This window comes from Chiloscyllium punctatum, chromosome 46 (genome assembly GCF_047496795.1).
Source record: "Chiloscyllium punctatum isolate Juve2018m chromosome 46, sChiPun1.3, whole genome shotgun sequence".
Classification (NCBI taxonomy): Eukaryota; Metazoa; Chordata; class Chondrichthyes; order Orectolobiformes; family Hemiscylliidae; genus Chiloscyllium; species Chiloscyllium punctatum.
The window spans coordinates 34,878,488-35,166,845 of NC_092784.1; the positions used below are offsets into that span (position 1 = coordinate 34,878,488).

At 44.0% G+C, this 288,358-nt stretch overlaps 1 protein-coding gene and 1 gene segment (V, D, J or C); one reads left to right on the forward strand and one right to left on the reverse strand.

The window, feature by feature from the left end:
- Nucleotides 1-74,547: 74,547 nt before the first annotated feature.
- LOC140467902 (uncharacterized) lies at nt 74,548-185,695 on the reverse strand. Of its 2 annotated transcripts, none has more exons than XM_072563977.1 (10): nt 185,061-185,695; nt 157,683-157,798; nt 150,033-150,155; nt 106,975-107,049; nt 105,569-105,643; nt 100,477-100,551; nt 95,385-95,459; nt 85,473-85,621; nt 82,088-82,200; nt 74,548-74,712 (listed from the first exon to the last, which is right to left on the reverse strand). In XM_072563977.1, exons 2-10 carry the CDS (start codon nt 157,759-157,761, stop codon nt 74,574-74,576), a joined length of 903 nt encoding a protein of 300 aa, XP_072420078.1. In that variant the 5' UTR covers nt 157,762-157,798; nt 185,061-185,695; the 3' UTR covers nt 74,548-74,573. The 2 variants fall into 2 exon arrangements, with proteins under 2 accessions (XP_072420078.1, XP_072420079.1); XM_072563978.1 differs by lacking the exon at nt 185,061-185,695 and adding an exon at nt 158,082-158,157.
- Nucleotides 185,696-255,294: 69,599 nt separating this feature from the next.
- Nucleotides 255,295-282,258, forward strand: LOC140467946 (Ig heavy chain C region, membrane-bound form-like). The segment is given in 9 exon segments: nt 255,295-255,401; nt 255,516-255,839; nt 256,236-256,271; nt 269,095-269,394; nt 270,141-270,491; nt 270,824-271,132; nt 271,585-271,914; nt 281,900-282,027; nt 282,164-282,258. Coding segments are annotated over 9 exon segments (1,833 nt in total).
- Nucleotides 282,259-288,358: the final 6,100 nt, after the last annotated feature.

Sequence of the window (288,358 nt, forward strand, 5' to 3'; positions counted from 1 at the left end):
CCCTGGGGGATTTTCGCTGTCTTGTTCCCAGTGCCTAAGGTGTCGTACTGGGGCATGCCTGACCCCTTTTCCAGAGTCCCCCTGGGAAAGGGTTACTTAGCAGTGGTCGCTGGGTGGGCATCTGAGGAAGGTTCTGCCCCAAGCGGGTATCCTGGTCCCAATCAACCTTGTCGGGGTTGGCACACAGGGTATAGGGATCGCGTGGTCACTGAACATATTTGGTTTTTACCTATAATTTGGAACGTGGTTTGGGCTCACTCAGGCCATCTCAGTAGAAGACCACTGCTCACTTCATTTGCGACCGGGAATTCTTGGACCTGTTCATTTTGGTTGCCTGGATCAGGTCAGGGACACCAGAAGGAATACATTGACATGTTCTTGATTAAAAGGCTTGATCAGCTGCAAATGTTCCCTACCAGGCAATAAACCGCTCCCAATAATCACCTCCTGACTTCCCAGGTTTGGGTTTGTATTCCAGAACTTTACTACTGTGTCCAGGTTGTTGAAAGGCTCATTCTAATGACTAGATTAAGTTGTCTACCTGGGCATCACTTTTAGGGAATCGCTCCTTCAAATCCTCATAACTGTGAACTGGCCCCGCATCACCCGAGCCCATCTGTTCTTTCCACTTGGTAACTTCTTCAGGGAGGAGAAAGTGAGGACTGCAGATGCTGGAGTACCAGAGTTGAAAAATGTGGTGCTGGAAAAACACAGCAGGCCAGGCAGCATCCGAGGAGCAGGAAAATCGACGTTTCAGGCATTTCCTGAAGAAGGGCTTATGCCCAAAACGTCGATTTTCCTGCTCCTTGGATGCTGTCTGGCCTGCTGTGTTTTTCCAGCACCACATTTTTCAACTTCTTCAGGGACAAGATCATACAGCAAAGAGCAAACAGGTCCTGAGGAGCGGCATTACACATCTGTATTGTCCTTCGGACATGTTGACCAAATTGGACCGGTTTCACCTTGCAGTCAGGGGTTTGGTTCATTATCATTTCTTGATGTTTCCAGGGACAAACTCCAATTGTTGATTCCTCACGAATATTAGTGCTTTGGGATTTGGTAACTGTCATATTGGACACTGCAATTGGGACCAACCTGGAGTCCACTAACCTCAGTACAAGGGTCGGACTGGTCATCCTCAGAATCCCCGTGAGAGGATTTCTTTCTAACCTGTTTTCTGGGGTTTATTTTTGCTCGTTCAGCCACATTGAATTCCTCGGGAGCCTGGTACAGCGGCGGGGAGGGTGCAGTAGGTGGCGGAAATGACGAAGAATCTGGAGGTTGATAGGGTGGTAGTTGAGGACCAGTGGGTTCTGTCCTGGTGGCGATTGGAGGTTGGTGGGCTTCAAGGGTGGAGGAGCGGGAAGTGGATATGTGGAACAGTCCATCTTCCACAGCTACACTGGCACCACCCCCCGCCTTTTCCTCCACTACATCGATGACTGTATCGGTGCTGCCTCGTGCTCCCACGAGGAGGTTGAACAGTTCATCCACTTTACTAACACCTTCTACCCCGACCTCAAATTCACCTGGACCATCTCAGACTCCTCCCTCCCCTTCCTAGACCTCTCCATTTCTATCTCGGGCGACCGACTCAACACGGACGTTTACTATAAACCGACCAACTCCCACAGCTACCTAGACTACACCTACCCCCATCCGGCCCCCTGTAAAAACGCCATCCCATATTCCCAATTCCTTCGTCTCCGCCGCATCTGCTCCCAGGAGGACCAGTTCCAATACCGAACAACCGAGATGGCCTCCTTCTTCAAAGACCGCAATTTCCCCTCAGACGTGTTTGACAATGCTCTCCACCGCATCTCCTCCACTACCCACTCCTCCGCCCTTGAACCCCGCCCCTCCAATCGCCACCAGGACAGAACCCCACTGGTCCTCACCTACCACCCCACCAACCTCCAAATACTTTGTATCATCCTTCGTCATTTCCGCCACCTCCAAACAGACCCCACCACCAAGGATATATTTCCCTTCCCTCCCCTATCAGCATTCCGGAAAGACCACTCCCTCCGCAATTCCCTCGTCAGGTCCACACCCCCCACCAACCCAACCTCCACTCCCGGCACCTTCCCCTGCAAACGCAAGAAATGCAAAACTTGTGCCCACACCTCCCCCCTCACTTCCCTCCAAGGCCCCAAGGGATCCTTCCATGTCCGTCACAAGTTCACCTGCACCTCCACACACATCATTTACTGCATCTGCTGCACCCGATGTGGCCTCCTCTATATTGGGGAGACAGGCCGCCGACTTGCGGAACATTTTAGAGAATACCTCTGGGACACCCGGACCAACTAACCCAACCACCCCGTGGCTGAACACTTCAACCCCCCCTCCCACTCTACCAAGGACATGCAGGTCCTTGGCCTCCTCCATCGCCAGACAATGGTAACATGACGCCTGGAGGAAGAGCACCTCATCTTCTGCCAAGGAACCCTCCAACCACAAGGGATGGATGCAGATTTCTCCAGCTTCCTCATTTCCCCTCCCCCCACCTTATCTCAGTCCCAACCCTCTGACTCAGCACTGCCATCTTGACCTGCAATCTTCTTCCCGACCTCTCCGCCCCACCCCCTCTCCGGCCTATCACCCTCACCTTAACCTCCTTCCACCTATCACATTCCCAACGCCCCTCCCCCAAGTCTCTCCTCCCTAACTTTTATCTTCGCCTGCTCGGCACACCCTCCTCATTTCTGAAGAAGGGCTTATGCCGGAAACATCGATTCTCCAGCTCCTTAGATGCTGCCTGACCTGCTGCGCTTTTCCAGCAACACATTTTTTAGCTCTGATCTCCAGCATCTGCAGTCCTCACTTTCTCCGAGCAGGCAATCTAGGAGAACATCCCCATTCCTCATCGCTATTGGTATAATCCCTCTCATCAAAAATAGTCGGTATGCCAGACCTGGGCTTGGGATCCCAAGTAGAACTTAAATCCTTTTACAGAGCTGTTGCTTTAACCTTTTTTTAAAATCTTCCTTAGCCTTAGTGTCCTTCCACTGTTTCTCCTGTTCCCTTTATTGCTTTTTTGATGAAAACCTCGAGAGACAGACCTTGGGCATTACAAGATATCCTCCGCCCTAACAGTGGCTCAGTAGGATTCCGAATTACAGCAGAAAGTTGCAAGAGTAAAAAGAAAATAAGGCAGGGCTAAAACACAGGCTGACCATTAATTACAAAGTATCAGGATGGACCAAGGAGGTACCGAATCAGGGGTCAGCTCTCAGGGTCAGCCCTAAAAGATGCTACACATTCTGCAAGTAAACAGGACTGGAAGTTATCACCTAACATGCTGTTTATAAAGATCTGTGACAAACGCCTTAATTAGAGGAACACACACTGGCAATATATTGTAGAGAGAGAGAAGATAATTGACAAAAGAGGAAGTGCCTTTGAGCAACTAAGCTACACACACAAGCAATACATCACAATGAGAGAGGATCTCAGCTATGTGGGAGACAGCCTCTCATAGCTACATGCCAAGTACTATTCTTCTGCTGGGTGAGGGGCCCTCCAGCAAAATGATTCTTTAACCGGGAGGGAAGCCATAACCCAGGAAATGGCTTCCATAGCCTCCCATCTACCCATTCGCACTCAGCTTTTAATGTCTCCCAGCTTTTGTGAGTTCCATCTGCTGGACATACCTCTATCCTTCTATCACATGCATTATTCCTCCAACTAGTCAGTAAGGTATGTGACCATTTATTATCAGCTTTATCCTTCCATTCATGAATTAATATTTTCCACTTTTTTCTCACAATTTATCTTTCAAATTAGGTTTACTGCCTGTTCACAAGAGGCCATATCTCAGGTCCCTAGTTTACTGACCTATACAGAGGGTACAGAATCAAGACTTAAATGTCACATACATAATATAATAATTAGTATTTAAATAACAAATTTACAGTCATTAGCCACATTTATAGCACTTCAATTTTTAATTTTCTAAATTTTAAAATAAGTTAATTCACTCTTGTTCTGTTCTAAAATTGACCCACTGCATCTGCCATTTTGTCTGCTGATCGGTTTGTTCATGTCCAATGTTGCAATTCCCCAAGAGTGACTTTTTTCCACTTATGCTTTCAATGTTTCAAATTTTCCTTTTTGCCCTATCATAAATATATTCAATTTGAATATCCAAGAGAATTCATGCCTCCATAGATCCAGAAATAGCTGTATATTCGAGAATTTCTTAAACATAACTCCAACAATTAGATTATTCCTACTCTCGAGCAAACTTATCATTTCACACACAATCAAAATAGCTACAGCACAGAAGGTTATTCAACCTGTTATTTCAGTGCCAGTTTTTTGCATGAGGAACACAGCAAGTCTCACTCTCCCATATGTTTTTACTCGCTGTGTATCCTACACTTTCCCTTATATTGACTTTACTTCTAATGCCAATTGCATGAACAATGCTCAATTTGTTTTAAGGAATGGTCCAGATGAACATTAATCATAACAGTCATGCTTCAAATTAAGCATGAGGCAATGACACAGGTCACTGGCAATGTATATAAAGGTAGAAAAACCAATCAAACTTGCCAATTATATCTGATTTTGTAATTCAGGATTAATACAAATGGTGTAAAATATATTGACTAATAGAACCATATTCTTGAATTGAGAGATGGAAACTGAACAAGTGGCTGAGACATTTCAGTTAATTAATAAGAACAAACAGACTTTAACATCACAAAATGATTCAAATTCTTAAGGTTGTATACAGAAAATTGTCTCAGGATTGTCCTATTATGTGCACGCTAACCAATATTTAGTCTGCATTAAAGTAACTCAAATTCCACTCAGATATTAAATTACAAGTATTCCTTCAATATGTTACAGAATTCAAAATTAGTCTGAAACACTTGTGCAATACTTCCTGTGGATCACTAACATAAATCTAGTTAGTTAATTAAACCACCTAACGTATCTCAGATGAAACTGGGCTATGCCAACTGCGCAAAGCATGGATCCAACAAATCAGCAATCCATTTTATACCATATCCAAAATTTCCATTTCCACGGCCTTCCAAGAGAAACTAAAAGCAATTTAAAGCATTCTTAACTGCTGGAAGTCTGATTTACACTACTGGCACTCCAAGTTAATCTTTATTAATTCCACAGATTTTAAAAAGGCACCAAAACTAGAAATATGAATTAATATGGCCAAGCCACATAGGAAATTAATATTTTCATGTCTGTGAGCACAGACATATTAAATCAATTATCTTGAAGGATATAAATTATCATGCCTATTTTTACATTCACAAAAATATGATAAATTCAAAACTGAATTGTCATTTACAGCATAAATTCTATCTCAAATTAACAAAGTGACTGAACAGATTATGATTAGAATTATCATGTCAATCTGTTCAGTAATTCTATTGTACAGATATACCAAAAAAAAATGTAAATGACTGCTTCTTTGGCTACCATAATCGTCTTCATTAAATACTCTGAGTAAATGTTATATTTGCACGTGAACCAACCTGAAAGGGTCAAGAAGTCATCACCCTCCATATCTATGTATACTGCCTGAAACACCTACAGCTTAATTCCATAGCAGTAGACTATTTTTTCTTTCCTGAGGAAGGGGAGTTTTTTTTAAAAGAATAACCTAAAGAAATTTTTATTATTACTGATTATAGATCTACAATAGCACCTACGAGGACAGGTATCCCAGCATCTCCTTCAATACTCAAACATTGTTCAATGTCACCCCAAGTCTTCATCCGTTTCCACAGATTTTAGAACATTTTACCAAAATTTAGTCCAAACAGGATTGCATTTCCAAAATTCAAATTTTCACCAACTATATTTACAATGAGAAAATTGTATCATCCAGGATTAAAGATTAGCTTACCTGTTAAAACAGTATTTGGAAATTCATTCTGGCCAGAAAATGAAATTCCAAACGTGATGAATTCCAATTCCAAGAGATAAATTTTACCAATCTTTCCAACCCAAATTTCTAAATCAACATTTCCTGGCAGATTCTGCTTTACACTAGGAGTGATAATTCCTCAAAAGGACATTACATTAACCATGCAGGATCCACACTGAATCAGGCACAGATTATACTTTCAAATCACCATGGATTTCTAAAACGTAGACTTAATTCAAAACATTCCCAGATCTAGAGTTCCAGGGACAAAAGAAATATTACCTAAGAGCACGTGTAACCACCAATGAACAAAAAGTACATTCGCAACAGACCATAGTTAATACATATCTGAGAACAGATATTCTCATGGAAATGCAGAACAAATTGTGAAGGTTGTTTAGGGAGCACTTGCTGCGAGTTCTGGATTGATAGGGTGAAGGAACCTCGAATGACAAGAGATGTGGAATATCTAGTCAAGAGGAAGAAGGAAGCTGACTTAAGGTTGAGGAAGCAAGGATCAGTCAGGGTTCCAGAAAGTTAAAAGGTAGCCAGCAAGGAACTGACTTAGGAGAGCTAGAAGGGGGCATGAAAAAGCCTTGGCGGGTAGGCTTAAGGAAAACCCCAAGCTGTTCTACACTTACATGAGGAACAAGAGGATGGCCAGAGTGAGGTTAGGGCCAATCAGGGATAGTGGAGGAAACGTATCCTTGGAGTCAGAGGATGTAAGGAGGTCCTTAATAAATGCTTTGCTTCAGTATTCACTACTGAGAGGGACCTTGTCGTTTGTGAGGACTACATGAAACAGGGTGATATGCTCAAACAGACTGACATTAAGGAGGAGGATGTGCTGGAATTTTTTTGAAAGACATAAGAATAGGTAAGTCCTCTAGACCAGCTATGATATACCCAAGGTTTTTCAGGAGGCGAGAGAAGAGATTGCTGCACCTTTGGCATTCTCACTGTCCATGGGAGTAACACCAGATGATTGGAGGGTGGCAAATGTTATTCCCTTGTTGAGGAAAGGGTTTAGGAATAACTCTTGGAATTACAGTCAGTCTTGCGTCTGTGGGGAGCAAATTATTGGAGAAGATTCTGAGAGACAGGATTTATGATTACATCAAAAACCATACTTTGATTGGAGACAGTCAACATAGCTTTGTCAGGTCATGTCTTACAACCCTTACTGAATTATTTGACGATGTGACAAAACACACTGATGAAGATAGAACAATGGATATTGTGTACATGGATTTTAGCAACGCGTTTGGTAAAATTCTCCATGGAAGACTCATTCAGTAAGTAAGGAGACATGGGATACAGGAGAATTTGGCTGTCTTGATATAGACTTGGCTGGTCCACAGAAGACAGAGGGTGGTAGTAGATGGAAAGTATTCAGCCTTGAGCTTGGAGGCCGGTCAAGTTCCTCAGAGATCTGTTCTGGAGCCTCTGCTTTTTACGATTTTCATAAATGACTTGGATGAGGAAAAGGAAGGGTGGATTAGTAAGTTTGTCAAAGGTTGGTGGAATTGCGGATAGAACAGAATATTACAGCACAGTACAGGCCCTTTGGCCTTCGATGTAGTGCTGAACTGTGGAACCAATCTGAAGCCAACCTATCCTACACTATTCGATTTTCATCGATATGTTTATGCAACAACCATTTAAATGCCCTTTAAGTTGGCAAGTCTACTCCTATTGCAGGCAGTGCTTTCTACAACTCTATTACTTGGAGTAAAGGAACTACATCTGACACCTGTCCTATATCTACCATCCCTCAATTTAAAGCTATGTCTCCACGTGCTAGCCAACACCATCTGAGGAAAAAGGCTCTCACATTCCACCTTATCTAATCCTCTGATTATCTCATATGTCTCAATTAAGTCACCTCTCAACCATCTTCCCTCTAACAAAAACAGCCTCAAGTCCCTCAGCCTTTCCTCATAAGACTTTTCCTCCAGGCCAGGGAACATCCTGGTAGATGTCCGTGAACGCTTTCCAAAGTTTCCACATCCTTCATATAATGTGGTGATCAGAACTGTACACAATACTCCAAGTGCAGCTGCATCAGAGATTTGTACAGCTGCAGTATGACCTCGTGGCTTCCAAAACACAATCCTGCTAGCAATAAAAGCTAACACACGTATGCCTTCTGAATAACCCTATCAACCTGGGTGGCAACTTTCAGGGTTCTACGTAGACAATAGACAATAGACAATAGATGCAGGAGTAGGCCATTCTGCCCTTCGAGCCTGCACCGCCATTCAATATGATCATGGCTGATCATTCCTAATTAGTATCCTGTTCCAGCCTTATCTCCATACCCCTTGACTCCACTATCTTTAAGAGCTCTATCCAATTCTTTCTTAAAAGAATCCAGAGACTGGGCCTCCACTGCCCTCTGGGGCAGAGCATTCCACACAGCCACCACTCTCTGTGTGAAGTAGTTTCTCCTCATCTCTGTCCTAAATGGTCTACCTACGTACATGGACACCAAGATCTCTCGGCTCACCTACACAACCAAGAATCTTACCAATAGCCCAGGACTCTTTATTCCTGTTGCTCCCTTCCAAAGTGAATTATCTCCCACTTTTCCACATTAAACTCCGTTTGGCACTTCTCAGCCCAGCTCTGCAGGTTACTTATGTCGCTCTGTAACCTGCAACATCTTTCAGCACTGTCCATAACTCCAATGACCTTAGTGTCATCCGCAAATTTCCTATCCCATCCTTCTACGCCCTCATCTAGGTCATTGATAAAAATGACAAACAGCAGTGGCCCCAAAACAGATCCTTGCGGTACCTCGCTAGTACCTGAACTACAGGTTGAGCATTTCCCATCAACCACCACCCTCTGTCTTTCAGCTAGCCACTTTTCTGATCCAAACCACTAAATCACCCTCAATTCCATGCCTCCATATTTTGTGTAATAGCCTACTAATTGGGGAACCTTATCAAACGCCTTACTGAAATCCATATACACCATATCAACCACTTTCCCCTCATTCACTTGTTTGGTCACCTTCTCAAAGAACTCAATAAGGTTTTTGAGGCACAACCTACCCTTCACAAACCCGTATTGACTATTCCTAATCAAATTATTTCTCTCATGATGATTGTAAACCCTATCTCTCATAGCATTTTCCAACACTTTACCCACAACCGAAGTAAGGCTCATTGGTCTATAATTATCATGGTTGTCTCTACTCCCCTTCTTGAAAAAGGGGACAACATTCGCTATCCTCCAGTCTTCTGGCACTATCCGTGCAGACAATGATGACATAAAGATCAAAGTCAAAGGCTCTGCAATCTCCTCCCTGGCTTCCCAGAGAACCCTAGGATAAATCACATCCAGCCCAGTGGACTTTTCAATTTTCAATCTTTCCAGAATTGCTAACACCTCCTCCTTGCGAACATCAATCTGTCTAGTCTAGTAGCTTGCATCTCAGTATTCTCCTTGACAATACTGTCTCTTTCCAGTGCGAATACTGACAAAAAATATTCATTTAGCACTTCTCCTATCACCCCGGACTCCACACACAGCTTTGCACTAGTATCCTTGAATGCCCATAATCTTACTCCTGATTCTTTCACTCCTGATATACCTATGGAAAGCTTTAGTTTTTTTTAATCCTATCTTCCAACGATGTCTCATGTCCCCTCCTGGCACTTCTTAGCCCTCACTTCACGTGTTTCCTGGCTAACTTGTAACTCTCAAGCGCCCTTTTACACCTCATCCTAACATCAGCCTGCTTCTTCCTCTTGACAAGAGATTCAACTTCTTCAGTAAACCATGACTCCCTCACTCAACCACTTCCTCCCTGCCTGACAGGTACATACTTATCAAGGACATGCAGTATCTCTTCCTTGAATAAGCTCCACGTTTCAATTGTGCCCATCCCCCGATGTTTCCTTCCCCATCCTTTGCATCCTAAATCTTGCCTAAACTCACAATTGCCTTTCCCCCAGCAATAACTCTTGCCTTGTGTTTTTACATATCCCTTTCCATTGCTAACATAAACATAACTGAATTGTGGTCACTACCACCAAAGTGTTCACCTACCTCCAAATGTAACACTGGCCATGTTCATTACATAGTACCAAATCCAGTGTGGCCTCTCCCTTTGTTGGCTTGTCTGCCTACTGTGTCAGGAAACCATTCTGCACACATTGGACAAAAACTGACCCATCTAAAGTACTCAAACTGCGAGATTTCCAGTCAATATTCAGAAAGTTAAAGTCCCTACAACAACTATCTTGTTACTCTCGCTCCTATCCAGAATCATCTTTGCTATTCTATCCTCTAGATCTCTAGAACTATTCAGTGGCCTATAGAAAACTCCCAGCAGAGTGACCTCTCCTAACCTCAGCCCATAATGCCTTAGTAGACAAGTCCTCAGATGTCCAGAAAACTAATTTTCTCACTCTCTGAGCTCCATCTCCACCTACTGTTTACTCCACACTCACCACTCTTCTAGCATTTATACCAAGCTTAACCCAATTACGCTCAGGTCTAAAAGGGGGGGGGGGCTATTGGCTATTAGACCCAAAATATTACCTCTGCTTTCTCTCCAGATCTGCTGAGCTCTTCCAGCAAATTCTGTTCTTGTCTCTAACTTCCAGCATTTGCAGTTGTTTTTGGCTCATTTGCCTGTTGCCACTCTCTCCTCGTATCCTTCTGTGGGATATTGGTAAATTAATGTTACTTCTGCAATTCTGCAATTCCATTTTACAAAGTAAAATGAACTCACACCAGTGTGTAATTGTTTTAGCCACGAGCTGAGTCAACAAGAATGGAAACGATGTGGAGGAAATATATAATTGTTTTTGTATTAGCTAAAGCTGTATGTCAGAAGGTAGACATTACGGGCAAATAGATAAGATGTTGTGAGGGGATGAAGTTAAGCTAGATACGCCTGTACAAACGGTAGGTATAAACATCTGCTTCCCACTTTTACAAAAACACAGGAACAAACCCCAATTAAAAGGGTCATAGGGATCAGTATGGCCTCGGGAAAGGCACTGATGAAGGGAGTAGATAATGATGAAGAAAGAATATGCTTAACAATGACCTACAGCAGGATGAGGTCAAACAGCCTTGTGAGGCCAGAAATAAGCATTTTGTCACAGACAAGGCCGGATAAGGCAAGAGTTAAACAGGGGTAATGGGGGCTGATCTTAGGGAAGTGGAGGATGTAAACAGGGGAGGGAGCAGTGTAAAACAATAGAAATCAAATCATATAAATGTTGTGTATGAATTGAACTTGGTGTGTATGTCCTCTACCTTATAGGCACTGGACATCACACCCACTTGCAAGTGTAAAATAAATGACACTACTGATTCAGATCTTGTCTCGGACTGAAATTATTGAAGTGAGTGGGCTTTGTTTCTCACAATTGGGGGCTCGTCCGGGATTTTCTTCCATCACTGGGGGAGTGGCTGGCCTTGGACACTGGGAAGACGCGTCCCGTTCCCCATTGAGGAGCGGTCTCGTGTCCTGATTTGGTCTGCTCCCTTGGGCGACTGGTACGAATCCCACAGGAGAGACATCTGAATCAGACAGTGATAGGAGCTCGATAGACAATACGGCACAAAGGGGTCAGGCAACTCTGTGCACAGACCAAGGTAAGAAACCTGACTTTTAAGTATTGCCTTGGTGGCCGGGTTTGAGTTTTAGTAGTTAATAAGGGACTAACGAAGGAACTCAATATGGGTTGTGCCGTGGATAAGGAAAAAGCCTCTGGGAGAACAAAAGAAGGAAAAAGCAATGGAATTGGAGGCGGGGTCCCTTACAACATACCTCCAGAAAGTCCTTTGGGGAGGATGTTGTGGAATTGGCAAAATAATACTTGTACAAGGGAAAAAGATGATTAAATATTGTTGCTTCATATGGACTAAGGAATCCATTCTTCGTCCCACCTCTTCTGGCCAAAATACAGGTCGGACAAAGACTGGGTTTGTAAATATCTGAATTTATTTGTCAATGAGTGAGAGAGAGAGAGAGAGAGAATGAAAAGAGCTGTACAGCTGGTCGAAAGTTTAACCCTTTGTGATTTGGTTTGAATGCACATTTGTTTGTTGGTGATTGAATGTTTGCGTTTTATTCCCTGGAGCTTGAGTTCCGGGACTGTTTTGAATCTGATTTTTATTATGGAAACTTAACATGATTTCTTTAAAGGTTAAGGATTCTATAGAGATTATGAAAAAAAAAGAATGATAACTCCTGTTCTTCTTACAGGTCATGACTGCCTTACTATCAGTTTCTAACTAATCTCTTTTATCTTTACATAAAAGCGATTTATGGAGGACAGTTGAAGTTTCAGTTCAACATTAGATTGTAGTAAAAACAAGATCCTATGGTTAATATCTGTGACCTTGGATTCGGCCATTGTTCATGCATTAGAAGTTTTTTTTTAAACTTGAATAGACAAATTCTTTTAAGGCAGCTCTGATTATTTCACGACCTATAGTATTGTAATTGAGCAATGATTGGTCAGGACTACTTAAGAAAGCTAATTTTGGATTTAAATTAAGGGACTAAAACTGGGTGATTACAGTGGATTTCAAAATTGAGAACTGTATGCATTTTACATGTTGAATATTAAATACTGAATAAATGAACGTAAATATGTAAATATATTTACAAGTTTGGAACAGGCTTTAAAGTTAGTCAAGAATGAATTGATGAATTGGTGTTTGAAGTTATGGGGAGCTAGAAATATTGCAATATTTCTTTAAAAAAAGAAAAAGGGGAAGTACGTAATGACTTATCCCCTTCGGGAGGTACTAATAGGGGACAAAGAGATTGGGTTTGTAAGTGTCCCCCTCACCAGTAGGGAGGTCAGAACATTTAAAAAAGAAATGAAGGTCCTGGTTGAGGATCCGGTAGGGTTGTCTGAACAAATTGATCAATTCTTGGGGCCCAGTCTGTATACCTGGGCTGAGTTTCTGTCTATTTTGAATATACTATTTACTGGGGAAGAAAGGAGACTTATATGGGGAGCAGCCATTAAAATATGGGACAGGGAACACCCCATTGGAGATGGGGATGCTGGACAGGGAGAGGTGAAGTTTCCCCTCAGAGACCCCCAGTGGGAAAATCAAAATCCGGAGCATAGAGAAGAAATGAGGGAATTGAAAGACCTGATTCTAAAAGGAATAAGAGAGGCAGTTCCGAAGTCACAGAATTTGACAAAAGCCTTTGAAATTAGACAGGAGAAGGATGAGACTCCTTAAGCTTTTTTTTGCAGAGAGTAAGAGACTCTATGTGGAAATATTCTGGAATGAACCCTGAGAACCCAGTGGCACAGGGTCTTTTGAAAGTACATTTTTGTGACAAAGGCATGGCCAGACATACAGAGAAAGATACAGAAGACAGAAGGGTGGAGTGAAAAGCCATTAGATGAATTGTTAAGAGAGGCACAGAAAGTGTTTGTAAAGAGAGAGGACGAGAGACAGAAACAGAAGGTGAAAATGATGGTAGCTGCGGTTGATGAGGTAGTTAAGAAAAGAGTGGAACCAATAGTGACCAACCGGAGCGGCGGGTGGCAGCATGTCGGAGAGAGAGGACAAGGGGGAGCGTTTGATAGAGGGTTCGAGCGACAGGGGCAGAGATGGAGGTCTCCACAGGCAGGATGCTATTATTGCGGAAAGATAGGGCACTTTAAACGGGAGTGTTCTGCTCTGAAAAGGAAAGAGAGGGCAATTCCGCTTATGAATTTTGATGAAGAATAGGGGTATCAGGGGTTCCTGCCCCCAGGGACCCACCAGGAACCCTTGATAAACCTGAAGGTGGGACCGTGTAGGGAAGAGGTAGTCTTCCTAGTAGATACGGGGGCAGCACGGTCATCGCTGAATTTTAAACCAAAGAAAGTAGGAATGTCAACACGGTCAATTACTGTTTCGGGGGTAAAAGGGGAAGGCTTTACTGTTCCAGTATTTGAACCTATGATGATAGAAGGTCCTCAGGATAGGGTCACAGGGGAACTGTTGTATATCCCTGATATAGGAAGTAACTTATTAGGGAGAGATTTAATTATCCTCTTAGAACTGGGGATTGGAATTCAGGAAAAAGAATTAGTTGTACAATGGCAATGTTGACAGAGGATGTGGAGAGAGAGATAGACCCTATTGTATGGGCTAGGGAAGGGAATTGTGGAAAACTACAGATCCCTCCCCTTGAAGTAAATTTTAAAAAAAAAGGAAAGGGGACGTTGTCTGTGAGCGACAATATCCCATTTCCATAGAAGGTAAACGAGGACTGCAGCCAGTAATTGAAGGATTGATTAGAGATGGACTGTTGGAGCCATGTATGTCTCCTTATAATACCCCAATACTACCAGTGCAGAAATCTGATGGAACTTATCGATTGGTGCAGGATTTGAGAACATTAAATTGAACAGTACAGATCAGGCACCCAGTGGGGCCAAACCCCTCTACGTTATTAAGTGAGATCCCTCATGACCACAAATGGTTTAGTGTGATAGATTTAAAGGATGCTTTTTGGGCTTGTCCCTTGGCAGAGGAAGATAGGAATTTGTTTGCCTTTGAGTGGGAAGGACCCTAAGACAAGACAGAAACAGCAATACCGGTGGACTGTGCTCCCCCAGGGGTTTACGGTCTCTCCGAATTTATTTGGACAGATGTTAGAACAAATATTGGAGAAATTTAGCAGCCCCAAGGGGACTACCCTGTTGCAGTATGTAGACGACCTCTTAGTAACAGGAAAAAGAAGAGAAAGAGTAGTAGAAGCCACTCACAAATTATCGAATTTCCTGGGTCAGCAGGGACTGCGAGTATCTAAAAACAAACCACAATATGTGGAGCAAGAAGTGAAATACTTGGGACATTTAGTTAGTGAGGGAAAGCGAAAGATAAGCCCAGAACGGATAGAGGGAATAGTGGGAATGCCGCTGCCCAGCACTAAACAGGAGTTACGCAAATTTTTGGGTCTAATGGGTTATTGCAGATTGTGGATTGATTCCTATGCACAGAAGACTAAGAAATTATATCTCAAACTATTAGAGGGGGAACCAAAATGTCTAAGTTGGGATGATGAGGAAAAAGAACTAGTTGAGAAACTGAAAAGAGATCTGATCCATGCCCCCGTGTTAGCCTTACCTTCCCTAGATAAACCTTTACACATCTTTGTTACCGTGGATAAGGGAGCGGCTTTGGGAGTATTGACCCAGAGGTGGGGAGGAATGAGACAACCAGTAGCATATCTTTCGAAGCTACTGGATCCAATATCCCGGGGGTGGCCTGAGTGTGTGCAGGCTGTGGCTGCCACTGCACTGTTGGTGGAGGAAAGCAGAAAGCTTACATTTGGGGGAGCCCTAATAGTAAGCACCCCACACCAAGTGAGAACAATCCTAAACCAAAAAGCTGGGCGATGGTTGACAGACTCACGGATTCTGAAATATGAGGCAATATTAATAGAAAAGGATGATCTAGTGTTGGTCACGGGCAATTGTTTAAATCCAGCTGCCTTTCTTTGGAAAGGGGAAGGAGACTCTCCTCAGAATCCAGGGCACGATTGCCTTGACATTATAGAATACCAAACTAAGGTCCGCATGGACCTGAGAGATGTTCCACTTCATGCAGGGGCTAGACTTTTTATAGACGGATCATCCCGGGTGACTGAAGGGAAAAGACGTAATGGGTATGCAGTCGTAGACGGGACAAACAGTAGTGTGGTGGAGGCAAGATGGTTGCCAAATGGGTGGTCAGCTCAGACTTGTGAACTCTATGCATTGGAAAGAGCCCTTAGGGCATTAGAGAATAAAGAGGGAACAGTATACACTGACTCTAAATATGCATTTGGTGTTGTGCACACTTTCGGTAAGATATGGCAGGAACGACAGCTGATCAATAGCCGAGGGAAAGAATTAGTATATGAAGAATTGATTAAACAAGTCTTGGAGTCCCTATTATTTCCCCAAGAAATAGCAGTAGTGCATGTAAGTGGTCATCAGAAAGGAAATGAACTAGAAGTTAGGGGAAATAGATTAGCCGATGAAGTGGCTAAGGAAGCAGCCCTGAACCCACAAGAAGTGGTGATTCATTCCCTAATACCTACTGTCCCAAGTCCTAGGGAAGCTCCTATATTTACTGAAAGCGAAGAAAATGAATTGAGAGATTTAGGAGCTGTAAAAACAGCAGACGGGCATTGGAGGTTACCTGATGGAAGGAGAATGTTAAACAATATGATGATGCGAGAGATTATGGCTGTCCTACACCAAGGCAGCCATTGGGGAGTACAAGCAATGTGTGATTTAGTTCTTAGGGAATATGGATGTAAAGGGATATATACAATTGCTAAACAAATATGTGAGGGATATATAATATGCAGAAAGGTAAATAAGAAAGTCTTGAGAAAAAAGAACCCCGGGAGGAAGAGACCCAGGATTGAGACCTTTCCAGAGTATACAAGTAGATTATACTGAACTCCCCAGGGTAGGAAGACTAAAATATATGCTAGTCATAGTAGAGCATTTATCTGGTTGGGTTGAGGCATACCCCCTAGCTACCGCCACTGCGAGTGGAGTGTCTAAAACAATATTGGAGCACATAATTCCCCGATATGGGCTCGTGAACCATATTGATTCCGACCAAGGAACTCACTTTACCTCGAAAGTGTTACAGGGGGTAATGAAAGGGTTGGGAATTTCCTGGGAGTTCCATACTCCATGGCACCCACCATCATCGGGAAGGGTTGAGAGAATGAACCAAACACTCAAATGACAGCTCTCTAAATTGATAATAGAAACCAGACTCCCTTGGACCAAATGTTGACCTATAGCTCTCTTGCGAGTATGAACAGCCCCAAGGAAAGATTTGGGACTATCCCCCTATGAAATCTTATTTGGATTACCTTACTTGGGAACGAATGGAGAATTGCCAATTCCCGAAACTAAAGATTTGTTTTTAAAGAAGTACATACTGGGCTTGTCCTCCTCTTTGTTTTTCCTCAGGAACAGGGTTTATTGGCACAGACTCCACCCCTTGAATTCACCGTTCATCCCATCCAGCTGGGCGATTGAATCTTAGTAAAATCATGGACAGAGACTAAATTGCAGCCGGACTGGGAAGGGCCGTACCAGGCTCTTTTGACTACCGAAACTGCAATAAGGACAGCAGAGAAAGGCTGGACTCACTACACTCGGATCAAAGGGCCAGTGGACCCTCCAGTTGAGGAAGAAGTCTGGACAGCCGAGTCAACGCAAGATCCGCTGAAACTCAGGCTAAAGAGACTTTGAGTAACTGATTATACAGTGGCGACGCGAGCGCGGGATTATTTCTGTAAGATTGTATATTAAGTCTTTTTGTGCTTCAGCATGATGTTTAGAAAACTGGGAATGCTGCTAGAATTATGATGCTAGCCCTTTTAGTATTGGGATTTCCTCAAATATCATTTTCATATGTATTATTAATGGTTCCTGAATCTGATCATCCACAAGTAATAGACGCTGATGTATGCAGCTTAGTAAATTGTGGGGATGTAGATAATCAGGGACAGTACTGCAGCTCTGAGATACATCTTAAGTCCTATGGGGATGGCCTTGGGGATGGTACTTAGTATAATGGTCTCGTCACAGTACACCGGAACCCCTTCCGACTAGCTCGTGATTGTCCTGATAAAAAGTGTAACCCAATATACCTAACAATAAGGAAAACCATGGCACGAAACAATCCTGGGGGGAGGGGGGGGGCACCTATGAGATACAATTAAATGAAACGTTTGGGATAGAAATGAAAGCAAATGGGAAGGATTTCTTGGGCTATTGTTTCCGAATTAGTGTAGGACAGGGAAAACGGGTAGAACTACTGGGTAATAAGATACAATCTTTCACCCCTCCCGATGATCCTAAAGTTGTAAAAATTATAGAGGTAAAGGACTTGAAACAGACCATTGAAATAGAAACTGGGTACGAGGATGCAAATGCCTGGGTTGAATGGGTAAAGTGTACTGTAAAAAGTCTGAACAAGAGCAATTGCTATGCATGTGCCTCCGGTCGGCCAGTGGCCCAGGTGGTTCCCTTTCCGCTCGGGTGGAAGGGAGATAGGAAGGGCATGAAATGTATGATAGCCCTGTATCAGGATGAGACTGCATGGAATGATAGGAATTGTACCTCCCTATCTCTGATGTTCCCTCCCTTGAAGAAGAAAGATGCAAAAGCTCCCCCCCCTGTTTTCTGTCGCAGTTGGAAATCACACATCGTGTGTGCGTAGACGAGGTACAAGTTGGTCGAAAGATTTGGGGGAGCTTAAATTATGTACAGAAATTAAGAATGTTACCGAAACGGAGAAGGGAGGGAACTACTCAGCACTAAAGGTTCCCCGAGCAGATCTGTGGTGGTACTGTGGGGGCAAAATTTTTTTTAGATTAGATTACTTACAGTGTGGAAACAGGCCCGTTGGCCCAACAAGTCCACACCGCCCCGCCGAAGTGTAACCCACCCATACCCCTACATCTACCCCTTACCTAACACTACGGGCAATTTAGCATGGCCAATTCACCTGACCTGCACATCTTTGGACTGTGGGAGGAAACCGGAGCACCCGGAGGAAACCCACGCAGACACGGGGAGAACGTGCAAACTCCACACAGTCAGTCGCCTGAGGCGGGAATTGAACCTGGGTCTCTGGCGCTGTGAGGCAGCAGTGCTAACTGCAAAATATTGAGACCCACCCTCCCTCTGGATTGGAGAGGGATATGTGCAATTGTACAATTGGCAATTCCATTTACCCTGGCATTTGAGAAGGAAAAGATAGGAGGGAAAAAGGGAAGGGATAAAAGATTACTGTGAGACACTTCTTTCGATGACAGGATTTATCTCGATTCGGTAGGAGTCCCTAGGGGGGTACCTGATGAATTCAAGGCTCATAACCAGATTGCAGCAGGCTTTGTGTCAGCTCTCTTCTGGTGGGTAACAATTAATAAAAATGTAGATTGGATAAATTACATTTTCTATAATCAACCGTGATTTATAAATTATACAAGAGATGCGGTTAAAGGAATATCAGACCAGCTTGATGCGACAAGTAGGATGGTATGGGAAAACAGAATGACCCTTGATATGATTTTAACAGAAAAAGGGGGTGTGTGTGTGTGATGTTAGGAAGAAGCTGTTGTACCTTTATTCCTAATAACACTGCACCTGATGGTTCAATTACTCGGGCCTTAAGAGGATTGACTACCTTAGCAGAGGAACTGGCTGAGAATTCAGGAGTAGATACATCTCTCACAGGATGGCTTGAGTCCTGGTTTGGAAGGTAGAAGGGGATGGTGGTTTCTATCCTTACTTCCCTGATAGTAGTAGTCCGGGTATTGGTGGCCATTGGCTGTTGTATCATACCCTGTATGCGAGGGCTCACCCAAAGACTGATTGAAACAGCCTTGACGAAACAGGTGCCCCGAAAAGAAAAATGCAGAAGATAACAAATGGTAATTAAAGAAAAGGGGGAAATTGTGGGATATAGGTAAATTAATGTTACTTCTGCAATTCTGCAATTCCATTTTACAAAGTAAAATGAACTCACACCAGTGTGTAATTGTTTTAGCCACGAGCTGAGACAGCAAGAATGGAAACGATGTGGAGGAAATATATAATTGTTTTTGTATTAGCTAAAACTGTATGTCAGAAGGTAGACATTACGGGCAAATAGATAAGATGTTGTGAGGGGATGAAGTTAAGCATTTTGTCACAGACAAGGCCGGATAAGGCAAGAGATAAACAGGGGTAATGGGGGCTGGTCTTAGGGAAGTGGAGGATGTAAACAGGGGAGGGAGCAGTGTAAAACAATAGAAATCAAATCATATAAATGTTGTGTATGAATTGAACTTGGTGTGTATGTCCTCTACCTTATAGGCACTGGACATCACACCCACTTGCAAGTGTAAAATAAATGACACTACTGATTCAGATCTTGTCTCGGACTGAAATTATTGAAGTGAGTGGGCTTTGTTTCTCACAACTGGGGGCTCGTCCGGGATTTTCTTCCATCACCGGGGGAGTGGCTGGCCTTGGACACTGGGAAGACGCGTCCCGTTCCCCATTGAGGAGCGGTCTCGTGTCCTGGTTTGGTCTGCTCCCTTGGGCGACTGGTACGAATCCCACAAGAGAGACATCTGAATCAGACAGTGATAGGAGCTCGATAGACAATACGGCACAAAGGCATTTGCAGTTGTTTTTGGCTCATTCGCCTGTTGCCACTCTCTCCTCGTATCCTTCTGTGGGATATAGGTAAATTAATGTTACTTCTGCAATTCCATTTTACAAAGTAAAATGAACTCACACCAGTGTGTAATTGTTTTAGCCACGAGCTGAGTCAACAAGAATGGAAACGATGTGGAGGAAATATATAATTGTTTTTGTATTAGCTAAAGCTGTATGTCAGAAGGTAGACATTACGGGCAAATAGATAAGATGTTGTGAGGGGATGAAGTTAAGCTAGATACGCCTGTACAAACGGTAGGTATAAACATCTGCTTCCCACTTTTACAAAAACACAGGAACAAACCCCAATTAAAAGGGTCATAGGGATCAGAACGGCCTCGGGAAAGGCACAGATGAAGGGAGTAGATCATGATGAAGAAAGAATATGCCTAACAATGACCTACAGCAGGATGAGGTCAAACAGCTTTGTGAGGCCAGAAATAAGCATTTTGTCACAGACAAGGCCGGATAAGGCAAGAGGTAAACAGGGGTAATGGGGGCTGGTCTTAGGGAAGTGGAGGATGTAAACAGGGGAGGGAGCAGTGTAAAACAATAGACATCAAATCATATAAATGTTGTGTATGAATTGAACTTGGTGTGTATGTCCTCTACCTTATAGGCACTGGACATCACACCCACTTGCAAGTGTAAAATAAATGACACTACTGATTCAGATCTTGTCTCGGACTGAAATTATTGAAGTGAGTGGGCTTTGTTTCTCACACTTCCATCCCTCGAACCCTAAGGACTTTACCTGAATCTTCCTTGAAAGTCCCCTATGTTTTGGGCTCAATAGCTTCCTGTGGCAGCAAATTGCACACAATCACCACCCTATGAGTGAGAACACTTCGCCTCATCTCAGGCCAACTCTCTATTCTGAGACTGTGCGTGCCCCTTGGTGCTGAGCTTCCCCCATCATCAGTAACATCCTTCCTACATCTCCTCCATCTAATCCTGACAGAAGGTTAGCTCTGGGAGTGGAGATCCACCGTGAACCTCTCCCCTTCACCTTCCTCCTTTTCAGATACTTGCTAAAACCTACCTGACCCACCCTAATAACTCGTTATATTGCTGTGTTAGTCTTTTTGCTCCGTGGTGCCACGGTACAGTATTTGGGCCAGGCGGACCATCGGGTCACCAAGCCTCTTGTGATTTGCCTTTGACTTTTATTCCTGATGAAGGGCTTTTGCCCGAAACGTCGATTTCGCTGCTCGTTGGATGCTGCCTGAACTGCTGTGCTCTTCCAGCACCACTAATACACTACTATTTGCCCATTCTCTAAGTTGGAAGAGTTAGAACCCCCCTCACACCAGCCGCCGACCATCCTCAGGGCAATCCAAGCACTGACCGGGGTTGAGCCCTAAAGCCAACAGGGGAAGCTCTGATTGGACAATCTAGAACACGTGGTGGGGCGGGGCCGCGTCAGCCCAACGGTCGCCGCGCGAGGGACCGGAGAGCGGGAAAGGGGAGAGGCTGTGATTGGTGAATCTGGAGCACGTGGCGGTCTTCGGGGCGAGCAGTGAGGAGGCTCGAGGCGGCCTCCCGGGGAGGGGGCGAGTACACCTGGCGGCGGCGGTGGGGCCACCTGCCTTAACGGAGAGCAATGGCCCTGGGGCCGAGCTGGTTGTGGGGGGGGGCCTGGTGTAGGAAGGATGTGACTCCGGGAGAGCGGTCACCCAGAATGGTAGGGAACAGGGTCAGAAAGGGGCCACTGGGTGATCCTCGGAGGTCGGGGAGAGTGAGGAGCGGCCTGTCTTCCCTCACCAAGGGACTGCCTTTCAGTAACTGGCTGTGGTGGAGAGCCTGAGGAATCAGCAGCTTCCCCCCCCCCCCCATCAGTGACTTTGAGGATCTTAAAACCCCATGGCTGGGCTCTCCCAAACTAATGTTCTTCCTTCGGGGCGTCTAAGACAGTTTCTTCTGGAAAGTGGATTCTTCAGATCGCAAAGAGACTTTAATCAAAGTCAATGCAATTTTCTTAACATGGAGCTGGAGAAGAAGGAAAGGCAGCGTTTAACAAGACAGAAATAATTCCTGGCAAAAATATTAAACTGATGATTAGTTTATGAAGTTTCCCCAGTGAACAGTCTTGGGATCTTTGCGTCTTCTAATACACAAATGACTTGATCTCAGCGCAGAAGAGTTAAGTTAAGAGTTTGTGAATTATGCAAAATTTGAGAGCTTTGAAAACAGAAACTTCAAAAGGATGTTGAACAATTGCTGGTGTGGGTTGAATAATTTCAGTAAAAAGAATGTGAAGGAATACAAAGTAAAGGGAACTATCCTCATGGGTGTGCAAAAGCAAAGCAATCTGGGTGATTAGATTAGATTTTTTTTAGATTAGATTACTTACAGTGTGGAAACAGGCCCTTTGGCCCAACAAGTCCACACCGCCCCACCAAAGTGCAACCCACCCATACCCCTACATCTACCCCTTACCTAACACTACGGGCAATTCAGCATGGCCAATTCACCTGACCTGCACATCTTTGGAATGTGGGAGGAAACCGGAGCACCCGGAGGTCACAGAGAACTACAGCACAAAAACACCCCTTGGCTTATCACATCCATGCCAGTTAATGCAGAAGCTATTAAAGATGGCAGGACAGGTAGAGCATTATAAAACATACAATATTCTAGGCTTCATTAATGGGGGCATAGCATACAAGAGCAGGGAGGTTGTGCTGAACCTGAAATGCATTTTGGATTATTGTGTACTATGTTGGATGCTGCACTACACAAATACAGATGTATTGGAGAGGATGTGGGTGCACATACCAAGAGTAGTTCCTGAATGTAAAAAATGAGCTATGAGATAGATGAGAGAAAATAGAATTGTTTTCATTTCAGAAGAAAAGATTCAAAGGAAGTTTTCAGAATTATAAGGGGACAGAGCGAATAGAGAAAAACTTCCTGTTTGTGATTGCATTGAGAACCAGAGGGCACAGATTTAAAGTGATTTGTAAAAGAATCAAATGCAAGATGAGAAAATAAATTTTATGCAGCAAGTAGTTACAGAGTGCACAGCCTGGAAGAGGTGGAAGTTTCTTTTGAGGCACACACAAGCATTTGATCATTATTTAACTGTGCTGCGTTATAAGGAAAATTAAAATGCTCAGTGAGTCGCTGCAAACATCGAGCTGTATAATACAGAAACAGGCTGTTCAGTACATGATGTGCCGAACACAAAGCCAAGTTAATCATTCCTTTTACTTGCCCTTGGTCCATATACCTCCATTCCTCGTATATTCGTGTACTTATCTCAAAGTCCCTTCAACGTCTTTATCATATCTGCCTGGAACACCACGCCAGGCAGTGTGTTCCAGACTCTTACAACTCAGCGTAAAAAAAACTTACCCCTCACATCTCCTTTGAAATATCCCCCTGTGATGAAGTTACTCCTTTAACAAGGTTCTGTTGTCATTTTTTTTTTCCCAGACAGGTCGCAAAAGGCACAGACTCTGAAAAGTCTAAGTTGAAGGGTCATAGGGTCAGTTTGGTTACAGGTAACAGATATGGCCTCGGGCAACAGGCTTTCAAGTTTTTGAAAAAAAAGACCTGCAAAATGAAAAGGGAGTAGCCAGTTCTCCCAGCTCAGCTTTACTCTGGTTTGGTTTGGATTTTAGCAGTAGTGCTGTAAAGCTGCTGGAACCAAAGAAGCAGGTCCATGCTGGTCTCACTCTGACTTCTCTCCTGTAAGACCCTGTGTTTGATTTTTCCTTTTATGCCAAAGTCTTTATGAGGATTGTTGTGAATATTGGGAACAGCATCATTAAGTTGGGATAATCTGTTAGGTTTTCGCATAGATTGTTATTCTGTATTCTATTTTCTTCACTTTTCATTCAGTGATCTTGTAAATAATTTCTGGTTTGTTTGAAAGTGAATGGTTTTACCAGCAGCCTCTCTCCTGGAATATCTACATTACACCTGTTTCAAACAACCAGCAAAGTTAGGGTGTGGACTCCCTTCTAAAAATGTTTTGATGGGTCTGGCCTGGTCAATATTACGCCTCTCACCTTCGGTATTGGATATTTCAACACTGGGAAAAAAATACTCTGACCGTCAACTGTATGCATCTCACAATTTTTTATAGATCTCTGTCAAGTCTCCCCTTAGCCTCCGCTGCTCAAAAGAAAACAACCTGAATTTTTCTAGTCCCATTTCATGCCTTCAAGTCCAGGCAGCATCTTGGTTAATCTCTTCTGTACCCTCTCCAAAGCCTCCATTAGGAAATCGGAGGACTGGGAAGCTTTTAAAGAACAACAGAGGATAACTAAAAAGGTAATACGCAAAGAAAAACTAAGGTACGAAGGTAAACTGGCCAAAAATATAAAGGAGGATAGAAAAGAAAAACAATGGTTAAGACTAAAATTGGGCCCTTGAAGACAGAACCGAGTGAATTTATTATGGGGAACAAAGAAATGGCAGAGGAGTTGAATTGGTACTTTAGATCTGTCTTCACTGCGGAAGACACGAGCAATCTCCCAGATGTAATAGTGGCTGAAGGACCTGAACTGAAGGGAATTTATATTAGGCAGGAAATGGTGTTGGAGAGACTGTTAGGTCTGAAGGCTGATAAGTCCCCGGGATCTGATGGTCTGCATCCCAGGGGTACTGAAGGAGGTGGCTCTAGAAATCATTGATGAATTGGTGATCATTTTCCAATGTTCTATAGATTCAGGATCAGTTCCTGCAGATTGGAGGGTGGCTAATGTTGTCCCACTTTTTAAGAAAGGAGGGAGAGAGAAAACAGAGAATTATAGACCAGTTACTCTGACCTCAGTCGTGGGAAAAATGCTGGAGGCATTTATAAAGGACAAAGTTTGTGCGAAGGTTTATAGCTTGGGTGCTCGTTGTTGTGGTTGTGTTCGCCAAGCTGGGAATTTGTGTTGCAGACATTTTGTCCCCTGTTTAGGTGACATCCTCAGTGCTTGGGACCCTCCTGTGAAGCGCTTCTGTGATCTTTTCTCTGGCATTTATAGTAGTTTGTCTCTGCCGCTTCCAGTTGTCAGTTCCAGCTGTCCGCTGAAGTGGCCGGTATATTGGGTCCAGGTCGATGTGCTTGTTGATTGAATCAGTGCATGAGTGCCATGCCTGTAGGAGTTCCCTGGCTGTTCTCTGTTTGGTTTGTCCTATAATAGTACTGTTGTCCCAGTCAAACCAAAATACAAAATCCCACACAAGGACTGCACAAAACACTAATAGGACAAACAGGAAGACAGCTAACGATCCGCATCCATGAACACCAACTAGCCACGAAACTACACGACCAGCTATCCTTAGTAGCCACACCCTCAGATGACAAGCAACATGAGTTTGACTGGGACAACACTACCATTATAGGACAAGTCAAACAGAGAACAGCCAGGGAATTTCTAGAGGCATGGCATTCATGCACTGATTCAATCAACAAGCACATCGACCTGGACCCAATATACCGGCCACCGCAGCGGACAGCTGGAACTGACAACTGGAAGCGGCAGAGACAAACCACTATAAATGCCGGAGAAAAGATCACAGAAGCGCTTCACAGGAGGTTCCCAAGCACTGAGGATGTCACCTAGACAGGGGACGAAACGTCTGCAACACAAATTCCCAGCTCAGCGAACACAACCACAACATTTATAATGGACGAAATTACGACACATCTGGATAGCAATAACAGGATAGGTCAGAGTCGGCATGGATTTATTAAGGGGAAATCATGCTTGACTAATTTTCTGGAATTTTTTGAGAATGTAACTCTGAAGATGGACAGGGGAGGTCCAGTGGATGTAGTATATCTGTACTTTCAGAAAGCCTTTGATAAAGTCCCACATAGGAGGTTAGTGAGTAAAATTAGGGCACATGGTGTTAGGGGCAAAATACTGACATGGATTGAAAATTGGTTGGCTGACAGGAAACAAAGAGTAGTGATAAACGGCTCCTTTTTGGAATGGCAGGCGGTGACCAGTGGGGTACCGCAGGGATCAGTGCTGGGGCCGCAGCTTTTTACAATGTACATTAATGATATAGATGAAGGTATTAAAAGTAATATTAGCAAATTTGCTGATGACACAAAGCTGGGTTGCAGGGTGAAATGTGAAGAGGATGTTAGGAGAATACAGGGTGACCTGGACAGGCTAGGTGAGTGGACGGATGCATGGCAGTTGCAGTTTAATGTGGATAAATGTGTGGTTATCCATTTTGGTGGCAAGAACAGAAGGCAGATTACTACCTAAATGGAGTCACGTTAGGTAAAGGGGCAGTACAACGAGATCTAGGTGTTCTTGTAGATCAGTCAATGAAAGCAAGAATGCAGGTACAGCAGGCAGTGAAAACGCTAATAGCATGCTGGCCTTCATAACAAGAGTAATTGAATATAGAAGCAAAGGGGTCTTTCTGCAGCTGTACAGGGCCCTGGTGAGAGCGCACCTGGAATATTGCACGCAGGTTTGGTCTCCAAATTTGAGGAAAGACATTCTGGCTATTGAGGGAGTGCAGAGTAGGTTCACGAGGTCAATACCTGGAATGGCGGGACTATCTTACGCTGAAAGATTGGAGTGACTGGGCTTGTATATGCTTGAGTTTAGAAGGCTGAGAGGGGATCTGATTGAGACGTATAAGATTATTAAAGGATTGGACACTCTGGAGGCAGGAAGCATGTTTCCGCTGATGGGTGAGTCCCGAACCAGAGGGCACAGTTTAAAAATAAGGGGTAGGCCACTTGGAACAGAGTTGAGGAGAAACTGCTTCACCCAGAGAGTGGCAGGTGTATGGAATGCTCTGCCCCAGAGGGCTGTGGAGGTCAGGTCTCTGGATACTTTCAAGAAAGAGTTGGATAGAGCTCTTAAGGATAGTGGAATCAAGGGTTATGGGGATAAGGCAGGAACAGGATACTGATTGAAGATGATCAGCCATGATCATATTGAATGGTGGTGCAGGCACGAAGGGCAGAATGGCCTACTCCTGCACCTATTGTCCATGTCCTTCTTTAATGTGATGACCAGTGTGACCTAACCAAAGTCTTATAAAGCTACAATGTGACATCCATCTCTTCCCATTAGAGACTGATCAGATTCTTTACCTCTTAAAATTGTAACATTCCCTTATCCCCCGTTCTTCCTGAGTAAACTTTACCCACAGAAGTGAAGTCTTTATCGAGATTGGACACTAACTCAGTACCCAGCCCCTGCCAAGGCTGTGCACTCTCCCGCAGCTCCTCAACCTTTCTTAGGATTTCCTTCACCATTCCTGCTAATTCCACTGATTTAGCCTCTTTTCCCTCATTGCCATTCTTCAATGACTAGTACTGGTACTTTGTGCCCCACCTTACCACAGTTGAAAAACCTGAGGCTTTTCACACCCTTGGACTTCTTTTTTCAGCTGTGGTGAACTATTTCCAAGGTGATGTTCTTTTCCTTTTATATATTAGTCATGATGTGGAGGTGTTCGACTGGGGTGGACAAAGTTAAAAATCACACAGCGCCCGGTTATTTGGAAGTACACGCTTTCACAGCACTGCTCCTTTCTCGCTAATAATATCGATTATCCTGCTTCTCCTTTTGTGCAAGGACTGCTCAAAACACTACATAGGACAAACAGGAAGACAGCTAACGATCCGTATCCATGAACACCAACTAGCCACGAAACGACACGACCAGCTATCCTTAGTAGCCACACACTCAGATGACAAGCAACATGAGTTCAACTGGGACAACACTACTATTATAGGACAAGCCAAACAGAGAACAGCCAGGGAATTCCTAGAGGCATGGCACTCATCCACAGATTCAATCAATAAGCACATCGACCTGGACCCAATATACCGACCACTGCAGCAGACAACTGGAACTGACAACCGGAAGCGGCAGAGACAAACCACTATAAATGCCAGAGAAAAGATCACAGAAGCGCTTCACAGGAGGCTCCCAAGCACTGAGGATGGCACCTAGACAGGGGACGAACCGTCTGCAACACAAATTCCCAGCTCAGCGAACACAACCACAACAGCGAGCACCTGAGCTACAAATTTTCTCACAAACTTTGAATGATTCCTGACTTGCTACTTTTCCAGCACCACACTTTCGACTCTGATCTCCACCATCAGTGGTCCTCACTTCCTCCTCATTGATTTTAACCTTAGAGCGAAGCCTCTTCCAGTCATTTGTGACAAAGGACTTAGACCCAAAATGCGGATTCTCCTGCTCCGCGATTGCTGCCTAACCTGCTGTACTTTTCCAGCACCACACTCTTGACACAAACTATGGAGGCACAGGATTGAGGATGATAAAACGAATTGGATCAGACGTTGGCTCGCTGAAAGAAGACAAAGGGTGGTGGTTGATGGGAAATATTCATCCTGAAATTCACTTACGAGTGGTTGACTGCAAGGATCTGTTTTGGGGCCACTGCTGTTTGTCATTTTTATAAATGACTGAGATGAGGACATAGAAGGATGGGTTAGTAAATTTGCAGATGACACTAAGGTCAATGGAGTTGTGGATAGCACTGAAGGATGCTGTAGGTTACAGAAGGACATAGATAAGCTGTAGAGCTGGGCTGAGAGATGGTAAATGGAGTTTAATGTGAAAAAGTGTGAGGTGATTCACTTTGGAACAAGCAGCAGGAATGCAGAGTACTGGGCTAATGGTAAGACTCTTGGTAGTGTAGATGTGCAGAGAGTTCTGTATCCATGTACATAGATCCCTGAAAGTTGCCACCCAGGTTGATAGGGTTAATAAGAAGGCATGCAGTGTGTTAGCTTTTATTGGTTGAGGGATTGAGTTTCGGAGCCATGAGGACATGCTGCAGCTGTACAAAACTCTGGTGCGGCTCACTCGGAGTATTACGTACTGTTCTGGTCACTGTATTATCGGAAGGATGTGGAAGCTTTGGAAAGGGTTTAGAGGAAATTTGAGAATGTTGCCTGGTATGAAGGGAAGGTTTTAGGAGGAAAGGCTGAGGGAGCTACAGGATACTGGGTAATCCAAGATGGAGGATGGGAAAAGTTTCTGGCTGGAAGAGCTGCTCCTTTTTTTGAGGTATTTTAGGTGCTGGAGGTGATTTCCTCGAATTCTAGGAGCAGCAATTACTGTTTTATATGCTGTTGCATTGTTTTGGAACTTTGGAAAAAAAAAGTCAAAACAACAGCAGTTTTAAAAGGGAGAAGAACAGATAAAGGAAGCACATGGTGCAGACAGTACAGGAGAGAGAGAGAGAACGAACCTGCACGGTTGCTGCCTTTGCTGTTTTTGAATTCATGTGTCATAGAGTCATAGAGATGTACAGCATGGAAACAGACCCTTTGGTCCAACCTGTCCATACCGACCAGATATCCCAACCCAATCTAGTCCCACCTGCCTACACCCATATCCCTCCAAACCCTTCCTGTTCATATACCCATCCAAATGCTTCTTAAATGTTGCAAATGTACCAGCCTCCACCACTTCCTCTGGCAGCTCATTCCATTAACATACCACCCTCTGTGTGAAAAAGTTGCCCTGTAGGTCTCTTTTATATCTTTCCCCTCTCTCCCTAAACCTATGCCCTCTAGTTCTGGACTCCCCGACCCCAGGGAAAAGACTTTGTCTATTTATCCTATCCATGCCCCTCATAATTTTGTAAACCTCTATAAGGTCACCCCTCAGCCTCCGATGCTCAAGGGAAAACAGCCCCAGCCTGTTCAGCATCTCTCTATAGCTCAAATCCTCCAACCCTGGCAACATCCTTGTAAATCTTTTCTGAATCCTTTCAAGTTTCACAACATCTTTCCGATAGGAAGGAGACCAGAATTGCACGCAATATTCCAACAGTGGCCTAACCAATGTCCTGTACAGCCGCAACATGACCTCTCAACTCCTGTACTCAGTACTCTGACCAATAAAGGAAAGCATACCAAACGCCTTCTTCACTATCCTATCTACCTGCGACTCCACTTTCAAGGACCTATGAACGTGCACTCCAAGATCTCTTTGTTCAGCAGCACTCCCGAGGACCTTACCATGAAGTGTATTCGTCCTGCTAAGATTTGCTTTCCCAAAATGCAGCACCTCCCATTTATCTCAATTAAACTCCATCTGCCGCTTCTCAGCCCAATGGCTCATCTGGTCCAGATCCTGTTGTAATCTGAGGTAACCCTCTTCGCTGTCTACTGTACCTCCAATTTTGGTGTCAGTTTGCAAACTTACTAACTATACCTCTTATGCTCACATCCAAATCATTTATGTAAATGACATGAAGTAGAGGACCCAGCACTGATCCTTGCGGAACTCCACTGGTCACAGGCCTCCAGTCTGAAAAACAACCATTCACAACCACCTTTGAGCCAGTTCTGTATCCAAATGGCTAGTTCTCACTGTATTCCATGAGATCTAACCTTGCTAATCAGTCTCCCATGGGGAACCTTGTCGAATGCCTTACTGACGTCCATATAGATCACATCTACTGCTTTGCCTTCATCAATCCTCTTTGTTACTTCTTCAAAAAACTCAATCAAGTTTGTGAGACATGATTTCCCATGCACAAAGCCATGTTGACTATCCCGAATCAGTCCTTGCCTTTCCAAATACATGTACATCCTGTCCCTCAGGATTCCCTCCAACAACTTGCCCACCACTGAGGTCAGGCTCACTGGTCTATAGTTCCCTTGCTTGTCTTTACTGCCCTTCTTAAACAGTGGCACCATGTTTGCCAACCTCCAGTCTTCTAGCACCTCACCTTATACCCTAGAACTCTGTGGAAAACTAGGGAAGTGATTGCTGGGCTGCTTGCTGAGATATTTGGATCATCGATAATCACAGGTGAAGTGCTGAAAGACTGGAAGTTGGCTAAGGGCCTGACATTATTTAAGGAAGGTGGTAAGGAGAAGTCAGGGAACTATTGGCCGGTGAGCCTGACATTGGTGGTGGGCTAGCTGTTGGAGGGATAGGATTTCCATGTATTTGGAAAGTCAAGGACTGATTAGGGATAGTCAACATGACTTTTTGCATGGGAAATCGAATCTCACGAACTTGGTTTGAGTTTTTGAAGAAGTAACAAAGATGATTGGTGAGGCCAGAGTGATGGACATGATATACGTGGACTTAAGTAAGACATTCGACAAGATTCCGCATGGTAGACTGGTTAACAAAGTTACATCACGTGGAATACATGGAGAGCAAGCCATTTGGATACAGAACTGGTTTGAAGGTAGGAGACAGTGGGTGGTGGTGGAGAGTTGCTTTGCAGACTGGAGGCCAGTGACCAGTGGTGTGCCACAAGTACCAGTGCTGAGTCCACTGTTTTTTTAGATTTACGTGAATAATTTTGATGTGAACTTTGGAGGTATGATTAGTAAGTTTGCAGATGACACCAAATTTGGAGGTGTTGTGGACAGTGAAGAAGGTTACCTCAGAGTACAACAGGATCTTAGTCAGATGGGCTGAGGATAAATGTGAGGTGCTGCATTGTGCAAAGACACATCAGGCAGGAATATACTTAATGGTAAGGTCCTTGGGAGCGTTGCTGAACAAAGAGATCTTGGAGTGCAGGTTCACAATTCCTTGAAAATGGAGTTGTGGGTAGACAGTATTGTAAAGAAGGCATTTGGTATGCTTTCCTTTATAGGTAATTGAATGTAAGAGTTGGGAGGTCATGTTGCATCCGTACAGTATGCTGTTCAGGCCACTTTTGGAATACTGCATTCAATTCTGATCTCCATGCTATGGTAATGATTGCAAGGTTTGTGAAGGTTTGTAGCTCAGGTTGAGGTTTAGGGTGTAGGTTTGCTCGCTGAGCTGTAGGTTTGATATCCAGATGGCTTAGTAACATTATCAGTGGCAACCTCCAAGTGAAGCAAAGCTGTTGTCTCCTGCTTTCTATTTATATCTTTCTCCTGGATGGGGTTCCTGGGGTTTGTGGTGATGTCATTTCCTGTTCATTTTCTAAGGGGTTGATAGATGGCATCTAGATCTATGTGTTTGTTTATGGCGTTGTGGTTGGAGTGCCAGGCCTCTAGGAATTCTCTGGCATGTCTTTGCTTAGCCTGTCCCAGGATAGATGTGTTGTCCCAGTCGAAATGGTGGGTTTTTTTCATCCGTGTGTAGGGCTACGAGGGAGAGATGGTTCGTGTTCTTTTTGTGGCGAGCTGGTGTTCGTGTATCCTGGTGGCTAACTTTCTTCTTGTTTGTCCTACGTAGTGTTTGTGGCAGTCCTTGCATGGAATTTTGTAGATGACGTTGGTGTTGTCCATGGGATGTACTGGGTCTTTTAAGTTTGTTAGTTTTTGTTTGAGAGTGTTGGTGGGTTTGTGTGCTACGAGGATTCCTAGGGGTCTTAATAGTCTGGCTGTCATTTCTGAAACTTCTTTGATGTATGGTAAGGTGGTTAGGTTTCTGGTTGTGTTTGGTCTGCTTGTTGTGGTTTGTTCTTGAGAAATCTGTGCACTGTGTTTTTTGAGTATCCGTTCTTCTTGAATAGGAACGATGTCGTGCAACTTAAAAAGGTTCAGAAAACATTTATAAGGACGTTGCCGGGGCGAAGGGTTTGAGCTACAGGGAGAGGCTGAATAGGCTAGGACTATTTTCCATGGAGTGTTGAAAGCTGAGAGATGACTTTATAGGAGTTTATGAGGGCATAGGTATGGTGAATAGTAAAGTTTGTTTCCCCAGAGTTTGGGGGGGGGGGAGGGGGCCAAAACTCGACAGCATAGGTTTGAGGTGAGAGGGGAAAAATTTAAAAGGGATGGTGCATGTATGGAATGTGCTGCCAGAGGAAGTGATGGAGGCTAGTACAATTACAACATTTAAAAGGCATTTGTATGGCTAAATGAATAGTAAGAGTTGAGAGGGATATGGGCCAACGAAGTGTGCAGGGACTAAGTACAAACACAGTGGTCGATAGAATTGTGGAACACCCGAACACGTAGAAGGTGTGCCTTCCTGCATGCACCGTGGAAGTGCCAACCTATCAATCAATGTTGCCAGGAATGTGGCAGAAAAGGCGATTGGTAGAGGCAGTGCACTAGACAAAGGCTGATGCAGCTACAAAGGGCTGTGCATGGACCCAAGCAGACTGTGTGCAAGGAGCATCTTCTAACTACAATAAAGACCACCTGGGTTCCAACCAGAGGTGTGCATCTGAAGTGATTGATAGACCAGAATCTGAGGATGTACACGTAGAGGCAGCAATTGGTGACCAGGTGTTTCACTCCGTCACCTTGTGGAAAACATCAACGTCACCACAACGGCCAAGCTGTTTGTAAAAATCTAAATGATTGGCCCTCAGAAAACTGATAATTGTTTGCTTATGGCTAAGGTTGCCATATGGACAAATGTCAAGATCATACTCCTGTGAATTCAAACAAAAGATTTACAAGGATGTTGCCAGAGTTGGAGGATTTGAGCTACAAGGAGAGATTGAATAGGCTGAGAATGTTTTCCCTGGAGCATCGGAGGCTGAAGGGTAACCTTATAGAGATTTATAAAATTATGAGGGGCATGGATAGGATAAGTAGACAAAGTCTTTTCCCTGGGATGGGGGAGTCCAGAATGAGAGGGCATGGGTTTAGGGTAAGAGGAGAAAGATATAAAAGAGACCTAAGGAGCAACATTTTCCACACAGCGGGTGGCACGTATATAGAATGAGCTGCCAGAGGAAGTGGCGGAGGCTAGTACAATTGCAGCATTTGGATGGGTATATGAATAGGAAGGGTTTGGAGGGATATGGACCGGGTGCTGGCAGGTGGGACAAGGTTGGTTTGGGATATCTGATTGGCATGGACAAGTTGGACCAAAGGGTCTGTTTCTGTGCTGTCCATCTCTATGACTCTATGAACTGTGTTCCTATAGACATGGAAGGCATGACAAAACCTACACAAGTAAATGAAAACTTATAACACATTGCGGTTAAGCAGTTCCCTGTGCTGGATCATTAGTACTGGATTGTCAGTCTAATCTATACTCATGAATATCATTGACATTCTACAGCAGAGACACTGCTAGACCAGCGATCGCAGATCACCCAGCGTGATGTGACCTTTTACTAGACACAATCAGTAGACAATAAATTAGGGCTTATCACTTCAATTCATGATTTAGCATTGAAATATAGAGTCAGAAAGTCAAATATCTGCACAATTCAGCCTGTTGTGCCAGTCCAAAACTAACTATTTGAGTACCATTTTGCAACACTTAGCCCAAAGTCATGAATACCTTGGCACTGTAATTACACATTGAAATACTTCTTCAGTGTTATAAATGTTCCTGCCTCTACCACCTTTACAGGCAGTGAGTTCCAGATTCCCATGACCCTCTGGGCCAAAAGACTTTTCCTCACATCTCCTCTAAACCTTTCACCTCATCCCTTGGTCATTGTTCCCTCCATCAAGGGGATATCTTTCTTCCTATCTACCCTGTCCATGCTCCTCATAATTTTACAGAAACATAGAAAACCCAAAAACTTAGAAAGTATATGCAGGAGTAGGCCATTTGGCCCTTCAAGTCTGCACCTCTATTCAATATGATCACGGCTGATCATGCAATTTCACTCTCCCTCGCCTGCTTTCACATCCAGCTTCCTCGTGAATATATCTAACGGACAAGTCCCAATAGCTTCCTGTGGGAGAGAATTCCACAGGCTCACATATCTCGGCATAAAGAAATTCTTGCTCATCTCAGTCCTGAGATAAGGGTTTACCCCTTAATCTTAGAGTAGGGTTAGTATTAGATATTTCATGAAGTTTATACAGCTCCTCTGCACCCTCTCCAGTGCTATTGACACCCCCCTGTAATGTGCATTCCAGAACTATACACAATACTCTAGCTGTGGCCTAACAAATGTTTTAACAGTTAATAGGTTACACAGTCCAGAATGGTTGGATAAGCATGGCAGTTTCAAGGGAGCTGTAACCTTGTATTTTGTAGGAGAATGCAAGTCTGTCCCCTCACCCATTGTGTAACTGCAGCATCTGCTTAAAAGACACATTGAGTTGGACAGAAGGGAGTGAGAAAGCCCCTTCAAAGTGTACAGGAACACACAGGCTGGTGGAGCTCGACAGCATTCTTCACGATCAAGCAGATAATAAAACATACAGACAGGTGGCAGAGGCAATTTAATATGCAGATCTGTGAGGTGAGAAGGGAGAAAGAGAGAAATCAGCAAATATGAATCCGTTAAATGTACAGTTATTGTGGGGAGGTTATTGAGTGCCAGCACAGGAACAGTCTGCAGGCACTGGAGGTCTGGATCATCATTCTCCGAATGCATATGTTTTCACTTTGTTAACCAACATTTGATATAATACTTCATTAAACACTTAAAATATTCCTCTGAGGATGAAAAATAAAGATGACAAGAGTCAGGAAGCTTGGATGTTGAGAAATTTTGTAAGTTCAGTTAAAAAGGAAAAAGAAACATAAGTGAGGTTTAGGAAATCAACAAGACACTTGAGGAGTGTAAAGGAAGCACAAAGAAATTAGGAGGGCTAGAACAAGTCATGAAGGTAGATTCCCCAAAGCATTTTACACTTATATGGGTGGCAGGGTGACTCAGTGGTTAGCACTACTGTCTCACAGCATGAGGGACCTGGGTTTGATTCTAGCCTTCGGTGACCGTCTGTATGGAGTTTGCAGATTCTCCCTGTGTCTGTGTGGGTTTCTGCCAGGTGTTCCAGTTTCCTCCCACAGTCCAAAGATGTTCAGTGTTGGTGGATTGGCCATGCAAAATTGCCCACAGTGTGCAGGCCAGGTGGATTAGCCATGGGAAATGCAAAATTATGGGTATACGGAAGGGGGTTGGGTCTGGGTGGGATGTTGCCCCCATGGGCAAAATAGCCTATTTCTGCACTGTAGGGATTCTATATTAGGAGCCAGAGGGTAACTAGAGGAAAGGGTAAGTCCACTCAAGGACAAAGGATGGAATTTGTGTGTGCAGCAGGAGGAAGTGGATGAGGTCTTTAATGAGTACTTTACACTGGTATTCACCAAGGACAAAGACATGTATGATGAGAGGAGTTTATTGATGCACTAAGGCATGTCAATATTAAGGAGGAGGTGGTGCTGGGTATCTTGAAAAGCTTTAAGGTAGATAAATTCCCAAGGCCTAATGGGATCTATCCAAGAATACTCAAGGCAGCAAAGGAGGAGGTTGCCAGGGCCTTGACAGAGATTTTTGTATCCTCTTTAATCACAAACAATGTCCCAGAAGACTGGAGAATAGCCAATATTGTTCCTTTGCTCACAAAGGCCACAGGGATAATCCAGCAAATCCAAGGGTCAGGATTTACTCACATTTGGAAATGAATGGACATATTAGGGGTATTTGGCATGGCTTTATGTAAGGGATGCCTTGTCTCACAAACTTGATTGAGGGTTTTGAAGAAGTGACAAAGATAATTGAAGATAAAACAGTGGATGTTTGTCTCTATTGACTTTACTAAAGCATGGTAGAATGGTCCAGAAGATCAAATCGCATATAATTCTTGGTGAGTTGGCAAAATTGGTTTGGTCATCAGAGACAGAGAAGTTGTGGAGGGGTGTTTTTACGACTGGAGCTCTGTGACCAGTGGGTGTTCCACAAGCATCAGTACTAGGACCTCTGTTATTTGTAATGTTTATATAGATTTGAATGAAAATGTAGGTGGTCTGGTTAATAAGTTTGCAGACAACACAAAAATGGATGTCGTTGTGGATAGTGTGGAAGGATAGCAAAGGATACTTAGTTAAAATAGTTTGGATAGAAGAGATTTTGTCAGGGGTGTCTAGGATGGGTTCCTGACGCAATATGTAGACAGGCCGACGAGAGGTGAGGCCAGATTGGATTTGATACTTGGCATCGAACCATGCCAGGTGTCAGATCTCTTGGTAAGAGAGCAGTTCGGTGATAGTAATCATAACTCCATGACCTTTACTATACTCAGGGATAGGAGCAGGCTGTATACGAAATTATTTAATTGGAGAGGGGGAATTACAATGCTATTAGGCAGGAACTGGGGTGCCTAAATTTGCAAAGATATTCTCAGGGAAATGCACAACAGAAATGTGGAGGTTGTTTAGGAAGCACTTGCTGATCGTGCTGGATAGGTTTGTCCCACTGAGGCAAGGAAGGGATGGTAGAGTGAAGGAACCTTGGGTGACAAGGGATGTGGAACATCTAGTCAAGAGGAAGAGGAAGTCAAGTGGGCGGCACGGTGGCACAGTGGTTAGCACTGCTGCCTCACAGCGCCAGAGACCTGGGTTCAATTCCCGCCTCAGGCGACTGACTGTGTGGAGTTTGCACTTTTCCCCGTGTCTGCGTGGGTTTCTTCTGGGTGCTCCAGTTTCCTCCCACAGTCCAAAGATGTGCAGGTCAGATGAATTGGCCATGCTAAATTGCCCGTAGTGTTAGGTAAGGGGTAGCTGTATGGGTGGGTGGCGCTTCGGCGGGGCAGTGTGGACTTGTTGGGCCGAAGGGCCTGTTTCCACACTGTAAGTAATCTAATCTCATCTGTGATCACTCCTTCGAAGAGGATCTCTAACTCCACAACAAAAAGTGGCCAGGCTGAGGTACCCATAAGGATGGCCTCAACTGAGACCTTGGGTTCCTGTCACACTACAGGTGACCCCATTGCACTACACAGACACTCCTACACATACTCTTACACAGACACTCCTACAGACCCATACACTCATGCAGACCCTTTCTCATAGACTCTCACACATACCCTCTGACAGACTTATACCCCATTACACTTGCACATATACACACACACACACACACACTCACAATCCCTCCCCCCCCCCCCCACACACACACACGCATACATACACATATATTGTGGCACAGGCAATCTCACACAGGGCAGCTCACAACTTGAATGCATTATCTGGGCCGACGTGACACCAATTGTTAAAGTTCACTTGAGAATGTAACTTTTTTAAAAAGTTCTGTAATTTACATATGAAAGAACTGAAACCAATATGGTTATTTTAACATATAAGAGACTTAACAAACAATCCAGGTCTTTTTCAACATATAATCTCCGTTACATCACACTGAAATTTTTGCTATAAATTTTTGTGTCTTACGATTTTATACTCCACAATCACCTGATGAAGGAGCAGTGCTTCGAAAGCTAGTGCTTCGAATTAAACATGTTTTTTTAATTTCAAAAATATACTTTATTCATAAAATTATTTGGATCTCTATGCGATTGGTCATGCCATTCTTGGCCACACATTACATTGCTTTACATACAGACATCGAAATTTATTTTTCATATATACAAGTCTGTACACTTATTATCCAGCTCTTCTGCTGAGGCGTCAGTGGAGCCAATTAAACATGTTGGACTATAACCCGGTGTTGTGTGATTTTTAACTATGTTGGAACGAGTTAGCAGTCACACTGGCCAAACGAATGACAATGAGAAGAGGGATGGTTAATACAGGACTGAAGGTGTTCTATCTGAATACCCATTGTCTAAGGAATAAGGTAAAGGAACCTGTGGCACAGATCAAAATTGGTAGGTATGACGTAGTGGGCATCATGGAGATGTGGCTGCAAGGGCATCAGGACTGGGAATATTCGGTTGCTAGTAGATTGCAAGAAAAGGAATTTGTGGAATGTCTATGAGATGGCTTTTTGGAGCAGCTTGTGGTGGAGCCCACTGGGGAACAGGCAATACTGGATTTAGTGTTGTGCAATGAGGCAGACTTGATAAGGGAGCTGAAGGTGAAGGACTCCTTCAGAGGCAGGGATCATAATATGACTGAAATTACTCTGCAGTTTGAGAAAGACAAGACAGAATCAGAGGTAACATTATTACAGCTGAATAAAGGCAACTACAGAGGCATGAGGGAGGAGCTGGGGAGAATTGACCAGGAGAAGAGCCGAGCAGGAAAGACAGTGGAACAGCAATAGCAGAAGCTTATGGGAGCAATTCAGGAGATACAGCAGAGATTCATCCTGAAGGAAAAGTAGTATAGTACAGGGAGGATGAGGCCACCATGGCTGATGAGAGAGATCAGGGATACCATTAAAGCAAAAGAGAAAGCATATAATGTGGTGAATGACAGTGGGAAACCAGAGGATTGGGAAGCTTACAAAGACCAACAGAGGGCAACAAAGAAAGAACTGATGAAGGAGAAGATTAAATCTGCAGGTAAGCTAGCCATTAATATAAAGGAAGACTGGAAGAGATTCTTTCGATATATAAAGGGCAAAAGAGAGGCAAATGTGGACATTGGACTGCTGGAAAATGATGCTGGAGAGATAGTGGTGGAGAACAAGGAAATGGCTGAGAAACAGAATAATTACTTTGTGCCGGTCTTCACATTGGAAGACACAAATAATATCCCAAAAAGTCAAGTGAGTGAGGAGGGGGGTGGGGGGAGGTGAGTGTAGTGGCCATCAACAAGGAGAAGGTGTGAGAAAAACTGAATGGCATGAAGGTGGAAAAATAACCTGAACCAGGTGGACTACAGCCCAGAGTTCGAAGGGAGATAGCTGAAGAGGTGGTGGAGGCATTAGTGGTGAGCTTTCAGGAATCACTAGAGTCAGAGAGGGTCCCAATGGACTGGAAAATTGCTAACATGACACCCCTATTTAAAAAGGGAGTAAGGCAAATTTCAGATCGATTAGCCTAACCTCGGTCATGTGTAAGATCCTGGAATTCATTGTGAAGAATGAGATTTCTGAATACTTGGAAGTGTGTGGTATAATAAGGCAAAGTCAGTGTGGTTTCATCAAGGGGAGGTCATGCCTGAAAAATGTGCTAGAATTCTTTGAGGGAATAACAAGCAATTTTGACCAAGGAGAGCCAATGGATTCTGTCTGTATGAAGGCCTTCAAGAAGACCTTTGACAAGTTGCTGCACAGGAGGCTGTTGAGTAAGATAAGGGCCCATGGTGTTAGAGGCAAGGTGCTAGCATGAATCAAAGCTGAGATCACAACTTTTCACATTATACATTAATGATCTAGGTGAAGGAACTGAGGGCATTCTGGCTAAGTTTGCAAATGATACAAAGATAGGTAGAGGGACAGGTAGTTTTGAGTACGTGGGTGGGGTGGCTGCTGAAGGATTTGGACAGGTTTGGAGAATGGGCAAAGAAGTGGCAGATAGAGTACAATGTGGGAAAGTGTGAGGTCATGCACTTTGGTAGGAAGGACAGAGGCATGGACTATTTTCTAAATGAGGAGAAAATTCAGAAGGCTGAAGTGCAAAGAGACTTGAGAGTTCTAGTCCATGATTCTCTCAAGGTAAACTTGCAGGTTGAGTCTGTTGTTAGGACAGCAAATGTAATGTTAGCATTTATTTTGAGATGACTTGAATATAAAAGTAGGGATGTACTTCCGGGACTCTATAAAGCTCTGGTCAGACCACATTTGGGAGTATTGTGTACAGTTTTGGGCCCCATATCTCAGGAAGGATGTACTGGCCCTGGAGTGTGTTCAGAGGAGATTCATAAGAATGGGCCTAAGAATGAAAAGCTTAACATATGAGGAACGTTTGAGGACTCTGGGTCTATATTTTATGGAGTTCAGAAGAACTGGGGAGGGGGGGGGAGATCTAATTGAAACTTACAGAATGCTGAACAGCCTGGACAGAATAGATGTTGGGAAGATGGTTCTGATGGGAGAAGAGACTGGGAACCGAGGGCTCAGTCTTAGAGTAAAGGGAAGACCTTTTAGAATGGAGATAAGGAGAAACCTCCCACCCTCCTATTTATCTCTCAGCCCCTTTCGTCTGCACATTCCTGATGAAGGCCTTCTGCCCAAAACACTGACTCTTCTGCTCCTCGGATGCTGCCTGACCAGCTGTGCTTTTCCATTGCCACAGTTTTCAACTCAGAAATCTCTTAACCCAGAGAATGGTGAATCTGTGGAATTCATTGCCACAGAAGGCTGTGGAGTCCAGGTCATTAAGTATATTTAACACTGAGATAGATAGGTTCTTGATTGCCAAGAGGATCAAAGGTTATGGAAAGAAAGCAGGAGAATGGGAGTGAGAAACTTATCAGCCATGATTGAGTGGCAGAGCAAAGTTGGATGGGCTGAATGGCCTAATTTCTGCTCCTATGTTGTATGGTCTTATGGTGACTGGAGGAATTGTAAGATGTCATTGTGAAGTCTCCATGACTCTCTTTAGCAGGACATGGTAAGCTGACACGGCATTGTGAACCATGTCAATGAGATGTAGCACCAATGAGAAATAGGAGAGCCCTGAAAATGAAGGAAGGATCTTTGGGGTGTTGCAAGGGAATCAGGTGGAAGTGGTACTACAGCTGTTTCTCTGTACAGTTAAGGGTGGAACTGAGTGAGGAATGTTGCATGTAGTTGGATGACAGGAGAGGTGTACATCAGCCTTGTTAAAGTTTGTACACGGGTGACAGTCATGACAAGAGAGACTTTACAATGCAATGTGTAACTGCAGCTGTTATTTCCCACTTTCTCAGGGGGTGTTGCATTGCAGTGCAGAGACAAGGTGAAACCCATATTGGAGAGATCCAAACATGTGTGCAAGAGCAGAGAAACCTGGGTGTATATATGCAGAGGTCAGTAAAGGTGCCAGGAGAAGTTGAGGGGCCTGTTAATAAAGTATATGGTATCATAGGCTTCATCAATGGATCATATGATACATGGGCAGGGAGGTGATGTTGAACTTGTATAAGACACTTGTTAGATTCCAACTTGCGTACCATTACAGTTCTGGGTGGATGTGAATGTGTTGTAGAAAGTGCAGAAGAGGTTAATAAGACCATTAGAAATAGGAGCAGGAGTAGGCCATTCGGCCTCTCAAGTCTGCTCTGTCATTTAATATAATTACGGCTGATATGATGTTCCTTATATCAAAGTTGCTGCCCATTCCTTATAACTCTTGATTCCCCAACTAATCAAAAATCGATCTCAGCCGTAAACTTTCATGAGGACTCTGCCCTCACAGCTCACAATATCAAGAAGTTCCAAAGACTCTCAGCCCCTTGAGAGAAGAAATTCCTCCTCATCTCATACTTAAACTGGCACCCTGGCCATGCCTCCTGGTCTTAGATTCTCCTATGAGAGAAACTATCCTCTCTGTGTTCACCCTGTTGTCCCTTTAAAAATCCTATACGTCTCGTTGAGGTCACCGCTCATTCTTCTGTACTCCAATGAGTTGAATCTCAACCTGTTCAGCCTTTGCTCATAAGACAATTCCCCCCAATCAGGATTTGTCTGAGTGATCCTTCTCTGATGTGCCTCCAGTGAAATAATATCCTTTCTTAAATAAGGGGACCAAAACTGTTCACAGTATTCCAGATGTGGTCCAACTAGCACCTAGGGCTTTTGCCTGAAACATCGATTTTCCTGCTCCTCGGATGCTGCCTGAGCTGCTGTGCTCTTCCAGCACCACTAATCCAGAATCTGGTTTCCAGCATCTGCAGTCATTGTTTTTACCTATCCAACTAGCACCTAGTCCAGTTGTTGTAAGACTTCCCTACTCTCATACTCCAACCCCCTTGAAATCAGGGGCAACATTCCATTCACCTTCCTGATTATCTGCTGCATCTGGGTGTTTCTGTGTTTCATGCACAAGTTCCCCCAAGTTCCTTTGTATTGCAGCTTTCTGTAATTTTATTCAATTTAAATAGTCTTTTGTTCTTCCTTCCAAAATGAACAATTTTCCACATTATACTCCATGTGACATTTTGCCCATTTTCATAAGCTATCAATATCTTTCTGTGAACCCTATTGTATTCCTCTTACAACTTGCTTTTCAACCTATATTTGTGTTATTTGCAAATGTGACTACCTCTGAGTGATTAATATATATTGTAAACAGTTGTGGTCCCGACACTGATCCCTGTGGAACCCCACTGGTCACAGATCACCAACCTGAAAAATCCCCTTATCCCCACTCAACTGTTTCCGGCTTATTAGCCAATTCTCTATGCCTTGAGAAGGCCTTTCGGGGCGGGGGGGTTATTAGCCAATTCTCTATGCCTTGAGAAGGCCATTCGGGGGGGGGGGGGGGGCGGGGGGGGGAATCAGATGGAAGGGCAGACAGGAAGGTAAATGACGTGGTGTCATTCTGATATTCAAGGACAACATCAAGGCAGTGCTGAGAGATGATATTGGTTCAATGGAGAATAATGTTCAATCTATTTGGGTGGAAATTATAAATCTATCGGCCACCAAATAATAACATCACATTGGGCCGAGCAAAAAACAAAAAAAAAACTCATGCCTGTAAAAGTGGTCTGGCAATTATCATGGAGGATTTTAATCTCCGTGTAGATTTTGTCAAACCAGCTCAGTCAGGATAGCCTTGAGGAGGGGTTCGTTGAGTTGTATCTGTGATAGTTTTTTTTTGGACAGTATGTAATGGGACCCACAAGGAGCAAGCTATCCTAGATCTGGTTCTGTGTAATGAGACGGGAATAATTAATAACTTTGCAGTTAGGGATCCTTTTGGAAGGGGTGATCACAGTATGGTTGAATTTAGAATATAGATGGGGAGTGTGAAGATAAAATCCAGTACCAGGGTCCTGTGCTTAAACAAGGGAGACTACATTAGAACGTGGGAGAACTTGGCTAAAGTAGACTGGAAATAAAGATTTTTATGGTGGGACAGCTGATGAAGCAGTAAGGGACTTTCAAGGCAATTTTTCAAAGTGCTCAGCAAAACTATATTCTAGTGAAAAGGAAGAACTGTAGGAAAAGGGATAATCTGCCATGGGTGTCGAAGGAAATAAGGGAGGCTATCAAAATGAAAGAAATGCATATTATGTGGCCAAAAACAGCATGAATCCGGAAGAAACCCTTAAAGGTCAATAGAATGCCACAAAAAGAGCTATAAAGAAAAGTAAGATAGAGTATGAAAAATAAACCTAGCACAGAATATAAAGACAGATAGCAAAAGTTTCTATAAATATATAAAATTAAAAGGAGTGGCTAAAGTAAGTGTTGGTCCTTTAGTGGTTGGGAAGAGACATTTAGTTCTGGGATATGATGAAATGGTTGAGGCATTGAACAGGGTTTTTGCATCAGTCTTAACAGTGGAGGACACTAATAACATGCCAATAATTGACGAAGAGGCAAAGGCAGGTGAGAATCTCGGAACAAGCATTATTATGAAGAGTTAGTGTTGGGCAAGCTAATGGAACTAAGGATAGACAAGTCTCCTGGGCCCTGATGGAATGCATCCCAGGGTAATAAAAGAGATGGCAGGAGAAATAGCAAGTACACTGGCAGTAATTTTCCAAAATTCGCTGTACACTGGGGCAGTCCAAGCAAATTGGAAATCAGGAGATGCAATGCCACTGTTTAAAAAGGAGGTAGACAAAGATGAGGAATTATAGACCAGTTGGCTTAAGCTTTGTAGAGGGGAAAATGCTTGGGTTTGTTATCAAGGAAGAAATAGCAGGGCATGTTGACAGAAATTGACCCATTGGGCAGGTGTATGGGTTCATGAAGGTCAGGTCATGCTTAACTAATCTTTTGGAAGTCTATGAAGACATTACGAGCAAGGTAGACAATGGGGAGCTAGTGGATGTGGTGTACCTAGACTTCCAAAAGGCCTTCAACAAGGTGCCGCACAACAGGCTGCTGCATAAGATAAAGATGCTGTGTTGCGGGTAAAGTATTAGTATGGATAGAGGATTGGTTGACTAACAGGAAACAAAGAGTTGAGATAAATGAGTGCTATTCTGGTTGGCAATCACTGACTAGTGGTGCGCCTCAGAGATCATTGTTGAGACTGCAATTATTTATAATTTATATAAATGATTTGTAGATGGTGTCCACATGTCAGGTGTCAAAGATTGCAGATGACACTAAGATGAATGGCAGAGCAAAATGTGCAGAGGACTGTGAAACTTTGCAGAGGAATGTAGATACATTGAGTGAGTGGGCAAAGGTCTGGCAGATGGGATACAATGTTAATAAATGTGAAGTCATCTATTTTGGTAGGAGTAACAGTAAAAAGGTGAATGGTAAAAAGTTGCTGTATGCTGCTGTGCAGAGGGACCTGGGTATCTTTGTGCATGAATCACAGAAGGTTGGTCTGCAGATACAACAGGTAATTAGGAAGGCAAATGGAATTTTATCTTTCATTGCCAAAGGGATTGAGTTTAAGAGCAGAGACATTATGTTGCAGCTGTACAAGGTGCTGGTGAGGCCACATCTGGAGTACTGTGTGCAGTTTTGGTCTCCTTACTCGAGAAAGGATGGACTGGCCCTAAAGGGGACACAGAGGAGATTCACTAGGTTGATTATGGAGTTGAGGGGATTGTCTTTTGAGGAGAGACTGAGTAGCCTGAGATTAAATTCACTGGAATTCAGAGGAATGAGGGGGATCTTATAGAAACATATAAAGTTATGAAAGGAATAGATAAGATAGAAGTAGAGAGGATGTTCCACTGGCAGGTGAAACTAGGACAAGCGGGCATAGCCTCAAGATTAGAGGGAGCAGATTTAGGACTGAATTCAGAAGGAACGTCTTTACCCAGAGTTAATCCAAACCAGTGAAGTAGATGATGCTACTTCAGTAAACATTTTTAAAGCTAAGATGGATTTTTTTTAACAATAATGGAATTAACGAATACGGTGAGTGTGCGGGTAAGTGGGGTCAGTGCAGGTCAGCCATGAGCTTATTGAATGATGGAGCAGGCTTGAAGGGGCCAGATGGCCTACTTCTGCTCCTGGCTTGTATGTTCTTAAAGAATTATGCAAATTGATCCAGGGTGAGAAATGTTAGTTAAAAATATGGAATGGAGAAGTTGGGACAGTTTTCCTTGGAAATGAGAAAGCACAGAGAGTTTTGATAGAAGTTTTCAAAACCATGAGACATCTGGACAGGATAGGCAAGGAGAAACTTGCTATTTTTAAAGCCTCAGGAACATGAGGACTTATTTTTGCAAAAGAAGTAAATGTGATGTTAGGAATAAAACTTTTTTGATACAGCAAGTTGTGAAGGTGTGGAAGTGTGGTGGAGGGAAGTTCAATCAAGGCATTCATGAGAGCATTCAAAAATTATTTGAACTGAAAAAATATGCAGGATTGTGGGGAAAGACTGGGAGAGTGGAACTAAATTATGATCCTTGTTTGAGAGCCCATTGCTGACTTGATGGGCTGAATGGCATCCTTTGCTCAGTAACAAATCTGTGATTCTGTGAATTATGGGAAAGATGGACATCGAATTTGAAAATGGCAACATGTTTAAAGACTTTCCTGAGCAAATAAACTTGAGGATGAGGCAGTATTTTGTGGGGAAGGGGGTGGGGGGAGGACTCTTGATTTGAAGGAGAGAGGAACAGGATCTGCCTTCTTGAATTACTGTAGTCCAACATGCTGTAGGTATGAGTACAGGGGACCCAAGGAAACTTAGCAATTTGGATATCGAATTGGTTGGCTGGTGGGAAGCAGAGGGTGATGGTTGAGGAGTGTTTATCTGACTACCAGTCTGACTTCAGTGGCTCCCTCAGGGCTTAGTATTGGGCCTCTTTCTGTTTGTGATTTACACAAATAACTTCGACTTGAATGTATGTGAGTCGTTCAGTAGGTTTGCAGATGCTTTGAATTGGTAGGATGGTAAATATTGTGCAGGATCCCCTTAGATGACAGGAGGATAAATACGCGCTGGTTAGATGGAACAATTAGAGGCAAATGGAATTCAATCCAGCTATATGTGTAGTGATTCAATTGACAGGACAAACAACACAAGGAAATATATGATGAAAAATAGGGACCTGGGAATCACTGAGGATCATAAGGACCCTACTGTACATGGGAGTGGTTCCTTAATGTAGTGGGAAAAGTTGATGAGTTGGTTCAGAAGGCATTTGGGATTTTGCCTTTATTAGCCAAAGCATAGTTTCAGAGCAGGGAGGTAATTCTGGAACTATTTTAAACGTTGGTTAGGTCACAGTTCTTTAACCACATTCTAGGAGAGATGTAATTGTATTGGAGAGGTTGCAAAGGAGATTAACCAGGATGTTGCCCGTGATGGAGAGCTTCGGTTATGAAGAGATTTTGAACAGATTGGGATTCATTTCCTTTGAGTAGAGCTGATTGAGAGGGGACATGATAGAGATGTACAAAATTATGACGGGCACTGACAGGGTAAACAGAAAGAAACGTTTCGCTTTGGTAGTGTGATCAATGACCAGGGGGTAGATTTATGGCGAGGAGCAGGAGGTTTAGAAGAAATGTGAGGAAAATCACTTCCACCCAGAAGATGCTGGGAGTCAGGAATTCCCTGCCCATAAACCTCACTGCTTGTTGAAGTCACTTGGGAGCTCTTGGTACAGATTGTAAAATGAGGCAAGCTTCTGTTTGGAGAAGTATCTGAAGAGTTTAATTCAAATCTGTTTGTAAATAAATTAATCACTTTCTATAGTTTGAATAATTTTGAAATGCAGCTGTTCAAAATGTCACTGAGATAGACAATAGGTGCAGGAGTAGGCCATTCTGCCCTTCGAGCCTGCACCACCATTCAATATGATCATGGCTGATCATCCTTAATCAGTATCCTGTTCCTGCCTTATCTCCATAACCCTTGATTCCACTATCCTTGAGAGCTCTATCCAACTCTTTCTTAAATGAATCCAGAGACTGGGCCTCCACTGCCCTCTGGGGCAGAGTGTTCCACACAGCCACCACTCTCTGGGTGAAGAAGTTTATTCTCATCTCTGTCTTAAATGGTCTACCCCGTATTTTTAAGCTGTGTCCTCTGGTTCTCTGATATGAACAGTTTCATTGTTTTTCTTTAATAAGGGGTTAGTGAAGCCTAACAAAAGGACAGATTGTCACTTGACTAGTGAGCATGTTAGAGTCATAGAGCCAAACAGCACGGGAACAGACCCTTCAGCCCTTCAGACAATCACGTTTTCCAAACTAAACTCGTCCCACTTACAGACATTTGGCCCATTTCCCTCCAAGCTTTTCCTATTCATGTACTTGTCCAAATGTTGTTTAAATGTTGTATTTCTGTCTCCATCCAGCACTTCCTCTGGCAGTTCATTCGACACACAAACCACCCTCTGCGTGAAAAAGTTGCTCTTCAGGTCCCTTTTAAATCTTTCTCCTCTCACCTTAAAATGTTGCCCCCTAGTTTTGAATTCCCCAATCAAAGGGAAAAGAAAGGGACAGGGAATACTTGGCCTTTGACTCTGTCTGTTTCCTCCCCAGCTGTGTTACGGCAGGCCAAATGCTGTTTATCTTGGTTGTCTGGGCAATAGCTTTGCCTCTTTCACCAAACAGGATACATCAGCAAGGCAAGCCACTTAGCCATGCTCTATTGATGGAATCATTCATTTATTCATTTGTTTATTTATATTTCAATTATCACATTGTCCACTCAATCAACTTGGTTGGGAAACTGTGCACTTAAGTGTACATACAGTGGATGAGTGAAAAAGCTACTGGCAAACTGACTGTTGGAACCTCTGGATCTCCAACACATTACCAACCTTCCGACTGTCAAAGTTAAAATTCAGCTCTTCTCAGCTTCTTACCTGGTTCAAGGATTAAACAGCACTTCTTCTGAAGAAGCACAATGCCTTTCTGCGGTGACAATACATTGCTCAGGATTTCAATATCTGTTCAAGAGTAATGGATGTCAATGAACCAGTCAAGTGTGGTAATGAGTGAGGAATTAAAAGTTCCTGGTGACACTGGTGTGGTTGTGTTACAATTGGGCTGTGTTTGTATGGGAGGTCCTGGGTGGGGGATTGGCTGTTGCTACTGTTTGGGGAGGGGGTGTTGAATAGGGGTGTTCGGGTGGAAGAATTAAAGTGAGATCAGAATATGAGATTAAAAACTGATGGAAATTTTTGAATTGTGATTGAAAGACTCACCTTCTTGCTGAACACTAGAAATTTGCTGCTGGAATTTACTTGCAATTGATGCCAGTTTTATTGACCGCTCAGCATGCCAGATGAAGGTGAACTGGTGTCTCATAAAAGTTTGCATAACCTCCCTAGTTAATTTACTTTCTGCCCAGTTCTACAAGCCCAGGATACTGTATGCTTTATTAATTGCCTCTCAACCTGTCCTGCCACCTTTAATGACTTAAGCGCGTTTACACCTCAATCCCTGTGCTTCAGTACTTTCTTTTGCTCTACTTTTTATTTTTCATTGTCTCTTCCTGTTCTTCCTTCATTTCTCTCCATTGAACTTCATCTTTAAGACTGTCAGAAATAGAAGACAGAGTAGGCCATTCAGCCCCTCAAGCCTCCACCAGCTCCTCATCTCAGTCTTAACTTGGCATTCCTTTCTTCTGAGATAAAATGCGACCACCTCCCATTCTTCTATATTCCAATGAGTAGAATCCCAACCTGTTTAATCTTTGCTCATAAAACAGTCATCCCAGTGAACCTGCTATCAGCTACCTCCAATGGAATACCATCCCTTCACATTCAGACTGAAACTGCTCACAGTACTCCAGATGTACAAGTACATAAAGGCCAATTATGTATGTAACCACAGAAGATGGGAGAGACACAAAAGAAATATTTTGCATCAGCTTTTCATATGGAGAAAGAAATGGGGGCTGGGAAATGTGGGGAAATAAGTATTGATGTCTTAAAGAGAGCCCACATTACAGAAGAGGTGGTGCTGGAGGTATTAAAAACATGAAGATGGATACATTTCCAGCACATGATCAAAGTGTATCCCAGAACGTTGTGGGAAGTTAGGAAAGAAATTATAGGGCCACAAGTGAGATGCCGGAAGATTGGAAGGTGGCTAACATTGTGCCTTTATTTAAGCAAGGTTGTAAGAAGCCTAGGAACTGAGATCACTGACATCAGTGATGTGTAAATTGTTGGAGGGGATTCTGTGAGACAGGGTTTACAAAATAAAAACTGAAAGGACTGTGGATGCTGTAAATCAAAGGCAAAAACAGAAAATTCTAGCAAAGTTCAGCAGATATGGCAGCATCTGTGGAAATAAATCAGAGTTAATGTTTTGGGTCCAGTGAGCCTTCTTCAGATAGGATTTATATGCATTTACAAAGGCAAGGGCTGATTAGGGATCATCAGCATGGTGTTGTGTATGGGAAAGCAGGTCTCTCAAACTTGATTGAACTTTTCAAGGACGTAACCAAAACGATTGATGAAGGCAGAGCAGTAGAGTTTGTCGACGTGGACTTCAGTGAAGTTTTTGACAAGGTTCAGAATGGTAGACAAATTAATAAAGTTAGATCACATGGCATTCAGGGAGAGCTTGCCAATTCGCTAAAAAATTGGGTTGATGGTAAGAGACAGAGGGTGGTGTGGAAGGACGAGGGGCTTGTGTTCTGCAGGGATCAGTGTTGGGTCCATTCCTGTTTGACATTTGTATAAATGATTTGGACGAGAATTTAAGAGGCATGGTTAATAAGTTTGTGGATGACACCAAAATTGATGGAATAGACAGTGGAGAATGTTATCTAAGATTACAAAGTGATCCTGATCAATTAGGCCAGTAGGCTGAGGAGTGACAGATGGAGGTTAATTTGGATAAATTGCATTTTGGTAAAACAAACAAGGGCAAGACTTATACAGTTAATGTTAGGGCCTTGGGTGATGTTGTCAAACAGAGAGACCTTGGAGTTCAGATAGATAGTTCTTTGAAAGTTTTGTCACAGGTACACAGGGTGTATAAGAAGGCATTTAGCATGCTTGCCTTTATTGCTCAGACAGTTGAGTAAGGGAGTTGGGGCATTATGTTGAGGTTGTCCAAGGCATTGGTTAGGCCACATTTGGAGCGCTCTGTCCAATTATGGTCACCCTACTATGAGAAGGATATTATTAAACTGGAAAGGATTCCGAGAAAGTTTACCAGGATGTTTCCGGGACTGGAGAATTTGAGTTATCAGGAGAGGCTAGATGGCAGTTATCCCTTGGAGTGTAAGAGGTTGAGGACTGACCTTATTGAAGTTTATAAAATCATGAGGGGCATAGATAAGATGAATAGCAAAGGTCTTTTCCCTCGGGTGGGGGAGTTTAAAACTAGGGGATATATTTTTTAAGGTGAGAGGGAAATATTTACAAAGGACATAACGGGTAACTTTATCACAGAGGGTGGTTTGTATATGGAATGAACTGCCAGAGGAAGTGGGATGGCAGGAGAGTTACCATGTGACATTTAGACAGGTTCATGACTAGGGACGGTTTAAAGGGATATGGGCCAATGCAAGGAAGTGGGACTAGTTTAGTTTGGGAAGTGGTCTTAATGTATCCCCCCAGCACATTGTACAGTCGCAATAAGACGTCCAAACTCCTATACTCCAACTCCTCCCTTGAAATAAGGGCCAACAATCCATTAGCCTTCCTAATTAATTATTTTCTAGCTTTCTATTTTTGCTGTCGGAGAAATTTGCCCAATAGGTTCGAGATCACAAAACACAGCTCAAAGTGAAATTGATAAACAGTTTATTGCAAGTGATATCACTGGAGGAGAAAACAGACTAGCTGACACCGAATCGACAGTCTGCGCAGAGAACTTGATTTCGCCTCCCAGAGCTCGGGATGACACCAGTTTTATAGTAATGCTGCACAATGACACTGATTAAGAAATGGGAAAATACAATGTTTCTGAAAATGGAGTAATTTAGTTGCAAGGGTGCTAATTGGAAAACAGTTTATCGGGTGAATGTCCTGTTCCTTCACGCAATGCAACATCCTGACAGTATCATGGTTCCATCCATCTTCCCAGGTAGGTGTTAAAGTCTTTTCTGGAGTGGTGAGGTGGTGTCCTGTGGTGCCTATCTGTCTGTCCCACTCTTTGTGTGACTTTGCTGCTGCTGGGTTGTGAAACTGCCCCGAGGGCTTTGAGCCTCTGTCATGTCCATGGGAGTTTGAAAGCATATTTCATTGCGTATCTTCCGACCAAGTTTGTGAGCTGCTCGGGAATTCTGGATGTCCTGGCACAATTTGGCCAATTTGCTTCTGTGGGCCTATCATGGGTTAGCAAACCTTTTCCCACATTTGCAGTTTGCCTTTTCACTCATGCTGCCTGTACACTGACCTTCTGTCATTTTGAAGTACGAAATTATTTTCATTACGGTTCACAATGCTTTCAAGTTTCATATTGTCTGAAAGGTTTGAAATCAACACCAAGGTGCAGGTCATGAATAGATAGCAGGAAGAGCAAGTGCACGGACTCTTAAGGATCTCCACTGTCATTCTTCCTCCAGTCCCAAAAAAAATCAACTAATCATTTCAGTCTGTTCCCTGTACTTGACTATTCTTGTATCCACAATATTCATGGGTGGGTGTGTATGTTCGAGATATGATTGGGTGAAGGGGGAGGTTTGTGTGGGCTTGTGTTGGATAGAGGTATCTGTTTGGGTCGTGATGGACATTGTGTGGAGATGTTTGAGAAGGTGACACTGAAACAAAGGTCAAGGAACTGGATTAGTGGTGCTGGAAGAGCACAGCAGTTCAGGCAGCATCCAAGTAGCTTCGAAATCGACGTTTCGGGCAAAAGCCCTTCATCAGGAATAAAGCCTCAAAGGTCCTCAAAGGTTTTTACCTCAAAGGTCAAGGAGGTCTAGTCAAAAGAATATGAAAACAAATTTAAGATAAATCTCAAGCTCCAAGAGAACAAAGATTCCTTGCTTTAAGTTATTCTGAATTGATGTCAGTTTGGAATCAGATTTATTGGGTGTTCTACCAACCCGAAACAATGTTCACTGATTGTGACCTTAATAGTTGCTACATTTTATAGTGGCTGCCATCATTCAATCATTCCTTCAGTAAATTTCATTCAAAGATCAAGATTATTGTTCCATGCCAATTTCGATACTTTTCTTTTCTATTTTCTATGATGGGATAAGGGTGTGGCTAGGAATACTCATGTACTGATTGTAGCGAGGTCTGCCAGGTGGATCTCATAGAATACGAGTTCCCTGACTGGGGCTGCTAATCTGATCGAATCAGGAAGCACTGGCTGACTGATATAAATAGGAGTGTCAGGGGTTCTGTTCATTCTGAGAGCTAGCTCTGAGGGAGCTGGATCAGCATCAAGGGCTCTTCATCTGTCAATACAGGGCGACTTGTTGACTGGATACCAGCCTCTGTGGAGTTATTTCAAGTAGCATTGATATCCCAGCCCTAACTGTCCTAGAAACAAATAACTAATTAAGCCATTTCTGAGGACAGTTAATAATCAACTGAATTGCTGTTGGATTGGTGTTGCAGGTAGGGCAGACCGGGTAATGATGATAGTTTTATGGGCAGCATGGTGGCTCAATGGTTAGCACTGCTGCCTCACCCTAAACCTACGCCATCAAGTTCGGGATTCCACCACCCCAGAGAAAAGACTTTGTCTACTTACCGTATCCATGTCCCTCATGACTTTATAAACCTCTATATGGTCACCCCTCAGCCTCCGATGCTCCAGGGAAAACAGCACCAGCCTGTTCAACCTCTCCCTATAGCTCAAATCCTCCTGGCAACCCTTGTAAATCTTTTCTGGACCCTTTCAAGTTCAGAACATCCTTCCAATAAGACAGAGACTGGAATTGCACATGACATTCCTAAAATGGCCTTACCAATGTCCTGTACAGCCACAACATGACCTCCCAACTCCTGTAAATAATACTCTGACCAATAAAGAAGAGTATACCAAATGCCTTCTTCACTGTCCTATCTACCTGTGACTCCACTTTCAAGAAGCTATGAACCTGCACTCCAAGGTGTCTTTGTTCAGCAACACTCCCTAGGACCTTACCATTACATAGAAGCTACAGCACGGAGACAGGCCTTTTGGCATAAAGTCAATGATCTGGGATTATTAGAGCTCACTGCTGTGAGACTCAGAGGCCTACAGCACAGAGACAGGCCTTTCAGCCCAAACCGGTCCATGCCGACCAAAACAAACCTCCACACTAACCACATTTCCCTGCACTTGGCCCATATCCTTCTTAAACTTTCCTATCCATGTATTTGTCCAAATGCCTTTTAAATGTTGTTAGTGTACCCACCTCACCGACTTCCACTAGCAGCTCATTCCATATGCATCCCACCCTCTGTGTAAAAAGTTGCCCCTCAGGCTCCCTTTTATTCTTTCCCCTCTAACCTTAAACTGATACCTCTCATGATCTTATACACCTCTATAAGATTTCATCTCAAACTCCTACTGTCTAAAGAAATAAGTCCTAGCTTGTCCAGCCTCTCTCTATAACTCAGGTCCTTGAGTCCTGGCAACATTCTTGTAATTTTTGTCTGCACACTTTCCAGTTTAATAACATCCTTCCTTTAGCAAGGTGGCCAAAGCTGAACACAATACTCCAAATGTGGCCTCACGACATCCTGTACAACTACAACATAAGAGGGAGGTTGGCAAATTCAGTTGTGGGGAATGAAACCAGTCTGTTGGGATGAGCAGGGATTACAATAGTGAAGAGGGGCAACCCAATGCATAATTTGGAGTAGATGATAGGGGATGGGGCGGGAAGGGATGATGTGAGATGGAGCAGTGACAGTCAGCAGTGTCCTGACTTCCATGGAGGTGGGGGGGGGGGGGGGGGGGGGTCAATGCCCTACCATATCCAACATAGTGACTTAATCTACTCAGTGCCAAGGCAGTCCAATGGAAGGATGAGAATAGGTTGAGTGAGAGTGCTTTGGAGTTGATGGAGAGGCCTACCAAGGATGGAATGGATATATTTAGGAGTTTCACCAGTGGAAAGAATTTGAGGCCATCAGCTTGAGGAGTGACCACTTTTGTCTTCCATCGTGTTGTAATTAACAACAGATCAGTGGAGATGAAACCTGCCTGTAATTGGACATGTTATGTGAACCTCAGGCATTAACAACTATCTGGATCCAATTCCTTGCCCCCAAGCACTCTTGACTATATCCTGCAGCATAATGAATCAGTACCAGTAATGGCTGAGGTGCAACAGCGATGCTTTCTGGACAGATTGACCCTGATCACCAAAGTAAAAAACTTGCAATTTCCCCAGAGGCTGTGCAAGGTTTATGGTAGGTACCAAGAGAGCAGAAGGGAGATTAGGAGACCAAAAAGAGGGCATGAAAGGACCTTGTGAGGTAAAGTAATGAAAAAAACCTAAGTTATTTTACAAGTACAATAAAGGGAAAAGGATAATGAGAGGAAGAGTATGACCCCTAGGGCTCATGGCGGGGATTTGTGTGTTGAGCTGGAGGATGTAGGGAAGGATCTAAATAAATACCTCATTTTTCATTATTCAAATATCAATATATCAGTATTCACAAGTGAGAGGAACGATATGGATGTAGAAATCGGGGAGAAGGTCTGTGATCCAACTGTGAGCTCAGACAGAGAGGAGGCTCTGATTGGTCTCGCAGGTTTAAATGCAGATAAACCCTCAAGGCTGGGTAAAAATGGATCCCAGGCTGTTGAGTAAGACAGGGAGAAAATAGCAGGGGTGCTGGCAAAAAGGTTGAATTTCTCTATGGCAACAAGAGAGGTGCCAGAGGACAGGACAACAGCCAATGTGGTATTGTTGTTCAAGGAGTAAGTGAAGGACAAACCTTCACCTTTTCAAACTGAGTGTAAAATTAAATCATATGGTGGTCACTTTTACCCTGAGTTTATTGATTACTCAAGATGAACATGCTCTAAGAAATTTTCTCAACAACATGTCATCCGGACTACTATTGCCAATCCAATCTTCACGATTAAAATCATCCATGATTTTTGACATCCTTTCATACCCACTTCCTCTGATTTATTTCACTTTATTAACAACACGGTTAAAGGGATGGTCACTGAGCAGTGACTGACCCTATTCTGTTATTTCACTGTTCACCTCCGAAATCCAACTATTCTGAAGGAGTGGAATTTCCTGACAGCACTTTCTCTCAAACAATGGGAAGTGATGGTTCCATTGTTGCTCATTGATGTGACGATTAATTAATTAAAGTTAATTCACAAAGTACTGAATAACCTTTACAGCAATTATCAGATCATTGACATTTGCTGTTTCATTCTATCTCTTCTCAGTTGATTACCACGAAAGTCCTTGAGGTTGATGTAATCATGCAGCTCCATGTTCTCAACCAGGAGATTCTCTTGTCATTAGAGACAATTAGAGAAAAGTGGCAGTTTTATCTCTCACAGTTTCACTTCCTGAGAGTTTCTGGTTTTTCTCAGAAAAGTTGCCATTTGTTTATTTTTAGAGAACAGTTTCAGCCCTTTCACACTTCTGGCTTTTTCGATGATTATCTCAACTTCTAAGTACTTCTTCCACCATTGACAGCACAACTGAGTTTGCTTTATGTTCTTGGTGACTTCAATGCCCTTTCTATATCCAGTAATTAAAAATGCAATTGGCCTTTTGTGTGTAGTTCAGTTACCCATTTTCACAAAATTCTTTATCTGAATCTCCAGGTCTTCCTTCACCATCAACACTTTCTCAGCATCTTGAGTGTCTGCTCCCTTTGAAGATACTGTGAGCTCATATTGAGGACATTGCACTGATCTATACTCCCATTTCATTGACTGCACTAGACCATTTCAGCTGACTGAGTGTATATTTTATTTCAGTGTATGTGCTTCGACTCCATTGAGCATGTGCTGGAAGATGTGGGCGCACATCACCATAAATTAGCTGACTACATTGACAAAAAGTGGTTGATTTTAGCTGGACTACGGAAAAGTGAAATAAGTCAGAGACACACAGACATGAGCTTCTTTGAACATGCATTGTGCTCAGCATTCTGGAATAAATTAATGGGTCAAAGGAATCACAGGACCTTGTCTGTTCGGAAACACAAAACATGGTTCAAGTACCGTGACATAGCGAATTAGTTTAATAATGGAGCATGGTTTCAAATATATTTGTGAAACTTAACTAACAGTCAGTCACGAAGGACTTAAAGCCCTCCGCTTCTTCCTTTCCCGCCGTACCAACCAGTGCCCTTCCACTGACACCTTCCTTCGACTGACTGAACTGGTCCTCACCCTGAACAACTTCTCTTTCCAATCCTCCCACTTCCTCCAAACCAAAGGAGTAGCCATGGGCACCCACATGGGCCCCAGCTATGCCTGCCTCTTCGTAGGATATGTGGAACAGTCCATCTTCCACAGCTACACTGGCACCACCCCCCACCTTTTCCTCCGCTACATCGATGACTGTATCGGCGCTGCCTCGTGCTCCCACGAGGAGGTTGAACAGTTCATCCACTTTACCAACACCTTCCACCCCGACCTCAAATTCACCTGGACCATCTCAGACTCCTCCCTCCCCTTCCTAGACCTCTCCATTTCTGTCTCGGGCGACCGAATCAACAAGGACATTTACTATAAACCGACCGACTCCCACAGCTACCTAGACTACACCGCCTCCCACCCTGCCCCCTGTAAAAATGCCATCCCATATTCCCAATTCCTTCGTCTCTGCCGCATCTGCTCCCAGGAGGGCCAGTTCCAAAACTGTACAACCGAGATGGCCTCCTTCTTCAAGGACCGCAATTTTCCTCCAGACGTGGTCGACGATGCCCTCCACTGCATCTCCTCCACTTCTCACTCCTCCGCCCTTGAGCCCCGCCCCTCCAACCGCCACCAGGACGGAACCCCACTGGTCCTCACCTACCACCCCACCAACCTCCATGTACAGCGTATCATCCGCCGTCATTTCCACCACCTCCAAACGGATCCCACCACCAGGGATATATTTCCCTTCCCTCCCCTATCAGCATTCCGAAAAGACTACTCCCTCCGTGACTCCCTCGTCAGGTCCACACCCCCCACCAATCTAACCTCCACTCCCGGCACCTTCCCCTGCAACCACAAGAAATGCAAAACTTGCGCCCACACCTCCCCCCTTACCTCCCTCCAAGGCCCCAAGGGACACTTCCATATCCGCCACAAATTCACCTGCACCTCCACACACATCATCTATTGCATCCGCTGCACCCGATGTGGCCTCCTCTTTATTGGGGAGACAGGCCGCCTACTTGCGGAACGTTTCACAGAACACCTCTGGGACACCTGGACCAACCAACCCAACCACCCTGTAGCTCAACACTTCAACTCCCCCTCCCACTCCACCAAGGACTCCTCCATCGCCAGACCATAGCAACACGACGGTTGGAGGAAGAGCGCCTCATCTTCCGCCTAGGAACCCTCCAACAACAAGGGATGAACTCAGATTTCTCCAGTTTCCTCATTTCCCCTCCCCCCACCTTGTCTCAGTCAAATCCCTCGAACTCAGCACCGCCTTCCTAACCTGCAATCTTCTTCCTGAGCTCTCCGCCCCCACCCCATTCTGGCCTATCACCCTCACCTTGACCTCCTTCCACCTATCTCATTCCCAACACCCCTCCCCCAAGTCCCTCCTCCCTACCTTTTATCTTAGCCTGCTGGACACACTTTCCTCATTCCTGAAGAAGGGCTTATGCCTGAAACGTCAATTCTCCTGCTCCTTGGATGCTACCTGACCTGCTGCGCTTTTCCAGCAACACATTTTCAGCTCTGATCTCCAGCATCTACAGTCCTCACTTTCTCCTCCTAACAGTCAGACAGTTCATTTTGAAAGAATATTGAGGAAAGTGATGAAATCTTCCTGGGACGATGGAACATGACCTTTTGAAGTACGGTTAAGAAAAGGGACCAGTTGCAGTGTATGTTTGTGCTACGACCACACATGAGGCCAGAGTTTTGTTAGCTGATGTGGATTGTTTGGGAAAGGCCAAAATATTGATATTCCCAGGTCAACATTTTCAAAGAGGCTTCAGGAACATGACAACTGAAGAAACTCAGTTACAAACTGAATATCTTGACAGCACTGGCTTTGTGACACTAATTTGCATTCTATTTAAGTGTAGTCTAACTGGTTAGGAGTGCCAGGACTGATGAGGGCAGAGTGGTAGATGTGATCTATATGGACTTCGACAAGGTTCCCCATGGGAGACGGATTAGCAAGTTAAGATCTCACGGAATAAAGGGAGAACTAGCCATTTAGGTACAGAACTGGCTCAAGGGTAGAAGACAGAGGGTGGTGTTGGAGGGTTGTTTTTCAGACTGGAGGCCTGTGACCAGAGGAGTGTCACAAGAATCAGTGCTGGGTCCTCTACTTTATGTCATTTACATAAATGATTTGGATGTGAGCATAAGAGGTACACAGTTAGCAAGTTTGCAGATAACACCAAAATTGGAGATGTAGTGGACAGCAAAGAGTGTTACATCAGATTACAACAGGATCTGGACCAGATGGGCCAATGGGCTGAGAAGTGGCAGATGGAGTTTAATTCAGATAAATGCGAGGTGCTGCATTTTTGGGAAAGCAAATCTTAGCAGGACTTATACACTTAATGGTAAGGTACTAGTGAGTGTTGCTGAACAAAGAGATGTTGGAGTGCAGGTTCCTAGCTCCTTGAAAATGGAGTCGAGGGTAGATAGGATAGTGAAGAAGGCGTTTGATATGCTTTCCTTTATTGGTCAGAGTATTGAGTACAGGAGTTGGGAGGTCATGTTGCCGCTGTACAGGATATTGGTTAGGCCACTGTTGGAATATTGCGTGCAGTTTTGGTCTCCTTCCTATCAGGAAGCTGTTGTGAAACTTGAAAGAGTTCAGAAAAGATTTACAAGGAGGTTGCCAGGTTTGGAGGTTTTGAGCTGTAGGGACAGGCTGAACAGGCTGGGGCTGTTTTCCCTGGAGTGTTGGAGGCTGAGGGGTGACCTTATAGAGGTTTGCAAAATTATGAGAGGCATGGATACGGTAAATAGGAAAAGTCTTTTCCCTGGAGTCAGGGAGTCCAGAACTAGAGGGCTTAGGTTTAGGGTGAGAGGGGAAAGATATAAAAGAGACCTAAGGGGCAACTTTTTCACGCAGAGGGTGGTACATGTATGGAATGAGCTGCCAGAGGAAGTGGTGGAGGCTGGTAAAAATGGAACATTTAAGAGGCTTTGGATGGGTTTATTAATAGGAAGGATTTGGAGGGATATGGGCCGGGTGCTGGCAGGTGGTACTAGATTGGGTTGGGATATCTGGTCGGCATTGACAGGTTAGACCGAAGGGTCTATTTCCATGCTGTACATCTCTCTGACTCTGTGAGCAGCCAGTTTGGGAGCTGCCTCAGCAATGATTGGTCAACAACAGCAGACAGTTTCTTAGGGCATTAGCAGCATTGAAGGAGCTGGGGATGAAAGGGGAGCAGAAAAATGTGGTGCTGGAAAAGCGCAGCAGGTCAGACAGCATCCAAGGAGCAGGAAAATTGATGTTTTGGGCATAAGCCCTTTTTCAGGAATGAGCCTGAAGAAAGGCTTATGCCCAAGATGTCGATTCTCCTGCTTCTTGGATGCTGTCTGACCTGCTGCGGTTTTCCAGCACCACATTTTTCAGCTCTGATCTCCAGCATCTGCAGTCTTTACTTTCTCCATGATGGGGGAGCATGAAGAGATGATCAACATTCAGTGCTCACGGCAGCATGAGTAGGTCAAAGACTGATAACTTTTAATAATCCCATTGACATTGCCACCCGTGAATCAACATGCACCAGGGATAATTACGTGACGGCACAGTTAGCATTGCTGCCCCTCAACACCAGAGACCCGTGTTTGAAACCAACCTCGTGCGATTGCCTGTTTGGAGTTTGCCTGTTCTCCCTGTGTCTGCATGAGTTTCCTCTGGGTGTTCTGTTTTCCTTCCACAATCCAAAGAAGTGCAGGTTAGATGAATTGGCCATGCTAAATTGCCCATTGGGTTCAGGAATGTGTGGGTTAGGTGTAATAGTCCGGGGTAAATGTAGAGTAATAGGATAGGGGAATGGATTTGGGTGGGCTACTCTTTGGAGGGTTGGTGTGAGCGTTTTGGGCTGAAGGGCCTATTTCCACACTATAAGGATTCTATGAATTCCGTTCTGGGTCATCCAGAACTTTAACAATCTCTTTCACGCTCTTGATTCTCTGTTAGTTCTCTGATTTTTCCACTTTCTCCCCCAAGTCCTAGACTGGCTTTTGAAAATTGCTAATATTCAGGAGGTCTCGAGATCTTATCGTTGCCAATGTGACCAAGACTTGCAAATCCTGTCTGTGCTAGTTCCTGGCCCTCTATCCTTTGAAAGCCCACCTCGCGTAACAGGCAGTTTGAATGTGAGATATCAAGATTCCACATTAATACAAGAGTCAGTGATGAAATAAGTCTGAGATCCTTGCAAGATGATTTGTCAGTTAGAATGTTAAACAGAATCCTACAATGATGACCAAGGCCAGGAACTTCAAGTGAAGGCAGTGGTATCGTGGTAATACCACTGGAGAGTAATCCAGAGCTAGAGGCTAATGCTCCGGAGATCGAATCCAAACCTCACATAAAACAAAACGTTCTTGATGAAGGGCCCTTCCCAAAACGTTGATTCTCCTGCTCCTCGGATGCTGTCTGAACTGCTGTGCTTTTCCAGCACCACACCCTCGACTAAAACAAAACTAGCCCAATTGTGATCATGTTGATTGTCATCAAAGCCCATCTAGTTTTACTAAAGTCCTTTGTAAGGGAATTAGCCATCCCTTGTTTGGACTCATCTACTTGTGACTCCAGACCAATAGCAATGTGATTGCCTCTTAACTGCCGTCCGGACAATTAGGGATTGGGAAATGAATGTCGGTGATCTCACAAACTGCAAAAGAAAAAGCTGGTAAAATTTGTCTTGTTTTTGGTCTATTCCTGGTGATTTTGATTCACAGGCCTATCTAAGAAGCCTCTTGGCAGTATGAAAAATGACTGTTGCAGAAGGTAATGATTCTGAAACAATGAATATGATGTTGACCTGTCTTATGATGTCCTGTTGTCTTCAGGTGGAGAACTAGGCTGTCTATCACAAGCCCCTGATGGAGCCCGATGTGCCACCTCTGGATCTGAATTGTTGTGCTAATTGTATTTAGCTCATCAATGTAATGTGTACTTATTACAATCTTGTACTCACTCGGGGAGGTGGTGGTACATCAGAAATCCAGAACTCCAGGCCAATCCTACTTGAGGAAGTGGCAAATGGTGAAATTTCAACTCAATACAAAACCTGGAATGAAAATTAAAGCTGGTCTTATGGAGACCTTGTGCCAATTGTTGTAAATACCCATCTGGTTCACTAATGTCCTTTCAGAATGGAAATTATTCAGTCTGGCCTACATGAGATTCCAGATCCATAGCAAAATGGTTTACTCTTAACTCCCCTCACCCAATTGGGGATGGGCAATAAATACAGGCTGAGGCAGTTCACCACATCACACTGGTGAACATAACCTGTCTCTTGTTCTGTAAGGCCAACACCCTCGACTCATTCAGACTCATCAGAGGTCTGTTATTTTCTGCTAATAATTGAACAGGCTCGGTATAGATGTGAGGATCGTTCGCAGAATGAAACCCCACCAGCAGCTGACCCAGATACTGACCTATCGATATCAAACGAGACTCTGAATGAGTGAATTAACTACTTTAATTGGTCTTAACCAGGGATTCGGTAAGATGATAGTACCCCCTTCCCCCACCCATGTGAACATAACCAATACCAGGAATGGTCTCCCAAAACTGGCACAACATCCAGTTTTGGCTCTTTTCTGGTCCATTCCCTCCAATTTTGATCCCTGGTGGGCAGTCCCATTATTTTAGAAACAGTATCGATAGATGACAAAGGACACATCATGCAAAAATGTAAAACGTTCAAATGAATGATGCTACAGATTGTAAAGGTTTATCTCAGTGAGAAAAATTGTAGAGATTGGCAAAAATGAATATTATGGGATATTAAAGGAAACATTTGTGTCTGCCTTACTGGAGAATACACAAAAGAAATTAGTCAAAATTGTGCTGAAGCAGTGGTTTAATCAGAGTGGATAATATTAGTACAGATCGTATATGTATAATATGTGTGTGTGTGTGTGTGTGTATTTCTAAATATAATATGAATGGAAAGCAGAAGCAGGTGCCAGTCCATACAAAGAGGAAACCACCACTGCAGGAACAATAGCCACTAACTCTTGGAAACCATGATAACATGAGTGGCAGAGGAAGTAGGGTTAGAGTGGTTACGTCCAGTTTAATAATAAGAAATGATTTTTTGACTCTTCAGGCTTGCGAGTGGCTTGGAAGAATTTGTACCACTGGGGTAGCTTTGGCTTCACAAATTATGGGACCCTTTTGAAAATATTTTGAGCAGGGGAAAAGGGAGAAGATTGGTATTAAATAAAGAAGCAGACTAAATAATAGGGCTAGTACAGGTGCAATGGTCTCCTTCTGCAACATAACATTTCTGTGATTCAGTGAGACTTAAAATAACTCTTCCGTATCCTCACTTGTTTGTAAGGAACTGATTTCAACAGAACACAACTCATTTACAGGAGTAGAGACAGTCTTTTTGTGTGCAGGGAATAGAGACAGTAAAAATACAGCCAGAATCTGATAGCTATTGCAGGATGTCCTATGTGGTGCTAATGCCCGAAACGTCGATTCTCCTGCTCCTCGGATGCTGCCTGGCCTGCTGTGTTTTTCCAGCACCACATTTTTCAACTCTGGTACTCCAGCATCTGCAGTCCTCACTTTCTCCCTGCAGGATGTCCTATGTTGGGACTTGAATTTTAAAGAATCCTGGCCATTTAGGGCCATATTTATTGTCAGTTAGGAACTGATTACTATGCTTAGAATTCCAGAAGGTGTTTGATAAAGCACTGCATCAAAACATATTGAAGAAATAAGAGATCTTGATGTCAGGGTAACATTTTGACATTGATTGAAGATTGGTTGGCTAACAGGGAGCTAAGGTGTAAATGGGCCTTTTAGTATTTTGGCAAGATTGACCAAGTGATACACCACAGGGTCAATGCTGGGATCTTAACTTTTTACAACTTATAAAAATGGCTGGGACAAGGGGGTGGAAGGAATGGTTGCCAATTCACTGATGACACAGCATAAGTTGTGAAGAAGGTATTACGTTAAGTCAATGGACAAAGGTCTGGGAAATGGAATATAGTGTGGGAAAATGTGAAATTGTCTGTTTCAATGAGAGGAATAAAAACAAATTTTCAGCTACACAGGAACACAAACAGAAATTGCTGAAGAAACCTAGTAAGTCTGATAGCTTCCGTGGAGAGGAAACCAAGTTAATGTTTTTCCTGGTGCCCCTTCTTCAGAGCAGTTGGTCACTGGACACAAAATGTTAAATCTGCTTTTCCACAGAGGAGCTGCTGGACATCCAACAATTTCTGTTTTTGTTTCAGATTTTCAGCATCTGGATCTTTGTTTTCTTTCAGCCACACGGGATACTGAGGAGACCATGTCTGGATGACTCTTTTCCACATTGGAGTCCTCATTGAAGGAGAGGTGTAAATGAATTGGAAGTAGATTAGAGAACGTTTACTCGATGAATACCTGGTTTGGTGGGTGATGTTATGAGGAAAGGCTGCATCTGCTGGAGTTCAGAAGGATAAGAAGTGATTTGGTCGAAATGTATAAGATCCGGAGGGATCTTGGCAGGTGCATGTGAAAGGATCCTTCCTCAATGGTACAATGTCAAACTAGGGGTCATTATTTAAAAACAAAGATGCAGCAAATATTTTTCTTATTTGAACTCTCTTCCCATGAAAGGTGGAGAAAGCAGAGTCTTTGACAAAGTTTAATTCAGAGACTACTGATCAGTACATGGGGTGTGGGTGAGAGTTTGCAATGATCAGATCATTAATCTTCTTGGATTCAAGAGCTGACTGCCTACTCCTGGTCCTAATGCACGTATCAGTATGTTTTTTCATTGCTGCAGAAGTCCCAAAGAACAGTGCAAACAACAACGTTACCTGGACAGAAATAGTGTGCAGGGAAATGGGAAAAAGACAGGAGGTTGGCATTAGGGGATAGAATTGGCACAATGGACTGAATAGCCTCCTCCTGTGCTGTAACAATTCTGTGATTCCAAGAAGTTTTTTGATATCCAGTCAAGTAGCGATATCGATAAGGGGCAGCCAATTTGTATATTCCAATGTTCTGTAAACAGATGTAAAAGTGACCAGATGACCTGCCTTTAATGATGTTGCTCAAGAATTTAATTAATGGCTCAAACATTGGTGAGAGGTTCCCACTCTGCTGCCAATGGTGCTGTGGCATCTTTCATGTCCCTTTCAGAGAGCAGAAGAGGCTTCTGGTTAATGGCTCATCCAAATGATAGTAACTCTGTCAGAGCAGCCCTCCCGGAGTGCTGCAGAGCCTGGATCAGCCTGGTTTTGTGTTCACGTTCTGGAGCACTAATGAACTATGAAGCTCTGGCTCTGATTTTAACCCAGGGTGTTTAGAGCCATTCTCACACCCTAACCTCAGCAAAAAGCAACGCCTGTGAACTCTGTGCTTGACTGAAATCTGCCAGCTGCTGCCAACCCAACCGCAGGGCAGGGGAATGATGCCATTGTCAGTGGCTATGAGGGTGACTGTGGTGATTAGCTCGAGTGATATTCGCTCTTTCTCGGCTGCTGCCCGTGACTCAAACAACATCACGCTGTTTCCAAGCACCAAGGTCACTGAGAGTCCTATCAATGAGAAGACTCTCTGTTTCATTTCCTCTTGATGGAGTGAAGCCAGGGGAGGTAATCACAAGTTGATCAAGTTGGGTGCTGGGTGCCCTGGCTTTGGTTTTTTTACACAGTTCATTTCAACGCTGCTCTATCCTGGAAGTGGAAGGATTCCATTCTTTCAGTGTAAGGTGTTATGGACTAGACCAAACTCCCTTCAAGTACATCAAGAAGATAGCCTAGACCTGAACTTTTATCTTGTTTAAAGTTACTGTCTTTCAGATCGAACTCAATTGGCTATTGTACTCGGCTTTGAGAAAAAACATACTTTATCCTTCCAGTTAAAATACAAACAAAAGAAAGAAGAGTTAGGATAACTTTTACTCAGTTGGAAAACTTAACAATATAGTAGATTATTTAGCTTCTAAACTGTATCTGTTCTAATAGAGGAACATCCCATAAACATACCTTTGGCAAAGACAGGTTCAGTAAAACAGATTGTCTCACATGTGACTCTGCTAGCAGATAGAGAACCTAAGCCTTTAGCTCCAGCAGATAGAGAACCAACCGTTTAGCTCCAGTGGATGGAGAACCCAAGTCTTTTACTCCAGGAGATAGAGAACCCAAACCTTTAGCTACAGCAGATAGAGAACCAACTGTTTAGCTCCAGGAGATAGAGAACCCAAGCCTTTAGCTCCAGCGGATAGAGAACCCAAGTCTTTTACTCCAGGATTTAGAGAACCCAAGCCTTTAGCTCCAGTGGATGGAGAACCCAAGCCTTTAGCTCCAGCAGATAGAGAACCTAAGCCTTTAGCTACAGTAGATAGAGATGTAGCTGCTTCCACAACCAGCTTCAAAACCCCAACAATTACTGAAAGCCTGGGTTCTGTGAGAGCCTGACTCACATTCATGCTGAATCTATAATTCTAACTTTACAGAAAAGTCTTGCAAGCTGTTTACTTTATTGGCTTGGAACAGACCACTCAATACCTCTGTCTTCACCACTTTTCATAAAAAATCCCAGAACAAAATACACCTCTTAAAGCCATTGTATCGTCATAACTGGATGTGGCAGCATGGAATGGAAGAGGGTCTTGGCTGCAGTCATATGGGTTTGAGGAGTTGACACGGGGTTGGCATGGTGGCTTTTTCTTTAATATCTCTTGGCAATTTAGAGCAGAGGGGATGGAGGCTAGGGCAATTGCATGCTCCTTCTGCAGATGTGGGAGGGAAGGGTCACTACTAGTGTCCCTGCTGACTTCACCTGCAACAAGTGCACCCAACTCCAGCTCCTCACAGGCTGCTTAAGGGAACTTGAGCTGGAGCTGGATGAACTTCGGATCATTCAGGAGGCTGAGGGGGTGATAGAGAGGAGTTACAGGGAGGTAGTCACACCTCAGTTATAGAATAAATGTAGCTGGGTGACCATCAGGAGAGGGAAAGGGAATAGGCAGACAGTGCAGGGATCCCCTGTGACCATTCCCCTCAATAATAAGTATACCATTTCAGAAACTGCTGAGGGGAAAGGCCTACCAGGGGAAAGCCACAGCGACCAGGTCCCTGGCACTGAGCCAGGCTCTGCAACTTAGAATGGAAGGGGTAGAAGAGGAGAGTGATAGTGATAGGAGATTCAATGGTGAGAAGAACAGACAAGAGATTCTGTGGTCGGGAGCGAGATTCACAGATGGTATGTTGCATCCTGGGTGCCAGGGTCAGGGATATGTCGGATCGAGCCTCCAGGATTCTTAAGAGGAAGGGTGAGCAGCCAGAAGTTGTGTTACATGTCGGTACCAATGACATGGCTAGAGAAAGAGAGGAGGACCTGAAGAGAGAATATAGGGAGTTAGGTTGGAAGCTAAAAGGCAGGATGAGCAGAGTAATCTCAGGATTGCTACTGGTGCCATGGACTTGTAAGTCTTGGAATAGAGGTCAAGTGCAGCTGAACACGTGGCTGCAGGGCTGGTGTAGGAGGGAGGGTTTCAGATATGTGGATGATTGGGATACCTTCTGGGGAAGGTGGGACCTGAACTGGAGGTGCACCAATATCCTGGGGTGGGGAGGGGGGGGAAGGTTTGCTGGAACTCTTCAGGATGGTTTAAACTATTTTGGCAGGGGGATGGAAACTGGAGCTATGGATCAGAGGATGGAGTAGGTAGTGAACAGCCAGATATAACATGCAGCGAGTTTGTGAGGAGAGATAGGCACTTGATAGGGCAAAGGTATAGTCAGTGTGATGGGTTTATGTGTGTTTATTTTTACGCGAGGTGTTTCAGGAATAAGGGTGATGAATTTAGAGCATGGATCAGTACTTGGAACTAGGAGGATGTGGCCATTACGGAGATTATAGTTACCAGGGCAGGAATGGTTGGTGGATATTCCAAGGTTTAGATGTTTCAAAAAGAACAGGGAAGGAGGTAAAAGGGGTGGAGGACTGGCATTGCTAATCAGGGATAGTATCATAGCTACAGAAAGGGAGGTTTTCGAGGAGGGTTTGTCTACTGAGTCAGTACAGATGGACGTCAGATACAGGAAAGGGGCAGTCACTTTATTGGGAGGTTTCTTCAGGCCGCCCAGTAGTAACAGAGACACGGAAGAGCAGATTGGGAGGCAAACTTTGGAAAGGTGCAAAAGTAACAGGGTTATTGCCATGAGTGACTTCAACTTCATTAATATTGATTGGAACCTTCTTAGAGCAAGTAGTTTGGATGGAGCAGTTTTTGTCAGGTGTGTCCTGGAAGGGTCCCTGACTCAACAGGCCAACTGGAGGGGAGGCCATATTGGATTTGGTGTTTGGCAATGAATCAGGTCAGGTGTCAGATCTCTCAGTGGGAGAGCAGTTTGGTGGTAGTGATCACAACTGCCTGACCTTTATTATAATCATGGAGAGGGATAGGAGCAGATGGTTTGAGGAAACATTTAATTGGGGAAGGGAGAATTACAATGCTATTAGGGAGGAACTGTGGAGCATAAATTGGGAACAGATTTCTCAGGGAAATACACGACAGAAATGTGGAGGTTAGTTAGGAAGCACTTGCTGATCATAGAGTCATAGAGATGTACAGCATGGAAACAGACCTTTCAGTCCAACTCGTCCATGCTGACTGGATATCCCAATCCAATCTAGTCCCACCTGCTGGCACCCGGCCCATATCCCTCCAAACCCTTCCTATTCATATACCCATCCAGATGCCTCTTAACTGTTGAAATTGTACCAGCCTCCACCACTTCCTTTAGCAGTTCATTCCATTCACGTTCCATCCTCTGCGTGAAAACGTTGCCCCTTAGGTCTCCTTTATGTCTTTCCCCTCTCACCCTGAATCTATGCCCTCTAGTTCTGGACTCCCTCACCCCAGGGAAAAGACTTTGTCTGTTTATCCTATCCATGCCCCTCAGGATTTTATAAACCTCTATAAGGTCACCCCTCAGCCTTCAACACTCCAGGGAAAAAGTCCCAGTCTATTCAACTTTTCCCTATCGCTCAAATCCTCCAACCTTGGCAACCTCCTTGTCAATCTTTTCTGAATCTTTTGAATTTCATAATATCTTTCCAATGGGAAGGAGACCAGAATTGCATGCAATATTCCAACAGTGGCCTAACCAGTGTCCCTGTACAGCTGCAACATGATCTCCCAACTCCTGTACACAATACTCTGACCAATAAAGGAAAGCATTACAAACACTTTCTTCACTATCCTATCTTCCTGCGACTCCACTTCCAAGGTCTCTTTTTATCATCAACACTCTCTAGGACCTTACCATTAAGTGTATAAGTCCTGCTAAGATTTACTTTTCCTAAATGCAGCACCTTGCATTTATCTAAATTAAACTCCATCTGCATTCTCAGCCCATTGACCCATCTGATCAAGATCCTTTAGTAATCTGAGGTAACCTTCTTCGCTGTTCACTACACCTCCTGTTTCATACATTCCTTCCAAATGATGACTCTCTGGTCTTTGCCCAGGGGATCAGTTATTACCACCCCTCTGTTTCTCTCACCAGAATTTTTTCTATACCTTCCAGCACTTGCTGTACCATCCAGTTAGATATTATGGAAGTTTTAATCAACATAATGGCATTGATGGAAATCTAATCAAGGGAGGATGTCACCATTTACCTTAATGAAGCCTGGCTACAGCCTGGCTAAGTCTTCCAACATTAATCCAAAGTGCCATTGTGATGCTGCACCTCACTGAATCTGGATTTGCTCCTGGCTGCTTTGTTGCTTTCTTCTCTTTTCAGCTTCTCATCTTATTTGATGAGTCTTTCTTCTCATTTAAAATGTTTGTTTACATCGGCCCATCAATTACTATAAACGTTTTCTCACCAAGACAGCTTCAATATTTTCCATTCTCATGTTCTGTATTGAGTGACTTTTCATCCTCCGTGAGTTCAATTTCCATTTCAAGTTACCATGCTTCTGCCTGTATTGCTCAGTGTGCCTCGGTGCACGTGCCAATAAATCCAATTCAATTCAAAAGTCCAAAGTCCATTTAGTATGTCTTAACCCTTGTCTCTGTGTTAACTCTCCAGTGGTAGTGTAGTGGTGATGTCACTGTACTGGTAATTCAAACTTCCAGGATAGTGTTTTGGGAACATAGGTTCAAATCCCATCATGGCAGATGGTGAACTTTGATCTATTTTAAAACATATTGAATTAAAACTAACCTAATTTCAACCATGTAACCTTTATCAACTTTTGTAAAAATCTCTCTGGTTCACTAATGTCCTTTTGGGAACAAAATCTGACATCCTTACCTGATCCCTACCTGTGACTCCAGACCCAAAGCAACGTGGCTGACTCTTAACAGTCCTATGGACAAATAGGGTGAATACATGCTGGTTGAGCTAGCAATGGCCATATCCCATGAAAAGATAACAAAACTGCAGCAATTTTCCATTCACTGACAATCCCATACCTGAAGCCTCCATCCAATAATGCTCATGTGTCATGCTCTTGGAGAAAATGTAAACATTTGAAAAAATCATTCCACACAAAATTTCTAAATTATTGCATACAAAAGTCAGTTGTTTGCCCTCGTTCATTCTCTTTTATATCATTGTCTGCCCTAACATGCATGTTATGCAGTAGTTGTAGCATGTCTGGTGAAAGACTAATGACTTTCAGTGGTGGAGACTACAGGACAACCTCAAGTACTGTGACTGGATTTGCAGGACAACCTCAAGTACTGTGACCTCAGAAGTTTGGCTTTGGATTGTGCCACATTAACAGGAGCAGTCAGGGCTGGTTGGTGAGTGATAACTGCAAGGGTTCTGGTGGAGACCCATCCTGAGAAAGGAAAACAGGCACATGCTCCACTGTGCCACTTCCATACTCCCAGGAAACCCCCGTATAATCCGAGCGAAGAGCTAGCGGCAAATTACTAAACTGTTGTGACACTCTGTCACTCCCTTTGAACAATGGTTTCTGCAACTGTGATGACAGAAGTGTGAATCTTCATGGTAGTAAGTTGAGTTTGCATGAGAGCAACCTTCAGTCTGAGCTTTCACTACATTTCATGGTGTACACTCACCAACCTCCTTCTCTCACTGCTTCATCTGATGCCTCAACAACTGAACTGCCTTTGTTGCTGCACAATGAGCCCTGTATCTTGACACACATAAATCTTGCCTCTAAGTTATTCTCTAAAGTGTGCTCAATGTATCTAAACTGGTGGCTGAAAGTATGACAACAAGTGCGAGTCTTCTTACTGCTCTCTGTGCATTTTTCCTTCTTCAAGTTCCTATCCGGTTGCAGTTCTTCGCTTTATGAAAGGAAGGAAAAGGGTATAAGACTAGGGCTATGGGGAGGGAAGGAGAAAGAATAAAAGATGCCAGCTTATACCATCTGCACCTTGTAAGTCAGAACAGATGGTGGTGTGAATTGGAGCTGAGATGTGAGGAGTTAGATTTGGTAACAACATATCACCAGTATCTTTCATTTCAGCTCCACTGCTGGTCACGACTTCAGTTATGATCAACTCCAAAGGTGGCAACGATCACCATTTCCATGGGGGTTAGTTCATGGGATATAGCATTTGGAAATACATTTACTGACTTTCACAGTTCAAAAAAGGTGATTCAACTTCTTGTTACACTGGATCCAGATTCTTGAGTCTTCGTTGGCCACATCCATCTAACTGCATGGTCTCCTTGCTAATTTCTTTCACTTCCTGGTCTCCTCTCCCCTGCACTTCTTCAACTCAGAACTTTGTCACAGCAATGATAAAACCTGGAGCTGCTTTCTGTTACATTGTACCGGCAAGCTCACTTTTACAATGACTTCCACATCATGTTCAGTCAAAATATACTTCCTCTTTATGGGGTACAGATCAATGTGAGTTTGTGTTGGCTTCAGAACTGAAGAAGGGTCACAAGATTTGAACTGTTAACTTTTTTTTCTCTCCACAGTTGGTGCCAGACCTATTGAGTTTCTCCAGCAATTTCTGCCTTAGTATGTTCACATCCTACCTTGTCTGGTGTATGTAGACTTTAACGCTCCTTAATAGCACTGAAGGTGTACTGACACCACATGATCTGCACAGCTGAAGAAATAGGAATAAACACCACCTGGAAAAAACAGTAATTACTCTGAAATTTGTCCTGTGAGAGCAAGAGGATGGCCAGAGTGAAGGTATGGCCGATCAGGAATAATGGAGGGATCTTGTGCCTGGAGTCCAAGGTGATAGAGGAGATCCTTAATGAATACTTTGCTTTAGTATTCACTACTGGGAGGGACCAGTCAGTCTGTTGGCAGTGGTGAGCAAAATATTGGAGAGGATTCTGAGAAACAGGACTTACAATTATTTGGAAAAAGCATAGCTTGATTAGAGATAGCATGGTTTTGTGAGGGGCAGGTCATGCCTCACAAGCCTTATCGAATTCTTTGAGGATGTGACAAAACACATTGATGAAGGTAGCGCAGTGGATGTAGTGTATGTGGATTTTAGCAAGGCATTTGATAAGGGTTCTCCATGGTAGGTTCATTCAGAAAGTAAGGAGGCATGGGATACAGAGAAATTTGGCCATCTGCATACAGAATTGGCTGGCCCATACAAGTTCTGGATTAGTGGTGCTGGAAGAGTACAGCAGTTCAGGCAGCATCCAACGAGCAGCGAAATTGACGTTTCGGGCAAGAGCCCTTCATGGGCTCTTGCCCGAAACATTGATTTCGCTGCTCCTTGGATGCTGCCTGAACTGCTGTGCTCTTCCAGCACCACCAATCCAGAATTTGGTTTCCAGCATCTGCAGTTATTGTTTTTACCTGGCCCATACAAGGCAGAGAGTGGTAGCAGATGGGTAGTATTCAGCCTAGAGCTCGGTGGCCAGTGGTGTTCCACAGGGATCTGTTCTGGAACCTCTGGTCTTTGTGATGTTTATCAATGACTTGAATGAGGAAGTGGAAGGGTGGGTTCGTAAGTTTACAATTGACACAAAGGTTAGTGGAGTGATGGAATGTGTGGAGGACTGTTGTAGGTTGCAATGGGACATGATGCTTGGCAGTGTGGAGGGACAGATGGAGCTTGGGGTTCATGTCCACAGATCCCTCAAAGTTATCACCCAAGTTGATAAGGTTATTAAGAAGGCATATAGTGTGTTGGCTTTCATTAGCAGGGAGATTGAGTTTAAGAGCCACAAAGCTATGCTGTAGCTCTATAAAGCCCTGATTAGACCACACTTGGAATATTATGTGCAGTTCTGGTCACCTCATTGTAGGAAGGGTTAGAGAGGGTACACAGGAGATTTACCAGGAAGCTGCCTGGACTGGAGGGCATGTCTTATGAAGAAAGGTTGATAGAGCTAGAGCTTTTCTCACTGGAGTAAAGAGGCCGAGATGTCTGCACGATAATGAGAGGCATAGATAGAGTGAAAGTGCACCTTTTAAAGTTCCTTTTGGCTCCCATGACACTTGCACGCACCCACATTAAAATAAACCAATGAGCAAAAGAGACTTCCCTCCTCTTGTCACTGGATATTTTGCCAATGACTTTCTAACTGTATCCTTTGGTTACCACCCACCCTATTAATGAACAGTTTAAAGTCATAACAACATCAGCAGTTGGAGGAAGAATACATTATTAAGCCACTTAAGCCTCACAGATTTTAAATAATTCAATGGCTGAACTTCTACACCAAATCCATTTCCTCACCCAATTCCCATGTCACTTCATCTCCTGAATCCCTAAAAATCAAATATCTGCCTTGAACATTTTCAGGAAATAAACTCATCCCACTCTGCAGCACATAATTCACAAAGCACTACATGAACAACTTTGTTTTTATATTTATCCTGAGGGCCCAACATATTTTCCTGTTACTGAATCTCCAGCCTTTTCCCTGTGCAGAAGATCTCTATGATTCTATGATGGTGAACAAACAGGGATATATTTACAAGTCCAGAGAGTAAGCGGTTTGGAGGGGAACTTGCAGGTGGTGGTGTTTCCATGCATCTGATGCATTTATCCTTCACAATAGTGCAGGACGTAGGTTTGGAAGATACAATAAGAGGAGCTTTAGTGAATTTCTGCAGTGCATTGTGTAGATGGGAGGTATAGTTGCCAATATGCATCAATGGTAAAGGGTGTGAATGTTGAAGCTGGCGGGTGTGGTGTCAATCAAACTTTGCCTTGAATCAGATGTTCTTGAGTGTTGTTGGAGCTGCTTCCATCAAGGCAAGTGGGGATTATTCCATCACGCCCTGACTTGCGCCTTTGTAGACAGGCCTGAGGTGTCTGGAGGTGAGCTGTTCACTGCAACATTCCTAGTCTCTGACCTATTCTTGAGATTACGATGTTTATATGACGAGTCCAGTTCAGTTGTGGTCAATAGTCAAGTTTGTGGAGTCATGAAATTTCCCAATTCTGTACTCCTGACTTGGGAGCAAAAGTCAAACCAAAGGCTGAGCATGCTCAGTGGGCATTAGGACAGTTTGAGACAGAAGAGGAAGGTGGGTGGGGGAAGATTCCCAGTTCCACACACCCATCCCATCAATTCTAGCTCCTGGGCATCTGGATAATATACATGGACTGAATAGACTTAAACAGGTTCAACGTTTATTAAATGCAGCATTAAAGAAAACAATATTATGCTGGTTTTTCACAGATTGAGTAGTGAAGTGAACTGCAGGACCAATCATGCCACTCTGCATTTTCATCAATCATGACACAGTCTTCATCTACCCCTTGATGGTCTTTACCATTGGGCTGGCCACTCGCCCAAAACCTGAACAAGGAAAGAGAACAGAACAAGATGATTGGACTGTTGGACATGAAATGTAACACAAGGACCTTCTTTAAGGTACACAAATGTCCAAGCATTTGTTCTGTAAACTGATTGTTAAATGTTTAATAGAGTCACTGTCACTTCAATAACAGATAGTGATTTAACATGTGGATAAGAAACTTGCTGTGTGCTGAGCTGGTATGGGCATTCATTTGTAAGTCCCTCCCATTTCAGGCACTGGCACAACCTAAAATGCCTTCCGTTTTTCTCTCAGGCATAAGATCCTAATGGTCGATCACATTAAAGTTAAACATCACACAACACCAGGTTATGGTCCAACAGGTTTATTTGGAAGCACTACCTTTCGAAATGCTGCTCCTTCATCGGATGGTTGAACAGTTGCTGAAGGAGCAGCACTCTGTAAGCTAATGCTTTCAAATAAACCTGTTGGACCATAACCTGGTGTATGATTTTTAACTTTGTCCACCGCAGTCCAACACCAGCACCTCCAGGTCATATTAAATGCAGAGTCAAAATGTTTCATCGCCAATTCGTTCGGTCCATGCAGAACCACCGATTTTGGCTGTCTTCATACCACAGAAATGATAGGAGTTTAAGAGTGACACAATGGGAAAGGTGCAGATAGTAACTTCACAGAGACACCTTCTCCATAATGACAGTGGAGAAACCGAAGGTGGGAGGGAGCCCAGCAATGGAGGTTTGACGAGGACATGCAGACATCCTCACTATCTTCAGTTTATCCGCCAAATCAATCAGCTTTAGTTTTGAACTTCCATTTAAGGCTGCCAGTGATGACTCTGCCACCCACAGGAACTGATTGGCTGTTTCCAGTGCCATGCATTAAATAAAGTCCAGAACCTGGTGTTTTCCTTCACTTGTATTATTGAGAAAACCACATTCAAATGTTCATTATGCATGTATCCAAACCAATGCAATCGAATTCAAATCAAATCTAACTTAAAACCTGGACAAGCCTCCAGACTTTGTTATGACCCACTGAAGTGGTGTGCCATAAATTGAGCCAAGATTCTTGCCAAGTTTTTAAAGATAGTCCAATTTTCCAGACTTTCAGACTGAAGCTGATAGAAAGCGTGGTTTCTGTGCTGACAAGAATTCTTTTTATAATTAAGTCATTAGATCATAGCAACAAGTAAACAGACATAGACCATTGTCATATAACAGCACTAAACAAAAAAAAATCCATATAACATTCTCCTCACACACAAACAGATAAACAAATCAGGAAAGTAGATTATTGGCAGAGATAGAATAAGTCTAGAAAATCAGCTCAGCAGTCTTTGCTTCCCAATTTTGACGTTGAGACGATCTATCTTTGGCTAGTCAAGTCAGAGAGTCATAGAAGATGTCCAGCATAGAAACAAAAAGAGCTGGGATGTGCCGAGGTGACACATACTGATTCAACTACTTCCATCTAAAGTTCTTCCATTCGTCTCTTCTCAGAGTCTTGATAGAATGTGATCGTTGATACCAGAGCTACATCAAGAACATTGTTATGCGTCACTGGGGCAGTGTGCTAGGAATCAAGTCCCACTACTCCCAGGGTCATCAGAAGAGTTAAAAATTTTATGAAGTCTGCCAAATTCCCAGTTTACATGGCTTTTGGACACAGAACTGTATTGAACATGGATCTTGGAGTTCAATTCCATAGCTCCATGAAAGTGACCGTGCCAGTAGATAGGTGGTAAAGAAGGTGTATGGCATGCTTGCCTTTATTAATCGAAGAACTGTATACAAGAGTCAGGATGTCATGTTGAAGCTTTGGTTGGGCTACACTTAGTGTATTGTGTTCATTCCTGGTTGCCACATTATAGGAAGGAAGTGGAGGATTTGGAGAGGGTGCAGAGGAGGTTTACCAGGTTGCTGCTTGGGCATGAGCCACAAGGAGAGAGTAGAAAAGCTCAGGGTGTTTTTTTCTTGAGTGGCGGAGGCTGAGGGGAGACCTGAAAGAAGTTTAGAAAATGATGAGATGTCGAGATAACTTTGACGGTCAGCATCTTTATCCCCCAGCATTGAAACGTCTAATACAGCCGGTTCTGCTACAACGCATGTTTCTTCAACACAAATTAGCGATTGAAACGTTTAGATGGTTATTTGTAGAACATGACCTTTCCTTAGCCATATACGCTATAACACAATTCTAGCTCCATTAGTTTAAATGGTGTGGATATTGTGTGATGTTCTTATAACACGAGATTGGAAGAGAAGGAACTATGGCGTTATATCAGAACCGACTATAGTAGAGGGCATGCATTTAAAGTGAGAGGGGAAGCTCAAAGGAGATGTGAGGAGCAAGATTTTTAGACAGAGAATGGTTGGAGTCTGGAATGCATTGCCAGAGGTGGTGGTCGAGTTAGGTACGATAGGTGCATTTAAGGGACTTTTAGATAAATACATGAATTTGGAAGGAATGACGGGATATGGACCAACGTCAGGAAGAAGGGATTCATTTCATTTGGTGTCATGTTTGGCACAACATCATGGGCCAAAGGACCTATTCCTGTGCTGTGTAGTTCAAGGAATTACTTACAGAGTGTAGCTACAGGTAAGTCAGTATCAACTGTTGGCATCTAACAGTAATAATTATAACTCTACTCCCTTTATCAACACTCCCTTGCAGACACAGTCAGAAGTCAGATAACGCCAGGTTAAAGTCCAACAGATTTATTTGAAATCATCTGATAGTTCCAAAGTGCTGCTCCTTTATCACTCCATCTGATGAAGTTTGCGATTTCAAATAAACCTGTTGGACTACAACCTGGGGTCGTGTGATATCTGACTTTGTGGACTCCATTCCAACACTGGAACCTCCACGTTATTGTACACTCAAATAGACAGGCAAATAAACAAACAATCAGAGCGAAATAGGTTACGGGTGGAGGGGTAAACTCAAAAGACAGTTCAGGAGCTTTTCTCACATTCTGAGCTTGAGATGATCCCCTCTGATTTGTCTGTGAACCAGCACATTGCTTTAGTTGTTGTCTTACATTGCTTCCAGTTGTCACTGGTTCGTAAGACACAGAAACTGGTCCACTCAAAAAGTCTCTGACTTACCAGTTAAAAGTCAATGCTTACATCACCTGTTGGAGGAAAATTAAGCTGGTTTTCTTTGGTTTTAAAGTTAGTTTTAGCAGAGAACAGCAAGACCGCACTTGAGCTGGGAAGAATTAAATACTTCTTTCTTTCTCTGTAACTTATTCCCAGGTCCAAAACTTTTCAGTTGCCTGAGAACTCATCAAACAGTTGCTAACAGGCAAAAATTCTCTGTCATTGATAATTGGTTCGTAGACCATAGTCGAGAGTGTGTTGCTGGGAAAGCACAGCCGGTCAGGCACCATCCAAGAAGCAGGAGAGTTGAGGTTTTAGGCATAAGTCCTTCATCAGGAATGAGGCTTGTGGGCTGGGACTGAAAGGTAAATGCGACGGGGTGGGGTAGGTAGCTGATAAAGTGATAGGTGGATGAATGTGAGGGAGAAGCTGATAGGTTAGAGGGGGGAGTGATGAACAGGTCCAGAGGGCAGTGCCGAGTTGGAGGGTTGGGACTGGAATAATGTGGGGGGAGGGGAAATGAAGAAGCTGCCTGACCTGCTGTGCTTTCCAAGTACCACACTCTCGACTCTGATCTCCAGCATTTGCAGTCTTCACTATCTCCCAGTTGACCAGAGGCCAATTATTCCAGAGCAGATTGTCACCTCTCTGATAATTAAGACCAAAACAACTAGAGAAGCTTGCCCTGCCTCACGATATGATAAAGAAGTGGTATAACCAACCTCTTACCCCAATTTGTTATAAAGGAGTGGTTAAATGAAATAGAATCCTTTTACCCACTCTATAATTAACAACTAACAATCTATTTATCTAACTCCAATGGTGAACAAGTTGGCAGAATTACTAACACCCCAAACAATCCCTCTCTAATTACTTGTTCCTGAATAAAACAAGATTCCAATAATATATTGTTCCAATAACACAGGTCCCACTTAGATTAATCTAAGAAGAAAACAATAAATTAAAACTTAGTCTCTCAAAGTTCACACAGAATGTGTCTTCCAAAATTTTCTCTATCTTCTTCTGTCATCTTCCTCTGTCGAAAATGACTTCTTAATCATTTTCTCTGCAATTTCTTTTGTCTGGAATATTACCTAAAAGTGCAGTGGTACATGTTATAGATAGACAATGCTTTTTTTTAAGGGAATGTTCTCCTGTGAGAGCAATTAACAAAGAGGCGAAGGTAGGTGAGGTTCTGGAAACGATCATCATCATGAAAGAGATAGCGTTGGGCGAGCTAATGGAGCAAAGAGTAGACAGGTCTCCTGGGCCCTGATTGAATACATCCCAGGGTACTAAAAGAGATGGCAGGAGAAATAGTAAATGGACTAGTGGTAAGTTTCCAAACTTTTCTGGATTTTGGGGCAGTTCCAGCAGATTGGAAAGCAGCAAATGTGACACCACTGTTTAATAAAGGAGATAGACAGAAATTGGGGAATTATGGACCAGTTGGCTTAACTTCTGCAGTAGGGAAAATGCTTGAATCTATTACCAAGGAAGAAATGGCAATACATCGAGATAGAGACTGTTCCATTGGACAGATGCAGCATGGGTCCATGAAAGGCAGGTCATCCTTAACTAACCTACTGGAATTCTATGAGGATATTACGAGTACTGTAGACAATAGGGACCCGTAGATGTGGTGTACCTAGATTTCCAAAAGAGGTTTGACAAGATGCCACACAAAAGGCAGCTGCATAAGATAGAGATGCATGGTGTTATAGGTAAAGTATCGGCATGGATAGAGGATTAGTTAACTAACAGGAAGAAAAGAGTAGAGATAAATGAGTGCTTTTCTGGTTGGCAATCAGCGAGTTGTGGTGTGCCTCAGGGGTCAGTGTTGGGACTACAATTATTCACAATTTATATAGATAATTTGGCACTGGGGACGACACATAGTATGTCAAAGTTTGCAGATGACACGAAGATGAGTGGAAGAGCAAAGTGTGCAGAGGATTGTGAAACTTTGCAGAGGAACACAGACACTTTAATGAGAGGACAAAGGTCTGGCAGATGGCATACAGTGTGAATAAATGTGAAGTCATCCATTTTGGTAGGAATAACAGTAAAAAGGGCTAATCCTTGAATGGTAAAAAGTTGCAGAATGCTGTTGTGCAGAGGGACCTGGGTGTCCTTGTACATGAATCACAGAAGGTTGGTCTGCAGGTGCAACAGGAGGAAGGTAAATGTAATATTGTCCTTCATTGCTAAATGGGTTGAGCTTAAAAACATGTAGGCTATGTTGCAGCTGTACAATGTGCTGGTGAGGCCACACCTGGAGTACTGTGTGCAGCTTTGGTCTCCTTACTTGAGAAAGGATTTACTAGCCCTGAAGGGGGTGGAGAGGAGGTTCACTATCTTGGTTCCAGAGTTGAGGTTTACTTGGAGAGACTGGGTACAACGGGATTATAATCAACAGAATGAGAGAGGATCTTGTAGAAACATATAAAATTATGAAAGAAATGCACGACATTGGTTAGGCCACTGTTGGGATATTGCATGCAATTCTGGTCTCCTTCCTATCAGAAAGATGTTGTGAAACATGAAAGGGTTCAGAAAAGATTTACAAGGATATTGCCAGGATTGGAGGATTTGAGTGATAGGGAGAGGCTGAATAAGCTGGGGCTGTTTTTCCTGGAGAATCGGAGGCTGAGGGGGTGACCTTATAGAGGTTTATATAAACATGAGGGGCATGGATAGGGTAAATAAAGAAAGTCTTTTCCCTGGGGTGGGGGAGTCCAGAGGGCATAGGTTTAGGGTGAGAGGGAAAAGATATAAAAGGGACCTAAGGGGTAACCTTTTCACGCAGAGGATGGTACATGTATGGAATGAACCGAAGTGGTGGAGGCTAGGACAGTTGCAACACTTAAAAAGCATCTGAATGGATATATAAAAAGGAAGGGTTTGTAGGGATATGGGTCAGGTGCTGGCAGTTGGGATTACATTACGTTGGGATATCTAGTCGGCATGGACAAGTTGGACCGAAGGGTCTGTTTTCGTGCTGTACGTCTCTATGACTCTCTGACACCATGTTGTATCCTTTCATACATATACCGCCATTTCAAACACTGGTTTTAAAACAGCTCTTTCACATTTTGGTCTAAGACAACATATTTTTTCCCTGATTATGCTGCATGCTTTCCAAAATGTGGAGGTGCCGGTGTTGGATTGGGATTGACAAAGTTAAAAATCCCACAACACCAGGTTATAGTCCAGCAGGTTTATTTAGAAGCACTAGCTTTTGGAGTGCTGCCCCTTTGTCAGGTAGCTAGTGGGGCAGGATCATAGGACACAGAATTTATAGCAAAAGATCAGTGTCATACAACTGATGCGATGTATTGAACTAACCTCAATTGCTGTTAAGTCTTTAATCACTTCGAATGGTAATGCAGGTTTCAATTCATTAATATGTAAATCCCAGATTTTCTTTAAAGTCACAGCCCTGAGATAACTTAAGGCTTTCGAAGAGCGTCACTGGCATTTTCTCCATCACACTCATATACACACTGTCTCAAGCACGTACACACATGCACACACAAACGGTCTCTCTCTCTCTCTCTCTCTCTCTCCCCCACTCTCCCACACACACACTCTCTGTCTCTCCCCCTCACATGTGCACATGTACACACATAGATAAGTCTATGGGGTGAATTTGCATTTGCAGAATTGTAAAAGCAGATACATGCACACAGTGTGTTGGCAGTCGACCCATTGACATTTTATCAATTCCGACTTTGGAAATAGAACCAGTTTGACTCTAACCTCACAGGACTATAACTTTTAACGATGTAATTTTTAACTATGCTTTCCAACAGATATTTCCCCAAAAATCCTCTGATATTTTATTCTCCTGCTAAGACCTCCCCCCCCCCCCCCCCCAACTCTTTCTCACTCCTCCTCCTGCAGTCAGTTTGGTCTTTGCTCCCACCCCCAACTCATGCTCCATGCTACTCTTATCTAGACTTAACTGGTTAGTCAACCTATACTTCAGTACCAGCCAGATCACTCTCTGTACAGAATTGGAACTTTGAACAGATATAGGAAAACACCCAAAATTCATTGAATTGCAGCAGCATCCAGAATAAGGTTTCTAACCATAACCTGCAAATAGGTAGCAATTCCTCTTTTGGACTTAAAGGACCTCATAGTGCCTGGTGGACTGCACTAAGTTTGTTTCTCGTGTCCAGCTAAGTAACTGAAGTCAAAGCTTCAAAACATATCCACCCTTTTGCTAAATCTTCAATGTCTCACATATTTTCCAAAATGTGCAATTGAAAGGTGAGCTCACTTGACAGAGGAAGTATAATCCGTTCCATCTACCCAGCGCCAGTCACCTTCCGAGACTGTCTCTCTGAGTCCAATCCAGTAACCATTGTTTGCAAGCCATTTTTCCACAAATGCCTATCATATAAATAACAGAGTTTTATTAGAATATGGAACGACAAGGACTTCAGCAATACTATTAGCACACTTTCTATTTTCATCATCGTTGACAGACGCCAAAATCCCTATGATTTTAAACCAGCTGCTCTCCGTCACCAAAGGGGCAGAGAATGCAGTTTTAGCTTGGCTAATTTTGTAATATTTTAGACTGATTTCTGAAGGTTAGAGTTCATGATCCAAGGCTCAGCACACAATTAAAGGAGACATTTCAAATAGGCCCTGCAGAGTGCTGTGTTTTAAATGAAATGTTATCACAGTGGTTACTTTAATTATCTTTCTTTATTCATTCCTGGGATGAGGGTGTCGCTGACCAGGCAGCATTTATTGCCCATCCCTAATTGCCCAGAGGACAGCTAAGAGTCAACCACATTGCTGTGGGTTGTGGAGTCACATGTAGACCAGACTAGGTAAGGATGGCAGTTTCCTTCCCTAAAGAGATTGATTCATAATCTAGAGAATTTAAGATTCAATTCCTCTTTGGTAGTTTGAGAACTTGAATCTATTTTAAAATATCTGGAAATAAAAGTGACCTCGAAGCTATAGAATGATTGTTAAAAACCTATCAATGGTTTACTCAAATTTCATAGGAAGCTTAAGTAAGGAGCTCAGTGAAATGTTTTGTCAATGTTGAACAGGAGTCTTTAATTTGTTTGGGAGAACTGGAACAGTTGAGGCCTAAATAGAACATAGAACATAGAAGAATACAGCGCAGTACAGGCCCTTACAGTGAGTCTTTTTCGTGTTTTACGTGGAGAACCTGTGGCTGGGAGTGTTCTAATGCATCTGCTGTCCTTTACCTCCCAGGCAGTGAAACCCATGGGTTTGGAAGGTGGGATATAAGGAGTCTTTAATGAGTTATGGCATGTACCTTGTTGGTGGTATCACTAAATGAAAGTGAGGACTGCAGATGCCAGAGAATCAGAGTCGAAAAATGCGGCGCTGGAAAAGCACAGCAGATAGGGCAGCATCCGAGGAGCAGGAGAGTCAATGTTTCGGGCATAAGCCGTTCATCAGGCTTATCATTCCAAAACGGCATCTCTCCTGCTCCTTGGATGCTGCTTGACCTTCTCTGCTTTTCCAGCGCTGCACTTTTCGACTCTGGTGGTATGCACTGCAGATGGTTTGCGTTGGTAATAGAGGGTGTGAATATTTAAACATGGTGGATAAGGTGCCGATCAAGTGGGCTGTTTTGTCCTGGATGCAGTTGTTCCTACTTGAGTGTGGCTGGATGCACACTCATCAAGGGAAGTGACAGCATTGAATAGCACTCCTGATATGTGCCTTGCAGATGCCAACCTTGCCACATCATGTATGTTAGGAGCCAGTTGTGTAATTACTGACCCTTAGATGAAGGCATGGGATTCACCATTTGATGATATGGGTGGTAACCAGACAAAGCCTAATGACTGTTTCCATGGAATCACAGAAGTGCTGTGGTCTGAGCGAAGCCATGAGGCCATCGTGCTTGCATTGCCTTCCAATGATCAATATTCATGAAATTAAAGGTCCCGCAGATGGTACAATGAGTGAACAGGGGAGAGTTTCACTGGAGGAGATTTAGGATTTAACGAATCCTCTAGATATAGTAATGGGCTAACTATGTAAAAGGGTAAAAACAAGGACTGCAGATGTTGGAAACCAGAGTCTAGATTAGAGTGGTGCTGGAAAAGCACAGCAGGTCAGGCAGCATCCGGAGGAAGAGTTGGGGAGTGATGCCGGTATAACTACGGAAGATGGACTGTTCTACGTAGCCAACAAAGAGACAGGCAGAGCTGGGGCTATGACCAAAGGGGTAGCCATGGGAACCCATATGAGCCCCAGTTCTGCCTGTCTCTTTGTTGGCTACGTAGAACAGTCCATCTTCCATAGTTACACCGGCATCACTCCCCAACTCTTCCTCCCAGATGCTGCTTTACCTGCTGTGCTTTTCCAGCACCACTCTAATCTAGACTAATGGGCTAACTATGTCTGGAAGGAAAGGAGATTGTGACATAGTCATAATATCAGTGGGCTAGTAATCCAGAACCCTAGATAGATATCCTGGGGGACATGGATTCAAATCCCAACAAGGCAGATGGTAAACTTTGAATTTAATATTTTAGAAACCTGGAATTAAAAACTCGCCTTGTTATTTTTGTGAAAACCCATCTGTTTCATTAATGTTCTTTAGGGAAAGAAATCCTTCCCCAGTCTGGCCTACATGGGATTTAACCATTACTTGGCCATTTAGGGATGGGCAATAAATACTGGCCCAACCACATGCCACAAAGTATTAAAGACCATCCTCAGAGAAGGCCATCCGAGAGATACAATGTGGAGAAATGATTCTGAGACCAATCGAGTTCACTGTTAGAATCAAGGTCAACTATTCTCATGCTGAAGAGCTACTAATCTTCCAACTCCAAAAGGAACATCAGGTGGTATTGTGGCTCAGTAGCTAGCAATGCTGCCTCACAGCACCAGGGACCTGGGTCCAATTCAGCCTTGGAGCTTGTACATTCTGCCCATGTTTGCATGGGTTTCCTCCAGGAGCTCCGGTTCCTCCCACAGTCCAAAGATGTTCAGCTTGGGTAGATCGGCCATGCTAAATTGCCCATGGTGTCTGGAAATGTGTTGTTTACGTGAATTAGCTATAGGAAATACACTGTCATAGGCTGGAGGGGTGTGTGGCGAGGTTGGGTGGGGGGGGGTGCGGGGTGTATGGGGTGTGGGTGGGTGGAATGTTCTTCACAGTGTCAGTGTGAACTTGTTGGGCCGAATGTGTTAGAATTGTGAAATCTTCAGGCTGCCTGAACTTATGAAGTCCAAGGCTGAGGGGAAAAAGGGATAGAGGTAAATGTAATCATTTTTAGATATCCAGATATGCAAACATTAACCCAAAGAAATAAAGTTTGGGGAGGGGATAAGGTCAGAAAGAGTTAATATTGAAGACTGCATTAATCAGATGATGCCATATGGTACTGACTGGGGTAAAAGGAATTCTAACTTGAGATCACAATGTGTCCTCTGTGTGTCTGTTGGTCTTAGTTATTCTGTCTAACTTAAGAGCTACTGCTATCATGCAGTTATCTACATCTTTTTAAGACAAATGCCTCTTCTCATTGAGACTCACTATTGATTTATTATTTTCACTGTCAGAATTGCTGTTCGATCCAGTATAGCAAGAAGGATCGGAGGCAGTACTCTCGGCTGACCATTCACTGGTAGCAATTGTTTCCACAACCTCTTACCTGTTCCTCAGGCTTGTTAATGACAACAAGATTGGCATCCAGCAATGCACAGGACCTCTGGGCCTCTGTCCAGTTCTTGCTTTCTAATGAAAAGTAATAACAGTTTTGCTGGAATCGCCTCCAGTTTTCGGGACACTTCCAAAGCAGTTCTGTGAGGACATGGAAATAAATGTTTCAGCCAACAGGACATTTAGAGCCTCATTATTCTATTCCTTCGCTGAGACTTTACGGGTGTTGTTACAGACAATCCAGTGCCTTGCCCAAAGGTATGTCCAACACAGAGTCTCACTCTGAGATGATTGAATCTGAACTGAACCAGACCCAGTCCCTTTGCAACACACACTAAAGCTGAGAAATCAGTCCACTCAGTGCAATGGCTTGTTACTGAAGACCAGCAGACCCCAATCCTAGAGGCAACTCACTAATCCCACGAATCACCAAGATTGGCTGATGTTGCAGAGGTTAACCAGAGAATAAAAACAGAGATTATTGGAAAAGCTCTCTCTGTGGAGAGAAATCAGAGTTCACGTTCTCGTGACCCTTCCCAAGAATACTATCCACAGTTCCTTCGGTTTTCAACCAGAGAGTGAACAGGAGACAGACAAGGGATGGAGTGGGATGGGAAGAGGAGACAATTAGCAGAGGGGAGAGTCTGTGGGAAATGCGGAGGGATTGTGTGAAGATGGAGGGGGATTGTGAAGTGAACGAGAAGCAGTGGGCGCAGGATGTTAGACAGTTGGGAGATGGGAAGGATGATGTCCAGTCACTACTAACGTGTGTTAAATTACCTGGCTAATTTCTGAAGCAAGGCGGTTGAAGTGAATTATATTACAGCTGGAGCATATTGGGAGATATATGTAATAGAAAGCTGGATTGACCGCTATTGCTTTATTGTTTTAGCTTCAATTATTGAAAGCCCTCCATCAAATGTGTATACTTCTCAAAGGGACTGTCCCTTTTCAGATTTTGTAGATGGTGTCCATGGTGTTAAGCACAGTGGTGGCCCAGGTTAATATCTCTCGCACTGTATTCCCTGATTCTCAGGTATACCCACTGCTGCCCCTGTTGGTGGCCTACAGCATCTGCATCTTGTGGATGCCCTGTTTTTGCCACCTGGGTTGCTCACGGCCTGTCTCATTCTGTGCAGTGACCGTGCCAGACCACACAATGGACGGTGTTCTCAATGTGTTAATTGGAGTTTGATTTCTTCAGGACTATACAGTGTTCACTTGCACCAATGTCACAGTAGAGACATAAGCCTGTAATGCATGGTTGGTTGAGGAGGAGTGCAAACAGGATCTGTCATTATGATGATTTCCTCACTGTTACTGAGCAATTCTGGAGGTTTTCACACTCATCCACTGACTGTACCGCTGAGTAACAATAGACAGTGGGCTCTGAAACCACAGCAGGTTACACTCTGTGCACAAGTACCTTCAGCCCTTCCTCCCCATACTATACAATGTTGAGGGAAACTGCTTCATTGAAGGTTGAATGGTGTGTGTAAGACAGTGGGAGATACTCTTGGACCAAACGTCATAAGAGTTTATGAGATCTGTGGACAATACTGGGGTCTCCCAGGGTCATTCTTGCACACCCAGTTCCACTTGTGGTTTGCCAGTTCTGATGATTAAAAAGGACATATTGTGCTGAATCCTCCCATCTATGGTCAGAATCGTTATTTCCAAGCCAGATCAGACTAAAGGACTTGCCTCTGGTGGAGGTTACTGGGTGGTCTTTCAGTCTTTCCAAATCAAAGCAACATAAATTGGCACGGTGGCTCAGTGGTTAGCACAGCTGCCTCACAGCACCAGGGTCCGGGTTCGATTCCAGCCTCGAGCAACTGTGTGGAGTTTGCACGTCCTCCCCGTGTCTGTGTGGGTTTCCTCTGGGTGCTCCGGTTTCCTCCCACAGTCCAAAGATGTGCAGGTTAGGTGAATTGGCCGTGCTAAATTGCCCGTAGTGTTAGGTGCGTTAGTCAGGGAGAAATGGGTCTGGGTGGGTTACTCTTTGGAGGGTCGGTGCGGACTTGTTGGGCTGAAGGCCCTGTTTCCATACTGTAGGGAATCTAATAAACAACAAGAGAAAAGAACATGTAGGGAGGTAGCAGAGAAGTGGACTGGCTGTTTTTCTGCAATTCGTGTAACATTCTGTGGGGTTGGTTCACTCAGTCAGCTGGGCAGCTGGTTTGTGACACAGGGATTCTCAGCAATGCAGCTTTAATTTCTGCACAGGCTGAGGTTAGTATGAAGGTCCTGCCTTCTCGTTCTCTCCCCTCACCTCAGACACAAGGAATTCACCACCAGTTCTCCCTCTGTCGCTAAGGAGGGATAAGCACTACAGTGACTGAGCCTTTTATTGTATGTCTTTAAGGCCTTTAAACCACAGATACAGTGACAGGGTGTGTTGGGGAGTAGGGTGGGGGTAGGAAAGTGAGAAAGGGCTCAGCATAGGTAGGGCCCTATTCAGATGGAGGTAGAGTCAGATGGAGATAGAGTATTCCTGATGAAGGGATTATGCCTGAAACATCGATTCTCCTGCTCTTCGGATGCTGTCTGACCTGCTGTACTTTTCCAGCACCACACTCTCGCCTCTGATCTCCAATATCTGTAGTCCTCACTTTCTCCTGGAGATAGAGTCAGGTCTGGTTGAGAGTAGTGTGAGTCTGGTAGTTGGTAAAATAACTCCACCAAGAGTATTCCCTCACCAGGTCACCCTGACTCTCCTGTTTATATCTGTCAGCCAGAGGTCCCTGATTGGACCAAGTCAACAGCCCCAATTAGGGAACTCCTATCCAATGGGTTCATTTGGGAGTTGTTCAGGGTAGACAGTCAATTGCATTTGGAGTCAGGTCAGAACACTGCCTGGACAAAGGGTTTGAATCCAGGGGGTCTCGCCTGGTCCATAATACTTTGCTCTAAGCCTGTGCCCTCAGGCCCTAGTCTCTCCCACCAATGGAAGCATCTTCCCAATGTCCACTCTATCCAGGCCATTTAGTATTCTGTAAGTTTCAATCAGATCCCTCCTCATTCTTCAAAATTCCATCAAATTTAATCCCTGAGTCCTCAAATGTTCCTCGTATGTTAAATTTTCATTCCTGGGATCTTTCTCGTAAACCTCCTCTGGAGCTGCTCCAGGGCTAGTACATCCTTCCTGAGATATAGGGTCCAAAATTGCTCACAATACTCTATATGTGGACTGACCAGAGCCTTATAGATCCCCAGGAGTATGCCTGGCTTTTATATTCAAGTCCTCTCAAGTTCAAATGTCTATATTATATTTGTCTTCCTAATTATCGACTATAAACATGCAAGTTTGCCTTAAGGAAATTCTGCATCAGAACTTCCAAGTCCCTTTGTACTTTAGAATTCTGAATTTTTTTCCCCATTTAGAAATATTAGGTCTTTATTCTTCCCTATCAAAGTGCATGGCCTCACACTTTCCCACATTATAGTCTATCTGCCAATTCTTTGCCCACTCTCCGAACCTGTCCAAATCTTCCTGCAGCCTCCCTATCTCCTCAATGCTAATTGTCCCTCTACCTATCTTTGTATCATCTGCAAGCCTAGCCAGAAAACCCTCAGTTCCTTCATCTAGATGGTTAATGTATAAAGGGAAATGTTATGGCCCCAACACTGAGGCTTGCAGAACACCACTAGTCACCGGCTGCCATCCTGAAAAGGACCTTTTTCTCCCCACTCTCTATCCATGCTAGTGTATATGGAAATCCAGGAGACCTTTGGGGTTCAGTTGGTGTCAGTGCAGTGGAGGGATGTCAGGCACCCAGATTAGGGTTGGCTTTCCGTGGGAGTTCTTGTGGGAAGTTTGGGTGGGTTGTTCGTTTTAACATCACCCAGGAATTAGAGCAGGTTTTGAACCCTCCTGCATTTCCTGGCTGACCATCCGAGGAAGTGATTCAAAACTCTCCAAATTCTCTGATTCAAACTCAGACTTGGGAAAGTGAAGCTTCCTGTACAATTCCTGAGGAAGCAGATGTGCCAAGAATTCCACATGATCCTGGACAACTCCTGTTGCCAACACTCTTCCTATTGAGTGATCAGAACACTTTAACAACAGTTGATCAGGGATGTCGATGCTCCATGGAGCTGAATAGGATTCTGCAGCTCTCATTCAGCTGAATCTTATCCTGATGCCAAAGTTCACAGCAGGGGGTGGAACAGTGTTTAGCACTGCTTTCTCACAGCACCAGGGACTCAGGTTCGATTCCAGCCTCTGGCGTTTGATGTCTGTGTGGCGTTTCCTCCCGGTGCTCCAGTTACCACCCACAGTCCAAAGATGTGCAGGTTAGCATGGATTGGCCAAGCTAAATTGCCCCATAGTGTTCACGGACATGTAGGTTAGGTGCAATAATCAGATGTAAATATAAGGGAATGCGTCTGCATAGGGTTACTGTTTGTAGGGTTGTTGTGGCAAATCACCTGTTTCCACACCGTAGGGATTCTGTGATTTCACCTGGTTTTATCACTGAAGACCTCACTGATCCACATCAGAGATCATTAATACATGTGTGAGACGGAGCCAAACTAGGTAGGTGCTAGCAGGTTCCTGCTGCTCGAGCAGCACGCTGATGAACCAAGTTTAGTTTCCTCTTGTCCTCATCACTTAATCCTTCTATCGTGGAAATTAAATCAACTCGACTCAAATGCTAGCAAGAGCAAAGAACGAACTTTATTGTAACCTCTACAGTGGGACCCAATACACTTGGCAAAATGCCTCATTAAGGGCCCCAAATAGCTTTCACATATTCTCTTTATACTATACTTGGCTTCGCCCTATCACACCACTCAAGGACAAGAGCTGGGAACATTCAAACTCCTCTCCACACATGGAGTTGTTTTTCTCATTCCGTTGCTGTTGATATAAGTGCTTATTGCCCTTATGTTTTCTCTGACTCTGCTGAGGTCGACTGCTTGCAAGAATTGCAAGGCCAGGCTGTCTGCCTGCAAAATTCAGCAAAGTGAGGCTGTCTACCTAAAGATTTAGCAAAGTATTAGATTTAGCAAAGTATTCTCTTTCAGATTTCACAGTAAATATTAATTTTCCATTCCACACATACACAATGCAGTTACTCTGTTGTGATGCCTGCTTTATGACTTATAACCTGCTTTACAGTTTTAAATAAACTAACCAGCAGAGTTAATCAATTGATGAGGAACAATGGATTAATAGCCCATTTTCATCGACATGTCCATCCAAAATATGAGAGCAGACCAAATACATAGAATGTGAATTCAAAATGCAGGACTGAGGATTTCCCAACAATCTTCACCCTGATGTATCGAGCGGGTGATATCCCAACAGGCCCAGCCTCACACAGGTCCATCTTCACCTAATCCGATTCACTCCATGTGATTTTTATAGACAGCTGAGAGCACTCAGTGCAGCAAAGGCTGCAGGAACTGACAATATAACAACTGCAGCACTGAAGACATGTGGTGTACAATTTGTTTTCTTCAATTCAATCCAACTGTCCCAGGGAAGCTACAACATTAGGATCCTCTGCCTGTATTCTATAAGCACTGAGGGTGCAGGAGAGAGGCAGTAATGTCACACAATGAAGTAGTGAGACAGAACAGAGGTGAGGTGATGGGACATAGTGGGTCTACTATGAAGGGATTAAGGATTGACATCACACCACAAGACAGAGCATGGAAATTTCAAAGGCCCTGCTCTCCTGTCCAGCTGAGGGAGAGTCTGAGAGGTTTCTAATTCACTCCACACAACTCAGCAAACTGTAACCAGGACATAAAAACACTGAAACACTGTTCTGAAGAAGATCACTAGAACAAACATCTTAACCCTGCTTTCTGTCCACACATGTTACCAGACCTGTTGAGCTTTCTCAGCAACTTCTGTTTTTTTTGTTTTTAATCAGGATATTGTGGGTTGGATATAATTGCTTCACTTATCACAAATTTGACTGTCCAGGGTCAGACTGGAAGGACTAATTATACAACACTATATCGGGCTTGATAAACTGTTGGATTTAAATTCCTGACACAAACTAAACCTGGTTTATAACACTGAATGTTTACTCCAGTGACTCTCACAAACAGGACCATCCTGCTTTATACCATCCACTGGTGGAGCTCCAACACTCCTGAATCAAAAGGATTTCAGTCCGGTCTCAGGTGAGTATCGACAGAATGAGCAGAGCCTTTGACACGTTGGGGAACTCTCTGAATTGGGTATTCAGTGGGGCCCAGGTCTCTGGCACAGAGCCTGTCCCTGTTGCACAGTAGGGAAGGAGGGAAAGGAGGAGAGTGTTAGTTATTGGGGACTTAATAGTTAGAGGCTCAGATAAAAGGTTTGTAGGGAATGAACGAGACTCGCGGTTGGTGTGTTGCCTCCCAGGTGCCAGGGTCTGTGATGTCTCGGATCGTATCTTTGGGGTCCTGAAGGGAGAGGGTCATGTCGTTCTCCATGTAGGTACCAACAACATAGGTCGAAAGAGGGATAGAGATGTAAGGCAGGATTTCAGGGAGCTAGGGTGGAAGCTGAGAGCTAGAAACAAACAGAGTTGTTATCTCTGGTTTGTTACCCGTGCCACGTGACAACAAGGCAAGGAATAGGGAGAGATATCAGCTGAACATGTGGCTGCAAGGATAGTGCAGGAGGGAGGGTTTCAGGCTTTTGGATAATTGGGGCTCATTCTGGGGAAGGTGAGACTTGTACAAACAGGACGGTCTTCACGTGGACCAGAGGGGTACTAATATCCTGGGTGGGAAATTTGCTGGTGCTATTCGGGTGGGTTTAAACTAGCTCAGCAAGGGGATGGGAACCGGAAGTGCAGTTGCATTGCACAGGAGGATGAGAGTAGGGAGGGCATGGACAAGATTTCAAGGTCATTGGAATGTGCTGGCAGACAGCGAAGTGGTTTGAAGTGTGTCTATTTCAACGCCAGAAGTATCCGAAATAAGGTAGGAGTGCTTGCAGCACGGATAGGTACCTGGGACTTCGATGTGGTGGCCATTTTGGAGACATGGGTAGAGCAGGGTGAGGAATGGGTGTTGCAGGTTCCAGAGTTTAGATCTTTCATTAAAAACAGGCAAGGCAGTAAAAGATAGTATAACGGTGGCTGAGAGAACTTTTGATGAGGACTCGTTTACTGAGGTAGTGTGGGCTGAGGTTAGAAAGAGGGGAGGAGAGGTCACACTGCTTGGAGTTTTTTTATAGGCCTCTGCAGAGTTCCAGGGAGGTGGAGGAGAGGATTGGCAAAATTATTCTGGGTTGGAGTGAAGGAACAGGGTGGTCATAATGGGGGATGTTAACTTCCCAACATTGACTGGAAATGCTATAATTCTAATACATTGGATGGATCCGTTTTTGTCCAATGTGTATAGGAGGGTTTCCTGACACAGTATGTCGAAGGGCCGACAAGAGGGGAAGCCACATTGGATCTGGTGCTTGGTAATGAACCAGGTCAGGTGTTTGATTTAGTTGTAGGTGAGCGCTTTGGAGAGAGTGACCATAATTCAGTTGCGTTTAGTTTAGCGATGGAAAGGGATAGGTACATGCCACAGGTCAAGAGTTATCGATGGGGCAAGGGCAATTATAATGTAAAATTAGGCAAAAATTAGGGTGCAGAGAATGGGGTAGCAAAATGCAGGGGATGCAGACAATGGAAATGTGGAGCTGGTTTAAGGAACAGATATTGCATGTCCTTGATAGGTATGTCCCTGTCAGGCAGGGAGGAAGTGATAAGGTAAGGGAACCGTGGTTTACTACAGAAATTGCATCTCTTGTTACAAAGAAGAAGGACGATTATGTGTTGATGAGGCAAGATGGTTCAGATGAGGCGATGGAGAGTTACAGATCAGCTAGGAAGGATTAAAGAGAGAGTTAAGAGCAAAGAGAGGACACAAGCAGTCTTTAGCAACTAGAATAAAAGAGGACCCTAAAGCTTTCTATAGGTATGTGAAGAATGAAAGGATGATTCGGGTAGGACTAGGGCCAGTCAAAGACAGAAGTGGGAAGTTGAGTGTGGACCCTGTGGAGATCGGAGAGGTGCTAAATGAACATTTCTCATCGGTGTTCACTCAGGAAAATGAGAATATTGTAGAGGAGAAGAATGAGGTATGAGATATTAGACTAGAAAGGATCGAGGTTAGTTACAAACAGGTGTTATCAATTCTAGAAGGAATGAAAGTAGACAAGTTCCCTGGGCCAGATGGGATTTATCCGAGGATTCTCTGGGAAGCTACGGAGGAGATACAGAGCCTTTGGCTTTGATATTTGAGTCGTCATTGTCTACAGGTTTGGTACTAGAGGACAGAAGGATTGCAAATGTTGTGCCCTTGTCCAAGAAGGGCAGTAAAGATGACCCAGGTAATTATAGACCAGTGAGCCTTACTTCTGTTGTAGGAAAGGTTTTGGAAAGGATTATGAGAGATAAGATTTATAATCGTCTAAAAAGCAACAATTTGATTTCAGATAATCAACATGGTTTCACCAAGGGCAGGTCATATCTCACAAACCTCATTGAGTTTTTTGAGAAGGTGACCAAGCATGAGGGTAGGGCAGTTGATGTGGTGTACATGGATTTCAGTAAAGCCTTTGATAAGGTTCCACATGGTAGGCTGTTGGAGAAAATGCAGAGGCATGGGATTGAGGGTGAGTTAGCAGTTTGGATTAGAAACTGGCTTTCTGAAAGAAGGCAGCGAATGGTAGTTGATGGAAAATATTCAGCCTGGAGTCGGGTTACTAGTGGTGTGCCACAAGGATCTGTTTTCGGCCCACTGCTGTTTGTCATCTTTATAAATGACTTAGACGCAGGCATAGATGGATGGATTAGTAAATTTGCAGACAATACTAAAGTTGGTGGAGTAGTGGACAGTGTGGAAGAATGTTGCTGGTTGCAGGGGGACTTGGATAAACTGCAGATTTGGGCTGAGAGGTGGCAAATGGAGTTCAGTGCAGCTAAATGTGAAGTGATACACTTTGGGAAGAATAACAGGAAGGCAGAGTACTGGGTCAATGGAAAGATTCTTGGTCGTGTGGATGTGCAGAGGGATCTTGGAGTCCATGTGCATAGATCCCTGAAAGTTGCCACCCGAGTTGGATAGTGCTGTTAAGGAGGCATTCGGTGTGTTAGGTTTCATTGGGAGAGGGATTGAGTTCCAGAGTCGCAATATCATGCTGCAACTATACAAAACACTCGTGCGACCACACTTGGAATATTGTGTACAGTTTTGGTCGTCATATTTCAGGAAGGATGTGGAAGCATTGGAAAAGGTGCAGAGGAGATTTACCAGGATGTTGCCTGGTCTGGAGGGAAGGTCTTTAGGAGGAAAGGCTGAGAGACTTGAACCTGTACTCATTGGAAAGAAGAAGGCTAAGAGGGGATTTGAGGAGAAAGTGAGGACTGCAGATGCTGGAGATCAGAGCTGAAAGCGTGTTGCTGGAAAAGCGCAGCAGGTCAGAGGGCTCATGCCTGAAATGTCGATTCTCCTGCTCCTTGGATGCTGCCCGACCTGCTGCACTTTTCCAGCAACACATTTTCAGCTAAGAGGGGATTTGATAGAGACATACAAGATGATCAAACGATTAGATAGGGTAGAGAGTGAAAGACCTTTTCCTAGGATGATAACGTCAGCTTGTACGAGGGGGCATAACTACAAATTGAGGGGTGATAGATTTAAGACAGATGTCAGAGACAGGTTCTTTACGCAGAGCGTGGTAAGGGTGTGGGATGCCCAACCTGCTAATGTAGTTAACTCAGCCACATTAGGGAGATTTAAACAGTCCGTGGATGATTTTAGGATAGTGTAGGGGGACGAGTTGAGAATAGTTCACAGGTCGGTGCAACATCGAGGGCCGAAGGGCCTGTTCTGCGCTGTATTGTTCTACGTTCTAATTGTGGAGACATGATGATTGGTCAGGCACACTTACCATTATGTTGCAATTGGACAAGATCCGTCTTGAGGTCAGTTTCTAAACGTTTCATGTCAGTGGACAGCTGTGTGACTGAAAAGGAAACAGATGATAATCTACACATAGCAGAAAGTTTAATAGCCTGTCATATTCCACAGGGAGAAAATTACATGGTAAACCTGTCTGTGTAATTGCCTTTAAGGACCCTTTGTGTCCTCAGTGTTGTGAGTGTGCTGCTAATGGTTCTGCTATGGTTAACAAGCTGCACACACACATAAAATGTAGTAACTCTGTTGTGATGTCTCTTTTATAAATTATAACCTGTTTTACAGTTTTAAATAAACTAACCAACAGAGTTAATGAATTGACGAGGAATGATAGATTATTAGCCATTCTCATGAACACGCCCATCCAAAATATTGGAGCAGCCAAAATACATGGAATGTGAATTCAAAATTCAGGACTGAGGATTTCCCAACAATCTTCACCCTGATGTATCGAGCGGGTGATATCCCAACAGGCCCAGCCTCACACAGGTCCATCTTCACCTAATCCGATTCACTCCATGTGATTTTTATAGACAGCTGAGAGCACTCAGTGCAGCAAAGGCTGCAGGAACTGACAATATAACAACTGCAGTACTGAAGACATGTGGTGTACAATTTGTTTTCTTCAATTCAATCCAACTGTCCCAGGGAAGCTACAACATTAGGATCCTCTGCCTGTATTCTATAAGCACTGAGGGTGCAGGAGAGAGGCAGTAATGTCACACAATGAAGTAGTGAGACAGAACAGAGGTGAGGTGATGGGACATAGTGGGTCTACTATGAAGGGATTAAGGATTGACATCACACCACAAGACAGAGCATGGAAATTTCAAAGGCCCTGCTCTCCTGTCCAGCTGAGGGAGAGTCCAGGAGGTTTCTAATTCACTCCACACAACTCAGCAAACTGTAACCAGGACATAAAAACACTGAAACACTGTTCTGAAGAAGATCACTAGAACAAACATCTTAACCCTGCTTTCTGTCCACACATGTTACCAGACCTGTTGAGCTTTCTCAGCAACTTCTGTTTTTTTTGTTTTTAATCAGGATATTGTGGGTTGGATATAATTGCTTCACTTATCACAAATTTGACTGTCCAGGGTCAGACTGGAAGGACTAATTATACAACACTATATCGGGCTTGATAAACTGTTGGATTTGAATTCCTGACACAAACTAAACCTGGTTTATAACACTGAATGTTTACTCCAGTGACTCTCACAAACAGGACCATCCTGCTTTATACCATCCACTGGTGGAGCTCCAACACTCCTGAATCAAAAGGATTTCAGTCCGGTCTCAGGTGAGTATCGACAGAATGAGCAGAGCCTTTGACACGTTGGGGAACTCTCTGAATTGGGTATTCAGTGGGGCCCAGGTCTCTGGCACAGAGCCTGTCCCTGTTGCACAGTAGGGAAGGAGGGAAAGGAGGAGAGTGTTAGTTATTGGGGACTTAATAGTTAGAGGCTCAGATAAAAGGTTTGTAGGGAATGAACGAGACTCGCGGTTGGTGTGTTGCCTCCCAGGTGCCAGGGTCTGTGATGTCTCGGATCGTATCTTTGGGGTCCTGAAGGGAGAGGGTCATGTCGTTCTCCATGTAGGTACCAACAACATAGGTCGAAAGAGGGATAGAGATGTAAGGCAGGATTTCAGGGAGCTAGGGTGGAAGCTGAGAGCTAGAAACAAACAGAGTTGTTATCTCTGGTTTGTTACCCGTGCCACGTGACAACAAGGCAAGGAATAGGGAGAGATATCAGCTGAACATGTGGCTGCAAGGATAGTGCAGGAGGGAGGGTTTCAGGCTTTTGGATAATTGGGGCTCATTCTGGGGAAGGTGAGACTTGTACAAACAGGACGGTCTTCACGTGGACCAGAGGGGTACTAATATCCTGGGTGGGAAATTTGCTGGTGCTATTCGGGTGGGTTTAAACTAGCTCAGCAAGGGGATGGGAACCGGAAGTGCAGTTGCATTGCACAGGAGGATGAGAGTAGGGAGGGCATGGACAAGATTTCAAGGTCATTGGAATGTGCTGGCAGACAGCGAAGTGGTTTGAAGTGTGTCTATTTCAACGCCAGAAGTATCCGAAATAAGGTAGGAGTGCTTGCAGCACGGATAGGTACCTGGGACTTCGATGTGGTGGCCATTTTGGAGACATGGGTAGAGCAGGGTGAGGAATGGGTGTTGCAGGTTCCAGAGTTTAGATCTTTCATTAAAAACAGGCAAGGCAGTAAAAGATAGTATAACGGTGGCTGAGAGAACTTTTGATGAGGACTCGTTTACTGAGGTAGTGTGGGCTGAGGTTAGAAAGAGGGGAGGAGAGGTCACACTGCTTGGAGTTTTTTTATAGGCCTCTGCAGAGTTCCAGGGAGGTGGAGGAGAGGATTGGCAAAATTATTCTGGGTTGGAGTGAAGGAACAGGGTGGTCATAATGGGGGATGTTAACTTCCCAACATTGACTGGAAATGCTATAATTCTAATACATTGGATGGATTCGTTTTTGTCCAATGTGTACAGGAGGGTTTCCTGACACAGTATGTCGAAGGGCCGACAAGAGGGGAAGCCACATTGGATCTGGTGCTTGGTAATGAACCAGGTCAGGTGTTTGATTTAGTTGTAGGTGAGCGCTTTGGAGAGAGTGACCATAATTCAGTTGCGTTTAGTTTAGCGATGGAAAGGGATAGGTACATGCCACAGGTCAAGAGTTATCGATGGGGCAAGGGCAATTATAATGTAAAATTAGGCAAAAATTAGGGTGCAGAGAATGGGGTAGCAAAATGCAGGGGATGCAGACAATGGAAATGTGGAGCTGGTTTAAGGAACAGATATTGCATGTCCTTGATAGGTATGTCCCTGTCAGGCAGGGAGGAAGTGATAAGGTAAGGGAACCGTGGTTTACTACAGAAATTGCATCTCTTGTTACAAAGAAGAAGGACGATTATGTGTTGATGAGGCAAGATGGTTCAGATGAGGCGATGGAGAGTTACAGATCAGCTAGGAAGGATTAAAGAGAGAGTTAAGAGCAAAGAGAGGACACAAGCAGTCTTTAGCAACTAGAATAAAAGAGGACCCTAAAGCTTTCTATAGGTATGTGAAGAATGAAAGGATGATTCGGGTAGGACTAGGGCCAGTCAAAGACAGAAGTGGGAAGTTGAGTGTGGACCCTGTGGAGATCGGAGAGGTGCTAAATGAACATTTCTCATCGGTGTTCACTCAGGAAAATGAGAATATTGTAGACGAGAAGAATGAGGTATGAGATATTAGACTAGAAAGGATCGAGGTTAGTTACAAACAGGTGTTATCAATTCTAGAAGGAGTGAAAGTAGACAAGTTCCCTGGGCCAGATGGGATTTATCCGAGGATTCTCTGGGAAGCTACGGAGGAGATACAGAGCCTTTGGCTTTGATATTTGAGTCGTCATTGTCTACAGGTTTGGTACTAGAGGACAGAAGGATTGCAAATGTTGTGCCCTTGTCCAAGAAGGGCAGTAAAGATGACCCAGGTAATTATAGACCAGTGAGCCTTACTTCTGTTGTAGGAAAGGTTTTGGAAAGGATTATGAGAGATAAGATTTATAATCGTCTAAAAAGCAACAATTTGATTTCAGATAATCAACATGGTTTCACCAAGGGCAGGTCATATCTCACAAACCTCATTGAGTTTTTTGAGAAGGTGACCAAGCATGAGGGTAGGGCAGTTGATGTGGTGTACATGGATTTCAGTAAAGCCTTTGATAAGGTTCCACATGGTAGGCTGTTGGAGAAAATGCAGAGGCATGGGATTGAGGGTGAGTTAGCAGTTTGGATTAGAAACTGGCTTTCTGAAAGAAGGCAGCGAATGGTAGTTGATGGAAAATATTCAGCCTGGAGTCGGGTTACTAGTGGTGTGCCACAAGGATCTGTTTTCGGCCCACTGCTGTTTGTCATCTTTATAAATGACTTAGACGCAGGCATAGATGGATGGATTAGTAAATTTGCAGACAATACTAAAGTTGGTGGAGTAGTGGACAGTGTGGAAGAATGTTGCTGGTTGCAGGGGGACTTGGATAAACTGCAGATTTGGGCTGAGAGGTGGCAAATGGAGTTCAGTGCAGCTAAATGTGAAGTGATACACTTTGGGAAGAATAACAGGAAGGCAGAGTACTGGGTCAATGGAAAGATTCTTGGTCGTGTGGATGTGCAGAGGGATCTTGGAGTCCATGTGCATAGATCCCTGAAAGTTGCCACCCGAGTTGGATAGTGCTGTTAAGGAGGCATTCGGTGTGTTAGGTTTCATTGGGAGAGGGATTGAGTTCCAGAGTCGCAATATCATGCTGCAACTATACAAAACACTCGTGCGACCACACTTGGAATATTGTGTACAGTTTTGGTCGTCATATTTCAGGAAGGATGTGGAAGCATTGGAAAAGGTGCAGAGGAGATTTACCAGGATGTTGCCTGGTCTGGAGGGAAGGTCTTTAGGAGGAAAGGCTGAGAGACTTGAACCTGTACTCATTGGAAAGAAGAAGGCTAAGAGGGGATTTGAGGAGAAAGTGAGGACTGCAGATGCTGGAGATCAGAGCTGAAAGCGTGTTGCTGGAAAAGCGCAGCAGGTCAGAGGGCTCATGCCTGAAATGTCGATTCTCCTGCTCCTTGGATGCTGCCCGACCTGCTGCACTTTTCCAGCAACACATTTTCAGCTAAGAGGGGATTTGATAGAGACATACAAGATGATCAAACGATTAGATAGGGTAGAGAGTGAAAGACCTTTTCCTAGGATGATAACGTCAGCTTGTACGAGGGGGCATAACTACAAATTGAGGGGTGATAGATTTAAGACAGATGTCAGAGACAGGTTCTTTACGCAGAGCGTGGTAAGGGTGTGGGATGCCCAACCTGCTAATGTAGTTAACTCAGCCACATTAGGGAGATTTAAACAGTCCGTGGATGATTTTAGGATAGTGTAGGGGGACGAGTTGAGAATAGTTCACAGGTCGGTGCAACATCGAGGGCCGAAGGGCCTGTTCTGCGCTGTATTGTTCTACGTTCTAATTGTGGAGACATGATGATTGGTCAGGCACACTTACCATTATGTTGCAATTGGACAAGATCCGTCTTGAGGTCAGTTTCTAAACGTTTCATGTCAGTGGACAGCTGTGTGACTGAAAAGGAAACAGATGATAATCTACACATAGCAGAAAGTTTAATAGCCTGTCATATTCCACAGGGAGAAAATTACATGGTAAACCTGTCTGTGTAATTGCCTTTAAGGACCCTTTGTGTCCTCAGTGTTGTGAGTGTGCTGCTAATGGTTCTGCTATGGTTAACAAGCTGCACACACACATAAAATGTAGTAACTCTGTTGTGATGTCTCTTTTATAAATTATAACCTGTTTTACAGTTTTAAATAAACTAACCAACAGAGTTAATGAATTGACGAGGAATGATAGATTATTAGCCATTCTCATGAACACGCCCATCCAAAATATTGGAGCAGCCAAAATACATGGAATGTGAATTCAAAATTCAGGACTGAGGATTTCCCAACAATCTTCACCCTGATGTATCGAGCGGGTGATATCCCAACAGGCCCAGCCTCACACAGGTCCATCTTCACCTAATCCGATTCACTCCATGTGATTTTGAGAGACAGCTGAGAGCACTCAGTGCAGCAAAGGCTGCAGGAACTGACAATATAACAACTGCAGTACTGAAGACATGTGGTGTACAATTTGTTTTCTTCAATTCAATCCAACTGTCCCAGGGAAGCTACAACATTAGGATCCTCTGCCTGTATTCTATAAGCACTGAGGGTGCAGGAGAGAGGCAGTAATGTCACACAATGAAGTAGTGAGACAGAACAGAGGTGAGGTGATGGGACATAGTGGGTCTACTATGAAGGGATTAAGGATTGACATCACACCACAAGACAGAGCATGGAAATTTCAAAGGCCCTGCTCTCCTGTCCAGCTGAGGGAGAGTCCAGGAGGTTTCTAATTCACTCCACACAACTCAGCAAACTGTAACCAGGACATAAAAACACTGAAACACTGTTCTGAAGAAGATCACTAGAACAAACATCTTAACCCTGCTTTCTGTCCACACATGTTACCAGACCTGTTGAGCTTTCTCAGCAACTTCTGTTTTTTTTGTTTTTAATCAGGATATTGTGGGTTGGATATAATTGCTTCACTTATCACAAATTTGACTGTCCAGGGTCAGACTGGAAGGACTAATTATACAACACTATATCGGGCTTGATAAACTGTTGGATTTAAATTCCTGACACAAACTAAACCTGGTTTATAACACTGAATGTTTACTCCAGTGACTCTCACAAACAGGACCATCCTGCTTTATACCATCCACTGGTGGAGCTCCAACACTCCTGAATCAAAAGGATTTCAGTCCGGTCTCAGGTGAGTATCGACAGAATGAGCAGAGCCTTTGACACGTTGGGGAACTCTCTGAATTGGGTATTCAGTGGGGCCCAGGTCTCTGGCACAGAGCCTGTCCCTGTTGCACAGTAGGGAAGGAGGGAAAGGAGGAGAGTGTTAGTTATTGGGGACTTAATAGTTAGAGGCTCAGATAAAAGGTTTGTAGGGAATGAACGAGACTCGCGGTTGGTGTGTTGCCTCCCAGGTGCCAGGGTCTGTGATGTCTCGGATCGTATCTTTGGGGTCCTGAAGGGAGAGGGTCATGTCGTTCTCCATGTAGGTACCAACAACATAGGTCGAAAGAGGGATAGAGATGTAAGGCAGGATTTCAGGGAGCTAGGGTGGAAGCTGAGAGCTAGAAACAAACAGAGTTGTTATCTCTGGTTTGTTACCCGTGCCACGTGACAACAAGGCAAGGAATAGGGAGAGATATCAGCTGAACATGTGGCTGCAAGGATAGTGCAGGAGGGAGGGTTTCAGGCTTTTGGATAATTGGGGCTCATTCTGGGGAAGGTGAGACTTGTACAAACAGGACGGTCTTCACGTGGACCAGAGGGGTACTAATATCCTGGGTGGGAAATTTGCTGGTGCTATTCGGGTGGGTTTAAACTAGCTCAGCAAGGGGATGGGAACCGGAAGTGCAGTTGCATTGCACAGGAGGATGAGAGTAGGGAGGGCATGGACAAGATTTCAAGGTCATTGGAATGTGCTGGCAGACAGCGAAGTGGTTTGAAGTGTGTCTATTTCAACGCCAGAAGTATCCGAAATAAGGTAGGAGTGCTTGCAGCACGGATAGGTACCTGGGACTTCGATGTGGTGGCCATTTTGGAGACATGGGTAGAGCAGGGTGAGGAATGGGTGTTGCAGGTTCCAGAGTTTAGATCTTTCATTAAAAACAGGCAAGGCAGTAAAAGATAGTATAACGGTGGCTGAGAGAACTTTTGATGAGGACTCGTTTACTGAGGTAGTGTGGGCTGAGGTTAGAAAGAGGGGAGGAGAGGTCACACTGCTTGGAGTTTTTTTATAGGCCTCTGCAGAGTTCCAGGGAGGTGGAGGAGAGGATTGGCAAAATTATTCCGGGTTGGAGTGAAGGAACAGGGTGGTCATAATGGGGGATGTTAACTTCCCAACATTGACTGGAAATGCTATAATTCTAATACATTGGATGGATCCGTTTTTGTCCAATGTGTACAGGAGGGTTTCCTGACACAGTATGTCGAAGGGCCGACAAGAGGGGAAGCCACATTGGATCTGGTGCTTGGTAATGAACCAGGTCAGGTGTTTGATTTAGTTGTAGGTGAGCGCTTTGGAGAGAGTGACCATAATTCAGTTGCATTTAGTTTAGCGATGGAAAGGGATAGGTACATGCCACAGGTCAAGAGTTATCGATGGGGCAAGGGCAATTACAATGTAAAATTAGGCAAAAATTAGGGTGCAGAGAATGGGGTAGCAAAATGCAGGGGATGCAGACAATGGAAATGTGGAGCTGGTTTAAGGAACAGATATTGCATGTCCTTGATAGGTATGTCCCTGTCAGGCAGGGAGGAAGTGATAAGGTAAGGGAACCGTGGTTTACTACAGAAATTGCATCTCTTGTTACAAAGAAGAAGGACGATTATGTGTTGATGAGGCAAGATGGTTCAGATGAGGCGATGGAGAGTTACAGATCAGCTAGGAAGGATTAAAGAGAGAGTTAAGAGCAAAGAGAGGACACAAGCAGTCTTTAGCAACTAGAATAAAAGAGGACCCTAAAGCTTTCTATAGGTATGTGAAGAATGAAAGGATGATTCGGGTAGGACTAGGGCCAGTCAAAGACAGAAGTGGGAAGTTGAGTGTGGACCCTGTGGAGATCGGAGAGGTGCTAAATGAACATTTCTCATCGGTGTTCACTCAGGAAAATGAGAATATTGTAGACGAGAAGAATGAGGTATGAGATATTAGACTAGAAAGGATCGAGGTTAGTTACAAACAGGTGTTATCAATTCTAGAAGGAATGAAAGTAGACAAGTTCCCTGGGCCAGATGGGATTTATCCGAGGATTCTCTGGGAAGCTACGGAGGAGATACAGAGCCTTTGGCTTTGATATTTGAGTCGTCATTGTCTACAGGTTTGGTACTAGAGGACAGAAGGATTGCAAATGTTGTGCCCTTGTCCAAGAAGGGCAGTAAAGATGACCCAGGTAATTATAGACCAGTGAGCCTTACTTCTGTTGTAGGAAAGGTTTTGGAAAGGATTATGAGAGATAAGATTTATAATCGTCTAAAAAGCAACAATTTGATTTCAGATAATCAACATGGTTTCACCAAGGGCAGGTCATATCTCACAAACCTCATTGAGTTTTTTGAGAAGGTGACCAAGCATGAGGGTAGGGCAGTTGATGTGGTGTACATGGATTTCAGTAAAGCCTTTGATAAGGTTCCACATGGTAGGCTGTTGGAGAAAATGCAGAGGCATGGGATTGAGGGTGAGTTAGCAGTTTGGATTAGAAACTGGCTTTCTGAAAGAAGGCAGCGAATGGTAGTTGATGGAAAATATTCAGCCTGGAGTCGGGTTACTAGTGGTGTGCCACAAGGATCTGTTTTCGGCCCACTGCTGTTTGTCATCTTTATAAATGACTTAGACGCAGGCATAGATGGATGGATTAGTAAATTTGCAGACAATACTAAAGTTGGTGGAGTAGTGGACAGTGTGGAAGAATGTTGCTGGTTGCAGGGGGACTTGGATAAACTGCAGATTTGGGCTGAGAGGTGGCAAATGGAGTTCAGTGCAGCTAAATGTGAAGTGATACACTTTGGGAAGAATAACAGGAAGGCAGAGTACTGGGTCAATGGAAAGATTCTTGGTCGTGTGGATGTGCAGAGGGATCTTGGAGTCCATGTGCATAGATCCCTGAAAGTTGCCACCCGAGTTGGATAGTGCTGTTAAGGAGGCATTCGGTGTGTTAGGTTTCATTGGGAGAGGGATTGAGTTCCAGAGTCGCAATATCATGCTGCAACTATACAAAACACTCGTGCGACCACACTTGGAATATTGTGTACAGTTTTGGTCGTCATATTTCAGGAAGGATGTGGAAGCATTGGAAAAGGTGCAGAGGAGATTTACCAGGATGTTGCCTGGTCTGGAGGGAAGGTCTTTAGGAGGAAAGGCTGAGAGACTTGAACCTGTACTCATTGGAAAGAAGAAGGCTAAGAGGGGATTTGAGGAGAAAGTGAGGACTGCAGATGCTGGAGATCAGAGCTGAAAGCGTGTTGCTGGAAAAGCGCAGCAGGTCAGAGGGCTCATGCCTGAAATGTCGATTCTCCTGCTCCTTGGATGCTGCCCGACCTGCTGCACTTTTCCAGCAACACATTTTCAGCTAAGAGGGGATTTGATAGAGACATACAAGATGATCAAACGATTAGATAGGGTAGAGAGTGAAAGACCTTTTCCTAGGATGATAACGTCAGCTTGTACGAGGGGGCATAACTACAAATTGAGGGGTGATAGATTTAAGACAGATGTCAGAGACAGGTTCTTTACGCAGAGCGTGGTAAGGGTGTGGGATGCCCAACCTGCTAATGTAGTTAACTCAGCCACATTAGGGAGATTTAAACAGTCCGTGGATGATTTTAGGATAGTGTAGGGGGACGAGTTGAGAATAGTTCACAGGTCGGTGCAACATCGAGGGCTGAAGGGCCTGTTCTGCGCTGTATTGTTCTACGTTCTAATTGTGGAGACATGATGATTGGTCAGGCACACTTACCATTATGTTGCAATTGGACAAGATCCGTCTTGAGGTCAGTTTCTAAACGTTTCATGTCAGTGGACAGCTGTGTGACTGAAAAGGAAACAGATGATAATCTACACATAGCAGAAAGTTTAATAGCCTGTCATATTCCACAGGGAGAAAATTACATGGTAAACCTGTCTGTGTAATTGCCTTTAAGGACCCTTTGTGTCCTCAGTGTTGTGAGTGTGCTGCTAATGGTTCTGCTATGGTTAACAAGCTGCACACACACATAAAATGTAGTAACTCTGTTGTGATGTCTCTTTTATAAATTATAACCTGTTTTACAGTTTTAAATAAACTAACCAACAGAGTTAATGAATTGACGAGGAATGATAGATTATTAGCCATTCTCATGAACACGCCCATCCAAAATATTGGAGCAGCCAAAATACATGGAATGTGAATTCAAAATGCAGGACTGAGGATTTCCCAACAATCTTCACCCTGATGTACCGAGCGGGTGATATCCCAACAGGCCCAGCCTCACACAGGTCCATCTTCACCTAATCCGATTCACTCCATGTGATTTTTATAGACAGCTGAGAGCACTCAGTGCAGCAAAGGCTGCAGGAACTGACAATATAACAACTGCAGCACTGAAGACATGTGGTGTACAATTTGTTTTCTTCAATTCAATCCAACTGTCCCAGGGAAGCTACAACATTAGGATCCTCTGCCTGTATTCTATAAGCACTGAGCGTGCAGGAGAGAGGCAATAACGTTACTCAGATAGGTAGTGAGACAGAACGGAGAGGAGGTGATGGGACACGGTGGGTCTACAGCGGAGGGATTAAGGCCTGACATCACACCACAAGGCAGAGCATGGAAATTTCAAAGGCCCCAATCTCCTGTCCAGCTGAGGGAGAGTCTGGGAGGTTTCTAATTCACTCCAAGCAACTCAGCAAACTCAAACCAGGACCTAAAAACACAGAAACACTGTTCTGAAGAAGGGTCACTGGAACTCTGCTTTCTCTCCGCGTATGCTACCAGACATATTGAATTTTCCAAGCAATTTCTTATTTTGTTTTTAAACAGGATATTGTGGGTTGGATATAACTGCTTCACTTGTATCAAATTTCACCATCCAGAGTCAGACTGGAATGACTAATCAGACAGCACTATATTTGTGCTGATTAACTGTTAGACTTTAGTTCCTGACACAAACTAAACCCAGGTTATAACACTGAATGCTTACTCCAGTGACTGTCACACAGACAGGACCATCCTCCTTTACACTATCAACAGGTGGAACTGCGACCCTCCTGAATTGAAAGGATTTCAGCCCAGTCTCAAAGTGAGTGTCGAGAGAATGACTGGATCCTCTGACAAATTGGGAACTCTCTACATTGTGGAGACATGATGATCAGACATCCACTCACCGTTGTGTTGCAATTGGGCTAGATCCATCTTGAAGTCAGTTTCTAAACTTTTTATGTCAGTGGGCCATTGTGTGACTGAAAAAGAAACAGATGATAATTTACACATCATCATAAAGTTTAATATGTCTCTCATGTCCCACAGGGAGAAGATTACATGGTAAACCTGTCTGTGTATCTTGCCTTTAAGGACCCCATGTGTACACAATGTTGTGAGTCTGCTGCTAGTGATTCTGCTCTGGGTTTCCAAGCTGCACACACACACACACACACAATGTCGTTGCTCTGTTGTGATCAAGATGTGGAGGTATCGGTGTTGGACTGGGGTGTGCAATGTTAAAAATCACACAACACCAGGTTATCGTTCAACAGTTTTATTTGGAAGCACTAGCTTTCAGAGCGCAGCACCTTCATCAGGTGATTGTGGAGTGTGTGATCTTAAGATACAGAATTTATAGCAAGAGTTTAAAGTGTGATGTAACTGAAATGATATATTGAAAAAGACCTGGATTGTTTGTTGAGCCTCTCATCTTTTAGAATGACCATATTGGTTTCAGTTCTTTTACATGTAAGTCGCAGAATACTTAAAATTTACATTCTCAGGTGAACTTTAACAATTGATGTCATGTCGGCCCAGATAGTGCATTGAAGGTGTAAGCTGACCGGTGTAAGACTGTCTGTGCCAATAATGGCCAGACTCATTCTAATTTAAACACTGGATTTCAATTCTGCAAGTACAATTTCACCCCACAAACTTATATGTGTATGTGTTGATGTGGGTGTGTGTGTGTCTGGGGTGTTGGGCGGGGGTGATGAGTGTCTGTGAGTGAGTCTGTGTATGTGTGTGAGTGTAAAGGGTTATAAGTCTGTGAGAGGGTACATGTGTATGAGAGTGGGTCTGCATGAGTGCATGGGTGTGTAGGAGATTGTGTGTGTGTGTGTATGTGTGTCTATGTGTGTGTGTGTGTGTGTGTATGTGTGTCTATGTCTGTGTGTGTGTGTATATGAGTGTCTGTGTCTGTATGTGTGTGTGTCTATGTCTGTGTGTGTGTGTGCGCGTGCGTGCGTGTGTGTGTGTGTATGAGTGTCTGTGTCTGTATGTGTGTGTGTCTATGTCTCTGTGTGTGTGTGTGTGTATGAGTGTCTGTGTCTGTATGTGTGTGTGTCTATGTCTGTGTGTGTGTGTGCGTGCGTGTGTGTGTGTGTATGAGTGTCTGTGTCTGTATGTGTGTGTGTCTATGTCTGTGTGTGTGTGTGTGTGTGTGCGTGTGTGCGTGTGGAGTCACCTGTAGTGTGACATGAACCCCAGGTCCCAGTTGAGGCCATCCCCATGGATACTGAACTTAGCTCTCAGCCTCTGCTCAGCCACCTTTTCGTTGTTGCATGTCCTGAAGTCCGCCTTGGAGGATGGTCACCTGACGGTCCGAGGCAGAATGTCCTGGACCGCTGAAGTGTTCTCCAACTGGGAGGGAACCTTCCTGTCTGTTCATTGTTGTGCGGTGTCTATTCATCCATTGCCGTAGTCTCTGCTTGGTCTCGCTGCCATACCATGCCTTAGGGCATCGTTGCCTGCAGCGTATGAGGTAGACAATGTTGGATGAGTTGCATGAGTACCTGCTACGTACATGGTGGGAGGTGTCCCCATGTGTAATGGTAATATCCGTGTCGACACTCGGACACATTTTGTAATGTCCACTGTGACAAGGTTGTATGTTGTTGGCCTGAAAGCCGGGCAGTTTGCTATGAACACCACAAACTTGAAATTAAGATGGAGTCCACACGCTCAGCCTACATTCAGGATGCAGAAGTACAGTTATGGGACATTGCCAAAGAGGCAAAGTGACAAAACTACACCACGTACATGCACACAAAGAACAAGAAGCTGGAGCAACGTGGCGTCACCATGAGCATACCCAAGCTCGCCTTGACACCACAGTAGATAATGTTATCACCCCAGGGAAGTCGATTGTCAACTTATCGGACCACACCCTTCAACCAGAAGAGCAGGGGTCTCAATTTCTGCCCCCCCACCAAAATGGACCCCATGGGTCTTCCAGCAGACACAGAGGAATTCATCAGACAAATGAGACTCCGAGAATTCTTTCAAGATGCTAGCAGTGATCCCAATGAGCCCACCGAGGAACTGGAACAGTTAGCACAGGGATCCATAGAGGAACAACCAAAGGAGTCAACTTGGAGTCCACTGGAGGGCCGCTGCCCTGGGCTTGACAATTATGCTCAAACTGTCAGGAAATACATAAATGCCTGATACATCAGCCGCACCCACAAGGTAGAGCAAAACATCACCCATTCACAACGCAATGCCATCCATGCTGTCAAAACCAATCACAACATTGTCATCAAACCAGCAGATAAAGGAGGAGCCATTGTCATTCAGATTAGAACAGATTACTGCAAGGAAGTGTACCGACAACAGAACAACCAGGAACACTACAGGCAATTAACGGCCGTTCCGCCCAAACAGCACACCCGTGAACTAAACACATTGACCAAGACTTTGGATCAAGTCCTTCAGAGTTCCCTACACACCCTCATCCCAGGTACTTCTTGCATAGGCGACTTCTACTGCCTTCCGAAGATACACAAAGTCAATACACCAGGATGTCCCATCGATTCAGACAATGGGACCCTATGTGAAAACTCTTCGGCTGTGTCAAAGGCATCTTGAAACCCATTGTACAGGGGACCCCCAGCTTCTGTCGCAACAATACAGATTTCTTATAGAAACTCAGCACCCCCGGATCAGTCGAACCGGGAACATTCCTCATCACAATAGACGTTTCAGCACTCTACACCAGCATCCCCCACAATGATGGCATCACGGCAACAGCCTCAGTTCTCAACACCAACAACTGCCAGTCTCCAAACACCATCCTACAACTCATCTGCTTTATCCTCGATCACAACGTCTTCACCTTTGACAACCAGTTCTTCATCCAGACACACGGAACAGCCACAGGGACCAAATTTGCACCCCAATACACCAACATTTTCATGCACAGCTTCGAACAAGATTTCTTCTGTACACAGGACCTCCAACCAACATTATACACCAGTTACATTGATGACATTTTCTTCCTCTGGACCAATGGCAAGGAGTCACTGAAACAACTACACAGGGATATTAATGCGTGTCATCCCACCATTAAACTCACCATGGACTAGAACAAAGAAAATTTACAGCCCTTCGGCCTTCCAAGCTTGAGCCAATCCAAATGTACTGTCTAAACCTGTTGGTCAGTTCCTAACCCTCTGTATCCCTCTGCTCCCCACATGCTCAGCATCTGTCCAGACGCATCTTAAATGAATCTCCCATGCCTGCCTCTACCACCTCTGCTGGCAACGCATTCCGAATGTCCACCACCCTCTGTGAGAAGTACTTGCCATGTGTATCCCCCTTAAACTTTCCACCTCTCACTTTGAAAGCATGACCTCTTGTTATTGAATCCTTCACACTGGGAAAAAGCTTGTCTCTATCCATCCTGTCTATACCGTTCATGGTTTTGTAAACCTCAATCAGGTCCCCCTCAATCTCCTTTACTCTAGTGAAAATAAACCTAACCTACTCAACCTCTCTTCATAGCTAGCACCTTCCATACAAGGCAACATCCTCGTAAACCTTCTCTGCACCCTCTCCAAAGCGTCCACATCCTTTTGGTAATGTGGCGACCAGAACTGTACACATTATCCTAAATGCGGCCGAAACAATGTCTTGTACAATTTTATCATAACTTGCCAGCTCTTATATTCAATACCCCATCCTTCTTGACCTCTCTATCCACCTGTGCAGCAACCTTCAGGGTACAATGGACCTGCACTCCCAGCTCTCTTTGCTCATCAACTTTTCCCAAGGCTCTTCCATTCATTGTATAATTCGCTCTAGAATTAGACTTGCCTAAATGCATCACCTCACATTTGTCTGGATTGAAAGACTATTCTCTACCATCTGTCTCATTCTTGGACAAATGCATCTCTATCAAGGATGGACACCTCACTCTACCACAAACCCACACTTCTTCAGATTCCACCTGAAACATATTAAAACAGCCATTCCCTACGGATAAACCTCCGCATATACCAGATCTGTTCAGATGAGGAGGAACGTGACGGGCACCTGGAAGTACTCAGGGATGCCCTCATAAGAACTGGGTACGATGCTCAACTCATTGACCACCAGTTCCGACGTGCCACAGCAAGGAACCATAACGACCTCCTCAGGAGACAGACACGTGCTACAACCGACAGGGTACTCTTCATTGTCCAGTGTTTCCCAGGAGCCAAAACACTACGCTGTGTTCTTCACAGCCTGCAACACATTATCAATGAGGATGAGCACCTCACCAAGACCTTCCCCACACCTCCACTGCTTGCCTTTAAACAACCACCAAACCTCAAACAGATCATTGTTTGTAGCAAACTGCCCGGCTCCCAGGACAAAACCACACAACCCTGTCACGGTAGGTGCTGTAAGATGTGTCAGAGTGTCAACACAAATACCACCATTACGCATGGGGACACCTCCCACCAAGTACAGGCAGGTACTCATGGGACTCAGCCAGTGTTGTCTAACTCATATGCTGCAAGCAAGGATGCCCTGAGGCATTGTACATTGGTTCAACCCAGCAGAGACTACAACAAAGGATGAACAGACACCGCACAACATTCACCAGACAGAGTGTTCCCTCCCAGTTGGAGAACACTTCAGCGATTCAGGGTATTCGACCACGTACCTTCACATGACTGTCCTCCAAGGTGGACTTTGGGGTAGGCAACAATGAAAAGTGGCCGAGCAGAGGCTATTAGCCAAGTTTGGTACCCATAGGCATGGCCTCAACTGGGACCTGGGGTTCATGTCACACTACAGGTGACCCCCTACAGACACACACACTCTCCTACAGACCCTCTCTTATATGCTCACAAATACACTCCCATACTCACACATTCACCCACTCACAGACATATACCCCTTTACACTCACACACATTCACAGACTCTCTCACAGACACTCATAAACCCTCCCCCCCACACCCCCACCACCACACACACCCATATCCACACGCACACACACATATAAGTTTGTGGGGTGAATTTGGACTTGCAGAATTACATTTCAGTTTGCTCAAAAACTGCATGAATCCATGTAAGATTCTGTAAACCCAGTGTTTTATTTTGAATCAGTCTGACCATTGTGGCACAGACAGTCTCACACAGGGCGGCTTACACCTTCAATGCATTATCTGGGCCGACATGACACCAATTGTTAAAGTTCACCTGAGAATGTAACTATTAAATATCCTACGATGTGAAAGAACTGAAACCAACATGGTCATTCTAACAGATGAGAGACTTAACAAACAATCCAGGTCTTTTTCAATACATAATTTCAGTTACATCACACTGTAAACTTTTGCGATAAATTCTGTGTCTTATGATTATATACTCCACAACCACCTGATGAAGGAACTGCGCTCCGAAAGTTGGTCCTTCGAAATGAATTTGTTGGACAATAACCTGGTGTTGTGTGATGTTAAACTCTGTTGTGGTGTTTGCTTTATAACTTATAATGTGCTTTACAGCTTTAAATAAACTAACCAACAGAGATTCTGGGTAATCCAAATGGCAGGCAGGAACATTTCTGGCTGTAACAGGCTACTCATCAGGTGATAGCTAGTGTGCTTCCAATAAACCTGTTGGACTACAACCTGGTGTTGTGTGATTTTTAACTTTGTACACCCCAGTCCAACACTGGCACCTCCAAATCAGAAACTTGGCTGTTCATGCTACATTCCCCTGAAAATCCATCACCCCCTACATTTGGGCAGCACGGTGGCACAGTGGTTAGCACTATTGCCTCATAGCGCCAGAGACCCGTGTTCAATTCCCGCCTCAGGTGACTGACTGATTGGAGTTTGCACGTTTTCCCTGTGTCTGCATGGATTTCCTCCAGTTTCCTCCCACAGTCCAAAGATATGCAGGTCAGGTGAATTGGCCATGCTAAATTGCCCATAGTGTTAGGTTTAGGGGTATGCGCTTCGGTGGATCGGTGTGGACTTGTTGGGCCGAAGGGCCTGTTTCCACACTGTAATATAATCTAATCTAATTTTCCAAAACTGCATACTTGTTTGAAATGGGGATAGCCACAGAAGACCCCTGCCTACCTCTCTTACCCTTCCTTGTGTTAACCCATCTATGTGACTGTATCTGCAACTTTTCTCCCTTCCTATAACAGGAAACTGGAGAAATCCGAGTTCATCCCTTGTGGTTGGAGGGTTCTTAGGTGGACCTAGGCACCGAGGAACCCTCCAACCACAAGGGGTGAACTCTGATTTCTCCAGTTTCCTCATTTCCCCTCCCCCCACCTTGTCTCAGCCAAATCCCTCGAACTCAGCACTGCCTTCCTAACCTGTAATCTTCTTCCTGACCTCTCCGCCCCCACCCCCACTCCGGTCTATCACCCTCACCTTGACCTCCTTCCATCTATCGCATTTCCAACGACCCTTCCCCAAGTGCCTCCTCCCTACCTTTTATCTTAGCCCGCTGGACACACTTTCCTCATTCCTGAAGAAGGGCTTATGCCCGAAACATCGATTCTCCTGCTCCTTGGATGCTGCCTGACCTGCTGCGCTTTTCCAGCAACACATTTTCAGCTCTGATCTCCAGCATCTGCAGTCCTCACTTTCTCCTCATGTATTTGGAAAGGCAAGGACTGATTAGGGATAGTCCACATGGCTTTGTGCGTGGGAAACCATGTCTCACAAACCTAATTGAGTTTTTTGAAGAAGTAACAAAGAGGATTGATGAGGCCAGAATGGTATGAACTTCAGTAAGGTGTTCGACAAGGTTCCCCATGGGATATTGGTTAGCGAGGTTAGATCTCATGAATACAGGGAAACTAGCCATTTGGACACAGAACTGCCTCAATGGGAGAAGACAAAGGATGGTGGTGGGGGGTTGTTTTTCAGACTGGAGGCTTGTGACCAGTGAAGTGACACAAGGATTGGTGCTGTGTCCACTACATTTTGTCATTTATATAAATGATTTGGATATGAGAGAAAGAGGTATAGTTATTAAGTTTGCAGATGACAGAAAAATTGGAGATGTCGAGGACAGCGAAGAAGGTTACCTCAGTGCACATGAGATCTTGATCAGATGTGCCAGTGTGCTGAGGAGGGGAAGATGGAGTTTAATTTACAGAAATGTGAGGAAAGTAAATCTTAGCAGGACTTATACACTTAATGGCTGGGTCCGAAGGAGTGTTGCTGAGCAAAGAGACCTTAGAGTGCAAGTTCATAGCTCCTTGAAAGTGGAATCGCAGATAGATAGGATAGTGAAGAAGGCGTTTGGAATGCTTTCCTTTATTGGATCTCCAACCAACATTATACACCAGGTACATTGACGACATTTTCTTCCTCTGGACCCATGGTAAGGAGTCACTAATAAAACTACACAGTGATATCAACAAGTTTCATCCTACCATCAAACTCACCATGGACTACTCTCGACTGTCTGTCTCATTCTTGGACACGTGCGTCTCCATCAAGGATGGACACCTCAGCACCACACTCTACCGCAAACCCACAGACAAACTCACAATGCTACACTTCTCCAGCTTCCACCCAAAACATATTAAAACAGCCATTCCCTATGGACAAGCCCTACGCATACACCGGATCTGTTCAGATGAGGAGGAACGTGATGGACACCTGGAAGTACTCAGGGATGCCCTCACAAGAACGGGGTACAATTCCCAACTCATCGACCACCAGTTCCGACGTGCCACAGCAAGGAACCGTAATGACCACCTCAGGAGACAGACACGTGCTGCACCTGACAGGATACCCTTCGTTGTTCAGTACTTCCCAGGGGCTGAAAAACCATGCCATGCTCTTCGTGACCTGCAACACATTATCAATGAGGATGAGCACCTCATCAAGACGGTCCCCACACCTCCACTACTTGCCTTTAAACAACTGCCAAACCTCAAATAGACTGTTGTTTGTAGCAAGCTGCCCGGCTCTCAGGACAACTCCATACAACCTGTTACGGTAGACGCTGCAAGATGTGTCAGAGTGTGGACATAGATACCACCATTATGCGTGGGGACACCTCCCACCTTGTACATGGCAGGTACTCATGTGACTCAGCCAACGTTGTCTATCTTATACGTTGCAGACAAGGATGCCCAGAGACATGGTACATTGGGGAAACTGAGCAAAGGCTACGACAACGGATGAATTGGCACCGCACAACAATCAACAGACAGGAGGGTTCCCTCCCAGTTGGGGAACACTTCAGTGGTCCAGGACATTCGACCTTGGATCTTCGGGTGACCATCCTCCAAGACGGACTTCGGGACAGGCAGCAGCGAAAAGTGGCCGAGCAGAGGCTGATAGCTAAGTTCGGTACCCATAGGGAGGGCCTCAACTGGGACCTTGGGTTCATGTCACATTACAGGTGACCACCATTGTACTATACACACACACAGACACTCCTACACACACACACACTCTCACACACTCTCACACACACACAGGTACTCCTATACACATATACACACGGACACACATACGCACAGACGTGCACACACACTCCCACACTCACACATGCACCCCCTCACAGACTTAAGACACTCTGCACTCACAACACACAGATACACTTTCTCACACTCACAACCCCCAACCCAGACAGACACACACACAAAGACCCACATGCACACATATATTTTGTGGGGTGAATTTGTACTTGCAGGGTTACATTGTACTTTGCTCAAAAACTGCATGCATTCATGTAGAACTCTGAGCTCAAAAACTGCATGAATTTATGTAAAACTCCATTATCTCACTTTTTAGATTAGAACCAATCTAAACATCATGGCATAGACAGAGAACACAGGGGGCTAACTAACACCTTCAACATATTGTCTAGCTATCACCATTGTTAACAGCTAACCTGAGAATGCAACTTTTAAAAAAAGGTTTTGTGTTTTACACATGAAAGAAGTGAAACTATCACTGTATTCTAACAGATGAAAGGCTTAACAGACAATCAATTTTTCAATGTATAATTTCAGTTACATCACACTGTAAATTTTTGCTATAAATTCTGTGTGTTAGGATTGAGCCCTTCACTACCACCTGATGAAGGAGCGTCACTCCGAAAGCTAGTGTGCTTCCAATTAATACTGTTGGACTATAACCTGATGTTGTGTGATTTTTAACTTTATTGGTCAGAGTATTGAGTACAAGAGTTGGGAGGTCATGTTGCTGCTGTACAGGCCATTGGTTAGGCAATGTTTGGAATATTGCGTGCAATTATGGTCTCCTTCCTATCGGAAGGATGTAGTGCTCTGGGTTTATAAGCTGCACACACACACAATGTAGTTGCTCTGTTGTGATGTCTGCTTTATAACTTATAAAGTGCTTTACAGTTTTAAATAAACTAACCAACATATTAGTTTATTTAAACAGGTTATTTTTTGAGGAACAGTGGATTATTAGCCCATTCCCATGAATATGATATGGTAAACTTAGTGGAAAACTGAGATTTATTATCCTCAAAGTCAAAATCTGGTTCACCCATATCATAGCGAATTTCAAAATTGCAGTTTGCTATTAAGCAGAAAAGTTCCTTTCAAGAGATTTGCTTGAGAAAGACAACTGATCGGGTGTGTGAAAGATTGATGGCAAGTCAGGTAAGGACAATGACATTCCACCAGAATGTGCAGAAAACTCCCTCATTTAATTTAGGGAGTACTACTCAGAAACGATTCTAGAAAACACTTCTACACACAAACAGTAACAGAGATTTGGAACTCTCTTCCTCAAATGGTGGGCAATGCTAATTCAATTATGAAATTTAAATCTGTGATAAACATGTTTGTATTAAGGCTTAAAGGCATACAAGCCCAAGGCAGGTAAATGGAATTGAGCCACAGATCAGCCATGATCAAATTGAATGCTGGAGTAGGCTCAAGGGGCTGAATGGCCTACTGCTGTTCCTGGATAAAATCCAGTAGTTATGGGACAAATATACCAGCAACATAACTCAAAAAGGCTTGAGTTCCTTCAAATTGATTAAAGGAGTTAGAATATAAATTTAAAAATTAGGATGTTAAAGGTGATAAACTCAAGATCAATAATAATACCCCATGGTGGCAAGTGTAGAAATGATAGGACATCTCAGATGAACGTGTGACTGAAAAGGTTGTGTAGATTGGAGGGATTCAGAATTCTGGGGTGTTGTGACCAGTTCCGGGGAAGATGGGATGAGTATAAACAGGATCGAATGTATCAGGGCAGGGCAGGGATTTATGCTCTCGGGAGTGGGGGAGGGGTGCTGTCTGATAATGTTGTCATGACGATTTAAAAAAGAATAGCTGGGATGGGAACCCATGCAGGGAGACAGAGGAGGGACGATGGAAACAAAAGGCAGGATAGTAAGAAGCAGGAAGTGAAAACCAGAAATAAAGATGGGCAAGAAACAAATGAAGATATACTAAAACGAAGTTGACTAACAAAGTTAAAAAAAAAACCTCATGCCATTGTGTCTCAATAGAGTCATACAGATGTACAGCATGGAAATAGACCCTTTGGTCCAACCTGTCCATGCCGACCAGATATCCCAACCCAATCTAGTCCCACCTGCCAGCACCCGGCCCATATCCCTCCAAACCCTTCCTATTCATATACCCATTCAAATGCCTCTTAAATATTGCATTTGTATCAGCCTCCACCACTTCCTCTGGCAGCTCATTCCATACCCGTACCACCCTCTGCGTGAAAACGTTGCCCCTTAGGTCTCTTTTATATCTTTCCCCTCTCACCCTAAACCTATGCCCTCTAGTTCTGGACTGCCCGACCCCAGGGAAAAGACTTTGTCTATTTATCCTATTCATGCCACTCATAATTTTATAAACCTCTATAAGGTCACCCCTCAGCCTCCGATGCTCCAGGGAAAACAGCCCCAGCCTGTTCAACCTCTCCCTGTAGCTCAGATCCTCCAACCCTGGCAACATCCTTGTAAATCTTTTCTGAACCCTTTCAAGTTTCACAACATCTTTCCGATAGGAAGAAGACCAGAATTGCACGTAATATTACTACAGTGCCCTAACCAATGTCCTGTACATCCACAACATGACCTCCCAACTCCTGTACTCAATACTCTGACCAATAAAGGAAAGCATACCAAACACCTTCTTCACTCTCCTATCTACCTGTGACTCCACTTTCAAGGAGCTCTGAACCTGCACTCCAAGGTCTCTTTGTTCAGCAACACTCCCTAGGATCTTACCATTAAGTGTATAAGTCCTGCTAAGATTTGCTTTCCCAAAATGCAGCACCTCGCATTTATCTGAATTAAACTCCATCTGCCACTTCTCAGCCCATTGGCCCATCTGGTCCAGATCCTGTTGTAATCTGAGGTAACCCTCTTCACTGTCCACTACACCTCCAATTTTGGTGTCATCTGCAAACTTACTAACTGTACCTCTTATGCTCACATCCAAATCATTTATGTAAATGACAAAAAGTAGAGGACCCAGCACCGATCCTTGTGACACTCCACTGGTCACAGGCCTCCAGTCTGAAAAACAAAACAACCCTCCACCACCACCCTCTGTCTTCTACCTTTGAGCCAATTCTGCATCCAAATGGCAAGTTCTCACTGTATTCCATGAGATCTACCCTTGCTAATCAGTCTCCCATGGGGAACCTTACTGAAGTCCATATAGATCAAATCTACTACTCTGCCCTCATCTATTTCCTTTGTTACTTCTTTAAAAAACTCAATCAAGTTTGTGAGACATGATTTCCCATGCATAAAGCCATGTTGTCTATCCCAAATCAGTCCTTGCCTTTCCAAATACATGTACATCCTGTCCCTCAGGATTCCCTCCAACAACTTGCCCACCACTGAGGTCAGGCTCACCGGTCTATAGTTCCCTGGCTTGTCTTTACCGCCCTTCTTAAACAGTGGCATCACGTTTGCCAATCTCCAGTCTTCCGGCACCTCACCTGTGACTATCTCAGCAAGAGGCCCAGCAATCACTTCTCTAGCTTCCCATGTACATCCAGCACTTCCAGCATTTCCTCTTCTGTAATTTGGACATTTTGCAAGATGTCACCATCTATTTCCCGACAGTCGATATCTTCCATATCCTTTTCCACAGTAAATACTGATGCAAAATATTCATTTAGTATCTCCCCCATTTTCTGTGGCTCCACACAAAGGCCGCCTTGCTGATCTTTGAGGGGCCCTATTCTCTCCCTAGTTACCCTTTTGTCCTTAATATATTTGTAAAAACCCTTTGGATTCTCCTTAATTCTATTTGCCAAACCTATCTCATGTCCCCGTTTTGCCCTCCTGATTTCCCCTTAAGTATACTCCTACTTCCTTTATACTCTTCTAAGGATTCACTCGATCTCTCCTGTCTATACCTGACATATGCTTCCTTCTTTTTCTTAACCATAACCTTAATTTCTTTAGTCATCCAGCATTCCCTGTACCTACCAGCCTTTCCTTTCACCCTGACAGGAATATACTTTCTCTGGATTCTTGTTATCTCATTTCTGAAGATTTCCCATTTTCCAGCCGTCCCTTTACCTGCGAACATCTGCCTCCAATCAGCTTTTGAAAGTTCTTGCCTAATACCGTCAAAATTGGCCTTTCTCCAATTTAGAACTTCAACTTTTAGATCTGGTCTATCCTTTTCCATCACTATTTTAAAATGGATAGAATTATGTTCGCTGGCCTCAAAGTGCTCCCCCACTTACACCTCAGTCACCTGCCCTGCCTTATTTCCCAAGAGTAAATCAAGTTTTGCACCTTCTCTAGTAGGTACATCCACATTCTGAATCAGAAAATTGTCTTGTACGCACTTAAGAAATTCTTCTGCATCTAAACCCTTAACACTATGGCAGTCCCAGTCGATGTTTGGAAAGTTAAAATCCCCTACCATAACCACCTTATTATTCTTACAGATAGCTGAGATCTCCTTACAAGTTTGTTTCTCAATTTTCCTCTGACTATTAGGGGCTCTATAATACAATCCCAATAATGTGATCATCCCTTTCTTATTTCTCAGTTCCACCCAAATAACTTCCCTGGATGTATTTCCAGGAATATCCTCTCTCAGCAAAGCTGGAATGCTATCCCTTATCAAAAATGCCACTCCCCCTCCTCTCTTCCCTCCCTTTCTATCCTTCCTGTAGCATTTGTATCCTGGAATATTAAGCTGCCAGTCCTGCCCATCCCTGAGCCATGTTTCTGTAATTGCTATGATATCCCAGTCCCATGTTCCTAACCATGCCCTGAGTTCATCTGCCTTCCTTGTTAGGCCCCTTGCATTGAAATAAATGGAGTTTAATTTATTAGTCCTATCTTGCCCGACTGACTCATCTCTGTTCTCAACTGTACCAGTCTCAGATTGATCTCTTTCCTCACTATCTCTCTGGGTCCCACCCCCTCACCTTACTAGTTTAAATCCTCCCAAGCAACTCCAGCAAATTTCCCTGCCAGTATATTAGTCCCCTTCCAACTTAGGTACAATCCATCCTTCTTGCACAGGTTACTTCTCCCCCAAACGAGATTCCGATGATCCAAAAATGTGAATCCTTCTCCCATACACCAGCTCCTCAGCCATGCATTCATCTGCTCTATCCTCCTATTTTGAGTGCGAGCAGCAGCTAAGGTAAGACAGTTACTTACCGGTAGTGGTTTTTTTTTCTCTTCACAGAAAGAGCGGGAGCAGAAGGGGGAAGTGACGAAGACCAGAGGGGCAGCCGGAAGCAGGTGTAGCATAAGCTTACCTGGGTAGGTTCTTTTTTCCTATAAAAGCACGCAGGAGAGGAACCCCGAGGCACTACAGAGGTAGTGCCTCCCACCCGCCCTCCTCCTCTAACCTAATAATAAGACCCATTGTGGTAAGTATGTAAGTGCTGCATTTTGCTTGTTCTATTGTTTAGACCCAGTTTTTTATTAAAAGGTTACTTTTAGAGGGATGGCAGTGAAGGCAGTGCAGTGTTCCTCTTGCAACATGTATGAGGTGAGGGATGCCATGGACGTCCCTGCTGATTACACTTGCAGGAAGTGCACCCATCTCCAGCTCCTCCAAGACCGCGTTAGGGAACTGGAGCTGGAGTTGGATGAACTTAGGATCATTCGGGAGGCAGAGGGGGTCATAGATCGGAGCTATAGGGAAGTAGTAACTCCAAAGATGGCAGATAAATGGGTGACAGTGAGGGGGACTGGGAGGAAGCAGCCAGTGCAGGGACCCCCTGCGGCCGTTCCCCTCAAGAACAAGTATACCGTTTTGGATACTTGTGGAGGGGACGACTTACCAGGGGTAAGCAACGAGGTTCAGGCCTCTGGCACGGAGCCTGTCCCCGTTGCTCAGAAGGGAAGGGTGGAGAAGAGCAGAGCAATAATAATTGGGGACTCGATAGTTCGGGGCACAGATAGGCGGTTTTGTCGGGCGAGAGAGACTCACGTTTGGTATGTTGCCTCCCAGGTGCAAGGGTACGTGATGTCTCTGATCGTGTTTTCCGGGTCCTTAAGGGGGAGGGGGAGCAGCCTGAAGTCGTGGTCCATATTGGCACCAATGACATAGGTAGGAGGAGGGTTGAGGATGTTAGACAGGCTTTCAGGGAGCTAGGTTGGAAGCTCAGAGTTAGAACAAACAGAGTTGTTGTCTCTGGTTTGTTACCCGTGCCACGTGATAGAGAGTCGAGGAATAGGGAGAGAGAACAGTTAAATGGGTGGCTACAGGGATGGTGCAGGAGGGAGGGATTCCGGTTTCTGGATAACTGAGGTTCTTTCTGGGGAAGGTGAGACCTCCATAAACAGGATGGTCTACACCTGAACCTGAGGGGCACCAGTATCCTTGGGGGGAGGTTTGCTAGTGCTCTTGGGATGGTTTAAACTAACTCTGCAGGGGCATGGGAACCTAGACTGTAGCTTTAGGGTGCAGGACCTGGAGTGTAGGGAGGTTAGGAACATGGCATCAATCTCAAAGGAGGGTGCCTGTAAACAGGAAAGTGGCTTGAAGTGTGTATACTTCAATGCAAGAAGTATACGAAATAAGGTAGGTGAACTTGCAGCGTGGGTTGGTACCTGGGATTTCGATGTTGTGGCTATTACGGAGACATGGGTAGAACAGGGACAGGATTGGCTGTTGCAGGTTCCAGGGTTTAAATGTTTTAGTAGGGTCAGAGGTGAGGGTAAAAGAGGGGGAGGTATGGCATTGCTTGTCAAAGATAGTATTACAGCGGTGGAAAGGACGATGGATGAAGACTCTCCATCTGAGGTAGTTTGGGCTGAGGTTAGGAATAGGAAAGGTGAGGTCACCCTGTTAGGAGTTTTCTACAGGCCTCCTAATAGTCCTAGCAACGTAGAAGAAAGGATTGCGAGGATGATTCAGGAGAAGAGTGAATGTAATAGGGTGGTTGTTATGGGTGACTTTAACTTTCCTGATATTGATTGGGAAAGCTATAGCTCGAGTTCGTTAGATGGGTCGGTGTTTGTCCAATGTGTGCAGGAGGGTTTCCTGACACAATATGTAGACAGGCCAACAAGCGGTGAGGCCATACTGGATTTGGTTCTGGGTAACGAACCAGGGTAGATGTTAGAATTGGAGGTAGGTGAGCACTTTGGGGACAGTGACCACAATTTGGTGATTTTTACTCTAGTGATGGAGAGGGATAAGTGTGCACTGCAGGGCAAGAGTTATAGCTGGGGGCAGGGAAATTATGATGCGGTGAGGCATGACTTAGGATGTGTGGATTGGAAAAATAGGCTTCAAGGCAAGGGCGCAATTGATATGTGGAGCTTGTTCAAGGAGCAACTATTGAGTGTCCTAGATAAGTATGTACCTGTCGGGCAGGGAGGAAAGGGTCGTGTGAGGGATCCGTGGTTTAATAAGGAATTGGAATCCCTTGTTAAATGGAAGAGGGCGGCCTATGTAAAGATGAGGCGTGAAGGTTCAATTGGGGCGATTGAGTGTTATAAGGTAGCCAGGAAGGTTCTGAAGAGAGAGCTAAGAGCAGCAAGGAGGGGACATGAGAAGTCCTTAGTTGGTAGGATTAGGGAAAACCCTAAGGCTTTCTATAGGTATGTCAGGAATAAAAGAATGACTAGGGTAGGAATAGGTCCAATCAAGGATAGTAGTGGGAAGTTGTGTGTGAAGGCTGAAGAGATTGGGGAGATACTGAATGAATACTTTTCATCAGTATTCACTCAGGAACAGGACATTGTTGCCGATGTGAATACTGAGTCACAATTAATTAGAATGGACGGCTTTGAGGTATGTAGGGAAGAGGTGTTGGAAATTCTGGAAAGGGTGAAAATGGATAAGTCCCCTGGGCCTGATGGCATTTATCCTAGGATTCTCTGGGAAGCAAGGGAAGAGATTACAGAGCCATTGGCCTTGATTTTTATGTCTTCGTCGTCTACAGGAATAGTGCCAGAAGACTGGAGGATAGCAAATGTGGTTCCCTTAGGGATAGCCCGAGTAACTATAGGCCGGTGAGTCTCACTTCTGTTGTGGGCAAAGTCTTAGAGAGAATTGTAAGGGATAGGATTTATGAACATCTGGATAGGAATAATGTGATCAGGGATACTCAGCATGGTTTTGTGAAGTGCAGGTCGTGCCTCACAAACCTTATTGAATTCTTTGAGAAGGTGACTAAGGAGGTGGACGAGGGTAAAGCGGTAGATGTGGTGTAAATGGATTTAAGTAAGGCGTTTGATAAGGTGCCCCATGGTAGGCTACTGCAAAAAATACGGAGGTATGGCATTGAGGGTGACTTGGAGGTTTGGATTAGGAATTGGCTGGCTGGAAGAAGACAGAGTGTAGTAGTTGATGGTAAAGGTTCATCTTGGAGTGTAGTTACTAGCGGTGTTCCGCAAGGATCTGTTTTGGGATCATTGCTGTTTGTCATTTTTATAAATGACCTGGAGGAGGGGCTAGAAGGTTGGGTGAGCAAGTTTGCGGATGATACGAAAGTCGGTGGAGTTGTTGACCATGAGGAAGGCTGTGTCAGGTTACAGCGGGATATAGAGAAGCTGCAGAGCTGGGCAGAAAGGTGGCAAATGGAGTTCAATGTAGCTAAGTGTGAGGTGATTCACTTTGGTAGGAGTAACAAAAAGATGGGGTACTGGGCTAATTGGTCGGATACTTGGTAGTGTGGATGAGCAGAGGGATCTTGGTGTCCATGTACACAGATCTTTGAAAGTTGCCACCCAGGTAAATAGTGCAGTGAAGAAGGCATATGGCGTACTGGCTTTTATTGGTAGAGGAATTGAGTTCCGGAGTCCTGAGGTCATGTTGCAGTTGTATAAGACTCTGGTGCGGCCGCATCTGGAGTATTGTGTGCAGTTTTGGTCGCCATATTATAGGAAGGATGTGAAGGCACTGGAACGGGTGCAGAGGAGGTTTACCAGGATGTTGCCTGGTATGGTCGGAAGATCATATGGGGAAAGGCTGAGGCACTTGGGGCTGTTTACATTGGAGAAAAGAAGGTTTAGGGGTGACTTGATAGAGGTGTACAAGATGATTAGGGGTTTAGATAGGGTTGACCATGAGAACCTTTTTCCACGTATGGAGTCAGCTATTACAAAGGGGCATAGCTTTAAATTAAGGGGTGGTAGGTATAGGACTGATGTTAGGGGTAGATTCTTTACTCAGCGAGCCGTGAGTTCATGGAATGCCCTGCCAGTAGCAGTGGTGGACTCTCCCTCTTTATGGGCATTTAAACGGGCATTGGATAGGCATATGGAGGATAGTGGGTTAGTGTAGGTTAGGTGGGCGCAACATCGAGGGCCAAAGGGCCTGTACTGCGCTGTATTCTTCTATGTTCTATTTTCTATTCCTGCCCTCACTAGCTCACAGTATTGGGAGTAGCATTCTGAAGAGTCTGGATGAATTAACAGTGTAAATATATATACCTGTACACAGTGTAATGGGTCAGGCCTTACCCCCTCAAAACATTTCAAGCAAGTAGCCCTGACCCTAACATTTCTAGTTATTTTAAACAGGTTTCAGGCAGATATTCCAGGAGGGATGCAGCTGGCCCAAGCAGTCAGTTTTAAACAAAGCAGAATTCCTTCACAGACTACTGAATGAAACATGAACAAAAGAGAACAGAATTTAGAATAACCTAACCTGTCTGAAAACCCAATCGACTCTATCACAACTTAATGATACTGTTCCAAATACCTGATACATCCCCATTAACAGCCTCTTGGCAAAAATGGGGAAAATCAAACCCAGGTTCTTCCAGATAGAGAGAAGAAGATCAGCATGGAGCTGTTTCCTTGGGTCCCCAGCAGCTTCTCAGGGTTCCCAGCTAAAACCTGACCAGCAACTGCTGCAAACAAAAGCAGCCAGACAGCTACACCTAAACCAAACCGAACCCTGAACTGGGAGAACTGGCCACTCCCCTTTCATTGGAGAAATGGTTTAAAAAACACTTTAAAACTTTTTCAAATAGATATTGCCAGACATATTGGAACCTCTGCCTTTCTGACCTCTCCGAAGAAAAGACCAAGGACAACATCACCTTATTAAAGGAGCAGCAGTGTTGCAGCAGTTGTAATGTAGTTGTGAATACAAGGTCATGGCTGCAGGGTGACTGAATCTTTGGGGTTATTTAATATTTCGGGAGGATAAACAAGTAGGAAGAGGTGTTGGGGTAGCATTATCAATGCAATAGTGACCATGGATATTGGCTGAAAATATCAAGTTGTGGAACTGCATAGATGGAGCTAAGGAACACTGAGGGCAGGAAATGTTAATAGGAGCTCTCTATAGCCCCGCCAAACAGTAGCAGAGATAAAACGGAAGGCAGTAACCAGGAAACCAGAGACACATACAAAAAGGGCACCAGGATATGTGACTTTAATTTACATTTCGATTCGACAAGGGAGAAAGTGAGGACTACAAATGCTGGAGAGTCAGAGTCGAAGAGTCTGGCCATGGGAAAGGTCAGGAATACCCGAGGAGCAGGAAAGTAGATGTTTCGGGCAGAAGCCCTTCATCAGGAATGTGGCAGCCTCAGGTTAATACTGTAGAGGAGGACTTTCTGGAATGTTTACATGTTTTTTGTTAAATCATGGAACTGACGAGACAGCAAGTTATGGTAGACTGGGTATTGTGCAAAGAGAAAGGATTTATAACAATTTTGTTGAGCAGGGTGTTTTGGGGAAGAGTACCAATAACATATTAAATTTTTCTTTAAGATGGTGAGGGATGAAGTTGGGTTCTGAATTGGAATCAAAGGAGCCAGGAGGGTGTCAGGTACAAGTTGGCCATAGACGACTGGGGAAGGGTCTGGACTGAAGGGTCGACAGTGGATAGGCTGAGATTAATATTTTTAAAAATATGCATGTGAATTACAACAATTATTCATTCCTGTCACAAAACTTCAACAGGGAAGATGGCTCAACCATGACAGAAAAGTAAGTTATGGGTAGTATTAGTATCAGTCGTGGGGAGAATGCTTGAGTCTAATACAAAAGTCATGATGGCAGAACAATTGAAAATGTCGGGCCGTAGGGACCAATAACACAGATAAAACCAGGGCAGAGGTTCTGCTGAGGGAGTATGAACAGCTAGGAGCTAAATTAAGAAAAACAGAAGAAAAGAGATAAAATCTCAGGATGACTAACTGAGCCATGAGTTAATTGGCACAATGTCAATAAGATTAAGCAGGAAGTGGGTGGCTCAAAGATTGGTGTGGGAGAAATGGGTTTGAATTCATAGGATATTGGGGAAGAAGGGACCTGTTCCGAGGGGATGGTCTTCATCTGAACCGTGCTGGGACCAGACTCCTAGTGAATCACATAATGAGGGCTTTTAACTAAATAGGTGAGGGAGAGAATTCAGTTATGGGGTAAAACATTAATGGGATTAAATAAAGTCAACATGGGTTTATGAAAAGAGAAGTCATGTTTAAGGCATCTACTGACTTTTTTTGAGGATATAATCAATAGATAAGGAAGTGCTGGTGGATGTGTTTTTAGATTTCATGAAGGCTTTCCCTACAGTGTAGAAACAGGCCCTTCAGTCCACCCTCCAAAGAGTAACCCAACCAGACCCCATTCCCCTACCCTATTATTCTACATTTACCCTGACTAATGCACCTAACCTACACATCCCTGAACACTATGGACAATTTAGCTTGGCCAATTAACCCAGCACATCTTTGGACTATGGGAGGAAACTGGAACACCCAGAGGAAACACAGGGAGAATGTACAAACTCCACACAGACAGTCGCCTGAGGCTGGAATTGAATCTGGGTCCTGGCGATGTGAAGCAGCAGTGCTAACCATTGAGTCACACTTTTGATAACTTCCCATGTAAGAGGCTAGTGGGTAAGATTAATGCACATGATTTTGGGGACATCATGCTGGTAGGAATTGTAATAGTGTAAGGGACAGTGAGAGACAGGAGGTGATCCTACAGCAGTATGTATTTAGTACAATGCAGAAAGAGGCATTGCCATACTTGGATCTTGGGAATAGAAACAGAGCAACATAGAAAGTGGCATTCGGTCCTTTGCACCTGCCCTACCATTCAATGGCTGATCATCCAATCTCAGTACCCCATTCTCTCCATACCCCCGATCCCTTTATCCACATGGGTCATGTCCAGCTCCCTCTGGAATGTATCTAATGGACTCACTCCATCAACTTCCTGTGGGAGAGAATTCCACAGGTTCAGAACTACCTGAGGGAAGAAAACCTTCCTCCTAGAGTCATAGAGTAATACTGCACTAAAATGGGTCTTTGGCCCAAACTGGTCCATGCTGACCACTAGTTCCACATGCCTGCCTGGTGCCCAGATTCGGGATATCTCATCTGGGCTGCAGAGGAACCTGGAGTGGGAGGGTAAACATCCAGTGGTCGTGGTCCATGCAGTTACCAATGACAGAGATAAAATCAAGGCAGAGGTTCTGCTAAGGGAGTATGAAAAGCTAGGAGATAAATTAAAAAGTAGAACCAAAAAGATAATAATCCCTTGGTGAGTAACTAAACCATGAGTTAATTGGCAGGGTCAATAAGATTAACTAGGTGAATGCGTGGCTGAACGATTGGTGTGGGAGAATTGGGTTTGAATTCATGGGATATTGGGGAAAAGGGGACCTGTTGCAAGGGGATGGTCTTCATCTGAACCATGCTGGGGCCAGAGTCCAAGCAAGTCGAATAACTAGGGCTTTAAACTGAATAGGGACAGGGGGAGAGTTCAGTTATAGAGGAGATTAGAAAACGCAAATTAAAGGAGGAGGTAAGAGTGCAGAATTCAGGAGAAGATATTAAAATCTCCAGCACAGACACAAATAGAGCGTTTGGAAAGGGTTAGCTATCAAACTTCAAGCACGCTGGACAAACGAATTACAATGAGAAGAGTGATGGTTAATACAGGAATGAAAGTGTTACGTCTGAGTGCACTCAGCTTAAGGAATAAGGTAAATGAGCTTGTGGCGAAGATCGAAATTGGCAGGTATGACGTGGTGGACATCACGGAGATATGGCTGCAAGGGATCAGGATTGGGAGCTGAATATTCAAGGATACCCATCCTATCGAAAAGATGGGCAGGTGGGCAGAGGGGATAGGGTTACATTACTGGTAAGAAATGAAATTAAATCAATAGTATGCAACAAAATAGGGTCAGGTGATATACAATCTGTGTGCGTACAACTGAGGAACATCAAAGTTAAAAACAAAACTATATTTGGAGTTCTGTCCAGACCCCCAAACAGTAATCTGGGGCACAAGATACACCAGGAGATAGAAAAAATGTGGAGGAAAGTCAAAGTTACAGTGATCATGGGGGATTTCAATATGCTGGTGGACTTTGAAAATCAGGTTGGTAGTGGATTTGAAAATGAGTTTGTGGAATGTCTGTGTGATGGCGTTTTGGAGCAGCTTGTGGTGGACCCCACTAGGGAACAGGCAATACTGGATTTAGAGTTGTGCAACTGAATTTACTCTGCAATTTGAGAAGGAGAAGGTAGACTCAGAGGTAACAGCATTACAGCTGAATAAAGGCAACTACAGAGGCATGAGGGAGGAGCTGGGGAGAATTGACTGGAAGAGGGGCCTAGCAGGAAACACAGTGGAACACCAAGAGCAAGAGTTTCTGTGAGTAATTCAGGAGACACAGCCGAGATTCATCCCGAGGGAAAAAAGGAAGAGTGCGGGGAGGATGAGGCAACCATGACTGACGAGGAGGTCAGGAAAAGCATAAAAGCAAAAGAGAAAGCATATAATGTGACGAAGGGCAGTGGGAAACCAGAGGATTGGGAAGCTTACAAAAAACAATAGAAGCAACCAAAAAAGGAAATAAGGAGAGAGAAGATTAAATCTGAGGGTACCTTAGCCCGTAATATAAAGGGAGATTAAATCTGAGGGGAAGATAGCCAGTAATATAATGGGAAATTAAATCTGAGGGTAAATTGACAGTAATATAAAGGAAGATTAAATCTGAGAATAAACCAGCCAGTAATAAAGAGGAAGATTAAAGCAGAGGGTAAGAGAGCCAGTAATATAAAGGGAGAATAAATCTGAGGCTACGCTAGCCAGTAACAGAAAAGGAGATTAAATCTGAGGGGAAGCTAGCCAGTAATATAAAGGAAGACTTAATTTAAGGGTAAACTAGGCAGTAACATCAAGGGAGATTAATTCTGAGGGTAAACTAGCCAGTAGTATAAAGTAAGATTAAATCTAAGGGTATGCTAGCCAGTAATATAAAGGGAGAGTAAATCTGAGGGTAAATTACGCAGTAATATAAAGGGAGGTTAAACCCTAATGTAGGCTCCGCAGTGATATATGGGGAGATTAAATCTAAGGGTACGCTAGCCAGTAATATAAAGGGAGATTAAACCTGAGGGTAAACTAGCCAGAAATATAAAGGGAGATTAGATCTGAGAGTAAGATACTAATAATATAAAGGGAGAATAAATTGAGGGTAAATTAGCCAGTAATATAAAGGGAGAGTAAATCTGAGGGTAAATTACACAGTAATATAAAGGGAGGTTAAACCCTCGTGTCGGCTCCACAGTAATATATGGGTAGATTAAATCTGAGGGTAAACTAGGCAGTAATATAAAGGGAGGTTAAATGTGAGGGTAAATGAGCCAATAATATAAAGGAAGATTAAATCTGAGAGTAAACTAGCCAGTAATATCATTGGAGATTATACCTGAGGGTAAACTAACCAGCATAATAAAGGGAGATTAAATCCGAGAGTAAACTAGCCAGTAATTTAATTCTCCCCGTGTCTGCGTGGGTTTCCTCCGTTTGCTCCGGTTTCCTCCCACAGTCCAAAGATGTGCAGGGTGGGGTGGATTGGTCATGCAAAGTTACCCATAGTTTTAGGTGCATTAGTCAGAGGGAAATGGGACTGGGTGGGTTACTCTTCAGTGTGGACTTGTTGGCCTGAAAGGCCTGTTTCCACACTGTAAGGAATCTAATTTAAAAAAAATCTAAGGGTAAGATGCCCAGTAATATAAAGGGAGATAAAATCTGCCGGGAAACTAAACAGTAATATGAGGGAGATTACATCTGAGGATAAACTACCCAGTAATATAAAGGGAGATTAAATCTGACGGTAAACTAGTCAGTAATATAAAGGGAGATTAAATTTCAGGGTAAACTGGCTAGTATTATGAACGGAGATTAAATCTGAGGGTAAGATAGCCAGTAATATAAAGGGAGATTAAATTTCAGGGTAAACTGGCTAGTATTATGAACGGAGATTAAATCTGAGGGTAAGATAGCCAGTAATATAAAGGGAGATTAAATTTGAGAGTAAGCAATGCAGTAATATCGAGGAAGATTAAACCTGATGGTAAACCAGCCAGAAATATAAATGAAGATTAATTCTAACGGAAGGTAGCCAGTAAAATAAAGGGAGATCAAATCTGAGGTAAGCTCACCGGTAATATAAAATGGGGTTAAATAGAGTCATGGAGTCAGAGAGACAACCCGTCCATGCTGACCAAATATCCCAACCCAATCTAGTCCCACCTGCCAGCACCCATATCCCTCCAAACCCTTCCTGTTCATATACCCATCCAAATGCTTCTTAAATTTTGAAATTGTACCAGCCTCCACCACTTCTTCTGGCAGCTCATTCCACACACGTACCATCCTCTGTGTGAAAAGGTTGCCCCTTAGGTCTCTTTTATATCTTGCCCCTTTCACCCTAAACCTATGCCCTCTAGTTCTGTACTCCCCGACCCCAGGGAAAAGACTTTGTCTATTTATCTTATCCATGCCCCTCATGATTTTGTAAACCTCTATAAGGTCACCCCTCAGCCTCCAATGCTCCAAGAAAACCAGCCCCAGCCTGTTCAGTCTGTCCCTATAGCTCAAATCCTCCAACCCTGGCAACATCCTTGTAAATCTTTTCTGAACTCTTTCAAGTTCCACAACATCCTTCTGATAGGCAGGAGGCCAGAATTGCACACAATATTACAACAGTGGCCTAACCAATGTCCTGTACAACTATAACATGACCTCCCAACACCTGTATTCAATACTCTGACCAATAAAGGAAAGCATACCAAACGCCTTCTTCACTATCCCATCTACCTGCGACTCCACTTACAAGGAGCTATGAACCTGCACTCCAAGGTCTCTTTGTTCGGCAACACTCCCTAGGAACTTACCATTAAGTGTATAAGTCCTGCAAAGATTTGCTTTCCCAAAATGCAGCTCCTCGCATTTATCTGAATTAAACTCCATCTGCCACTTCTCAGCCCATTGGCCCATCTGGTTGTAATCTGAGGTAACCCTCTTTGCTGTCCACTACACCTCCAATTTTGGTGTCATCTGCAAACTTACTAACTGTACCTCTTAAGCTTGCACCCAAATTATTTATGTAAATGACAAATATAGAGGACACAGCACCGATCCTTGTGGCACTCCTCTGGTCACAGGCCAGAATCTAAGCTAGCCAGTAATATAAAGGAAGTTTTCATCTGAGGGCAAGCTAGCCAATAAGAAAAGGGACATTAAATCTGAGGGTAAAGTAACCAGTAATATAAAGGGTGATTGAATATGAGTGTAAAGTAGCCAGTAATATACAGGAAGGTTAAATTGAAGGGTAAGCTAGCCAGTAATACAAAGGGACATTAAATCTGAGGGTAAACCAATCAGTAATATAAAGGGAGATTAAATCTGAGGGTAAGAAAGCCAGTAACACAAAGGATGATTAAATCTTAGGGAAACATAACCAGCAATATAAAGGGCGATTACATCTGAGAGTAAGCAATGCAGTAATATACAAAAAGATTTAACCTGATGGTAACCTAGCCAGTAATATAAAGGGAGATTAAATCTGATGGTAAACTAGTCAGTAATATAAAGGGAAATTAAATCTGAGGGTAACCGAGCCAGCAATATAAAGGGAGGTTAAATCTGAAGGTAAAATAGCCAGTAATATAAAGGGATATTAAATATGAGGATAAAACTGTGAGTATTATAAAGGAAGATTAAATCTTAGGGTAAGATAACCAGGAATATAAAGGTCGATTAAACCTGAGGTGAAGCTACCCAGTAATATAAAGGAAGATTAAATCTGTGGGTAAACTAACCTGTGATATAAAGGGAAATTAAGTCTGAGGGTAAACTAACCTGTGATATAAAGGAAGATTTGATCTGAGGGTAAAATTGCCAGTAATATGAATGGACAATAAATCTGACAGTAAGCTTCCCAGTAATATAATGGGAGATTAAATCTGAGGGTAAATTGACCAGTATTATAAAAGGAGATTAAACCTGCAGGGAAACTGGACAATACTATTAGGGAGATTACACCTGAGGGGAAGCTAGGCAGTAATATAAAGGGAGATTACATCTGAGAGTAAAGTATCCAGTACTATAAAGGGAGATTAAATCTGAGGGTAAGATACTCAGTAATATAAAGGGCAATTACATCTTAAGGTAAGGTAGCCAATAATATAAAGGAAAATTAAACTTGAGGATCAGATAGCCAGTAATTTCGAGGAAGATTCAATCTCAGGGTAAACTAGCCAGAAATATAAAAGGAGATTAGATCTGAGAGTAAGATACTAGTATTATAAAGGAAGAATACATCTGAGGTTAAACTAGCCACTAATATAAAGGGAGAATAAATCTTAGGGTAACCTAGCCAGTTATATAAAGGAAATTAAATCTGAGGGGAAGCTAGCCAGTAATAAAAAGGCAGATTAAATTTGAGGGCAAGATAGCCAGGAATATAAAGGGACAAAAAAATCTGTGGGTGAGTTAGCCAGTAATATAAAGGCAGATTAACTCAGATGGTAAACTAGCCAGTAATATGTAAAATGATTAAATCTGAGGGTAAACTATCCAGTAATATAAAGGAAGATTAAATTTGAGGGTAAGGTAGCCAGTAATATAAAGGGAAATTATATCTGAGGGTAAACTAGCCAGTAATATAAAGGGTGATTAAATTTGAGGGTAAAGTAGCCAGTAATATAAAGGGAAATTATATCTGAGGGTAAACTAGCCAGTAATATAAAGGGAGATTAAATCTAAGGGTAAGCTTGCCAGTAATATAAATGAGATTAAATCTCAGGGTCTGCAAGCCTGTAATATAAAGGGAGATTATATCGGAGGGTAAACTAGCCAGTAATATAAAGTGAGAATAAATCTGAGGGTAATATAAAGGGATAATAATTCTGATGGTAAAATAGCAAGGAGTATAAAGGAAGATTAAATCTTTGGGTAAAATAGCCAGTAATGTAAAGGGAGATTAAATTTGAGAGTAAACTGTGCAGTAATACAGAGGAAGATTAAACCTGACAGTAAACTAGCCAGAAATATAAAGGGAGATTAAATCTGAGGATAAAGTAGCCAGTAATATAAAGGAAGGTTAAATCTGAGGATAGGATATCCAGTAACATAAAGGGAGATGAAAACCTGAGGGTAACGTTCCCAGTAATATAAAGGGATATTAAATCTGATGGGAGGCTACCCAGTAATGTAAAGGGAGATTAAATTTGCGGGGAGCTAGCCAGTAACATAAAGGAAGATTAAATCTGAGGGTACGCTAACCAGTAATATAATGGGAGATTAAATCTGTTGTTAAGATAGGTAATAATACAACGGGAGACTAAATCTGAGGGTAAGCTAGCCAGACATATAAAGGGAGACTAAATCAGAGGGTAAGATAGCCAATAATATAAAGGGAGATAAAATCTGAGATTAAAGTAGCCAGTAATACAAAGGGATATTAAATCTGAGGGTGAGATATCGAGTGTTATAAAGGAAGATTAAATCTGAGGGTAAGACAGCCAGTAATGAAAAGGGCGATTAAATCTGAGGGTAAACTAGCCAGTATTATAAAGGAAGGTTACATCTGAGGGTAAGACAGCCAGTAATGAACAGGGCGATTAAATCTGAGGGGAAATGAGCCAGTATTATAAAGGAAGGTTAGATCTGAGGGCAAGGTAGTCTGTGGTATAAACGAAGAATAAATCAAAGGGTAAACGAGCCAGTAATATAAAGGGAGATTAAATCTGCGGTGATCTAGCCAGTAACGTAAAGGAAGATTAAATCTGAGTATGCTAACCAGTAATATAATAGGAGATTAAATCTGTGGTTAAAATATTTAGTAATACAACGAGAGATTAAATCTGAGGGTAAAATAGCCAGTAATATAAAGGGATATGAAATCTGAGGGGAGGTTCCCCAGCAATATAAAGGAAGATTAAATCGAGTATGCTAACCAGTAATATAATGGGAGATTAAATCTGTACTGAAAATATGTAGTAATACAACGGGAGACTAAGTCTGAGGATAAGATCGCCAGTAATATAAAGGGAGATTAAATCTGTGGGTAAACTAGCCAGTAACATAAAGGGATATTACGTCTGAGGGTAAAGTAGCCAGTAATATAAAGAGAGATAAAATCTGAGGAGAAGGTGGCCAGTAATATAATGGAGATTAAATCTGAGGGTAAAATAACGATTAGTAGAAAGGAAGATTAAATCAGAGGGTAAACTAGCCAATAATATAAAGGTATTTTAAATCTGAGGGTAAGATAGCGAGTATTATAAAGGAAGATTAAATCTGAGGGTAAGGTTGCGAGTAATATAAAGTGAGTTTTATTCTGAGGGTAAACTGGCCAGTAATAAAAAAAGGAGATAAAGTCTGAGGGTAAGCTTGCCAGTAATAAAAGGGGAGATTACGTCTGAGGGTAAGGTAGCCAGTGATATAAAGTGAGTTTAATTCTGGGGGTAAACTGGCCAGTAATAAAAAAGGAGATAAAGTCTGAGGGTAAACTAGTCAGTAATACAAAGGGAGATGAAATCTGAGGGTAAATGAGCCAGTAGTTTAAAATAAGAATGCATCTCAGGGTAAGCTAGACAGTAATACAAAGGGACATTAAATTATGTGGGGAGGCTACCCAGTAATATAAAGGAAGATTAAATCTGCGGGGCCCTAGACAGTAATATAATGGGAGATTAAATCTGTGAATAAGCTAGGTAGTAATAAAATGGGAGACTAAATCTGAGGGTACGCTAGCCAGTAATATTAAAGGCGATCAAATCTGAGGGTAAAATAGCCAGTAATATAAAGGGAGATTACGTCTGAGGGTAAGGTAGCCAGTAATATAAAGTGAGTTTCATTCTGAGGATAAACTTGCCAGTAATATAGCGGAATATTAAATCGAAAGGTAAACTAGCCGGTAATATAAATGGAGATTAAATCTGAGGGCAAGGTAGCCTGTGATATAAACGGAGAATAAATCAAAGGATAAACTAGCCAGTAATACAACGCAAGATTAACTCTGAGGGTATAATAACTAGTAATATAAAGGGATTTTAAATCTGAGGGAAAGTTAGCGAGTATTATAAAGGAAGATTACATGTGAGGGTAAAGTAGCCAGTAATATAAAAGGAGATTAAATCTGAGGGTAAACTAGCCAGTAAGGGCCTGTTTCCACACTGTAGGGAATCTAATCTAATCTAATCTAATCCAATCTAATCTAATCTAATCTAATCTCATATAAAAGGAGATTAAATCTGAGGGTAATCTAGCCAGTAATATATAGGGGAGATTAAATCTGAGGGTAAAATAGCCAGTAATATAAAGAGAAATTAAATCTATGGTTAAAGAAGCAAGTAATTTAAAGGGATTTTAAATCTGAGGGTAAGATCGTGAGTATTATAAAGAAAGATTAAATCTGAGGGTAAAGTAGCCAGTAATATCAAGGAAGATTAAATCTGAGAGTAACCTAGCCAGTTAATATAAAGAGAGATTACATCTGAGGTTAAAGTAACCAGTAATATAAAGGAAAATTAAATCTGAGGGTAAACTAGCCAGTAATATAATGACTTTAAATCTGATGGTAAGCAAGCCAGTAATATAACTGAAGATTCAACCTGAGGGTTAGCTAGTCAGTAATATATATGGAGATTAAATCTGAGGGGAGACTGGCCAGTATCATGAAGGAAGATTAAATCTGAGGGCAAGCTAGCCAGTAATATAAAGGGAAATTACATCTGAGGGGAAGCTGGCCAGTATCATAAAGGGATTTTAAATCTGCAGGTAAAATAGTGAGTATTATACAGGAAGATTAAATCTACGGGGAAGCTAGCCAGTAATATAAAGGGAGATACATCTGAGGGATAAGCAGCCAGTAATATAAAGAGTAAACTAGGCAGTAAAAGGAGATTAAATCTGACTGCATTCTACCGAGTAACATAAAGAGGGATTAAACCTGAGGGTAAAACGTCCAGGAATATAAAGAGAGATTAAATCTGAAGGTAAGCTTCCCAGTAAGATAAAGGGAGATTAATTCTGCGGGGAAGCTAGCTAGTAATATAATGGCAGATTAAATATGAGGGGAAGCTAGCCAGTAATGTAGTGGAAGATACACTGGCCAGTAATATACAGGGTGATTAATCTGAGTGTAAGATAGCTAGTAATATAATGGAAGATTAATTCTGAGGGTAAAGTAATCAGCAATATAAAGGATAATTAAATCTGAGGGTAAGCTTGTCAGTCATTTAAAGGCATTAGATCTGACGTTAAGCAAGACAGCATTATTACAGAAGATTAAAGCTGAAGGTAAGATAGACAATAATATAAAGGGAGATTAAATCTGAGGGTAAAATAGTCAGTAATACAACTGGATTCTGGATTAGTGGTGCTGGAAGAGCGCAGCAGTTCAGGCAGCATCCAAGGAGCTTCAAAATCGACTATTCGGGCAAAAGCCCTTCATCAGGAATAAAGGCAGTGAGCCTGAAGCGTGGAGAGATAAGGTAGAGGAGGGTGGGGGTGGGGAGAAAGTAGCACAGAGTACAATGGGTGAGTGGGGGAGGAGATGAAGGTGATAGGTCAAGGGAGGAGAGGGTGGAGTGAATAGGTGGAAAAGGAGATAGGCAGGTAGGACAAGTCCGGACAAGTCATGGGGACAGTTACTGAGCTGAAAGTTTGAAACTAGGGTGAGGTGGGGGAAGGGGAAATGAGGAAACTGTTGAAGTCCACATTGATGCCCTGGGGTTGAAGTGTTCCAAGGCAGAAGATGAGGCGTTCTTCCTCCAGGCATCTGGTGGTGAGGGAGCAGCGGTGAAGGAGACCCAGAACCTCCATGTCCTCGGCAGAGTGGGAGGGGGAGTTGAAATGTTGGGCCACGGGGCGGTGTGGTTGATTGGTGCGGGTGTCCCGGAGATGTTCCCTAAAGCGCTCTGCTAGGAGGCACCCAGTCTCCCCAATGTAGAGGAGACTGCATCAGGAGCAACGGATACAATAAATGATATTAGTGGATATGCAAGTAAAACTTTGATGGATGTGGAAGGCTCCTTTAGGGCCTTGGATAGAGGTGAGGGAGGAGATATGGGCGCAGGTTTTACAGTTCCTGCGATGGCAGGGGAAAGTGCCAGGATGGGAGGGTGGGTCATAGGGGGTGTGGACCTGACCAGGTAGTCACGGAGGGAATGGTCTTTGTGGAAGGCGGAAAGGGGTGGGGAGGGAAGTATATCCCTGGTGGTGGGGTCTTTTTGGAGGTGGCGGAAATGTCGGCTGATGATTTGGTTTATATGAAGGTTGGTAGGGTGGAAGGTGAGCACCAGGGGCGTTCTGTCCTTGTTATGGTTGGAGGGGTGGGTTCTGAGGGCAGAGGTGCGGGATGTGGACGAGATGCGTTGGAGGGCATCTTTAACCATGTGGGAAGGGAAATTGCAGTCTCTAAAGAAGGAGGCCATCTGGTGTGTTCTGTGGTGGAACTGGTCCTCCTGGGAGCAGATACGGTGGAGGCGGAGGAATTGGGAATACGAGATGACATTTTTGCAAGAGGTAGGGTGGGAAGAGGTGTAATCCAGGTAGCTGTGGGAGTCGGTGGGTTTGTAAAAAATGTCAGTGTCAAGTCGGTCGTCATTAATGGAGATGGAGAGATCCAGGAAGGGGAGGGAGGTGTCAGAGATGGTCCAGGTAAATTTAAAGGTCAGGGTGGAATGTGTTGGTGAAGTTGATGAATTGCTCAACCTCCCTGCGGGAGCACGAGGTGGCGCCAATGCAGTCATCAATGTAGCGGAGGAAGAGGTGGGGAGTGGTGCTGGTGTAATTACGGAAGATCAACTGTTCTACATAGCCAACAAAGAGACAGGCATAGCTGGGGCCCATACGTGTGCCCATGGCTACCGCTTTGGTCTGGAGGAAGTGGGACGATTCAAAGGAGAAATTGTTAAGGGTGAGGACCAGTTCGGCCAAAGGAATGAGAGTGTCAGTGGAAGGGTACTGTTGGGGATGTCTGGAGAGGAAAAAACGGAGGGCTTGGAGGCCCTGGTCATGGCGGATGGAGGTGTAGAGGGATTGGATATCCATGGTGAAGATGAGGCGTTGGGGGCCGGGGAAACAGAAGTCTTGAAGGAGGTGGAGGGCATGGGTGGTTTCTTGAACGTACGTGGGGAGTTCCTAGACTGGGGGGGATAGGACAGTGTCGAGGTAGGTAGAGATGAGTTCAGTGGGGCAGGAGCATGCTGAGACAATGGGTTGGCCAGGGTGGTCAGGCTTGTGGATCTTGGGAAGGAGGTAGAACCAGGCAGTGCGGGGTTCCTTGACTATGAGGTTGGAAGCTGTGGGTGGGAGATCAACTGGAGACTACATCTGAGGGTAAACTAGCCTGTGTTATGAAAGGAGATAAAATCTGAGGGTAAGCTAGCCAGTAATATACAGGGTGATTAAATCTGAGTATAAGATAGCATGTAATGTAATGGGAGATTTAATCTGAGGGTAATCACCCCAGTAATATAAAGGGAGACTAAATCTGAGGGTAAGCAAGCCAGTAATATAAAGGGAGATTAAAGCTGAGGGGAAGCTAGTCTAGTAATGTAAAGGAAAATTAAATCTGAGGGTATGCTAAATGCTAACCAGCAATATAATGGGAGATTAAATCTGTTGTTAAGATAGGTAATAATACAACGGGAGACTAGAAATTAAAAGTGAGCAATGGGGTAGAAAATGGCTGCAACCACACTTGGAGAGGGTAGGGTAAGTGTTTTGACATCAGAGGTGGGAGGGTTGTACAGTCATAGAGTCATCGAGTCATACAGCACAGAAACAGACCCTTTAGTCCAACCAGTCCATGCCGAATATAATCCCAAACTAAACTAATCCCACCTAAATCTGAGGGTAAACTAGCCAGTAACATAAAGGGAGATGAAATCTGAGGGTAACGTTCCCAGTAATATAAAAGGATTTTAAATCTGAGGGTAAAACAGCGAGTATTATAAAGGAAGATTACATCTGAGGGTAAAGTAGCCAGTAATATAAAAGAAGATTAAATCTGAGGGTAAGGTTGCCAGTAATATAATGCCAGATTAGCTCTGAGGGTAAAATAGACAGTAATATAAACGGAGCTTAAATCTGAGGGTAAGCAAGCCACTAGTATAAAGGGATATTAAATCTGAGGGGAGGCTACCCAGTGATATAAAGGAAGATTAAATCTGTGGTTAAAATATGTAGGAATACAACGGAAGACTAAATCTGAGGGTAAAATAGCCAGTAATACAACAGGAGATTAAATCTGAGGGTAAAACCTCCAGGAATATAAAGGGAGATTAAACTTGAGGGTAAGCTTCCCTGTAATAAAAAGAGAGATTAATTCTGCGGGGAAGCTAGCCAGTAATGTACAAGCAGATTAAATCTGAGGGGCGGTTACTCAGTAAAGAAACAGAAAATAAGATGGCCAGCAATATACAGTGTGATTAAATCTGAGTATAAGATAGCTAGTAATTTAATGGGAGATTAAATCTGAGGATAAACCACTCTGTAATATAAAGGAAGATTAAATCTGAGGGTAAATTAGCCAGTAATGTAAAGGGAGGCTAAATTTGAGAGTAAACTAGCCAGTAATATAAAGAGACATTACAGCTGAGGTTAAAGTAACCAGCAATACAAAGGAAAGTTAAATCTGAGGGTAAACCAGCAGGTAATATAATGGGAGATTAAATCTTTGGTTAAACTAGTCAGTAATATAAAGGAAGAATAAATATGAGGGTAAACTTGCCAGTATTATGAAGAAGATTAAATCTGAAGGTAAGCTAGCTAGTAATATAAAGGGATTTTAAATCTGAGGGGAAACTAGCGAGTATTATAAAGGGAGATTAAATCTGAGGGTAAAGTAGCCAGTAATATGAGGGGATTTTATGTCTGAGGGTACGCTATCCAGGTATGTTAAGGGAGATTAAATCTAAGGGTAAGATAGGCAATCAAATAAAGGAATTAATGGAGGATTCAGGGCAACCCCCCATGATGGAGGATGGGAAAAATTTCTGGCTGTAACAGCTGCTCCTTTTTTGAAGTATTTTAGCTGCTGGAGGTGATTTCCTCGAATTCCAGGAGCAGCAATTACTGTTTCATATGCTGTTGCATTGTTTTGGAACTTTGGAAATAATAAAAGTCAAAACAACAGCAATTTTAAAAGGGAGAAGAACAGATAAAGGAAGCACATGGTAAGGACAGTGCAGGAGAGAGAGAGAGAGAGAACCTGCACAGTTACCGCCTTTGCTGTTTGGAATTCATGTATCGCTGGACATCGGAATGCGTTTGGGAAAATTAACAAACAGCGAAATTCACAACTAATCTTGGAGGAACTGTTGGGTGAAGTTCACAGAACAGAATCAGATAAGTTAATTGTTGTTTTAAGTGTGACCAATAGTAAGGCTGCAGTAGTGAGTAGAGTGGGTTCTTTCTTGATTATATGCTTTTGGAAATATGTGTCTTGATTAAACTTAAAATATGTCATAACTATTAATTTAATCTGGGGTAATATATTGTAGAGGAATAAGACGGTGGTATTTTCTGAGTCTGTAGATTGTGAAGGAGCAAAAATGGCCTTTAGTACAGTGATCTACCATAAATGCTATTGGATGCAAATCTTATTAGATCGAATGGATTGCTTGGAGAGACAGTTAGAAGTAATGAGGAATTTGCAACAGCAACAGTATGTGATGGATGGCAGTTATAGGAAGGGGGGAAAGTCTCAGATACAGTCACATAGATGGGTTAACTCCAGGACGGGTAAAAGAGGTAGGCACCAATGCAGGAGTCTTTTGTGGATATACCCATTTCAAACAGGTATGCTGATTTGGAAAATGTAGGGGGTGATGGATTCTCAGGGGAATGTAGCACGAACAACCAGGTTTCTGGTATTGAGACTGGGTCTAATGCAATGAGGGGTACGTCGGCTTCCAAGAGATCAACTGTGTGAGGGGATTCTGTAGTCCGAGGTACAGACATATGTTTCTATGGCCAGCAGCGGCAAAGCAGAATGGTGTGTTGTTTCCCTGGTGCCAGGATCAAGGATGTCTCAGAGAGGGTGCAGAATGTTCTCACAGGGGAGAGGGGCCAGCAGGAGGTCATTGTCTACATTGGAACCAACGACATAGGAAGGGAAAAGGTTGAGATTCTGAAGGGTGATTACAGAGAGGCAAAAATGTAAAAACGAGGTCCTCGAGAATAGTAATATCTGGATTACTCCCAGTGCTACGAGCTAGTGAGGGCAGGAATACGAGGACAGAGCAGATGAATGCATGGCTGAGGAGCTGGTGTATGGGAGAAGGATTCACATTTTTGGATCATTGGAATCTCTTTTGGGGTAGAAGTGACCTGTATAAGAAAGATGGAATGCATCTAAATTGGAAGGGGACTAATGTACTGGCAGGGAAATTTGCTAGAGCTGCTCGGGAGGATTTAAACTAGTAAGGTGGGGGGGGGGGGGGGGGGGGGGGGGGTGGGGGGTGGGGGGTGGGGGTGGGACCCAAGGAGATAGTGAGGAAAGAGATCAATCTGAGACGGGTACAGCTGAGAACAGAAGTGAGTCAGACAGTCAGGGCAGGCAGGGATAAGGTAGGAATAATAAATTAAACTGCATTTATTTCAATGCAAGGTGCCGAACAGGGAAGGCAGATGAACTCAGGGCATGGTTAGGAACATGGGACTGGGATATCATCGCAATTATGGAAACATGGCTCAGGGATGGGCAGGACTGGCAGCTTAATGTTCCAGGATACAAATGCTACAGGAAGGTTAGAAAGGGAGGGAAGAGAGGAGGGGGAGTGGCATGTTTGATAAGGGATAGCATTACAGCTGTGCTGAGGGAGGATATTCCCGGAAATACATCCAGGGAAGTTATTTGGGTGGAACTGAGAAATAAGAAAGGGATGATCACCTTATTGGGATTGTATTATAGACCCCCCCCAATAGTCAGAGGGAAATTGAGAAACAAACTTGTAAGGAGATCTCAGCAATCTGTAAGAATAATAGGGTGGTTATTGTAGGGGATTTTAACTTTCCAAACAGAGACTCAGATTGTCATAGTGTTAAGGGTTTAGATGGAGAGGAATTTGTTAAGTGCATACAAGACAATTTTCTGATTCAGTATGTGGATGTACCTACTAGACAAGGTGCAAAACTTGACCTACTCTTGGGAAACAAGGCAGGGCAGGTGACTGAGGTGTCAGTGGGGGAGCATTTTGGGGCCAGTGACCATAATTCTATTTGATTTAAAATAGTGATGGAAAAGGATAGACCAGATCTAAAAGTTGAAGTTCTAAATTGGAGAAAGGCCAATTTTGACAGTGTTAGGCAAGAACTTTTGAAAGCTGATTGGGGGCAGATGTTTGCAGGTAAAGGGACGGCTGGAAAATGGGAAGCTCTGATCTCCAGCATCTGTAGTCCTCACTTTCTCCTATCTATTTCCCTACAGTCTATATCTTCCATATCCTTTTCCACAGTAAATACTGATGCAAAATATTCATTTAGTATCTTCCCCATTTTCTGTGCCTTGCTAATCTTTGAGGGGCCCTATTCTCTCTCTACTTACCCTTTGTCCTTAATGTATTTGTAAAAACCCTTTGGATTCTCCTTAATTCTATTTGCCAAAGCAATCTCATGTCCCCTTTTTGCCCTCCTAATTTCCCTCTTAAGTATACCAGTGGTGATTGGAGGGGCGGGGTTCCAGGGCGGAGGAGCGAGAAGTGGAGGAGATGCGGTGGAGAGCATCGTCAACCATGTCTGAGGGGAAATCGTGGTTTTTGAAGAAGGAGGTCATCTCGGTTGTTTCGTATTGGAACTGGTCCTCCTGGGAGCAGATGCGGCGGAGGCGAAGGAATTGGGAAAATGGGATGGCGTTTTTACAGGGGGCAGGGTGGGAGGAGGTGGAGTCTAGGTAGCTGTGGGAGTTGGTCGGTTTATAGTAAATGTCCTTGTTGAGTCGGTCACCCGAGATAGAAATGGAAAGGTCTAGGAAGGGGAGGGAGGAGTCTGAGACGGTCCAGGTAAATTTGAGGTCGGGGTGGAAGGTGTTAGTAAAGTGGATGAACTGTTCTACTTCCTTGTGGAAGCACGAGGTAGCACCGATACAGTCATCGATGTAGCGGAGGAAAAGGTGGGGGATGGTGCCAGTGTAGCTGCGGAAGATGGACTGTTCCACATATCCAACGAAGAGGCAGGCATAGTAAGGCATTCGACAAGGTTCCCCATGGGAGACTGGTTAGCAAGGTTAGATCTCATGGAATACAGGGAGAACTAGCCATTTGGATACAGAACTGGCTCAAAGGTAGGAGACAGAGGGTGGTGGTGGAGGGTTGTTTTTCACACTGGAGGCCTGTGACCAGTGGAGTGCCACAAGGATCAGTGCTGGGTCCTCTACTTTTTGTCATTTACATAAATGATTTGGATGCGAGCATAAGAGGTACAGTTAGTAAGTTTGCAGATGACACCAAAATTGGAGGTGTAGTGGACAGCGAAGAGGGTTACCTCAGATTACAACGGGATCTGGACCAGATGGGCCAATGGGCTGAGAAGTGGCAGATGGAGTTTAATTCAGATAAATGCGAGGTGCTGCATTTTGGGAACGCTGAATGGCCTGGACAGAGTAGATGTTGGGGAGATGTTTCCTTTGGTAGAAAAGACTAAAACTCAGGGGCATATCCTGAGAGTAAAGGGAAAACCTTTTAGAATGAAGATAAGGAGGAACTTCACCCAGAGAGTGGTGAATCTATGGAATTCACTGCCACAGAAGGCTGTGGAGGCCAGGTCACTGAGTATACTGAAGACAGAGATAGATAGTTTCTTGAGTATCAAGGGGATCAAAGGTTACAGGGAGAAAGTGGGAGAACGGAATTGAGAAACTTATCAGCCATGATTGAATGGCAGAGCAGACTCGATGGGCTGAATGGCCTAATTTCTGCTCCGATGTCTGGTAGTCTTATTGTCTTAATTGCTCACATTTGATCATATCCCTCTAAATCCTTCCTATCCATGGACCTATCTAAATGTTTGTTAAATGTTGTTACTGTACCTGCCTCAACCACTTTCTCTGGTAGCCCAGTCCATACACACAACTCACTGTGTGAAGACATTGCCCCTCAGCTCCTCCTTAAATCTTTCTGCCTCACTTTAAATCTATGCACTCTAGTTTTCAATTCCCTATTCCTGGAAAAAATGACTATAAACATCGATCCTACCTGTGCCCCTCCTGATGTTATACACTTCAATAAGGTCATCCTTCATTCTTCTACAGTCCAAGGAATAAACATCTATCCTGGCCAACCTCTCCCGATAGCTCAGGCCTATGAGCTCCTTGCAACATCCTTGGAAATCTTCAAAGTGGACCACCACCACTGGATGTTTACCCTCCCATTCCAAGTTTCTCTGCAGCCCAGATGAGATATCCCGAACCCAAGCACCAGGCAGACAACTGGAAGTAGCTGAGTGGTCAGCATGGACCAGTTTGGGCCGAAGGGACTGTTTCTAGTTGTATTACTCTATGACTCTATGAGGAAGAATTTCTTCCATCAGAGAGTTGTGAACCTGTGGAATTCTCTCCCACAGGAAGTTGAATACATACTGCTGTAGGATCATCTCCTGAAAGCAATCGATAATTGCCTGTCACTCACTGCCCCTTACATTATTACAATTCCTACTCAATGTAAAACATAGCAACTTTTCACTTTGTTAAAGTGCTCGGAGAACCGAGATAGGCTGCAACCTCCATTTTGTTTGCTATGGTGAGTTTATTGGGGAGAGCCCAGTGAGATTTCCCTTCTATCTTGCCAAATGTGTCTTATTAACTATCGACCTTTTACTTTAAGGTGTCCCTCACATCCAATGTTAGTGTTACCTTATCACACGCCACCCCAGCCACCCAGCAGCTATGTCGCAGAAGATGAGCACCCCTTTGGGCCTGGGCTATTGTTAAAAGCTCTCTGTGTACCTCAATAAGCAGTGTCAGTCTGGAACTGCCCTACCCAGTACCTGGTATTTGCCCTGGCCATGGTGGACAGGTGGTAATAGGTGCCCCACTTTGTGAGCAGGGACCTGAAGGTCCTAACAGACAGAGGACTTCCCCCCTCCCCTCGGATCTGCAATGGAGGCCATGACTCCAGAACCAGGAATAAAGCCAGAAATGACACACTAACCCCAGCAGACCCAGACACATAAACAGCAAAATGGGACAGAACACCAGCACTTCACCAGAGGCTCACTGCTGATCTTACCGAGAATGTTGGTGGAACGTCTGAGAACGAACTTACCAGCTCAGCGAGCAAACCTACAACCTCATCCACAACCTGAGCTACAAGCCTTCTCGAATGGAAGTTATATGAGCTTAGTATCGCTGGCTGGGAGGGTAAAGCACACAAAGGCAAGGCAAGGGAATGCAAGGCAGTGATGCTGGTCGTATCCAGGCCGGCTCAGACTGAGTGAGCACTAAGACAGTGAGTGAAAAGTCTGGATGTGCAGCCTGGCCCAGTGAACCCTGAATATGCAGCATCTTTGTTGTAACATTACACTGAGATCTTCCAGTATAGCTGGAGATGCACAAATGTCCTGTCTTAGAGGTTAGCACATATCGGATACCAATGTCCATTTGAAGTCGGCTATACTTGGCTGGTGCCCATGAAGATGTTCGTGCCTGTTGTCCAATTTGGAGATTCTCCAGATCAGTGGTGAACAGAATGAACCAGGTACCCGCTCTGCTTTCCTTGTTGAGATTTCTCAATATCCAATTGGTTTGGCTCATTTGGTAAGACAGGAAGTGGAATAATAATGAGGCATGTTTGGCTGTCAACACGGCATACTCCCCTTTACTGGGCAACTCCTCACTGCCTAGCGCGAAAGTACTCCATATGCCAGATCATTCCTTCGTGGGACAGCTTCTCCAAATGAATACCAACTCCCTGCCTCCTATCCTGTGTCAGTCATCAAAAGCATGAAAGATGGTGTGAGATGGTCTGAATATTGAGAGAGGCTTCACCAGACGCCTTTTCCAATTCTGCCAGCCATTTTACTGTGGCCTACATCAGTCAGGTTCTGCCAATAGGCTCCATGGTCTCCCTTTCTACATTACAGGGAGAGGTGGGGGAGTGAGGAGAATGTAGAGAGAATAAGGACAAAGGGTAGGAGAGAGGGAGGAGGTATTAATTTGTACAAGGTCTCCAGCCAGGGAATAGTCTGCTGCATGAATTGGTTCTGGACACTGTTTCTTTTAAGAGGGAACTTTAACCAAGTCAGTACAGGGCTATGGAGGAACAGCGGAGCAGTGGCCTTCTTCCATTGCTTTAGGGTTTTTATTGAGCCTAGACTCTCTCTGACTCTATAATCTCCTCTAGATCTCAGCCCTCTAAGGTATCTGTACTTCTCCAATTCTGACTTCAAGGCCATCCTCAATCTCAATCTCTTCACCGTCAGTTACACTGCCTTCATCTGTCAAAGCCTCAACCTGGAGAATTTCCTTCCTAGTTCTCCACGTCCCCACTGTCTTTGAGACATTGCATCAAACTCAGGCCAAGTGATTTCTTATACATCCCAACAGCTCCTGATATGACTCAGTGTCACCTTTTCAGCTCCTGTAATGTGTCTTGGATATTACTCCTCTTGCTCATCTGCAATCCTTTCCTTCCTCTGAAAATGGTTTCACATTTCTTTGCTTTGATTTCCATTTGGCCCAGGAATATTTATTTTCACGGTACGTTTGGAGCATCCTCACATTTCTCCTTCAGTGTTTTCCCTTCTCGGAGGAACATCTCAGCACTTCCAGGAGATCAGATCGAGGCAAGATGTTCCAATCCCCAGCATTCTGCTCAGCCTCGCCAACTCCACGATGGATGCTGCCATTATACACACTGGAAGCATGAAGACTGAATATCACTTAATTGGATAAAGATTGCAGAACAAAGGGATTTACAAGTCCTTGTACATGAATCACATAAAGCTAGAATCAAAGTTCTCAGGTAGTAGGGAAGGCAAATGGACTGTCAGTCTTTATTTAGAGTCATAGAGTCATAGAGATGTACAGCTTGGAAACAGACTCTTCGGTCCAACCCGTCCATGCCGACCAGACATCCCAACCCAATCCACTTCCACCTGCCAAACCTGGCCCATATCCCTCCAAACCCTTCCTATTCATATACCCATCCAAATGCCTCTTAAATGTTGCAATTGTACCAGCCTCTACCACTTCCTCTGGCAGCTCATTCCATATATGTACCACCCTCTGTGTGAAAAAGTTGCCCCTTAGGTCTCTTTTATATCTCTCCCCTCTCACCCTAAACTTATGCCCTCTAGTTCTGGACTCCCCAACTCCAGGGAAAAGACTTTGCCTATTTATCCTATCCATGCCCCTCATCATTTTGTAAAACCTCTATGAGGTCACCCCTCAGCCTCCGATGCTCCAGGGAAAACAGCCCAGCCTGTTCACCCTCTCCCTGTAGCTCAGATCCTCCAACTCTGGCAACATCCTTGTAAATCTTTTCTGAACCCTTTCAAGTTTCACAATATTTTTCCGATAGGAAGAAGACCAGAATTGCATGCAATATTCCAACAGTGGCCTAACCAATGTCCTGTACAGCCGCAACATGACCTCCCAACTCCTGTACTCAGTACTCTGACCAATAAAGGAAAGCATACCAAAGCATCTTCACTATCCTATCTACCTGCGACTCCACTTTCAAGGAGCTATGAACCTGCACTCCAAGGTCTCTTTGTTCAGCAACACTCCCAAGAACCTTACCATTAAGTGTATAGGTCCTGCTAAGATTTGCTTTCCCAAAATGCAGCACCTCGTATTTATCTGAATTAAACTCCATCTGCCACTTCTCAGCCCATTGGCCCACCTGGTCCAGATCCTGTTGTAATCTGAGGTAACCTTCTTCACTGTCCACTACACCTCCAATTTTGATGTCATCTGCAAACTTACTAACTGTATCTCTTATGCTCACATCCAAATCATTTATGTAAATGGCAAAAAGTAGAGGGCCCAGCACCGATCCTTGTGACACTCCACTGGTCACAGGCCTCCAGTCTGAAAAACAACCCTCCCCCACCACCCTCTGTCTAAGCAGGGGCTAGTCACACCACAGCTGGAAAACTGTGAACAGTTTTGGCCCCTTACCTGTATAAAAATATACTGGCATAGGGGGCGGTCCAGAAAATGTTCATCTTGGAAACAGAGAGTCCATTTTATGAGATTGAGTATGTTGGGCCTGTACTCATTTGATTACAGAAGAATAACAGGCGATCTTATTTTAACACATGAGCTTCTTAGTGGACTTGACAGGATAGATGTGGAAGGGTTGGTGATTTTCCCCTTGTGGAGAATCTAGGACCAGAGGTACATTATGTTAGAATGAAGGAATACTCATTTAAGAACAAGATGGAGGGTTATGACTTGTGGACAGCTGTTGAAGCTGGGTTGTTAACTACATTCAAGGCTGAGAAACACAGCTTTTTAATCAGGGAAATCAAGAGTTATGGGGAAATGCAGGAAAGTGGAGTTGAGGGTTATCAGATTCATGATGATTGAATGACAGAGCAGACTCGGTGAACTGAATGATCTCCTTCTGTTCCTCCATCGTGTGGTCCTACAACATCTCTGGAGTAGGACCTGATGAAGAAGAAAACGTAATCCCCACACGGGCACATGCTGCTATCAGTGATTCCTTCTACCTTCTCAATATCAGGTGAAAGCAACTAGAGTTCAGTCAGACAAGCTGCAGAATCAGGAAATACTGCAATAGAATGAGCATGTCACTGTGGTGCTCCCATCACTGATACAGACATCACCTCCTCCAAATGTCAGCCCTATTCCCTCTCTGACTGGTGAGTGATCCTCATGCTGCCTGACCTGCTGCGCTTTTCCAGCAACACATTTTCAGCTCTGATCTCCAGCATCTGCAGTCCTCACTTTCTCCTCGAGTGATCCTCATGACTTGGCATTAGGAACTGATCTTGACAATGTTGAGTTCTCTGGGATTTTTCATCAAGAGGGTTTGGTGTGTGTGGGATGTGGAAATGCTGCTGAAATCGGGAAGCCAGATCTAATCTAACAATTTCCATGGGGAATCTTAATCTCCCACTATTACAGCAATGTTTTGGAAGACTTCACAGTTTGAGATCAGGTCATAAGGCTTTATGTTCAATTAATGCACAATTTAAAATTACATTTGTCAATTGACATTGGAGTATTCATACAGCACTAACCCTAACCGTACCACAACAGTTTAAAATGTCACAACACTTACAGAGTATCACTGCAGTGATAAGCATCCCCAAGGACAGCAGGATGGAGACACCCAGGAGAATGTAGATAATGAGAGGTGACCATTTTCCTTGGATAGACTCTGTTGATTGAACACCTCCACGATCTGTAAAGTGCAAGAGAAGGTCATCACTGAAAGGGTCAGAGGAGCCCACTTTGTGAACATGAGTGCAAACCCTTTCTCGTTTGGTGCTGGAGTAGAGATATTAAATCAACTGTCTCACTTTGATGAAATAATGTAAAATGATTCATGGAGAATGTACTGTAATTCACTAAACTGCCAGATAAATTCACACTTTGGGATAAGTGCACAATTCCAACAGGGATCCTGTGGAGTAACATACATTTCTCTCAAGTACTTACTGTAATAAATTACATGCAACTTCATGTCTTACTGAGCCTTTTCAGAGGTAAGGATCAGTCACATTGTTCCAGTTTGAATTCTCATGCAGACTGGAGGAGACATGGCTCATTAATCTGCCATTCCTTTCTCCATGCAAACCCGCCTTGCATTTTTCTCTGGAGAACATCATTAAAGTGTTTCCCTGTTTGCTGTGTTCATCCAACTTCCTGCTTGTCTCCCCTGAATTTCTTGACAGAAGAATTTGTTTTCCACTTCTCCAAGATAGTGCTAGCATGATGTCCCTCCCTTTCCTTGGCTTCAACTCATTTGGGCCTTGGGTATCGACAGGAGCTAGTCCTCCCTGTCTGATACTCTCAGAGGTGATGACAATGTCAGTATCTGGGTCCATAACAATGAGTGCCACATTGTTTGATCCTGTTCGTGTATCAGCAGGTTTATTTTCCAATGGGTTTCCCCATCGGTACCCAAGTATGCAACAATTCTTCAGAATCTGAAAACTGTAAACCATTGTGTTTGTGTAAATGCTATACTCAAGGGAGTAGGGGAAATGGAACAGGTGCATTTTGGACATATGCAATTTAAGCTAACCATAGAAAGTTTGTGTGATATGTTGTGAAAGAAAATGTGAGGGGGAGGGTGGGGGGTGGTGTTAGACAGGGTCGGGGGAGGGTGGGGGGGGCGGTGTTAGACAGGGTCGGGGGAGAGTGGGGGTGGTGGTGTTAGACAGGGTCAGGGGTGGGTGGGGGGGCAGTGTTAGACAGGATGGGGGTGGACGGGGGGGCAGTGTTAGACAGAGTCGGAGGGTGGGTGGGGGGGGCGGTGTTAGACAGGGTCGGGGGGAGGGTGGGAGGTGGTGTTAGACAGGATGGGGGGTGGGTGGGGGGGCAGTGTTAGACAGAGTCGGGGGGTGGGTGGGTGGGGGCGGTGTTAGACAGGGTCGGGGAGAAGGTGGGAGGATGTGTTAGACAGGATCGTGCGGAGGGTGGGGGGGGCGGTGTTAGACAGGATGGGGGGTGGGTGGGGGTGTAGTGTTAGACAGAGTGGGGGGTGGGAGGGGTGAGGCGTTAGGGTCGGGGAGGGCGGGGGCGGTGTTAGACAGGGTCGGGGGAGGGTGGGAGGCGGTGTTAGACAGGATGGGGGGTGGGTGGGGGGGGTAGTGTTAGACAGAGTCGGGGGGTGGGTGGGGGGGGCGGTGTTAGACAGGGTCGGGGGAGGGTGGGGGGGGCGGTGTTAGACAGGGTCGGGGGAGGGTGGGAGGCGGTGTTAGACAGGGTCGGGGAGGGTGGGGGGGGTAGTGTTAGACAGAGTCGGGGGGTGGGTGGGGGGGGGCGGTGTTAGACAGGGTCGGGGGGAGGGTGGAAGGCGGTGTTAGACAGGGTCGGGGAGGGTGGGGGGGGTAGTGTTAGACAGAGTCGGGGGGTGGGTGGGGGTGGCGGTGTTAGACAGGGTTGGGGAGGGTGGGGGGGTAGTGTTAGACAGAGTCGGGGGGTGGGTGGGGGGGGGCAGTGTTAGACAGAGTCGGGGGAGGGTGGGAGGCGGTGTTAGACAGGGTCGGGGAGGGTGGGGGGGGTAGTGTTAGACAGAGTCGGGGGGTGGGTGGGGGGGCGGTGTTAGACAGGGTTGGGGGGCGGTGTTAGACAGGGTCGGGGGGAGGGCGGGGGCGGTGTTAGACAGGGTCGGGGAGAAGGTGGGGGGATGTGTTAGACAGGATCGTGTGGAGGGTGGGGGCCGGTGTTAGACAGGGTCGGGGGCTGGGCGGGGAGTGGTTTTAGACGGGGTCGGGGGGTAGGCGGGGGGCTGTGTTAGACAGGGTTGGTGGGAGGGTGGGGGGGGCGGTGTTAGACAGGGTCGGGGGAGGGTATGGGACGGTGTTAGGGTCAGGGGGAGGGCGGGGGTTGGTGTTAGACAGGGTCGGGTGGTGGGTGAGGGGCGGTGTTAGACAGGATCAGGGAGGGTCGGGGGGGTGGTGTTAGGCAGGGTCGGGGGTGGGCTGGGGGCGGTGTTAGACAGGGTCGGGGGGTGGGTGGGGAGCAGTGTTAGACAGGGTCGGGGGTGGGTGTGAGGGCGGTGTTAGGATCGGGGGGTGGGTGGGGGGCAGTGTTAGACAGGGTCGGGGGGTGGGTGGGGAGCAGTGTTAGACAGGATCGGAGGTGGGTGGGGGCAGTGTTAGACAGCGTCGGAGGAGGGTGTGAAGGCGGTGTTAGACAGGGTTGGGGGTGGGTGGGAGGCAGTGTTAGATAGGGTTGTGGGATGGTGTTGAGACTGGGCGGGGGGTGGTTTTGGTTGGGGTTGTGGGATGGTGTTGAGACTGGGCGGGGGGGTGGTTTTGGTTGGGGTTGTGGGATGGAGCTGAGACCGGGCAGGGGGTGTGGTTTTGGATGGGGTTGTGGGATGGTGTTGAGACCGGGCGGGGGTGGTGGGTTGTGGTTTTGGACAGGGTTGTGGGTGAGAGTGCTCACGTGCTGTGCTGCTGCCTTATCTCCTGAACAGGGAGCAGACTTTACAGAAAACTCCAAGCCCCAGAGGAAAGGCATTGAATCGAAGAACCGAATAATCAATTATCTGAACAAAATAGTGCCCGCCCATCTCGTTCGGGTCATCGAGGTTCCTTTGTATTTGGAAAATGCAAGATTTTTTGGCCATAAATAAGGTGACATGACAATAACCTTGACATGAGATTGACTTTTACACGTATTCTGAGTGTTTGTTTGTCATCAGAGAAACATAACAGGAACAACGAATCAGCCAGAAGGGAAAAAAGCAGCATTCGGTTTAATGAAGAGAAGGGTAATATCCCAGAGAAGTAGTGAACATGTACAATCTACCTCCCATGTGAGGTCAGAAGTGGGAATGTTCACTGATAATGTTCACAGCACAATGTTCAGCACCATTCATGATTCCAGACACTGAAGCAGTCCTTGTTCAAATTCAACAAGTTCTGGACAATATCCAGGCTTGGGCTGACAAGTGGTAAGTGACATTCACACCACATAAAGACCAGGCAATGACCATCTCCACGCAGAGACAATCTAACCATTACCCTCTGCCATTCAATGATGCTTCCATCAAAGAATCCCCCTCGATCAGCATCCTGGATTTTACCATTTACCATAAACTGAGCTGGACTCACCATATCAATGCAATGATTACAAGAACAGGTCTGGGCCAGACATACTGTGGTGAGTAGTCTGCCTCCTGACTCTCCAAAGCCTGTCCACCATCTACAATGCAGCAGTGTGATGGAACACTCCCCACTTGCCTGGATGGGTGCAGTCCCAACAACACTCAAGAAGCTTGACCCCCTCCAGGACAAAACAGCTTGCTGGATTGGCACCACAAGCACAAACTTTCAGCCACTCCACTCACCAAAGCTCAACAGCAGGACTGTGCACTATTTGACAGAATTGTACTCCAGCACAATCTGTAACCTCATGGCCTGCATATCCCCCATTCAATCATTACCAATAAGTCATGGGATCAAACCTGGTTCAATGGAGAGTGCGGGAGGGTACGCCAGGAGTATCACCAGGTATACCTGAAGTTGAGGGGAAGCCACCAAACAGGATTACTAGCACACCAAACAGCATAGGCAACAAGTGATAGACAGAGCGAAGTGATCCCATGACCGACGGATCAGATCGAAGCTCTGCAATCCTGCTATATCCAGTCAGGAAGAGTGGTGGGTGATTAAATAATTCATGGAGGAGGAGGCTCCACACATATCCCCATCCTCAATGATCCAGCACATCAGTGTAAAAGATAAGGCTGTAGTTTTCATAGCAATCTTCAGTCAGAAGTGCGAGTGGATGATCCGTGGTCTCTAACATCACAGATACCAGGCTTCAGCCAATTCAATTCACTCCACGTGATATCAAGAAAATGGATAGTGCAACGGCAAAGGTCCTGATAACATCCTGGCAATAGGACTGAAGACTTGTGCTCCAGAACTTGCCGCTCCCTGAGCCAAGCTGTTCCAGTAGAGTTACAACACTGGCATCTACCCGACAATGCGGAAAATTGCCCAGATATGCCCTATACATAAATAGCAGGACAAATCCAACCTGGCCAATTGCCGCCACATCAGTTTACCCTTGATCATCAGTAAAGTGTTGGAAAGGGTCATCAACAGTGTTATCAAGCAGCACCTGCTCAGCAAGAACCTGCTCAGTGATGCCCAGTTTGGGTTCCCCCAGCGTCACTCAGCTCCTGACCTCATTACAGCCTTGGGTCAAACATGGACAAAAGAGCTGAATTCCAGAGGGGAGGGAAGGGGAGACATTAAGGCTGAATTAAACCAAGTGTGGCATCAAAGAGCCCTCGCAAAACTGGAATCAATGGGTATCAGGGGGCAATACCATGTTCCACAAGTGAAAAAAAGTGGCATAGTGAGTGTGCCAATGCCCCTAGTAATATCCTTGTCCATGCTCGTGGGTACCGTTGGTACATGGGGAATGTGCTGTTGGAAGAGTATCTCTGGAAAATGATTACAATTGGCCAATGTATGGTATGTAACTGACATCAAAAGAAAGCAAGTAGAGCAAGTGGTGGAATGCATTCCCATGAAATAAATAAGATCACTGATGGTGATGGGCAGATCTTTGCTTTGCTTTGTGGGCGGCATGGTGGCACAGTGGTTATAGCACTGCTGCCTCACAGCGCCAGAGACCCGGGTTCAATTCCCGCCTCAGGCGACTGACTGTGTGGAGTTTGCACATTCTCCCCGTGTCTGCGTGGGTTTCCTCCGGGTGCTCCGGTTTCCTCCCACAGTCCAAAGATGTGCAGGTCAGGTGAATTGGCCATGCTAAATTGCCCATAGTGTTAGGTAAGGGGTAGATATAGATGTAGGGGTATGGGTGGGTTACGCTTCGGCGGGGCGGTGTGGACTTGTTGGGCCGAAGGGCCTGTTTCCACACTGTAAGTAATCTAATCTAATCTAATCTAATCTACCATGGGCTACTGTCACTTCCACCCTTAATCTAGGTTACTTGTTGCATCTGGTAATGGTTACTGTGAAGGAAGGACTCGTGCCAGCGCAGAAATCTCAAGTCTATTGTCTGTAAAGTGACACACCGCTGATGTGTCACACAAGCACGTCTTGTTCATTTGTGGATGTACAACTCAGCTTTGAGGACAGATTTATCCACCATAAATGCAGAGTACAATTATTGTTGGAGGAACAGGAACAGAGAGTGTGGATGGCCCACTGGTGATGGAGAAACACCTTCAGGTTTTGTTGAAATATAAGGAACCAATAATTCCAGGGAAGCACCATTACCTCAGAAGGCGATGGCCTTGATAGGTTATCACAGGATTTGTAATCCAGGGAACTAGGTAATGTGCTGGGGATCCATGTTCAAATCGAATTCTTGGCAGATTAGTGCGATACTGTCTCAGTGTGAAATGCTGGAATACATTCTGCACTAACCATCTGTGACACTCAGTACCCTTTTGTTTACCAGATGGAAGCAAAGAATGGGTGTGTTTCTCATGTGGGACATGGCAAAGGTATCAGGGAGATATCATCAGGTGGTCTTGGATTGCGGTGGTTCTGATCTCTGAAGTTTGTATCACATTTAACTCACTTGCACTCATTGCTTCGACTTTTGAGTACAGGAGTTGGGAGGTCATGTTGAGGTTAATCCAAGTTGTACATTGAATAAAGAGCATTTCTCAATCAGACACTTCCCTCCTCGTCAATTCTTCAATGTTTCACTATCTCCTCCTCAACGTCTTCACTTCAAGATCTTCCTCAAGGATTTCAGAGTGAGTCAATAACTCCGTCAGTTAAAGGGATGGTCACACTATTTTTCTGACCAATTGGTTTATTTCATTGTTCACAACATTGAACATTGGTGAGGCCACATCTGGAGCACTGAGTCCAGTTCTGGTTGCTCAGTTATGGAATAGTTGTAATTGAATTGGATACGGTTCAGAAACGATTTCCCAAGATGTTGCCAGGGATGAAGGATTTGAGATATCAACATAGACTGGAAAGGCTGTAACTCTTTTCACTGGAGCGGAGGAGGTTAAGGGGTGACCTTATAGAAGTTCATAAAATCATGACGAGTATAGAATGGCAGGTGTCTTTTCCTGAGGCTGGTACATTTCAAGATTAAAGGGGATTTTTTTTTATGAGAGGAGAAAGATAAAAAAAAACGTAAGGGGCAAATTCCTTACACAGAGAGTGGTTTGAATGTGACATTAACTTCCAGAGAAAGTGATGGATATGGGTACAGTTATAATGTTTAAAAGACATTTGGATAAGTGCATGAACAAGGAATGTTTGGAGGGATATGGACCATTAGCGGCCAAGTGGGACTAGTTTATTTTGGGATTATGTTTGACATGGACTGGTTGGACCGAGGGGTCTGCAGTTTCCATACTGTCTGACTCCATGTGAAATCAGAATTGTCAATGTGATCAATTAGTATATTGAAGTGCTGTGGATGTTACACTGTATAGTAAAAGAGATTGAACTATTTGGTTCTTTATTCTCACGGTGTGTTCTCATGAAGTACTCGGGGAACAGAGATCCCTCTGAAACAAACCTGTACTGGGGAAACCTTCACAGAGATCATGAGATATCTGTCCCCCCCAGAAATCAATTCCAACAGTTCATCCATCCTGTTTTCCATATCATCATAGACACCCCTTTGTATCATTCCCCCCTCTCCTCCCCTTTACATTAAACTGTCAATGCTGGAATGTTTTAACATTAGACCTAACGGTCATGCACTTGCTGAGATCACAGACATTCATTAACAGCAGCTTAACGATCAAAAACTGCACAAGAATTAACATGACAAAATGTATGGGTCATACAAAACAGATACATATCATCAGTTATTGTGTCATCTGCATCAATAAAAAAACAAAGACCACATTTCTCAATCAGCCACCTCCCTCCTCGTCAATTCTTTAATGTTTCACTATCTCCCCCTCAAAATCTTCAAATTCTTCCTCATGGATTTCAGTGTGAGTCAATAACACCATCAGTTAAAGGGATGGTCACACTGCTTTTCTAACCAATTGATTTATTTCATTGTTTGTTCACAACACAAACAGTTAAAAAGGATGGTCACTGAAGAGTGTCTGACCATATTATGTTATCTCACTGATCAGCTCTAAAATCCATCAATTCTGAAGAAGTGGAATTTACTGACAACTCTTTGTCTCAAACAATGAGAAATATTTACAGGTGAGTTACTGAAGGTGAATTTACAAAGATTGAGTAACCTGTACAATAATGACCAGATTATGGATGTTTACCTGATATTAGGTTTTGCTGTTTCCTGTCTTGTTTCAGTTGATCATAATTCAGATTGGTGTAAATGTTGTCCAGCTCCATGTTCTCACTCAGAGGATCTTCATGCCTTTAGCAACAACTAGAGAAAAGCAACGTTTTTCTCAGTTTTAGTTCCTACTTTCTTGTGTAAACCACATTCATAGATTGTGTCTGGGTTAACTTGCAACAGTTTCCTCTACCATCACTGATGCAACTGAATTTGCTTAATGTGCTTAAAAGGAAAATACCACTTCTGTAATCCGATGCTAAGAATGCAATTGGACTTTCTTTATAACTTAATTTTCCTGTGTCCAACAGGGCAAGGACAGCAGAAACTTGGGAACACTACAACTTCAAAGTTCCTCTCCAAGCCTGTTACTCACCATCCTGTTACATCACGGGGTAAACCCTCCTGCTTCATTTAAACCAGCAACACAGAGATGATTTATCCCATGCAGGATTCTGTGAAAATTTGAGAATTAAAGTAAATACTAACAATTTTGTGTCTTAAAGTATAACAGAGAATAATTAACTAACAACTAATCACAACTTCTTCCTCTAGTGTATCTTTTACTTTCCATTATGTAATACTAGTCCAATAAAACCTCAGATTAAGATTTACCAAAAGTTCAAGTTTTCAAAACCTTCTGGTTGTTGAATCTTCTATTTGAATCTTCCTCGATCCTCTTTTCTTCTTCTAAGGGATTATGCTACACAAGTTACTGATGCATAAAGGTAACTTTAAGAGAGCTATTCTCCAGGTAGTATGCAGATGCTGGTAGTTTGGCAGTTCTCCTCCCAACTGTTCAATTTTCCTTGGTCTCATACCCCCAAAGCATCAGATTGTGTCATTGGCTTTCAAGATTGTCAATATACTAAATTCAAATTTAATTGGAGTTTGGTATTTTTCTGGGAATAATTTAAACTGATTGGTCTAATTCAAATTTGTTTTGTCATCTCCAGGGAACTTGTTCAGAACACTTGGTGCGGTGTCGGGTATGAGCGTTTAACTCTCTTAAACGTGCAGTACACCCACATCTTCATAACACCTCCCCCCTTATAAAAAAAAGAACCATCATAATGAAAAGATGGTTTCGATTTTTTAATCTTTAAACTCATTACCCTACCATACAGATACCTTTAATCTGAGTTCACCTTAACTTCTAACTGTACATATGCATATAACATTAAATAAAAACAAATTACGTTTAAACTTTATCAGTTAAATCTGTGATAATGCATTTGCAATTATATTCTTATAACCTACAACACATACGACTTTTAAATTAAAAGTTTGTAGCATAAGACTCCAATGAAATAGTCTCATATTCTTGTCTTTAAAACATTCTAAGAATGGAAGCAGATTGTGATATGTGTACACAGCCATCTCTGACACAATGTTCGTGACATAAATATGATAATGGTGTCAGGCCAGTAACAAACTCAATAGTTGATTTTCAGTCACGGAGTATTTCCTCTGGTGGATGTTGACCCTCTTCGAAGAGTAACCAACTGGCAGTTCAATCCCCTCCTCATCTTCCTGTAGGAGTACAGCTCCCACTCCTATGTCACTAGCATCCATGGTGACTTTAAAAGGTTTTGAAAAGTTTGGTGTAGCTAAAACTGGTTTGGTGGTTAATATTGATTTCAAATGGTTGAATGCCTCCTGACATTGTTCTGTCCACCAAAACTTTGTGTTCTTCCTCAGCAAATCAGTTAACGGTGTCACTACACTGCTTAAATTTGGAACAAACTTCTGAGAGAATCCGCTGAGTCCTAAGAATTGAAGCACCTCTTTCTTCGAGGTTGGTCATGGAAAATCCTCGATGGCCTTCATCCTTGCATTCCGTGGGGTCAACCTTCCATGACTGATGTTATGTCCCAAAAATGTCACCTCTGCTTTCTCAAATTCAGTTTTATTGAAGTTTATCACCAGATTTGCCTCTTCTAGTCATTCAAAGAGCTCTGCCAACTGTACCATGTGATATTTCCAGGACTTACTGAAGATCACTACATCATCCAAATAGACTGCCCAGTTTGTTAAACCAGCCACAACTCTGTTCATGAGTCTTTGGAATGTGACGGGTTCATTCTTCATTCCAAAGGGCATCCTTTTGCGATTACAAATGCAGAAATTTCTTTCATGGTCTCTGATAAAGGTACCTGCCAGTAACCATGTAGTAAGTCCAACGTGGTGATGTAACTGGCTTGTCCAACTTCTCAAAGCAGTCCTCCAATCTAGGAATTGGATATTAGTCTGACTTTGTAATGGCATTGACCTTCTGATACTCCACGTAGAATCATTGAGTCCCATCCTGTTTGAGAACTAAGATGATCGGCGAACTCCACTCGTTCTGGCTTAGTTCAGTGATGTCCTTGTCAAGTTTGGCCTCCACTCCATCTGCATCTGTCTGGCTTTGAAAGGATTAAGCCAATAAAGGTGTTGTTTTATCGGAGCCGTATTTCCTATGTCTATTTCATGTACAATTGCAATTGTCCTCCCCACCTGATTCTTACATATGTCCTCATACTGCAATAACAAATCTTTCAACTGCGTTCTATGCTCCTGAGACAGATAGTTTACTAACCTATCCCACTCCTCAATGACTTCTTCATTTTAAAATCTATTTTGAGGGACATCAAAATCTACATCATCGGGATTTGATTCCTCACTCTGCAGGGAAGTAGCTGACACCTGTTTCTCCAGTTCTTTCTCTCCAGTATAATACGGTTTCAACGTGTTCCCATGACATACCCAAAACTTTTCTTTCTATCAGGCATCTTTACGAGATAGTTCATCGGACTCAACTTTTTCTCAATTTGATAGGGACCATGAAACCTGGCTTTGAAGGGATCACCGATCATTAGTAAAGTACTAACATGTCAACCCCACAGGAAAACATCTGAGTCTCAGAGTATCTATCTGCCACCTGCTTCATTTTACACTGTGCCCCATTTAGTTGTTGTTTAGCTAACTCACCTACTTGATTTAGTCTCTCCCTCACTTCCGATATGTAATCTAAATGTGAGATCTCTGACTTTAGTCTTGTCAATTTTTCTTTCGACAATTTGAAAGGACCTCTCACTTCATGCCCCAATATTTACTCAAAGGGAATGACCTGAGTAGATTCGTTTGGGGCATCTCTAATGGCAAACAATACGAATGGCATACCTTTATCCCAATCATTTCAGTAATCCTGACAGTATTCTCAACATGGTCTTCAAGGTCTGATGACACCTTTTGAAAGCTCCCTGGGATTCAGAATGGTACACACTTGATTTAAAGTGCTGTATGCCTAAGCTATCCGTAAACTCCTTAAACAGCCTAGCAGTTAAATTAGATCCTTGGTCCGACTGAATTTCTCTGGGTAGCCCATACCGTGTAAAGAAAGCTATTAACTCCTCTTCCACCCTTTTTGCCTTAATGCTCCATAATAGAATTGCCTCCAGAAATCCGGTAGATACATTCATTATGGTTAGCAAGTACTGGTTCCCACTTTTAGCTCTTGGGAGAGACCTACACAATCAATTGTAAACCATGAAAAAAGTTCTCCAAATGTGGGAATTAGCAACAAAGGTGCTGGTTTTATTACTGCCTATGGCTTACCTACCATTTGGCATGTATGACACATACAACAACTGTTAAAAACATCCTTGTGCATTCCAGGCCCATAAAAATGTTTTTATACCTTTGCCCGAGTTGTTCATACCCCTAAGTGACCACCTCCAGGTAGTTCACATGCTACCTGCATCATTTCCTGCCCGATGCAACACGTTTTGGTGCATTTTGGTCCATTTCTGGGGTAGTCTCCATTTCCACCATATGATTCTATCTTTCAGATAATAACCCTCAGGAATATTCTCAATCTCCTTTTCTGAGTATGTATCTACATATATACCTTTTATCATCTTGTTTCCATTCTAAGGTGTACACCTATAGAATAGGTGCACATCTATAGAATCCATCTACCAGGCCCGCTGTCAAGGAAAGGCCGCCAGCATTCTCAAAGATCCATCCCACCCCGACAATGTTTTTCTACAACCTCTACCATCGGGGAGAAGGTACAGAAGCCTGAACACACACACCAGCCGGTTTCGTAACAGTTTCTACCCTACTGTTGTTAGAAAACTGAATGAACTCACAAATTCTTAACATTTGCCTGTCCCTGTGTTTCTGTTTTTGCTGCTGTTTACCTATTATTTACTTATCTATGCCATTTAACTCTGTGATCTGCCTATATTGCTTGCAAGACAAAGCTCTTCACTGTGCCTTGGTACAGGTTACAAAAAATTCAATTCAGTTCAATTCAATTCAATACACATGCCTGGGAGAAATGTTTAAACACTATATTGTAGTTCTCCCTGTGCTCTTTATTGGCCTTCCCTGTTATGAGTCCATCATCCAGAAAAATGGCAATGTTGGGTGGAGTTTGTAAAATGTTCTCCATGGTCGGCTGGGAAAGGCTGCCAATACCCCAAATGGCAGTCTGGTATAAACCTTTCTGACTATTCATTCTAGTGTACTCCTGGGACCTCTCATCCAGTCCCAATTGCAGGTCGGTGTGGCTCGTGTCTAGCTTCACCTGAAACCCCACAATCTGTGTCTTCATGAGGTTTACTTCATCCCAGCGTGGTGAGCAGAGTTAACAATGGCCAGTGCTTGGTCCTTGTCCCCATCTCCATGGGGAGATTTATTCAACGTAGTGTTCCCCCATAGCTTTCAACAGCTGTTGATGAAATATTGGGGGGTGGGACGGTGAAGACTCTGGGACACACAGGCCCAGGTGATTCACTGACGCTGACATGTGAAGGGGAATTGATATTGGCCTTGTTGGTGGAATGAGGATGAACCAACATCCATTACTAATGTACAATCTGGTGAAATATTGTGCTCCTGTGGCCCTGTCTCCCAATAGTTTCAGGGTTCGTCACCATGATTGGTGTCATGATGGGGGTGGTCCTATTCAGTTCCCTATAATCAATGATGAGCTGCAAAGAGCTGTCTGGTTTCTTAACCAGCCGTCTACATGACCGCAGTCGTGAAACTGGTGAACACACCCATGTGCTCCGTGACGATTGCCTGTGCTGCTGGGTCCTCAGTCATTCTGGTGAGGTTCATCCACAATTCCCTATGGTACACATTCTGTGTGTGTGTGTGTATGTGTGTGTGTCTGTGTGTGTGTGTGTATGTGTGTCTGTGTGTGTGTGTGTGTGTGTGTGTGTGTGTGTGTGTGTGTGTATGTGTGTGTGTATGTGTGTGTGTCTGTGTCTGTATATGTGTGTATGTGTGTGTGTCTGTGTGTCTGTGTGTGTGTATGTGTGTGTGTGTCTGTGTGTCTGTATATGTGTGTATGTGTGTGTGTGTGTATGTGTGTCTGTATGTGTGTGTGTCTGTGTCTGTATATGTGTGTATGTGTGTGTGTATGTGTGTCTGTGTGTGTGTATGTGTGTGTGTGTGACTGTGTGTCTGTATATGTGTGTATGTGTGTGTGTCTGTGTGTGTGTGTATGTGTGTGTGTATGTGTGTCTGTGTGTGTGTATGTGTGTGTGTGTCTGTGTGTGTGTATGTGTGTGTGTCTGTGTGCGCGTGTGTGTGTGTATATGTGTGTGTCTGTGTGTGTGTGTATGTGTGTGTGTCTGTGTCTGTGTGTGTGTGTCTGTGTGTGTGTGTCTGTGTGTGTGTATGTGTGTGTGTGTATGTGTGTCTGTGTGTGTGTATGTGTGTGTGTGTGTATGTGTGTGTGTGTCTGTGTGTCTGTGTGTGTATGTATGTGTGTGTGTGTCTGTGTGTGTGTATGTGTGTCTGTGTGTGTATGTGTGTGTGTGTGTCTGTGTGTGTGTGTCTGTGTGTCTGTGTGTGTGTGTATGTGTGTGTGTGTGTCTGTGTGTGTGTGTCTGTGTGTCTGTGTGTGTGTCTGTGTGTGTGTGTATGTGTCTGTGTGTGTCTGTGTCTGTGTGTGTGTGCCTGTGTGTCTGTGTGTGTGTGTCTGTGTGTGTGTGTGTGTCTGTGTGTGTGTGTATGTGTGTGTCTGTGTGTGTGTGTGTGCCTGTGTGTCTGTGTGTGTCTGTGTCTGTGTGTGTCTGTGTGTGTGTGTGTGTCTGTGTGTGTGTGTCTGTGTGTCTGTGTGTGTGTCTGTGTGTGTGTGTGTATGTGTCTGTGTGTGTGTGTCTGTATGTGTGTGTCTGTGTGTGTGTCTCTGTGTGTGTGTCGTGTGTGTGTGTGTACCTATCATTGTCTCACCTCACTCAGACATTTCCCAAATCCAACAGTCAGCCATCTTGAAAGGTAAATGCCATTTCCTGGTGAGGTCTGAGTCTGAAATGTATTTGCTGCCGGTACAGAGATTACCCAACACTGGTGGGTGCTCACAGACTATGTCTCCCAGTTTCAACTCTACAGATTCTCTCTCCGTGTCCCATCCAGAGAATCGGCTCAGAAGCATTTTTGAACATGGCATGTATCAAGCATTATGAATATCTCAGGAGGTGTTCAGTTCCGTGTTTCTCACCGGGAATGCCCACCATGTTATTGCTGACCAGGGCCCACCCCACACTGTCCCATAAGGTACTGCACACTCATGGAGGAGAGCTGCAACTCCATTATCCTTCCAGATGTGGATCCAACCGCAGGGTACAACGATGGCATTTCCCCCAATAGGTTCAGCTGCATGATCTCCTGTACCAAATGAGCTGCTGCATATCTCTCCAGCCCTTTCAGGGCCTTAGACCGGAGTCCTGAGGCAGTTCTCACTCTCATGTCATACCGTTGCAAGATGGCCCTGTGCTCCCACAATTGTCACATTTCCTTTGCAGCGATGGCTGCTACCTCACCCCTCCCCACTGCTCATATAAAAATGATGAACAGCAGTGGCCCCAAAACAGATCTTTGCAGTACACCACTCGTAAATGAACTCCAGGATGAATATTTCCCATCAACCACCACCCTCTATCTTTTTTCAGCCATCCAATTGCTGATCTAAACCGCTAAATCACCCTCTGTATTTTGTGCAATAGCTGACCGTGGGGAACCTTATCAAATGCCTTACTGAAATCTATATACACCACATCAACCGCATTACCTCATCCAGATGTTTGGTCACCTTCTCAAATTACTCAATAAGGTTTGTGAGGCATGACCTACACTTCACAAAACCATGTTGACTGTCCCTAATCAACATATTCCTTTCTGGATGATTATAAATCCTATGTTTTATAAGCCTTTCCAACACTTTACCCACAACTGAAGTAAGGCTCATTGGTCTATAATTACCAGGGTTGTCTCCACTCTCCTTCTTAAACAAGGGGACAATATTTGCTATCCTCTAGTCTTTTGGCACAATTCCCATAGACAACGATGACATAAAGATCAAGTCAAAGGATCAGTAATCTCCTCCCTGGATTCCCAAAAATCATGGGATAAATCCCATCCAGCCCGGAGACTTATCTATTTTTACACTTTCCAAAATTGCTCACACCTCCTAAGAACCTCAGTCCTATTAGTCTAGTAGCCTGTATCTCAGTATTCTCCTTGATAACATGCAAGTGTAATGAGAAAGTTTCATTTAGCAATTCTCCTATCTCCTCTGACTCCATGCACAACTTCCCACAACTATCCTTGTTGGCCCTAATCTTACTCGAGTCATTCTTTTATTCCTGATCTACCTATAGAAAGCCTTAAGGTTTTCCTTGATCTTATCTGCCAACTACATCTCCTATCCCCTGTTGGCTCTTCTTCGTTCTCTCTTTAGGTCGTTCCTAGCTAACATGTAACTCTCAAGTGCCCGAACTGAGCTTTCATATCTCATCCTAGCATAAGCCTGCTTCTTCTTCTTGAAAAGAGATTCAACTTCCTTAGTAAACCACAGCTCCTTCACTTGACCACTTCCTCCCTGCCTGACTTATCATACTTATCAAGGACACGCAGTAGCTGTTTCTTGAATAAGTTCCACATTTCAATTGTGCTTTTGCCCTTCAGTTTCATTCCCCATCCTATGGATCCTAAATCTTGCCGAATTGCCTTTTGTCCAGCTGTAACTCTTGTCCTGCCTTCCATCGTTAAAGTAAATTAAAGTGAAGAAAGCGATTTGTGAATCCTTTTCTCTCAAGCCCGGGCCATGTTCCTTGTCACCTCTGTTCTGTGTGGTTGGAGTTATCTTGGAATCACAATTTCCACGGACTTCCCCCACTGCCTCAGTGAGAATCTGCCTGTTTTTATGGTGCTACTGCAGTACCAGCTGTAGGTTACCAAAGCTGCTTGTGCACTCTGTCCATAGCCACATGGCAAGTGCAGCTGGTGCTCTCTCTATTCCTGCCTACACTGAGTTAACACTCCACGGGCTCTCCCAGGCTGGATCCTGCAGCGGTTAGCATCACTGGTTCCATGGCCTTCAGCTCCCCTCCTGCCACACTCTGTGGATTGCACTGTGGACCTCAGACACATTGACATTAATGTGTTAAGCCCTTTGCTGGGAAAAACCATGTGAGGATCAGTCGTGGGACTGGAACAGGGGGATCTTGTATCTGTCATTAGATTATCGTTCTGAGTTCATTGGGGCAGGGTAGGATCCCAGGGGTCAGGCACCCACAGAAAACAAAGGCAAGGAAGCCGAATCCAGGATCGGAGCAACTAGACAGTGGGGTCAGGGACCCATGGGAAAAGGGTTGAGTAAGGTTGGGAGCACAGGAGGTGAGAGATGTAAAAAGGGTCCTGGGGTAATACACAAGGAAAAAAACAGCTAATGTTCGATTAGATTAGATTCCCTATAGTGTGGAAACAGACCCTTCGGCCCAACAAGTCCACACCAACCCTCCGAAGAGTAACCCACTCAGACTCATTTCCCTACATTTATCCCTGACTAATGAACCTAACACTATGGGGCGATTTAGCACGGTCAGTTCACCCTAACCTGCACACCTTTGGACTGTGGGAGGAAACAGGAGCCCCACTGAGAGCTGGAGGAAAGCTTTAAAACCCAGCAAGGCAGGAGCAATACCCAGCTGCATGGAGCGTCTACGAGATACAGAATGGGAGAAGCTGAAGCAGTTAGGGAGCTGGGAGAAAGTGAAACAGGAACTAGAGAAAGAAAGGTCCAACCAGCAGAGCAGGAGCAGAGGAGCCAGATGAATGGCGAACACTTTGGGACAGTTTGAGACTCAGTGAGATAGACCATAGCAGGGGCTGCAGTGGGTGCTCAGTGATGGGGACAACCCACAGGCTGGGACAGCACACCAGGCTGGCAAAGAAAACAGACCCAGCACTTCGCACTATTTGAGATGTCAATGCAGGACTGAACAATTAAAGAGACAATGTCCAGGCCCCATGGAATCCTGGAAGATTGGAGAGTGAAGATTGGAGACACCTACCCACCCCACCTTCCAGAGGGATTCGATCCTTTGACAGCCCCAGGCCCTGTACTAGCCTGGTTTAGATTTCCTTTCATACAACATTATATAATGGACACAGTACAGAAGGAGATCGTTCAGCCCATTGTGTCTGTTCTGGCTCATTATGTCTCCAACTCACCCCATCCCTGCATCCTCTTCTTTTTCAGATAAAATCCGATGTATTTTTGAAGGCCTCAATTGATCCTGTCTCTGCAGTCTTCTCAGACAGTATATTCCAAGTCCTGATCACCTATTGTATTCTGTGATTCACCAACTCTGACTGTTTGTACCCCTCACCCATTCCCTCGTTCACCCATTTGAAGTTAGTCATCACATCGGGCAGTTAGCCCCTTCAGTCAGGAAAATCCAAGAGTTCAAGGTTAGTGGGGTTCAACTTCAGAGATTAGACCAACCCTTCTAATCAAAGACCACCCAGGGGCACCAGTGTTGTCTGTGCTTTGGACCAGTTAATGTGTAATTGAAAACACTTTACCCCAGTGTTCTTGTCAGTGAGGTAGACACAGGGACAGAGAACTTAGTTTGTGTTTCAATTATGTCCTTATCCCCCTCACCCCAGACCTTCTGGAATACTCTGTGGTCTTTAGCCAATGGGGTAATGGGCAGCGTTCAAAGTGTCCAATGGGTTGGCACCAACCCCCTTCACTGTTGCCATGTCAGGGGAGGTGTAAGGTGCACATCCCCTAGCACTGGGCTCGGAGTCACCGTTTCAGGAAGTTCAGATTGACACTTCTCCTCACACAGACCTCAGGCTGGCTGTAACTGGTTCCCCCCGAACCTTTGTAACCGCTTTGACCTCAAATTGCTCTTTTCTCTGCAGCCGATAGCTGCTGGCTGCTGTTTAATTTAGTTTGGCTAATTTTCTGTCAGGCTGGATTTCTCCGGCTGTGAGCCAATTTAGAATGTCCAACTTTGGGTACACAGTCTCTTGATCGTATATGCCTTCATGTGTCTGGCATATGGTAAATAATTTGTAGGGAACGTATCTTGAACACCATAAAGGAGATGTGGAAAATGGAGACTGAGGTGCTTCAAGTGAGGACTGTCATATGAAGCCAGCAAAAAGAGATCCTGAGGACAGTTGTTCCCTGTGTTGGTGCCTACCTCAATATGTGCTCACAGGATCTCCAAATCTCAGTGAATTGAGGACTTACCAGGAATAAATCAATCTGTCCTGATGCAGATTATTCCTCAAATTCAGGTTGTATTCATCACAAAATGTGACTTCAGATGTTGAGGTAGTGACAAATAAGGGGTATACATCCAATATCTTCCAATTCCAGCAACAAGGAAGGTCGATATCAGATCCAGAAGTGGCATGATACTACAAGAGAAGTCTGCAAACACATCAGCATCACAGAGGCAAGTGTGACCTCAGATCCCAAGAGACCAGTTGTGCCATCCCAAACACAACATTCAAAGTCTCCGCTCTCTGGGGATATGGTTTTTAATGTCAGACAGAAAGAGCTCGAGCTTTAGGGATTAGCTGTGGTGATAGACCACAGTTATCACAGTAATAGGAAACAACAAAGGCACATAATGGATGTGAAGACGTGAACTTTAGTTTAAACTTGCAAGTTTCCAAAGAGATGAAATGTATAAAAAGTAACATTTAGGAAGAGGTGATGTCCATTGAGCCACAAAGTGAATAGATACAGAGCAGAGTAAACAATCTGTCCTGTTGTTGGATTTCCCATCTCACGGGAAGGTGTTGTGTCAATGGAGGAAATGCAACAATTGCTGACAATAACCTGAAAGGATAGTTATGAACTAGTGCAACTCAGCATTAAAGAGTGACTGGGCTCTACTGAAAATACTGAAGGAAATGAGAGAGGAAATTGGAGGCTGTAGTCATGATTTCTCAGTCCTTCTTCACATGTAATTCTGTTTTTAGTGCAGAGAGTGGCTGATGCCACTGTTTCACAACAGGAAGGTCAGCTGCGTAACTGCAGCTGATCATCCAATGTTTGTTTGGACCTCAAACAGAATCTTCTGTTTCTTTGGTGAAGTGTGAGTTTTGGTGGGTTTCATGGAGGGTACCTCTCTGTGTGAGACCTGGCCAGGAGCTTTGGAAGGAATTGAAGTCAGGAATTTACAAACAGATAAGGATAGGTTCAGCAAATAGACCCCAATTTTGCAGATGGAGTTTAATGTGGAAAAGTGTGAGATTATCCATTCTGGCTGGAAGAATAAAAAGGCAACTCGTTACAATCACACAGAGAGTCATGTATGTATGGAATGAGCTGTCAGAGTATATGGTGGAGGCTGATACAATTACAGCATTTAAAAGGCATCTGGATGAGTACATGAACAGGAAGGGTTTAGAGAGATATAGACCAAATGCTGCAGATGAGACTAGATTAATTTAGAATACCTGGTCAGCATGGGTAAGTTGGACCGAAGGGTCTCTTTCCATGCTGTACATCTTTATGAGTCTACAGCTCAATCAGCCAGATCCATTGGCAGTGTCAACGCCAACTCGAGCATCGTGCTCCTAGTTGTGTGGGGAAACCCTTCGAGCTGATTCCCATTAAAGAAAAGAGCAACCGAGATCAACTGAAATTGGGAGAAGCTTCAGATTGCTTTAATGCCGAGGGATATGGGTGTCCTCGTGCAGGAATTACAGGAAATCAGTCGGCAGATTCAGCAGGGAGGAAGGAGGGCTCATGGAATTTCAGCATTTATTGCTGAAGGAATAGAGTGAAAGAGTAGGGAAATGTTTCTGCACTGTCCAAGGCATTAGTGAGACTGTGCTGGAATATTGTCTACTGTCTCGGGCTGGTAACTTGAGAGATTTGATTTGGTTTATTTTTGTCTCATGTCGCTAAGTACAGCGCAGTGCAGGTAGAGCGTAACATACAAAGACCATCAAACAGGGCAAAGGATACAAAGACATACTGCCAAGAAGGTGCACAGAAAAACAAGGACAACGTTCAAACGGAAATGAGCCAGGTCCTTTCAGAAGAATAACACCAGGGGGGAAGCTGTTCTTGAACCTGTCAGTGCGTGTGCTTAAGCTTCTGTATCTTCTCCCTGACCGAAGGGGTTGGAAGAGATTTTCATTGGGGTGGGAGGGGTCTCTGACGATGCTGGCTGCCTTTCCGACGGATTGAGAAGTGGAGGTGAACAGAGGTCCCCTGTTCAATCAGAGATGAGGAGACATTACTTCGCTCAAAGTTTCGTGAATCTGCAAAATTCACTTTCACCAAAGTAGGGTGGGTGTTGGGACATTGAGTAAATTTGAGGAGGAGATTGACAGCTTTTTAATTAATAATGGGTTCCAGGGGAGCTGGCAGGAAAGTGAGTGAGAGCCTGAGATGTGATGCCGGGTGTGTGGAATGCCCTGTCAGCAGTGATAGTAAGGTCAGGCACATTAGGGACATTTAAGTGACTCTTGGATAGGCACATGGACAATAGTAAAATATAGGGAATGTAGGTTAGATTGATCTTAGAATAGGATAAACGGCTAGCACAACATCAAGGGCCGAAGGGCCTGTACTGTTCGATGTTCTATATTCAGCCATGATGATGTTAAATATGCAGAACCGCCACTCATTGGACATCCACTGCAAGAGGGGCATCTTTGTACCTGGTCATCTTTAACAGGTCGCTGTGCACCCAGACAAACACAGGCAGTTTGGTAATTCCCTTCACAGGCACTATAATGGCCTAGCAGCCACTATGTTCATGGGACATGACCAACAAAGAGGGATCCTCCCTCACACAGGAGAAAGTGAGGACTGCAGATGCTGGAGATCAGGATCGAGAGCACGGTGCTGGAAAAGCACAGCAGGTCAGACAGCATCCGAGGAGCAGGAGAATCAACGTTTCGGGCATAAGCCCTTCATCAGGAATCCTGCTGTGCTTTTCCAGCACCACACTCTCCACCCTCTCACACATACAACCTCATTCTCTTACCCTGTTCGCTGTTTAACCACCAGGCCCCACAGTTGGCCTAGCCTATATTACATCTGACCTTGCTGCTGTCCCCAGTGTTCACCGCTGACTGTGGGCATGAAACCACAGGACGTGTGAAATTTACCCAGAGCTGGAGAAATCGGGCCTGATAGAAAATTGGACAAAATAAATAAGATGGTTGCCAGCAGAGATTGAACACAGAGAACCTACATTGTACAGGGAATAAAGATCATTACTTAATCAGACACCTCCTTCCTCGTCAATTCTTCAATGTTTCACAATCCCCTCCTCAACGTCTTCACTTCAAATCTCCCTCAAAGCTTTCAGTGTGAGTCATTAACTCCATCAGGTAAAGGGATGGTCACACTGCTTTTCTGACCAATTGGTTTATTTCATTGTTCACAACGTTGAACATTGGTGAGGCCACGTCTGGAGCATTGTGTCCTGTTCCAGTTGCTCAGTTATAGAAAAGATGTTCTTAAACTGGAGAGGGTTCAGAAAAGATTTCCCAGGATGTTGCAGGGATGGAGGGTTTGAGATATAAAAATAGACTGGAAAGGATGGAACTCTTTTCACTGGAGCAGAGGAGGTTAAGGGGTGACATTATAGAAGTTTATAAAATCATGACAGGTATAGAATGGTGTCTTTTCCTGAGGATGGGGCATCTCAAGATTAAGGGGCAATATTTTTAAGGTGAGAGGAAAAGAATTAAAAAAACTTAAGGGGCAACTTGTGAACACAGAGAGTGGTTAGTATGTGACATCAACCTCCAGAGAAAGTAATGGATATGGTTTCAGTTATAAAGTTTTCAAGCCATTTGGATAAGTACATGAATAAGGAATATTCAGAGGGATAGGAGCAGGCAGGTGGGTCTAGTTTAGTTTGGGATTATGTTTGACATGGACTGGTTGGACCGAGGGGTTCTGCAGTTTCCATGTTGTCTGACTCCAGTTATGAACAGTGAAAACTGCAGTCAGGTAGGTCACAAAGATTCAGGGGGAACCGGTTACTGGTGCATGGCTTCTTCTGAGGACACAAAGGTGTCAGAGTCTTTTCTGCAGCTCCAACTCCAACATTAATCTCTCCGCGAGCTGCTGGAACGTCTCCTGAATTGCAACGCACAGAGATACTATATATTCTGTGTAGGTGGAGTGTTCCGGAAGGTCCTGGCAGAATACTGCTGGACTAGTTCGGTGTGGCTGGGACTCAGGGAATTCTGAAGAATGAAGTAAGTTCCATGTTTAATCGAAGTGTTCAGTTTAACTGCTGTAAAGGCAACTGAATGAGACTGAGTGTGTGTAGTTGAAAACTCAGTGAGAAGTGAAGTTAGATATCTCTGGATATTGTAACTCAGGAGACACCCCAGCAGCCATGGCATTGCTGGCTGAGTGAGCATTTAATGTGACTTTGTTCTTTAGAGAGGGTGGTGGGAGGCTGCCTTCTTGTAACATTCGAGAGAAATGTACCCACAATTCGGCAGGAGGGGACAAGGGGTTAGGCAGAGAGTTCGGGAGAAATGTACCCACAATTCGGCAGGAGGGGACAAGGGGTTAGGCAGAGAGTTTGGGAGAAATGTACCCACAATTCGGCAGGAGGGGACAAGGGGTTAGGCAGAGAGTTTGGGAGAAATGTACCCACAATTCAGCAGGAGGGGGACAAGGGGTTAGGCAGAGAGTTTGGGAGAAATGTACCCACATTTGGGCAGGAGGGGGGCAAGGGCTTAGGCAGAGAGTTTGGGAGAAATGTACCCACAATTTGGTGGGGTGGGGTGGGGGGGTGGGTCCATGGGGTCAGGGAGAGAGTTTCAGGATTTTGACCCAGTGACAATGAAGAAATGGCAGCATATTTTCAACTCAAGATGGCGAGTCACTTGGCTGAGAAATTGCAGGTGGTGATGTTGCTGTGTACCTGCTGCCCTTGTCCTTCTCAATGGGAATGTTGGTTGGTTCAGAATGTGCTGTCTGTGGAGACTTGGGGAGTTCCTGCAATGAATCTTGTAAATGGTGCAAAGTGCTGTGACTGTGCAATGCTGATGGTGGGAGTGGATGTTTGTAAATGTGGTGCCAATCAGTTGGCCTGTTTAGTCCTAGATGGTGTTGAGCTTCTTGAGTGTTGTTGGAGCTGCACCATCCAGGCCGTTGGAGAGTATTCCATCACACTCCTGACTCGTACCTTGTGGAGAGGAACTTGCTGCAGTATCCCTCACTTCTGACCTGCTCTTGTAACCACTATATTGATACAATGAGTTGAATTCAGTTTGTGGTCAATAGTACACCTCAGGATTTCACAGTTGGGAGGTCAGTGATGGGATGTCACAGATGATGACGAGATGCTCTCTTGTTAGAGATGGTCATTGTTTGAGGTTTGTCTGGTTCAATGTTACATGCAACTTGTCAGCCCAAGTCTGTGTATTGTTGAGGTCTGACTGCATTTTGACATGGTCAGGTTTAGGATTTGAGGTCAGAAGTCACATGACAGCAGGTTATAACCCAATAGGTTGATATGAATTTACAAGCTTTCGGAGTGCTGTTCCTTCGTTAGGTGATGGGCAGCACTCCAAAAGCTTTTTTTAATAGAATCCCTGCAGTGTGGGAACAGGGTCATCGACCCAACAGGTTCATACCGACCCTCTGATGAGTAACCCACCCAGACCCAATCCCCAAACCTTATTACTCTACGTTTACTAATGCCCCTCACCTGCACATCCCTGAACACTATGGGCAACTTATCATGGCCAATTCACCCATCTTCGGACTGTGGGAGGAAACCAGAGCACCCAGAAGAAACCCACACAGGCACAGGGAGAATGTGCAAACTCCACACAGTCAGCTGAGGTTGGAATCGAACCTGGGTCCCTGGCACTGAGTCAGCAGTGCGAACTACCATGCCGCTGTTGTGATTTTATATAGACCTGTTGGACTCTAACCTGCTGTTTTGTGATTTCTGACCTTGTCCATCCCAATCCTACACCAGCACTTCCACATCCTTAGTATCTGAGGAGTCGGGAATGGAGCCGAATATTGTGCAATGATCAGTGAACATCCCCACTTCGGACCATATGATGGGAGGAAGGTCATTGATGAAGCAGCTGAAGATGGTTGGGCCTTGGACACTACTCTAAGGGACTCCTGCAGAGATGTCCTGGAACTGAGATGACTGACCTCCAACAATCACCTTCCTTTATGTCAGGTATGACTCTAACCAGTGGAGAGTTTGCCCCCTGATGTGCACTGATTCCAGTTTTACTATGGCTCCTTGATACCACACTTGGTTGAATGCAAACTTAAAGTCAAAGGCAGTCACTCTCCCCTCACCTCAATTGACATCGCTTCAACCTAGCACAGGACAAGCAGTAGTTTAATCTTTTGCTGTACTTGGCCATGCCAGTTCCTGAGGTGCAGTGCTGAGGGAATATGATTCTATTGACAGTGAAGGGTGCCCACGCACATTCAGTGTTACCAACTGTGTGGTGTCGGTCCTTGCAGCTGGTCATCCTGTGTGACCTGTCTCTGCAGCAGCTTGGTTACACTGAGGGAACAGTGAGAGTGTGGCATCACTCACGTTTCTGGAGCACAAGCGATAATCTATTCTTGACTTGCATGTAACTGGGTTCTTCTGCCTTGGCAATTGGCATTGAGCTGCATGGGCGGCCTCACTTCGGGTCCCCTGGGTGTGAGGGAGGGTTTTGTAATCTGCAGGCTGCTGGCCTCCCATGCCTCAGAATAGACCAACCAAGTGGCATTCTGGGACTTGAGGAACAATGATTAAAGACTTGTTGAATAAACTCTCTGCCCACTCTCTGCATTCAGACCACAATGTCAAATGCGAACAGGAACCTTGGAGCTGAAGGCCAAAGCTGTGTCAGTTGGGTGGATTGGCCATGGGAAATAGGTGGGAAGCTGGGTCTGGGGGGTCAGTGTGGACTCAATGGGCCTAATGGCCTCTCTCCGCACTGTCTGTGATCCTACAGTTCCAAGAGTCTAATGGGCACAACTGTTACCTTGTGCCATTGGAAACAAAGGGAGCTTTTTCATTTGAGAACTTCCCTGGGTCAGAACAGTTGTTATCCCAGAATGGAACATCAGAACTGTCTCCAACAATTAAGAGCTGCACTATGTTTGAAGGGCTTGGAAGGTTTTCTAGAAATGTGCTAGAAAGGTACATAACCCTGGAAGTATCTTGGAAAAGAGCAGAGACTCCACCGACAGACTACAGATGTTCAAGAGGAAATGAAACTTCCCTAGAGAGTTTAGTAGCAGCGTGAAACCCAGTTCTGCAGAGAGAATTCTGAGAGACACCACTCAGCACTCTGAACTTTATCAGCCTGTTTATAGCAAGTATCTCTGGGAACTTCAGGTAGTTAGAACATATTCAGTAATTTAACATTGATTATCTTGTTTTTGCTTCATTACTGGTTTAATACAATCCTCACTGTTTTATCAGTGCCCTTCTTGTGTATGTTCACTGCCTTTGATACTGAAAAGTACCTGGGAAAATCTGTTTTAAATAACATAACAGTCATGGTGTGTGCACACGTGTATTTGACTATGGGCACCAGATTCCTGCTGCCATTCTTTTGCAGATCGCCTGGAACAGAATCTTTAGTGAAGCAAGGAAACTCCAAGTAAAATGAGAATTATAAATTGTGAGGAAGACAGTGTGGAGCTCTGAAAGGACATTGACAAGTTGGTAGGCAGACGGGTTTTAATGCAGAGAAGTGTGAGGTGATGCAGTTAGTTCCAAAGAACGTTGTGGTTTGACACGGGGGTGAACCCTCTGTTCATTAAGCCAAACACCCAGAAAAGGAAACCTTGCCTCGTAATCTGTTAAAGTACGAGTGACAGAGAACACCTGAACTCCACTATTTAAAGAAAATAATATCAATTTATTCTTTAACTCTAAAAGTGAACATTAAGTAGCTATTCACTAAGCCCCCCTTTCTCTTAACTACTGATTATATCTGCCTCTTATTCTATAACAATTTACTGTTTCAATAAAACACATTAAAATTACATCAGCTTTTCAGACAGCGGCTGGCATCTTTGGTGTCTGTTCTCTTTTAGCTGAAGATCTCCCTGGTTAATCGTCTTTCTTTTTACTGCGAATATGTTTCATATAAAAAGGTCCCTTTGGTACAGAGTGTTTCAATGTCTTGGGTCTTTCTTGATGGCAGTTACTCCGTCTGACTTTCAAAATGCCTGCTTTTTTTATACCCCCAATATTGGATTGTCTCATTGGTTCAACATTGACAAAACAATAGATTCAAACTCGATTGGTTTTAGTATCCTGAGGCATAATTGAAACTGATTGGTTACACTTGAATTGCTGTCAAAACAGCAACCAACTCAGGTATCTATTTCACAGGCAAATGTTACAGATTTTCAATTTTCCAGAACATTCTGAGACTGCTAGCTAGTCATCTCAGACAGGTACTTGGAAGCTTTCAGTGCAGAACAGCATTCTCTCTCTCTCTCTCCCTCTCTCTTAAAGGTAGAGTATAGGCCTTCAACTTCACAACAATTGACAGATAATCTAAAATGGAGATCAAATGCTACACGGGATGCAGGAGCAGAGGGACCTGGTATGCACAGATAAGTGAAGGTGGCATGACACGGGGCAAGAGTAATTAATAGGAGACAGTACATCACAGGAACAGGACCCTCGGCCTACCGTGTCTATGCTGACTGTGATGCTATTTGAAACGAATCCCTCTGCTTAAACATGGTCCAAATCTCTCTATTTTCTGTCTGTTCTTGTGTCTGTCTAACTGCCTCTTAAACTTTGATATTATACCTGCTTCTACCACTTCCCCCAACAGCGGGTTCCAAGTATCTACTACTCTCTGTGAAAAAACACTTTCCTCACACACTTCCCTTAAACTTTCCCCTCTCACTTAAATTGATGCCCCTTAGTATTTGACATTTCCACTTTGGGAGGGAGGCTCTGACTGTCCACTCTATTCAAGCCTCTTATCATTTTATAAACTTTGACCTGATCACCCTTCACCCTTTGACGCTTTAGCTAAAACGAATCCAAATTTGTCCAAACTCTCCTTATAGCTAATACATTCCACTCCAGGCAACATGATGATAAACCACTTCTGCCCCCTCTCTAAAGCCTCCACATCCTTCCTCTAGTGTGGTGACCAGAACTGCACATAATACTCCAAATGTGGCCTGACCTTTACACTCAGTGCCCGGACCAATGAAGGTGACCAAGGCATATACCTTCTTTACCACCTTACCTGCTTGTGTTGCCACTTTCATAGAAATGTCGAGTATATCAATGCTCCGAAAGGTTTGACCATTGACTGTATACCTTCCTCTTGTACTTGACATCCCATCTGCTGTTTCTCTGCCCAACTTTCCAAACAATCTATATCCAGCTGCGTTCTAAGATATTCTTCCTCACTATCCATAATGTCACCAATTTTTGTGTCATTTTTAAAGAAAGTAGCTTAGGTATTTCCAGAAAATGTGGAAAATCCATTTTTAAAAAATCCTTTGGAACTTAAGTCTTCCGAGTAATATTAAGAGTAGAATGTCTTTATAAAACTAAACAATGATAGGAAACTACTGGGGAGGCCTGTTAATGCACTGAACATTTGGTTGAGCATACTGCCCGGTATGTGCCTTCAGACAGTCCCACTGAGGACCCTTCGGAGTTGTCTGTAGCACAGCCTGTCTGTGTCTTACTCCACTGTCAGCTGGAACATGAACTATTGACTTCCCTGCCTGGCTCCAGTCCACTAACACTTGACGACTCACCACGGGCAGCTCCTGACACACTATTCTTTCATTAGTTGTGTATCGCCATGATTGAAGCTGCAAGTGTCAGAATGTCTAACAGTGCCCTTCATCAGTGGTGTGATGTCACTCACTTTCTAGCTCTGGGACTTCTGTTATGGGACAGCTGACATTTCCCGAGTGACTGAAAGTGAAACATTAGAAAGGAAGTGTTCGGTGGGAGAGGAGTGTGAGTGATGGTAGGGATGGATAGGTTGGAACAGAAATCAAGAGGTTCGTGGTCACACCATCCGAAAGGTGCAGGTCACGCCTGGTAGCAGAATGTGGGCGAGGTGGGAAGGTTTGAACAGGTCTCAGCCCAGCATCTTGAATACAGAACATAGAACATAGAACATAGAAGAATACAGCGCAGTACAGGCCCTTTGGCCCTCGATGTTGCGCCCACCTAACCTACACTAGCCCACTATCTTCCATATGCCTATCCAATGCCCGTTTAAATGCCCATAAAGAGGGAGAGTCCACCACTGCTACTGGCAGGGCATTCCATGAACTCACGACTTGCTGAGTAAAGAATCTACCCCTAACATCTGTCCTATACCTACCACCCCTTAATTTAAAGCTATGCCCCCTCGTAATAGCTGACTCCGTACGTGGAAAAAAGGTTCTCATGGTCAACCCTATCCAAACATCTAATCATCTTGAACACCTCTATCAAGTCACCCCTAAACCTTCTTTTCTCCAATGAAAACAGCCCCAAATGGGTTCCCTTCCCCCAAGAAGGGAAGGGAAAGGGGGGAAGGGAAAGTGAAAGCGACAGGGAGTATGGCGTTAAGTGGAACGATAAGCAGCAGGATAGCATGTGTCCAGGCGGATTTAAAATTGAGGCAGACTGGGAATGCAGAAAAAAGCAAGGATAACTTAGGACATCATATGACTTCCAATATCTCTAATGATAAGAAAGTTAGCATTAAGGCACTTCACCTGAATGCTCGTAGCATTCATAAAAAAGCAGATGAACTAATGGCACAGATCATAGTGAATGATTATGATGTGGTAGGCATTACAGAGACTTGGTTACAGGGGGGTCAGGACTGGCAGTTAAACCTCCAAGGATTTTCAATTTATCGAAAAGACAGGGAGGTCAGCAGAGGGGGTGGGGTTGCCTTGTTAGTTAAGAACAAAATTAAATCTATGACACTGAATGACATAGCGTCAAATGATGTGGAGTCTGTGTGGGTGGAATTGAGGAACCACAAAGGCAAAAAAACCATAATTGGAGTTGTGTACAGACCTCCTAACAGTGGTCAGGACCAGGGATGCAACATGTACCGGGAAATAGAGAAGGCATATGAGAAAGGCAAGGTCACGGTGATCATGGGAGACTTCAATATGCAGGGGGGCTGGGTAAATAATGTTGCCAGTGGAACCAAAGAAAGGGAATTCATGGAATGCTTACAGGATGGCTTTTTGGAACAGCTTGTCATTGGAGCCCACAAGGGAGCAGGCTATTCTGGACCTAGTGCTTTACAATGAACCAGACTTTATAAAAGATCTTAAAGTAAGGGAACCCTTAGGAAGCAGTGATCATAATATGGTAGAGTTCAGTCTGGAGTTTGGAAGAGAGAAGGCAAAATCGGATGTAATGGTGTTACAGTTAAATAAAGGTAATTATGAGGGCATGAGAGAGGAACTGACGAAAATCGACTGGAAGCAGAGGCTAGCGGGGAAAACAGTAGAGCAAAAATGGCAGGTGTTTGTGAGTATAATTGAGGACACTGTACAGAGGTTCATCCCCAAGAGAAGAAAGATTATCCGGGGAGGGATGAGACAGCCATGGCTGACAAAGGAAGTCAGGAAATGTATTAAAGATAAAGAGAGAAGCTATAAAGTGGCCAAGAGCAGTGGGAAATCAGAAGATTGGGAAGGCTACAAAAACAGAGGATAACAAAGAGAGTAATAAGAAAGGAGAGGATCAAATATGAAGGTAGGCTAGCCAGTAATATTAGAAATGATAGTAAAAGTTTCTTTCAATACATAAGGAACAAATGACAGGCAAAAGTAGACATTGGGCCACTTCAAACTGATGCTGGAAGCCTAGTGATGGGAGATAAGGAAATAGCAGGAGAACTTAACAAGTACTTTGCGTCAATTTTCACAGTGGAAGGCATGAGTAATATTCCAACAATTAAAGGGAGTCAGGGGGCTGAGTTGAGTATGGTTGCCATTACAAAAGAGATAGTGCTAGAAAAGCTAAAAAGTCTTAAAATTGATAAATCTCCTGGCCCTGATGGGATATATCCTAGAGTTCTGAGAGAGGTGGCTGAGGAAATAGCGGAGGCATTGGTTGAGATCTTTCAAGAGTCACTGGAGTCAGGGAAAGTCCCGGATGATTGGAAGATCGCTGTTATAACCCCATTGTTCAAGAAAGGATCAAGACAAAAAGTGGAAAATTATAGGCCAATTAGCCTAACCTCGGTTGTTGGTAAAATTCTAGAATCCATCATTAAGGATGAGGTTTCTCAATTCTTAGAAGAACAGAGTCTGATTAGAACAAGTCAACATGGATTTAGTAAAGGGAGGTCATGCCTGACAAACCTGTTGGAATTCTTTGAAGAGGTGACAAGTAGGTTAGACCAGGGAAATCTAGTGGATGTGGTCTATCTAGACTTCCAAAAGGCCTTTGATAAGGTGCCACACAGGAGGCTGCTGAGCAAGGTGAGGGCCCATGGTGTTCGAGGTGAGCTACTGGGATGGATTGAGGATTGGCTGTCTGACAGAAGGCAGAGAATTGGGATAAAAGGTTCTAATTTGGAATGGCAGCCGGTGACAAGCGGTGTCCCACAGGGTTCAGCGTTGGGGCCACAGCTGTTCGCATTATATATTAATGATCTGGATGAAGCGACTGGGGGCATTCTAGCGAAGTTTACAGATGATATGAAGTTAGGTGGACAGGCAGGTAGTACTGAGGAAGCGGGGAGGCTGCAGAAGGATCTAGACAGTTTAGGAGAGTGGTCCAAGAAATGGCTGATGGCATTCAACATGAACAAATGCAAGGTTTGCACTTTGGCAAAAAGAATAAAAGCATAGACTACTTTCTAAATGGTGAGAAAATTCGTAAAGCCAAAGTACAAAGCGATCTGGGAGTGCTAGTCGAGGATTCTCTAAAGGTCAACATGCAGGTTGAGTCCGTGATTAAGAAAGCGAATGCAATATTGTCACTTATCTCAAGAGGGTTGGAATATAAAATCACCGTTGTGCTACTGAGACTTTATAAAGCTCTGGTTAGGCCCCATTTGGAGTACTGTGTCCAGTTTTGGTCCCCACACCTCAGGAAGGACATACTGGCACTGGAACGTGTACAGCGGAGATTCACACGGATGATCCCTGGAGTTGTTGGTCTAACATATGAGGAACGGCTGAGGATCCTGGGATTGTATTCATTGGAGTTTAGAAGATTAAGGGGAGACTTAATAGAGACGTACAAGATAATCCATGGCTTGGAAAGGGTGGACACTAGGAAATTGTTTCCGTTAGGTGAGGAGACTAGGACCCGTGGACACAGCCTTAGAATTAGAGGGGGTCAATTCAGAACAGAAATGCGGAGACATTTCTTCAGCCAGAGAGTGGTGGGCCTGTGGAATTCATTGCCGCAGAGTGCAGTGGAGGCCGGGACGCGAAATGTCTTCAAGGCAGAGATTGATAGATTCTTGTTGTCTAGAGGAATTAAGGGCTACGGGGAGAATGCAGGGAAGTGGAGTTGAAATGCCCAGCAGCCATGATTGAATGGCGGAGTGGACTCGATGGGCCGAATGGCCTTACTTCAACTCCTATGTCTTATGGTCTTATGGTCTTAAGTGCCTCAGCCTTTCCTCATATGATCTTCCTACCATGCCAGGCAACATCCTGGTAAACCTCCTCTGCACCTGTTCCAGTGCCTCCACATCCTTCCTATAGTATGGCGACCAAAACTGCACACAATACTCCAGATGTGGCCGCACCAGAGTCTTATACAACTGCAACATGACCTCAGGACTCCGGAACTCAATTCCTCTATCAATAAAAGCCAGTACACCATATGCCTTCTTCACAGCACTATTTACCTGGGTGGCAACTTTCAAAGATCTGTGGACATGGACACCAAGATCCCTCTGCTCATCCACACTTCCAAGTATCCGACCATTAGCCCAGTACCCCATCTTTTTGTTACTCTTACCAAAGTGAATCACCTCACACTTACCCACATTGAACTCCATTTGCCACCTTTCTGCCCAGCTCTGCAGCTTATCTATATCCCGCTGCAACCTGACACATCCTTCCTCACTGTCAACAACTCCACCGACTTTCGTATCATCCAACCTTCTAGCCCCTCCTCCAGGTCATTTATAAAAATGACAAACAGCAATGGTCCCAAAAACAGATCCGGGCGGAACACCGCTAGTAACTGCACTCCAAGATGAACCTTTACCATCAACTACTACCCTCTGTCTTCTTCCAGCCAGCCAATTCCTAATCCAAACCTCCAACTCACCCTCAATGCCATAACTCCATATTTTTTGCAGTAGCCTACCATGGGGCACCTTATCAAATGCCTTACTAAAATCCATATATACCACATCTACCACTTTCCCCTCATCCACCTCCTTAGTCACCTTCTCAAAGAATTCAATAAGGTTTGTGAGGCACGACCTGTCCTTCACAAAACCATGCTGACTATCCTTTATCACATTATTCCTATCCAGATGTTCATAAATCCTATCCCTTACCATTCTCTCTAAGACTTTGCCCACAACAGAAGTGAGACTCACCGGCCTATAGTTACTAGGGTTATCCCTACTCCCCTTCTTGAACAAGGGAACTACATTTGCTATCCTCCAGTCTTCTGGCACTATTCCTGTAGACAACGAGGACATAAACATCAAGGCCAATGGCTCTGTAATCTCCTCCCTTGCTTCCCAGAGAATCGTAGGATAAATGCCATCAGGGCCAGGGGACTTATCTATTTTCACCCTTTCCAGTATTCCCCGGACCTCTTCCCGACATACCTCAAAGCCGTCCATTCTAATTAATTGTGACTCAGTATTCACATCGGCAACAATGTCCTGTTCCTGAGTGAATACTGACGAAAAGTATTCATTCAGTATCTCCCCAATCTCTTCAGCCTCCACACGCAACTTCCCACTACTATCCTTGATTGGACCTATTCCCTACCCTAGTCATTCTTTTATTCCTGACATACCTATAGAAAGCCTTTGGGTTTTCCCTAATCCTACCAACTGAGGACTTTTCATGTCCCCTCCTTGCTGCTCTTAGCTCTCTCTTCAGAACCTTCCTGGCCACCTTATAACACTCAATCGCCCCAATTGAACCTTCACGCCTCATCTTTACATAGGCCGCCCTCTTCCATTTAACAAGGGATTCCAATTCCTTATTAAACCACGGCTCCCTCACACGACCCTTTCCTCCCTGCCCGACAGGTACATACTTATCTAGGACACTCAATAGTTGCTCCTTGAACAAGCTCCACATATCAATTACGCCCTTGCCTTGAAGCCTACTTTTCCAAGCCACGCATCCTAAGTCATGCCTCACCGCATCATAATTTCCCTGCCCCCAGCTATAACTCCTGCCCTGCAGTGCACACTTATCCCTCTCCATCACTAGAGTAAAAGTCACTGAATTGTGGTCCCCAAAGTGCTCACCTACCTCTAATTCTAACACCTGGCCTGGTTTGTTACCCAGAACCAAATCCAGTATGGCCTCACCTCTTGTTGGCCTGTCTACATATTGTGTCAGGAAACCCTCCTGCACACATTGGACAAACACTGACCCATCTAACGAACTCGAGCTATAGCTTTCCCAATCAATATCAGGAAAGTTAAAGTCCCCCATAACAACCACCTTATTACTTTCACTCTGTAAAAAACTCCTAACAGGGTGACCTCACCTTTCCTAGTCCTAACCTCAGCCCAAACCACCTCAGATGGAGAGTCTTCATCCATCGTCCTTTCCACCGCCGTAATACTATCTTTGACAAGCAATGCCACACCTCCCCCTCTTTTACCCCCACCTCTGATCCTACTAAAACATTTAAACCCTGGAACCTGCAACAGCCAATCCTGTCCCTGTTCTACCCATGTCTCTGTAATAGCCACAACATCGACATCCCAGGTACCAACCCACGCAGCAAGTTCACCTACCTTATTTCGTATACTTCTTGCATTGAAGTATACACACTTCAAGCCACTTTCCTGTTTACAGGCACCCTCCTTTGAGATTGATGCCATGTTCCTAACCGCCCTACACTCCAGGTCCTGCACCCTAAAGCTACAATCTGGGTTCCCATGCCCCTGCAGAGTTAGTTTAAACCCCCCCAAAGAGCACTAGCAAACCTCCCGCCAAGGATACTGGTGCCCCTCAGGTTCAGGTGTAGACCATCCTGTTTATGGAGGTCCCACCTTCCCCAGAAAGAACCCCAGTTATCCAGATACTGGAATCCCTCCCTCCTGCACCATCCCTGTAGCCACGCATTTAACTGTTCTCTCTCCCTATTCCTCGACTCTCTATCACGTGGCATGGGTAACAAACCAGAGACAACAACTCTGTTTGTTCTAACTCTGACCTTCCAACCTAGCTCCCTGAAAGCCTGCCTCATATCCTCAGCCCTCCTCCTACCTATGTCATTGGTGCCAATATGGACCACGACTTCGGGCTGCTCCCCCTCCCCCTTAAGGACCCAGAAAACACGATCAGAGACATCACGTACCCTTGCACCTGGGAGGCAACATACCAAACGTGAGTCTCTCTCGTTCCCACAAAACCGCCTATCTGTGCCCCAAACTATCGAGTCCCCAATTATTATTGCTCTACCTTTCTCCACCCTTCTCTTCTGAGCAACGGGGACAGGCTCCGTGCCAGAGGCCCGAACCTCGTTGCTTACCCCTGGTAAGTCGTCCCCCCCACAAGTATCCAAAACGGTATACTTGTTCTTGAGGGGAACGGCCGCAGGGGGTCCCTGCACTGGCTGCTTCCTCCCAGTCCCCCTCACTGTCACCCATCTGTCTGCAATCTTTGGAGTTACTACTTCCCTAAAGCTCCGATCTATGACCTGTTTCTCTGTAGCCCATTTTGTACAGGGGTTGTGGGTAAATCACCACAAGTTCCCTTTAATTCGACTATTTATTATTAAATCTGACAGACAATCCAGGGCTGAAATGATTCATACTTTATTACATGGAACAATCAAAATACATCCTCTCAAGTAATTAAGTTAAGCTCAGAACTCAAATTGGCTCTGACCTGATGAGTGTTGGAATTCAGTTCTGTCTCTGGGAGTGTCCAGGCTCTGATTCTTGTCCAGTGTTATTCCTCAAAGTTCTGCTGCTGCAGATTCCCAGACTTGGATTCCTCTGCGGGTTTCTCTCACTCAGGCATGTTATCCCTTAGAGCCATGCTACCCGAGGGCACTGAGGGGGTTGATCATTCCCACTCTGGAAGTGGATTTCACAGTCAGTGTGGGTGGGAAGGGTATCGTGGAATACCATCTCCAGGGACAAACCTGTGAGATCCTTTATGTGTACCCGGTTGGTCTGTGCCACCGTCTCCTGCCCTCGAAGTAGCTGTGGTGGGGTTGACCCTGTCACACACCTCCTGCTGGGATGTAAAGGAAGCCTGGAGGAAGATGCAGTGTTGTGTGTCAAGGTTCGTCTTGAGCAGCTCCGTGGTGTGTGGGACTCCATGCCCTACAGTCTGTTCCCCGGGACGCACACTGCCACACACACCGGCTGTGTCTGGAGGACCATTAGCACAGTGAAAGGTGTTCTTTGGTCTGCCCAAATCTTATTGGTCTATCAGAACAAGGAGTTGGCCCTGACTAAGTGTTACAGACTGGCACACTCCAAGGTCCAGGACTACATGCCGAGGGACGCGCTAAAGCTTAGGGCAGACCACTTTCTGCTGAAGGTAAATGGGGGACTGTTCAGTAACCGGACTCTCCCAGTCCCCCAGTGTATGTAAATATTAGTGTTGTAGGTGGAAGAGAGGTCGTTGGCTTTTCAGACAGAGTCAGAGTCCAATGTTTTGTTTATTTACTTGATATGCAACTGTATAGAACCGAATTCTGGCAATGGCCTCAGACAGGATTTTGTAGTCTGTATTCAGCAAGAATATTGTGAGAATGTGATGGACAAAGACTTTTTATGAATAAGGTTTTTGAAATGAAGTCCACTCTTGGAGTGGACCTGGCAGGCAGTGTGGGTTTGTAGGGCATTATGGAACAGTCAACCCGAACATGACATTCCTGTGGCATTTCCGCCATTCCTTCCTCATCCAACCACAGAGAAAGGAGAAGCAAGGTTCAGAGGAGACAGAACATTGAGAGAGGACAGTTGGCAGCGAGAGTTCTGGTGGGTAAAGGAGCACGAGTGGAAATGACTTCTGGAAACTATTGTTGGTGAGTAGCAGCTGAGTTTTGAGAAATAGTTATTGGAGCAGAGCTCACCAGCAGCTTCAGTGTAGTATTAAAAGTATTTGACATTGTACGGGTTAAAGGGGTAAGACACAGTAGGAGAGCTCCAAATAGTAGTCTGCTCCCCTTGCTCGATGTGGGAAGGTGGGCACATTCCCAGTGCCCGGGACTTACATGGGGACAGGAAGTTTCCCCATCTACAGCTCCTGGAATCCTGAGTTTCAGAGTTGGAGCGGGGACACTGTGGAATTTCCACAGGACAGTGTTGTGTCACACCAGGGGCACACAGTCCACAGGCAGGAAGGGAATGGGTGACCACCAAGCAGGGCAGGACAGCGAAGCAGGCAGTGCAGGAATCTCCTGTAGCTATTCCCCTGCAAAACAGATTGACATTGGTCAGAGTATTGAGTACAAGAGTTGGAAGGTCATGTTGCAGCTGTACAGGACGGCCACTGTTGGAATATTATGTGCAATTCTGATCTCCTTCCTATTGGAAGGATGTTGTGGAACTTGAAAGGGCTCCGAAAGTATTTACAAGGATGTTGCCAGGGTTGCAAGATTTGAGCTATAGGGAGAGGCTGAATAGGTTGGGGCTGTTTTCCCTGGAACATTGGAGAATGAGGGGTGACCACATAGAGGTTTATAAAATCATGAGGGGCATGGATAGGATAAATAGACAAAGTCTTTTCCCTGGGGTGGGGGAATCCCGAACTAGAGGGGCATAGGTGAGAGAGGAAAGATATAAAAGAGACCTAAGGGGCAACGTTTTCACACAGAGGGTGGTACATGTATGGAATGTACTGCCAGAGGAAGTGGTGGAGGCTGGTACAATTGCAATATTTAAAAGGCATTTGGATGTATGTATGAATAGGAAGGGTTTGGAGGGATATGGGCCGGGTGCTGGCAGTTGGGACTAGATTGGGTTGGGATAGATGGTCATCATGGATGAGTTGGACCGAAGGGTTTGTTTCCATGCTGTACATCTCTATGACTCTATGACAATGACCGTTTTGGGGACTGTTGAGAGAAATGGCCTTTCTAGGGATAACAACAACAGCCAAATTCATGGCAGTGCGATTGGATCTGCTACAGAGCTTGGTATACAAATGTTGTTCAGGAACAGATAGGTGTTTCTGGGGCTGCAAAGGCGAGTCCAGGATGGTGTGCTGCCCCCTGGTGCTCGGGTCCTGAATGTCTTGGAGCAGGTCCACAACATTCTGGAGGGGGAGGGTGAACAGCCAGTGATCATGGCACATAATGATACTAACAACAGGGAACAAAAAAGGAAGAGGTCCTGAGAGCAGAACATAGAGAACTAGGAAGAAAGTTGAAATGTAGGACCTCAAAGGTTGTTACCTCAGGATTCCTCCCAGTGCCACACACCTGTCAGAGTAGAAACAGCAGGATATATCGAATGGACACATGCCTGCCTGTCTCACAGCTGCCTGTCCCACAGCTGCCTGTCCCAAAGCTGCCTGTCCCAGAGCTGCCTGTCCCACAGCTGCCTGTCTCACAGCTGCCTGTCCCAAAACTGCCTGACCCAAAGCTGCCTGTCTCACAGCTGCCTGTCCCAGAGCTGCCTGACCCAGAGCCGCCTGTCCCAAAGCTGCCTGACCCAAAGCTGCCTGTCTCACAGCTGCCTGACCCAGAGCCGCCTGTCCCAAAGCTGCCTGACCCAAAGCTGCCTGTCCCAGAGCTGCCTGTCCCAAAGCTGCCTGTCCCAAAGCTGCCTGTCCCTCAGATGCCTGTCCCAGAGCTGCCTGACCCAAAGCTGCCTGACCCAGAGCCGCCTGACCCAGAGCTGCCTGTCTCATAGCTGCCTGTCCCTGAGCCGCCTGTCCCAAAGCTGCCTGACCCAAAGCTGCCTGTCTCACAGCTGCCTGACCCAGAGCCGCCTGTCCCAAAGCTGCCTGACCCAAAGCTGCCTGTCCCAGAGCTGCCTGTCCCAAAGCTGCCTGTCCCAAAGCTGCCTGTCCCTCAGATGCCTGTCCCAGAGCTGCCTGACCCAAAGCTGCCTGACCCAGAGCCGCCTGACCCAGAGCTGCCTGTCTCACAGCTGCCTGACCCAGAGCCGCCTGTCCCAAAGCTGCCTGACCCAAAGCTGCCTGTCTCACAGCTGCCTGACCCAGAGCCGCCTGTCCCAAAGCTGCCTGACACAAAGCTGCCTGTCCCAGAGCTGCCTGTCCCAAAGCTGCCTGTCCCAAAGCTGCCTGTCCCTCAGATGCCTGTCCCAGAGCTGCCTGACCCAAAGCTGCCTGACCCAGAGCCGCCTGACCCAGAGCTGCCTGTCTCATAGCTGCCTGTCCCTGAGCTGCCTGTCCCACAGCTGCCTGTCCCTCAGGTGACTGTCCCAGATCTGCCTGTCCCACCTCATGATCTTCCCCTTGGTGAAGTTGGGGCGATGGGTGCCATGTTTTGCCTGAATGTCCTGGTGGATGAGGAGGGTCTAGGACCCTCGACCCTGCCAGTCTCACCTGAAGGTGCCACCCAGGTCAGTGCAGTCCCAGCTGTTTGCAAGAACACTCAACAGTGTAGGAAGTTGGTCAATGGCCTTTTTCCCTGGCCCTGGGTTAGCATCACCACCTTCTCTCTGCTGCTTCTCTCTCTGTGAAAACTGGAACTGAACATTAAGGCTCGTGCTCTCCCACTCTCGCTATTGTCTGCAGCACCTTCTCGGGACTTTTCTTCTCCATGCCAACCTCCTCCACTGTATGGCCAGGGCACTGCCTAATCACCCACTCACTGGAGACATCTCTCCACATGTCCCTGATCTTCACCAGCCCTAACCACTGAGTCGGTCACATTTTTCCACAGTCGACCTTTGGCTGGGTCCCATTCCAGGAGAAATCAGCCTGTTCCTGAGCAGTGAGGGTTGAGGCAGGGGACGGGTTGGTGATGAAAGGGGTTTCACATCGCCTGTGATAAGGAGTGCTGACCCTGACCACTCCAGGCAGCTCCCTGACCCTGACCACTCCAGGCAGCTCCCTGACCCTGACCACTCCAGGCAGCTCCCTGACCCTGACCACTCCAGGCAGCTCCCTGACCCTGACCACTCCAGGCAGCTCCCTGACCCTGACCACTCCAGGCAGCTCCCTGACCCTGACCACTCCAGGCAGCTCCCTGACCCTGACCACTCCAGGCAGCTCCCTGACCCTGACCACTCCAGGCAGCTCCCTGACCCTGACCACTCCAGGCAGCTCCCTGACTCTGCCCATGCCCCTGGGCTGATACCAGAGGCTGCCGCTGACTCTCTGAGCTGGTGACCTCGGTGGAAGACTGTAGTCCTTGTGGTGATTGGGCACTACCCTCCCCTGCCATTGGCACAGGGCCATTCGGTTGAAGCACATGCAGGCTCTCTGATACCTCAGCTGCTGGCACAGCAGTGACGTTAATGTGGTACAGTGCAGCAACAGGCTCAGCCCTTTGCCTACTCACTGCCAATAAACACGATAAGCTGCCTGGCGCTGTGGGTGTACTGAAAGACAAGGTGGGGCAATGCCAGGTAGGGCAAGCATGAGGAAACAGACACAGGAACGCAGACATTGGAACACAGACTGGAACAAGACTGTCACACAGACACGGTCAAATAGACATTGTCACACAGACACTGTCACACAGACACTGTCACATAGATACAGGCACACAGACACTGTCACACAGACATGGGCACACCGATACTGTCACACAGACACGGACATACAGAGACAGGCACTCAGGCACTGTCACACTGACACTGTCACACAGACATTGTCACACAGACACTGTCACGCAGACACGGGCACACAGATGTTGTCACTCAGACACTGTCACACAGAGACAGACACTCAGGCACTGTCACACAGACACTTTCACACAAACACTGTCACACAGACACTGTCACACAGACACAGACACACAGAGACAGGCACTCAGGCATTGTCACACAATAACTTTCACACAAACACTGTCACACAGACACAGGCACATAGACAATGTCACACAGACATTGGCACACAGACACTTGCACATAGACACAGGCACACAGACATGGACACACAGTCACAGGCACACACACATTGTCACACAGACACTCTCACACAGTCATAGGCACACAGACACAGGCATGCAGACACTGTCACATAGACACGGGCATATAGACACTGTCAGACAGGCATTGTCACACAGACACTATCACACAGACACTGTCACACAGATACTGTCACACAGACACGGGCACACAGACACAGGCACATAGACACTGTTACACAGATACCATCACACAGTCACAGGCACACAGACATTGTCACATAGACTCGAGCACAACAGACACTGTCACACAGACACAGGCACACAGACACTCTCACATAGATACAGGCACATAGACACTGTCACACAGACATAGGCACACAGACACGGGCACACAGACACTGTCACACAGAAACTGTCACAGTGACACGGGCACACAGACATTGTCACATAGACTCGAGCACAACAGACACTGTCACACAGACACAGGCACACAGACACTGTCACATAGATACAGGCACATAGACACTGTCACACAGACATAGGCACACAGACACGGGCACACAGACACTGTCACACAGAAACTGTCACAGTGACACGGGCACACCGACACTGTCACACAGACACGGACACACAGAGACAGGCACTCAGGCATTGTCACACAATAACTTTCACACAAACACTGTCACACAGACACGGGCACATAGACAATGTCACACAGACATTGGCACACAGACACAGGCACACAGACACTGTCACATAGATACAGGCACATAGACACTGTCACACAGACATAGGCACACAGACACGGGCACACAGACACTGGCACACAGAAACTGTCACACAGACACTGTCTCACCGACACTGTCACACAGACATGGGCACACGGACACTGTCATACAGTCACAGGTACACAGACACGGGCATGCAGACACTGTCACACAGACACGGGCACATAGACACTGTCAGACAGGCATTGTAACGCAGGCACTATCACACAGATACTGGCACACAACACTCACACAGTCACAGGCACACAGATACTGTCTCACAGACAGGGGCAACAGACACAGGCACATAGACACTGTTACACAGATAACGTCACACAGTCACAGGCACACAGACACTGTCACAGAGACACGAGCACAACAGACACTGTCACTCAGACATTGTCACACAGACACGTGCACATAGACACTGTTACATAGACACGAGCACAACAGACACTGTCACTCAGAGACTGTCACACAGACGCGGACCCACAGACACTGTCACGCAGACACTGTCACATAGATACAGGCACATAGACACTATCACACAGACATAGGCACACAGACATTGTCACACAGACACTCTCACATCGACACTGTCACACAGACACGGGCACACCGACACTGTCACACAGACACGGACACACAGAGACAAGCACTCAGGCACTGTCACACAGACACTGTCACACAGACATGAGCACACAGAAACTGTCACACAGTCACAGGCACACAGACACGGGCATGCAGACACTGTCACACAGACACGGGCACATAGACACGGGCACACAGATGCTCTCATACCGACACTGTCACACAGACACACTCACGCAGTCACATGCGCACAGTCACAGGCACACAGATACTGTCACACAGACACGGGCACATAGACACTGTCACACAGTCACAGGCACACAGACACGGGCATGCAGACACTGTCACACAGACACGGGCACATAGACACTGCCAGACAGGCATTGTCACACAGACACGGGCACACAGACACTCACACAGTCACGGGCACACAGACACACTCACGCAGTCACATGCGCACAGTCACAGGCACACAGATACTGTCACACAGACACGGGCACATAGACACTGTTACACAGATACCGTCACACAGTCACAGGCACACAGACACTGTCACATAGACACGAGCACAACAGATACTGTCACTCCGACACTGTCACACAGACACAGGCACACAAACACTGTCACACAGGCATGGGCACATAGACACTGTCAGACAGGCATTGTCACAGAGACACTATCACACAGACACTATCACACAAGACACTGGCACACAGACACGGGCACACAGACACGGGCACACAGTCACAGGCACACAGATACTGTCACACAGACACGGGGACATAGACACTGTTACACAGATACCGTCACACAGTCGCAGGCACACAGACACTGTCACATAGACACGAGCACAAAAGACACTGTCACATAGATACAGGCACATAGACACAGTCACACACACATAGGCACACAGACACGGGCACACAGACATGAACACACTATCACAGGCACACAGATACTGTCACACAGACACGGGCACATAGACACAGTTACACAGATACCGTCACACACTCACAGGCACACAGACACTCACACAGACACAGGCACACAGACACTCACATAGATACAGGCACATAGACACAGTCACACACACGTAGGCACATAGGCATGGACACACAGTCACAGGCATACAGATACTGTCACACAGACACGGGCACATAGACACTGTTACACAGATACCGTTACACAGTCACAGGCACACACACAATGTCACATAGACACGAGCACAAAAGATACTGTCACTCAGACACTGTCGCACAGACACAGGCACACAGACACTGTCACATATATACAGGCACATAGACACTGTCACACAGACATAGGCACACAGACACAGGCACACAGACACTTTCACACAGAAACTGTCACACAGACACGGCCAGACTGACACTGTCACACAGACACGGTCACACAGAGAAAGGCACTCAGGCACTGTCACACCGACACTGTCACACAGTCACAGGTACACAGACACGGGCACGCAGATACTGTCACACAGACACGGGCACATAGACACTGTCAGACAGGCATTGTCACACAGGCACTATCACACAGACACTGGCACACAACACTCACACAGACACAGGCACACAGACACGGACACACAGTCACAGGCAGACAGATAATGTCGCACAGATACGGGCACATAGACACTGTTCCACAGATACCGTCACACAGTCACAGGCAAACAGACACTGTCACATAGACATGAGCACAAAAGACACTGTCACCCAGACACTGTGACACAGACACAGGCACACAGAGACAGGCACTCAGGCACTGTCACACAGACACTGTCACACAGACATGGGCACACGGACACTGTCATACAGTCACAGGTACACAGACACGGGCACATAGACACTGTTACACAGATACTGTCACACAGTCACAGGCACACAGACACTGTCACACAGACATGGGCACACGGACACTGTCATACAGTCACAGGCACACAGACACGGGCACATAGACACTGTTACACAGATACCTTCACACAGTCACAGGCACACAGACACTGTCACATAGACACGAGCCGAACAGACACTGTCACTCCGACACTTTCACACAGACACGGGCACATAGACACTGTTACACAGATACTGTCACACAGTCACACAGACACTGTCACATAGACACGAGCACAACAGACACTGTCACTCAGACACTGTCACACAGACACAGGCATACAGACACTGTCACACAGATACTGTCACACAGACACGGGCACATAGACACGGTTACACAGATACCGTCACACAGTCACAGGCACACAAACACTGTCACATAGACACGAACCGAACAGACACTGTCACTCAGACACTGTCACACAGACACGGGAACACAGACACTGTCACACAGACACTGTCACATAGATACAGGCACATAGACACTGTCACACAGACATAGGCACACAGACACTGTCACACAGAAACTGTCACACAGACTCAGGCACACAGACATTGTCACACAGACACTCTCACATCGACACTGTCACACAGACACGGGCACACTGACACTGTCACACAGACACAGACACACAGAGACAGGCACTCAGGCACTGTCACACAGGCACTGTCACACAGACATGAGCACAAAGACACTGTCACACAGTCACAGACACACAGACACGGGCATGCAGACTTTGTCACACAGACACGGGCACATAGACACTGTCAGACAGGCATTGTCACACCAATGCTGTCACATAGACACAGGCACACAGATGCTCTCACACCAACACTGTCACACAGACACACTCACACAGTCACATGCACACAGTCACAGGCACACAGATACTGTCACACAGACAAGAGCACATAGACACTGTCAGACAGGCATTGTCACACAGGCACTATCACACAGACACAGGCACACAACACTCACACAGTCACAGGCACACAGACACGGGCACACTGACACTCACACAGACACAGCACACAGACACGGGCACACAGTCACAGGCACACAGATACTGTCGCACAGATACGGGCACATAGACACTGTTACACAGATACCGTCACACAGTCACAGGCAAACAGACACTGTCGCATAGACACGAGCACAAAAGACACTGTCACCCAGACACTGTGACACAGACACAGGCACACAGACACTGTCACATAGAGACAGTTACATAGACATTGTCACACAGACATAGGCACACAGACACGGGCACACAGACACTGTCACACAGACACGGGCACACAGAGACAGGCACTCAGGCACTGTCACACAGACACTGTCACACAGACATGGGCACACGGACACTGTCATACAGTCACGGGCACACAGACACGGGCACATAGACACTGTTACACAGATACCTTCACACAGTCACAAGCACACAGACACTATCACATAGACACGAGCCGAACAGACACTGTCACACAGACACGGGCACATAGACACTGTTACACAGATACCGTCACACAGTCACAGGCACACAGACACTGTCACATAGACACAAGCCGAACAGTCACTGTCACTCAGACACTGTCACACAGACACGGGAACACAGACACGGGCACACAGACACTGTCACTCAGACACTCTCACATCGACACTGTCACACAGACACGGGCACACCGACCCTGTCACACAGTCACAGACACACAGACACGGGCATGCAGACTTTGTCACACAGACACGGGCACATAGACACTGTCAGACAGGCATTGTCACACCGATGCTGTCACATAGACACTGTCACATAGACACTGTCATGCAGGCACACTCACACAGTCACAGGCACACAAATACTGTCACACAGACTCAGTCACATAGATACAAGCACATAGACACTGTCACACAGACACAGGCACAATGACACTGTCACACAAACACTGTCACACAGGCGCTGTCACACAGACGCTGTCACACAGACACAGACACACAGACACGGGCACACAGACACAGGCACACAGATACTGTCACACAGACACGGGCATACAGACACTGTCACACAGTCACAGGCACACAGATACTGTCACACAGACTCAGTCACATAGATACAGGCACATAGATGCTGTCACACAGACACGGGCACATTGACACTGTCACACAAACACTGTCACACAGGCGCTGTCACACAGACGCTGTCACATAGACACGGGCACACAGACACGGGCACACAGACACTGTCACACAGGCATGGGCACACAGACACGGACACACAGGCACTGTCACAAAGAAACTGGCACACAGACACGGGCACACAGACATTGTCACACAGACACTCTCACATCAACACTGTCACACAGACACGGGCACACAGACACTGTTACACAGACACTGTCACACAGTCACAGGCACACAGATACTGTCACACAGACTCTGTCACATAGATACAGGCACATAGACACTGTAACACAGATACTGTCACACAGACACGGGCACACAGACACGGGCACATAGACACTCACACAGTCACAGGCACACAGATACTGTCACACAGACAGGGGCACATAGACATTGTCAGACAGGCATTGTCACACGGACACTATCACACAGTCACAGGCACACATACACTGTCACATAGACATGAACACAAGAGACACTGTCACTCAGACACTGTCACACAGACACGGGCACACACACTATGTCTCACAGACACGGGCACATAGCACTGTGTGTCTGTCACTGACACCTGGGGACATTCGACTGACCTGACTGTGTGTCTGTTACCGACTCCTGAAGACACTACAATGACACCACTGTGTCTCTGACATTGACCCCTCGAGACATATCACTCACTCCACTGTGTGTCTGACACTGAACACTGGGGTCATTACACTGACCCCCATGTGTGTCTGTCACTGACCCTTGGGACATTAGGCTGACCATACTGTGTGTCTGTCACTGTCACCTGGTAACATTAGACTGACCCCACTCTGTTTCGGTCACTGATCCCTGGGGACATTAGACTGACCCCATGTTATCTCTGTCACTGACCCCTGAGGACATTACACCAATCCCATTGTGTGCCTGTCACTTGTCCCTGCGGACATCAGACTGACCCCACTGTGTGTCTGTCACTGACCCCTGGAGACATTAGACTGACCCCACTGTGTCTCTGTCACTGACCTCTGGGGACAATACATTGACCCCACTGCGTGTCTGTCACTGACTCCTGTGGACATTAGACTGACCCCACTATGTGTCTGTCACTGACACCTGAGGGGATTAGACTGACATCACTGTGTGTCTGTCACTGACCCCTGGAGATATTAGACTGACCAACTCTGTTTCTGTCAGTGACCACTGGGGCCTTACTCTGACCCCACTCTCTGACTGTTTTGACCCCTGGGGACCTGACACTGACCCCACTTTGTCTTTGTAACTGACCCCTATGGACATTACTCTGACTCCACTGTGTCTCCATGACTGACCCCTGGCGACATTAGACTGACCCCATCGTGTTTTTGTCATTGAACCCTGGGGACATTACTCTGACTCTACTGTGTGTCTGTTACTTTACTCTGCGGCCATTACACTGACCCCAGTGTGTCTCTGTCGCTGACCCCTGGGGACAATACATTAACCTCACTGTGTGTCTGTCATTGATACATGGGGACATTAGACGGACCGCACTGTGTGTCTGTCACTAACTCCTGGGGGCATTAGACTGACCCCATTGTGACTCAGTCTCTGACCCCTGGGGACATTACACTGACCCCACTGTGTGTCTGTCACTGAGCCCTCCGTACAATAGGCTGAAACACTTGTGTGCCTGACGCTGACCCCTGGGTAAATTAGACTCATCACCCTATGTCTCTGTCAATGACCCCTATGGACGTTAGACTGACCTCACTGTGTGTCCATCACTGATCCTTGGGGACAATACACTGACACCAATCTATGTCTGTCACTCTCCCCTGGGGAAATTACACTGACGCTACTGTGTGTCAGTCACTGACCACTGGGGTCATTAGACTGACCTTACTGTGTGTCAGTCACTGACCACTGGGGACACTAGACTGACCCCATTGTGACTCAGTCACTGACCCCTGGGAAAATAACACTGACCCTACTGTGTGTCTGTCACTGACCCCTGTGGACATTAGACTGTCTGCACTGTGACTCTGTCACAGACGACAGTTGACATTACACTGACCACACTGTGTGTCTGTCGCTGACCCCTGGGGACATTAAGCTGATGTCACTATATGTCTGTCACTGACCCCTGGAGATATTAGAGTGACCCCACTGTGTCTCAGTCATTGACCCTTCCGAACATTAGACTGACCCCACTGTGTCTCTGTCTCTGACATCTTGAGCCATTAAATTGACCCCACTGCGTGTCTGTCACTGACCCCTGTGGACATTAGACTGTCCCCACTGTGACTCTGTCACAGACGACAGTTGACATTACACTCACCCCACTGTGTCTCTGACATTGACCCCTGGGGTCATAATAGTCACTCCACTCTGTGTCTGACACTGAACCCTGGCGAAATTACACTGACCCCCATGTGTGTCTGTCACTGACCCTTGGGACATTAGACTGTCCACACTGTGTGTCTGTTGCTGTCACCTGGTAACATTAGACTGACCCCACTGTGTGGCTGTCACTGACCCCTGGAGACATTAGACTGACCCCACCCTGTTTCTGTCAGAGACTACTGGGACCTTCACTGACCCCACTGTGTGGCTGTCACTGACCCCTGGAGACATTAGACTGACCCCACCCTGTTTCTGTCAGAGACCACTGGGACCTTCACTGACCTCACTGTGTCTCCGTCACTGACCCCTGGAGACATTAGACTGACCCCACCCTGTTTCTGTCAGAGACCACTGGGACCTTCACTGACCCCACTGTGTCTCCGTCACTGACCCCTGGAGACATTAGACTGACCCCACCCTGTTTCTGTCAGAGACCACTGGGACCTTCACTGACCCCACTGTGTCTCCGTCACTGACCCCTGGAGACATTAGACTGACCCCACCCTGTTTCTGTCAGAGACCACTGGGACCTTCACTGACCCCACTGTGTCTCCGTCACTGACCCCTGGAGACATTAGACTGACCCCACCCTGTTTCTGTCAGAGACCACTGGGACCTTCACTGACCCCACTGTGTCTCCGTCACTGACCCCTGGAGACATTAGACTGACCCTACCCTGTTTCTGTCAGAGACCACTGGGACCTTCACTGACCCCACTGTGTGGCTGTCACTGACCCCTGGAGACATTAGACTGACCCCACCCTGTTTCTGTCAGAGACCACTGGGACCTTCACTGACCCCACTGTGTCTCCGTCACTGACCCCTGGAGATATTAGACTGAACCAGCATGTTTTTGCCATTGAACCCTCGGGATATTATTCAGACTCCACTATTTGTCTGTCACTGACCACTGGCGATATTAGGCTGACCCCACTGTGTCTCTGTCACTGACCCCTGGGGACGTTACACTGACCTCACTGTGTGTCTGTCATTGACCCATGGGGACATTAGACTGAACCCACTGTGTGTCTGTCACTGACCCCTGGCAACATGAGACTGATCCAACTATTTGTCGATCTCTGACCCCTGGGGACATTACACTGACCCAGATCTGTGTATATCACTGACCCCTGGGGACATTAGACTGACCCCACTGTGTCTCTGTCACAGACCCCTACGGACATTACACTGACCCCCACTGTGTCTCCAAGACTGACCACTGGCGACATTAGACTCACCCCACTGTGTCTCTGTCACTGACCCCTGGGGACATTACATTGACCTGACTGTGTGTCTGTCATCGATCCATGGGGACATTAGACTGACCCCACTGTGCGTCTGTGTCTGACCCCTGGGGACATTACACTGACCACACTGTGTCCCACTCACTGACTCCTGGGAACATTGTCTGTCACTAACTCCTGGGGGCATTAGACTGACCCCATTGTGACTCAGTCTCTGACCCCTGAGGACATTACACTGACCCCACTGCGTGTCTGTCACTGAGCCCTCCGTACAATAGGCTGAAACACTTGTGTGCCTGACGCTGACCCCTGGGCAAATTAGACTCACCACACTGTGTCTCTGTCAATGACCCCTGTGGACGTTAGACTGACCACACAGTGTGTCCGTCACTGACCCCTGGGGACATTACACTGACACCAATCTGTGTCTGTCACTCTCCCCTGGGGAAATTACACTGACGCTACTGTGTGTCAGTCACTAACCACTGGGGACACTAGACTGACCTTACTGTGTCTCTGTTACTGATTCCTCGGGACACTACAGTGAACCCAGTGTGTTTCTGTCACTGAATCCTGGGCACATTGGACATGACCGCACAGTGTATCAGTCAGTGACCCCTGTGGAAATAACAATGACCACACTGTGAGTGTCTTCCACTGACCCCTGGGTGCATTAGACTGACCCCACTGTGTCTCTGTCACTGACCCCTGCGGACATTCCACTGATCAGACTGAGTGTCTGTCACTGACATCTTGGGACATTAGACTGACCCCACTTTGTGTCTGCCACTGACAGCTGGATACATTAGACTGACCTCACTGTCTCTCTGTCACTTATCCCTGGGGACATTACACTGTACACACTGTGTCTCTTTCACTGACCCCTGGGGACATTAGAATGACCACACTCTGTGTCTGTCACTGATACCTCGGGACATTAGAATGACCACACTCTGTGTCTGTCACTGATACCTCGTGACATTAGACTGACCCCACTGCGTCCCTGTCACAGATCTCTGGGGACATTAGATTAACTGCATTGTGTGCCTGTCACTAACCACTGGAAACATTAAACTGACCCCATTGTGACTCAGTCACTGACCCCTGGATACATAACACTGACCCCAATGCGTGTCTGTCACTGACCCCTGTGGACATTAGACTGTCCGCACTGTGACTCTGTCATAGACGACAGTTGACATTACTCTGACCACACTGTGTTTCAGTCGCTGACCCCTGGGGACATTACACTGACCTCACTGTGTGCCTGTCGCTGACTCCTGGGCAAATTAGACTGAACCCACTGTGTGTCTGTCACTGACCCCTGGCGACATGAGACTGATCCAACTATTTGTCGATCTCTGACCCCTGGGGACATTACACTGACCCGGATCTGTGTATATCACTGACCCCTGGGAACATTAGACTGACCCCACCGTATCTCTGTCACAGACCCCTACGGACATTACACTGACCCCACTGTCTCCATGACTGACCAATGGCGACATTAGACTCACCCCACTGTGTCTCTGTCACTGACCCCTGGGGACATTACATTGACCTGACTGTGTGTCTGTCATCGATCCATGGGGACATTAGACTGACCCCACTGTGCGTCTGTGTCTGACCCCTGGGGACATTACACTGACCACACTGTGTCCCACTCACTGACTCCTGGGAACATTAGATTGACCGCACTGTGTGTCTGTCACTAACTCCTGGGGGCATTAGACTGACCCCATTGTGACTCAGTCTCTAACCCCTGGGGACATTACACTGACCCCACTGCGTGTCTGTCACTGAGCCCTCCGTACAATAGGCTGAAATACTTGTGTGCCTGACGCTGACCCCTGGGCAAATTAGACTCATCACCCTATGTCTCTGTCAATGACCCCTGTGGACGTTAGACTGACCACACAGTGTGTCCGTCACTGATCCCTGGGGACATTACACTGACACCAATCTGTGTCTGTCACTCTCCCCTGGGGAAATTACACTGACGCTACTGTGTATCAGTCACCGACCACTGGGGACACTAGACTGACCTTACTGTGTCTCTGTTACTGATTCCTCGGGACATTACAGTGAACCCAGTGTGTTTCTGTCACTGAATCCTGGGCACATTGGACATGACCGCACAGTGTATCAGTCAGTGACCCCTGTGGAAATAACAATGACCACACTGTGAGTGTCTTCCACTGACCCCTGGGTGCATTAGACTGACCCCACTGTGTCTCTGTCACTGACCCCTGCGGACATTCCACTGATCAGACTGAGTGTCTGTCACTGACATCTTGGGACATTAGACTGACCCCACTTTGTGTCTGCCACTGACAGCTGGATACATTAGACTGACCTCACTGTCTCTCTGTCACTTATCCCTGGGGACATTACACTGTACACACTGTGTCTCTTTCACTGACCCCTGGGGACATTAGAATGACCACACTGTGTGTCTGTCACTGATACCTCGGGACATTAGACTGACCCCACTGTCTCTCTGTCACTGACATTTGGGACATTAGACTGACCCCACTGCGTCCCTGTCACAGATCCCTGGGGACATTAGATTAACTGCACTGTGTGCCTGTCACTAACCACTGGAGACATTAGACAGACCCCACTGTGACTCAGTCACTGACCCCTGGATACATAACACTGACCCCAATGCGTGTCTGTCACTGACCCCTGCGTACATTAGACTGTTCGCACTGTGACTCTGTCATAGACGACAGTTGACATTACACTGACCACACTTTGTTTCAGTCGCTGACCCCTGGGGACATTAGAGTGACCCCACTGTGTCTCTGTCTCTGTCATCTTGGGCCATTAAATTGACCCCACTGTGTCTCTGTCACTGACCCCTGGGGATATTACACTGAACCCCATGTGTGTCTCTCACTGTCACCTGGTAACATTAGACTGACCCCACTGTGTGCATGTCACTGATCCCTGGGGACATTAGACTGACCCCACTGTGTCTCTGTCACTGACCTCTGGCGACATTAGACTGATCCAACTGTTTGTCGATCGCTGACTCCTGGGGACATTACACTGACATTAAATGGAATCAATTCAGGTAAAGGGGCAGTACAGAGAGATCTGGGTGTTCTTGTACACCAGTCAATAAAGGTAAGCATGCAGGTACAGCAGGTAGTGAAGAAGGCTAATAGCATTCTGGCCTTCATAACAAGAGGGATTGAGTATAGAAGGAAAGAGGTTCTTCTGCAGCTGTACAGGGCCCTGGTGAGACCACACCTGGAATACTGTGTGCAGTTCTGGTCTCCAAATTTGAGGAAAAACATTCTGGTTATTGAGCGAGTACAGCGTAGGTTCACGAGGTCAATTCCTGGAATAGCGGGATTACCTTACACTGAAAGACTGGAGCGACTGAGCTTGTATACCCTTGAGTTTAGAAGACTGAGAGGGGATCTGATTGAGACGTATAAGATTATTAAAGGATTGGACTCTCTGGAGGCAGGAAATATGTTTCCGCGGATGGGTGAGTGCCAAACCAGAGGACACAGCTTAAAAATACGGGGTAGACCATTTAGGACAGAAATAAGGAGAAACTTCTTCACCCAGAGAGTGGTGGCTGTGTGGAATGCTCTGCCCCAGAAGGCAGTGGAGGCCCAGTCTCTGGATTCATTTAAGAAAGAGTTGGATAGAGCTCTTAAAGGTAGTGGAATCAAGGGTTATGGAGATAAGGCAGGAAGAGGATACTGATTAAGGATGATCAGCCATGATCATATTGAATGGTGGGGCAGGCTCGAAGGGCAGAATGGCCTACTCCTGCACCTATTGTCTATTGCCTATTGACCTGAATCCGTGTATGTCACTGACCCCTGGCGACATTAGACTGATGCCACTCTCTGACTGTTTTAACCCTGGGGCCTTACACTGACCCCACTGTGTCTCTGTCACAGACCCCTACGGACATTACACTGACCCCACTGTCTCCATGACTGACCCCTGGCGACATTAGACTGACCCCATCGTGTTTTTGTCATTGAACCCTGGGGACATTACTCTGACTCTACTGTGTGTCTGTGACTGTTCACTGGGGCCATTACACTGACCCCAGTGTGTCTCTGTCGCTGACCCCTGTGGCATTAGGCTGACCACACTGTGTCTGTCACTGACCACTGGTGACATTAGAATGACCACACTATGTGTCTGTCACTGATACCTCGGGACATTAGACTGACCCCACTGTGTCTCTGTCACTGACCCTTGGGGACATTACACTGACCTCACTGTGTGCATGTCGCTGACACCTGGGCAAATTAGACTGACCACACTGTGTCTCTGTCAATGACCCCTGTGGACGTTAGACTGACCACACAGTGTGTCCGTCACTGATCCCTGGGGACATTACACTGACACCAATCTGTGTCTGTCACTCTCCCCTGGGGAAATTACACTGACACTACTGTGTATCAGTCACCGACCACTGGGGACACTAGACTGACCTTACTGTGTCTCTGTTACTGATTCCTCGGGACATTACAGTGAACCCAGTGTGTTTCTGTCACTGAATCCTGGGCACATTGGACATGACCGCACAGTGTATCAGTCAGTGACCCCTGTGGAAATAACAATGACCACACTGTGAGTGTCTTCCACTGACCCCTGGGTGCATTAGACTGACCCCACTGTGTCTCTGTCACTGACCCCTGCGGACATTCCACTGATCAGACTGAGTGTCTGTCACTGACATCTTGGGACATTAGACTGACCCCACTTTGTGTCTGCCACTGACAGCTGGATACATTAGACTGACCTCACTGTCTCTCTGTCACTTATCCCTGGGGACATTACACTGTACACACTGTGTCTCTTTCACTGACCCCTGGGGACATTAGAATGACCACACTGTGTGTCTGTCACTGATACCTCGGGACATTAGACTGACCCCACTGTCTCTCTGTCACTGACATTTGGGACATTAGACTGACCCCACTGCGTCCCTGTCACAGATCCCTGGGGACATTAGATTAACTGCACTGTGTGCCTGTCACTAACCACTGGAGACATTAGACAGACCCCACTGTGACTCAGTCACTGACCCCTGGATACATAACACTGACCCCAATGCGTGTCTGTCACTGACCCCTGCGTACATTAGACTGTTCGCACTGTGACTCTGTCATAGACGACAGTTGACATTACACTGACCACACTTTGTTTCAGTCGCTGACCCCTGGGGACATTAGAGTGACCCCACTGTGTCTCTGTCTCTGTCATCTTGGGCCATTAAATTGACCCCACTGTGTCTCTGTCACTGACCCCTGGGGATATTACACTGAACCCCATGTGTGTCTCTCACTGTCACCTGGTAACATTAGACTGACCCCACTGTGTGCATGTCACTGATCCCTGGGGACATTAGACTGACCCCACTGTGTCTCTGTCACTGACCTCTGGCGACATTAGACTGATCCAACTGTTTGTCGATCGCTGACTCCTGGGGACATTACACTGACATTAAATGGAATCAATTCAGGTAAAGGGGCAGTACAGAGAGATCTGGGTGTTCTTGTACACCAGTCAATAAAGGTAAGCATGCAGGTACAGCAGGTAGTGAAGAAGGCTAATAGCATTCTGGCCTTCATAACAAGAGGGATTGAGTATAGAAGGAAAGAGGTTCTTCTGCAGCTGTACAGGGCCCTGGTGAGACCACACCTGGAATACTGTGTGCAGTTCTGGTCTCCAAATTTGAGGAAAAACATTCTGGTTATTGAGCGAGTACAGCGTAGGTTCACGAGGTCAATTCCTGGAATAGCGGGATTACCTTACACTGAAAGACTGGAGCGACTGAGCTTGTATACCCTTGAGTTTAGAAGACTGAGAGGGGATCTGATTGAGACGTATAAGATTATTAAAGGATTGGACTCTCTGGAGGCAGGAAATATGTTTCCGCGGATGGGTGAGTGCCAAACCAGAGGACACAGCTTAAAAATACGGGGTAGACCATTTAGGACAGAAATAAGGAGAAACTTCTTCACCCAGAGAGTGGTGGCTGTGTGGAATGCTCTGCCCCAGAAGGCAGTGGAGGCCCAGTCTCTGGATTCATTTAAGAAAGAGTTGGATAGAGCTCTTAAAGGTAGTGGAATCAAGGGTTATGGAGATAAGGCAGGAAGAGGATACTGATTAAGGATGATCAGCCATGATCATATTGAATGGTGGGGCAGGCTCGAAGGGCAGAATGGCCTACTCCTGCACCTATTGTCTATTGCCTATTGACCTGAATCCGTGTATGTCACTGACCCCTGGCGACATTAGACTGATGCCACTCTCTGACTGTTTTAACCCTGGGGCCTTACACTGACCCCACTGTGTCTCTGTCACAGACCCCTACGGACATTACACTGACCCCACTGTCTCCATGACTGACCCCTGGCGACATTAGACTGACCCCATCGTGTTTTTGTCATTGAACCCTGGGGACATTACTCTGACTCTACTGTGTGTCTGTGACTGTTCACTGGGGCCATTACACTGACCCCAGTGTGTCTCTGTCGCTGACCCCTGTGGCATTAGGCTGACCACACTGTGTCTGTCACTGACCACTGGTGACATTAGAATGACCACACTATGTGTCTGTCACTGATACCTCGGGACATTAGACTGACCCCACTGTGTCTCTGTCACTGACCCTTGGGGACATTACACTGACCTCACTGTGTGCATGTCGCTGACACCTGGGCAAATTAGACTGACCACACTGTGTCTCTGTCAATGACCCCTGTGGACGTTAGACTGACCACACAGTGTGTCCGTCACTGATCCCTGGGGACATTACACTGACACCAATCTGTGTCTGTCACTCTCCCCTGGGGAAATTACACTGACACTACTGTGTATCAGTCACCGACCACTGGGGACACTAGACTGACCTTACTGTGTCTCTGTTACTGATTCCTCGGGACATTACAGTGAACCCAGTGTGTTTCTGTCACTGAATCCTGGGCACATTGGACATGACCGCACAGTGTATCAGTCAGTGACCCCTGTGGAAATAACAATGACCACACTGTGAGTGTCTTCCACTGACCCCTGGGTGCATTAGACTGACCCCACTGTGTCTCTGTCACTGACCCCTGCGGACATTCCACTGATCAGACTGAGTGTCTGTCACTGACATCTTGGGACATTAGACTGACCCCACTTTGTGTCTGCCACTGACAGCTGGATACATTAGACTGACCTCACTGTCTCTCTGTCACTTATCCCTGGGGACATTACACTGTACACACTGTGTCTCTGTCACTGACCCCTGGGGACATTAGAATGACCACACTATGTGTCTGTCACTGATACCTTGGGACATTAGACTGACCCCACTGTCTCTCTGTTACTGACATTTGGGACATTAGACTGACCCCATTGCGTCCCTGTCACAGATCCCTGGGGACATTAGATTAACTGCACTGTGTGCCTGTCACTAACCACTGGAGACATTAGACTGACCCCATTGTGACTCAGTCACTGACCCCTGGATACATAACACTGATCCCAATGCGTGTCTGTCATTGACCCCTGCGTACATTAGACTGTCTGCACTGTGACTCTGTCATAGACGACAGTTGACATTACACTGACCACACTGTGTTTCAGCTGCTGACCCCTGGGGACATTAGAGTGACCCCACTGAGTCTCTGTCTCTGACATCTTGGGCCATTAAATTGACCCCACTGTGTCTCTGTCACTGACCCCTGGGGATATTACACTGACCCCCATGTGTGTCTGTCACTGTCATCTGGTAACATTAGACTGACCCCACTGTGTGCATGTCACTGACCTCTGGCGACATTAGACTGATCCAACTGTTTGTCAATCGCTGAGTCCTGGGGACATTACACTGACATTAAATGGAATCAATTTAGGTAAAGGGGCAGTACAGAGAGATCTGGGTGTTCTTGTACACCAGTCAATGAAGGTAAGCATGCAGGTACAGCAGGTAGTGAAGAAGGCTAATAGCATTCTGGCCTTCATAACAAGAGGGATTGAGTATAGAAGCAAAGAGGTTCTTCTGCAGCTGTACAGGGCACTGGTGAGACCACACCTGGAGTACTGTGTGCAGTTCCTGTCTCCCAATTTGAGGAAAGACATTCTGGTTATTGAGGGAGTGCAGCGTAGGTTCACGAGGTCAATTCCTGGAATGGCAGGATTACCTTGCACTGAAAGACTGGAGCGACTGGACAAGGGGGCATAGCTTTAAATTAAGGGGGGGTAGATATAGGACTGATGTTAGGGGTAGGTTCTTCACTCAGCGAGTCGTAAGTTCATGGAATGCCCTGCCAGTAGCAGTGGTGGACTCTCCCTCTTTATGGGTATTTAAGCGGGCATTGGATAGGTATATGGAGGATAGTGGGTTAGTGTAAGTTAGGTGGGCTTGGATCGGCGCAACATCGAGGGCCGAAGGGCCTGTACTGCGCTGTATTCTTCTATGTTCGATGTTCTATGTATACCCTCGAGTTTAGAAGACTGTGAGGGGATCTGATTGAGACATATAAGATTATTAAAGGATTGGACACTTTGGAGGCAGGAAACATGTTTCCGCTGATGGGTGAGTGCCGAACCAGAGGACACAGCTTAAAAATACGCGGTAGACCATTTAGGACAGAGATGAGGAGAAACGTCTTCACCAAGAGAGTGGTGGCTGTGTGGAATGCTCTGCCCCAGAGGGCAGTGGAGGCCCAGTCTCTGGATTCATTTAAGAAAGAGTTGGATAGAGCTCTTAAAGGTAGTGGAATCAAGGGTTATGGAGATAAGGCAGGAACAGGATACTGATTAAGGATGATCAGCCATGATCATATTGAATGGTGGGGCAGGCTCGAAGGGCAGAATGGCCTACTCCTGCACCTATTGTCTATTGTCTATTGACCTGAATCCGTGTATGTCACTGACCCCTGGCGACATTAGACTGATGCCACTCTCTGTCTGTTTTAACCCTGGGGCCTTACACTGACCCCACTGTGTCTCTGTCACAGACCCCTACGGACATTACACTGACCCCACTGTCTCCATGACTGACCCCTGGCGACATTAGACTGACCCCATCGTGTTTTTGCCATTGAACCTTGGGCTCATTACTCTGACTCTACTGTGTGTTTGTTACTGTACTCTGTGGCCATTACACTGACCCCACTGTGTCTCTGCGCTGACCCCTGGGGACATTACACTGACCTCACTGTGTCTCTGTCACTTATCTCTGGGGCCATTACACTGACCCCACTGCGTGTCTGTCACTGACTCCTGGGGACATTACACTGACCTCATTGTGTGCCTGTCGCTGACACCTGGGCAAATTAGACTGACCACACTGTGTCTCTGTCAATGACCATTGTGGACATCAGACTGACCACTCAGTGTGTCCGTCACTGACCCCTGGGGACATTACACTGACACCAATCTGTGTCTGTCACTCTCCCCTGGAGAAATTACACTGACGCTACTGTGTGTCAGTCACTGACCACTGGGGACATTAGACTGACCTCACTGTGCCTCTGTTACTAATTCCTCGGGACATTACAGTGAACCCAGTGTGTTTCTGTCACTGAATCCTGGGCACATTGGACATGACCGCACAGTGTATCAGTCAGTGACCCCTGTGGAAATAACAATGACCACACTGTGAGTGTCTTCCACTGACCTCTGGGTGCATTAGACTGACCCCACTGTGTCTCTGTCACTGACCCCTGCGGACATTCCACTGATCAGACTGAGTGTCTGTCACTGACATCTTGAGACGTTAGACTGACCCCACTGTGTGTCTGCCACTGACAGCTGGATACATTAGACTTACCTCACTGTCTCTCTGTCACTTATCCCTGGGGACATTACACTGTACACACTGTGTCTCTGTCACTGACCCCTGGGGACATTAGAATGACCACACTATGTGTCTGTCACTGATACCTTGGGACATTAGACTGACCTCACTGTCTCTCTGTCACTGACCCCTGGGGACATTAGAATGACCACACTGTGTGTCTGTCACTGATACCTCGGGACATTAGACTGACCCCACTGTCTCTCTGTCACTGACCCCTGGGGACATTAGAATGACCACACTGTGTGTCTGTCACTGATACCTCGGGACATTAGGCTGACCTCACTGTGTCTCTGTCACTGACCCCTGCCACTGACTCCTGTGGACATTAGACTATACCCACTGCACCTCTGTCACAGACGACAGTTGACATTACACTGACACCACTGTGTCTCTGACATTGACCCCTGGGGACATAACACTCACTCCACTCTGTGTCTGACACTGAAGCCTGGGGACATTACACTGACCCCATGTGTGTCTCTCACTGTCACCTGGTAACATTAGACTGACCCCACTGTGTCTCTGTCACTGACCCCTGTGGATTTAACACAGAGCCAAATGTGTGTCTGTCACTGACCAATGGGGACATTAGACTGACCCCACTGTGTCTCTGCCACTGACTGCAGTGGACATTATACTGACCTGACTGTGTGTCTGTCACTGACCCCTTGAGACCTTAGACTGACCTGTGTCTCTGTCACTGAACCCTGGGGACATTAGACTGACCCCATTGTAACTCAGCCACTGAACCCTGTTGACATTACACTGACCCCACTGCGTGTCTGTCGCTGACTCCTGGGGACATCACACTGACCCCACTGTGTCTCCGTCACAGACGACAGTTGACATAACACTGACCCCACTGTGTGTCTGTCACTGACCACTGTGGGCATTAGACTGACCCCACTTTGTCTCTGCCACTGTCCCCTGGGGACATTGCACCAACCCCACTGTAAGTCTGTAACTGTCCCCTGTGGACACAAGACTGACCCCAGTGTGAGTCCATCACTGACCCCTGGGAACATTACACTGACGCCACTCTGTGTCTGTCACTGACCGCATGGGAATTTACACTGATGCTACTGTGTGTCTGTCATTGACCTCTAGGGACATTATATAGACCTCACTATGTCTCTGTCACAGACATCTTGGGACATTAGACTGACCTCACTGTGTCTCTGTCACTGACCCCTGGAGGCATTACACTGACCACACTGTGTGTCTTTCACTGACCCCTGGAGAGATTAGACTGACATCACTGTGTGTGTGTCACTGACCGCTGGAGAGATTAGACTGACCCCACTCTGTTTCTGTCAGTGACCCTTGGGGCCTTACACTGCTCCCATTCTCTGTCTGTTTTGACCTCTGGGGACCTTATACTGACCCCACTGTGTCTCTGTCACAGACCCCTAGGGACGTTACTCTGACCCCACTGTGTCTCCATCACTGACCCGTAAGGACATTAGACTGACCCCATGTTGTTTTTGTCTTTAACCCTGGGGACATTACTCTGACTTCACTGTGTGTCTGTTACTGATCTCTGGGACCTTTACACTGACCCCAGTGTGTCTCTACCTCTGAACCCTGGGGCATTAGACTGACCACACTATGTGTCTGTCACTGACAACTGGCAACATTAGACTGACCCCACTGTGTCTCTGTCACTGACCCCTGTGGACATTGCACTGAATTCACTGTGTGTCAGTCACTGACCCCTGGTGACATTACACTGACCCCACTGAGTCTCTTTCACAGACGACAGTTGGCATTACACTGATCCCACTGTGTGTCTGTCACTGACCCCTGGGGACATTAGACTGACTCCACTTTGTCTCTGCCTCTGTTGCCTGTGGACATTACAGTGAGACCACTGTGTTTCTGTCACTGACCACTGGGGACATTAAACTGACTGCACTGTGTCTCTGACACTGACCCCTGGGAACATAACACAGAGCCAACTGTGTGTCTGTCACTGATCCCTGAGGACATTAGACTGACCCCACTGTGTTCTGCCACTGAGCCCTGTGGACATTACACTGACCTGACTGTGTGACTGTCAGTGGCCCCTTGAGACATTATACTGACCTAACTGTGTCTCTGTCACTGAACCCTGGGGACAATAAACTAACCGTACAATGTGTCTGTCACTGACCCTTGGGGACATTAGACTGACCTCATTATGTGTCTGTCATTGACCCCTGGGGACATTCGGCTTACCAAACTTTGTCTCTGTCCCTAACCCCTGGGGACATTAGACTGGGCCCACTGTTTGTCTGTCACTGACCCCTGGGAATATTGGACTTACCCGACTGTGTTTGTGTCACTGACCCAGTCTCTATTGCCCGTGGGGTGGTCAATCCCCAACAATAACAAGGTAACTGGTGGGGACCAGCACAGGCTCTTGAGAAGGCAGGGCCTTCAGAGTGACCACAGTTCGTGTGGGTAATACAGCACCTGCTGTTTGCTCGGCATCACAAAGTAACCATTCAGCTCACTGAGCATCAGAGAATCCCTGCAGCTCAGTTAGAGACCATTTGGCCCATTGAGTCTGCACTGTCCCCACCTTAATCCCACACCCCACCCTGTCCCTGTAACCTGCGTTTCCCATGTCCAATAACCTGCACCTCCCTGGACATTATAGACTAAAATGTTAAAGGTTTTCATCCTTCTGTATTTCCTTTTACTTATTCCAATCCTGTGCTATAGTATTAAAATAATTCATGTTTGTATTTCAGGGTGGAGGTGGCCTGCCTTGTTACAGGATGATGACATGAAATGATAGTGACCTCGTGGGACATTCCTGTTAAAGAACTAGTTTCATTCATTCAGTCAGTGGCTGCTGATGCCACTTCCAGGCCACCAGAGGGAGCTGGTCTGCCTCCCCCTGAAGACCCTGGAATGGGTCACCTCTTGCCTACTGCCGCATCCTCCTTGTCAGTCCTCCCACATCGGGCGCAGCCATCTTGTGATTACGTCATCGCGCATCACCATACGTCACCCAGGTCATTGTGAGACACCGTGAACAGCGATTGGAGCAAATGGTCCCCGAAGAAATATCCGCCACTTGTGCAGTGGCGCGGGGTGGCCAGCAGAGGGTGGCATTGCATCGCTTTAAACGCAAGAGTGAGAGACAGAGAGACACTGATTCATTGCTATTTAATTAATTCATTCATTTAAACTTTCCTCCAGGACAGAGTGTTTCCTATTGCAGTCAGAGATGGACACATACACACATCAGCACTATATCACTTTAAACACAAGAGGGACAGACACAGACAGACAGACAAAGGGGAAGGGGGTAAACCCCAATTCAGTGGGTACAGCCCTTTCACAACAGAGAGACAGAGTCATGTTAATACACGCACCGACTCACACCAACACACACACACACACACACACTGACTCACACCAACACACACACACACACCGACTCACACCAACACACACTCAGACACACACTGATACACACCAACACACACACACACACACACCGACTCACACCAACACACACCAACACACACTGATACACACCGACTCACACCAACACACACTCAGACATGTGAGAAACAAAGCTCACACACTTCAATAATTTCAGTCCGAGACAAGATCTGAATCAATAGTGTCATTTATTTTACACTTGCAAGTGGGTGTGTTGTCCCGTGTCTAAGAGGCAAGAGACATACACACACCAAATTCAATTCATACATAATATTTATATGATTTAATGTCCATTGTTTTACATTGCTCCCTCCCCTACTTACATCATCCACTTCCCTAAGACCGGCCCCCATTACCCCTGTTTGCCTCTTGCCTTATCCGGCCTTGTCTGTGATAAAATGCTTATTTCTGGTCTCACAAGGCTGTTTGACCTTACCCTGTTATAGGTCATTGTTAGGCATATCCCTTCTTCATCATTATCTACCCCCTTCATCTGTGTCTTTCCCGAGGCCGTTCTGATCCCTATGACCCTTTTAATTGGGGTTTGTTCCTGTGTTTTTGTAAAAGTGGGAAGCACATGTTTATACCTACTGTTTGTACAGGCGTATCTAGCTTAACTTCATCCTCTCACAACATCTTATCTATTTGCCCACCGTACCTACTATTGTTCATTGGCACATTTCATTCTGACATACAATTTTAGCTAATACAAAGACAATTCTACATTTCCTCTACATCGTTTCCATTCTTGTTGACTCAGCTCTTGACTAAAACAATTACCCACTGGTGTGAGTTCACTTCCTTTGTAAAATGGAATTGCAGAAGTAACACTAATCCTACTGATATCCCACAATTCCCCCTCTTTCTTTTAATTACCATTTGTTATCTTCTGCAAATATTTTATTTTTAAGCATCGCTCCCGAAATTCGCAAGCATCCTCCCGGAGATTTCATCCATCTTGGTCTCACTCATCTGCTCATTATTTAGTCGATAAAGTCCTTCAGCCTGATTCCCTTTTAGGGGCATCTGTTTCATTAAGGCTGTTTCAATCAACCTTTGGGTGAGTCCTCGTATACAGGGTATGATCATTTTTATTAATTGTTACCCACCAAAAGAGAGCTGGCACAAAGCCTGCTGCAATCTGGTTACGAGCCTTGAATTCATCAGGTAGCCCCCTAGGGACTCCTACCGAATCAAGATAAATCCTGTCATCGAAAGAAGTGTCTAACAGTAATCTCTTACCCCTTCCCTTTTTCCCTCCTTTGTTTTCCTTCTCAAATGCCAGGGTAAATGGAATTACCAATTGTACAATTGCACATATCCCTCTTCAATCTGGAGATAGCGTGGGTCTCAATATTTTGCCTCCACAGTCCCACCACAGATCCGCTCGGGGAACCTTTAATGCTGAGTAGTGCCCTCCCTTCTCCGTTTCGGTGGCATTCTTAATCTCTGTACATAGTTTCAGCTCCCCCAAATCTTTCGACTGACTTGTACCTCGTCTACACACACGATGTGTGATTTCCAACTGCGGCAGAAAACAGGGGGGGAACTTTTACATCTTTCTTCTCCAAGGGAGGGAACATCAGAGATAGGGAGGTACAATTCCTATCATTCCATGCAGTCTCATCCTGATACAGGGCTATCATACATTTCATGCCCTTCCTGTCTCACTTCCACCCGAGCGGAAAGGGAACCACCTGGGCCACTGGTCGACCGGAGGCACATGCATAGCAATTGCTCTTGTTCAGACTTTTCACAGTATACTTTACCCATTCAACCCAGGCATTTGCATCCCCGTACCCAGTTTCTATTTCAATGGTCTGTTTCAAGTCCTTTACCTCTATAAATTTTACTACTTTAGGATCATCGGGAGGGGTGAAAGATTGTATCTTATTACCCAGTAGTTCTACCCGTTTTCCCTGTCCTACACTAATTCGGAAACAACAGCCCAAGAAATCCTTCCCATTTGCTTTCATTTCTATCCCAAATGTTTCATTTAATTGTATCTCATAGGTGACCCCACCCAGGATTGTTTCGTGCCATGTGGTTTTCCTTATTGTTAGGTATATTGGGTTACACTTTTTATCAGGGCAATCGCGAGCTGGTCGGAAGGGGGCCCGGTGTACTGTGACAAGACTGTTATACCAAGTACCGTCCCCAAGGCCATCCCCATAGGACTTAAGATGTATCTCAGAGCTGCGATACTGTCTCTGATTATCTACGTCCCCACAATTTACTAAGCTACATACATCAGCATCTATTACTTGTGGGTTATCAGATTCAGGAACCGTTAATAATACTTATGAAAATGATATTTGATGAAATGCCAATACTAAGAGAGCTAGCATCATAACTCTAAGCATTCCCAGTATTCTAAACATCATGCTGAAGCACAAAAAGACTTAATATACAATCTTACAGAAATAATCCCACGCTCGCGTCGCCACTGTATAATTAGTTACTCAAAGTCTCTTTAGTCTGAGTTTCAGCGGATCTTGCGTTGATTCGGCTGTCCAGACTTCTTTCTCCACGGGAGGGTCCACTGGCCCTTTGATCCGAGTGTAGTGAGTCCAGCCTTTCTCCGCTGTCCTTATTGCCGTTTCGGTAGTCAAAAGAGCCTGGTACGGCCCTTCCCAGTCCGGCTGTAATTTAGTCTCTGTCCATGATTTTACTAAGATCCAATCGCCCGGCTGGATGGGATGAACGGTGAATTCAAGGGGTGGGGTCTGTGCCAATAAACCCTGTTTCCTTAGGAAAGACAAAGAGGAGGACAAACCCAGTATGTACTTCTTTAAAAACAAATCTTTAGTTTCGGGAATTGGCAATTCTCCATTCGTTCCCAAGTAAGGTAATCCAAATAAGATTTCATAGGGGGATAGTCCCAAGTCTTTCCTTGGGGCTGTTCGTACTCGCAAGAGAGCTATAGGTAAACATTTGGTCCAAGGGAGTCTGGTTTCTATTATCAATTTAGAGAGCTGTCGTTTGAGTGTTTGGTTCATTCTCTCAACCCTTCCCGATGATGGCGGGTGCCACGGAGTATGGAACTCCCAGGAAATTCCCAACCCTTTCATTACCCCCTGTAACACTTTAGAAGTAAAGTGTGTTCCTTGATCGGAATCAATATGGTTCACGAGCCCATATCGGGGAATTATGTGCTCCAATATTGTTTTAGACACTCCACTTGCAGTGGCGGTAGCTAGGGGGTATGCCTCAACCCAACCAGATAAATGATCTACTATGACCAACATATATTTTAGTCTGCCTACCCTGGGGAGTTCAGTATAATCTACTTGTATACTCTGGAAAGGTCTCAATCCTGGGTCTCTTCCTCCCGGGGTCTGTTTTCTCAAGACTTTCTTATTTACCTTTTTGCATATGATACATCCCTCACATATTTGTTTAGCAATTGTATATATTCCTTTACATCCATATTCCCTAAGAACTAAATCACACATTGCTTGTACTCCCCAATGGCTGCCTTGGTGTAGGACGGCCATAATCTCTCGCATCATCATTTTGTTTAACATTTCCCTTCCATCAGGTAACCTCCAATGCCCGTCTGCTGTTTTTACAGCTCCTAAATCTCTCAATTCATTTTCTTCGCTTTCAGTAAATATAGGAGCTTCCCGAGGACCTGGAACAGTAGGTATTAGGGAATGAATCACCACTTCTTGTGGGTTCAGGGCTGCTTCCTTAGCCACCTCATCGGCTAATCTATTCCCCCTAACTTCTAGTTCATTTCCTTTCTGATGACCATTTACATGCACTACTGCTATTTCTCGGGGAAGTAATAGGGACTCCAAGACCCGTTTAATCAATTCTTCATGTACTAATTCTTTCCCTCGGCTGTTGATCAGCCCTCGTTCCTGCCATATCTTGCCGAAAGTGTGCACAACACCAAATGCATATTTAGAGTCAGTGTATACTGTTCCCTCTTTATTCTCTAATGCCCTAAGGGCTCTTTCCAATGCATAGAGTTCACAAGTCTGAGCTGACCACCCATTTGGCAACCGTCCTGCCTCCACCACACTACTGTTTGTCCCGTCTACGACTGCATACCCATTATATCTTTTCCCTTCAATCACCCGGGATGATCCGTCTATAAAAAGTCTAACCCCTGCATGAAATGGAACATCTCTGAGGTCCATGCGGACCTTAGTTTGGTATTCTATAATGTCAAGGCAATCGTGCCCTGGATTCTGAGGAGAGTCTCCTTCCCCTTTCCAAAGAAAGGCAGCTGGATTTAAACAATTGTCAGTGACCAACACTAGATCATCCTTTTCTATTAATATTGCCTCATATTTCAGAATCCGCGAGTCTGTCAACCATCGCCCAGCTTTTTGGTTTAGGATTGTTCTCACTTGGTGTGGAGTGCTTACTATTAGGGCTCCCCCAAATGTAAGCTTTCTGCTTTCCTCCACCAACAGTGCAGTGGCAGCCACAGCCTGCACACACTCAGGCCACCCCCGGGATACTGGATCCAGTAGCTTCGAAAGATATGCTACTGGTTGTCTCATTCCTCCCCACCTCTGAGTCAATACTCCCAAAGCCGCTCCCTTATCCACGGTAACAAAGAGGTGGAAAGGTTTATCTAGAGAAGGTAAGGCTAACACGGGGGCATGGATCAAATCTCTTTTGAGTTTCTCAACTAGTTCTTTTTCCTCATCATCCCAACTTAGACATTTGGGTTCCCCCTCTAATAGTTTGAGATATAATTTCTTAGTCTTCAGTGCATAGGAATCAATCCACAATCTGCAATAACCCGTTAGACCTAAAAATTTGCGTAACTCCCTTTTAGTGCTGGGCAGTGGCATTCCCACTATTCCCTCTATCCGTTCCGGGCTTATCTTTCGCTTTCCCTCACTAACTAAATGTCCCAAGTATTTCACTTCTTGCTCCACATATTGTAGTTTGTTTTTAGATACCCGCAGTCCCTGCTGACCCAGGAAATTCAATAATTTGTTAGTGGCTTCTACTACTCTTTCTCTTCTTTTTCCTGTTACTAAGAGGTCGTCTACATACTGCAACAGGGTAGTCCCCTTGGGGCTGCTAAATTTCTCCAATACTTGTTCTAACATCTGTCCAAATAAATTCGGGGATTCCGTAAACCCCTGGGGAAGCACAGTCCATCGGTATTGCTGTTTTCGTCCTGTCTTAGGGTCTTCCCACTCAAAGGCAAACAAATTCCTACTTTCCTCTGCCAAGGGACAGGCCCAAAAGGCATCCTTTAAATCTATCACACTAAACCATTTGTGGTCATGAGGGATCTTACTTAATAAGGTATAGGGGTTTGGCACCACTGGGTGCCTGATCAGGACTATTTGATTTAATGTTCTCAAATCCTGCACCAATCGATAAGTTCCATCGGATTTCCGCACTGGTAGTATTGAGGTATTATAAGGAGACATACATGGCTCCAACAATCCATCTCTAATCAATCCTTCAATTACTGGCTGCAGTCCTCGTTTACCTTCTATGGAAATGGGATATTGTCGCTCACAGACAACGTCCCCTTTCCTTTTTAAATTTATTTCAAGGGGGGGGATCTGTAATTTTCCACGATTCCCTTCTCTAGCCCATACAATAGGGTCTATCTCTCTCTCCAGATCCTCTGTCAACATTGCCATTTGGACAACTAATTCTTTTTCCTGAATTCCAATCTCCAGTCCTAAGAGGATAATTAAATCTCTCCCTAGTAAGTTACTTCCTATATCAGGGATATACAACAATTCCCCTTTGACCCTATCCTTAGGACCTTCTATCATCATAGGTTCAAATACTGGAACAGTAAATCCCTCCCCTTTAACCCCTGAAACAGTAATTGACCGTGTCGACATTTCTACTTTCTTTGGTTTAAAATTCAGTGATGACCGTGCTGCCCCCGTATCTACTAGGAAGACTACCTCTTCCTTATAGGGTCCCACCTTCAGGTTTATCAAGGGTTCCTGGTGGGCCCCCGAGGGCAGGAACCCCTGACACCCCTATTCTTCATCAAAATTCATAAGCGGAATTGCCCTCTCTTCCCTTTTCAGAGCCGGACATTCCCGCTTAAAATGCCCTATCTTTCCGCAATAATAACATCCCGCCTGTGGAGTCTTCCATCTCTGCCCCTGTCGCTCGAACCCTCTATCAAACGCTCCCCCTTGTCCTCTCTGTCCTACATGCTGCCACCCGCCGCTCCGGTTGGTCACTATTGGTTCCATTCTTTTCTTAACTACCTCATCAACCGTAGCTACCATCATTTTCACCTTCTGTTTCTGTCTCTCATCCTCTCTCTTTACAAACACTTTCTGTGCCTCTCTTAACAATTCATCTAATGGCTTTTCACTCCACCCTTCTATCTTCTGTATCTTTCTCTGTATATCTGGCCATGCTTTTGTCACAAAATGTACTTTCAAAAGACCCTGTGCCACTGGGTCCTCAGGGTTCATTCCAGAATATTTCCGCATTGAGTCTCTTAATCTTTGCAAGAAAGCTGAGGGAGTCTCATCTTTCTCCTGTCTAACTTCAAAGGCTTTAGTCAAATTCTGTGACTTCGGAGCTGCCTCTCTTATTCCTTTTAGAATCAGGTCTTTCAATTTCCTCATTTCTTCTCTATGCTCCGGATTTTGATTTTCCCACTGGGGGTCTCTGAGGGGAAACTTCACCTCTCCCTGTCCAGCATCTCCATCTCCAATCGGATGTTCCCTGTCCCATATTTTAATGGCTGCTCCCCATATAAGTCCCCTTTCTTCCCCAGTAAATAGTATATTCAAAATAGACATTAACTCAGCCCAGGTATACAGACTGCGCCCCAAAAATTGATCAGCTTGTTCAGACAACCCTACCAGATCCTCAACCAGGACCTTCATTTCTTTTTTAAATGTTCTGACCTCCCCACTGCTGAGGGGGGCACTTACAAACCCAATCTCTTTATCCCCTATTGGTACCTCCCGAAGGGGATAAGTCGTTACGTTCTTCCCCTTTTTCTTTTTTTTTATGAAATATTGCAATATTTCTAGCTCCCCATAACTTCAAACACCAATTCATCAATTCATTCTTGACTAACTTTAAAGCCTGTTCCAAACTTGTAAATATATTTATATATTTACGTTCATTTATTCAGTATTTAATATTCAAAATGTAAAATGCATACAGTTCTCAATTTTGAAATCCACTGTAATCACCCAGTTTTAGTCCCTTAATTTAAATCCAAAATTAGTTTTCTTAAGTAGTCCTGACCAATCATTGCTCAATTACAATACTATAGGTCTTGAAATAATCAGAGCTGCCTTAAAATTATTTGTCTATTCAAGTTTAAAGAAAAAAAACTTCTAATGCATGAACAATGGCCGAATCCAAGGTCACAGATATTAACCATAGGATCTTGTTTTTACTACAATCTAATGTTGAACTGAAACTTCAACTGTCCTCCATAAATCGCTTTTATGTAAAGATAAAAGAGATTAGTTAGAAACTGATAGTAAGGCAGTCATGACCTGTAAGAAGAACAGGAGTTATCATTCTTTTTTTTTCATAATCTCTATAGAATCCTTAACCTTTAAAGAAATCATGTTAAGTTTCCATAATAAAAATCAGATTCAAAACAGTCCCGGAACTCAAGCTCCAGGGAATAAAACGCAAACATTCAATCACCAACAAACAAATGTGCATTCAAACCAAATCACAAAGGGTTAAACTTTCGACCAGCTGTACAGCTCTCGTCATTCTCTCTCTCTCTCTCTCTCACTCATTGACAAATAAATTCAGATATTTACAAACCCAGTCTTTGTCCGACCTGTATTTTGGCCAGAAGAGGCGGGACGAAGAATGGATTCCTTAGTCCATATGAAGCAACAATATTTAATCATCTTTTTCCCCTGTACAAGTATTATTTTGCCAATTCCACAACATCCTCCCCAAAGAACTTTCTGGAGGTATGTTGTAAGGGACCCCGCCTCCAATTCCATTGCTTTTTCCTTCTTTTGTTTTCCCGGAGGCTTTTTCCTTACCCACAGCACAACCCATATTGAGTTCCTTCGTTAGTCCCTTATTAACTACTAAAACTCAATCCCGGCCACCAAGGCAATACTTAAAAGTCAGGTTTCTTACCTTGGTCTGTGCACAGAGTTGCCTGGCCCCTTTGTGCCGTATTGTCTATCGAGCTCCTATCACTGTCTGATTCAGATGTCTCTCTTGTGGGATTCGTACCAGTCACCCAAGGGAGCAGACCAAACCAGGACACGAGACCGCTCCTCAATGGGGAACGGGACGCGTCTTCCCAGTGTCCAAGGCCAGCCACTCCCCCCGGTGATGGAAGAAAATCCCGGACAGCCCCCAATTGTGAGAAACAAAGCTCACACACTTCAATAATTTCAGTCCGAGACAAGATCTGAATCAATAGTGTCATTTATTTTACACTTGCAAGTGGGTGTGTTGTCCCGTGTCTAAGAGGCAAGAGACATACACACACCAAATTCAATTCATACATAATATTTATATGATTTAATGTCCATTGTTTTACATTGCTCCCTCCCCTACTTACATCATCCACTTCCCTAAGACCGGCCCCCATTACCCCTGTTTGCCTCTTGCCTTATCCGGCCTTGTCTGTGATAAAATGCTTATTTCTGGTCTCACAAGGCTGTTTGACCTTACCCTGTTATAGGTCATTGTTAGGCATATCCCTTCTTCATCATTATCTACCCCCTTCATCTGTGTCTTTCCCGAGGCCGTTCTGATCCCTATGACCCTTTTAATTGGGGTTTGTTCCTGTGTTTTTGTAAAAGTGGGAAGCACATGTTTATACCTACTGTTTGTACAGGCGTATCTAGCTTAACTTCATCCTCTCACAACATCTTATCTATTTGCCCACCGTACCTACTATTGTTCATTGGCACATTTCATTCTGACATACAATTTTAGCTAATACAAAGACAATTCTACATTTCCTCTACATCGTTTCCATTCTTGTTGACTCAGCTCTTGACTAAAACAATTACCCACTGGTGTGAGTTCACTTCCTTTGTAAAATGGAATTGCAGAAGTAACACTAATCCTACTGATATCCCACAGACACACACACCGACTCACACCAACACACACACACACACACACACCGACTCACACCAACACACACACACACCGACTCACACCAACACACACTCAGACACACACACAGTGGACAGACACATAGACACATGAATAAATACACTGATTCACACTAACACACACACAGGTGAACAAATACTGAGAACACATTAATATACACAATGATTCGCACAAACAAACACACAGGTGGACAGACACAGAAACACATTAATACACACACTGATTCACACCAATACACATGGACAGATACAGAGTTACAATAATGCACACACTGATTGACACCAACACACGTGCACACACACACACAGGTGGATACATACAGAGACACATTAATTAACACACTGATTCACACCAACGCACACACACGCACACACACACACACACACACACACACACACAGGTGGACAGATACAGAAACACATTATTACAGACACACAGACACATAAACACATTATTACACACCAACACTCACACACGCTCACCTGAACAGATACAAAGACACATTAATACACACAATGATTCCAATCAACATACGCACACACAGCTTGACAGACACAGAGGCACTCTGAGACACACTGACTTATACCAACACGCACACACAGGTGGAGAGATAGAGTGACACAGTAATACACACACTCATTCACACTAAAACACGCACAGGTGTTCAGATACAGAGACACATTAACACACACACTGATTCGCACCAACACACACACACACACACAGCTTGACAGACACAGAGGCTCTCTGATACACACACTGACTCATACCAACATGCACACACAGGTGGATAGATAGCGTGACACAGTAATACACACAATCATTCACACACACACACACAGGTGGACAGATACAGAGACACATTAATTGATACACTGATTCACACCAACAAACACACACGGATGGACAGATACAGAGACACAAAAAACACACACAATTACACAAACACGCATTCAGGCGCACGCACACACACACACACACGGTGATGTACAGATAGAGAGACACATTAATGCACACACTGATCAACGCCTACACACACACGCAGGTGGACAGATACAGAAACACATTAAAAGACACAGTGACTCATACCAACATACACACACACACAGGTGGACAGTTACAGAGACACATTCGTACACATGCTGATTCTCACCACACACTAATACAGGTGGACAGATACAGAGACAGATTCATACATGCAAGGAATCACACCAACACACACACAGCTGGACAAACACAGAGACACATTAATACACACGCGCACGCACAGGTGGAGAGATACAGTGACGCATTAATACACACAATGATTCACACCAACACACACACACAGCTTGACAGAGACAGAGACACACTGATACACACACAGACTCACACAAACACGCAAACACACAACTGGACAGACACAGAGACACATTAATACACACACTGATTCTCTCCAACACACACACACAGGTGTACAGTTACAGAGAGACATTAATACACACACTGATTCACACCTAATGTGCATTTGGAAAGACAAGGTTTGATCAGGGGTAGTCAGCATGGCTTTGACAGTGGGAGATCATACACCACAAATTTGTTAGACTGCTTTAATGAAGTGACCAGGAAGGTTTACAAGCGCAGGGTAGTGAACGTGGTCGATATAGATTTCAGTAAGACCTTTGATAAGGTTCCACATGGGAAGCTGCTCTGGAAGATTGAATTGAATGGAATCCAGGGGGACCTGGCAAATTGGATACACATTGGCTTGGAAGGAAAAGGTAGTAATGGAAGGATGCTTGTCAGACTGGAGGTCTGTGATTTGTGGAGTGCCTCAGGGGTCGGTGCTGGGACCATTGTTGTTTGTTAACTATATCATTGATTTGGAGGAGAATGTACAAGGCATGATTAGTAAGTTTACAGATGACATTAAAATAGGCGGTATCATGGACAGCGAGGAGGTTTATCAGAAATTGCAGCAGGACCTTGTTCAGCTGGGGAAGTGGGCCGAGAAATGGCAAATGGAGTTTAATATAGATAAGTGTGAAGTCCTGTATTTTGGAAAGTGAAATCACGGTGGGAGTTTCTTGGTAAATAGTGGGGCCTTAAGGCGTGTAGTGGAAAAGAGAGACCTTGGAGTTCAGGTGCATGGTTCCTTGAAAGTGGAGTCCCAGGTAGACAGGGCAGTGAAGAAAGCTTTTGGTACACAGGCAGGGCATTGAGTATAGCAGTTGGGAAGTTATGTTGCAGTTATACAGGACATTGGTAAGGCTGCACTAGAAATATTGTATTCAGTTTTCGTCCCCTTGTTATAGAAAGGATGTTATTAAATTGTAAATAGTGCAGAAGAAATTTACAAGGATATTGCCAGATCTGAGTTATAGGGAGAGGTTGGACAAGCTAGGATTCTTTTCTTTAGCATGTAGGAGATTGTGAGGGGGTGGGGCGGGGGGTGGGGTGGAATCTTATAGAAGTGTATAAGATCATGAGAGGTGTGGATAGGGTGAATGTACTCAGTCTTTTTCCCAGGATTGGGGGAATTGAGGACTAAAGGTTAGAGGGGAAAGAATAAAAGGTAACCTGAGGGGCAGCTTTTTTTTACACAGAGGGTGGTACGCATATGGAATGAGCTACCAGCAGAACTGGTTGAAGCAGGTACATTGGCAACATTTGAAAGACATTTGGACAAATATATGGATAGGATAGATTTAGAAGCGTATGGGTCAAGTGCAGGGAAATGGGGTTAGTGTGGTTGGATGTTCTGTTCAGCATGGACCAGTTTGAGCTGAAGGGTCTGTCTCCATGATATGCATATGCTCTCACAATGTAATTCATTTACTATTAAAACTCTGTCCTTTATGTGGAGTTGTGAACAGTGCTGAACATTGGTTTGCTGGGAATATCCTGACCTGCTGCTGGAGGACTGGGTCCTGGGTCCAACTACACACAGGAGCTGCTGCAGAGATGCCCTGGAGTTGATCTGACTGACCTCCAATGACCACAACCATCTTCCCGGGTGCTATCCGTGACTTCAGCTGTTAAGGAATGGGTTTTACCCTGATTCCTGTTTAATCTAGTTTTGCTTGGTTATCAGCTTGAGTGATCTTGGTAGATCATTAACCTGGTGTTGGTCACTGGTTATTGTTGAGCAGGTGCTGTTTAACCACATCATTGACATTCTGTTACTCCGCTCATGCAGAGTGGGCTGGGGAAGGTAGTAATTGGCCAGGTTGGATTTATCCTTTGTGCACAGGACATACTTCGGCAATTTTCCACATTGGGATCTATCTAACGTTGTAGCTGTGCTGGAACGCCTTGGCTCAGTGTGCAGCTCGCACTGTAGCACAAGTCTTTATAACTATTGGCAGGGCTCACAAACTGTGCAGTATTAAGAACCACCCAGCTACACGCTGCTGTCATAAGGAGGGATATGTAGACTATAACTAGCATCTATGATGCTGTGGACCTCTATAGAAGGTCATGTGGATCAACCATTCAGAGCTTCTGGCTGAAATTTGTCAAGGATGCTCCAGCCTCACTTTTTGCTCATGAGCAGTATCTAAAGGAACAGGACTCTCGTCATTAGAGAAGAGACTATGATAGATTCTCATCTCCCTGAGCTGCTTGTTCTGATTTGCTTCGTTGATGAATGGGGATGGTTTATTCCATTGGATTACATGCGTAATTAGGCCACAGACCAGCACTGGGAAGATTACACAAGATTAACAGTGTCCAGGAGAAAGTGAGGATTGCAGATGCTGGAGATCAGAGCTGAAAATGTGTTGCTGGAAAAGCGCAGCAGGTCAGGCAGCATCCAAGGAACAGGAGAATCGACGTTTCGGGCATCAGCCCTTCTTCAGGAATGAGGGCTGATGCCCGAAACGTCGATTCTCCTGTTCCTTGGATGCTGCCTGACCTGCTGCGCTTTTCCAGCAACACATTTTCAGCTAACATTATCCAGGGTCAGGAAGGGATGATTGGCTTGGAGTTTGGAACTTGTTATGAATCCTTTCTACCATTGTTTTGAGGTGACAGTGCAGAGGGAACTCAGTCCTGGGAGTGGTCCATCCTCATTCCAGCACTAACTGACTGTCAGTATGCTTCAGAACCAAGACTCCTCCCTTTAAGCCCATTCCAAGCTCATGTTTCGCACAACACCCACCTCTTTTTCCCTTAATTCATGCCATTAAACTCATTTCACTGTTTGTTGGTCTTAATATTTCCCATCTTCAGATATTGCCTGTTTACTCTACAAATCGGACACAACCCCACCTCATTACCCCACTGCTTATTATAAGGAACCCTCCTTCTCAGTGCAAACGCCTGGGAAAACATCTCACTAGTACCAGTCTTTCATATAAACCTACATTTGAACTCCTCCAAATCAGGTTTCCATCCTTGAAAATGAGGAAAATAGGTCTGAGAAAGACTCCAATAACCTTCAGTATGATTGGCCTAACGTCTTGCTCATCCTCTGAAGGCTGCCTTGGTGACGGTATTAACCTTATCTGGTTACCCCTTACCAAGCCAGTCACAAGCTGAGAACTAGCAGCAGTTGCTCCTCTTCCAATGGGAACACTATCCTCCACCTGGCCCCACAGCGATAAACAAACATCCAGATGACCAATTCCAGATTTCTACCCACTCCTCTGGCTCAGGAATCAGGCTGTGCACCTAACACCCATGATGTGGATGGACTGATGTTGGACAAAGTTAAAAGTCACAACAGTTTTATTTGGACGTACTAGCTTTCCGAGCACTGCTCCTTCTGCAGGTAGCTGTGGAGTAGGATCATGAGACAATTTATAGCAAGAGGTTTCTGCATCATGCAACTAACATATAATCAAACAACAACTCTAGATTGCTGTTAAGTCTTTCATCTTTTAGAATGGGTTGCAAGTTTCAGCTCACGACATAAACTTCAAATCTTCTTTCAGGATAACAAAGGATTTGTTAAAGCAGTGTCATCTCAGCTCAGACCATGCATTAAAGGTGTGAGGTTAGGAAATAGAACCAGTCAGACTCTAAATTGGGATACAGAGACTCGAACCTCACACCTTTAATGCATCATCTGAGCTGTGATGTCACTTCTTTAACAAAATGTTTGTTACCTTGAATATGATTTCAGAGAAGAGTTGGAATTTACATACAAGTGAGCTGAAACCTATAACCTATTCTAAAAGATGAAAGACTTAACAGCAATCTCGAATTGTTTGATATATTGGTTTAATTGCAAGACACTGATCTTTTCTTATAAACCATGTCTTATGATCCAGCTCCACAGCTACCTGAAGGAGCAGCACTCTAAAAGCTGGTACTTCTAAATAAACCTGTTGAACTATAACCTGGTGTGATGTTTAACCTTTACCTAACCCCCAGCACTAAGGACTTTTGTACTGAGGCAGCTGCAGACAACCTGCAGTAGGCCACCTCAACTGTTCACTACATTGATTCCGGAGTTAAAGGGTTTGGCTTATGAGGAGAGACAGACAAGACTGGGATTATATTCATTGGAATTTAGCAAAATAGTGGCGATCCTATAAAAACATATAAAATTGTGAAGGGAATAGATGCAATAGAATCAGGAGGATGTTTCCACTGACAGGTGAAACAATGACAAGAGGGCACAGCCTCAAAATTAGGTGGAACAAATATAGGACTGAATTGAGGAGGAACCGCTTCAACTCCCAAAAAATTATGAATCTGTGGAATTCCCTGCCCAGTGAAGTAGTTGAGACTTGGTCATTGAATGTTTTGAAGCGCGGACAGATAATTTTTTTGAACAGTGTAGGAGTTAAGGGTTTTGGTGAGAGGGTGGGTAAGAGCAGCTGAGACCACCGAAAAAGCAGCCATGACCTTATTGAATGATAGAGTGGGATCGATGGGCGAGATGCCTGAGTCCTGGTTTTGGTTTGTATGTTGAGATGAAGAATTATTTGCATTTTGTTACTAATTCTGTGCTGTGCGGGTGGGGGGAGTATCAACATTGTGGTACTCTCCACTCTAATCTGAGAGACCTATTTCTGTATTTATTTACATAAACGTTTCATTGGTTTCCATCAAGAGTTGATGGTAACAAAGCCAGGTGGACAAAGATATTTATTAATAAGTTTCAAATCAAAACAAGAGTTCATTTGAAGAATGTTGACAGTTGGCAGAAGTGAAGACAAATATCCTGAACATTAATTACAAACTGATTTTATTTGCTTTCAAATGATCAACACAATTTTAAAGTTTAATATAAGCTCAGTTCTAGAAGTCCTGCAGCCAGTCAATTAAATGCAACTGGATTTACTGTAAACAGCCCATTGGTTAAAACTTGAATCCGTTTCGACCAGTAAACAAAACCCAAGGGCGAAAGATTGATCAAAATGTATTTTAAAGTATTCATATAAACCATCCCAATTCCATCATCTTTAACTGCTGGGATTCAAAACCCTGTCCAGAAAGCAGTAAACTGGTGTTCAGAGTAATTAGCACAGTGGAATTACCACTGTGCTCCTGATAGTGGAAATGCAGTGGGTGTGCTTTCCAAGCTGCTACACATATAAATTCAAGAAATCAGCATAAAATCTGACATTTTGGACAATGAATAAGTATTGGAGTGTAACAATGAGGAGAATTCTTCAACTGTTTAGAACGATGTCACAGGAGATTGTGCATCCAATCAGAGATCCAAAATGTGTATTCCCGATTCTCTCAGTCTCGAAACTGATTCACCTGCTGCGTATTTACACCATTTCTGTTCTTTTTTATTCGCTAATTTATTTCAGATTTAACCAATCTGTAGGACTTTGCACCTTTTGAATCCTTGTTTGAAATCTGAACATTGTTGATAAAGTCGGTATCAGTTATGTATTCCAGGAATGTGGTTATCAACTACAGTTTTCAAAATCTGCCGTATGATTTATCTCTCTGAAGAAAGCTGCATACAACAGGTTGACTTCTTAGTCAAGTTCAGCCGCAGTTAAGGAAGTGTCTGACTCTTGAACAGAGAGGCGAGTTAAACTAGAAAGACCAGACTTTATTGTCTGAACGACAATATTGCATTATGTGAGGTGCTCTGAAATTTTAGTGAATCCATGATTATCATTAACTTTACGAACATTTTCATTTCATATGTTTTAATTAATTGAAGCTATCATGTTAAAAGATGCGACCTGGACTCTGGATCTTTACTGTGGGCCTTTGATAACTTATCAAATTCTCATTGTGTTCTGCCACCTATGAGACAGTACTGCACATGAATGATAGAAGCATTGTCCTAGCCATATCACCTGTACATCGGGCCTGACAGATAAAGTTCATTAAAGTGGTAAAAACAATGACTGCAATGGCTTCTTGGAAGCTACTTGGATGCTGCCTGAACTGCTGTGCTCTTCCAGCACCACTAATCCAGATAAAGTTCATTAATTGGTGTTCGGATTCAACCCAAGATCTACTTGTCCAGGAGGAGGCGATGATACTGTGATAAGACATTTCTTTCTTACAGGAGTTTATTTTACAATTTTTCCATTTAATTCAGTGCATCTAATGTTCAATATATAAATAGTGTCATCGACATATTACTTTCATTAGGGTATGATTCCTTTATAAAGTCTGATTGGTCTTTTCATGTGTTCATAATTGCAGTGTCATTTTGTTCATTTAATCATGTTAGTGATCTGCACACTCTAAGTTTGATACTGGATGAAGCACACTATTCAAACAATTCCCTCACTTTATTTCATGCCAATTTCTGTCACGGAAAATGGTGTTGCAGTCTCTGTTATTCATACCACATCAGGCAATGACATTCCAACAATTACAATAGCACCTTCTGAATTCTTACTGGACTAGCTTATATCGCTGTATGCCTTACCAACAGTTCATTCTCATTTATCATTGCGATTGAACCTGACATTTTATTAAACCTTGTGTCAGCTATTACTTCGTGAGGCCATGTTATTGTAGACATTGCATTTGGTAGTATTGTCATCTCTCTGTTTATATTTCATTTCACCTTGTTATTTCTTACATTTCACTGCATCCTACCTCAAGTATAACAGCCGTTAGACTGTGTATCATTTCATCATTGTGCCATATTTTCAATGGATATAACGACGCACGATGTTCCACTTATGAATGCGTTATTCCATGCTTTTGCAAATATAGTATCTGATGTAGTCTTGTTTTTTGCTGCCGCAACTGGTTTTCATTAGGAAGAGATGAGAGTAGGTTTGAAGTTATTATTTTAAGTATTGTTTAGTGGGCGGCATGGTGGCACAGTGGTTAGCACTGCTGCCTCACAGCGCTGGAGACCTGGGTTCAATTCCCGCCTCAGGTGACTGTCTGTGTGGAGTTTGCATGTTCTCCCTGTGTCTGTGTGGGTGTGCTCCGGTTTCCCCCCACAGTCCAAAGATGTGCAGGTCAGGTGAATTGGCCATGCTAAATTGCCCATAGTGTTAGGTAAGGGGTAAATGTATGGGTGGGTTGCACTTCGGCGGGTCGGTGTGGGCTTGTTGGGCCGAAGGGCCTGTTTCCCCACTGTAATGTAATGTAATCTAATCTACCTCAGAAGCTCAGGGTGTTACTCTGGTGAGATAAGTTTAAATTCAGCCAGTATGATGAATGAACTAAAACTAAAGAATAAATGTGAAATTGAAAAACAATCTCAATAAAGGTGATGATCTAACTGTCATAGACTGTTTTCAATATCCAATCTAATCCGCTAATGTCCCACTAGCATATTCCGTCCGTCCCCAATCAGGCAGACATGTCATCGAGTCATTCATTCAAAGAGTCATACAGGCTATCAATTTCACGTTTATCATTAAAAACGATTAAATTCCTGTTTAGCATAACTTTGTCCAAACCATTTTGTGGTGTTTCAACCACCAACCTGAACTTGTCTTAAATTTTGTGATGAAGGCCACATGGACTATCCTTTCAGGACAGTGAATTCCCACCACCATTGCTCACTGGGTACAAAAAGACCTTTCAGACCATTCCAAACCCTATACCCTTCACTTTCAATGCATGTGCCCTGGTTATCGATTGCTCTAAAGAAAATTTTTTTTTTTTTGCTTTCTGTATCACATCTTTACACATTGGAATTCTATCCATATCCACTTTTTATGAAGTAAGGAAAACAAACTCAGCTGCTGAAAACTGACTTTCGATCTGAAACCTTTCAAACTAAACAACATCCTGGTGAATCTACTGTGCAGCCTCTCCTGTACAATCACATCCACCCTGTGAGCTGACATCCAGAGTGCACACAGTATTCAGGTGGAGGCTGACTGATATTTTATAGCCTACTATCATAATATCCCTGTTCTTGCCCTCAAAGCCATGACGAATAAAGGCAAGTGTTCCATATTTGTCCATAACCTCATTATTGAACTGTCTTGTTGCCTTCAAGGAACTTCTTGTTCCTTACTTGCCTGATAAGGGCGTCACTGGCTGGCCAGCGTTTTATACACAAACCTAATTGACCTTTTGAAAGTGGCAGTGAGCTTCCTTTTGAAATGTCTTTCTCCATGGTTGAATCCTATTGGTACCAAATGGTGCAGCTTGGGTGGCATGTTGGTTTCGTGGTTAGCATTGCTACTTCATAGCAACCAGGACCTGGGTTCAATTCCATCCTCTGGGGAAGGTTTCAGTGGACTTTGCAAATGCGCGAGTTTAATTCTACAGTCCAAAATGTGGAGGTTAGGTGATTGACTGTGTAACTTGCCCAATGCTACGCAGGTCGGGTGGATTAGCCATTGGAAATGCAGGATTGCAAGAAATAAAGTTATTGGAGATGTGTTTGAATCTAGGTTGGATGCTGTTTGAAGGATTGTCATTGACTCAATGGACCGAGTATTCTGATCCCACAGTGTAGGGATTCTCTGTGCTCTTACTTAACCCAAAATGCCCTTAGAAGGGGAAATTCTAAGTTGTTGTTTTTTAACTCAATTACAGTGAAACAGTAACAATATATTTCCAAATCAGGCTGGTAAGGAACTTGAGGGGAACTTGCAGATGGTGGTGTTCCCATATATCAACTGCACTTCACATCAGGGCATGGGTTTGTAAGATGCCGTCTAACAATCATTGGTGACTTCCTGCAGTGCACCTTGTAGATAGTATACACTGCTGTGACTGAGCGTGAGTAGTGAATGGGGTGCATGTGTAGGTAATCCAGCAACTAATTTATCTTGGATGGTGTCAAATCTCTTGAGTGTTGCTGGAGCTATCCCCATCCAGACAATTGGGAAGCATTTCATCACATTCTTGACTTGGGTCGTGTAGAGAGTGGACAGGCTTTGGGAATTCGGGAGATGAGTTACTGCTGAAATATTCCTAGCCTCTGACCTGCTCCTGGAGCCAGTATATTTACTGGTGACTCCAGATGAATTACTGGTCAATGATAACCACTAAGGAAGTAGAGCGTGGTGGATTCAACAATGCTAACACTGTTGAATGTCAATGGCCGGCAGTTAGATTGTCTCTTAATGGAAGCAGCAACTGCCTGTCATTCATGTAGTGCAAATGGCAGCTCAAGCCTGGAAATTGTCCGGACCTTGTTGCATTTGAACATGGACACTTTCAGTATCTGAGGATTTGTCAATGATACTGAGTATTGTGCAATCATTGACACACGTTTCACTTTTGTACCTATGATGGAGGGAATATCACTGATGAAGAAGGTGAAGATGAATAAGCCTCAGAGACTACACTGAACAACTCCTGCAGAAATGTCCTGGTGCTGAGAAGGCTGATTGTTCATTATCGCAACCATCCTTCAAAGTGCAAAGTTTAAATCCAACCAGCGGAGAGTTTGTCTCCTAATGTCCATTGATTCCAGTTTTGCTCAGACACCTTGATACCACACTCAGCCCAGTATGGCCTCGATCTCAAGGACTGTCACTCTCACCTCACCTCTGGAATTCAGTTCCTTTCTCTACGTTTGAGTCAAGGATGTAATGAGATCAGGAGCTGAATGATCCTGGCAGAGCCCACGCTGGACATTAATCAGCAGGTTCTTACTGAGCAGGTACAAAGTTAAAAATCACACAACAATAGGTTATAGTCCAACACGTTTATTTGGAAGCACTAGCTTTTGAAGTGCTGCCCTTTCATCAGGTGGTTGTGGAGAATAAGGTTGTAAGACACAGAATTCATAGCAAATGTTTACAGTGTGATGTAACTGAAATTATGTATTGAAAAAGACCTGGATTGTTTGTTAAGTCTCCCATCTTTTAGAACGACCATTGGTTTCAATTCTTTCATCTGTAAATCCCAGAACATTTTTAAAAGTTACATTCTCAAGTGCAGTTTAACAATTGGAGTGATGTCAGCCCAGATAACGCATTGAAGGTGTTAGCTCCTTGTGTGAGGCTGTCTGTGCCACAATAGTCTGATGACTGTAATCTAAAAAACTGATTTACCGAATCACACATGGATTCATGCATTTTTTGAGCAAAGTAATATGTAATTCTGCAAGTACAAATTCACCCCACAAACTTATATGTGTATGTGTGCATGTGGGTATTTGTGTGTTGGGGGGGCGGCGTGGTTTGGTGTCAGTTATGAGTGTCTGTGAGAGAGTGTGTCTATTGGGAAAAATAAACACCCCGTGTTCGGATATAGTTTTTACTGCAGGTCACTGCTTCCAAAACACTTTGACCAGATCTTGTCCAATCAGAGTAAATTTGGCCTTGCCCCAGTTCAAAACCTTTATTGCTCACCGATCTTTATTATTTTCCATAAATAGGTAATACCTTATCGAGTAAAAGTCAGTGTCATCAAAACTCTCTCCAAATGAAATTCCAAGCACTTGCCTAGCTTCTTTCTATCAAATTCAATCCACCATCACAGAACTTCAGCGAGCTTTCTAAATCCTGGTTTGAAAAGCTCTCTTGGTAAAGGTTTAAGAAATTAGCCCCTTTGGTCATTTCACGCGGTGTCTCTCCCAGGCATTACTGGGGAGGTTAAAATATTCTTATCCACTGGTTTTTCCAATTGCCTGAATTGGGTCACATAAATGCCTTTCTTAACTGTCTGAGGTCCAGAGAACAGTCCCAGAAATCTTCTATGAAGTTACTGACTCTTAACTTCCTTTTGCAATCACCAGCTAGATACTTAGCTCGAGGAGATTTAAGGAAGCTTAAGGACATGGAAATCTTGGGTCTCCTCCATCGCCAAATCAAAGCCTCCTGTCTACTGCACGAGGACCCGACAACTACATGGCATCAACATTGACTTCACCAGATTCTAAACCTTCCCACCTCTGACCTCATCCCAGATCCACACCAACAAATTGGCACTGCCCTCTTGACCTGACCTACCTCTCCATCTTCTTTCCCACCTGTCCACTCCAGCCTTCCCACAGACTACCACCATCACATCCCAAGTACATCCACCTAAAGCCATACCACCTACGTCCCCCTTAGTCCTTCCACACTCTTTATATATCTCTCAGCACTGTTCCCCCTTCACTTTTCACATGAAGAGCTTACGCCCGAATCTTTGACACTCCTGCTCCTCGGATGCTGTCTGACCTGCTGTGCTTTTATTAATGAAGTGCTTTTCAGCTCGGATTCTCCAGCATCTGCAGTCCTCACATTCTGATGATAATCGACATGTCAGAGTATTTAAGGAAGTCTCGGAATTTTTTGGAAATAAAAAACTAAACCATCAAATATTTCACGAGTCATAGCTGGTAATACCGTATCATAATGTTCACCATGACCCTGGGATTAAAAAATGTTCTAACAATTTTCTCAGGAATATTTCACTGACCCTTGCAGTTTTATTGATATCTTAATGTCATTTTGTTTTCCTGATGTTTCAGCTACTTCTCATTTGTACCCACTATTGAGAGACCCGTTGTAAAGTGTCTGCTCAACTCTTTGTCCAATCCCTTCTGGTTATTGGTTTCACTGACTCAATTTCTACAGGAGCAATGTCCTTATGGAGTCACTGTCATAGAGTCATACATCACGAAAATAGACTCTTTGGTCCAACCAGGTTGTGCTGAACATAATCTCAAAATAAACTAGTCTCACCTGACTGCTCCTGGCTCATATCCCAACAAACCTTGCCTATCCATCCAAATGTCTTTTAAATGTTGCAATCGTACCTGCATCTGTCACTTCCTCAGAAAGTTTATTCCACACTCGAACCACCCTCTGTGTCAAAAAAAGCCTCTTACTTCTTCTTTAAGCTTCTGACTGGATTTCTATAGGAAATAAATATTATCTGTAACTATCTTTCTTTTAAGTACAAGTTAACTTTAACTTTTCCTGTGATACTCTCTTGCTTGTTAAAGTTTTATTCTTCACCGCTTCTATATTCCGTCCAATCTTCTGACCTACTGTCATCAGTGCGCAATTGTACACATTGACTTTGGTGTTGTCATTTCCTTCCCCTTGGAGTTTGCTTTCTCACGTTACAGAATTTATTTATGAGATGTGTTCTGAACTATCCCCCTTAAATGTCTCTTACTCCACTGTCGCTAATGATTATTTTAAATTACTTGTCAGTTCATTTCAATTAGTTCTGTTTTCGTTCCTTTGTAATTGTCCTTGTTAAATTTGTGATATCTTAGTGTCTGTTCACTTTCCTGATCTATCAGCTACTTTTGTGATGCTTTGATGTCCACTCTTTGTGATCGCAGAAGAAATGCAAAATTCACATTAAGATTGCTGCTACCTCAATCAGGTGAGACACAACACCTGATCTTGTTAATAACTTAACCTTTCCTTTTTCTCTCAGAGCTTCATTGAATGCACTCATCTCAATCGTCAAGCACTGGGTTTGACTGCTCAATGTAAAAAAATCTAAAAAATCGTCTTTGTGTCTAAAATGAATGGAAAGAAGAGAACACCAAAATACCATCAGAGGAAAATTCACAGCCTGCAAGATTTATTCCCTCGTGCAACCTCTCCCTCCCCTTTTACCTGTCGCAGCAACAAACTTCACCAAAAATTCAATTTTTAGTTGCAGAGTTGTGAGTAACACGAGTTATTATCATTTAATCTCCTTTTGCTCAGTGATAGCCCTGAATCTCTCTCTGTCTCTCTCTCTCTCTCTCACACACACACACACACACACAGTCTAAAGTTCAGATAATCTGAAATGTCCTGTATTTGTTTCTATAAAAATGGGAATGGAATTGAACACAGTATTGAGACAAATGGCCCTATGCATGTTTGTTCTTGAGGCTGTCAGTATGCACTCACCCTCACAGTCAGGGAGACTATTTCATGTTGATAATGTGAAAAGGACATCGGCTGTTTCATTCTCAGGTAAAGCATGACTTCCTGTTATTTTTTTCGTTGCAGCAGCAAACCACATAATTTCAGTTCAGAGCAGAAAATAAATCTCGTGGAGATAATCTGAGGAAACATCTGCCAAGGTGGCCGATATCTGGACACAGACTACGTGCGCAGTCAGGCCAATCACATTGAAGTGATATTTACAAATCACCCTTTTGAGTTTGAATAGATTTGAATAGATTACTTAGAATAGATTACTTACAGTGTGGAAACAGGCCCTTCGGCCCAACAAGTCCACACCGCCCCGCCGAAGCGCAACCCACCCATACCCCTACATCTACCCCTGACCTAACACTACGGGCAATTTAGCATGGCCAATTCACCTGACCTGCACATCTTTGGACTGTGGGAGGAAACCGGAGCACCCAGAGGAAACCCACGCAGACACGGGGAGAATGTGCAAACTCCAAACAGTCAGTCGCCTGAGTTGTGTTAATAGACCCATTTACAGGATATAGCTGTGAAGTCTCTTGACTAAGTACAAAGCTTATTCAGTCCCCTGAACCAGTGAACACATAAACTGCACCTTTTAATGTTTTTGATCTTTGTTCTGTTTCTCTCTCTTTTGATTTATTGCTCCTTTGATCAGTTTTAGACTCTGTCTTCTGCATCCACCATCTCCCTGTCCTGTTCAATCACATTTCTGGATTTTGATAAATTAAGGAAAGGCTGAAAAAACACTATTTTGCACAGACAGATGTGAACATAGATAGAATATATGAAGAGAAAGAGAGACAGCACCTTTTCTGACTCTAACCCTGAACGTCATTGACTTCAAATACAGTACCACACTGTATAGTTGTTCTTTTTAATCCTTTGTAAATCTTCTGCCTTTTAGAAACATTGTTCTAAATGTTGATTATTGTCTTGAAAATCCATGACCAATTCAAAAAAATCCTTGCTTTGAACAGAATGTCACTGGATAGAACCTGACCAGAAAATGCACAAATATTGGGAAAATCTTTTACACATATTTATTTTTGGAGAGCTTCAGGTACTTAATCTTATTAATCAGAATTTGCTTCAAGCAGGGAATTTGAACATTGATTTCTCCGAATTGCCAGCTGTGGCCGTTATATGTCTACAAAAACTCATAACTGTTGATAAGAATGAGAACCAGCAGACTGTTTTCAGTTCCTCTGTCAGATGTACCACTGGTACCTGAGCTTCAGAACCACTTGGTGTTGACTGTGTTGGCCTCCAGTTAGAAAAGCAAGTCAGTCACAAAGTTTCCACTGAGTTGTCCTATATTCGCTCTCTGAGACTTACTTTAACACTGTGCTTGACCTTAACCCATCATTTTCATCTTGCCCTTTGTTTTCCTTATAAAAATTGATCGTGCTTTTTAAAGTCTTCTTGTAGGTGGGATATGGACGTCACTTCCTCAGCCAGCATTTATTGTCCGTCCCTAGTTGCCCTTTGAGAAGGTGGGGGTGAGATGCCTTCTTCAAACACTGCAGCCCATCTGCAGTTGGGGATTGACCCACAATGCCATTGGGGAAGGAATTCCAGGATTTTGACCCAGCGACAGTGAAGCGACGTCGATATATTTCCAAGTCAGGAAGGTGAGGGTAATTTAAAGGTGGTGTAGCCATACTTCTGCTGCCTTTGTCTGGTTCCCTTATACCAGGTTCACTGCCTGACTCTATGTAAGACTATCGGCAGCTCAGGATGTTCATGCACTGGATCTGTTCTTATTGATGATTATTCTCATTCCAGGTACCTCGATACACTTGATCAGGAGATATGGGGTCCTCGCACAATTCAAAGAAGAAATAATGCATTCTCAAGTAATGGAGTTGCTGCCAAGACTCCATCTGTCTTTTTTTCCCATCAAGTTTTCTGAGTGTAATGAGAAAGTGATGCAAGATAAATGAGAAAGAATTTCATTTTACCCTCCCATTATACAATCGAATCTGTGAATCTACCTCAGAAGTGATAATATCTCCAATTGCTTGATACTTGTCTGATCTGTTTCTAGACTTCAATGGACTTTTACCAGGCAACATAGCACAGGTGCTGAAAATCCGAAATGGAAAAAAAAATGATGGAAAAATAAAATGTGAGCATAAATATTCTCTTCTTAAATATTTATGGATGGCATCAGTGTTGATGAAGGGATAGCGCTTTGCTTCATTCAAAGATGTAATTTGATCTGCAGATAAATTACAACATTTTCTCAGTTTATTTTCCTGTACCACGCACATTGACTGTGTTCTTATAATAACTCAATCCCTTTCACATTGCTATCGCATTTAACTCAGTTACTGACTGCTTGGAAAAGTATCTGCAATTTCCTCAATGGGCCTTGAATTACGTTATGATACCAGGAAGAATCTTGATCTGAGTATATTAGATAACGTTGTCATTATCATATTCCATGATATGTTAAATAATGCATTGAGGTCTATTTCTGGTATTCCCACATCAAACATTATGCTTGTTATGCTCAACTTTCCTGTTACATGTGCTCATTATTATTGTGTAAGGTTCTATGATTTTGGTAAGATCATACCTTTGATTGAAATGTGTTTACAAACTATTGTTGCGATCATTGGCAATGTTGTCCTTGTAAATTTAACAGCAACAAGTTTGGAGCAGTTATAAAAATTATGTGACGATATTGTCAATTTAAAAGTTTACTTTGTGCATGTATGTTTATCAAGAGACGTTGTAAAGACAGAGATGCAGAAGTGCCTCGTTTAACAATGGCAGGAGAGTGGCCAGTTCTCCCAGCTCAAGTTTTTGTTTTCTTGTTTGGTTGAGCTGCAGCAGTCCACATGATGCTGGAAAGTTGAAAGGTTTAGCAGATGACCGCTGTCTCTCTCTTTGAAATCCCTTTCGAGTTTGTTCCTTCCTACCTGTAACACTCTGTGGTTTACGTTTGCCTTTTTGCCAAAAGGTGTGTTTATGGGATGGTACTGGATTGGAACAGTTCCTTAGTTAATTTGCTGCATCGTGTCACGTTAAGTTTTCCGATAGTTAAATTATTCTAGATTCTGTTTGTTTGTATTTGTTATTCAACCGTGATGTTTAAATGAATCTGTTTTGGTTAAAACCGAGTGGTTTGACTAGATGCATCACACCTGTAGTATCCACGTCACATCTGCCTTTAAAATAGGAAAAAGTTATGGCCTGGGCTACCTACTAAAACTGTTTTGAGGGGGTCTGGCCTGCTCCATAATAGACTGAGAGCTCTTGTGGGGATTGCTTCGATAGATCCGGTTTGGGTTTAGAGTTATTGGGCTCAAAGGCGAAGAGTGGTAGGTGTTAATACCTTTTGTTCCAGGTATTGAATTCAGTCGGGTTAAACAGTGCTTAGTTCAATAATGGCTCTTTCAGTCACAAAAAGTTTTCTGGGGGTGGAAGAAGTAAAATTAGGAGTTTTACCAAAGATGAGCAAAGTAAAGCTTTTGGAATTGGCAAGCAAGCTGTAGTTGGGGTTGCTGTCATTTGTAAGAAAAGGAGAGATAATTACACCAATAGTTCAGGATTTAAATTTGCTGGAAATGACAAGCGAATCTCTGGAAATGGCTAAAATTCAATTGCAGATGAAACAGCTTGACCATGAAAGAGAACTGCGACAGGTTGAGTTATGGTGAAAAGTAGAGGAAAAAGATTTTAAAGAAATGAGAAAAAAGGGAGAAAAAGATAGTATTTGGACTTCACAAATTGGCGCTTAGACAGGAAAGGATGGAGGTGAACGTCAGCTTAATGTGAAGGGTAGTGAGGACAAACAACTCATCATAGCCAAAGGTGGGGACCAACTTAAATATATCAAAGCATTACCTGAATTTGATAAGAAACGGTGTAGTGGCCTTTTTGACCTCAATAAGTGGCCAGTAACCAAGTGAGTTTTGTGGATTCAAGCAAAGCTGGTAGTTAGAGCTCGTGAGGCACTTGCATCACTATCAGAGGAGGTATGTGGGGAATATGAGGAGGTGAAGAGAGCCATCCAAAGTGCAGACAATGTTTCAGTAATCAAAGCAGGGGCCCTGATCAAACATACATTGAGTTTGAGAGGATCAAACAAAGCAATTTTGATACGTGGATAAGGAAAAACTAGTCAATGCAAATTGGGGGAACAAATATGCAGGGAGACTTGCAGGTGGCATAGGGTTGTCATAGTCAGGGATTTTAATTTTGCTCACATAGAGAAGGACTGCTAAAGATTTCAGGGCTTAGATGAGGTGGAATTTGTTAAGTGTATTCTGGAAAGTTTCCTCAAACAGTATATACAGGGTCCTACTCAGGAAGGGGCAAAACTTGACATATTCTTGGGAAATAGGGGTGGACAGGTGATGGAGGTGACAATGGGGGAGTACGTTTGGACCAGTGACCACAGTTTTATAAATATCAAAGGAGTAATGGAGAGGGGAAAAACTGGTCCACAGGTTCATGTCCTAAATTAGAGCAAGGTGAATGTTGACCGAATTAGACAGGAGTTTGCAGGGGTTGATTGGAACAGTTTGTTTGTAGGCAAAGGGGCCTCTGGCAAATGGGATGCCGTTAAAAGTGGGATAGCTAGAGTTCAAGATCTATGTGTTCCTGTGAGGGGGGAGGGCAAGGATGGCAGGAAGAGTGAACTCTGGATGACAAGAAATATTGAGACTTTGACCAGAAAAAAGGAGCCATGGCTCAGCTACAGGCAGCTGGGATCAAGGGAATCCCTGGAGGTGTGGAGGGGGATTAGGGGGGTTTATTGAAGAAGGAAATCAGGAGGTTGAAAAGGGGGCATGGGATAGCTTTGGCTCAGATGATTAGTGTGAATCCAAAGCGATAAGTATATTAGGGTATCAAGAATAACTGGAGAGAGAATAGTGGAGAGCCACAAGGATCGATGCTGGGCCCTCTACTTTTTGTCATTTACATAAATGATTTGGATGCGAGCATAAGAGATACAATTAGCAAGTTTGCAGATGACACCAAAATTGGAGGTGTAGTGGACAATGAAGAGGGTTACCTCAGATTACAATGGGATCTGGACCAGATGGGCCAATGGGCTGAGAATGCATTCAGTCTTTTTCCCACGGTTAGGGAATCGTGGACGAGACAGTATCAGTTTAAGGTTCGAAGGGAAGAATTTAAGGGAGCCCGAGAGGCTACTATTTTACACAGAGTGTGGAATGCATATGGAATGAACTGCCAGTGGAAGTGTTTGAGGGGTTACATTAACAACATTTAAAGGGCATTTAGACAAGAACATGAGTAGGAAAGAATTAGACGGATATGGGCCAAGTGCAGGGAAATGGGGTTAGCGTGGATGGACATTTTGATTGGCATGGACCAGTTTGGGCCAAAAGGCTTGTCTCTGCGCTGTCCGGCTCCCTGATTTTATGACTCTTTGACATAAAGAATAGAACAAATAGATGATGCTCTGAGAGGAATTATTATTTTGGAGGAGTTCAACAATCACTTCTTGAGATCGTGTGAACTCATGTTGAAAAACAAAGTGTTAAAACTGTAAGATTAACAGCTGAGATGGCTGATAATTATGAATTGGTTCATAAATCAAAGTTTGGTTTCCAATTGCAAGTTCAATCCATGGCAGATAGAAATTGGGGCAAAGAGAAATTCTTATATGGTAGGGGAAAAGTAGATCTCCATGAAGATAATAAAGATGGTATATGTTATGACACAGTTGTGAAGCCCTCTGCTAATTAAACCAAACAGCCAGATGTTTCATGTGAAAATGTATCTTGGATAGAGGGTGTTTGGCTAGCAGTAACTCTGGCGATGACAGTTGGTGTCTAACTCTCTCACTGGCTAATCCTCAAAATGCTGGCTTCCGTTATACCCCAAACATTGGATGGTCACATTGGTTCGAAGTTGTCAAAACAGTAAAATTAAAATTCGATTAGGCTTTAGTATCTGAGGTGTAATTTAAACTGATTGGTTAAATTCAAACTGTTGTAAAAACGTAACAACCAAAAGTCAGGTATTTGTTTCACAGCCAAATATTGTATATTTTGACTTTTCCAGGACACTCTGAGACTGTTAGTCAGTCAGATGACCGGTATCTGCAAGCTCTCAGTGCAAAGCAGCTTTCACTCTCTTTCTTAAAGATATGGTACACGCAATTTATAACATCTACCCCGGGAGAAAACTATGAACCATTATAATGAAAAGATGGTTTCATCTTTTTTCTAAATATTCACTGCATTGTAATGAAATGCATATATATAAAACATTGATATCTGTTTTATCTTATCTATACTTTATTCAGTAAATCCACAATAACGCATCTGCTATCACATTCTTACGACCTGCCACATATAAAATTTGTAACTTTAAAAGTCTGTAATGTAAGACTCCAATGAAATTGTTTCATATTCTTGTCTTTAAATCATTCCAAGAATGTAAGAGGATTGTGATTCATGTACACAACTGTCTCCGAAACATTGTTCATCACATAAACATTAAAATGTTGTAAAACCAGCACCAAACTCAATAGTTCCTTTTTGATGGTAGAGTATTTTCTCTGGTGGGTGTTGAGCTTCTTGTAAAGTAACAAACCGGTTGTTCAATTCTATCATCATCTGCCTTGAGCAATAGAGCTTCAACTCCTATGTCACTAGCATCGAATGCAACTTTGAAGGGTTTCAAAACGTTTGGTGTAGCTAAAACTGGTGCGGTGGTTAATACTGCCTTTAAATTGTCGAATGGCTCCTGTCATTGTTCTGTCCACTGAAGCTTTGTGCTCTTCTTCAATAAATCTGTTAATGGTGCCATTACACTGCTGAGGTTTGGAGCAAACTTCAGGTGGAATCCACTTCGTCTCAAGAATCGAAGCACCTCTTTCTTCAAGGTTGGTCAAGAAAATTCCTCGATGGACTTCTGCTTTCTATTCCTTGGGGTCAACCTTCCATGGCAGATGATATGCCCCAAGAACGTCACCCCCTGCCTTCGCAAATCCATTTTTTTTTTACGTTTATCAACCGTTTTCTTTCTCGTAGTCATACAAAGAGCTCTGCCAACTATACCATGTGATCTTTTCAGGACTCACTGAAGATCATACATCGAGCAGATAGACTGTACGGTTTGTTAACACAGCCACAACTCTGTTCAGGAGTCTTTGGAATGTGTTGGGTGCATTCTTCATTCCAAGGGCATCACTTTGAATTGATATAGCCCATTTGGGGTAAGAAACACAAAAATGTCTTTCACTTTCCCTCATCAAGGTACCTGTCAATAACTATGTAGTAAATCCAACTTTGTGATGTAACTGATTTATACAACTTCCTCCATACAATCCTCCAATCTTGGCACAGGGTATGAGCCTGATTTTGTTATGTCGTTGACCTTCTGTTAGTCCACACAAAATCATTGAGTCCTGTCAGGTTTAGGAACTCACACGATCGGTGAACTCCACTCGCTCTGACTCGGTTCGATGGTATTTTCATTGGGCAGTGCATCCACTTCCATCTGGACTGGCGTGGCTTTGAAAGGATTAAGCCTGTAAGGGTGTTGTTTTATCAGAACAGCATTCTACCTCAGGCACAATAGCATTTGTCCTCCCCATCTTATTCCTGCATATGTCCTCATACTGCTTTAACAAACTTTTCAACTGTTTTTTGCTCCTGAGAAAAATAGTTCACTAACCTATCCCACTCCTCAAGGACTTCCTCACTCTTAAACATCTTTTGAGGCACATACAACTCACAACATCTGGATTTGATTCCTCACTCTGCGGTGCAGTATCTAACTTCTGTTTCTCTTGTTCCTTCTCTCTATTATAAAAATATTTCAACATATTCACATGACATTCCTGATACAGTTTTATTACTTTCTATCCAGCATCCTTACCAGATGATTTATTTGACTCAACTTTTTCTCGATTTGATCGGGACCACTAAACCTGACTTTGAAGGTATCTCCTACCCCTGGTAACAAAAAAACATCCTCACAGGAAAACACCTCTATTCCAGAGTTTTTTTTAACTGCCACCTGCTTCATTCTATGCTGTGTCCTCTTTGGGTGCTGTATAGCTATCTCAGCTCCCCGATTAAATCTCTCACTCACCTTCGATACATTATCCAAATGTGAGATCTCTGCCTTTGGTCCTGTCAATTTCTCTTTAATTCGTTTCAAAGAGCCTTGCAATTCATATCCGAATATTAACTCAAAAGGAGCAAACTGAGTAGATTCGTTTAGGCATCTCTCATGGCAAACAATACAAATATAATATCTTTATCCCAATCAATGGGGTAATCTTGACAGTATGCTCTCAACATGGTCTTTAGGGTCTCTTGCCAACTCTCTGAAGCTCCCTGGGATTCAGGATTCAATGCAATTGATTTAAAGTGCTGTGTGCTTTAGCTATCCATAACCTCCTTAAACAGTTTGACAGTAAAATTAGATTCTTGATCTGACTGAATCTCTCTGGGTAGCCCATAACGTGTGAAGAAAGCTACTAACTCCTCTACCACCCTTTTTTGCCTTATACTCCGTAATGAAATTGCCTCCGGAAACCTGGTAGACACATGCATTCTGGTTAACAAGTACTGGTTCCTAGATTTTGTTCTCTGGAGGGGACCTGCACAATCAATTATAACCCGCATGAAAGGTTCTTCAAATGCAGGAATTGACTACAAAGGTTCTGGTTTTATTACTGCCTTTGTCTTACCTACCATTTGGCTGCCTGGAACACTTCCTTTCTGCATGCTACTGGCAAAACTATTTTGTGGAAATCTGCCTATTTCACCTCTGCACAATTCCATGATCTCCATTTCTGCCTTTGGATTCTACCTATAAGATAATAAACGTCAGGTATATTCTCTGCCTCCTTTTCTGAGTACACATCAACATATATGTCTTTTATTGCTTCATCTTTATGTGGTACGTCCATTAGCCTTTTAGGATGAAACACCTCTGCCTGACCCTCTGCCTATTCAAACTTTTCCTGCACCATTACGTCAAATGGAGTGTCCGCTAACTGAACCTCAATATCTTCATGTTTCTCTTTAGTTTTTGCTTTTTGCTGTGATTTATGATAGTGGGATCTGGTTACTACACAGTCTGGGAAAATCCCAGGGTGTTTTTATTTTAACTCCTCCGTTCCTTGGTCTTCTTTGGGCTTTCCTACAACAAGGGGTGTCACTCCCACCTTGGATCCTGCTAAATCGTTCCGAAGAACAAACCGCATTCCTGGAACTGACACTCTGTCAATCACTCTCACTGTTATTTCCCTTACCTTGAGTTGACACTCCAACTTGATCTTACAGAGCAGAATGCCAGATTTCTGTCCATCTATTCAAAAAAATTACTCTGTCAGGTAACAGTTCATGAAGAATGCCAACACGTTCATCTCTTCCTATTAGAGACTGGTTAGATCCTGCATCGCTCAAATTTATAACTTATTTCCTTCTCCCCCTGTTATTTCTGAGTAAACCTTACCCACAGAGGTGATTTTTTTTTGTAGAGATCAGGTGATACTTCCATATCCAGACCCTGCCGAGGCTGTGGACCCTACTGCAGTTCCTCGACTTTTCTTTTGTTTTCCTTCACTGATGCCACTGGTTTAGCTTCATTCACCACGTCTTTTCCAACAGTGCCTTTCTTTAACAACCAGCTTTACGTGTCCCACCTTCTGGCAGTGAAAGTGCCTTTGCCAATGCCTTTCTGAAAGAACTGGCACTGTAATTTTCTGTGTCCCACTCCATTATAGTGAAAACACCAGAGGCCTTTCACCACCTTTCCACCCTCCTCAACTTCTTTAACCTGTGGGAAACAATTAACAATGCTTTCGACTCTTTGTTTTGTAGTGTAGGATCGCCCCTTCTCCCAATTTCTATTCCTCATAGGATGAAATTCTTGCTGGAAGCTAACATATGCTTTATGTACCAATGTATATTCAACTAACATTCCTGCTGCTTTTCTTACTTCTTGAACTTTCTGTTCCTCCACGTGAATTCTTATCATCTCTGGAAGAGAGTTTTTAAACTCCTCCAGCAGGATAAGAGCCTCACAGGTCTTATCTATTTTTAAGGTCCACATCCATCTATCAAAATGACCATGTTAAACACAACATAGGTCTGATCTGCTTCCTTCTTTGTGTTTCTGAATCTGAAGTCTGTACACTTCTGGTACCAATTCATAAGGACTCAAAATAGCCTGTTTGACAATCTCTGAACCCTTCATCTGACAGCGCTGCGAATACCTCACCAGCTCTGCCTAACGACTGAGTCTGAACTAGCATTACCCCAAGTCATAGAGTCATCGAGAAATACACCCTTAAGTCCAAATCATATCCTCACCTAACCTAATTCCATTATCTAGCACTTCGTCCCTATCCCTCGAACCCCTTCTTATCCATGCACCCAACCAGGTGCCTTTTAAATGCTGCCCCTTTACCAGCTTCCACCACTTCCTCGGGCAGCTCATTCCACACACTCACCATTCTGCGTGAAAAGGTTGCTCCTTAAGTCTCTTTTATATGTTTCGCCTCAGACTTTAGACCTATGCCGTCTAGTTCTGGACTCGCCCCATACCTAATAAAAGAGTTTGTTAATTTACCCTATACATGCCCCTCATGATTTTATAAACCTCTGCAATGTTACCCCTCAGCCTCCGCACTCCTAGGAAAACTGCCCCAGCCTATTCAGCCTCTCTCCATAACTCAAATCCTACAACCCTGGCAACATCCTTGGAAATCCTTTCTGAACCTTTTCAAGTTTCACAATATCCTTCCGATAGAAAGCTGTATGCAATATTCCAAAAGTAGCCTTACCAACATCCTGTACAGCCACAACATAACCTCTGAACTCCTTTACTCATTACTCTAGTCAATAAAGGAAAGCATACGAAACACCTTCTTCATTAACCTATCTACCTGAGACTCTAATTTCAAGGAGATATGAACCTGCACACCAAGGACTCTTTGTTCAGCAACACTCCCTAGGACCTTACCATTAAGAGTATAAATTATGTTCTGAGTTGCTTTCCCAAGATGCAGTGCTTCACATTTATCTAATTTAAAATCCATTGTCCACTCCTCAGTCCATTGGCCCATCTGATCAAGATCCCATTATACACTGACGTAACCTTGTTCACTGTTCACTACACCTCCAATTTTGGTGTCATCTGAAAACTTGCTAAGTATACCTCTTTTGCTCACATCCAAATCATTTATGTAAATGACGAAAAGTAATATACTCAGAACTGATCCTTGTGGCACTCCACTAGTCACAGGCCTCCAATCTGAAAAGCAACACTCCTCCACCACCCTGTCTTCTACCTGCAACCCAATTCTGTATCCAAATGGCTAGTATTCTGTATTTTGTGAGTTCTACCTTGCTAACCAGTCCACCATGGGGAACCTTCAAGAACACTTCACTGAAGTCCATATCGATCACAATCACTGCTCTGCCCTCATCAATTCTCATTGTTACTTATTCAAAATAACTCAATCAAGTTCATGAGACGTGACTTCCCACACACAAAATCAGCCTGACTATCCCTAATCAGTTCTTGCCTTTCCAAATACATGTAAATCCTGTCTCTCAGGATTCCCTCCAAAAACTTGCCCACCACTGACGTCAGGCTCACTGGTCTATAATTCCCTGTCTTTTCCTTACTACCTTTCTTAAACTGTGGCACCACGGTAGCCAACCTCCATTCTTCCAGCACCTCACCTGTGAGTATCGATGATGCAAGGGTCCCAGTAATCACTTCCCGAGCTTCTCACAGAGTTTCAGGTACACCTGATCAGGTTCTAGTGTTTTATCCACTTTTATGCATTTCAAGACATCCAGCACTTCCTCCTCTGTAATGTATTCTTTAACTCTATACGTGGAAATTAAACAACAACTTTTTACAACTCTTAAGCCTCCTTCCTCTTAAAGGTCTATTACTGTCACTTTAAAAAAGGTCATTTTGTCATTGTGTGTCTGTTTTTCCAAGAGAGATTGTAAATGCAGAGGTACAGAAGTGTCGTGTTTAACACTGGCAGGGGATGGCCAATTCTCAAGTTCAGTTTTTTTCTCTCATTTCATAGCAGTCCACATGATGCTGAAGCTTGAAAGCTTCAACAGATGATTCCTGAGTGCGTCTCTCTCTTTCTCTGAACTCTCTTTGGAAGTTCTTCCCTCCCGCCTGTAAGAATCTGTGTTTGCATTTAAGTTGCTGTATCTGGTCGTATTCTGTTTTCCAGGAATTATGTTATTTGAAAATCATTTTTCTTTTGCTTGTGTTTCAACTGTAGTGTTCAAATAAACTCAGTTTTGCTAAAAGCTAAGTGTTTTGAGCAGTTACATTGCAGCTGGAGCACCCACTTCACATCTGCCTTTAAAATAAGAAAAAGTTAGGGTCCAGGCTACATTGGTAAAATAATTTAAGGGTGTCTGACCTGTTCCATGAAAATTGTCTCTACGTCATTTAATACTCCACTGAGACATATTTCAGTAATCATTCTACACAACTGTTCTGTTCTTTAATATGTATTCCATTATATTTGTACAATGACTTATTTCTTCCAAATCTATATCTTGTACTGACTCATTTATTCATGGACTGGTCCGTGTCTCGATTTTTTTTCCTTTTCTGCTAGAGCTTTTTCATGATATTGCAGAACTAGAAAATAGTTCTGTCCAATCAAGTTTAGATCCTCCTTCTGTTCTTATTGTTGTACTCATTATCATCTTTTATACTACCTGAGATCCTTGGAGTACAGAATTTGGATTGATCTTCTTTTATGTCGCTCCGGAACATATTGTAGCTGCTGTGAAGGTTGCAGCCAACTTTTCTGTTTACATTACATTGAGGCCTAACTCATTTTAATGCATTCCTGATCCTCTAGAGTTTGGAAGATTTTCTTACTCATCTCACCATTGCCTCTATGGCCAATTATTTCACTTCAGTATCCTCTATTTCGTCTTCTTTGCATGAAGGGGAACACATCCTTTATTTCTCTAAACAGCCTCCTTATCATGCTACATGTGTCAATCAACCCCATCTCCTACATTTCTCCTGAAAAGGAAACTACTCCTCCTTCCACAACATGCCCTTGCAATGAAAGCTCCTCATCTATAAACATACTCTTGAATCTTTTTGCTGTACTATATCATGTCGATATATTAATAGAATCCCTAAAGCATGGAAGCCAGCCATTCGGCACATCATGTCCTCAGCGATCCTTCAGAGATCATCCCACCCCGACTCAAACCCCTTCCCTATTACCCTGTTTTTCCAGTGACTAATTGACCCAGCCTGCACATTCCTGGACACTATTGGTAATTTAGCACGGCCAGTCAACCTAATTTACACATATGTGGATTGTGGACATAAAGCAGAGCACCCAAAGGATCCCAGGCATACACGGGGAGAATGCACTAACTCCAACTGAGTCACCTGAGGGTGGAATTTAACTCAGCTCCCTGGTGCTATGAGGTAGCAGTGCTAACCACTGAGCCACCATGATGCCCAAAACTGTTTGCAGCACTCAAAGTTACGCCTTATGAAATTTCTACAGAGGTTTCAAATCCTGCTGATTTGATTTGGTTTGAATTATTGTCACAAGTACCTCAGTACAGTGAAAAGCTGTGTTTGCAAGCAGTACAGGCAGATCATAGTAAGCAAGGTCACAGATCATAAAGTGAGAAAAACATACTTAGACAGAGTAAGGCTTTTAGGTTACATCGCACAGGATGTGTTTGAGGCAAGATTAACATTAACAAGATCAGTAATATTTGAAGTTAAAGAATCCACTCATCAGTCTAATAACGGCCAGGAAGAAGCTGTTCTGGAACCTGTCGGTGCGTGTGTTCAGCTTTCTGGAATTTCTGTTTGTTATAAGAGATTGGAGGAGATCATTACCGGGTTACGATTACCAGTGGTGATGTTGGCTTTCTTGCTTTTCCGTTCTGTGATGTGATACAATTGTGTGCTTTCTTCTCTTATTGCCTCTTTACATTCTTTTTAACTAACTTAATCATGTTAAACCTCTGTGTGCTACATTCCAGGTGTCATTTGTTGGTTTATTCCTGAAATCTCTCCCGGTCCTTATAAAATTCGGAACCATCTTACTCCTTGTTCACAAAGATTTGCTAGTTTCATGTTATTGCAAATTGTAAAGTTGTGCAATTTATGCCAAGGCTTTATCTACGTGCAGAATATCACTCTGAACCTTTTTATAGTCCAAATTTAAAAGAAAATGTCAACGTTTAATCTATAATTTCGCCAATTTGCTCTAGAGTCTATTGTGAAGGACGTTTTCAAATAAATCTTTGAACTGCATGTGGAGCACATCAAGCGAATTAGTTCAGCATCACCTTTGTTAGCCACACGAAGTGGGTGTGTGTGATTAACCCTGAACAATCCTCTGATAGTTTCTTGCATTCATCAATAATTCTCCATGCTGGGAGGGCTCATCTTCCAAACAATTGTAACTTGCAACTAATCGCAGATGAATTTGGTTGATTTATGTCAATGAAAGATTTGTGTCTTAAGCTTCGTTAATTAATATTGCTGATCTGAGCAAAATAAAAAAAAATGTTGCTCCGGTCATCCTCTGTGGAACATGTTAACATTAATGTCCACGTCAGCAGACAACATGTGGTATGGAATTTATGGATCGGTGATATCATTGAAAACATTGCGGAATGTCTGTTATAAATCAAGTGAATGTCAGCCTCCAAATTAGACAATGGGCAAAACAGTAATAGAAAATCTTAACTACAGATAGAAATTACTAAGCCCATCTGATCTGTGGCTCTGGAAAATGAGCCTTCCAGTCTACATTCATTTTATAGCATATGGTCCATAAATGCACAAGCTAAGGCACTTAATGTACATACCAAACATGTTTGAAATTATTTGAGTGTTCCAGCTCTACTATTTCATGCAGTCAGCGTCCTGAATGTCCCATGCCACTTTGCTGCCTTAACTTATCTCGAAGTGCTCCACTTACTCAGTTTCCTCCAAAGCTAGATAAACACTTCCCATTTATTGTATCCAGGCCATGATACTTATGTGCTTCTCAAATAAAAAAAAATCCCCTCAATCTCTCCGACACCATTGAACAACTCCTGCCAAGCCAATACTGTGTTTGTACAATCTTGGCAGCATCCTCCAAAACCCAATTAACGAACATATTCTGTCTGTGTTAAGGTGACCAACTGTTCTGCCATTGGATGTATGCATGTGCGTTTGTGTGTTGTTATTCCATCTGCCATTGGCATTAATTCCAAATTGCTAACATTAGCTGAGATCACATTGACCACTCTTCACCAGGAATTTTGGAAACAAAATGACATTCACGAGAATTCACATCAAAATATGATTAAAAATGTGTATGGATAATTTGCCATTATTACATGTGCGATAATTGCACAGGATCCAATCTAATACCAACACATGATATAATCTCCAATGGTGGAAATACTGGCATATGAGGAAAAAAAGTAGACGCTATTATTGATTGTGTGGTGCTAGATAACTGTTTCGAATAGGTGGTTCAGTCCTGCGTTGCTGAATAGGCCATTTCTAAACTTTGTTTCTGGAGGCATTCTAACATTGTTGTCTTACTGACTCATAAAGCGAGAGAGAGAAACGGGTGTTTCACTCTTCCATAGCATCTCCTTGTAAGCAAGAAATGCATCTGTGAAATAAATTGAGGGTGGCAATGTAGGTGTTGAAACAGACACTGTGCACCCAATATCCCAAAAAGTCAGTAGTGTGGTCGTGTGATGATCATCTATTTTCTTGACGGTGATGGAATCCAAATTAAATTGACCAGTACAGTAGGGATAACTCCCTTTCACTTCTTTGAAATAGTAAAATTGGATGCTATGTATGGAACTGAGTTGGCAGAAAGGTCTTCAATTTTACATCACAGGGGAATATGAGAGAATATTCGGTTGGAAATCCAGATAATCATTGTCATTGCATATAGGGATCGGGAAGACACGAATAAACTGAACTCGAGGCAATATTATGAAGTTGAAGGCATGTACTGTACATTTATGAGAGTGGGAAGGCTGTTTTGGCAGTGAGGGTTTGTAGTCAACTGTCATCTGACTGACTGGCAGCCAAAGGCTGTGCTGGAAAATTGAAAGATGTAACATTTTACTGTAACCTAGATGCATGAGTTGTGTTCATGGCAGTTTGAATTTAACCAATCTGTTTAAATTATGTCCCAAGATGCTAAAACCCAATCAAATTTGAATTTTACTAGTTTGACAACATTGAGCTAATGAGATGATCTGATGTTTTGGGACATTAAAAAAACAGGCATTTTGGACAGTTAGCAGAGCAAGGGCTCCACATGCCATTATCAGACAGACTGCTCAAAAAACCTCTCTCTAAAATGTACCTTGTTCATATGAAACATCTGTGCAGCAGAAAACCAAAGATATCCCAGAGAGGTCAACAGAGAGAGAAAGATGACAGCTGCTGTCTGGTTTTAAAAGTTGATTTGCTGTAAATTTATTAGGGGATTTATTAGCTCAGTATATTCTTATAGAGTGGGAGGTAGATAACAAATCTTTAAGACAAAGGAGGCTGAGAGTTGTAAATAGATGTTGCTTAATTTTCAGTTTTGCAGTTAAAGGATACAATTATTATTTTTTCTTTAAATAATAGAATTTTGGGGAGTTCCTCTATCAGTCGTACTTTCACAGAATGCCAGGCGAGGTAAGCTTTTCTGTGTGTTTGGTTTAACTGGCAGAAAGATTCAATGCCATGTCACAACAGTAATCAGTGCCTGAGCTGCAGTTGCAGATGCATTGAGAATTCAGACTGACTCCATGTCTCTCAGAAATTATTTGCACCGACAGTACAGGTACTGACTGTGAACTTTCACTTGAATCTGACCCCAGAATTGTTCTTATTATTCTGAAATTTCCAGCATAAAAATCAAAACATACAATACACCTAAAACTTGAAAGTAATCCAAAGAAAGTTTGAAAATACTGACTCATCGTCTTAAAGTGCTCTTTTTCAGACCACGGGTTATGATGCGCGAATATTCCTGACGTTATGGCAATGTTTGCCACGATTAGTCAACGGGAAGATACCAATCAGTTACAAGTAATTAATAGTTTTCGAAATTTGAAGGCTGTGGAACTGCGAGGAGATTAAAGCAACGCATTGTTTGCATACGAATTTCCTCTTGTTAAGTAGGAATGGCGATAATATGGAGAAATATCAGTTACTGTGTCGGGTGGTGGGCTGTTGAATATTGGCGGGTCTGGTATTGTGCCTTCTCTCATGTTTCCCTCATATCCATTGGTAAGAAACAGTTACCACTGCGATTTATCCTTTGAGGGTAATCTGAAACTCAACACAGTTTAATAATCTCAGGATGTTGGAGAGAGTTTCGAAAACGAGATGGAGGATGAACTAGTGTTGATCAATGTTGCAGCTGCCTCTGAAAATCACTTCAGAAATTTCTGATTACTAATAATGATTGTTCATTTTTCTTTGTCTTGACACATTCAAAAACGATGTACTGTTCTCAAGGAAAATAAAGCGTATATCGTTGCAAAATATTAATGCACTTGGTGCATAGTTTGGGTTTTCCATGACCATACCAGCCTCCACATGCTCGGGAAATGTCATAATAGAAGATCATTATGGAAAGGGGCATATTGATGACTCTCACTTCACGGGAACATCGAACAATAAGAATTTACAGGTCAACTGTAATAGGTATCGTTCCAATGGTCTACACTGACTTTGCTGTGATTTAAATAACTTGAGTGAACATATATTGAGAGTTGCGCTCTGTATGAAGGAGCCACATGTTCCAAGTATTGAAACCATTCTATCTGAATCCACGCATATACCCGCTCTCTGTCTTTGAGCTGCGAATGATCGTCAGTACCATTGGGCTATCTCCAAGTTACTATTGCTGAGGTTCAATTCATCAGTGCCTTACATTCTAGATATTTGAAAATTAAGGATTTCGGGAAGGACTGACACAAATGGAACAAGAACCTGCTCAAGCAATGAAGTCAGAAAATAGAACATTTAGAATTTAGTATAGTATTCCTTTTTTCAGACCGAGGCAGAGAGAAATTCACCTAACCATCTGTCCATTCATCCAAGTATGCAGTCAGTATTTTGTCAATACGTATTCTGTCCGTGCCTGTCTGACGGTGTAAATGTCTATCTATCCATCCATCTGTCTGTCTATCTATCTATCTAAGTTTACAAAATAGAATTGGCTTGAATTTGCAGAGCTTCTTGAAAACTTATCGATTCATGCGCCTCAGTTAAACAGAGGGACCTCTTCATATATGGCTAGCAGTGGTGTAGAGTGGTGTTTAATTGTGCTGATTACCATGAGTTAATAGTGCGTGTCATCGCTGCCAAGGGACAGATAAATGATCCATTTGCGCCCTGTTTCAGTGGCATTTCTTCTTGTGATTGGCTATAATTTACCGCACACTCAATAGTAGTGTCTGATCGACAACTCGTCCCCACACAGCAATGATATGGAAGCTGAGAAACTTCCTTTCTTATTCACGGACCCATTTTAATTTATTAAATTCCCTTTTAAAACTTCACCTGAATGTCACTGTTCATTCAATGTTTAGCCACCAGGCCTGTGGTTTTCCAGCACTGCACAGTTTCAAGGTCGGAAAAAGTGAGGGCTGCAGACGCTGGAGAGCATGGTCGAGAGTGTGGTGCTGGAAAAGCGCAGCAGGTCGGGTTTCGGGCATACGGCCTTCATCAGGAATTTCAAAACCTCGATTCTCCTGCTCGTCGGATGCTGCCTGACACGGTCTTAGGATCGGAACAATTTGAGAAATGCAGAGAACCATTCTGCAATGTGAGGAGGTTGTTCACCTCACAAGGTCTGGAATGTAGAGTGACGTGCACCCACATTGTTCACAGAATCACTTTGGACATCATCCGAATTAAGTTGCCTAATTTGAATTTAGAAACCTCTGCCATAAATTATACTTTAGTTTGGCAGTGTGTTAGAGACTTGGACTTCCTGCAAAAACAAACATGTTTCCAGTATTTGTATTCGCTGACAATGTCATTGAACTTTTTGATTGTTTGAACCAGTCGAGTAAAAGTAGAAATATTGTGAATGCATTTCCAATTGATTAAATGCAACATTGATAACTATGATCTGCACCATACTTCACGCTGTTTAATTGTACTTTCACTGTTAAAAGGAAGGGAACTTTTTGAATCATGCTATTCAGTAATGCAAGTCTCCAAAGACAGATACATGCCCACATTTTACGTACAGACCGTGAATATAACAGCCAATCTGTTCGGGTTGTGCAAGTTGAGAGGAGTTTCCAATTTTGGCGTTCAGCAGGAAACCAGCAGGTGGAACCTGGCAGCCTGCTCCTTCTGATGTGCATTTAAAAGCTGGCCACTCTACCGGAGTACAACGGTCCCGGATTTGGATTGGTTAGCGAGCTCTTGGCAAATGTTTTTCCTCAAGTTACCAGAAGGATGCTGTTGATCATTTCTCTCAGCTTGTTCCTGACTTTAATATCCAGTGAGTATTTATTATCATTGTCCCAGTCTCAGTGTTAGGTTACCTCTGGAATGTAGCAAAGTCAGCAACCATTTCATTTCACTGATACTTTGGCTGTATGTCATCTTTTCGCAGGTGTCCAGTCGGCGGATCTTTTGAGTCAGCCCGAAGCAGAGACCGGTCGTCCTGGAGGTTCCCTGAGACTGACCTGTAAAGCCAGCGGGTTCAGTGTTGATGGCTACAGCATGTACTGGATTCAACAAATTCCTGGGCAGGGGCTGGAATGGCTGCTTCATTATTACAGCCCATCGACAAATAACTATGCACCAGCGATTAAGGATCGGTTTACTGCATTCAAAGACATTTCAAACAATATCTTCGGGTTGGACATGAAGCTCCTGAAGACCGAAGACACCGCCATGTATTACTGTGGAGTATACTACAGTAATTGGGCTGTAGCACTGCAATTATGACCAATACAAAAACCCACTTAGCCCGAATTGTTTGAAACTTGGTCGATATTTGGATTTACAAGCCATCTGAAACTGCAACGGTGTTAGTTCTGTGTGATATTATCTAAATATCTCAGTTTGATTCATAAAAGTGGTGATAATTATTGATGCACCAGTTTGAGACGTGTTCATGTGTTACCCTGTGGAATATAAAACATTAGAATCATTTGTCAAGAGTGAGCAGCATCGCTAGTTTAATTAGAATGTGATGAACATTTACCGTGAATTTATGTTGCTCAGGGTTACCAAGATTCAGAATAATAGCAGGTTTCTGCTTGTTTTAAGCAGAGCCAGTTTCAGTGTGGCCTTATCCAGAGAATGTAACACTGTGACTATCTTTATTAATGGGGACAAGGGACCATGGTGACAGTGACTACAGGTAAGAACCATGAAATTTCTCTTTATGTGAGTATTCGTGAGTTCGGTGAAAATCAGAATCTGGAATGAGCTTTGTTGATTTAGAGCAAAGAACAAAGAACAAATAAATTTTACAGCTCAGGAACAGGCCCTTCGGCCCTCCAAGCCTGAGTTTAGATTAGAGTGGTGCTGGAAAAGCACAGCAGATTAGGCAGCAATAAAATCGACGTTTCGGGCAAAAGCCCTTCATCAGGAATACAGGCAGAGAGCCTGAAGTGTGGAGAGATAAGTGAGAGGAGGGTTGGGGTGGGGAGAAAGTAGCATAGAGTACAATAGGTGAGTGGGGGAGGGGATGAATGTGATAGGTCAGGGAGGAGGGTGGGTGGATAGGTGGAAAGTAAGATAGGCAGGTAAGACAAGTCATGGTGACAGTGCTGAGCTGGAAGTTTGGAGCTGGGGTGAGGTGGGGGAAGGGGAAATGAGGAAATGAGGTGAAGTCCACATTGATGCCCTGGGGTTGAAGCATGCCGGGGCAGAAGATGAGGCGTTCTTCCTCCAGGCGTCTGGTGGTGAGGGAGCGGCGGTGAAGGAGGTCCAAGTCCTCGGCTGAGGGGGAGTTGAAATGTTGGGCCAGAGGCGATGTGGTTGATTGGTGCAGGTGTCCCAGAGATGTTCCCTAAAGCGCTTTGCTAGGAGGTGTCCAGTCTCCCCAATGTAGAGGAGACTGCATCGGGAGCAACAGATACAATAAATGATATTGGTGGATGTGCAGGTAAAACTTTGATGGATGTGGAAGACTCCTTTGGGGCCTTATATGTAGGTGAGGGAGGAGGTGTGGGCATAGGTTTAGCAATTCCTGTGGTGGCAGGGGAAGGTGTCAGGATGGGAAGGTGGGTTGTTGGGGGGGGCGTGGACCTGACCAGGTAGTTATGAAGGGAACTGTCTTTGCGGAAGGTGGAAATGGCTGGGGAGGGAAATATATCCCTGGTGGTGGGGTCCGTTTGGAGGTGGCGGAAATGCCGGCGGATGATTTGATTTATGCGAAGGTTGGTAGGGTGGAAGGTGAGCACCAGGGGGGTGCTTCAGCCTGAGCCAATCCAAGTGTACTGTCTAAACCTGTCGGTCAATTCCTAAGCATTTGTATTCCTCTGCTCCCCACCTACTCATGTATCTGTCCAGGTGCCTCCTAAATGAATCTACCATGCCTGCCTGTACCATCTCTGTTGACAACGCGTTCCAAACACCCACCACCCTCTGTGTGAACTAGTTGCCTCGTGTAACCCCCTTAAACTTTCCACCTCTCACCTTGAAAGCATGACCTCTTATTATTGAATCCTTCACCCTGGGAAAAAGCTTGTCTCTATCCATTCTGTCTATACCCTTCATGATCTTGTAAACCTCAATCAGGTACCACTCAATCTCCTTTTTTCTAGTGAAAATAAAGGTAATTTACTGAATCTCTCTTCATAGCTAGCACCTTCCATACCAGGCAACGTCCTCGTAAACCGTCTCTGCACCCTCTCCAAAGCATCCACATCCTTTTGGTAATGTGGCGATCAGAACTGTACAGAGCATTCTAAATGCGGGCGAACCAATGTCTTGTACAATGTGAACATGACTTGCCAGCTCTTATACTCAATACCCCGATCAATGAAGGTAAGCATACTATATACCTTCTTGACCTCTCTATCCACCTGTACAGCAACCTTCAGGGTACAATGGACCTGCACTCCCACATCTCTCTTCCCATCAACTTTTCCCAAGGCTGTTCCAGTCATTGTATAATTAGCTCTAGAATTAGACATTGTCATTTTTATAAATGACCTGGAGGATGGGTTAGAAGGTTGGGTGAGCACGTTTGCGGATGATACGAAAGTCGGTGGAGTTGTAGACAGTGAGGAAGGATATGGCAGGTTACAGCGGGATATAGAGAAGCTGCAGAGCTGGGCAGAAAGGTGGCAAATGGAGTTCAATGTAGCTAAGTGTGAAGTGATTCACTTTGGTAAGAGTAATAAAAAGATGGATTACTGGGCTAATGGTAGACTACTTGGTAGTGTGGAAGAGCAGAGGGATCTTGGTGTCCATGTACACAGATCTCTGAAAGTTGCCACCCAGGTAAATAGTGCAGTGAAGAAGGCATATGGCATACTGGCTTTTATTGGTAGAGGAATTGAGTTCCGGAGTCCTGAGGTCATGCTGCAGTTGTATAAGACTCTGGTGCGGCCGCATCTGGAATATTGTGTGCAGTTTTGGTCGCCATACTATAGGAAGGATGTGGAGGCACTGGAACGGGTGCAGAGGAAGTTTACCAGGATGTTGCCTGGTATGGTAGGAAGATCCTATGAGGAAAGGCTGAGGCACTTGGGGTTGTTTTCTTTGGAGAAAAGAAGGTTTAGGGGTGACTTGATAGAGGTGTACAAGATGATTAGGGGGTTAGATAGGGTTGACAGTGAGAACCTTTTTCCACGTATGGAGTCAGCTATTACAAGGGGGCATAGCTTTAAATTAAGGGGGGGTAGATATAGGACTGATGTTAGGGGTAGGTTCTTCACTCAGCGAGTCGTAAGTTCATGGAATGCCCTGCCAGTAGCAGTGGTGGACTCTCCCTCTTTATGGGTATTTAAGCGGGCATTGGATAGGTATATGGAGGATAGTGGGTTAGTGTAGGTTAGGTGGGCTTTGATCGGCGCAACATCGAGGGCCGAAGGGCCTGTACTGCGCTGTATTCTTCTATGTTCTATGTTCTAGACTTGCCTAAATGCATCACCTCACATTTATCTGGATTGAAAGCCATCTGCCACTTTTCCACCTAACTCTCATCAATCTATATCCTCCTGTATTCTCTGACAGTCCCATATGCTTTTTGCCACTCCACCAATCTTTGTGTCATCTGCAAACTTGCTGTTCATACCAACAGTGCCCTCTTCCAGATCATTTATGTATATTACAACATCAGTGGCACTAATACTGACCCCTGTGGAACACTACTAGTCACCTTTCTCCATTTCGAGAAACTCCCTTCAACTACTACACTCTGTCTCCCGCTGTTCAACCAGTTCTTTACCCACCTAGCTAGAACACCCTGCACACCATGTGACTTCACTTTCTCCATTAGTCTACAATGGGGAACCTTATCAAAGGCCTACTAAAGTCCATGTATATGACATCAAAAGCCCTTCCTTCATCCAGCAACTTGGTCACTTCCTCGAAGAACTCTATTAAGTTGGTAAGGCACGATCTCCCCTGCACAAAACCATGTCTCCTATCACTGATCAGCTCCTTCTTTTCTAAATATAAATAGATCCTATCTCTCAGTACCCTCTCGTGCAACTTCCCCACAACTGATGTCAGGCTCACTGGCCTGTAGTTACCTGGAATATCCCTACTGCCCTTCTTGTACAGATGGACGACATAAGCAACCTTCCAGTCCTCCGGCACCTCGCCTGTGTTTAAGGATGCTACAAAGATGTATGTCAGGGCCCCAGCTATTTCCTCTCTCACCTCCCTCAGCAACCTGGGATAGATCCCATCCGGTCCTGGGGATTTTTCCACTTTAATAATCTCTAGCATACCCAACATATCTTCCCTACTTGTGCCAACGTGATCCAGACTAATCAAACTTCTGTCTCTAATCTTAACATTCATCATGTCCCTCTCCTCAGTGAACACTGATGCAAAGTAAGCATTCAGAATCTCACCCATTCTTTCAGGTTCTGCACACAGCCTTCCTTCCTTCCTTATCTTTTAGTTGACCAATCCTTTCTCTGGTTACCCGCTTGCTTCTTATATAAGAATAAAATGTTTGGGATTTTCCTTAATTCTGCTTGCTAAAGCTATTTCATGACCCCTTTTAGCCCGCTTGATTCCTTGAAATGTCCTTTCTGAAAAAATGATTACACCCTGCAATTAAGAATTGAATAAGGTGTTGCGACTGACTCAGTTGCTCGGTGACTTTTTAAAAAATCAGTTAGGCAAACTGTGTGGCTGGATTACTTGAAAAACTAAAAGTCTCTTAAACAGGCAGATTAACAAATGTAACAACTAAAACAGCATTGTGGCTGCCTCACAGCGCCAGGAACAGGTAGGAATGTTCAAGAGGGCGGTGCTGATTTGGAAGGTTGGATCTGGGATAAGGAACGGGGGAGCGGAAATGAGGAAACCATTGAAATCCATATTGATCCCATGTGGTTGGATGGTCCCAAGATGGGACGAACGTTCTTCCTCCAGGCATCGGGTGGTTAGGGTTTGGCGATGAGGGCAGGTCCTGCATGTCCGTGGGGGAGTGAGAGGGGAGTTAAACTGTTCAGCCACGGGGCAGTGGGGTTGGCGAGTGCAAGTCCCAGAAGTTTGATTAGAGGAGACCACATCGGGTGCAACGGACACAGTAGATCAGCTAGATTCATTACATTCTAGATTGAACTTTTTTGCAGCGTTGTGTTTCGTTCTGTTGATTTGAATTGATTGAATTCCGATTTTGTTTTCCTTCATTGTGTTAAATTGAGTTAATTGGATTCTGATTCACTTTGTAGAATCGAACTTTATCTTCAAGGGGTTTCATGCTTTCAGTTTATGGTATTTTTCTGCTGAAGAGATTATCTGTCTGGACCACTTTTAATCAGTAATACTTGTGAAGTTCTTTGGTTTTCGTACGTCGTTTCTGTATTTATTAAACTAAAGTGGCGACATTAGACCAGTTTGTAATTTCCTGAAGTCAGAAGACTTAAGGTAGAAAAACGGAAGGTTGAGAAATGAAGAAAAAAAATTATTGGATTTACTTAAAAAGAAATCAGTTTTAAACATCAACTACACAAATTCTGTTTTAACTAGCCTCCCTCACTCAAAAATATATTTGTAACTAAAATGTCTTACTGACCATTAGGTAAGACTTCATAATTAAGATTAAAAGTATTATAAATTACGCGATTGTGTGGTGCCATTTATCATTGAACTAATTTTGATTTGACATGAGCGCATTAATCAACAAATATCTCTCAAGGCACATGGACAGGATCTTTCCCTCTGACTACTGCACCTAACGCTATGGGCAATTTAGCATGGCCAATTCACCTGACCTATTCATTTTTGGACTGTGGGAGGAAACCCACGCAGACACGGGGAGAATGCACAAACTCCACACAGTCATCTGATGCTGGAACCGAACCACTGAAACACTGTGCCAGCCGTTTGCAATGATGCCATTTTGGTTCTGTTGAAAGAGTTTGCAGAGTCAGTTCTGCTGCAAACTCACCATTGAATCTCAGTATTATCATTTGATAATATTTGTTCTGTTGAGAAGATTATTATATTTGTTTGTGCATTATTGACTTGAAACTCACACAACCCCAGGTTCGAGTCCAGCAGGATTATTTGGGAATATTGATGACGTCAGTGAACTGCTCCAGTTTCCCCATTGAGTGCAGTCATCATGTGAGCTGAAATGTTTTGAAGCCCAATATGAGGAAAAACAAAGGGTTTGGAAATTAACGGAAGAAAATACCTTATGGCACTTTGATTAATAATAAGTAGCAATTTTGGATTAATGTTGCAAACATTAACATTGGTTTACATTTCTAGTTCAGAACTCAACTACCTACTCCGATCACAAGATCTGACATTAAGCATTTACCAATAGCAAAGAAACATAAATAGAATTTCAAAAGTAGAATGTTCTAATAGTTCTTGATATCGAACAAAATGCCATTTTAATGAATCATTAATCAACGATCACTTGTCAATTCCGCTGAACACAATCTGCAATGCTTCAGGCTGGAAAAGATCATTGACAGGAACCATTTAGCAATTTTGCCCGAAGTGTTTCCATGAAGAACAGATCAGTTTTGCAAGTAACTTGAGTTAATTAAGTATTATTTTCCTGATTAACTAGATTTCCGGGAATAAAACCTTAATTAGGTGATTTAGTCGCCACGGCTCTTGGCATTTTCTTAATAGAGAGTTACATTTTACAACAACATATCAGTTCTGGAGTCTTTCGTTAGAATGGAACTGATATAGTACATTAGGTGACCAAAGGTTAGCTTTCAAATTAATCAAAATAATCTTGTCGTGATCTCATAGTTGCTGGGAATAGTTGCTGGGAATGCAGCGAATATATTATATTGTGATATACACTGTATTCAGACTTACGCCGTTTAATATTTTGCAGATGACACTAACTAAACGCCAAGAGAAAAGGCTATTTATTTTTAACGATTAAAATAGAGTAATATTATTTTAATTATTGCATTTGACTGAATGCTAAAATATTGCAATCTGAAGGCTACTTCTCAGATTGGTTAAATGCAATGACCATGTATTTAGACATTAATTAAATCAAGCAATACCTGTTAGAAACACGTTTTCAATCCATGCATTTTAAAAAATTATTCTTCACTCCAAAGTGATTAATAACAAAATTAATTCGCAATAGCAAACCAACCTGACTGTAAACATTTCTTATGATTTATACAACATAAATGCGTTTACATAGTGGAATGTAATATTTTCTGCACTGTTTTCTACAGTATCTGCAAAATCTTCAAAATTTAAGAAATGTTTTAAGAATATGTAAAATTAATCCAGAGAATAATATATTTCTTAATGAGCTGTGCTTATATTAGTGAAATTTCTGACCTCAATGATTGTGTTAATTATAATGAGACATTAAGTTTACTACAACAATGAATGTTCATTGTGAAAATCTTCTCATTCACGTTAATGCATGCTCTCTGGCTAGATGCTATGGTAAATGTTAAATTCCAGTGAATCTACATTTGACGTGACAAGTTGAACAGGTTAGGATCTGCACTGTTCTATTGGTCGTGTCTGCATTAGTTTCGCTTGTCCTGGGGAGACAGGGCATCTCGGGGGTTAGTACTATTGTATCACAGCACCATGAATCCTATTCAATTTCAGCCTCGGGCAACTGTTTGCATGGTTTCTCCGTGTCTGTATGAGCGTTTCGGTTTCCTCCAACAATCCAAAAATGTGCAGGTTCGGTACATTGGCCATGCTAAATTGCACATAGTGCTCAGGGTTGCGTAGCGTAGGTGGATTAATAAGGGACAAATCTGACTCGCATCAATAAATGTACATTTATATCAAATCCAACGTAAATTGGTTCCTCAGCACAGTTGATGACAGAATGTCGAGAATGTGTATTTTCTCTCTAACCAATGCTGTACTCGTTCAGTAGAGTTTGCCTGTTCAGTGGGGTGTAAATATCGCTGATTCAAACCCCAGAAGCAGATGTTCATAGTTTTGCAGCGGGTCCTTAATTTACATCTCAGCTCATCCAGTAGCTTTCCTGAAAATGCTTTTCCAACAGTAGCCGAACAAGCTTCATCAGCATCTTACATAATGGGTGTGAGTTCCCGTAGAGTCATAGAGTCATAGATAAACTGCAGGAGTTTGGAAATCAGTTCTGAGAAATAATATCAGCCTTGGGAGATTTTGATTGAGCGGGGCAAAGGGAATTGTGCTATATATTTCATTCGTGCTTTATTTTGGGTGCAGTTTCTGGTTCGAGAAAATACAGAAACAGTTTGTGAAATTAACCGTCACTGAATTTGAAATGTTAACTTTGCTTTCTCTCCACAGGTGCTGCCAGACCTGCTGAGTTTTTCCTGCAATTTGTGCTTTTATTTCAGATGTCCAGCATCCGAAGTTTGCTTTTCCATTTTCAGTTGGAAAAGCAGAGATTGTTAATAATTTTCATTAGAAAAATGCATTTTAATTATTGCTCAAATATTTTTGTATTGGATAAGGTTGGAATGTGAGTGATCTGATATTGAGCCGTAGTTTCAGAACTAACTGCATCAGGAATCAACAATAACTCTCCAGAGAGCAGTCTAAATCAGTGGCCGTTATTTTGACCAATTAAATGTAGAATGTCGATGCTCCCGTTCCAAATAATAAATAGGATTTAAAAAAAACAACCATTACGTCGTTCATATATTTTATTAAAAACATGTTTAGCGTCAGTGAAAGCAGAAAGTGTGACCCAACGATTGGAAGGTAGGCACAGCAGTGAGGCACAAAGCGCCTTGAGCTGTTCCGCTATTTAATTAGATAATGCTTGATTTGACCTAACTCCATCTGCTTGACTTCGGTCTGTGCCCTTTAACACTTGATTAATGGAAAACTAGGATCGATCCCAGATGTCATAATTGATTTGCAAATAACAGAGGGAGGCACATTGGCTGGTTCTGAAAGATAATCCTGTGAAACATTTGAAGTGACCCAAAGAGGCTGTAATTAATTGCTAAACAGAATGAATTTTAAATATCTGACAAGTTCAAATTGTAGCACCACGATCAAATTGATCAGATTCCTTTAATTTGACATTATATTTTGTTATTCCAAATCAGTGGAGTTAAACAGTGAGGAAACGTTCATTCCCATTAATTGTTTGTCATGTGCCTAAATGATTTGGATGAGAATATAGGAGACCTGGTCAGTAAGTTTTCAGATGACACCAAACTTAATGACTTAGTGGACAGTGAAGAAAGTTACTATCTATTGGGTCAATGGCTTAAGAAATGATAGATGGAGTTCACTTTGTTTAAATGTGCGGTATTACTTTTTGGCAAAACAAACAAGGGCAGGAATTATTCACTTCATAGCAGGGCCCTGGATGGTCGAACAGAGAGACAGAGGGATGCAGGTATAATCCCTGCAAATTTGGAGAGATTGGTGAAGAATGCGTTTATCACTTATTGTTCAAACTTTTGAGTCTCAGAATTGGGCTGTCATGTAGAGGTTGTGCAGATCGCAGATGGGACATCTTCTGGAGTACTGTATCTAATTCCCGTAGCCCTGTTGTGGCTGGGATATTATTAAACGGAGAAGGTATAGGAAATGGTGCCAGGATGTTGCCTGCGTTGAAGGGCTTGAGTTATAAACATTGGCTGGATAGGTTGGGACTTCTACACTGCAGCGTGGAAGATCGAGGGGCGACCTTATAGTGGTTTATAAAATCACGAGGGGCATATTGTTACAACGCCGACGCTAACCCCTTCTGTTAATTAAAACCAAACACACAGAAAAACTCTCCACACCTCGTTTTTTGTTTTAAAAGTGTGAGTGAATGAAAGAGAACCTCGAATTTCCATTATTTGGAGGAAAATAGCCGATTATTTTCGAACAGAGCACTAAACAAAACTATTAGCAAACCCAAACCCCCTTTTTCTTAACTAATTATTAACTGACCCCACGCCTATAACAATGCTGGTCCAATAGCACAATTATTAAAGATTGCATTAAATTAATCTGAAGGCTACACAGTTTCTGTCTTCTCCGCTATCTTCAGTCTCCCACCTATTAATCTTCCTGGCTCATCTTCTTACTTTTTTTTACTGCTGTTGCGGGAAAAGCACCCTTTTGATAAAGAGTGTGTTCTTATTTCTTTGAGAAATTTGAAAGCCAGCTGTTAGATGCATAGTTCGCTCTCTGGCTCTCCGGCAGTTGCTCTGAACGATTTCTAAAATGCCTTGGTTTAATACGCCCCAATATCATACCTTCTCAATGGTCTGATGCTGTCAATATAATAAATTCAAACACAATTGTATTTCAGTATCCTGGGCATAATTTAAACTAGTGCCGAGAATGTGGTGCTGGAGAGGCACAGCACGTCAGCCAGCATCTGAGAAGCAGGAGAATTGACAGTTCGGGCATAAGCCCCTCCCACAGGGATGGATTCCTGATGAAGGGCTTGTGCCTGAATGTCGATTCGTCTGCTTCTCGGGTGTTGCCAGACCTACTGTGCTTTTCTAGCACCACACTCTCGACTATGATCTCCAGAATCTGCGGCCCTCACTTTCGTCTCAATAATTTAAACTCATTGATTAAATTTGAATTGGTGCCAAAACAGCAACCGAAACTCGGGCGCCCATTTAACAGCATTTGCTGCATCGTTTTTTGGAACAGATCATCTTTTAGCTGTTCTGTTCTGCAGCTGTAGCTGCACTTTAAACTTACTTTAAAAATGTGAAAAACACTTTTCGTCTGAAAGTGAACAAAATCTCTTTCAATTTCATAACAATGCGGTGAAGAGCAAAGATTTTTTTTTCCTCAGGAGGGGGAGTTCAAAACTGGGGGAATATTTTTAAGATGAAAGGAGAAAGACTGAAAATGGAGATGAAGGGCAACTTTTTTTTACACAGAAGGTGGTTAAATGTGGAATGAAGTGCTAGAGGAAGTGATGGATGCAGGTATTGTTACCACGTTTAAAAGACATTTGGGTAATACATGAATAGGAAAGATTTGTTGGGATATGGCCATAGGTAGAGTGGTGGTGGTAGTTTATTGTGGAAACAATATGGCATGGACCAGTTGGACTGAAGGATCTGCTTTATTCTATGACTCCATGACTATAAATACATTCCCTCAGGTCAATGAAGGAAACCATTTGGAACATCATCGGTGTGTGGACATGCTATGAGTTTTTAAATTATTTTTTGAGTCTTTGAGTGAATATTTGCACCTCTGGATAAGCATGAAAGTGTCTGAATTCTTTCTTCTCCTTGAGAACCTAATACTCATCAGCCTATAGTCGAGAAACAGGACAGAGACAGTGAATACGGGCAACTTAGGTTCGAGTGTAGTTTGAAGAGAAACATTCAGGTGAAATCCTTCAATGCTTGTACTGCCCTTGTTCTCATAGCTCAACGGTTTGGGATATGCTGTTGAAGGAACATAAAAGTTAGATGATACTGGAAGCCTCTCCACCCCTACCTATTGCTGTTCCATTTATGAAATTGTCATAAATATTTCTGTTCAACAGCGTTTATAATGCTTAATAACATTTAACCTATTTGTTTAATATTCAACTAGAGAGTGATGACCCTCTGAAATTCTCTGCCACAAAAGTACTTGAGGTCAAGACATTGAATCTTTTAAGCAAGCTGTTACTTTATGTCAGGGTCGGTAGAGAAAGCATCAATGGGGTACTCTGCTGGATGATAAGCTGTGAAAACATTGAAGCATGGTTATTAAGTTTGCAGATGACATCAAAATTAATGGAGTAGTGGACAGTGAAGAAGGTTATCTAAGAGTACAATGCGATCTTGATCAACTGAACCTATGAGTTGAGGAATGGCAGATAGCGTTTAATTTAAATGAATGTGAGGTATTGCATTTTGGTCTGACAAGCTAGAACAGGATGACACAGTTAATGGTAGAGCTCTAGGAGTGCTGTTGAGCAGAGAGCCTAGAATTCAGGTACATAGTTCCCTGAAAAAAGTGTCACAGACAGACAGGGTGTTGGAGAAGGTGTTTTGCATGCTTGCCTTCATTAGTCAGAGCATGGAGTATGGGAGATGAGATGTTTTGTTGCAGTTGTATGAGATATTGGTGAGGTCACTTTTGGAGTATAGCATTTAGTCGTGATCATACTCTTATGGGAAGGATATAATTAAATTTTAAAGGGTGCAGAAATATTTTACAAGGATGTTACTGGGACTGGAGAGTTTGAGTTATGAAGAGAGGTTGGATAGGCTCAGATTTTGTTTTTAGAGAGCGTATGAGGCTGAGGGGTGACTTTGAGTTTAAGAAAATTCTGAGGTGCATAAATAAGTTGAATATTAGAGATATTTTTCCACTGGTAGGGCAGTTCAAAGGCATGGTTGCAAGGGTTCAGAAAAGATTTACAAGGATGTTGCCAGAGTTGGAGGATTTGAGTTACAGGCAGAGGTTGAACATGCAGCAGCTGTTTTCTCTGGAGCGTCGGACAGTGAGGTTTATAGAGGTTTACAAAATTATGATGGGCATGGATAGGATAAATTGACAAAGTATTTTCCCTGGGGTGGGGGAGTCCAGAACTAGAGGGCAGGGCATAGGTTTAGGGTGAGAGGGGAAAGATATAAAAGAGACCTAAGGGGCAACTTTTTCATGCAGAGGGTGGTATGTGTATGGAATGAGCTGCCAGAGGATGTGGTGGAGGCTGGTACAATTGCAACATTTAAGAGGCATTTGGATGGGTATATGAATAGGAAGGGTTTGGAGGGATATGGGCCAGGTGCTCGCAGTTGGGACTAGATTGGGTTGGGATATCTGGTCGGCATGGACGGGTTGGACTGAAGAGTCTGTTTCCATGCTGTACATCTCTATGACTCTATGAATCTATGTTAATACCATTTATGAATCCGACATCCTCAAAATGCTGTGGGTTATTAATGACATACCGTCCAAGATAAGCAGCTTCGCTGGATTGACATCTTTTATTTCAGAATTAGATTGAAACAGATTCACGCTGTGTCTCAAAACCCAGAAATGCTTAAAGCCACTGTAGACTTTTATACAATCAAATTTCATGGTTGGTTATATTGTAATTGGGTAACGACAGATTGCAGAATTACTATTGAACTTTAGTCGCGATGTATGTTTTTGGAGATGTTGTGAATTTGAGGTCGTATGATTGGGAAACATTTAATTTCAATTAAGCACTTTGAGAAGAAAACTGATATAAAGGACGAGACAATTTATTTTTTGTGCAATGTTTTTGGTTTGAGAAAAGCAGAGACGTTGAATTAATTACTCTGCTCCTCAATTTGAGTCCAATGAACGAGTCCCGTTTCGTTTTTGTAAAATTTTGGAACAGTTAATGATGTTAATATCGGAGTATTCTTCTTCCTTCATGCAGTAATATGATAATAGTCAAGATGGAAGGGCGTGTTTCTGATGAAGGTACCACCACATCATAGTCAACAAATCAACCACAACAAAAATAGTCTAAAATTCCGCTGGAGTTTTTAACTGGAACATGTTGGAACAGTCTCACAGTTTCGTCACTGATACTGTTCTATTGACAGAGTCTGACTTGTTAAATCGCCCATTTTTCTTTTTCCTAGCGATGCCATCTGCCCCCACACTTTATGGCCTGGTCTCATCCTGTCAACAAGACGACACGGATCGCACCATGATTTATGGCTGTTTGGCGATGGATTACATTCCAGACGTCACCAGAGTGACCTGGAAGAAAGACGACGAGAAGCTTACAGATGGAGTGAAGATTTACTCATCAGTGAGGGATGAAAAGGGAACTTACACCCTGAGCAGCCAGTTAACCCTGACCGAGTCAGAGACGAATTGCAGCAAAATCTACTGTGAGGTTCAACACAGCGAGTCCAACAAGAGCATTGCAATGCCATGTAAGTGTTGGAGGGACTGAGATTGACAGAATAGTTGAGATTAACGTGGTGCATTATTTATATCACTTCCCACAGAGTCAGAGAGGTGTACCACAGGGAACAGAAACCATTCGGCTTTTTGAATCGATGCCGATCAAAACCGAATTATTCTGTGCAATCTGCGAACATTTTCTCCATTGCCTTGCATAACTTCACACTGCGGTTCAATACTAATTCAATATTATGAAGGTGTCATCTCTCCCAGCCTTACAGACAGTGATCCAGATTCCCACCAGCACCTGAGTTATATTTTTCTGCTGGCATCCTCTTTAATCATCCTTAACCCCCCCCCCCCCCCCCCCCCCCCGACGTTGCCTCTACCAGCAAGTGGAAATGTTTCTTCCTCTCTCCCCGTCCATCCCTTCATTATTCCACACATCTCCATCGTGTCCCCGCTTTTTCTCCTCTGCTCCATGACAGTCCAGCCAATCTCATTTCATCCTTTCAAAACTACAACTTTGCATCCCGGGTAACATCCTGGTCATCGTTCTCTCGGTCCTCTGCATTGTATTCACCTCCCTCCTCTAACGTGGGCTCCACAACTGTACACAGTGCGTTTGCTGTGGTCTCACCAAAGTTTTAGTCCATTCCAGTTTCACCTCCCTACTCCTAAACTCTGTGCCTCGGCTAATAAAGGCAAGTATCCAACAAACCATGGCATTTGGTATCAGATTCGTCAGGTAATTTGTACAGTATGCTTCCTTAAGGTCCATCAGAAGACTCCCCTCCAACTCTCTTCCTGACTGTCAGCTCCAGGGAAGACATCGAAAGCAGCAAGTACACAACTGTCCTCTGTTCAATCATCGCTTTCCACCCGAAGTCAATCTCCGTTAGTTGGTTGAAAAATGGGTTGCCCATGGACTCTAACTTCTTCACCTCTCCCGTGTGTGAAGCATATGGCAAATTCTCAGCGACAAGTTGGCTGAACATCTCTGCTGTTGAATGGTTTCACAGCGCCGTCTATACCTGCCAGGTTACTCATCAAGGGCTCACTCAAAGTCGAAGCATAAACGCACCCCAGAAAGCTCCAAATCACTCTACACTGGAATGTGAATCAGGTACATATCATTATTCAGCTCGGTAAATAGTAAAGGCAGCTGCTAGTTTATCATCATGCCGTATGTTTCCTTTTGATGTAAGTGTTACTTTAGTATTGCTCATTATTCAATATTTTGCAGATCAGCAAATGCTCGTTTGAAATAATTACAACGCAGGACATGTTTTAGGTTATCATGAATGTTTTCACAATCAAAATATACAAACAGTAGTAGGTACATTTTCAGTCTCAGCAAAAGTTGGACTTTGCCACCTGGAAGGAGATTTGCCTGAAGACGGGTAAAACAGATCTTGGAAGAGGAACTTTTCGATTATTTTGCTTTCTGCTTCATAGGAATTTGCGATTACCTGGACTACACAGTTAAAATCCTACCTCCGCCAGTAGAACAGGTCTTACTGGACGCCACGGTCACCTTAACCTGTGTTGTGTCCAAGCTTGGCTCTGGAGTCCTGGTCACGTGGACACAAGGAGAGGAAACTGTGAAATCAGAGATTGCTAACCAGCCTGGAGATGCTCCTGACAGCGTGACCAGCACATTAGTTATCTCGACTCAAGCCTGGCTGAGTGGAGACCATTTCGATTGCTCAGTGAACCATCAGCATCTACCAACACCTGCGAGAGATTCCATTCGCAAGGAGAAAGGTGGGCAGTGAAGTTAAAACACAAAATAAGTTACTGTATTTGTTTCAAATGCATGTGCTATTTAGGTCTGGCTACATCAATAACATGCTTTGATTGGGAATGAGCCAACACTGTTGGGACCATTAATGATCCATTTGATACCTAAATAGCTGGTTTTAGATAAAAGATGGATTAAAAGAGATTATAATCTGATGGAGTCAAATAAGGCGGGGAGAAACCTGGTTTTGACCTAAACATCAGCATTGACAAATCATGAAAAAAAATTTACTAACTTTTTTTAACCTTTTTTGTTTAATAAATTGGATACCATTCTGTATCCTTAGAAAATAAAAGTGGGTAAGTCCGAAACTGCAAAATTAAATATTTAAACATGTCGTGAAATATCAATCCATGCCGAATTGTGTCAGGACTTCTTAAAAATTCAGTTGGCATTTGTTGCAATTATTCTGCAGTGACAAACCTTCTGGAGCCATCAGTGTCCGTTCTCCTACCCACTTCAGAAGAAGTCTCCGAGCAAACGGTCGTCTCACTGACCTGTTTAGTGAGAGGTTTCTTTCCCAGAGAGGTTTTCATCAAATGGACCACCAACAACAGGCCGGTGACTCCCAGTAACTACAGGAACACCAAGGTGATGGCAGAGAATGACAACACCTCCTTCTTCATGTACAGCCTGTTATCGATCACAGCGGAGGAGTGGGCTAGCGGTGCTTCTTACTCCTGTGTGGTGGGACATGAAGCGATTCCATTGAAGACCATCAGCAGAACAGTTGATAAATCCAGCGGTAAACCGAGTTTTGTAAACATTTCACTGGCACTGATGGACACCATTAATTCATGTCAATGAAAATCTAAAGGTTACCTTTAATCATTCAATAAAAATAATAAAGGTTTTTTTCTCCAATTGTGTTTTAAATACACAATCGTTTAATTAATTTCCCACATTGATCAATATTCCACCCGACCAGTTAAAGTCAGTTATTAACAGGTTTAAGACTAGGGTCTTGTGCAGTTAACGCTTCCAGCTCAGATATACCCTAGTTCAGGGACAGAGTGAAGCTCACTCAGTGCAGAATTCCACAACGTCCCTTTTTCTATGCTCAATCCCACTGAAACGATATCTGACAATGCCATTTTCGTGACAGAAGAAAACCATACATTTTGATTCCGTGTTCCTGATTCCTGAATTGCCCATTCCTGCACAATTCATGTCAGCTTTAAATGCCACATTGTACCAATCAGGAACACTTTTTAAAAAAAAACTTCTTGCAAATTCTTTTTTATTTATGACACAGCAATTGGAAAGGAAAGCTCTGGGCACCATTCACAAAGAGTGCAGAGCAGCTCGAATCTAACTTTCATTTCCGGGAAACGAGCAGGGATCTCTCACCAGAGAATGAGTAAGAAATAGATATGGTTGAGCGTAAAGAGAGGGAAGGGGAAATGATTAACAGACTGCACTCTTATTCCCCCCGTAGAGTTTTCAAGGGAGTGACCCTGTGTCATGGGAACTAGTGACTAAGGGGAACAGTCAGCTTCCTGCTTACACTCCGTGATTTAAAATTTCTGTGCCAGCAACAATATTGTAAATGTATATTTTGCGATGAAACATGATACTTTTCAAGAATGTTAGACACGTTTATTCCTGTTCATTCTCTTCCAAACTTGATTCCTCATAATCTAATTCTGAACTGGTGATTGGTCATGCCAGTTTGTCTTTCGAGAGATTTGTCTCAGTTGCTGGAGCATCTGGGATCAAACCTGATATTCGATCAGCTGAAGTCATTTTGTTTCACAGACAGAAAACTTGCAGATATTTCTATTCAATGTAATCAGACTCAATTGTTATCATTCGATTAAAACTATAACAATTATAAAAATAGACACCCTATGATGTAAGCACAGAAACAAACAGAGATGCAGTCGCATTTAACACAAACACTCAGAAAGGAATTCATCCATGTTGTTTTGAAGTTGATTTGTACTGTACCTTTGAGAGAGAGAGAGCAAGAATTCACCTCTGAACTGAGAGATTACAAGCCCCTGTGTACATGACAAGAGGATAGTCCCAGAGTTTACTAGAAAATTGAAAATATGTAATGTTCGGCTGTGAAATGGATACCTGAGGGGTTTATTTTTGCTGTTTTGACAACAATTCAAATTAAACCAATCAGTATTAATTATGCCCCAGGATACTAAAAGACAGTACAGTTTGAATGTGTTACATTGCTAACATTGAACCAATGAGATGATCTGATGTTGGGAGGTATAAAATGTAAACATTCTGAAAATTGGTCAGACGGCAACTGCCGTGGAGAGAGAAACTCATGGAGACACCTTGTTGTCAATGAAATTCGAAAACACTCTCTCTGAAAAGGACCTTTCCAAGTGAAACTTACTCTGATTAAAAAGAAAGAAGACAAAAGAAAGAAATCAGTAACTGGAAGAGTGAAGACACAGAAGGAGACAGCAACTGTGTGGTTTTGAAATTAAGCTGATGTAATTTTAATATGTTGGTGCAGCATATTGTTGGAGGCAGATAGTAAGCAGTTAAGTGAAGTGGGGCTTTGAGCTGTGAATAGTTGTTGTTTGATGCTCAGTTAAAAATTAATTGATGTTATGTTCTTTAAATTGTGGAATTTAAGAATTCGCTGCTACTCATATTTTATCAGATTACGAAGCAAGGCGAGTTGCTTCTGGATGTTTGGTTTAATAAACAGAAGGGTTTACTATGATGTTGGAACAGGTATGGGAGCTCGAGATTTGGACAGGCTTTGATAAATCTAGTCATGGAGTTTGACAGGTTTGAACAGATTTGGGGTGTGAAAGCTTCAAGCATATTTAAATACTTGCCGATTTATGTCCTACATCTTTAAATAAAACTTAGGTGAAAAAATTTCCTTCGGTTACCTGTGGTTGGCTAAATTAAAAGTGAGGGAAATGGCTTATAATATTGCTCAGAAGTTTCTGGGGTTTGAAGATGTTTCCCAAATTTTTCAAGAAAGTTTATGAAAACAGATGAAGATATATTTTGGGAATTACTAAATTGGGTTTAACCAGGGACAATTATGATGGAGTTGATCCAGCACTTAGGTATATCAGAGAAACAGGCAAGTGCAGTAGAGTCGAAAACAAAACTTAAATTGCAATTGAGGCAAATGGGATGGGAAGATAAAGAAAGTGAGAGAAAGTTCATGGCTAAGCAAAGATAACGAGGGAGAAAAGAAAGGGAGAGAGACTTTGAAATTCAGAAATTGCTAATCAGTCAGGAACCTCAAGTTGAAGATGAAGGAAGATACTAATATTTACAAGTATGTTAAAAGATTGCCACATTTTGATCAGAAAATGTTGAAACTTCTTGTTAAATTTCATTTGAAAAAATGGCTAGGCAGATCGAGTGGTCAGAGAACTTGTCAATAAAGTTAGTTCAGATTAAGCTGGTTGGCAGAGCTAGTGAGCTATTTACAGCACTGTCAGATGAGGGATCAAGAGATTATGCAGATGTCAAAAAGGCTGTTTTTGAGTGCTTATGAATTAGTAATAGAAGTGTTTAGGTGGGGGTTCAGATGTTCAGGAGTCAGATCTCTTCGGGGGAGAGCATTTTCGGGATAGTAATCAGAACTCCAAGACGTTTAGGAGACTCATGGAGGGGATAGGAGCATATAGTATTAGGAAGTATTTAATTGGGGAGGGGGAATTACGAAGCCATTAGGGAGGAACTGAGGCACCTAAATTGGGAACACATGTTCTCAGGGAAATGCACGACAGAAATGTGGAGGTTGTTTAGGAAGCACCTGCTGATAGTGCTGGATAGGTTTGTCCCACTGAGGCAAGGAAGGAATGGTAGGGTGAAGGAACTTTGTGTGACTAGGGATGTGAAACATCTAGTCAACAGGAAGAAGTAAGCTTCGTTAATTCTGAGGAAGCAACGATCAGCCAGCGCGTGAAAGTGTTACAAGGTAGACAGAAAGGAACTGAAGAATTGACTTCAGAGAGCTATAAAGGGGCATTAAATAGCTTTAGCAGGTAGGATTAAGGAAAGCCCTGAGGCATTCTACACGTATGTGAGGAAATAGAGGATGGCCAGAGTGAGGTTAGGGCTGATCAGGGATAATGGAGAGAACTTGCACCTGGAGTCAGACGATGTAGGGGAGGTCCTCAATGAATACATTTCTACAGTATTCACTATTGAGAGGGACTTTGACATTTCTGAGGGTAGTGGTGAATAGACTGATATGCTAGAACAGGTTGATGTCAGGAAGGAGGATGTGCTGAAATTTTGAAAAACATAAGGATAGATAAATTACCTGGGCCAGATGAGATATATGCAAGGTTACTACGGGAAGTGTGGGAAGAGATTGCTGTACATTTGGCGATAATATTTGCACCTTCACTGTCGACTGGAGGAGTGCCAGATGATTGGAGGGTGGCAAATGTTATTCCGTTGCCCCAAAAAGGAAATAGTGATATCCTGGGATTTACAGACCAGTCAGTCTTATGTCAATGGTGGGCAAAGAATCAGAGAGGATTCTGAGAGACAGATTACTTGGAAAACGATAGTCTGATCAGAGATAGTCAGCATGGCTTTATGAGGAGCAGGTCATGACTCACAAACCTTAATGAATTCTTTGAGGATGTGCCAAAGCACTTCAATGAAGTTAGCACAGTGGATATGGTGTACATGGATTTTATTCAGGTATTTGGTAAGGTTCCCGGCAGTTGGTTAATTCAGAATGTAAGGAGGCATGGGATACAGGGAAACTTGCTTGTCTGGATACAGAATTGGCTGGCGCATAGAGGACAGACGGTGGTAGTAGATAGAAAGTATTTAGCCAGGAGCTCGGTGACCAGTGGTGATCCACAGAGATTTGTTCTGGGACCTCTGCTCTTTGTGATTTTTATAAATGACTTGGATAAGGAAGTGGAAGGGTGGGTTAGAAAGTTTTCTGATGATATGAAGATTGGTGGAGTGGTGGATAGTGTGGAGGGCTGTTATAGGTTGTATTAAGACATTGATAGGATGCAGAACTGGGCAGAAAAGTGGCAGATGGCGATCATCCTAGAAAAGTGTGAAGTAATTTGGATTTGAATGCAGAATACATTAAAGGCAGGAATCTTGGCAGTGTGGAGGAACAGAGGGACGTTGGGCTCCACATCCATAAATCCCTCCAAGTGATCATCCACGTTGATAGAATTTTGAAGAATGTGCATGGTTTGTTGGCTTTCATTGGCAGGGAGATTGATTTTAAGAACCACGGGGTTATACTGCCTCCCTATAGAGTCCTGGTTAGACCACACTTGGAATATTGTGTTCTGTTCAGGTCACCTCATGACAGGAAGGATGTGGAAGGGTTAGTGAGAGTGCAAAGGAGATTTACCAGAATGCTGCCTGGAACGGAGGACCTGTCGTATGAAGAAAGTTTGAGGGAGCTAGGGCTTTTCTCATTGGAGCAAGGAAGGATGAGAGGCAACTTGATAGAGGTGTACAAGATGATGAGAGGCATAGCCAGATAGCTTTGTTCCCTGGGCAGAAATGTCTATCATGAGGGGACATATTTTTAAATAATTTGAGGAAGGTTTAGGGGAGATGTCGGAGGAAGGTTTAGGGGAGATGTCAGAGGCAGGTTCTTTACACAGAGAGTGGTGGGTGTGTGGAATGCACTGCCATCAGTGGTAGTAGAGTCAGAAATATTAGGAATATGTAAGCGACTCTTGGATAGGCACGTGGATGATAGTAAAATGAAAGAATGTCGATTGGTCTGATCTTAAAGTAGGATAGAAGGCTGGCTCAAGGGCTGTACAATACTGTACTGTTCTGCGTTTTATTTGCTATGTCCTATAAAGAAGGAACCAGATCAGATTTAAGTTGAATGTGGAAGATATAAACATTGGAATTTGATAGATGGGTGCACCCCTTAAAAATAGATCAGACCTATGAGATTTTAAGAGAAATTATTCTGCTGGAGGAGTTTAAAAGCTCACTGCCAGAGCTGATAAGAATTCATGTTTATGAACATAAAGTTCAAGAAGTGAGAAGAATGGCAGAGGTGGCAGATACATATGCACTAGTACACAAATTGAAATTTCGGTACTGACAGGAAGTTCATCCTGTGTGGGTTAAAAATTGGGAGAAGGGGAGATCATACACGAAGAAACAAAGCTTAGATCACACTGGCAAGAGTTTACCACAGGTGAAAAAAGAAAGCCAAGGTGTTGCAAAGGAGGTGAAAGGCCTCGAGTGTAATGGAGTGGGACACAGAAAATGACAGTGTTGGTGGTTTCAGAGCTAAGCCAGTGCCATTAGTAAAAGTAGTGAAGAAAACCACAAGAAAAGTCAAGGAGCTTCAGGTGAGTGCACAGCATAGACAGGGACTGGGTATGGTGTTAGTACCTGATCTCTAAGAAAGTTTGCCTCTGTGGGTAACATTTAGGAAGAACAGGGAAGAAGAGAACAAAGTTATAATTTTGAGAGGTACAGGAGCTAACCAGTCTCTGTGCTAAGAGATGAATTTATTTGCACTATTTCTCATCTGTTACTCGACAGAGTGGTAATTTGTGGAATAGTTAGATAGAGATTTAACGTTCTTCTATGGTAAATCACTTTGGAGAGCCAAATCAAGACTGGGGATGTTACAGTGGGAATGATTGCCAGAGTATCAGTTCCAGGAATCCAGTTTGTTCTTGGGAATTACTGAACAGGGTCCAAGGTGGGAGTGATGCCCATTGTTGTGGAGAAGCCAAAGGAAAACCAGGGATGAAAGGATTTAAAAGACAAGTACCCAGGATTATTTAAAAGACAAGTACCCAGGATTATTTCCAGACTGTGTAGGATTTATTTATAAATCACAGACAAAAATCAAATACTAAAGCGAAAGGTGAAGGAGTCGAGGACTCCCTGTTTGATGCAATGTTGCAGCAAAAACCTGAACAGGTTTAGTCCCCAAAGGGTAATGTACTTATAAAAGAAAGACAAGTCAATTAAAAATATATTTATTGATACAAACTCAGAAAAGGAATCAGAATATATTCCTGAGGTTTATTATCTTCAAGATAGAATCCTAAGATGAAAATGGAGACCACGGCAGTTAAATGCAGAGAATAAATGGACAAGAGTGGACCAGGGTGTGTTGCCGGTAGTATGCAGACAGGAAGTGTCACGCCTTGCATATGAATTACCAGTAGGAGGTCACCCAGATCTACAGCCGACTCAGGCTAAGTTACAAAAGCACTTCTGGACAGCTCAAGGATGTGTTTGCGTTTTGCCATACGTGTCATACATGCTAAATGGTAGGTAAGCCACAGTTGGTAATAAAACCAGCACCTTTGTTGACAATTCCCCATTTTAAGAACGTTTCACATGGGTTATAATTGATTGTGTAGGTCCCCTCCCAAGAACTAAAAGTTGGAACCAGTTGGAACCATAATGGATATCTCCAACGGATTTCCAGGGTATTACGGAGAATTAAGGCAAAAAAGGTGGGAGGAGCTAATGGTTTTCTTGACATAGCATGGGCTACCCAGGGAGATTCAGTTAGACCAAGGATCTAATTTTACTGCCAGGCTGTTTTAGGAGGTTATGGATAGCTTAGGCATACAGCACGTTAAGTCAAGTGTGTACCATCCTGAATCCCAGGGAGCTTTGGAAAGGTGGCTTCAGACACTGAAGACCATGTTGAAAGCATGCTGTCAGGATGATCTGAACGGGTGTGATAAAGGTGTCCTGTTTGTATTGTTTGCCATTAGGTATGCCCCAAATGAATCTCCTCAGTTTACTCTCTTTGAGTAAATATGAAGTGAAGGGTCCTTAGAAATTACTTAAAGAAGAATTGATAGGACCGAATTCAGAGATCTCACAATTGGATTATGTATTGGAAGTGAGGGAGAGATTAAATCGGGTAGGTGAGTTAACTAAACAGCACCTAAAGAGGACACAGTATCGAATGAAGCAGGTGGCAGGTAAAAATTGAAACATTTCTCCAGTGGTAGGAGGTTCCTTCAAAGCCAGGTTTTGTGGCCCCTATCAAGTTGAGACAAAGTTGATTCAGGTGAACTATCTGGTCAGATAGGAAAAAAACTGTATTGAGTATGCCATGTGAATACATCAAAACCTTCCCTTAAAAGAGATAGGGGACTGGAGAAGCAAGTGTTAGTTACTGCCCCACAAAGTGAGAAATCAAATCCACATGCAGTTGGTTTTGATGTGCCTCAAAATAGGTTAAATAATGAGGAAGTTCTTGAGGAATGGGATGGTTAGTAAACTATCTGTCTCAGGTGCTAACAACCCAGTTAAAAGGTTTGTTGCAACACTAGGAGAATATATGTAGGAATAAGATGGCAAGGACTAATGCTGTTGTGCATTAGGTAGATTAAGGGAATGCTGTTCTGATGAAACAAAACCTCTACAGGCTTAATCCTTTTAAAGCCACCCAGGTGCAGAATGAAGTGGATGCGATGCTCAATGAAGATATCTTTGAACCAAGTCAGAGTGTGCGGAGTTCATCAATCGTGTCAGTTCTCAAACCTGACAGGACTCAATGATTTTGTGTGGACTATCGGGAGGTCAATGCCTGAACAAAATTGGACTCATATCCAGTGCCAAGATTGGACGACTTTGTAGAGAAAGTTGGACTAGCCAGTAACATCGTAAAGCTGGACTTCCTGTGTAGTTATTGGCTGGTACTTTCTCCAGAGGAAGCAAAAGAAGTTTCTGTGCTTGCAACCCGAAATGTGCTCTATCAATTCAAAGTGATGCCCTTTGAAATGAAAAATGCACCAGCCACATTCCAAAGCCTCATGAATAGAGTTGTTCAGTTTATCTTTAGCGAGTCATGGAAAGATCACATGGGAGAGTTAGCAAAGCTCTTTGAACATTTACAACGAGCAAAAGTGGTAATAAATATAAAGAAAACAGAATTCGTGAAGGCAGATGCGACATTTTTATGATATAACATTGGACATGGAAAGTTGATCTAATGAACGTGAAGATGAAGGCCATCGATCATTTCCACAATCATTTTTCAAGAAAGTGGAGCTTTGATTTTTGGGACTAAGTGGATTCTACTGGAAGTTTGATCCAAATGTCAGCAATGTGGTCCTACCACTGACCAGTTTTAAGAAGAACACAAAATTTCGGTGGACAGAATAAGGCCAGGAGGCATTTGAAAATTTAAAAGCAGTATTAACTACAGCACCAGTTTCAGCAACACCAAAATATTTGAAACACTTCAATGTTGCCATCGATGTTCGTGACATATGGGTTGAACCTGTACTGAGACAGAATGATGATGATGGAATTGAATGGCTAATTGGCTACTTTTAAAATAAATTCAGCACCCACCAGAGACGATACGCTACACTGAAAAAGGAATTATTAAGTTTGAAACTGGCCTTATAACATTCTAATATTTAGGTAATGAACCATGTGTTGGGGATGGTTGTGTAGACAAATCACAATCGTCTTACATTCTCAGAAAGATGTAAATACAAAACTATGAGGCCATTTCATTGGAGTCTTGTATTACAGACTTTTACATTGCAGATTGTGCATGTTGCGTGTCATAAAAATTTGATGGAATTAAAGGAACAAGTGTCAATAAGATTTGAATGATTCGAATTTTATGTACGTGTGCAGAAACGAATATTGAAAATATAACTTAGATTAATGACATTTGTATTACATAGTAATGGGGTTAAGAATTAGAGAAATAAAGACAACATCTTTTCATTATGAAGTTCCATTTTTTTCTGATGGGGGTTAGGTGTTATGAAGTTGAAGGCGTGTACTGTACATTTAAGAGAGAGAGAGAGAGAGAATGCTGTTCTGAACTGAGACATTATAAGCACTTTCCAATTACAAGATAGCGGTCCAAGCGTATACTGAAAATTGAAAATAAAAGTATCAATCAAAGCATGATGTTTATACTAACAAAACACAGTTGTAGAGCACAAACATGAAAAGACCTTAACATACATAAAATCTGAATTTGACGCATAAACATTTTTAAACAGCACCAAGACAAAGAAAACAAACGACATATTCACAAAGATATTAAAACATAAACATAGGCACCCACGGCTGAAGTGGGAGATTAACACAATGATTCTTACACATTGTGAAATGAGCAAAATGTATATACAGAATCTCAGCCAGATGAATGAGCACACCAGCACTGAAGGGACACGAATGTGTTTACTCATCGCAATCCCAACATGGACACAAGCAAAGTAATCACGTACCCAAACGATAAAGGAAAAACAGATACAACCAGCTATAGACAGAAATAAATTAAGGAACATATGCACAAAAATTATTCTGAACACTTACAGACCCTGCAAACAAAATATGAAGCAATGTGTTTACTGTGAATCTCATTGATTTTAATGATTTACCAAATAAATAAACTAAAAGAGCAAATGCATTTGAACTCTTACCCAGTGATGGCACAGTATTTAAGTAAACAGCTATCAGTACCTATAATTAAATTATAAGATATAATTGAAATAATCATTGTCAGTCTATGATAATATTCCCCAATAATAGATTGAATGATGAGAAAATTCAGGATAGTAAATGATAGCTGTGGAGTTAGTTATAGCAAGTTATTGCTGAGAGTCAATGACTCAATCATAGATACAGATCGAGTAAAATTTCATATCAACCTGATGGCTTGAAGAAGATGGACCCATTCCTGGTTACATTGCTTATACACAAAAATGTCAGACCGCATCAATATATAATCTAATTATTTGTTTTCGGTTTTATTCTTGCAGGTGCGATAGATGGCAGTTGGATTGAAGACTATGAGGATGATAACGGCAACAGCTGGACAACCGCTTCCACATTCATCACCCTGTTCTTCCTGAGTATTTCCTACAGCACTGCCGTCACTCTGATGAAGGTGAGAATAATCAATTATCATACTTCCAGCAGACGAACATGGTTTGTCAAATTTCTGAGAGTTTCATTGAAGAAAAAGCGAAATATTAATGCCATGATCATAAACACTGCATCATTACTTTATCCCTCTTTTGCAGGTAAAATAATGTGTTGAAGTTTGGACCCCGTAGACTTGCCTCATTGATTATTGAGGTCTCTGAATTCCAAATTTATATTATGTGCTGTTGTTGACTTTAACAATGAGACAACTTCACTTTTGAATCCAAATCTGAAAGTAATTAATGGCTTTTCTGTTTTGTTTTGCTTTGTTTGAATTCATTCAGATAATTAGAGTTGGAATGTATTTGTAGCTTGTAACTTGTAATTGTTTGAAGTCCATTTGTAATTGTTTTGTTTTTCCTTGTTCCGAATTGTTTCCTACCTTTATGTTGATTCCTCATTTTCTTTTTCTGGTAACTATAAGATAAGCAGCTCAGAACGTATGTGTTCTTATCTCAATGCATCGTCCAGTCATTATACTCACTTTGTTCACTTTAAGATAAGTTTTTGATAAAAATACGCTCTGAAATGGTTAATAAATCTTAAAAGAATATGGACTAAACTTGAGTTTGCTTCATCCTTTATTGAAGGCCCATTAGTAATGATATACTATTCCAAATGGTCGTGCCCTACTCCCTTCAAAGCCAGATGCATTTGCCCAGTCACATGTGGTTGTCTTTTATCGAATCATTTGGGTTAATGCTTGGCACTCTTCATCCCACTCTTGTAAATCAATCTTTCGCTTGGTATTTCTTATGGAAAACTCCAGAGGTGGAATGGTCAAACAACACGGAGACCTTCGATGGTTCTTGTTATGCCACGAGGGTCAGAGCCTAGGGTGAAGTAATGATAAAAATCAGGAGCTTTACCCCACCAGAGACTATCACAAGGTAGTCCAGAGAGTTAGAAAGCTTACTGTACTCTGTCTAACATAAAGCTACTCCCAAAGTCGCTTCAGCCTAGGGTTGTCATGGATACATCTCAACACAAACACTTACCAGTTAAACACTTAACAGCCAAAAATCTGAAGTTCAGAGAGCAATACAGCGACAACACATGGACAAACCAGGGTTAATTCTTAAATCTGGAGTTTTTCTAACACCTACGTATCATGGATCACAAATTCCAGGAACCCACGTTGTCACACCACAACTGCCAAATTCCCCGGGAATCAGACTGGGACCTATCTGATACAAAGATATCAGTGAATAGCAAACATCAAAAATTGTCAACCAGAGATCGATGTTGATCAGGAAATCAGTAATACTGGAAAAACTCAGCTATTGGAACCCATATGCCACAAGACAGAATTCAGCACCAACAATACAACCTATCCAACTGGTAATGAGACATTACACCTTCCCACCAGTTATACTTTCTTAATTCTGGGAGCTCCATACCTATTATGAATTCGCCATGGAAAGAGTTGTAGACATTTCAAATCACCAATGAATTAATGTTTCCCTTGGCTAAATCTGACCTCTTGGTCAGCCTGGAACAACCAAACATTGCTGATCGTTTGACAAGTGATAAGAGCTTGTCAAAAACAGGCTTTTCAATTTACTTTCATTTATCATTTGATTATTAAACAGGAACCATAAGGCTCCATGAAAAAAAAAGCTAAAGCACATGTCAGTACACTGCCCCCAGTCACATGGATAGAGAACTGGCTGTAAGCCAGGAAACAGTTTAGGAATGAACAAACTTTTTTTTCTCTCAATGACAGAGAGTGAATAGTATCAAGCATCAGTGTTTGGGTTCAGCTATTCACAATCTGTAATAATGATTTAGTGGAAGGAACTAGACATAAAACTCTCCAAACTTTCAGATGACACAAAGCTGGGTGGGATGGTGAGCTGGGAGGAGAATGCAGAGATGCTTCAGTCTGATTGGGAAATGTTGAATGAGTGAGCAAATGCATGGCAGGTGAACTATAATGGAGACAAATATGTGTTTATCCACTTTCAGAGCAAAACCAGGCAAGACCATTATTCCCTGGATGGTGAGTGATTGGGAAAGGGGGAGGTGCAATGGATCCTGGGTGTCCCTGTACACCAGTCATGGAAAGGAAGCAGGCAGGTGCAGCAGGGGCTGAAGAAGGGAAATGGTATGTTGGCCTTCACAGTGAGAGGGTTGTTGTACAGGAACAGGCATGTCCTGCTGCAATTGTACAGGGTCTTGGTGAGACCACCCCTGAAGTATTATGTGCTGTGTTGGTCTCCTTTATCTGAGGAAGGATGTCCTGGCGACAGATGGAGTGTAACAAAACTTTACCAGACTGATTCCTGTGATTAAGCATGAATAGAGATTAGATTGGTTAGGGTGATATTCATTGGAGTTGAGAGAATGAAAGGGGATCTCAGAGCCTACAAGCATCGAACAGGACAAGACAGGGTAAACACAGGAAGGATGTTCCTGATTACCAGGCTGTCCAGAAGGACAATCAAAGGATACAGCAGGGTCATTTAGGACGAAGGTGATGAGAAACCTCTTCACCCAGAGAGTGGAGAGAATGTGGAATTCGATGACACAGAAAGAATTGAAGTCAAAGCGTTGAATGTTGTAAGGAAGGTGATCGATGCAGTTATTGGGGTTAGCAGGATGAAAGCTTATGGGAAGTAACAAGAACATGGCACTGAGATGATAATTAGCCATGACTGAATTGAATGAGTGAGCAGGTTTGAGGGAATGACTGGCCTAATCTTGCTCCTGTTTACTTTGTTCCTTTATGGACCACCACATGTCATCCTGTAATCAATTAGCCACACAGCGATTTGATATTACATTTCTCATCACCTCGGTTTAAAATAATCCATCTCTTTAGAAACTGTGGCACAATGCTCTGGGAAAAAGAAATCACAGAATAAATGCTGAACAGACTCAACAGGTCTGGTGTCAGTTGTGCAGAGAGAAACACAGGGAGTGTTTTGATTGAGAGCTCTTCCAGACTCGAGCCTAGGGTTGGGTGGGACCTATTAATAAAAATTTAACGTGTAAAACCATTGGCGAATTGATGCATTTTAATCAGATATGTTTTCACCCTCATGAACCCCAGGATATGGATGCACAAAGGAAGATGGTTGTGGCTGTGTCAAATGCAACATGTTCTGGACAATATCCAGGCTTGTGCTGGAAAGTGGCAAGTAATGTTTGTCCCACACCGACGCCAGGCAATGGTCATCTCCAATCAGACAAATCTAGCCACTGCCCCTTGACGTCTGTGACTATCACTGAATCCACTACTATCAACATCCTTGTGTTACAATTAACCAGAAGCTGAACTGAACTAGCCGTTTCAAAACAGTGACTGCAAGAGAATGTCAGAGCTTAGAGAATCCTGAATCATATCACTCACATCCTAACTGCCTAACGCTGGTCCACCATCTACAAGGCATAAGTCAGACGTGTGATGGAATACTCACCACTTGCTGGGTGCGGCCCCAGCAGCACTCAACAAGCTCAACAGTATCCAGGACAAGGTACATTTGATTAGCACTACATCCTCAAATATGCAGTCAGTCCACAACCGATGCTCATTCGCAATAGTGAGTACTATATGCAGTTGCACTGCAGAAATTCACCAATGCTTCTCAGATAGTGCCTTCCAAACCAATGACCACACCCATCCAGTAAGACAAGGGCAGCAGATCAAAGGGGCACCAGCCCCTGCACGTAAACCTCCAGATCTGTCATCATTCAGAATTGGAAATATATTACTGTTCCTTCAGGGTTGTTGAATCAATATCCTGGCATTCCTTCCCTTACAGGATCGGGTCTGGAGGGGATTGGGTGTAAATGGGTTGGGTGTGGAGGAGATTGGGTGTGGAGGTGATTGGGTCTCGAGGGGATTGTGTCTGGTGGGGATTGGGTCTGGAGTCTGTTATGATACGGCAGTGAAACTTTCTGCTAATTAACTCAAACACCCAGAAAAGCTCAGCTGGCTTCGTAATCTGTTAAAGTATGAGTGACAGAGAACTCCCACGTTCAACTATTGAAAGAAAACAAAATCAATTTATTCTTTAAATCTAAAACTGATCATTAAACAATAAGTATTTACAACTCTAAACCTCCTTTCTCTTAAAGGTCTGTTATCCACCTCTAATGCTACAACAATATACTGATACAATAAAAATCTCTATTAAAATTGCAGCAACTTAATTTTCAAAACTAGACATCTGCTGTAGTGTTTGGTGTCTGGCTCCTTTCAGCTGAAGATCTCCCTGGGTTATCTTCAGTCTTTTGCTGAAAAGATGTTTCATATGAAAAGATACCTTTGATAGAGAGTGTTTGGCTGGTCTTTACTCTGATGATGGCAGTTAGTTGTTCTCTCGCTGGCTTATTCTCAAAATGTCAGCTTCTTTTATACCCAATCAAACATCGGATTATCTCATTGGTTCAATGTTGTCATAAGAGTAAAATTCAAATTGAATTGAGTTTTATGTCCTGGGGCATAACTTAAACTGATTAGTAAAATCTGAACTGTTGTAAACATAGAATCCAAATGTTACATATTTTCAATTTCCTGCTACAATCTGAGATTGCTAGTCAGTCGCATGACAGGTGCCTGCAAAATCACAATGCTAAAACAATTTTCACCCTCTGTTAAAGGTACAGAACACACTTCAACTTCATAACACCAACACCCTTAAGAAAAAAAAGTCATCATAATGAAAAGATGGCTTCTTTTTTTAAATCCTTAGTCCCATCAAAATGAAAGACATACACAAAACATTAATATTTGTTCAATCTTATCCATACTTCCTCTGCAAAATCTGAGATAACACATCTGCTATCACAGTTTTGCGACCAGTAACATGTATGTTTTCTTTTAATTAAAAGTCTGTAACATAAGACTCCATGAAAATAATCCCATATTCTTGTCCTTGAAGTATTTCAAGAATGTAAGAGAATTGTGACCTGTGTAGACAAATGTCTCCGACACATTGTTCGTCACATAAACATTAAAACGCTGTAAGGCCAGTACCAAACACAATAATTATTTTTTGACAGTAGAGTATTTTCTCTGGTGGGTGCTGAGCTTCCTGGAAAAGTAACCAACCGGCCGTTAAATTCTATCATCATCTTCCTGTAGCAGGACAGCTCCAACTCTTCTGTCGCTTGAATTGATTGCAACTTTGAAGGGTTTCAAAAGGTTTGATTTAGCTAAAACTGGTGCAGTGGTTAATACTGATTTTAAATTATCAAATGCCTCCTGGCATTGCTCTATCCACCAAAACTTCGTGTTCGTTTTCAGCAAATTGATTTGGCGTGTTACTATGCTGCTAAGTTTGGAACAAACTTCCAGCAAAATCTCCTCGATGGCATTCGTCTTGGCTTTTCTTGTGGTCAACATTTCATGTCCCGATGTTATGTCCCAAGAATATCACTTCTATCTTCGTGAATTATGTTTTCTTTAAGTTTATTACCAGTTTTTACAATTGTACCATGTGATCTTTCCATGACTCACTAAAGATCACTACATCATCCAGATGGACTGCACAGCTTGTTAACACTGACACAACTCAGTTCATGAGTCTTTGGAATGTGGCTGGTGCGTTCTTCATTCCAAAGGGCATCACTTTGAATTGACATCGCTCATTTGGGGTTACACATGCGGAAATGTATTTCACTGTCTCTGATAATGATACCTGCCAATAACCAAACAGTGAGCTCATCAATGTAATGTAATTGGATTGTCCAAATTTCTCTACAAAGTGCACCAATCTTGTAATTGGGTACGAATCTGACTTGGATATGACTTTGCCCTTCTGATAATCCACACAAAATCATTGAGTCTTGTCAGGGTTGGAAACTAACATGAACAGCAAACCCCACTCACTCTGACTGGGTTTGACGGTATCTTCATTGAGCATTGCATCCACCTCCTTCTGGACCTTTGAAAGGATTAAGCTGATAGGGGTGTTGTTTTCTCACAACAGCATTCGCTATGTCTAACTAATGCACAACAGCATTAGTCTTCCCCAACTTGCATCTGCACATGCCCTCATTTGGCTGCAACAAACCTTTCAACTTTGTTCTTTGTTCCTGAGACAGATACTTTACAAACCTGTCCCACTTCTCAAGGAATTATATAACGTGTTTTGAGGCACATCAAACTCCATAACATCTGGATTTGAACCCTCAATTTATGGGGCAGTAACTAACACCTGTTTCTCCAGTTCCCTCTCTCAAGTATAATACGGTTTCAACATAATCACATGACATAACTGATTTTTTTTCTATCCGGCATTCTTACCACATAGTTTACCTGACTCAACCTTTTCTGAATTTGG

Excerpts from the sequence above, each read along its gene's own strand:
- LOC140467902 (XM_072563977.1), bottom strand. The coding sequence starts at position 157,761 with ATGGAGCTGGACAACATTTACACCAATCTGAATTATGATCAACTGAAA. Across the intron at positions 150,156-157,682 it reads ACAGCAAAACCTAATATCAG|ATCGTGGAGGTGTTCAATCA; the intron begins GTAAACATCCAT and ends TGCACTTTACAG. Across the intron at positions 107,050-150,032 it reads TATCACTGCAGTGATACTCT|TCACACAATGGCCCACTGAC; the intron begins GTAAGTGTTGTG and ends TTTCTTTTTCAG.